This window comes from Macrosteles quadrilineatus, unplaced genomic scaffold, assembly GCF_028750875.1.
Source record: "Macrosteles quadrilineatus isolate MER2022 unplaced genomic scaffold, UCM_ALF_1.0 Scaffold_3__2_contigs__length_128488019, whole genome shotgun sequence".
Classification (NCBI taxonomy): domain Eukaryota; kingdom Metazoa; phylum Arthropoda; class Insecta; order Hemiptera; family Cicadellidae; genus Macrosteles; species Macrosteles quadrilineatus.
This window is the reverse complement of record NW_026542596.1, coordinates 40676522-40914801: the sequence shown is the minus strand read 5'-3', so window position 1 is coordinate 40914801 and position 238280 is coordinate 40676522. Positions and strand designations below refer to the sequence as shown.

General features: G+C 34.9%; 8 protein-coding genes across 14 annotated transcripts; 2 read left to right on the top strand and 6 right to left on the bottom strand.

The window, feature by feature from the left end:
- Positions 1 to 7582: 7582 nt before the first annotated feature.
- LOC128990900 (uncharacterized) lies at positions 7583 to 19071 on the top strand. The gene is made up of 5 exons (XM_054413550.1): positions 7583 to 7619; positions 11748 to 11862; positions 16385 to 16450; positions 17047 to 17174; positions 18833 to 19071. The coding sequence occupies exons 2-5, from the start codon at positions 11785 to 11787 to the stop codon at positions 18972 to 18974; spliced, it is 414 nt and encodes a 137-aa protein (XP_054269525.1). The 5' UTR covers positions 7583 to 7619; positions 11748 to 11784; the 3' UTR covers positions 18975 to 19071.
- A 572-nt stretch (positions 19072 to 19643) lies between these two features.
- On the bottom strand, positions 19644 to 21464 carry LOC128988583 (uncharacterized). The gene is made up of 3 exons (XM_054409988.1): positions 21203 to 21464; positions 20649 to 20780; positions 19644 to 19851 (listed from the first exon to the last, which is right to left on the bottom strand). Exons 1-3 carry the CDS (start codon positions 21401 to 21403, stop codon positions 19702 to 19704), a joined length of 483 nt encoding a protein of 160 aa, XP_054265963.1. The 5' UTR covers positions 21404 to 21464; the 3' UTR covers positions 19644 to 19701.
- A 5886-nt stretch (positions 21465 to 27350) lies between these two features.
- LOC128989136 (uncharacterized) lies at positions 27351 to 44354 on the bottom strand. Its single transcript, XM_054411004.1, has 3 exons — positions 43920 to 44354; positions 39649 to 39741; positions 27351 to 27458 (listed from the first exon to the last, which is right to left on the bottom strand). The coding sequence occupies exons 1-3, from the start codon at positions 44352 to 44354 to the stop codon at positions 27351 to 27353; spliced, it is 636 nt and encodes a 211-aa protein (XP_054266979.1).
- A 7699-nt stretch (positions 44355 to 52053) lies between these two features.
- Positions 52054 to 71922, bottom strand: LOC128989135 (uncharacterized). The gene is made up of 7 exons (XM_054411002.1): positions 71806 to 71922; positions 66918 to 67160; positions 56530 to 56631; positions 54059 to 54340; positions 53580 to 53628; positions 52684 to 52898; positions 52054 to 52292 (listed from the first exon to the last, which is right to left on the bottom strand). The coding sequence occupies exons 1-7, from the start codon at positions 71920 to 71922 to the stop codon at positions 52239 to 52241; spliced, it is 1062 nt and encodes a 353-aa protein (XP_054266977.1). The 3' UTR covers positions 52054 to 52238.
- A 5261-nt stretch (positions 71923 to 77183) lies between these two features.
- Positions 77184 to 160273, top strand: LOC128990769 (phospholipid-transporting ATPase IA). 7 transcript variants are annotated; one of them, XM_054413337.1, is made up of 25 exons: positions 77184 to 77411; positions 106866 to 106987; positions 110386 to 110624; positions 111243 to 111341; positions 111741 to 111901; positions 113388 to 113585; positions 115046 to 115214; positions 122049 to 122154; positions 122810 to 122919; positions 124557 to 124652; positions 125539 to 125670; positions 127303 to 127432; positions 128157 to 128353; positions 129065 to 129211; positions 130435 to 130572; positions 131870 to 132022; positions 132142 to 132342; positions 133721 to 133879; positions 134786 to 134971; positions 137221 to 137478; positions 137773 to 137891; positions 138749 to 138883; positions 141808 to 141906; positions 154959 to 155059; positions 157918 to 160273. In XM_054413337.1, exons 2-25 carry the CDS (start codon positions 106906 to 106908, stop codon positions 158013 to 158015), a joined length of 3513 nt encoding a protein of 1170 aa, XP_054269312.1. In that variant the 5' UTR covers positions 77184 to 77411; positions 106866 to 106905; the 3' UTR covers positions 158016 to 160273. The 7 variants fall into 7 exon arrangements, with proteins under 7 accessions (XP_054269312.1, XP_054269315.1, XP_054269316.1 ...); XM_054413340.1 differs by lacking the exon at positions 157918 to 160273 and adding an exon at positions 146899 to 146930 and having other exon boundaries at positions 154959 to 155051; XM_054413341.1 differs by lacking the exons at positions 154959 to 155059; positions 157918 to 160273 and adding an exon at positions 145352 to 145486.
- Positions 115249 to 121115, bottom strand: LOC128990770 (uncharacterized). Its single transcript, XM_054413342.1, has one exon. It carries the CDS (start codon positions 120909 to 120911, stop codon positions 118365 to 118367), a length of 2547 nt encoding a protein of 848 aa, XP_054269317.1. The 5' UTR covers positions 120912 to 121115; the 3' UTR covers positions 115249 to 118364.
- An 8848-nt stretch (positions 160274 to 169121) lies between the features above and the next one.
- Positions 169122 to 195524, bottom strand: LOC128989782 (RING-box protein 1A). Its single transcript, XM_054411828.1, has 5 exons — positions 195224 to 195524; positions 188923 to 188950; positions 173203 to 173324; positions 170086 to 170171; positions 169122 to 169450 (listed from the first exon to the last, which is right to left on the bottom strand). The coding sequence occupies exons 1-5, from the start codon at positions 195314 to 195316 to the stop codon at positions 169438 to 169440; spliced, it is 342 nt and encodes a 113-aa protein (XP_054267803.1). The 5' UTR covers positions 195317 to 195524; the 3' UTR covers positions 169122 to 169437.
- A 4809-nt stretch (positions 195525 to 200333) lies between these two features.
- Positions 200334 to 236231, bottom strand: LOC128989781 (BTB/POZ domain-containing protein 6-like). Its single transcript, XM_054411827.1, has 6 exons — positions 236211 to 236231; positions 233886 to 233997; positions 208569 to 208708; positions 207849 to 208056; positions 203808 to 203958; positions 200334 to 201188 (listed from the first exon to the last, which is right to left on the bottom strand). Exons 2-6 carry the CDS (start codon positions 233994 to 233996, stop codon positions 200461 to 200463), a joined length of 1338 nt encoding a protein of 445 aa, XP_054267802.1. The 5' UTR covers position 233997; positions 236211 to 236231; the 3' UTR covers positions 200334 to 200460.
- Positions 236232 to 238280: the final 2049 nt, after the last annotated feature.

Below are 238280 nucleotides of genomic sequence, written 5' to 3'. Positions count from 1 at the left end.
ATTCTGGCAAAAATTCCAGAATTTACTTTGGATAGAGTTTTTTGTACATAATTTTTTTTTATTAAATAGTATATTTCATTACTAGGACCGAAAGTGGCATTTTCCGTCGCGCGCTCAAGTTTTTGTATGAGGCGAAGCCGAACACAGGGAACATCAATTTCACGTACGAGGCAAAGCCGAGGACGGGAATAATGGAGCAAGTGTCGGATAATAACTTTCGGTACGAGTTATGAACGATACTTTTCATCACGACGCAAAAATATAACACAGAATAGAAGACCTCAGTAATATTACAACTATTTTATTTCTCAATTAATTTGATTGAAGATCAAAATAAAATAAAATAAAATTTTCTAAAAGGAAACCTACGTATATTTCTCAATACATTTGGTTTAAATATCAAAATAAAAGAATAAAACAACTTTGAACAATACATACACCTGATTCAAATCATTAAATTAAACCATAACAAAACACTAGCGCGCGTAGTGAATAAATGGAGAACTAATTGAGAGCGAGGGAAAGTAAATTTAGAGCGAGGGAAAGTAAATTTAGAGCGAGGGAAAATCAGCTGATCGATTTTCCCTCGCCCTAAATTAGAGCTTGGAAAACGAATACTTTCATTGATGTCAGCTGTTATCGAAAATAGTTACTTTCGTTACGGAGTGATGAAAAAGGCTATTCACATTGCTAGATGTTTTTGCAGTGATGTTATTATTGTATACTTACTAGTTTTTAGCAAATTTAATATAGGGAAGAAGCTATTACCATAGGTATAATACTCTAATGTAAGACTTAAACCCGAGACAGATATACTTTTTCATTTCGATGTTCCCAGAGGCCAAAAATACCAAAAAAAACTATTTATGTTTTATTTATATATATTAATCTGTCTGTGTATGTTAATCTAATGTCTGTCGGGCCAAAAAGTTGAGGTACACAATGAGAACTTTACTTTTTTCTATGGTTTAGGTGCAGAGTGGTAGAACATTGGGGCTATGGTAGATGTGTGCTACACTAGAACAAATTTTCTTAAGCCGTGTCCTCTCCCATAACTGTAATAAGCATTTTATACTTATATTTCAACCCCGTACGAAAGACGGGTACTCTGCTAGTATTACATAGGCCTACTTATAATAAAAATACAAACAAAAAGTATTTTTGGCCAGCAAGATCCGTGTCAACAATGGAACGTGTTGTAAGCTTTCAAATAAAATAAAAAATTGATTTACTTTTTTATTTTTATTTTCAAAACATGAAAATACCCTAACATCCAGGGCTTAAAACACAAACAATTTTGTATTTTGAAGTGTTGTTAAGTTAAGGGTTACAGATAAATTATTTACAAAAATACCCTTGCCGCAGCAAACCTGCCGTCTAATTAAGAGTATTTCCATTTGCCTGAATTGGTTTTCAATTAATCCATTGAAATAACATTAGGTTTAACAAGAAACCTAGGTTTGCTGCTATAAAGAAACTAATAAAGTGAGTTTTTAAGTAAAAAAAAATGAAAAAGAAATCGGTCCTGGGCCTAGGTCTTTACCGTGCCACTTACCGTAATAGCTACTTCCCTATAGGGAAATTCGCTAAAAACACAGAACATTTAAAATGTCTATGTTATTCTCATGGAGAAAAAGTAAACTGTTATTGTTTGTTGTGTTTGAAAACTGTTGTAAATTGATAAATTTTGAAACAATTCGGTAATTTTTTTTTATTTCATTCTATATTATTAACATTTAACCAAAAACCACTTTTTCAATTTTTCTGTAGCCCTAAGTACAGTACTCGTTAAATATAATGTTCAGGATATGACTTGTTATGGGAATATTATAGTGAAAATCCAATCAAACAAATTAAAATTGGCTTAGTCTGTAATAGATAGTTTGCTGCAGCACTGCGGCAAGGGTAGGCCTATTACTATTTAACTTAAGTTACAGCTTTTATGATTTTGGAACCAGCATTGAAAGGCCGTTGACTCATCTTTACAGTGTTACAAAACTGATGAGTTTGACTGACCCACTGTCCAGTGCCCACATGATTACTTTCTCTCTGCCCACAGATGTCACCCACTTTGCCCACTGCTGCCCACTGATCTTATTTGCATAAAGTTATAAACTGATAACAGCTCCGTTTCAAAATTTCTCTATTTTATTTTATTTATTTTTTGTAGGTATCTGTTTTAGTAAAATAACGAGAGCTCGCCCCGTGGTCAAAAACTTGACCAAAAGTATGTATTGTTCAAACTTCTATATTTAACCCCACGCTGTAAATAAAACATGCGATTAGAATTTCTTCCATAACCTAATTTTGGTACAACGCGTGTGTAAATCGGTCCAGTAATATGGTCAAGCTAATTGTCATAAGTTTTCCAAAAGCTTTTTAATATATAAGATTCACTAAAGGAATAGTAAACTTTTCAGGCACATGGGAAACATTTCATTTAACACAATGTAAATCTGTCCAATAGATCTCCAGATCTTACTCCTGTTAGACTTTAACACGTTCACTACTGCAATAGTACGAAATTTTTCATTCCCATGGACCAGCGACATACATAGGCGACGGCCGGTTTCCACTCATAGACTGCCGTCGCATATATGCGACGGTTAGTCACATTAAAATAGACTGCCGTCGCATATTTGCGTCGGGGTTCTAATGTTATTAAAATGCTTATATCTTTGTAACGGTCTATTTGAAGGCACTGAATTTCCTGCAGTGGTCTACAGAGATGTCTGACGCACAACTGCGTCGCTTGGTCTGTGGATATGATGATTGGTGACGTCAGAATGATAGTTGAAAAAACTGGTCTTTACTTTTCTGCATCACTGTATGTATGTATGCTGCATTATCCTATGTAGCTTTTATATTTGTTCAGTTATAAACTGTTCTTGAATAATCTGTTCTTTTTGCTTACTTTCACCTCAAAACACAAACAAAATTGAACAAAATCGACGTTTGGTCTATTTGAAGAAAACTATGATAATTTTCACTATTGTCTTCGCTGTAGACCGGGCGTCACAAATATGCGACATTACAAAAGGTTATAAAAAATACAAAAAACAAGAATGAATTATTTACAAACACGATTGTAGCGTATTACAATGTAAATGATCACTGTTTTACAGGTTTTTGCCCGTGGTCTGTGTGTACTGTTAACCAAGTGACAGCCGGTCTATGCGCAAGATTCAAATGTATACCTCAGTCTGCGGCAATGACCGTGGCGTCGCATATATGCGACGCTCAGTAGCAAACGTGTTAAACCCCATGTTAAATTGTCAATAGATTTTTTAATTTCTGTTTTTATAACACTTAGTCAAGTAATATCTGAAATCGAAGCAAAATGGACAAATATAGAGACCATTACATTTGGTAGTAACCGCGTGTAATTCGGTCCAGTTGTATGGTCAGGCTAGCTGTAGTAAGTTTTAAAATGTTGTCCCATGTTAAATCTCCATAAGAAAAGTCACCATAAGAATTGTTATATAATATGTTCCTAGAGGTCGTTTTTGAAAACCTAACCAAAAATATGTTACCTATGTACAGACTTCTCTATTTTTCCCACACACTGTAAACTGCAAATAAAACTTGTGATTGGAATATCTTCCATTTGTTTTGATTTTCTGTTTATATTTTTTTGTTATTTCGTCATCACCATGGCAACCCATAAGACCCATGTTATTTTTTTAAAGATTTCAAATTCATTTTTCAGGCTTATTTGTGAGCCTAATTCAATTTATAAAGGGATTCTGCACATCTACAGATAAATATCTTTCATTTGGTACCAACTTGGTGTAATTGGGTCCAGTGGTATGGTCAGGCTGGCTGTCATAAGTTTTGCAAAAGTTTTTTAGTATATAAGATATGTTTGGAATTGGAAAATTTTAACTTTAAACTTGACTTTTGGACTTAAGTAGACATCCTGTATGGACCAGCTGTAGCAATTTTTTTTACTTTAGTAGAACCTTTGACTATTTGATAGAATTTACGTTCCATCCCCAAATTAAAGTTGTCACCGGTTTTAAATCAAAATCATTGTAGTTGATGTGAGTTACCAACAGATTGTGCTGATCTAATTTTACTAATTTCTGTTGAATACAAGAACCTTTTCCCCAAGTCAAGTCAAACTAATGGAATGACCTGTTGTGAGCTATAGCAACTGATGACCCACCAACTTGGTCAGCCACAAAAATAAGGTTTAAATAGAGTTTTAGTTTTAGATACTAGCGCAATCTGTGACTGGTCCACTCAACTATTTAGCTGCTTTAAAAAAATAAATGGTAATAGCTGATCCATGTATATGGGATTTCTACTTCAGCTAGTATCCAATAGTCAGTGCCAAAATGTATTTATTTATTGAAATACTTGACACTTTTTAATACTTTTCATTGAAATGGTGACCATACAAAGTAGGTATTTTAAGCCAAGTATGAATGGAGTGTAGGATGAGTGGTGCGATCTTGTAGTCTTGTTAGTGACTAAGGCCATAGATAAAATACCCCCGCCGCAGCAAACCTGCAGACTAAGCAAATTTCCATTTGCCTGATTTGATTTTCAATTAAATCTATTCAAATAACATTAGGTATAACGAGCACCTAGGTTTGCTGCCCACAGTGTAATAAAGTGTGTTTAAAATAAAAACACATATTTTATAGTAAAATATTAATAGCTTAGTATAAAATAAATAGATTGGGCAAGTTTGATCCAAATATATGCATAAACAAGCAAACTACGACAGTTTACTTATTCTCCTTAAGAATAACATGGGAATTTTTAGTTTACAATTTTCTCCGTAACCAATAACCATACAAAACCCCCGCCGCAGCAAACCTGCAGACTAAGTGAATTTCCATTTGACTGATTGGATTCACACTGACTGAAATGTCTACTTAAAAATATAACATTTATTCCCTATTTAAATAGAATTAGTTTAACAAGTACTTAGGTTTGCTGCATCAGGGAGGGTAAAACTATTTTTTTTTTGTAAAATGTTAATAGTTAGTAAGAAATAAAAACATTTTCCAAATTTGATCAAAATATGTTCATAAACAAGCAAACTACAACAGTTTACTTATTCTCCATAAGAATAACATGGGAATTTTAAATTTAACATTTTTTTGAATTTTCTCCGTAACCATTAGGCGCATAATAACGCTTCAATATACTAAATTATTTGTAAGCTCTACAAAATGGTTTGGAAAGAAATTGCTAAATTTTATGTTTTTTGGGTCAAAAATGGGAAAAACCTATTTTTACCCCATAAAATCCCCCGTAAACCCCCGTTCCCATGGTCCGATCATGCTGGATCGCGAACTCGTTCGAATAAACGTAGGTTTACACGTTTGTAGCAAATTTCATCAAAATCGGATCGTGCTGAGGGACACATATATATATATATATATATATATATATGAATTTGAACGGATGGTGTTTTTGGCCTCTAGGGACCTCAAAACGAAAAAAAAAATCGGTCCCGCATCCAGGTCTTGCCATGAGTACTACGGTAATAGCTTATCCCCTATATGGGAAATTCGCTAACATAGTCCCTTAGTAGATTTCCCATGCTTGGAACAGCCCAAGCCAATTTTATTGTTAGTTCTGTCCGGTTTTCTGAAGATATCGTGTTTTGTTTACAATTTGTTTCTATTATTTTAGGGTTAGTTTCTCATTATTTGTGTTGCACTGTTTGGTTATATAGCTAGTGGACTAGTTATTGTTTATGATTAGATAGTTTTATTTGGTTAAACGAGGTTTTAAATTACTGTAATAACAAGAAACAAATTTTAAACAAAATACGACATCTACAGAAAACTAGGCAGAATTAACAATAAAATTGGCTTCAGCTGTTCCATAAGGATGGGAAATCTACTATGTTTTACACCTATGCTAAGGCCGACGTATTCCTTAGACACAGCTGTAAATTAATAGCCCATACAGCTAATGGTAACTAAGGGACCTACAGTTTATCTAAGGGTTTATGAAAAAGTCAACCTTTAATTCATTACATAGGTACAAAATCACATCTACAACACATGTCTTGAAACTGACGCAAATTGGCAAATCTTAAGCAAGGTGAGCTAACGCAACACCAATTAAATGTCATAATTGGGCAGGAATTACTGAGGTATTATGGACAGCAGGTCAATTAGAGAAAGTCTGACTACATTTGTATAATGCTAACCAAAAGGAGAGCTGAAAACGCTATTGTGTTAGAAAATTATTTAAGTTTTTAAGGTAAGCCTAATTCATCAGATAGATTTTCTCTCAAAGAAAATAAGCTAGGTACTGCAGGGGAAAATGTCAGTGACAATAAACACATTGAATTTAGTTCAAGCAATGGCATAATAAGGTATGATAAATGTATGACTGATTTTAATACGTTTTTTATATGATGTTTCCTGTTAAGGAAAAATGTTAGCATTGTGATTTTGTAAATGTTTCCGTGGAAACCAATCAATAAAACTATTCTCTCAGCTTACCATGACAACCATAGCCCAGAGAGGGCTATGACAATGATATAGGTTGATTTTGAAACTAGAATAGATAGAATTTAACTTCCCCAGTCCTACATACAACAATAATTATAGTTTCCCAAGGTTTCAGTTCAGTTCAGTTGAATCGGTTTCATAAAGGGCCATTCATCAGATTACTGCAAATTTTTAAAAATCCATGTCTAGGTGTATTTTGTCTTATTTTATTCTTATTTTTGTGTATATTTTGATAACCTTGCCCACATCAGGCCTTTTGAAAATATTAACTTTTTGCCTTTTAGAATCGTTGACTTTTCCCTAGAAACGTTTTGAAATTATAAATTTTGCAGTTGAAAATGCTTCTTGTTTTAAATTGCTTCTCAGATGATTGAAACAAGAAGTTGAAAATTATGTAAAACTAATAAAGAGTTCATTTTTCTATTACAATTTCATCGATTTCAGAGAAAACATTCCAAAAACAATGTCAATTCTAGCAATTTTTGATCAATAAGACTATTTTGAAATTAAAGTTCATACTCTGTTGCAAAGATGGCTAAAGCTAATCTTTAAAGCATTCAGATTTAACATATAGTAAAAATTATCATAGTAGGTACCTCCAATATTACAGCTTATTATTACAACTAAACTGTGATTAGGTAAACGGTAATTAAGATAAATGTAAATTAGGATGAATGTAATTTGGCGACTCTATTAATGGATGAAGCATTCTTGATAGGAGATCACCTGACGATGCCTGTATAGGAGAAACATGTACATGTAGTGAGTTTACCACAATTTGAACTGTTGACATAAACGTATGTACCTTATAATCGTCTAACTAAACAGTTCAGGGACTACTGTTTAAGGTAATTAGGAGATTCAATCTATCATAATACTTATCATCATCCCAACATTATCATTTAGAAAAGCACCTGAACACAAATGCTTACCACTAAACTTATTTTAAAATTACAAAGAATTTTTCTTATTCTGGAACCAATGTCAGTGACCATTAAGGAGGATAACTACTTTGTGTAAAGCACAGAGTTGACTTCAGTTCCAGACCAGGTTCAATATTGCAAAACATCAGAGGAACAACTTTTACTCTCTATGTAGATCAGCTGAGCTCACACACAGCATCACTCCTGTCAGGTAGGTCTTACCATAGACTAGCCAACACAAGTAGACTTCTCATCTCATTGTAAATTTTCAAGCTTGATTTTTGAGTCTAGTTCATGTTGGTGACACTGATCGCTAGTGTCGACGAAATGTTGTTTCTATTATTTTAGGGGTTATTTCATGGTTTGTGCTTTACTGTTTGGTTATATAACTAGGGCATGAATTGTTTATGATAAAATTGTTTATTTATTTTGTTAAACAAGTTTTTAAATTACTGAAATAAATAGTAAACAAAACATGACCCCTTCAGTGCACCGGACAGAACTAATAATAATATTGTCTTGAGCTTACCAAATGCTTTGCTTTACATGATTATTACAATTAAAAATGACAATATGTATATAATGTGTATATATGTACACAAATAATATATATGATTATGTATATATGTACAATATGTGTACAATGTGTATATAATGTATGTAATATAATGTAGATTATTTGGTTACTGCTTATAACATGTTCAATTGTATTAATTAATATTAAAATGTTTAATAATCAATTGTAATATTAGTGCTGTTTCACTAATATATGCATAAGGGTGAGAAATCCACTAAGGGAGTAAGTTTTATCTGTGGCAGTATCTTAGTTCATGCTGTTCAAATATTTAAATTGCTCTGAATAGAATAAAGTAACAAGAAAATAAAATAAAGTCTAAATGAATCAGTTGACGACAGTTATGATGCATTTTCTGTCTAATTATGTTAAGTAGAATATATTTGTTTATGCTCACTTTTATTCATGAATGTTGGTACTGTCTCCGATATTATGACAAAAATTAAAGAGCGTATAGTGTAAAAGTTACTGTAAAATTGGAAAAAAAACTTTTAGTCAATATCGTCAGTACCGGTACACTCAAACACTAAAATAAAACATGTATAAGACTTTGGGTTTCAGACATCACAATAGTAGTCTTTGCAGTATCAGAAATAACGTTTTGCACAGCATTTATGAAATCACTCAGATTATAATTTAGGTACTGTACTGTGTTATTGCATGTATAATTAATTTACTGTAGAAAAGAAATAATGCTACATACTTTAATTGCATTGTCATCTAAAAAAATAATAATTGTGAATTTTTTAAATGTATATTTGGCTGACACCCAGGTTAAATGAAAATAAAATAAGCAAAAATAAAATGTTCAGTCAACAGCATTCTAGCTTGAGATAAAACACATAAAAAAGGGATTTCTTCAAAAGATTGACTCATCTAAAGTCAATAATGTATTAAGTGTACAAATGACATTATCAATAATCCTTCCTTATGTATCAGGATATCCATTTACGCCATAAAACTGGATTTTCAAGTGGTAATTCCATTTCCTTCTATATAATTTCGGTAGAGTTAGGTATAATTATATTGGAAACACTAACTGGACTGGCAAGGAATCAGAAAGTGACCAGATAATAATTACAACAATATTATTACATAACTTCTTCTCTAGATATTATTTGCAGTTATATTTTAAGTACCTGGGGACCGAGCTTTGCTCGGGGAAAATTATTACTTTACTCTGAAAAGTATTGCAGATACATTAATCCACTCCCAATCTCCACACTGCTAACCTTCACTACTTACTTCACCACTCCCTACGTCGTGGACCTGTTTGCCCTCCTTCCCTATACCATTTTAGAATTGCAGATACATAAATGCCACAGACAGTTCCCACACTCTGCACTGCTAGCATTACTACTTCCTACACCATTTCCTACGTCATGGACCTGTTTTCCTCTCCTCCCTTCTCGTAGCATTTTAGGACTGTAGATACCTTAATGTAGTTCCCATAAACAGTTCCCAGGCTCCAGACTGCTCGCCTTTACTACTTCCTTCACCACTTCCTACGTCGCGGACCTGTTTCTCCCCCTTCCAATGGCATTTTAGGATTGCAGATACCCTAATCTAATCGTCATTAACAGTTCCAACACTCCGGGCTGCTTGCCTTTACTACTTCCTTCACCTCTTCCTACGTCGCAGACCTGTTTCCCTCCATTCCCATAGCATTTTAGGATTGTAGATACCTTAATCTAATCGTCATAAACATTTCCCACACTCCGGACTGCTCACCTTTACTACTTCCTTCACCACTTCCTATGTCGCAGACCTCTTTCCATCCCTTCCCATAGGATTTTAGGATTGTTGATTCTTTAATCTAATCGTCATAAACAGTTTCCACACTCCAGACTGCTCGCCTTTACTACTTCCTTCACCACTTCCTACGTCGCGGACATGATTCCCTCCATTCCAATAGCATTTTAGGATTGTAGATAACTTGATCTAATCGTTATTAACAGTTCCCACACTCCGGACTGCTCACATTTACTACTTCCTTCACCACTTCCTACGTCGTGAACCTGTTTCCCTCCCTTCCCATAGCATTTAAGGATTGCAGATTCCTTAATCTAATCGTCATAAACAGTTTCCACACTCCAGACTGTTCGCCTTTACTACTTCCTTCACCACTTCCTACGTCGCGGACCTGTTTCCCTCCATTCCCATAGCATTTTAGGATTGTAGATTCCTTAATCTAATCGTCATAAACAGTTTCCACACTCCAGACTGCTCGCCTTTACTACTTCCTTCACCACTTCCTACGTCGCGGACCTCTTTCCATCCCTTCCCATAGGATTTTAGGATTGCAGATTCCTTATTCTAATCGTCTTAAACAGTTTCCACACTCCAGACTGCTCGCCTTTACTACTTCCTTCACCACTTCCTACGTCGCGGACCTGTTTCCCTCCATTCCCATTGAATTTTAGGATTGTAGATTCCTTAATCTAATCGTCATAAACAGTTTTCACACTCCAGACTGCTCGCCTTTACTACTTCCTTCACCACTTCCTACGTCGCGGACCTCTTTCCATCCCTTCCCATAGGATTTTAGGATTGCAGATTCCTTAATCTAATCGTCTTTAACAGTTTCCACACTCCAGACTGCTTGCCTTTACTACTTCCTTCACCACTTCCTACGTCGCGGACCTGATTCCCTCCCTTCCCATAGCATTTTAGGATTGTAGATAACTTGTTTTAATCGTTATTAACGATTCCCACACTCCGGACTGCTCACCCTTGCTACTTCCTTCACCACTCCCTATGTCGTAGACCTGTTTGTCCTCCTTCTTTATACTATTTTAAAATTGCAGATACATAAATGCCACAGACGGTTCCCACACTCTGCACTGCTAGCCTTACAACTTCCTTCCCCATTTCCTACGTCATGGACCTGTTTTCCTCCCTCCCATTACATTTTAGGATTGCAGATACCTTAATTTAATCGTCATAAACAGTTCCCACACTCCAGACTGCTCGCCTTTACTACTTCCTTCACCACTTCCTATGTCGTGGACCTGTTTTCCTCCCTTTCCATAGCATTTAAGGATTGCAGATACCGTAATCTAATCGTCATAAACAGATCCCACACTCCACACTGCTACCCTTGACTATAGAATCTAGTAATCTTCAGTATAATCTTTGCTCAATAGTAACAACTGATGTTTTTCCTTTTGTACTGTATTTTGTTTTGCTAGTATACTGTGGATAGACAAATTACAAGCTACAAGTCTTTTGTTTACTTTTTCCTTGTTATTTAATTCAGCCAACATGGTTACCTAGCAACCCATAAGACTAATGTTAAAAAAATGTGATTTTCAATTTCATTTTTCTACGTAATTAGATTTTTGATGGCAGTTCTAATTGCAGTAAACTCATTTTTAGGCCAGAAATAAACTATATACAACATTTGAAGAAAATCGTCGGAGCCGTTTTCGAGATCTTGGTGCAAGCATACATACATACATACATACATACATACATACAAGCAAACTTTGCTCGTATTAGAGTATAGGATTTTTGCAAACCCTATGTTTTATCTTTAACATTAAAAATAACATGCATTTTGACTTATGATAATATGGGAAACTATTTATCTTGCAGTAAAGTCGTGCTGTTTTGGTCAATTGCAACTACTTCTAATTTTTAACAATCCATTCTTACAACACCTTGAGAAGACTTTTATTCCCAATGTTTTGGAAAACATGTTTGCATAGGTTTTTGCAAAATCTATTTTACAGAGTGCATATATTTAAGTGTATCATTTTTCAGCTACAGAGAAGTCTTCAATGTTCTATGAGTTTCTGGAATGAAGGTCATTTGGTTACATTTTATCACACTTGGATTCTTCATCATAGTATGTGGTTGCAAGGCCTCTACCAAATCAGTGAGTGTTAAAATAATAATTTGTCTACACAGGACTATATTTTCGTAATGAAACAGTGAATATGAATCTATGTAATATAATGTAATGTAATATAATGTATATAATGTAATGTAATATATAATGTAATATAATGTATGAATCTATGTAATAGTAGTATCCATTGACTATTGGATTTAATAATCAAAGGTAATACTAAATGATAAAAATGTTTTTAGCGAATTTCCCTATAGGGAAGTAGCTATTACCGTAGGTCTCATGGTAAGACCTAAGCCCGGGACCGATTTACTTTTTCATTTTGATGTCCCCAGAGGCCAAAAACACCATTCGTTCAAATTTTTATATATCTATATATAGATATATATATATATATATATATATATATATACTAGCAGAGTACCCGTCCTTCGTACGGGGTTGGAATATGAAGTATAAAATGCTTATTGCAGTTATACTCAAGCTATGCGTTTGCAATATAGTCCAGGCAAATTAATATGCTCCCCAAAAAATCGTCTAAAGCTGGAAAGTGTTTTAATACCTTTTGGGGGTCCCAAATAAGACTCCTGTGAGTTTGCGACGGATTCTGACGTCTGCTTAAGTTTTGGGAGTCGAACTATGAACATTTTGCACTTTTTTCAGTTTTTCGCTTATAACTCCTAAATAATTAATCCTAAGGAAAAAGTTGTTCAAAGGTGACTTTTAGTGCATTAAATTCCGCGTCGATTGATGTTAAATACGTCAAAATCGGCCGAGCCGTTTAGCCGCTGTAGCTTTTCAAAGTTGGGATATTTTCAATAACATGGCCAAAAGGTTGATTATTTGACCAGTTTTCGGTTTACAACTCCTAAACGACGCATGCTATACAAAAATGCACCTGTAGTTAGTTTGGAAAACACAAAAAATTCTGCGTATTTATTTTTTTTTTATTAATCAATAACGGCAATTGATTGTTACCTACTTTGTATGGTCGCCATTTCATTGAAAAAAGTATTAAAGTTAAAGTTGGGAAATTTTACTAAAATTGACATTGGCAACATAGATACTGTCCTTAAAAGGATTATGAATTATTAGATAGTGGTTTATTCCATGATGGTCATCCAGAGGTTTATCTAATAAGGTGTGATGAGAGTAAGACACCCTATGTAATTTTGAGTCTAATATTTTTGTCTGAGGTTCCGAAAATTCTAGGATTCATATCCCAAACACCCATTATACAGGGTGAGTTTTAATTGTCCCCCCAACTTTTTTCTACATTTTTTCGAATATCAATCCCAGACCACTTCCAAACATTGTTGAGTAGTAAGTACTTCATTTTGACAAGGTGGTCATTTCCGGCCGCCATCTTGGATCCGCCATATTGGATGCAAAATATGTTTTTCAAATGTAAAGGTGGGGTTGTGACCCAATATTTCGAACTAGATTTTTACTCTAATTACAATGCCCCAAACCGTTTTTAAAAATGTTGATTCATTTCAAAGTTATGGGGGCTTTTTAAAACTTTATTTTTACCCCATTTTAACATTGTGCATGTACAAACTAAGACCATAATCTCAAAATAGTGCTAGATAAAGATAAGTATACACTACCAGTCATTGTCGACCTATTTTCACTTGGTTATGACTGATGTATTTTTTTCGGCCGCCATCTTGGATCCGCCATTTTGAAATGTGATAAATTATTTTAAATGTGAAGGGGGTGTTGTGACCCATCATTTCGAATTACTTTTTTAAGTTAAACTTAATTCCATGATCCGTTTTTCATTTTCATATTTTGATTTTGAAATATAGACATTTTTAACAAAAAATTGCAATATCTGAAAATAAAACTTGGTAACAAAAAATGGATTGCGGCATTGAGTTAAGCTTAAAAAAAAGTTCGAAATGATGGGTCACAACCCCACCTTTACATTTGAAAAACATATTTTGCATCCAATATGGCGGATCCAAGATGGTGGATCCAAGATGGCGGCCGGAAATGACCACCTTGTCAAAATGAATTACTTACTACCCAACGATGTTTGGAAGTGGTCTGGGATTGATATTCGAAAAATGTAGGAAAAAGTTGGGGGGGGGGACAATTAAAACTCGCCCTGTATAATGGGTGGTTGGGATATGAATCCTAGAATTTTCGGAACCTCAGACAAAAATATTAGACTTAAAATTACATAGGGTGTCTTACTCTCATCACACCTTATTAGGCAAACCTCTGGATGACCATCGTGGAATAAACCACTATCTAATAATTCATAATCCATTTAATGACAGGATCTATGTTGTTACCAATTTTAGTAAAATTTCCCAACTTTAACTTTAATACTTTTTTCAATGAAATGGCGACCATACAAAGTAGGTAACAATAAATTGGCGTTATTGATTAATAAAAAAAAACATCATACGCAGAATTTTGTGTTTTCCAAACTAACTACAGGTGCATTTTTGTATAGCATGCGTCGTTTAGGAGTTGTAAGCCGAAAAGTGGTCAAATAATCAACCTTTTGGCCATGTTATTGAAAATATCCCAACTTTGAAAGGCTACAGCGGCTAAACGGCTCGGCCGATTTTGACGTATTTAACATCAATCGACGCGGAATTTAATGCACTAAAAGTCACCTTCGAACAGCTTTTTCCTTAGGATTTATTATTTATGAGTTATAAGTGAAAAACCGAAAAAAGTGCAAAATTTTCATAGTTTTTCGACTCCCAAAACTTAAGCAGACGTCAGAATCCGTCGCAAACTCACAGGAGTCTTATTTGGGACCCCCAAAAGGTATTAAAACACTTTCCAGCTTTAGACGATTTTTTGGGGAGCACACCCTATATTTGATCTAATTTGCCTGGACTAATAATGGAGGACACAGTTTGATAAAATTTGCTTTTTTAAATTTACAGTTTTCTATAGTATTACACATCTACCATAGCCATAATGTTCTACCACTTCACCTAAACAATAGAGAAACATAAACGATCAACAATTCACAAAATATCACAAATTATTCATGAAATGAAAAACTGGTAAATCTTATAACTTTTTAATGCTTTTCCATATCATAGAACCAACTTTTTTAGTTGAAACAGCTGACTAAATTATTTAATTCCCTTTAAATATGAATACTCATAAGGTTAACATTTTACATTTTACAGAGCCTGAAGAAGAAGAATTACAGAGAATTACAGAGCCACTGGGGCGGAGCCCGAAAGGATTTTTGAGATAAGAATATGCCTATATGTTAATCGGGAATGTAAGCTATCATCATGCCAAATTTCAGCCCAATCCGTCCAGTGGTTTATGCGTGATTGAACTTCAAACAAACAAACAAACAAACAAACAAACACACAAACTTTCACATTTATAATATTAGTAAGATATATATGTGTCCATCCGCACGATAACTTGAGTAATTTTTGTCCGATTTTGATAAAATTTGGATTGAAGGTGTAAGGCGGGATAAACTTGAATGAGTTCGCGAACCAGCATGATCGGACTATGGGAACGGGGGTTTATGGGGGGTTTTATGGGGTGAAAATAGGTTTTTCCCATTTTTGACCCTAAAAACACAAAATTTCACAATTTCTTTTTAAACCATTTTGTAGAGCTTAAAAAAACAAATAATTTAGTATATTGAAGCGTTATTATGCGCCTAATTGTTACGGAGAAAATTTAAAAAAATTGTCATTTTAAAATTCCCTTGTTATTCTTATGGAGAATAAGTCAACTGTTGTAGTTTGCTTGTTTATGAACATATTTTGATCAAATTTGGAAAATACATTAATTTCTTACTAAACCACAGTACCTTTTAATATTTTACATTTAAAAAAACTTGTTTACCCTCCCTGTTGCAGCAAACCTAAGTACTCATTAAACTAATTCTGTTTAAATAGGGAATAAATGTGATATTTTTAAGGAGACATTTTAGTTTAAATCCAATCAGGCAGATGGAAATTCGCTAAGTACGCAGGTTTGCTGCGGCGGGGGTATTGTATTTTAAAATTATATATAAAAATGATTACTTATCAGTTGTATGTTTAGCTCTAGTTTAAAAATTCTCATTTCCCGTGCATAATTGAACCAGAAGTAAACCAGCTGAACTTACATCTTTAGAACTGGAGATTTGTGAGAACATTCCTATACGGGTTGTGTTTTTGGTTCCTACTTACAATTTTGAGCATTCATTTTAATAAATTCAACAGAATGCAGATGCATAAGAACATTATTTGTTACAATAGATTTTAAATTGTCAAATGATTTAACAACATGCAAGTACAGTGTTTATTTTAAAATTAAAGCCAACAAATAACCTTTGAGCTTTCGGCTGTTTTTGTCAATGTATAAAACATGACGAAATATCTTGTTCTTCAAAACATCTGTGCTTTGGTAATGTCAAGGTCAACATCATGTTTGAATTTTTGTGTTAAGTTCATGAACAGTGTGCTGCTTTAGTAAGTATTCAGGGATGAATGTTTACTTCCAGGATTTAAAACTATAATATTACATTTTATTTTATGTACTGTAATTACAATTTTTGCAGGAAAATAAACTGTTACGAATAAAGAGGCAACAGCCTGGAGATGCTTTCATTGATGCAATATTCCAGGTATGTAAATAAACAGCAGCTCAACAATGAAAGGGACTTTGATAATGTAAAAAATTATACTTTTTAGATTAAAGAGAAGAGAAATGTGAAGAATTGAAAAGAAATTAAATTGAAATGGAAAAAATCTGTATTTACCCAGGCAAAGCTAGAACCGCAAGGTTCTTTCTTAAACATAACTCGACTTACGTAAAGCTATATAATAGCAAAGAAATACTGGTTTGGTTACTTAATCTAACATATGGTACATCTTTGTGCAAATAAAACTTGAGATGAAACAATTTATTACAAATCAGCTGATCTACTGGGCACATTGTTCACTTTCCTTCATTCAGAACCAAGTTTTCAAAAAACGTGGAAACACAATAATGTTTCACTTAGAAAATGTAGAATTATGAAACTCTACAATTAGGTATGTCTTTACTACAGATATTGACCTTTTGGCTGGAAAAAATCACTATCTGAACTATTTATAAATTTTTTATAACTATTTTAATGACACTAATTTTGTTTTTAGGCCGATTGGCAGGTATTGTATTATCTATTAGTACAAACTGTTTATGCAAATATTAGAAGATAAAAGTACTCTCCTCTTCTAGGTTCCTATCATGACATTGTCATCAGTGGGTACTCTGATCAAAACCAGTCGTCCTGTGATCATGAATGTGAGAAAGAGGATCATTGAAAGTCTTACCCCTCCTCAACAGAATGGTCAAAGGCCACAAAGGTAACGGTTACATTATTAAATTATTCTTATTTTTTCATTGGATACTTCTTTTAGGGACTTTCCAATTTAGGGAATAATCTATTTTCCATTAGTGTTATATTTATTATCCAACCAGTAGTCATTAAAATAGGATATTCTTTTCTGACCAATATGCTTTTCAATATTGCCTGATCCAGTATTACACAATCAGCTGATGAAAGTGGTACGAACTATATTTTACACATTTTTTGTTTGATGAGAGAAATCTATGATCTGTGAGTCAATTTAATCTTCGATAGGTGGGAAGCTGGAGTGGTCCCTTTCTTGATTCTGAGAAACTTAATTAGTTTTTATGATGGTTTATAACTGAAAACACCCGTTCTTCATCATTGGGCTTTTAAATTATGGTCCTGGCTGAAAAAAAGGTCTTGTTAGTCAGAAACAAAGATACAGATCACTAATTGACTATTGGCATAGACTAGCCAAAATTTATAAGTAGACTTCTCATCCCATTGTAAATTTTGAAGCTTGTTTTTCATGTCTAGTTCATGTTGGTGACACTGGGTGCTAGTGTCGTCAAAATTGTGTTTATATTATTTTAGGGTTTATGATTAGTTGTTTATGATTAGATTGTATTATTTGGTTGAAAGAGGTTTTAAATTACTGAAATAACAAGAAACAAATTGTAAACAAAACACAACCTCTACACAGTGCACCGGACGGAATTAACAATAAAATTGTCTTCAGCGGAAGACTCTACTAAGGGAGTATGTTTTATCTATGGTTTTACTGATGTAGATATCCCATCTATATGGACCAGCTATGGCAATTTTTTTACTAATAACAGCACGGTTGTATGAGCCAGTCACAGAATGTACTTCGATATTCTCTACCTTATTTTTTGTCGCTGACGTAGTTGATGGGTCATAACATAGTTGCTATAGGTCACAATAAGTCATTCCATCAGTTTGATCCTGTAAAGTTTGTGTATTGGGCAGAAATTAGTAATTTAGATCAGCACTATCTGTCGGTGGCTCACATCAACTACTTTAATTTTTATTTTAAAACTGGCACAACTTTAAAATGGGGATGGAATATCTAAAGTCGGAACCACAAAAGTTTGCAGTTGGCGGCAGCCAATCACAAGACAAGGCTAGTGCGACGTTGCCATATCGCCTGTTGACGACACTTATTAAAATACTAAACAATATTTTTAAATCAGCTGTTATTATTATATTTGGCAACACCACACTGTTCTCATTGGCTCCTTCGAAGTCACGTGGTAAATAGGCTCCTCCCTCAACTGCAAACTTTCGTGGTCCCGACTGTAGTTGTATCAATATTCAAAGAATCTACTCTCATCCACTTATATTTCGGTAAAAACAAGCAGTTTTTTACAGAATATAAGTTCTTCAACTTTGTCCTTGTCTCAATGGATTGTTTTAAAATCAAATTGATCTAAATGAACATAATGTTGTACTTTGCATGTGTAATTTTTAAGCTTTAATGTGTTTCAAGCATAATTGTTGGTGAAATAGAATGTGATATATGGAGCTTCTAATTAACAACCTTTTTAGAGTAACATGCAAACCACTCTCTCCTGTAAATCAGTGATTTTAAAAACAGTTACTGACGGATTGAACTCCTTACAAAATTAACTTACATTTTTTTCACTCTAGATATACACCCCAGCAAGTGGCTGGTGACAGAGTGGGTCTGACAAACTCTTTCTTCAACAAGCTTCACAATCAGCCCCATCGCTTCTCATTCTCTCCACATCGAACCTCGTCTAACGGAAACCGGATCTTCAGGGAATCATAAATGTTCAAAACACCCTTATTTGTAAATACAGTACTCATAGAACTTCTTTGTTGCTAACTTTGTTAACTTTTCATTTAAATATAAGTTTTGAAAATTATTATATGTGTTGGTGATTTCAAAATTCGTTCAATATTATTCATTTTAGTTTAGTTGTGAATGACCATTTTAGTACTTGAGTAATTATCTGGGAAGAAGAGTGGTTATTTTTCAAGATTTTGGAAGCAAATGTCATTCATCATTGGGCTATCAATATTAAAAGCTAACAAAAGGTTGGCAGTACGACCATAAGGTTGTGCATAACAGAAAGTTTCAAAATTTTAATGACATCAAAAACACAAAAGCACAACCAAGTTGTTTTAAAGTTGAAAGATAATAAGGCTATTCCTCATGATCTATACCTCGTCGTACTTGAATGAGAGAGTAATGGGTTTGGCGCTTAGAACTGGAACGTCTAATTTCCATTCAAATTCATTTGCATTTCTCATTTATACCAGGATTTTAAAAGAATGTTTGAAACTTAACCTGGAAATAAATGTTGTTGGTTTTAAACAATATTAGGTAAAATCTGGTGTACACACGGCTTTAATTTAAAAAAAGGCATGGATTTGAAGTCAATAAAAACTCAAATGACAAAAAATTATTTAATATGTTCAATCATTTTGACTGTAATACAAAAATAATATCAGAGGTAAACAAATTTTAATGCTACATGGACACTCCTGATGACTTAGGGTTTGTCCACCTTGTATGGAGCTGCTGGAGGTACAGCGACAGACACAGAAGACATGGCCTGACCTGGGTAGATAAGTTGTGGCTGCTTTGAGCCTGTCAACCCAGCAACAGCCTCTCCAAACGCATGAAGAAGAACAATAGGGATCTGAAAATATAAAGTTTAGTTTAAGTTAAAAAATAGAACTATTGACAGAAAAATGAAGTTAGTATGTTAGTATAGTGGTTATTTTTGGACTTCTGAACTGTTCTGCAGTCTTGGGATTGAAATCTGCTAATCTCAAAGGCTTTTAGCTCTTGTTGCGTCACAGTGAATGTGAGCCAACCTCTCATACCCAATAACCCATTGACTTACAAGTGTAGGTCGTCACTGAATTTTGCCTCGAGATAGTCCAACTAGTACTGGCCCTCAAGTAGTACATCGAATCTAACCTACAAGCGCTAGTCTTGTTGTGTCCTTATAGTGGAAATTGACCCGTTTGGCTGACGTTGGCTTGGTAGCTCAGTTCTTTCTACATGAGTGGGTTCAACTTCTGTACATGTGCAATCCATATTGAGTTAACTAATTGTGGCTCAGTTGGAGTGAAAGGCTCGCCTTAAATTTAGGGGCTTGATAAGGATTGTACACAACACCGGTTTTACTTCTTTTTTCTTTTCATTAGTATAGAGTGAGGAAGGAGATTTTTCTTTTTTGTCTTTTATTTTGGTTAACAGTACATATCGTGTTGAAATACATACGCTGTAGTAAACCTAGAGTACAAGCTTATTTATTTGATTTATTGATTGACTATAAGCCCTCTATGATGAAACCCATCTCTGGACGCTCTGTTTACCAGGGATAGCCAATAATCCAATGGTTCAAGGTCTGGGCCTGTCCCAGGCATTGAAGGATCAAGGGACAGGTTCCATCATACAGACTATAGCTATTGTTTTGATCGTGCTTACCTGTATTAGATCAGCAATAAACTGTCCAATTATCTCAGCATACTTCTTGTTTGCTGTGACTTCAACAGGTTTGATGCTTATTTCAGGGATATTCAGCCCAACTGAAGCTTCTGCAGCTTTGAACTGACCAGCCTGCAAAATTCATATAAATAATTTAGTAACACAAATAGTGCAAAAATATAGTTTGTGATACTTCTTGTAACCTTGTAAAAACATATAGGTAACAGTTCAAGATTTTTCTTCAAACTATAAACTCCTGATACCCAAACCCAAAATTCTAGAATAGTTTTGACTAATATAATTAAAATTCAACCAACCTCAAGAATAGTGTCTACTTCAGTACCTAGCCTATATCTGATGTCATCAGTCATAATCGGGAACATAAAGTCAATACTCAGCCTTGGCTTAAAATATACTTAAGTAGGGCTCATATTACTGATTATGGGAATTGCTGCAAAAATTCGAGGTAACAAGAGAATTAGGACCTTCGAATTTTCAGCTTTTGATCTATAACCAAAAAAATAATATGACAGGTATAACAGTTGTGTACTAACTGTATTAGCAGCTGGTGCTACTATGGCTGACACAGCATCATTCAGTTTTATTCTCAACTTCTTCAGAGAATCTTCAACATCCCTGATGGCAACATCAGGATCAGCTGTGTCTGGTTGAGGAGCAGAAGCAGACGACATATCAGCTGGTGACTTATCAACTGTTGGTGGTTTATCAGCTGTTGGGACATTAGCAGGTGCCATGGGTTCACTTGGAGCTCCCAGGACAGAACCCACCAACAGCAAACCCAAGAAACAAAATGTGGCCTGCATCTTCAAACAACTTTAAAGAATTGTATTAGTTGGTGACCGAACATTATAACATTTAACTAAGCCTGATGCTAATTCCAAATATCCTGTTAAAGTCTATAAAAAGTCTCACATGATTTTTACAAAGCAAGCAAGAGTAACCTAGCTAAACAGGGATTTAGCAAGAATATATAGTTTTAGGTTAGGCAAGCTTTGAATGTAAACCTGATGCTAAAATTATATTCTATATAAAGTAACCAAATCAATGAACAGAGTTGACTGTTTGTATACAAATTTGTTTCAAAAAATGTGAGCTCAAGCCAGATTTTTAAAACATTTATTTCTGGTTCAATGTATTGGTACATTACAGAAGTTTGAGCAAAACCATGGGTGGTCCGGGGAGGGGGGTGTCAAGGGGGTCGTCACCCTCCCAAAATATTTTTCATATACAAGGTGTTTTTTTTTTAAACTTGCATCTTTTTTATGTAAAACCGCAATAGATAGAAATATGCAGTTTGCGGGATTCATCTATTGACGTAGGGGGCTCAATTGTTTTGAATTCAACGTTACCGTTCATTAATGTTCCCCCCTTTTCACCCCCTGTCCCCAACTTATTTTTTTTTAATAGCAAGGTACCCCTTGTGACATATCAAATGAAAGAGTATAAAAAAAGAAAATGTTTGGTGAAAAAAATTGAAAATCGGCTCACAAATTTGTGAGATATTAAACCCCCTTTCTCACCCTTCCCTTAGCTTAAAATTTTGGAATTGCGAGATATACCTTTTGAAATATCAATTGAAAGGGCATGTAAAAAGAAAATGTTTGATGGAAGAATCTTTGTAATCGGCTTATACATATTTTATATTTCACCCCCTCTCTCTCCCTACCCTCAACTTTAAATGTTGAAATGTCAATCCCTTGTGACATTTGAAATGAAAAAAAATCATTTCTGGTAAAATTTTTTTTGAAATCAGATGAGATATTTGTGAAATATTGCAATCCCTATCTCCTCCTACCCTATTACTTTTTATTATCTCACAAATTTATGAGCCAATTTTTAAAATGTTTTTCACTAAACATTTTTTTTTTCGTGCTCTTTCATTTGATATGTCACAAGGGATATCTCACAATTTCAAAATTTTAAGTTAAGGGTAGGGAGAGAAAGGGGATGAAATATCTCACAAATGTATGAGCCGATTTTCAATTTTTTTCAACCAAACATTTTCTTTTTTCACGCTCTTTCATTTGATATGTCACAAGGGGTACCTTGCTATTTAAAAAAATTAAGTTGGGGGCAGGGGGGAAAGGGGGGGAATGTGAATGTAACGTTGAATTAAAGAAAATTGGGCCTCCTACGTCAATAGATAATTCCCGCAAACTGCATATTTCTATCTATTGCGGTTTTTACATAAATAAAGATGCAAGTTTAAAAAAAAACACCCTGTATATAAACTATTATACCAGGGAACTTTAATCATTGTTATTGCAAATCGAAATCGTTCTACCAAATTTATTGTAGTGTATTGTACACTTGTGGCAAATGATAGGACTAATTACAAACTTAAACCTAAAACTTGGGATCGTTTGAGTTAGACTATTTTTTGTATGTCGTGAAAAATAGGGAAGATCGGCAGACGATGGACGCTTTCAGCCATATACGGCAGTGTCCGATGTTGGCGTTTGACGTTCAACCGCATTCTTCTTCTTATTTAATACTTCTGCATTTAATGTTATCATTCGTTGTAACATAGATTAATAACAACTTGAATTGGCTATCGGATAAAGAATAGTATCAAAGAAGTTTTATCAAAAGTTAATTGAAAGGTAGTTGAATATTAATTTATCTGAGTTTAACGTTAGGAATTTGTAATACAGTAACATAATTTGTAATTCAATCAAATTAATTCAATCACCTACCATTAGTTAATTTTAAAACTTTCAATATCGAAATAGTATTCATATTTTCTTAATGATTAGAAGACCTGATAGCATATTTAGGAATAGCACAAACCAATTGGGTGTGTTTCTAGCCACGAAACAACAACATAGTAGTTAATGTCTCAGACTTTGGTGTGGGAGGCACAGGTTTAATTCCCGGCACAATCACAAAAACTTTATTCTCAAGTTGACCTATAATAAAATGCCACTGGTGTAGAAAAAATTAAGAACACTGGGAACCAATTTTGCTGGCGGTAGCAGTGACAGCAGCGGGCAACGTTAGTGGGAATGCCCCCCAACAAAATTTGTAAATAATAACATGCTTATAAATGAGCGATTTTTTAAAGCTTTTTTGAGAGATACAACATTAAATTGACCTAGGTTAATGTGCACGAGATTCACAGTTTATTTCAAGGTTCAAGAAATGTTTGAAAAATAAACTTGAATAATGTGAAGTTTTTGCATTATTGAGAATTGTGTAATTGATCAGTAACAGACACCGTTAACCTGACGGAGTTTAAGTCCAGACTGCAGGTGGTCAGTACAGTAAGTTACATCTGTTATCTCATCACCTCAGGTTGCGTTCCTGCCTATCATACTTCCCTTCTCCAGTGCAATAGTAGAATTAGTAAACTACCGGTAACTCACTACAATCACTTATTAAAGTTCCACTGGTATGTATAATAGTTTATATAGGATATTCAAAATTTTGCGGGGTCACGACCCCCTTGACATTTGATTTAAAATCAATTTAGGTAAATGGAAATTGGCTTAGTCTGCAGGTTTGCTGTAACGGGGGTATTTTTAAAAATTAAATTTGAGGTGTTAATTTCTGGGAAAACAATGGGCAGCGGTTCTGGAATTTATTAATTTTTCTATAAATAATAATAATCACAATAATAAATAATCCTTACTCTGTGAGACAATACAAATAATATTGCATAATGGTTTTATTATGTAACAATCCGCTTAACCAGCTCAATCAATAACTCTTACCATAGACTAACCAACACAAGTAGACTTCTCATCCCATTGTAAATTTTGAAGCACGTTTTCCGTGTCTAGTTTATGTACGTGACACATGGGCGCTAGTGTCGACGAAACTTTGTTTCTATTATTTTGGGGTTAATTTCTTGATTTGTGCTTTACTGTTTGGTTATATAACTAGGGGACTAGTTATTGTTTATGATTAGATCGTATTATTTGGTTAAACGAGGTTTTAAATGGCTGTAATAACGGGAAACAAATTGTAAACAAAACACGACCTCTACATAAAGCGTACAGAACTAACAATAAAATTGTCTTCAGCTGTTCCATAAGGATGAGAAATCTACTAAGGGAGTATGTTTCTATGCTCTTACTAACTAAAAGAATATGATGTAAACCTTACAAATCAATTTTTAAATACCTTTGCCTTATATTTATGTATGTTGTGGTTATTATATATTTTTTGTTCTCTATGTTGTATATTTTCTTATTTCATTAGTAAATATAAAACTGTCATACTTCCCACATTAAATACGAAAGTGGCTGTACACATTATTGAAACATCTGAAACCATAAAAAAAGTATCCATCAATTATAGCATTGACTATTAATATACAGTATATCAATCAATGCTAGTAAATATTTCTTGTATCAAACATATAAACTTCTGCCTTTTTGGTCTTGCCCCAATTATTAATTCAACTTACTGTACATTTATTATGCTGTTTATTTATTTATTGTTACTTACCTTAAAAGGGAAAGTGCAGCAGGAAAGCTTGGGTGGTTCTTGTATAATGACCTCTAAAACCATCAGACACAGACAGTCTTGGGACTAATTTGCTCATATCAAAACAGATTTAGATTAAAAGAAGAAAACAAATGGAAGAAAATTCCAAAAAACATAACGCCTCACAGTTAGTGTGTTAATGCTAATAACTCAGGATACTTTTGAAATAGATTGAATATTCATAGGATGCAAACGAGCATATTTAAAACCAATTGATACTAAAACTGCATGAAACTTAGACACAATTTGTTATTGGCAATTTATTGTAAACAAGACTCAACATGGTGTTTTCCTAAGTTAGGTATTTTGTTTACTACAGATCCGAATTCCTTAAATTTTTTACAAGTCTATAAATTGATTTATTAGATACTAAAATCACAGCTGGAAACTTTTTAAACTTTTTGGCCTAAAACCAAAGATTTACTTTTTTTAACTATTCTTCTACAATACTTTTTTGGCTTTCATGAACACCATGTTGAGTCTTACAATAAGTTTTAAAAAAAACTATAGTCCCTTCACAAAATTTAGGCGGTTAGAGGTCTCCACATGTGCTCGCTGGTCTCCACACACTACTTTTTTGCTTAGAATAATTGTAGCAGCTGATTGATGTTTTGGCAAACTTGTTGTTGAGCTATAATTTTAAAGGTAGGATCAAGTGGAGAGGATAGTTTTCTACCCTTAAAACCGCCTAAATTTTGTGAACCTCAAAGATAACTGTGCATCAATGCATATCAGCTGATCAGCAATGAAGTAAAGAAAACAAGGATACCAACATAATGAGCTTGTATTGTCCTTAAACAGTCTCACGGTACTTGTAATTTGGGTTGTGTTAAAAAATACCACAGAAAAACACCCTGTATTTAGTTTACGGCATCACACTCTAGCTGATTTACTTTGTGATATCATTGACTAATTGTATACTGAAGTAGACATCCCACCTATATGGACCAGCTGTTGCCAACTTTTTATTGAAAAAGAACAGTTAAGTTGACGCCCCATCAGCCTGTCAACTTCAGTAATGTTGACAGTGTAAACTTTTGAAACTCAATTTTAGAATTAATCAATTTTAAAAACAAATATATTATATAAATTTTTTTTAATACAACAGAGTGTACCCAAGGTGGAAGGAAAATACATAGGTGTGCTATATTCTTGTCATATGCTGACGTCACCCAGATTGCAAACAAAAAAATCACCTGATTGTATTGCCATATAAGTATTATACAGTATATTTGTTTTGATTTGATTGTTATCTATATCTATACTATTATAAAGAAGAGGTGGTGTCTGTGTGTGTGTTTGTATGAGCTAATCTCAAAAACTACTGGTCGGATCGGGCTGAAATTTGGCATGATGATAGCTCACATTCCCGATTAACATATAGGCATATTTTTATCCCAAAAAAATCCTTCGGGGCTCCGCCCCAGTGGCTCTGGAGTTTCCCATGTTAACCTTATGAGAAATGGAATTAATGAATCTTAACAGCTGTTTCAATTAAACAAGTTGGTTATGTTCTATGATGTTCAATAGCATTAAAAGTTACAAGGATTACCAACAGGGTGCAGCACTAGCACTATTATTTCTTTTACATTTATGACAACAGCAAAAGGTGAGTGAGCGTAGCGAACGAACTTCAACCTGGAGGCGAGTGAGCGTAGCGAACGAGCTAACCTGAAGGCAAGTGAGCGTAGCGAACGAGCTAACCTGAAGGAAAGTGAGCGCAGCGAACGAGCTCCAACCTAAAGGTGAGTGAGCGTAGCGAACGAACTTCAAAAAGAACCGAAATTTCTTAAACCATGTCCTCACTCATAACTGCTATAAGCATTTGATACTTATATGCCAACCCCGTACGAAGGACGGGTACTCTGCTAGTTGTTTTTATAATTTTTCTGAAGGGTAAAATTGTGTTTGCAATCTGAGTGACACTGATGTCAGCATATGATGGGAATTGCACACCTATGTATTTTCCTCCCACCATGGAGTGTACTGTTATTAAAGTCTTTCACAGATATTGAAAAATTCTTACAATATTTATCTATTCTCATAATATAATAGTATTTAATTGATAATGTAGCTGTATTTTATTATTGATCAATGGCATTTAAAATCAAATAATTGTTGAAAAAAGTGTAACGGGGATTAAAATATAGTTCAGTGATATTAATCATAGTAATATTTATTTTATTATATCTATTGTGGAGTAGAGGACGTCAAAACAGTTGCATTGATTGCTGACTGCTTTATTCCGAGCATGTTTCCAACCAAGTCCTTAAATGCCCGAAGAAGAAAAATAGGAGCCTGAGAAATAAGAACATCATTAGTACATTCTACAAAGCCATACATACAATTTTTATCAAATTAATTTGTACGTTAGTACATATTGCAATTCTATAAGAAAGAAGAAGTCTTGGTAAAAACTAAATATAAGAAATGATAAAATTAATCTGTTCTTTTAATATGTCATACATGACAATCTATATTAACATTCAAAGAACCTAATTGCATAAATTTCTTAGAACAATTTTATGTTCCATCATTGACTATTGGATACTGAAGTAAGTATACATCCCATCTATTTGGACCAGCTGTCACCATTTTTTTTTATTAAAAAAGAGGATAGTTGTGTGAGCCAGACATATAATGTGTGCTGGTGTCTAAAATTATATTTTCTACCTTATTTCTTGTTGCTGGGTTGATGGGTCATAACAGTTGTTATAGCTTATAATAGGTCGCTCTATCAGACAGAAATCAGTAATTTAGATCAGCACAATCTGTCGGTGGCTCATATAATCTAAGACGATTTTGGTTAATCAGCTGGTTAATAATCAGCTGTTCAATAATCAGTCTTGGTTTTTTTCTTGGACGTGTTTGCATCATTTTCAAAATGATTACAATTCAAGGAAAAAACATTTTGTGTTTGTCGTCATCTTTAATAACCGTTCAGCGTGAGTTTCGGAGGCATTTTACACGGAATCCGCCCACATACCAAAGCATTTTAAGGTGGTATCGCTAGTTTGATAGCTCTGCCTCATCCTCATCCTTAATATCTATGTTCATAACTTCAATGAGAAGCTACCTCAGAGGTGGATTGGCAGATGTAACGATAATGACTTGACCTTTCTCAAATGGCTCACTAGATCTCTTGATCTTACGGTGTGTAATTTTTTCCTTATGGGGCTATGTAAAAGAAAAGGTTTATGTACCGCAAATGCCTCAAACACTTTAAGAGCTCTGTGGACGAATTCACAATGCCGTAGAATCAACCAACCTTGCGATGCTAGCCGGGGGGGGCCACCAGTTGACCGACAAGATACTTGGTCGTCTGGCCACTAGACCGTCTTTTTTAATTAAATAGATAAATACTGAAAACCAGTACGTCGACAAGTTATTTTATCGTCAGTCCAGTTGACCGGCCTGTAAATCTAAATTATTATATACGAGAAACCAACTTGTCGTCAATTCTCCCGACCGACTTACCACTTGCTCGTCTTTTAGGTGGGGATGTGTTGAGCGGCAGTGCCAGCGGCGCGCGCAGCTGTGGAGGGCACTGCAGGCGTACCAACTTCTGTATCTTGTAGCGGCGGTTTTCATTCCGACGATTTTCAGCTATCACAATGCAGCGGACTAGCGAGGTTCTTATTACGTGTAATTGTTTGTTTCTCAATCGATATTTTGTTATACACAGTACAGTGAATATAAATAGGCCTATATTAGTTTACTTCAATGAAATAAATGTTTTATTTAGCTAAATAAATACAAATACGCCGATTGAACAAATAAAATTGTTACAGACAACAGGAAGTCCTTAATATGATCAAAAAAGTGTTTATCTTTATTAAAAAATTACTGAAATTTGTAAACTTACTGCTGGCGACAAGGGTGGTGCCATACATAGGTTTATCAATAAATAAGATAAACATGGACAACCTTATGCAGCTATAAGTCAGGAAACATTTGTAGAAACATTAAAAAGCACTACCAATTTATGAAATATGATAAAATATTTACAGGAAATGTTGATTACTGTATATACATCGTGAGTATCTCCAGCAGTTACACACTGGTGATCTTTGAGTTGACTCTTTTAAACTCATTGATTATTACTTTTTTTCGTTTTGAAATAAATTCTATAATACTTTGAAATTGCTCGAATTCGAGCAACATGTACACGAGTTTGAATATTAAATTAACTAACATATTTATGTAATAGGAGGGTCAAATATTGTTAAAAGTGGTGAGGTAACTACCGTTACATTTATTCAATTGAGAGATAAATACAAATCGATAATACCGGTTATTTAAAGCTTTGTTGTCTATTTTTCCCTCTCTTAAAAAAATAAAATAAAGAATGAATTTAGACTTTTGGTGACATTAGTTTGTACTATTTCTCCTTAAATGACACTGCTGTCTTGGTAAGCAATAGTTATCTCGGTAAACTATTTATTTGCTGAAGTGCACAGTGTGCTACTTAGCCTGAGAAACATCTTTTGTTTTATGATTTTGTTGTAGGCCTATTGAAAACCTTGTCTAGAAGGAATTCCCATTGCCTGTGTTACCGGGGAGAAGTTTTTCTTAGTAAAGTCTGTAGACGTCTTCGGTTTTACACAGAAACATGTAATTATAATTGAAGAAGTACATGTTTTATCCTCTCACGTTGTTGCGTGGACAATACTATGGTGATTCAATTCTGTGTACTTCAATTGTCTAACTGGCCCTAACTGACGCATCCTTGTTTTTTGTTTACTAAATAATGTAGTCTTTACTTTCGTGGATCTTTGCGTTTTATTGTGTAACTGTCCTCAAGTAAGTCTGTGTTCTGAGTAAGTACTTCAAATGCACGGCACTACTGTATATTCAGATTTTCTAATGAACTATCATAGATAAAAGGAGTATAGACATGTATGTATGACAGAGTATGTCTACTCCTTTTATCTATGGTACTATTTCCAAGTTCATCTGGACGACCCTGCGAATCGTTTCTAGTAAAAAAATTTTATTTGGTTTATGTTTATGAACTTGTATGAGTGTTGTTAACTAAAGCTAAATTCACATCAAATTAATTAATTTAATTTATTTTAATAGTATTTCTAATTAATTTCAGTTTTAAGAACATATAGTAAATAAATCCTTGTTGAAACGGCTGTACTATCCATGCAATTATTGTCAAACTATATGTTCAAAGATTCCTGGACGGCAATGTTATAATACTAGTTGGAGCAGAGGTACTGGATCTAGGGTTAATACAGTTTTGTGACGTAAGGTATATCACTGCAGAAGTAGTTAGCTCAAGAATTATGACGCGGATGACAAAGATTGGTAGCTTTTGCTATAATTATAAAAAAAAACCAAGTACATAAAATCATTCACAGTTTTTTTTCACAGTCTATTGAATAGCCTGCAGTTAAGTTCACTCTAATGAAGAATATAGACGTGGCCAGAGTTCCAAACGATTTAAGTAACAACTGTTTACATGAACTATCCTATATGTAAGTTTTTTTTTTATAGTGTGCAATGTACTTATTGAATTTTCATTACTAATATATCATGGCTATATCGTTTATGTAAAAGTATCAAAAGATAGTAAAACGAAAACGAAACAATCAACCAAGACCAGTGACCGAAACAAGTGTCGAGCTGGCGGCGCCGCGCCTACCTCGGGATTCCCCGAGGACAATAATTCATCTTTGAAGTAACACCGGTAACACTGACTCACTGGCCGACACGGATACCCGCCTACCACCCCCTTTGTGTCGTCACCCTATGACAACCGGTCGGTCGGCCACCCATCCAAGGAAACTCTAGACATCGGCGGCTCTTTGTCGTTCGTTGACCAGCGTATTTTCTAGAGTTGAATGTATACCCTCACTCACACCAGGGAATAAGTAAACTGTAGTAGTTTTCTTGTTTATGAAAATATTTGCATTAAATTAGAAAAAAATCATTTATTTATTTATAAAATGTTATTATTTTACAAAAAAAAACACACTTTTACCCTCCCTGTTGCAGCAAACCTAAGTACTTGTTAAACTTATTCTATTTAAATATGGAATAACTGTGATATTTTCAAAAAGACATTTTAGTTTAAATCCAATCAGGCAAATAGAAATTTGCTTAGTCTGCAGGTTTGTTGCGGTGGGGGTATATTTCGTCATAAACTCTTTTGCCACTTAAGAGTCTTCAATAGTAAAGTGGCAACTAAAACGCGACTCCAGCGACCCAATTCTGGCGGCGCTCTAGAACTACCCGAAGGCCATTTCCGGTATTACGCGTGCCGCATCACACAAGTAGTTTTCCCGCGCCCCTATTCAAACGCTTGTAGGCGAAGAAAAAGAAAGCGAGTTGACGACCGAGGCTAGGTCGACCCGATCGACTTCGACAGCTGTTTTACTGTCTCTCTCCCTCTCTCTCTCTGTCTTTGGATGTGTAGGGTTGGCGAGGGTTGTAAAATTGCTGAAAGTGAAAGGGACGTGGCTGGCGCTACGTTCCTAGTTTTTGGCCTCTTGATGCTAACACTGGGTCGGCTACTCGAGATCAAACAACAGCGTGTGTTTAGTACAAAATTGGGTCCACAGTCACATCTATACTTATTTAATACGCAAGCAGGATTTTTGTGACAATTATTCCTCCGAAACTACTGAACCGATTGACATGTTTTTGGTGTCATTGGAAAGAGCGTAACGTGAAGTTGTGCAGGAAACTTTCTTTTTAGGTAAATAATTAGAGAGTGAGCCCCTGGGACCCTTTAAAGTTTCGTATTTCTCCATAAGATTAACACGGGAAACAAACATTGTTTTGAAACTCCAGCTGTTGTCAGGAATTAAATATTAATAATTAATTGCTCCCCATGGAAGCATGAGAGTTCTGTAGAGTTTGTAGCCTACACCTTATTGTCTACAAATTGGCTAAATAACTTAGGTACAGTACATTATAAAAGCTGACAGACTTTTTATTTTGACTTAAATTGTAAGCTTACCATTTCCCATCCATGGGCAGTTTGATAGTTAAAAAAAACCCCTTTAAACTGGAATAGGACTGTTATGTAAATTGTGAGTATTTCCATTAGTTAATAATCTTTTAGTTGACTCTTTTAAAATCATCGGAAATTATGACTGTTATTAGTTTTTTAACAAGTAATTTGTTTATATGTAACTCCTGTACTTCTTTGCAATTGCTCGATTTCGAGCAACATGTACACTAGTTAAGCTATAATTTTATACAATAGCTAAGATATTCCACATTCCAACCAAATGAAATAATGAATATATCTGGCCGAAAGTAGTTTTTGATTGCATTTTAATTGAATAATTTGTAACGAATCGAATTAAACCACGAATCGGACATACCATGATCCGTATGTCAAAATGTATGTTTTAATAGGTGAGGAATCCGATTATGGTATTTTTAAACTTTCGAAAATGTATGGTTTAGGCTGTAGAGATAAAATTACGGTGAAAATCAAATATATAATTGAAACGATTTTTTGTGTTGAAATTCTAAAATAAAATTCTTAACTCCTACCCCAAAATATACCGATTCATAATGTTTATTACAACTATGATCGATAATGTAGCCATAAGGTCGATACAAATTCTTATATTTCGCGCGACGAATATGAAAATATATAGGTTTTTATTAAGGAACGGATTGTACAAATATATTGATCCGTATGTCGAAATGTATGTTTTAGTAGGTGGGGAATACGATTTTGGTATTTTCAAAGTTTCGAAAATGTATGGTTTAAGCTGTAGAGAGAAAATTACGGAGAAAATCAAATATTGATTTTAAAAGATTTTTTGTGTTGAAATTCAAATATAAAATTCTTAACTCCTACCCCAAAATATGCCGATTCATAATGTTTATTACAACTATGATCGATAATGTAGCCATAAGGTCAATACAAATTCTTATATTTCGCGAGACGATTATGAAAATATATAGGTTTTTTTAAGGATCGGATTGTACAAATATATTGATCCGTATGTCGAAATGTATGTTTTAGTAGGTGAGGAATACGATTTTGGTATTTTCAAAGTTTCGAAAATGTATGGTTTAAGCTGTAGAGAGAAAATTACGGAGAAAATCAAATATTGATTTTAAAAGATTTTTTGCGTTGAAATTCAAATATAAAATTCTTAACTCCTACCCCAAAATATGCCGATTCATAATGTTTATTACAACTAACTATGATCGAAATTTAAACTGTGTCTATTTAAACTGTGCGTGACACAATGATGATAATATCTTACTTTTGTCATTTTTGGCTAAGCCACTACGGATGATTATTGTCATGATTGTAATACTCTGTTTATTTCTTATGTACTGTAAAATATTCATGGCAGCTTCACCGCAGGTGAAGCCTTGGGTTGTATTTACTATGCCATTAGATAAGCTAATACGATAAAAATCACTGGCAGCGTTATTAAGAAATGTAAGCATTTCAAGTTGATCGAATAGTGGAACTAATTATGTGGAATGTTTGCTGAATAGCATGACACACTGTGACGTTTGACTTATTTCCAAAGTCAACGAACACTGATAACCAGTGCAAATTTTAATCCAATATACCATGTGGTCCTATTGTGGTTTAATGTCAAATGCTCTTTCATTTTCAAGATGAGCTCGCTCGCATCAATCAAACACGTCCTGGTTGATGTTCGTGTACTACGCTCAATCCGGATATTGTGGCTACACAAATGCCAATAAAAATAATAAATTATAATCAGCTATTCGCTTAGTTAATTTTGAAATATTTAAATTGTTCAGATCAGACAAATTGACAACAAAAATTGCGCTGTAAAAAGTCACTATGAGATATTGCTGATGAAGGTATGCGAAGGGGTGGCAAGGTCATCAACGCGGCTTCTCTTTCATCTACGCAGTTCTAGGCTTCTCTGGACTTCCCCAATACTTTCGTTCTCACGCCGATGAAGGACAGGTCAGGTTGATTGGAAATGGAAAGAAGTTGTAAAAGGTGCTTGTCATATTTATGATAGTCTCTATTCATTTAGGGCTTATAAGGGTGTTGTTAAGTTAGGGAAAGCAGACGCGGTGGCGTTCTTTTGAAGATATTGACCGCCCTAGTGGCAAGTCCCGCACCCGTGGACTTTCCCCGAGGCTTCGGTTCTCACAGTGATGTACGTCCAGAGAATTGTAAATTAAAACTGATTTATATAAGTTCCTCGTTATTTTTACGATAGTACCTTACCTATTCGGTGAAGGTTTTTAGGGGTGTTCTTAAGTAAGAGAATAGGGATGACAGACACGGTGGCGTTCTTTAGAAGTGGTAGGTCCCGCTCCCGTCAACTTAAATATTTGAAGGGTTTGGTATTTTTTTTGTTTGGAGCAAATATAAGCATTAGTCAATTATATAAGGCAAGGACTATACAGATCTTAGCATACACAGCATATACAGCATATACAGACATTATTTTCTTCCGCGTTCTCTTCCCATTGCGATTACTTATATAGTTAAGTCTTTTTTGTTTTACTTGCGATATCAGTAATGCTCCATATTTATTATGTTGCCAATTTATTGTTAATTTGTATTTTTCAAGTTTCTATGTTAGTTTTACCTGATATTCTCACAACAATGGCCTTTTCGAACAGAAACAAGTAATATTGGCACGGGCTTGGAAATATGTTTCAAATCAGGCGAAAGTACTTGGAATCACACGATTAGCCGACATTTATGTTATAGAAAGGATTTCATGTGTTCTAAATAACAATCTCTCTAGACATCGCCAGAAGTTATTTTACCATCCATGCGATTCGGGCAACTTTGTCTAGCGATCCTTTAAGCTCGTGATACCCAACATCTGTTGACCGTTATTAAGTCACTGGTATCGCGGTTGGTTAGTAAGTATTCCTTTGGTTAGTAATACATCATAAAACCCAAATACATTAAATAATCAATGCTCAATAGCATTCATAGGAATGCCCTTTTCCTTTGTATTGTATTTTGTAATTTGTTACTCTAGTATCTAGACTAGTTGTTTCCAGTTAATATTAACTATACAGTACCTATTTAAAAATCATTAAAAAATTTTAATTACCTTATAACTTCTCAATACAAAAAAAGGAAGAATTTTAAGCGCTTAACTTTTAACTAACCGTAAATAAAAATCTTAAGCTCAATACTGTTTTAATAAAGGTTTTAACAGAGTAGGCTTAGAATACTGACTGACAGACCAGTTAAAATGTTCATCTTACTTTTAAAATGTTAAATAAGAAACTCTTCACATACCATGTCTTTTTGTAAACACTCTAACGTCTTCAGCCAAATGGCCTTGGTTTCGTTGTTCTTTAACCATTATTTTTAGATCATCAAAAGCGCGGCATCTTGAAATTGTTACGTACAATTCCCCATGCTGTAAGCAGGGGATGCAGCTCTAGCAGATAAAGACCAACTTTTCGAGGACGAATTTTAGAGGAACACTCGTTTTCCAGCTGAACTTCAAGTAATAATTTCAAGACTTCATCATTCATAACTTTCGCCATTAATCTGGTTCTATTAACCAGTCCTTTTTTGGATTTAATTTTCTTAGTAATATTACAATTACACCTTTTTTGACATAACTTGCGAGGAGGTAAACCACTTGGTGCTAAAGTGTGAAGAAATTCATCAGGCACATGTATCTGGTCTCCCTCTTCTTGAATCAAAGTGTCCACTGAGTAGTAAAATCGGCTGTCATCATTTAGTTGCTCAACTATTTTATTATTTATTTCGTCACAAAGCCAAAACAATCACCTTTCCACCAAAAGGCTTTTCTTGGTCTTCTCTTCTGGCAATATATCGCAGTAATCTTTTTACAGACGATAAAGCTTACTAATATAGACATATGAGCTTCATCCCTTAGTATTTCTTTACAATTCCTGATATAAATCTCCCTACCACTCTGAATGAAACTGCAAAAATAAACTATCCCATTTCATCAGTCATCCTTGTATTGGAAAGTCAACTGATAAATAAACAGGAAAAGTAAATATTTAAAGAGGTTATTTTTATAAAGACAGATGTTTTTTTTAGAAATGAATTATATGTTTGATAAACTTAACTAAATGTTCACTTATATTTAAAAATACAAGGTAGCTTTAAAGTCCGATGGGTCAAAGCACATTGAACTGAGCGTGGCATCAATTATTCCATGACTTCTGCAGATAATTCCCTTTAATTTGACACAACAATCATCAAAATAGGTTGATAAAGAGTTTTGCTATGCACAAGAAATTCCTTAAGGAATTAGAATAATAGATGATTTGTTACAAGCCTATGTTACAATTAATATTTGTTTTACGTTTGTGTGCTACTATCAACAAAACATGCGATCCACCACTGAGCTTAAACATCGCATTCTATACTTCCTAACCTATCGTGAAGTTTGAAATTGGGAACACATTAGATCGGCATGTTGTGTTGATCGCAACTTGGGGTATATATGATTGCCCAAGTAAGTAATCCTAAAGTGGTTTTTTGACGTTTAACAAGAAAATACCTAAGTCACATAAGAGTGTAATATTAAGGACAATTTCGGAATGCATTCTCAAAAACTACCTGAAATGAAGACGAGCAATAAATAGCCGAAATGCATGAACAGCTACGTATGGCAATATTTTGAGATAGTTCTATCGTAGATTAAAAGAAGTCCTTTTATTTATGGTTCAATGTAGAACAATTGCTTAAAAACAATGATTATTATAAGTTGTATGTACATAATTTAATATAATAGACCTTATAAGGTTTTGTGAAGACTGTTTGTGCGATTATATATAAACCAGAACTGTAGGTTCATCATATGACATTAGCTCGCATTCGTAACCTAATAGTTGAGATTGTCCAGGGTCAGGTGCTGACGTGTACGCCTCCTTTCTATGTTTCGTTGTTGTCGCGTCGGAGGCATTTAAAAGAAAAAAACAACAAATAAACAAATTATAGCTACACAAAACAACGATAAATGCACAAATTTAAGTTACAATCATGCTAACACGATCCGTCATAGCGACACAAAGCAACGATAAATATATAAATTCAAGATACAACCATACTAACACGGTCCGTTTTCGTTTTGGGGGTTATGTTTACACAAACTCAAATAGTAAATAAATTTACTCAATGCGTTTCATTGAATCGAAAAATAAATAACAGCAATTAAATTATACAGCTGATCAAAATGTAAACAATTATGTTCTTCATAAGGATAACATGGGAACTTTCAAAGCCACTGGGGCAGAACCCAAGGGACTTTGTAAAAAATGTAAGGCCAGTTGGCAAATCTACGCGACACGCTCTTTCCAATGAGATGTCAATGGATAAAATCGGTTAAGAAATGGCGGAGGAGTTCAACCGACAAAGTTTCATGTAGCGTATTAATTATATAGATATATATATATATATATACACCATATTACCACACTACAAGTGTAATCCTACTAATATTATAAATGAGAAAGTTTGGATGTATGGATGTATGTTTGTGACAAGTGAACGCGAAAAATACTGGTCGGATTGGGCTGAAATTTGGCATGATGATAGCTCACATTCCCGATTAACATATAGGCATATTCTTATTTCAAAAATCCTTTCGGGCTCCGCCCCAGTGGCTCTGGAGTTTCCCATGTTAACCTTATGAGAAATGGAATTATTGAATCTTAACAGCTGTTTCAACTAAACAAGTTGGTTCTGTTCTATGATGTTCAATAGCATTAAAGTTACAAGGATTACCAACAGGGTGCAGCACTATTATTTCTTTTACATTTAGTACAACAGCTAATTTGCAACCAAAAGGTGAGTGAGCGTAGCGAACGAACTTCAACCTGGAGGCGAGTTAGCGTAGCGAACGAGCTCCAACCTAAAGGTGAGTGAGCGTAGTGAACAAACTTCAACCAGGACGTGATTGAGCCATGCGAACGAGATAATCTTGAAAATTAAGAAGTTAAACGGGGCAAAGCCCGCGGGTTACAGCTAGTTCTACAATATACGGTACGTAGTTTTATCCAAACAAACGATCAAAACCCCCTAATGATATTGTTATTTGATTCAATAGTCAATGCACATAAGCGAGTCTTATCTTTCAAAGCAGATTAAATAATACAAAGGCAGAGGAATGCGCGAGAACGAGGTCACTTCACGGTTGCTATAGAAACGACGAAACTATCCATTAGAATTGCGCGCCAACGTCAACTAAACTCCAGACTGTATAAACACGCCGAGTGTGTAGTGTTCGACGGAGCTAGGCTACTTTCAGTTGGCAAGACTGGCTTCTAGCCTCGAGCGACGTGGTTCAACCACGAGAAGCGCATCAAACTCCTGGGTAATCCCCGGTTAGCTCCTCCCACTCTGCCCCCTATCCCCACCTAAAAGACGAGCAAGTGGTAAGTCGGTCGGGTCGATTGACGACAAGTTGGTTTCTCGTATATAATAATTTAGTTTTACAGGCCGGTCAACTGGAATGACGATGAAATAACTTGTCGACGTACTGGTTTTCAGTATTTATCAATTTAATTAAAAAAGACGGTCTAGTGGCCAGACGACCAAGTATCTTGTCGGTCTACTGGTAGGCTCCCGCTAGCCGGTGTATGGGACAATTTTCAGCATAGATTGGAAACTCGCTGCACATTGAGCAGTTTGTAGGGGTATCTATGAAAAAATTCCCTGTACTACTCGAATTTGAGATTTCCTTCCGACTCCTTGTAGACCGTCCCCAGTATGATGGAGAAAGATTTATATTTTCTTCAAAAACGGGATTTTAGGTATTGTGCAGTACTTTAACTTCAAAGCATTGTTTTATTATCTCCAATATGGTACAAAAAATAAAATAACATTCTCCGACTTTTAAGTCTCAGTTTTATATTTATCCTTTGGTGATATCAGTTATAATTGTGGAAAATATTTTATGTTTTACAGTACAAAACCGCTTATCCGTCACCTAAGGGACCGGAACCATGGTCGGAACACTGAAAATGTCTGACTATCTCCGAGGAGAATATTAAATAGCCAAATTAATTGCTTAACTGACATTTATTAATCGCACGCAATCGTTGTAGATGATGTCCCCGAGACCGTTCAATATTTTGCCAAGATCACGTAAGATGACGATAAACGATGATGTGATCGATCACAGAAAACAAGGATGATATTTCTTTGCTGACGGGGAATAAAAAAAATATTTGCCGCAATTGCCGGAGACTGAGTTGATCTCCATAATAAGACCATGGTAAATAGTCATCATGTTACCACAATAACATTGTCTCTGATAGATGATGGCACGTGTGGGATTAAGCGAGTAGTTGGACTAGCTAATGTCGAATTAGCGGGGCTCTACTGTATAATCATCACTGATGGGGCTATAACAGTATTTTTTTTAATAGGCCATAGATTGCTTCAAAGAAATAACTTTTTCCAACTGTGGCCAAACTCGCCGTTTTCAACCGTTGCATATCACGGGATTATGAGCCAAGAATCATGACAAACTATTCTGACAATGAACCTTACCTGAATCACTTCGTAAATGAGATTTCCTATTACCCGAGACACCGCAGGCTGATGAAGCTGTGTTTCAAGACGAGTTGTTGGTTTGTTCTCATTCTGAAAGAGCATCATTGTTATTTTTTGTTATTGTTATTTAGGTGGTTTAAATACCTGATTCTGGCAATCCAATTGTTGTATTCCACAAGTAGTTTCAACCTGCCAAGAGATCAACATCAGGTGAGTAGCCTACAATCCTGATGACCTTCATGTGAAGTAATCATCCTTGTACTCACCTGATGATGACCTCTTAGCAGGTCAAAACTTGTTGTGGAATACAACAATTGAATTGCCAGAATCAGGTATTTACACCACTATTATACTATACATCATTTAAGTTTATATCTTAAGCCACATAAGAATAATACATCTATATAGGATTACCTTCAGTCTATATATGGCTTTAAGATACAAGAAGACTGTAAACCAAATACACACACAATCTGGGAACCACTATTATTAGTTACTAGCTGTACCCGCGGGCAGGGCCGGATCTAGACAATTTTTGAGTGGGGGCAAACTAAAATTTGCCGCCCCTCCCCCCCCTTCACCCACAACAAAAAATCCCTCACAAATTAAACCAAAATGGAATAGGTAAAGTGGAATAGGTAGATATAACGAATTCCTTGATATAACGAATTTTTTTTAATGCCCTAGAACTCTCCATAAGACACAAAGTATATTTTACCTCTACATAACGAACAAACTATAACAACGACCTTGATTTAACAAATTTTTCGTGATTTCGGCTAAAATAAGACACCTCAATATAACAAATTTATCATTGTCAGAACCTCTAAATTGCGAATTTAACCTCTGCATAACGAATTGTCTACGTCTTTCCCTCGATATAACAAATCCCCCACCCAATTATTGTTTTGGGAAAATCTGTTTCTTTATCAAATGAAATGGAAAGGTCACGTCATCGCTTGCGCTAACATTCGTCTGCTCCGTTTTACATCTTTGTCTGCTGTCTCTGCGCGCGCTATGTTGCAACTGAGAACTGATTTCATTCGCTGAGGACTGATGACGACGTAATGTTTAGTAAGCTGTGATTGGGCAATATGGGATAACTATGGTGAATTGTACAATTTTTTTGATAAAGAAAAACCTAAGAAAGAATATAAAAACAAAACCAAAGAGAAAGAATAACAACATCGCTATTTTAACATTCCTTTTACGAGTATTTTTACTATCCTGAAGTTGGCTATGATTATACACTTTTATAATGACTTATCTAATAATTTATTGTTTTCAATACGATTTGTTTCAACTAGCATTAGCAACACCAATGCTATAGTTAATGATTATTATTGACATTCCTCTGTTGTGATAAATCAGTACTGTACTGTAAGTAGCCTACCGGCCTATCGCGAGCAGTAGCTTACAAAACTTTCTACTGTTTTGTTTTGTTCTTTACATAATTTATGACTATGCAATACAGTGTTTGGCTAGGTTTTAGGAGGGTTAGAACAAGCTGTGATTTTAAACTTATAGTTTTTAACCTGTACCAAGGTCAATGCCATTGTCATGATTGCGCAATATTCAAGATCCCTCCCCTTTATTATGCCGGATAATTTAGGTTCTACTGTACAATGTAAACACTGTACTGTAAAGTATTGTAGCCCATGCTACTTTAATTGTACTGTATTTTAATGAGGTCAAGTCCCGACCTATATTGATCGACGCTGGTTCTGAACCTCGACTTAGCGAAATTCCTGCAAACCTAACCTCTATATAACGAACCACGGCAGTGAGGCAGGGCGGCATGGCGCCTTGACAGGGATGGCGATCAGCTGAAATTGTAAACAAACTTTGCTGTGCTGCTAACTATGCTATTAGGGCTCTCAGTGTTTTCTACTCCGTTGCAATTTATATTGATTTGATTTATATTGTAAAATTATTGTTTGTTTATTACGTTATGCAGTTTTGAAATTACTTAATTGACGTTCCTTGTGACGTTCGGCTCATTAAAAACTTTTACAAACTGTATTAAACAAATTTTCTGCAACCAGAAATTTGCCGCCCCTCAACCCTGCCGCCCGGGGCAACCGCCCCCTCTGCCCCCCCTTGTTCCGGCCCTGCCCGCGGGCTTTGCCCCGCTTAACTTCATAAGTATTCGCATGGCTCAATCACGTCCTGGTTGAAGTTCGTTCGCTACGCTCACTCACCTAAGATTGGAAATCGTTCGCTGCGCTCACTTGTTTTCAGGTTAGCTCGTTCGCTACGCTTACTCACCTCCAGGTTGATGTTCGTTCGCTACGCTCACTCACCTTTTGGCTGCAAATTAGCTGTTGTCATAAATTTTTAGCGAATTTCCCATATAGGGAATAAGCTATTACCGTATTTTATTGTTTATAATACTTTGATAAAGGTTTTTATGTTTTAATATTTAACATTGGAGAATTTAAACGTTGTTAAGTGCACAGGTGTGCTGCGATTGGGGTTTAATACATTTGGACTTATTCAAAAGTAAAATGGTTTTCTGTGCTGCACTCTGTAGAAACACTGTGGCACTATTTCAAATATTTCAAATCATGACTATATTGCTAATACAGAATGTTGTGATTATTAAAACCTACAAAACAGTTGGTGAAAGTAAACATCTGCTTTTAAATCTAGATATTTAATACGCGACATGAAACTTTGTGAACAATAAGGCTTTTTTGTTTTAAGATTTAACCCCACATATTATATACCAAAATGTTCGTCTAGGTGTGTAGATGTGCAAACTGGCTTTAGATTTTCAAAATATCTTTTTTAAGGGTGTGGGCTGCTCTCAAAGTTCCTTCAATAAGGATAATATTGTGATTGATTTGAATGTTATTACATTCTGAAACAGATTTCAATACATTAGTTTTCCATAACAAATTAATCCCAGCTGTTTTGTTTGCTTTTGAAATGTAAACAGTTTGCATGTTTTTTAAAAATAATTAGTGACCCGACAAAGAAATTTTACCTATCGGACACGACGGGAGAAAAGTTTTACATTTTATTTTCGTTTAAACATGCCAAGGATCCGACGACAAAGAAATATTGGCGGTCGGACAACATAGTCAATCAATATACGGCAAGCAATGTAAAACGTAAGGAGCCCAGATGAGGAGCCGGAACAGTTAGTGGCAACAAAATTGCACTGACAAATACAAGAATTCAGCAGCATTCACTTGGCGAGATGGCATTAAAATGTCAGAAATGTGGTGCGCTACATTTTAAAGAAGAACAAATAGGACGAGGCGAAGGATTGTCATCCTGCTGCCATAAAGGAAAATTGAATCTACCACCATACTGTACCGAGAAAGCTATTATATCCAGAGCCTACTTAATGGATCAAATCATTTGAGCAGAAACTAGAAAGAGAACATTTGATCATACAACTCTGCGCTCGCAATGGTCAGCACTCGAGCTAAAATTGAAGAACATAACGGTGGAGGGCCTTTCAAGTTTGATTAACTACTGTACATCAAGATAAAGAACATTTTTGGAAAGGTTTGCACGCTAATATACACATGTTATTCGTGCGAATTCGCACGGGTTCATCTAGTTATATTTATTTGTAAACATTGGAGATCAAAAAGTCTGACATTGGCCCGATTAAAACCCTCTGGGGCAGAGCCCTTTTGACGGATCTGCACCAAACTTCACTCGAACCATCCTTGAAATATGCTTAATAATGCCTGAAAGTTTCATTACAATCCGTCGAGCGGTTTTGGAGTCCATAACGTATATACACGCACACACATACATACATACATAGTTCCTCTTTTATAGATATAGATTGCAATCTGGATGCTATTCATACTACGATGAAGTCAAATTATGTTCTTGTTTGTATTTCTTAGTTGGTAGTGGGTGTTTTGTTCTGTACTACTATTTATCTTCTTTATACTATTGATTTTTTATTGCTGACCATAAAATTATTTTAACTCTACAAGGATTTATTTGTAAGCTATTGTTTGTGAACTCAATTATGAAACTATGACTTCTTTTAATCTTAACATCTCAATAAAACATCATTTAATAATCTCATTAAAAGTTGACTGATCTTTAAAGTACGGTTAATCAATAAGTTTATTCAATCTACACTTTGTCAAGCTCAGGTTGGCCGATTGACCCGGGACTACCTGAGGGCGAGACGCAGAGAGGAATTGTAGGAGTGGCCTCAGGTAGTGTCGGGTCCATCAGCCAACCTGAGTTGACAAAGTTTAGAAAAAGTGCAAAGAAGTAATATGAATTACCTGAGAAATGGGTTTAATGGATTCAGCTTTCAAAGTAAGTTCTTTGAGTTTATCCAGCATTTCATTGTCGATGTGGACGTCTACACTTTCAGAAATATCATTTTTTCCGTCTTGCTTTGATGCTGGTATTTCAGACTCAACATCACTATTTGTTTTCTTTACAATAGAACTATCATCATTGAGAACTGGTTTCAAAGCAGTTTCCTTCAATATTGTAGAATCTCCTTTCTCATTTGAGGTTTCCAATGGCTGAACCGAATTCTTTTTAGTGAGAGAATCTTCAGGGATCTTTGAAGGAGACATTGAATCTTGTATATCATTGGAATGCATTGCATCTTCAATTTTCTTTTTTGAAGACTCATCCACACTGTCTGTGGGAGCAGAGAGTACCCCGGTAATTAAGAATATCAGCACGGCTATGCTACCTTGATGCATCCTGTAATAGAGGAAAATTTTAGCTTTAAAGCTATAGTGTTTGGTTGTTGAGTTAGAATTAGTTATGACAAAGAATTTAGACAAAGAACATAAGTGAAAAAACCATTACTTTTCAATCCCAAGTCAAGAAATTTATGACGTTTTGGCAATGGTTAAAATCCATTGACAGCGCTAATGATTGTGGAGTCCCTCAACATAATTCTTTCTGGGGCCACTTCATAAGCTATGTTTGTTTGAATCGAAAAATATTATAGGGCTTTTTATAATCTCAATACATTTGATAACTATTGATTTTATGATCATAACAATTTATTGAATTTGAAACAATATGTTTATGTCCTAGTCATCTTATTTCCTCCCTCTAATGGGAGTGACCAATGTCACCTGAATACCAAATATTTGGCTCACTCATTGGTTTTTAAACTTAATCACGATATATTCCAAGTGTGTGCATGAAATTTCTACAGAAACACAACATATAACAAAACTGAAACATATCTTGGTTGCCAGATACAGAAATATGTGTCAGTGAGTAATAAAGACAAATTAGTTACTATATCTATTATTAATCAAGAATAACCTTTCACTGATACAAACTGGAATACAGTACAATCTTACTTGAATATAATTTTTTGTAACTAAAGTAGTTATTTTGTTTAACCCAGGCCTGCGGTATTTTTTTTTTTTTTTTTTTTTTACAGAGCGTGTCCCTGAACTCTCTACCGACTTTTGAAGTATCATTCCTGGACCAAATACAAACAAAAATATCATAATAAAAAATTCCAAAACTTAAAAGTTACCTGCACAATCGCCATTTTCTTTTTTTTAACAAAACTATTTATTATTGGGAAACAGTGTTTTTGTGACCAATTGATATTCGGTACATAAATTAAAAATGCAAAGACCAAATTTGAGATGAAATATTATTTTTTATGATATTTAGTTTCAAAAAGGCGGAAATTTAACATTTTTTAAACTTGAATAACATGAAAACTACATAGGGAAACAAAACTACTGTGGCAATGTTTTATTTAAACAATTTTCTTTCAATTCTAAAAGTACCAAATTTAAGAAAATTGCTTAATTATTAAGGGAGAAAACTCACTTTAAGATACTTTGTATCATCAAACAATATCTGCAATCATTGGGTAACATAATAACATTATTGCTAGCTGGATAAAACAATCAGCTGATTTAATTGTTGGTTAAATGAATGCAAGTTGTTAATACAAGGTATATATTTGTATTTTTTTTAACCTAATCACACAGTTATAAATTCAAAACTATGATTACCTGAAAAATAGTAAACCATGATTTATTGTACCTACCAAATTTTATACAAAAATCCTTGTCTTATATGATAAAAAGAAGAAGAATGTGCTATACGATCCTACCTTAATATTGTTCAGTCACTAGTCAGCAAACCCACAAGCCACTCTGGAAGCTTATCTCACCTGAAGTTTCTTGCCCTACCCCTAATAACTCCCATATCTGAGTCCATTAGATAAGGAATTGCAAGGAAATTCAAAAGTGGTGTTCTTCATTTTTTACAAAAAGCTAATCCTATGTTCGGTTCACTAATTTCTTACAAAAACTTAAAACGTTTCAGATGCATTGCTAGGGCTGAAATAACTAAAAAAAGTTCACTCGATTTTAAAGTTTGAACGTTCACAAATTAAACCAAATGAATTATTATTTTGGCTTTCTCCCCCTAAACATAGCAAACGCAGAAAGTGTGTTGTTTTCGTCAAAACTTTTGAGTTTGAGTTATTGGTGGAAATATCCATTTTGGGTCCCCCTGAATCCAAAAGTGATTTTCAAAGTGATGTTTGTGTATCTCTACTCTACAGAGCTACTGACTACACTTGCAGTCCGATTTAGATTAAATTCAGTGTGTAAGGGAACTAGACCATTGTATCTCCTGGAGTTTTTCTAATATTTTTATTTTTAACAGAAAAAAAGATAACAGAAAAATTGGAACTCCATAAAAATGGTTCTAAATATTTGTAATTGGAATCTTGCGTGCTTATATGATAACTAACAGGAGGTTAACTAACAGTCTTAATGTCTTTAGTAAAACTATGTTTAAAATGTGTGTATTAATAAATCACTTAACAGTATCAAGTATAAAAGACACGCAACAAAGGTCATTATTTTTAACTCCAAACAAAATGGTACTGTTCCCAATGCTATTGCAATGGTTGTGATTTTACCCAATAAATATCATAGTTACTCCCCCCTCTTATCCATTATAAGGGCTGTTGGTAAGCTAATTAGAGAGGTATGTGTCAGTTTGCTGAACTGTACCTTTCATTTTGTAGGATGGTAGGATACACGTTTTGTCAATATACAGATTCAAGTAAATGAGGAACTCTTGTGGGATTGGTTGTGCAATCCTACTTATTTCACATTTCCAGACCACGAGCATCATTAACCATGTATAATTTCATTCAAACAAAAACAGTGTTGGTGCAGATTTTAACGTTTGGTGGATATGAGTGAACGTTGATTGTATTGTACAATAGAGTTTGCTCGTTTGCTGTCTCTAGTTTAGTTATCTCTTACTCTTACAAAAACTATACACTCATCCTTCACTCATATTTGGGTTAAAATACCCACATACGGTAGGTGTTGTCCTAAATGAATATATATATATACAGGGTGTCACAAAAAAGTGTGATGGGCTATACAGGACCTAATTCTACATGCAAAAATAAGTCAAAAATGAAGAATAAAATTTTTTGGATTTCGGCTTAGTTTAGCAGTAATCCGCCATTTTGTTTTTTGGGGAAAATATTTATTATTTCAAAATCCCTTTGAGATATTTTTACGAAACTTGGCAAAACTGTTTACACTATAGTAAGTAACATTTATAAAAAAAAATATTATTTCAACTTTCCAAATGGCGGCTGTTTAAATTTTTTAATGCCAAATTTCATGAAAACCGGTACATAAATTAAAATTTTGTAAGACACAAAAGCTATAGTATTTTTTATGACAAATCCAACAAAACAAAAATGAATAAAATCGGTTCATAAATAAAGAAGCTGTGTTTATTTTAGTAATTTAGACTGAAATTACTTAATACGTTACATAAATTATTACATTACATTTAATACATTTTAATATTAATAATTTCAGTCTAAATTACTAAAATAAACACAGCTTCTTTATTTATGAACCGATTTTATTAATTTTTGTTTTGTTGGATTAGTTATAATAAATACTAAAACTTTTGTGTCTTACAAAATTTTAATTTAAGTACCGGTTTTCATGAAATTTGGCATTAAAAAATTCAAACGGCCGCCATTTTGAAATTTCGAAAGTTAAAATAATAATTTTTTTTATAAATGTTACTTACTATAGTGTGAACAATTTTGCCAAGTTTCGTAAAAATATCTCAAAGGGATTTTAAAATAATAAATATTTTCCCCAAAAAACAAAATGGCGGATTACGGCTAAACTAAGCCGAAATACAAAAAATTTTACTCTTCATTTTTGACTTATTTTTGCATGTAGAATTAGGTCCTGTATAGCCCATCACACTTTTTTGTGACACCCTGTATATAGCTGATCATCTAGCCAGGGCTGTTAAAAGCCAAATGATCAATGCTAGCTGAGATCAGTTTTGATCCACTAATTGACTACTCAGGATCGAACCAGCTAATATGATTAAAGTGCCAGGCAAGCATTATCACTTCAAATCATGAAACATTATGGACCTGTAAGTCCCAGGATGCTGAATATTAGACCAAGAACAGTAAGGCTATAGCCACATAGCGATTTTCCCAAGCATCTTCTTTTCCCACTGCTGAAGTCCCAATAGTATTTGTATTAATGTGATATTAATGTGTTATTATTTTGTATGTGTGTGATATTAATGTGTAAAAAGTATGCCCCACATGCGTTGGTGCGTTTTGGCACTGAATCTGATTTTTAACTTTGCTACCATGCCAGAGGTGAGCTAACTTTGCGGAAATCGCAAAAAACAAATAAAATACTGTACTTGTTTTACTTTTTTGCCTATAACTCACAAACAAAGTATTTTTTTCAATAGCTGTCCTATACTAAATTAAAGTACACTAAATTTCCTACAAAATACGTACAATAACTCTATTTCTACGATGTTCCAAACTGACGCTAGGGCGCGCTCAAAATTCATAATTTTCTTTTACCTATTGGAAAACGTAGGAAACACCATTATAAAACCTTGGATTAGACAGACACCCAACGAACTCTATTTGATGAATATTGATTATTTTATAATTATATGGTACCATTAGGTCACATTTAGTGGTAAACTAGGTGGCGTTCGCAGAGGCATCCACAAAATTGAGCGGAGTCATCAAGGGTTCATATTATATTGTTTTTTGTCATACTGCAGTAAACACTAACTAACAGTCGTTATTAATGCATGCGTTGCGGGTCTAAAGAATAATTTTTACTCTTTAGGGAGTAAAAATCGTTTTTAGTCTCTATGGAGTAAAAATCAGCTGTTGTCAACTCAGTTGTAAATTTCTATTGTAAACAATTGCAAAATATGTATCGATTCGAGCTTCGTAATCATTTTAACCTACAGTCCTACAGTCTCTTCCCATAGCATTTTAGCATTGCGGATACATTAATCCATTCCCACACTCAACAGTGCTCACCTTTACTACTTCCTTCACCACCCTCTACGTCATGGACCTGTTTTCCTCTCTTCCCATAGCATTTTAGGATTGCAGATACATTAATATAATTGCCAAAGACAGTTTCCACACTCTGCAATGCAAGCCTTACTACTTCCTTCACCATTTCCTACGTCATAGACCTGTTTCCTTCCCTTCTCATAGCATTTAAGTATTAGATACATTTATCTAACTGCCCAAACGGTTCCCCCACTCTGCACTGCCAGCCTTTACTACTTCCTTCACCACTTCCTACGTCGTGGGGCCTGTTTCCTTCCCTTCTCATAGCATTTTAGGATTGAAGATACATTAATCTAACTGCCACAGACAGTATCCACACTATGCTCATACTTTACTACTTCCTAAGCCACTTCCTACATCGTGGACCGTTTTCATCACTTTCCATAGCATTTCAGCATTGCATATAGGCCTACATTAATCTAACTGCTACAAACGGTTTCCAGTTCCCACACTCCACACTGCTCACCTTACTACTTCCTTCACCTCTTCTTACGTCGTGGACCTGTTTCCCTCTCTTCCCATAGAATTTTAAGATTGTAGTTACCTACCTTAATCTAATCGTCATAAACCGTTCCCACACTCCGGACAGCTTGCCTTGACTACTTCCTTCACCACTTCCTACGTCTTGGACCTGTTTCCTTCCCTTCCCATAGCATTTTAGGATTACAGATCCCTTAATCTAATCGTCATAAACAGTTCCCACACTCTGGACTGCTCGCATTTACTACTTCCTTCACCACTTCCTACGTTGCGGACCTGTTTCCCTCCCTTCCCATAGCATTTTAGGATTACAGATCCCTTAATCTAATCGTCATAAACAGTTCCCACACTCTGGACTGCTCGCATTTACTACTTCCTTCACCACTTCCTATGTTGCGGACCTGTTTCCCTCCCTTCCCATAGCATTGCAAGGTAGGATTGCAGATATCTTAATCTAATCGACATAAACAGTTCCCACACTCTGGACAGCTCGCCTTGACTACTTCCTTCACCACTTCCTACGTCTTGGACCTGTTTCCTTCCCTTCCCATAGCATTTTAGGATTACAGATCCCTTAATCTAATCGTCATAAACAGTTCCCACACTCTGGACTGCTCGCATTTACTACTTCCTTCACCACTTCCTACGTTGCGGACCTGTTTCCCTCCCTTCCCATAGCATTGCAAGGTAGGATTGCAGATATCTTAATCTAATCGACATAAACAGTTCCCACACTCTGGACAGCTCGCCTTTACTACTTCCTTCTCCACTTCCTACGTCACGGACCTGTTTCCCTCCCTTTCCATAGCATTTTAGGATTGTAGATACCTTAATATAATCTTCATAAACAGTTCCCACAGTCCGTACTGCTTGCCTTTACTTCTTCCTTCACCATTTCCTACGTCGCGGACATGTTTTCCTCCCTTCAAATAGAATTTTATGAATGCAGATCCCTAAATCTAGTCATCATACACAGTTTCCACACTCCAGACTGCTCACCTTTACTACTTCCTTCACCCCTTCCTACCTCACGGACCTCAAGCTAGTGTCGTCATTTGATTATATTTATGATCCATACCGTCTCTGTTCTAATATCTGTGGAATAATGCTATCAGCTATTTCTTTATCTACTGCCTTTGACTATTAATAAAACTTCTGTATCCAATAGTCAATGCTACTGCATTCAAAAGTTAACAGCTGATCATATGTCTTTGTTTATGTGTCAAATACTGCTTCCATAAGGATTACATTGAAACTTTGAGATCCAGTGGGGCGGATTCCTGAGAGACTTTTTTAACGCCATATAGATGTTGGCACTCACCGACATGGTCTTTATCACCATGCAAAATTTGAAAACGATTGATTCAGCCGTCTAGGAGGAGTTTGCGAATTACGAAATGCATAAGAGTCAACATATAAGAGCTTCGCTCAAAAAATTTAAGTGAAGTTTATAGTCGGTAACCATAGCATTAAAAAAATAACTATACAATTTTCAATTAAATACATTTGAAAATCTATATACAGGGTGTTTGGTAGTCAGTGTCAAACAGTTTAAGGCATTATTAAGCACGCAAATTGTGATAAAAATACGCCATTTGGATAGTTATATCTCACTCCTACTTCCGGCAACAGCCATTTTTAGATTTTCCAAATTTCTTGATATTGCCTAATAAAATCTCATATTTCTCAACCTTTTAAACCTACATAATGATATTTTCAATTGCATTTTTAGAATCGTTATTAAATTTTCTACGTTAATTCATTACGTTGTTCATTTTTTCAGCGTGTTTTCATTATTTCATTATTTCATGACTCCGCTGGCGCTTTGGAATCTTGCCCGCACAGTAATTATTAGAAGTACCTGTTTTTTGTTATCAAACCTTCTCAATTCTTTCTAATCAAACATCATACGACTCACTCCCACGCACGGGTTATCCCATGTGGGATTAATTTCGTTTATTTTTAGTTATACATTTTAAAACCTATTTCTATTGCATATATACATTTTGTAAATATTGTCTATTTTATACGAAATAAAGGATTTTGATTTGATTTGATTTGAATTATGCGTTTGTGCGTGAAAAATTGTTTATGTGGCTGTAACCTATCAGTGTTTGTATCTTCTTTGGGATACACCATTAAAGTAACAAGTTAGATAGTTTTGTTAAAATTAGGGAATTGAGTTGGAAAGGAGTGGAATTCAGCTAATATTAGTATAGGGTAATAAGTTTCCCAAATAACTGTTGAAATCTATTCTCTTCCAAAAACAACTGTTTAAAAAAACCCTTCCAAAGCGTCCCAATCTCAAATGATAATAATAAAAAAAAATCTTTAATGAGCCACTTTCTTTTCAAATACCATATAAATTTTGATTTAAAATACTGTACTAATATTTGTCAAAACATTGTACAACTTTTCTAAAGCTTTAGGGAGCTATCTTGTAAATTTAAACAGGACGTTATCATTCAGACTTCAATCATCATCTAGCTAGGACCGAGGATTTGGTAATACTAAGGAAATAGACAACACAAATTTTAACGATTTTAATAAATATAATCAGTGTATCAAAACTTATATAAGCTTAAACCTTTGGCAAGAAGTCTGGGAGTAAAAGTTGAGTGAGCGAAGATTTGGCTTTTCTTGCATAATGTTTTCTTGTGCACCTGTTGCATTGCACGATCTGGACAAATTTCCAGGAAGTCTTTATTTTGCATCATTTCTTTCCATTCAGCAACTGGTTCACAGATTTCAGAGCAGAAATTGGAATCTAGAAAAAATTGACATCGGTTATTGATGAGATATATACAATTATTTTGGAGTAGTCACACCGGTCAATCCCAAGCATAGATGTTCTAATCTTGACTTTGCAGCACAATGTTATTGAGTTAAATTTGCATATATATTTTTATTATACTCCGTTCACAATATTTAGGCGGTTTGAGGGGAAGTTCCCCCCACAACTTTTTTCTGCCTAAAGTATGTTGCAACTGATTGACGTTTTGACAAATCTCAGCTGTTGAGCTATGTTTTAATGGTAGGATAAAGACGTGGAGGGGATAGATTTCTTGACCTAAAAACGCCGAAATTTTGTGAACGGAGTTTAGTGGAAGTTTGATTACATTTCTAAAAAGATCAAAATTTATGTAAATCAAACTTACAGCAAAGATATCATCGTAGTTGACTCTCTTATTGATCATGACAGGACGGTGACCCGTTGTGCTGCTGGCAGAGCTCTCGGCTGTTGCTCCAGCCCCGACGTTGCTGTCTGCAGCACTTGTCCCTACCTCAGACCCCGCACTTTGCTCTGGCGTTACTGTCTTGTACACCGGGGGCTCGTGGCCCCGCCTTCTGTGTACTGGCTTTGTGATTGGTCCTGCAATAGTTTGAGATGTTTCAATTCGATATGTTTATCACAGAAATATCAGTAGTACAATGCTGGGGTTTCAAGAAAAAGACCTAGTCTACATGACCTCAACTGCATTACTCTCAAATCCTGATTACAGTTATCCTGAAAATAAGACCAACTCGTTAATACCAAGGCCAAAATGTGTTTCGGATTCCACTATAAACTGTAGGTCCCTGAGTTGCCATTAGCGGTATGGGCTATTAATTAACAACTGTGTCTAAGGAATGTGTCGGCCTTAGTCACTATCAAGACTACAAGATCGCGCCACTCATTCCTATATACACTCATCTCCATTCATACTTGGTTTAAAATACCTACTTTGTATGGTGGCCATTTCAATGAAATGTAGGTATTAAATGTATCTCTAGTGTGTCTTAATTATGTTGTAAAGCATTGTAAAGCAGCTATTTAATAAAATATTTTAAGTGTTAGTGTGCTTTGATGACTTTTTGGATCTGTATGTTAAACAGGGCTAATAAGATGAATCAAATCTTCTATTGATATTTACTTCTTAATGAAGGTTAATTAATGTAATACCGTACTAATGAATTCAGAAGAGGAAACAGTGTATTTTAGAAATTAAAGGTACCTATAAATTTTATAATTTACTCTTTGTGTCACAATCTAAAAACTTCCATGAATACTAACCTCTGTTGTTCAGGTATTGGTTCACTGCTTGGAGAACAGAAATTGGAATCTGAAAAATAGCAAAGATAATGGTGAGTAAACAGCATAAAACAATTGTAATTATGTAAACCACAACAGTAGCTGCCAAGACTCAACTGCTGTTTGAGATAGAGCAGGCTATGGAGAAAAGAAAGGGTTCCTATTTGTGTCATTGGTGTTGATGCCAATGGCAATTTGTACATCCGAATAACAATCCATAAATTTTTGTGGACAGTTTTTGTTTCCAACCGTGCCCTCTCTCACCAAAGTCATAGACGAAAACCACTAGGCTAGCAACACCATAGCCCTCAAGCTTAAATACTCTAGGGACTTAATGTTGTAAGTTAACAAGTGGGCTGACAGAAATGCTTGTTGGCAGAAGCAAACTGGAAAGATGGTGAAAGTTAAAGTATGTATACGTATCCTAACTTATCTAAAAAAGCTTAATTGAGGCTACTCACATTGAAAATGCCATCAAACAGGCCAGGTTGGTAGTGTCCAGGCTTGTGCTGTGAGGGATGACCCCCAGTAGAGGTAGAGCCTCCCAGGCCCCCACCAGTGCCAGCTGAAGCTCCCAGACCTCCGCCAGTGCTGGCTGAAGCCCCCAAGCCTCCATTGCCAATCCCTGCCCCAGCGGTTCCTAGTGGAGAGTCTGCAGAAGCTGATAGTCCACCCTCTCCGATCTCCGCTTTCGCTGAAAACGGGCCAAAAGACGCAGCAACGCCTTGAGACGCTTGGGGAACCTTTGCAAAAAACAACATCTTTTTTAACCACTAGATGACTTTTATACCAATTAAAAGAATAATATAACAGTCAATAAGTTATCCTAGTTTCAGCTAAGATATAATAATACCATAGGGACATGAGTGAAAATTTAAAAACGTACGTTTCATGTCCCTGGCCTTTTGCTTCGTAGATACTGGATTTGTAGTTTATTATTATGTGTTTTAATATTTTTTGGGACGGGAGCAACATGTTACACACATTTATTTGGTTTTAAATAGGTCCTAGGTATTTTTTTTGTATTTTTAAAGTCTCGAAATTCACGACCATGACGTGTCCCTAGGGTACATTTTCCAACTTTCACGCTGTTTTTAGACTAATTATTCATGCCGAAATATATAAAGCTATATTTTTTTGTCATCAATAGTTATTAAACTTACAAAAAAGGAGCATATTATAATTTTATTGTCATTGCAAACTGACTACCATGACAAAATAAGTCTGTCCCTCGATTTGGCGTCACGACCATTTGGGAAAAATTTTCAACTTTGGAGCAGGACAGTGGCAAGCCTGGCATCGATGGAGTCAGTTGGTTTTAGAGACTAGTTCGGGGTGTACGTCAGGATTGTAGTGCCGGTCGTTTCGAGTTGAATGGAGGAATTACAAGATTAATAAAGGAAAGATTGTGTTTTTTGTAATTTTGGCGTGTTCATGACCATACGTAGTCATTCGATGAAGTAGACATGGTGTTAATTTTTGTTTATAAGATATTTCAATTGCTAGATTAACCTAGAAGTCCACTTTGTACCCTCGAACATGAGGTGCAGGGCTAACGCCAGAACAGAGCCAAATAACACGTAATTTCACGACCAAAGTTTCACGACTATCGCGGGTTTTTTCACGACCAATCCAGCCTTATGGATTATAGTGTGTTTGGTCGTGATAATAACTTTAATATAATTGTAAATTGAACAGTTTAGTTCAATTGAAACACATATTTTTATTATAACTAACAGTATAATTGAAGGATTGTTTAGAAAGATTTAGATTATTCCAGACAATTCACGACCGTACCGCTTGTCCCTGACCATCACGTTTATGATTTCTATCATAAAAATTTCAAAAATTAAAATATCGTCATATTTCAATGTTTTATACACAAAAGAAGCACACCTCTATACAAACATATCGATTTTTCGAGTCTCAGGTAAGTTTTTTCGGAGTTATACAAAGTTAAAAAGATTTTATTGGCTTTTTTTCAATTTTTTGAGTTTTTTTTTCTAGAAAGACCAAATATACCAAAAGCTCAGTGACCTTTTTATTGTATGCAAAACATAGGTATAAAAATAATATTATCCATTTTAAATATTTATTTAAACTTCCGTTATGGTTGTGACAGGATTTTGTGTTTTTCCACTAAAGATGCTCTTTAAAAGAAAACTACCAAAGATATTGCGTTACCATGGACATTTTATGAAACTTCAAATGTTAATGAAATAAAAAAAATAATACAAGTTTTGAAAAAAGGGGAAAAACATTTGCAAAGTGCTTTTCCTGAAAACGTACGTTTTTAAATTTTCACTCACATATGCTTTCAAATTCTGAATAGATGCTATTGAATCTTCTTCATCGTTGATGTCATGAAAATTCATCATGAACACACTAGAAGATAAGTATAACATCCTTAAATTTTAATAAGTAATAATGACACTGATTACAGACCCATGGTGTTGCTGACGGATTATGAGTTATGATTAATAACTGGCAACATAATCTATCATTTTACCTGCAACACCACCATTAATCGCCAGTGTCTAATGCAAAGTCCAACACCTCGCTCTCGTGTATACCACAATGCTCACGGTGGAGGAAGATCCTGTTTCCTGTGTGAAAATAAATTTTAGCACAGTGCTCGCCCCCCTCTGGTTCTTCTTTGCTACCAAGTATATTTCCTGCACATCATACTAGAGCTGAAAGCCCAAGGTCGTCCCATCTAAGCAAGTTTCCTCTGTACCTTACTTTTCTGTGGGACATCTTAGAGATTCTAAGGTGGTTAAATCAGTCTGATACTTTGCCAACAAATAACATTAACGTTGAGTCATGGTCAACAACATACACTGTAGAAGACAAGATAATAGTCAAAGTCACTATAGAGTTAACAATCACTATCCATCACAATCACGTGCTTCAGAGTCATGTTCCAACATACCGGCTCCTTATCGGTGACCACAGCCTTCAGATGGTTAGGTAGCGCAACTGCAGACGACACTACAGCTGCTAACACAAGTACAAGTCTCCCAGCATACATCATCTGTAACACAGCTATAGATTAAAACCTTTGTCAGAATGGAAAATGGTGCTAATTACCTTAAACCATAGACTAACCAACACATTATGTTTTATCTATGCTTAAACCAATGGTTTAGTTATTTTTAAGGAGTTTTTTAAGACATAGAAACACCATATGTCACATTTGGTTGATTTTCCATCAAAATATTTATTCAGTAAATGTGATAGATTTTTAATCAAAATATTTATTCAGTAAATGTGGTTGTATATTTACACAAACATGAGTTTACGCAAAAGTGATTGTGTATTTTTTCAAAGCGATTGAGTGTTTGTTTACATAAAAGGAATTACATTTTTGTGCAAAAAAGATTCAGATTGTGTATAGTATTAACGAAAAGTAGTTGCATATTGTAAGCTAATAAGAGTGATAAAAATGAGAATAGAAGGAAGGGTGATCTATTTACTAAAACTAACGCTTGTTCAACTAACAAACTGAGACAAGCCGATTCTTTTAGTAAAATTGCTTATTAAAAACCCAATATGATCATCAGCTGATGGGTGTTCTTTAACCATAAATTACATGCAGTTTTTTTTTTTTTTCAAGCGGGCACTGTATCACTGAGGTATAGCCTCCAAGTTTATTAAAAAAATGGTATAAAAAATTCAACTATCTGCCCTATTACTTCTACAAATTTCTTAGATTTACATTAAATCGAGATAAGATCACAAATAGAATAAAAAGTATACAACTTTACTATACCGTAATTTTATTCTTGAGGATTTTGTCTTGGAATTTTGGTCAACAATAACTAATTGGAAACTACATGCTTTTTGCTCTTGCATTGTTAAGAACCTAGTCATAGTCACTCAAATAATAGATTTTCAGTCCTTGAAAGTTTTTGTTATGTTAATACAAAAAAGTCTAGTTTCACGCTTGACTGATAGTTGTGGAGAAAATGTGTTTGGGAAGAACTTGTACTTTTTAGGAATTCTGAAAAACTTGACCTTGACTTGGGAATGTGCCATCTTGGGGTCAGTGCCTGGTGAGGGTTAGGGGGGGGGGGGGTCCAGTTAGCTGGTGAACATTTTACAAAACTTGTTTCATACAATGGAAAATCCCGATGAACTGTGTTATATAGTTGACTATCCAGGGAAAAATACATAAAAATGTCATTAGCCAGAAAAAAATACAGAAAAGGTCTAATTTAGTTACCGTCTTAGTAGTTTGCTAGTTATATCACATTAATACAGGTTTGTAAAGTGACATAACGAATCAGAGAAATGAATGAAGGTAACCATTCTCTTCTGGAGGGACGTTCAAATACCCTAGCCAAAAATTAAACTCTGTCCAGACCACAGACCTACAAATAACAGTTGCAACATGTTGCCAGATAACGGTGCTGCAACAATACTTTCTACCCTGTTACTTCGGTATGTGATTACTTCTCGCCTCGTAGGCTGTCGAAGGACTGAACCACGTCTTTTTCTATACCAGTTGTTAAGTCTAGCCTTGAATTAAACATTACTAAGTGGAACCAGCGAGTTATAAGGTTGTTACCATCAGGATGATGATATGTTTTGCATTCATTAGATTAATGGTTTGATCGCTGCGTCAGCAGTTTCACCTCTAACTGGTCTGATTCAGCAACACCAGGTTGGTTATGAGCTGTTTAGTTGTTGATGATTGGTAGTTGTAATGTAATTATATCGTGAATCATCCAATGGAAAATTTTAGCGAGATCCTTTTGTTCTGGAGCCAATAATTCTAATGACTTTGACCTCTGTCAGACTTTGGATTTGTTTACGAATATTGTAAATCTCATACCGTTACAATATAGCCTTTTTTCTGCGACCATTTATAAAAGTAGACATCATATTTTATTTTCATGATAACAGTTGTACGTCGATAGCACAGATAATATAACCCCTACTTTAGTAGGGGTTATATTATCTGTGTCGATAGCCAGTTTTAGAACAAATGAACTTAGTTATAAATTGAGCCACTATCATAAAGTGCTTCTCTCGAGTATACTACTTTTTAACCAGGTCAAACTGGAGAGACAACTCACTTTAAACTCACTTTAAAGCCAAGCATAAATATGTCAAATAAACTATCAGCGTCAAAAATATTAAGAGTGAAAATAGTATTTTGGAGTAGCACATTCTGTGATAAACAAACTCATTCTTTAGGGACGGTCAACTATGTGGTTGTTCCTTCTTTATTATGCTACAAAGGCATATACTGTAAATTAGAATGTCAATATTATTCGCCTGATTTTGAATAAATTTTTAGCTTACTTATAAATTTATTATCACATTTTAATGCCAGGATTGCAGCAACAAGATAACTATCATCTTTTCATCTCCCAGAACGCAAAAATATTTTTTTCTTTAATTAACTTATGTTGTAACATACTACCTTAACATTAAGATGAAACTTCAAGGCAACCAAAGGAATTAAAATGACCAATTAACGTTTTATAGGTATCGTGTATATAAGACCATGGCCAGTGTTTAATTACAATGGCACTTCTTTTATCAGCAATATAAACAATGTAGCCTAATAAAAAAACACACACAAGGTCAGTCAATAATTGATGCTGTGGAGTGTTTTGAATGTGAGTGTGTGTGAATAAAAATGAAATATTAAGATAGAAATAAAATAAGACATGTTTTCAAGAAGAACAGAAATCAATAATGTTTATTTGTACAGTATGAATCATGTTTTAAATCATCAGCTGTTCTAAGTAAAGGCTAAAGAAAATTATTAGATAAAAGAACTGAACAGATGCTTCAAACTAACCACAAACAATAATAGTTTACGCCACACTACATTATTTTGACGAACTTCCCACGCAAGGATTTAGTCCAGAAAACAGCTGTTTGCCGCCAGCTTATTCAAATGGGGTTTCATTGCGTAATACTGTTCTGCAATGAGTTTTACCGGACACCAATCAGCTGATTATACTGTATTTGCGTGGCAATGATTGGTTATAAACAAAAACATAACCTCTCTTAGAGGTCATGACTGGTGATGTTTAGTCCTTTAGTTGGTGGAAATATATAAGGATTTGTACGAATTAAGTAGTATGGCGTAAACTATCGTACGTCACTCGTCCGAAATGTGTTTACCGGACTCGAATGGTAATCCCGTACTCGACTTCGTCTCGCACGGGAACGACCACACTCGTCCGGTAAACACTTATTTTCAGGACTAGTAACGTAATATACTATTTCAATTGAATATTCAGTTGTATTGTAACCATTTCAGTTTTAACAATTAATTTGAGATTATTCAGTAATAACCCTTGTTGTATTATAGTGTTATATACCATAATTATATTTATTCTTTATCTAAGCTAGGCTATGTGATTTGTTGTGTTGTGTTGGTAACACTGTTTTGGATATTGTAGATTGATCATCAACCACTTCCATTTATGCTAGATTATGACCATATTGTGAGTTGTGATGATGTTGTGTGCTGTAAACTTATCATAATAAATCCAGTGAATTAACCAAGACTGTGTGAGTATTTCAATACCTAGTAACAATCCAACAACCCTTAAAAGTGTTTAGATCAAGAGCTTTAAAGTTATATATTTTTATCAGAAAAACGTAAATTATTTTCTTGAATATTTTTGAAAAAGTAATAGGAATATTATTTTTCTTACATAAGCGAAAAATGCTACAAATAACACATTATTATACTCGATATTTATAGCCAACAAAATAACATGGGAGATGAACTAAAACATTATACTGATGTTTCAGTTTCCCAGAGGGAGACTGTTCTAAGTCCCTTAAACACAAGTCAATGCTATATTATCAAATGAACAATTAAATTGTTACTGTACTCATAAAAGTGAGAACTTTAATTTTATAGTTAGCCAGTAAAGGTACACAGCCAGTGGTTACGCCATCTCTACGGTAAGACCCGGAAAGTGAGGTGACCGCTGCCCTAGATGTCTAGATAGTGTTTGTGTTGAGGAGAGAAGCCGAGAAGCCAGATGAGTTGCGAGAACATGTGAAAGTGTCAGTAGAATCAGCTGATAATGCATTGCGTCTTTGTCTATTGTTGCAGTGTACCAACTGTCAATGGTACACACACCATACGTGCTTAGGGGCACACAAGTCCTTTGTCGTACATAGATTAAATATAGATTTGTCATCCTTGAGGTGACAAATCCATATGTATTTGTCATCCTCGAAGATCAACTGAGGATAGGAGTAATTTGTTTTTTTTTCATTAGGTGAGATTTATTTATTTCTCCTAGGGCACTAGACTCTAGCCTGGAAACGTTTTTCCACATTACTCCAGGCTAGACATAGGGGTTGAGGCATTATCACTTAGATAAAATAGGCCTGCATTGGTGATAGGCAGGATTTTACCCCAGGACCTCAAGGAGTCAAGGACCGAAATCCCGCGCTCTACCACTATAGTCCGTAGATGGAACTTGTCTCCTGACCCTCAGTCTACCTGAGGACCGGCCAATGTTTTAAGGCTCGGGCCAGTTCCAGGTCCCGCAGGTAAAAGGAGGAGGGCGAGGAAACAGATCCCATCATACAGACTATGGACCAGATGTAGGTAGTCACAAAATTAACTACGGACAAGTTATATGTAGTCAATTTGGCTTTGTTTAAAAGTTCAACGTATTTGACGGATATGCGAAATTGACCATAGCATACTCTACCGTTGGCTCATGTCAATTACTTTATTCAAAAAGTCGCTATGGGTTTAAGATATGAATGGAGTTTCTATCGTTTGTATCTATATAACTTCGTTCACAATATTTAGATGGTATGGGGGGAAATCCCCCACCACTTTTTGTTTTAGCTTAATAATTAACTGCTGAGCTTTTATTTAAAAGGTAAGGGCCAAGTGGGGGGATAGATTTATTCCCCTAAACCCGCATAATATTGTGAACTAAGTTATAGCAATAGCCAAAGGTAGAATGGATTAAAATCAATAACTTACTAAGATCAGCTGTTTCGTTAACTAAGCCCATAATAGGCCATGATCAACGAGCTGGACACCGTTTCGATCCTTCAAATAATATAGACTTTTTTAATGATTGAACCAACAATCCTTCATTGTCAGGCAAATCCTTTGACCCCTCAGATACCAAATTTGACTATAACATTTAATCAAATAATTCAATTCGATAAAAAAGCGTAAGGCGGGAGTAATAAAACTAATCGTTATCTAAGTTCAGATCATCAACAGCTCCTGGGAGTCCAACTTTATGCAAAACAGCATCAGAAGCTGTTGGCCTTGTGATTGTTATCTTGTATACTTCAACCTTGCCATAGACCCACTAAGTTCCCTCATCATGGTATAAGGGGGACATAAAGGCGGCACCCCTATCAATTACTGTAATTAAGGCACTCAACTTTCTAACCTAAATTTTCGCAATCGCTGTCTAATTTATGATAGCCAAATTTACAGTAGTTAGAGATTTTACTAATGGTTTTCCATATACCGACGAGCACAATTAGGTATACAGGAAAGTAATGATTATAAGTAAAGAGGTGTGCTTTATCATAAGTTTTAAAATGACACCTCAATCGTAAAAATTGGTTAAGCAGGACGGCTGAAAAGGGATGTAGGCCTAACAGAGGCAACTCTTACTGTATTTAGTATATAGATTACCAATTTTTTACATTTTAAAACTATTTCAATTGTTATAACATCTTAGCCGCTTGATAGGAAATTAGATGTCTAATTACATAATCCAAAGTCAATGGTTGTATTTTTTTACTTGACTGATAACGTCGAATCTTCTGGAGTTATTTAGTTCAGGATAATTGAGACTGCACAAATCTTCAGTTGGAACGAAGGACTTTTAAGTGTATGTTTCACTTGTAATATTTCACAGAACCAGGACTAATATACGATCACTCTGTGTTTAATGTACGTCCGGCCTCTAATTTGAGGGTATGAATTAAACATAATGGCGTTTCGTCGCCTGTGAGGCAGCATGGAAACACCAACTCTTGCTTACGTTGTGTACATTAATGATACAAACATCGTCTAAGATAATTCAGTTTAGGACTGCTATTGATCATTGGGGTTTAAAATGTTCCCAGCTAAAGACCACGGAGAAGTAAGGATATGTTAATCGGGAATGTGAGCTATAATCACACCAAATTTCAGCTCAATCCGACCAGCATTTTTCGCGTTTACTTCTTACAAACATCCATCCATACATCCAATCATTCTCACTTATTAGGTAGTAGGATATAAATTAATTTGTGAACCAGAGTACGAAAAAAAACTAAAAGTTATCTTTCCAAAGTCTAATTAGTAATTACTACCTAGGATAGCCACGAAAAAGAAGTATTGCAGTTAGCATTCATTACATTATCATAATTACTTGAGTGTATGAAAAAATCTGTTAATCACTTTGTTGACATCTTAGTGAAAACAACTTATCTAAAGAGGAGCTGCTTAATCGTTTTGGATTAATGTACAGAGTACAGAATACTCCATAGGCAATAGTTACTCAATTGCTTAAATTTGTTTCTTTTGTGACTAGGCTTTGCAACGTGCAGAAAATGAACATCTTTTATGATTCTGATTTTTACATTTTCATTGTACCGAAACTTCACCCTTTAAGAGATAAATTTAAATAACTTAATTAAATAAATTGAATTAAATATTTTCTTTATTTTAAACATGCATATTTGTTAATAACATCAAGTGACTTCGTCTTAAAGTTATAAAATAATTAAGTTGATTGGATGCATAGGCGTAACAATATTATCAACGACTAGGTAAAACCCGTCGAAGTCGACGGTTACTGTTGACTGTTGAGGTTTCAAGCAAATTAACTATACAAATCGACGATAAATAACTCCGTTTTTTACAATTTGAGTTGTTCGTGATTCAGCAGCGTGCTTTAGGTAAATCCGATCTTAATAATCAATAATTCAAGAAAACCGATAATTCACTGAAGGTTGTTCTTAGGTAAAAACATTTGGGATAACGTAAATAAAATTGATTAAATATATCTAAAATCATATTCCATATCCGAGAAATAATCAAATTTACGATTTTTGATTGAGTAGAACAGTATATTGAACTTAACTGATTCAAACGATCAATATCTCAAGTAAAAGCCTTTATTCTAGGAGTATTTTAAGATATACAAAATAACTAAAATAAAAATTGAGTTACGTATCATTGATTGCAGATAAGTCCTAAAATAATTATAATAACTATTGTTGATTCGTGATTCAGTAGCGTGCTTCAGATACGTCCGATCTAGTATTTCACTGAATGTTCTTAGACCAGAACATATAGGATGATGTAAAAAGAACATGGTGAAATGCATCTTTAATTGAAGTGAGAATTAGATTAGAAAAAATCTAATTTAAGTTTTTTTGTCAAGTAAAACAGTAGATAAATGAATGATAATGCTTGATAGCAAATCTGTGCGTGCATACCTTTCATTTAAGACCAAAATTATGAAAATTGGCCGGGTAGAAGAGCAGAAACTATTCGGAAAAGAAGACCCAATAATTTTAATATATATATGAGATAGTAAACCAATGTAAGAACTGAAACAAAACATACAATACCCCCGCCGCAGCAAACCTGCAGACTTAGCGAATTTCCATCTGCCTGATTGGATTTAAACTAAAATGTCTCCTTAAAAATATCACATTTATTCCCTATTTAAACAGAATTAGTTTAATGAGTACTTAGGTTTGCTGCAACAGGGAGGGTAAACAAGTTTTTTTTATGTAAAATATTAAAAGGTACTGTGGTTTAGTAAGAAATTAATGTATTTTCCAAATTTGATCAAAATATGTTCATAAACAAGCAAACTACAACAGTTGACTTATTCTCCATAAGAATAACAAGGGAATTTTAAAATTACAATTTTTTTAAATTTTCTCCGTAACAATTAGGCGCATAATAACGCTTCAATATACTAAATTATTCGTTTTTTTAAGCTCTACAAAATGGTTTAAAAAGAAATTGTGAAATTTTGTGTTTTTAGGGTCAAAAATGGGAAAAACCTATTTTCACCCCATAAAACCCCCCATAAACCCCCGTTCCCATAGTCCGATCATGCTGGTTCGCGAACTCATTCAAGTTTATCCCGCCTTACACCTTCAATCCAAATTTTATCAAAATCGGACAAAAATTACTCAAGTTATCGTGCGGATGGACACATATATATATATATATACATATATATATATAGATAGATATATAAAAATTTGAACGAATGGTGTTTTTGGCCTCTGGGGACATCAAAATGAAAAAGTAAATCGGTCCCGGGCTTAGGTCTTACCATGAGACCTACGGTAATAGCTACTTCCCTATAGGGAAATTCGCTAAAAACAGCTTATAAAAATGAAAAAAGCTAAATTTACCTATCATCTATCTATTATATTCTTCAAATGCAATGAGGGGTTTCACCGTAGCCTAACATCCCTTTTTTCGCCACGATTCCTCAATCGTTGCTCTAGCGGAGTGACGATTAGGAATTCAATTATGAGTTTATAAATAGGAATATCCTTTATTGCTCCATCACCTTACCGTTTGATTTATTTCTGGAGTCCGCATTCTTAGATTCAATGATACTGAGCCTGAACGGTCTAAATGAGAACACAGAGGATACGCGTCCGGTAACCAGACGTGGATTAGGCGTCCGGTAGTGACGTCACCGGGTTGTGGGGTCCCGGAACGCCATTACCACAACGATACGTTGTTCGGTCAGCGTTGTTCGTGGTGTAGTGGATAGAGTGCTCGGCTGATATCCTTTGTCCCTGGTTCCAATCGGATTCTTTAACTTTTTGTCACAGATTTTGCTTTGAATGTAATTTCTTCTTAACTGTACATCTTTTGTTAGAATTTTTGGCATTTATAATTTTATGTTATGAAGACATTTGAACCTTCATTTGATTTTTTAATTATCAGCAAGTTTGGTTGGTTAGGTTAGGTTATGACAGTAACTGCCGGACGCCTAATCCACGTCCGGGGACGCGTATCCTCTGCGAAATGAGAATGATCATTCAACAGCTGATCGCTCATTTAAATGTTTAACCACAGTCAGATTGTATACTACACAAACTATTGGATTTTAAATAGGTAACTTTTTGATTGTTGTAACCTGATTGAGGTTTAAACAATTTATTTCATTGTAAATAGTAGTTGTATTCATAATGGTAATAAAGAACCAATTTTCACGATGTCGGTGTCATTTTAAAACCTATGATCTAGCGGAGTGACGAAAAATGGTACAACTTAAAAAAGAATGGTAAAAAATGGCAACTTGTCATTAAAAAATGGTTATGGTAACGAAAAAGGTAATTTCTCTAGGCCTTTGCCCTCTTGCATTGCAAGAGTTTCATTTTCTCTTGTTTTTAGAGTTTATTTTCAAAGTCCCGGTGTTGCTGACAAACTTTCTTTATAACGGCTGTGAACTGCAATCTAACAGCTGATCTCTAATTTAAAGGTTTAATCAAAGTCAGATTGTTAAGAAGAGACAAAAAAGTTATGGGAAACAGAAAAAGTATAAATAGGCTAAATTTATGATAATGGCAACCTGATTGAGGTAGGTAAAAAGTTACTTTTCTTTATTTATGGTGTGAGTCTAGGATCGACAAATTTAATTTATTGTAAGTTATTTTGTTTATTCACCTAACAACTAACTGACTTAAACACAAATAATCTTTGGTATAAGGGTATTACATTATTCATTTTGCATCGGAAATCTATATATTAATAGGCAAACATGTTTCTGTAAAACCTTTTTTCTCAGCTCCTGTGCATAGCAGGGAAAACCTGCATACTGTTATAAAGACATTTTTCCGTAGGTGTGCAAAATCCCTTTATGAATTGAAATAGGCAAAAAATGAGCACAAAAATAAATTTTAAATTACAAAAATAACATGAGTCATGTGGGTCGCCATGCTGGTGACAAAATAACAACGAAATATAAACAGAAAATCAAAACAAATAGAATTGCCAATCACATGTTTTATTTACAGATTGGAGTAAAAATAGAGAAGTCTGTACATTTCATAATTATTTTTGGTCGAGTTTTCGACCACTGGACGACCTCTAGTAAGTTTAAAACCCTATGAAGATGCGCAATTTGCGCACGGGCCCCATCGTAAAAGTTAAACACTGTAAAAATATTAGATTATGCAACAAAGGATGAACTCTGATGGTACCATAAGCTTAGTAAACGTAGCTTTAAAGCATATTCATGCAACCAATTTATCTACACCTGTGAACCAGAAAATGTTACCAACCGTTACAATACCAAATATAAATCAGAGATTACATACCTTGTAACTGAAGAGAAAGGCGAAACTAACTGAATGGTTGCCGCGCCTGAAGCAGCGCAGAGGTGCCTCTGGAAACCCCCGCCATCTCCAAGGACTCACCAACACACATGCGCACCTACACAAACACACACACACATACACCAGTCTTCGGCCCTCCGCAATCCTTGCTTCCTGACAGGACACCAAGGACTCTTTCGCCAGCGGAAGGCCGTCGAGGATACGAAAAATAATGGTTAACCAAAACTACCATTTAAGACGTTGATGAAATTTAGGTAATTATGTTCAGCGCGTTTGAATGTTACTGGTGCTGCATAAAGTTTGGATAAGGGTGTGGAAAAAATGTCGAAAGATAATGAGAAAAGTCACTTAAAAGCGCACTTAGGTACATTAAAGCTGAGTTAGAATGCAAGGTAGGCTAATTGTAGAACGGATTGATTATCTGAGGTTAACTGAGGTCTTCGGAGAATATGAAATCTTTGAGGGATGAATTTTGGAAGACACCTTATGTAATTGGTACGATCCCAAGGAAATTCACTATCTTATTGAAGGTTCAAAATAACCTGGACGTACAGTAGCTGTTTTGGGGTTTTATTGACTTTTAAAATGGCCCTTTTTCAACAGCTGATCTTAGTCAGTGACAATACAAGGAGAATAAAATCAATCACTCTTATCATGGATTCATCAAAAGCCTACTAACATTTATCAGGAGCCCCAAGCCAGTAGCTTTCTGACGGTTTGTAACTTGACCAAACGATCATAACTGGACAGTAAGCATTGCGCTGTTAATAAAAAAATGGTCTTGATAAAAAAAACAGATTAATTTAATCAGCATATATTACGCATATTTAAAAAATGAGTTGGACGTAGTAAGTTCAACGTACTGACTGGGCCACCTGGGCCTAGCTGTTCTTAATTGGCCATTGGCCTTAAAAGAGATTACGGCTAAAGATTCAGCTGCCGTACCAACTATTCTTCTGCTACACTCATAATCCCACTCCAAAGTTTGACATATCCCTGGTTGGCATTGATCGTCTAAATCTTCACTGATAACTATTTAAGCGTGCATAAAATGTTAAAGAACTGAGAAAAGCTGTTCCTAAAATGCTGCAACCTGAGATATAAGCTTAAAAATACTTCGCAATTCTAGATTACCTTGATTATTATTGCGATAGGTCGTAAAATCTTATCGATTGCCGAGTGGCCTAAAGGGCCTAGGCGTTTTCTCTGGCCAAGAAATAGAACGTAGATCGAGGATTCCTTGATTCTTCTGTTCAGAAATTACGAGCTAACATTGACATGACTTTGGCAATTTGTTGGACTGGTCGATCCATAACATAGGGCCAGAACTTCCACGGTCACGTCGGTATGTAGACAGACATCCAAGCATGACGTGGATCTTTGCCAGAAACTGAGGGTCAAGGAGGAGGAAGAAGTTACGAAGGAATAAAGCATACATATTTCAAACAAACGTGAAGACATAAATATACACCATGAATGAATACTTTCTCTCACAAGAATTTAAGCAGCTGAATACAAAAACTCGCAATAAATATTAAAAGGATTCAACACCTTTACAATATTAGTTTTTTTTTTCAATCGTGGCTTTGGCGATTTCATGTCAATGTAAGTTTTGGAGTTCAAATATTATAGTATGTAAATATTTCTTATTTTCCCATACTTAGCTTGTACTCGAGATAACACATAAGAATTGGGAACTACCGGTCTTGTAATTTATCTATTTAACCGTCAAAATAATTCCTAGGGGATATAATCTTATATATTTAAAAATTGGGTTTTTCCGAGTTCGTTAGGCTCTTCTACCCGACCGATTTCCATGATTGAGGTCTCAAATTGAAGGTATGCACGCACAGATTACACATCAAACATCGGCATATATTTATCTACAGTCCCACTCGGCTTATACGTAAACGAAATTTGTTCCCCATGTATTTCTTATGGGAGTTAATTAAATTTGATTTTTTTCCAGAGTTCGTTTGGCTCTTCTTCTACCCGACCGATTTTCAAGATTGAGGTCTCAAATTAAAGGCATGCACGCACAGATTTCACTTCAAGCATTTTGGCATATATTTATCTACTACTCGACCAAGAGACATAAATTTGATTTATTTTCGAATTCTTACTTCATTTGAATTTCACCAGTTATAATTATATAATCTTATATATTTTGGTACAAGAACCTTCAGTGAAATACCGGCTTTCATTTAAGCTATTAGCTATTCAAATCGGACGAGTTTCAAGCAAACGCAAGGTGAACAACCAACATAAACATTATTTTTATTATAAGGGGTTTCTATGATTACAATATCAACAGCTCCAGTATTGTTTATGGTTTTATGTTTTAGACTCAAAATAATCAGTAAATTATAGGCTTTAATTTGAGCTATTGGTCACTGCGTTACTCAATAAAAAATCATAAATTTGATTATTTCTCGGATTTGATATTTATTTAGTCCTATAGTAAACTAAAAAATTAACTAACTGATTAACAAGTGACAGAACATAGTAAAGTATATCGTGTCTAAGTAGATTTCTCTCAGCAATCATGGTGTAAAACTGTACGGTATTCGGTACACCATAAGAAATAGGCTTCATTGGTAACCTTGAGAGTCATATACAGAGTTCTTTGGTCGCACTATATCAGTTGCATCAGCACCAGGCAATTATTTGATGGAACCTAAACTATGCAATAGAGGTCGAGAGTGTTTCAAAATCAGTAGTGGAAAGCAGAGAGACCTATATGTAATAGGTAACGATGTTATCTCTATGATTGCTTGGGTGTTGCTGCAATTGAAACACTAATTATCTCGCTGCACTCCTCCTCAGTTCTTTTCACAGACGACTAATCTTAAAAAAACTTAGTAAATCTTCTTCCTTTCTGTGTAGGGTTAGAATAGCATAGTTGTCATAATAGAGAATAGCTTTTACAATAATTAAATTAATAAATGGTTTAGTAATAACATGGACATTTTTAGCAGACGACTTTGGGTGGAAAAGTGAATACAGCGCCATATTAATTCTTCAAGTTACTCTATTGCTAAAAAATGTACTATTCCTTGCAAAGCTTACGGGTGACGTCAAATCATTAATTTTTTAGGGATTGGAAAATTCCAATAATTAATGTACACAGCTGGACTGGACAGAAGTAGTGAAGACTAAATAGAATATTACGCTCAAATACCTTCTCGATTGTTAACATATGACCCTCGAATACTTAAACAGAACCGGTATGGATAATAAACATAAACAAATGACATTGCTGGTCCGAATCCTATTATTTTAAAACGTTTTTATTAGCTCTCTTTCTTGTCTGTTCGGTACAAATTTTGCAATAGATTTTAAACTAACTTCCCGATGTGCTAGAGACTTGAAACTTAGCTCACAAATGGATGACAATTCAATATTAAATCATTTTATTTCATATTTCCCTTGGGCTACGCCCCATAGGCTTCTAAATTTTCAATGTTTACATTTTGGAAGATTTAAAATACACAATTGAAGTCAGCTGTAAATACGTTGATTTTGACAGTTTGTTCAAAGAGCAGAGGTTAAAGACGGTGACACACTATCGATCTTTTCCCCGAACAAGACCCCGAACCGAGCAGGGAGAAGGGAGAAGGGAGGTCGAAGGGAGGATGTTCGATAGTGTGTCACGGGTCCGTACACCGATCAAGACGACGAACAAGACATCAGGCCGAGCAGGGAGACGAGCGCTCTGGAGGCGGTTTTTTGGCGAAAGATCAAAGAAAAGATCGGTCCGATGTACGGTCCGATGTACGATAGTGTGTCACGGTACATTTTTGCCCCGTACATCGTCGCGAGCGCCGCACCGAGCGGCCGCCTGCGCTAGCATTGATAGTTCTGATTTAATATGGCAATTAAACTCTTTAATTGGTAAAATAAATAAATGTTGGGTAACATGTTGCCGTTATATATTATAATCATTTAAGATGTAATGTTTGTGGTTTGTTTGGTCAAGGTTCAAAGTGTAGAAACCGTTAAATCAATTATACCAATAATATTAAGGTTGAATTAAGTAATTGATGTTGAAATTCTTTCAAAAATAATATAAACATTAATATTATTAAAGGCAATTAAAATGATCATTCTGTAACGTTATTTCAATGAATAAAACCAATAGAAAACGGCACTGCCTCCGCGCTCTCACTCGCACACACTCTCTATCTCTCTCCAAACTTCCTTTTGCCGCGCTCGGTAGAATTCGTCTGGTCTTGGTCATGTTCGGGGAAATGTTCGGAGTAAAATTTTGCTGATATTTATCTCCCTTCTCCCTTCTCCCTGCTCGGTTCGGGGTCTTGATCGGGGAAAAGATCGATAGTGTGTCACCGCAAGAGGTACCGGTACAGATTCTGCTCCCGAGAGATTCAAAGGTTTAATATTATGAGAATAGCACGAATACTAGACTAAGACCCGGTATGGATCATTAACATATTAAAATGACGTTGTTGCCCAGGATCACATACTAATCTATTGCGAGTCCCATACCTCACTTTAAATTTAAGTTTCCTAAAATATTTCACTCGCTTAGCTTAGTCAAGAGGTGTTAGGTTAATGAGACATAAGACTGCTTAAGGGCGTTACTCAACGTGTAATGAACAAAAATTTAAATTTAGAAAAAACTACAAAATTTTCAAAGTGTTACAACAGCAAAAGAAAACTTTGAAAAGGCAAAAATCAACAATAATAAGATAAGTTAATTTACAACGTTAAATTTACAAGAAAAGAAAATCAATTGAAAATATAAAAGAATTTGTTACTGACAAATTACATGACTTGTTTGTTTTACAAAAATTTAGTTATGTATTTTATTCTTTTTACATACTGTTTATTGTCCCAGAAGCACACGCACCGATACACGCACTCCGAAACTCCTGATCTTCTTGGTCCCGTGGCCCGTGGTGATCTCCTCGATTGTCCTCTCCAGGTCCTCCAGCTCCAAGACTCCTGACCCCTCCATCTTCTTCATTAGCCCTTCTCATTGGCTGATTACCGATTGGGTGTGTGTGGCTTATAGGTTAACGATGTCTCTTGGAAGTCAGCCCTACCGGTCATCATCGCCTAGCTCACATCAGCTGGGAAAGGAATTTGTAAATCGATGCTCATGCTACTGTTCAACTCTGTTCACACCAACTGGTCGACTTTTTTTTTTAGGGAGAGGAGGGAAAATGCTTTTACGCACAGAGGTAGCCAGCCTGTAGTGTGAGACTCCTGAAAATTGTCAGACTACTCACTAAAAAACCCCCTCTACTCTGTTGGACACAGACCTGGAATTGTTTGTCACATTACTTCAAGTCAGGCCAACATGTGACCTAAGCCCTCAGGGCTCGCACCGTTTCTGGCATTTCGATTCTTAATGACCTACAACCGCATCCCGGTCAAGGTCGATCTTCTTGGCGCGGAGAATACCCTGAATATAATGTGACACACAGGTCCAATTGTCCTCACCCTCCGTCATAATCGGTATGACCGTGTCCACCAACAGCAGTCCTATTAATTGTTGAGCCACCAGGCGGGGCCTTTCCCAGCGCTGGCAGTGGAAAAATGTGTGTTCCACGTCATCGAGAATGCCTGGGCAGTATATGCAGTCGGGTGACACGGCTTTGCCCATCCTGAACAGGTACGACCGGAAAAAGCCGTGTCCCGTCAGAAATTGGGTGAGGTAGAAGTCCACCTCTCCGTACCGCCGATCAACCCAAGGTTGGACTTGCTGTATCAGTCGCCTGGTCCAGAGTCCCCGTGTCTCCTGTTCCCAGCCCTCCTGCCACAGCTGGTAGGTGCGGGTGCGTTCCTCTGTTCGTGCCTCGTCCTCCCCACGGCGCCGGTAAATTGCCTTTCTCTCCGCCGCCAAAAGTTTGACGGGGATGACTCCAGCAATCACCAGGACGGCGGGCTCGGACACTGTTCGGTAGGCAGATGCTACCCTCAGTGCTGCCTGACGCTGCACTCGGGCGAGCCGCATCCTGTATGCCTCCTTATTTAGTGCGTCTGCCCACACCTCCGCACCGTACAAGAGTACGGACTGGACCGAAGACATTAACAGCCTTCTACGACTGGACCGAGGCCCTCCGACATTGGCCATCAACCGGCTAAGAGAAGAAACCACCCTAGCGGCCTTGTCCGCTGTGCGGAAGATCTGATCCCGCCAGCTAAGCTTGCTGTCAGGAGACAGCAGCTAAGCTTGCTGAACCGTCATGCTAAGGTTCAGTAGTTTCGGAGGAGTAATTGTCACAAAAAACCTGCTTGCGTATTAAATAAGTACTAGTGTACATGTTGCTCGAATTCGAGCAATTGTAAAAGGCGAGTTTACATTAATTCGAGCTCGCATTCCAGTTCTGCTCGCATTCGTGCTCGAACAAATATCAACTGCAAATTTACTCGCATGCTAGTAGTGGAATGCGAGCACGAATGATATTTTGCCGTTCGAGTTACTTTCCAACATGTTGGGAAATGCTCGCACGCTCGAATACGATATCTCTGTAAAACCAGTTGTGAGAACGTAGGTGTGGTGAAAAAGTGATGTTTCTGTTTGTTTATAGATTTTGTATTTACTACTCATATAAGTGATGGCTAAGTTAATGATGTATGTTAATTTCTTTTTTTTGTTGAATTTATTTTTCCCCACAGATCACCAATATACCTTGAATAATTTCACTCATACTACTTAAACACACTATATATATACTTATACAAACATATTATACATCCCTACACAGTTCTTGAATATGTTCACTCATTATACATACGTACTGAAAATAAACTTATCACACAGCGATCACTTAAGACCAGTGTGATCGTTGATTATGAATACTTAACTTTCGCCTTACAACTACATCACTCGCAACTGCTACTATTATTCCAGTAACAAATACAATGTAAACGCTGCTGGAATTCGATTCGTCATTCGATACTGGAATAGTAACTCGTTCGCTATCGCATTCCATTAACTCGAATGCGAGCTCGATTTAATGTAAACGCGCCTTAATACAGGATTTGCAAACCAATAACAATCATACTTAGCTATCAACATTTCAACAAAAACACACCTACCTGCCCTGTAGCAGCAAACCTAAGTACTCATATTAAAATTAACTTAATGTTATTTAAGTAGGAAAAATGACCATTTTAAGGGAATAATTAATCTTTGTATTAATTAAGCCAGGTAAATGGAAATTCGCTTAGTCTGAAGGTTTGCTGCGGATACATAATAACAGCAAAGATTGAAGAATCTGAATTAGGTATTACTTATATCCATGAATTTATCTAACAATTATTTCCTGTAAAATATTACTACAGCAGTTCAAAAATATTGAAACAATCTCGATCAACAAATAATGTTGAAAGAATTCCATACTAATGACATTAACATATAGTTTGACAGTTCCATTTAATCAATGTTAAATGTTTACATTCGTGCATAGACAAAAATTATTCGGGTGAGTGACATATTTGATTAATGTTTATGATCCCTACCGTTCCTGTTCTAATAATCATGCAGTATTTAATATGTTTGAACCAGCTGTGTGGAATTGTGAAATCAAAATTAATTTGACAGTTAGTTCTGCTTGTTTACATGTTTTAATTTTGTGGGTTTGTTCTTTGTTACCATGGATACCATCAATAAATATTTCGATCTTAATTTCTCACAACAGCTGGAGTTCCATAACAAATTTTGTTTCCCATGTTAATCTTATGGATAAATATGAAACTTTAAAGGGCCCCAGGGCCTCACTCTCTAATTATTTCCTTAAAAAGAAAGTTTCCTGCACAACTTCACGTTACGCTCTTTCCAATGACACCAAAAACATGTCAATTGGTTCAGTAGTTTCGGAGGAGTAATTGTCACAAAAATCCTGCTTGCGTATTAAATAAGTACTAGTGGTCGTCCTGTGGTCGAAACTCGACCAAAAATAATTAATGTACAGACTTCACTATTTTCTCCCCACACTGTAAATAAAACATGTGATTGGAATTTCTTCCATTTGTTTTGATTTTCTGTTTACATTTTGTTGTTATTTCGTCACCATCATGGCAACCCATATGGTCCATGTTAATTTTTTGAAGTTTTCAAATTCATTTTTTGTTCTTATTTGTTAGCCTATTTTAATTTTTAAAAGCATTCTGCACATCTACAGGAAAATATCTTTCCAACAGTATGCGTAGATTTCCCCTGCGATGCACACGAGCTGAGAAAAAAGGTTTTAAAGAAACATGCTTGCCTATTAATATATAGATAGATAATAGAAGATTTATTATGATTAAATCACAACAGTAATAAGATACATTTAATTGAATTCCACATTTATTCAACTCATTTTGAGTAATTTGAAAGTTCGCGGCCGGAATTTTACCCCCTAGGCTGTAACGTCAGTTTTGCCCAGGGGGTAAGATTCCTTGGGACCTCATCCCTGGACACCAAAGACCATACCTAAGACTAACCAACGTTTTATCTATGGTACTACTCCATGTAAAATTCCGCTACCAAATCATCCAGCCTTCCGCAGAGACATAGGCTAAACGAAGAGAAGGGACAGTTGTTTTCTTTACATCGCACATGTGAATAGGTTTCAATTGTTTAGTGTTATAATATAACACTATATTATATGTTATAATAATATATTATATGATTGTTATATATTCAATGCTCGTAGCCACGTTGTCAGCTCCTGAGGTTTTACGTGTACGATCACAATATTATATCAGGTACAATGGAGTTATAACTTGCTTTCGTGTATATAGTGCTCAATATAGGTTTGGGAGTGAGCTGGTCTAGTGGTAGAGTGTGGGACGGTTGGCCCGGGTTCAAATCCTGCCAAATTACCAATGGATTTTTCTAAGTGTTAATGCCGCTACCCCTAGGTCTTGCCTCTGCCTGAAGTAGGTAATGTAAAGAGCAATCCCGGGCTCCCGAGGTTATATAGTAGTATTGCAGGTAATTGATTGTAGTCGTAGTATGCTGTGGCCCTTGTACTGTAGTCGTAGTCGAGTCCCAGTAAAACTGCAGGGCGTGGGATAAAACATAGTCCTTACTGTATCTATGGTGTAGCTTATTAGTAAACTTCGGAGTTCAGGGCCACAGGATGAAATGTTTTCAGTAGAGGGATTAGACTAAAATGAAATACCCCCGCCGCAGCAAACCTGCCGACTAAGCGAATTTCCATTTGTCTGAATTGATTTTCAGTTAAATTATATTTTAATAACATTAGGTTTAACGAGTACCTAGGTTTGCTGCTACAAGGAAACAAATAAAGTGTGTTTTTGAGTAAAATATTGATAGCTTAGTACAAAATAAATAAATTTGACAAGTTTGATCAAAATATATTCATAAACAAGCAAACTACAACATTTGACAATATTCTCCATAAGAATAACATGGGAATTTTAAATTTACAATTTTTTTAAATTTTCTCCGTTACTAATAATTGAACAAAAATACTTTTGTATACTAAATTATTTGTTTTTTTAAGCTCTTTAAAAAGGTCTAAACAGAAATTGGGAAATTTTGTGTTTTGAGGGGCAAAAGTGAGAAAAACCAATTTTTACCCCATAAAACCCCCCGTAAAGCCCCGTTCCCATGGTCCGATCGTGCTGGTTCGCGAACTCATTCAAGTTTATCCCGCTTTACACCTTTAAACCAAATTTCATCAAAATCGGACAAAAATTACTCAAGTTATCGCGTTCACGGACGTATATATATATATATATATATATATATATATAAGTCTATATATATATATACATATATAAAAATTTGAACGAATAGTGTTTTTGGCCTCTGGGGACATCAAAATGAAAAAGTAAATCGGTCCCGGGTCTAGGTCTTACCGTGCCACCTACGGTAATAACTACTTCCCTATAGGGAAATTCGCTAAAAAGTAGTATCATAGACTATAGAGTAAAATTACAGTATTCTATAGTCTGTACGCATATGTAAAATGAAAATGTATATGTAAAATGTATGCTCTATATTTTACATACTGCAATTTACTAACCATTGATCATGATACACAAAACAGCATGATCAATGAGGATTGATGATGATGGTTTTGTGCTGAATCAAGTTCTCATTAAGTACTATTCTTAGTAACAATGAGTGGGACTATATACATATATGATTATATGGACATCTAGCATGTAACAAGACGTTTTTCGTTTTAAGTGTGGTCACCCTGAACATCGTGTCGTCTGACGTCTTGCCGTATTTTGTTTTCTCTTCTGTCTGCACTGCACTGCACTGTTAACTAAAACTGACGGACAAGAATTTCACTGCTGTTATGAATTTAGGTACTTTTAGTAATATTGTGTTTAAATCTATTTTGAGTTATTAATTGTGTTTCTAATGCTTTGTGATTAGTTTTTCGTGAGTTTGAAAGGATATAGTAGAAGTCATCACAAATGTCACACTTGAAATGTTCAGCACGTCCAGGATCCTCTACAATGAGTTGAATTCTGCAGCTTGTAAGTTCGAATTTTGAATTGTTATATCCTAGTTGATACCGAAGGAATGTTTTTGTGATAGATTTGTCTAATCATTGCATGTGATTAACCTTTTTGTGATAACCATCGTTTGTATTAATTTAAGTAAAACTAAATAAGTTATTTCAATGAATCAAATAAGCCACCTCCCTAGATAACCTAAATGTTATAATATTACAGGTAACTTACAAAGGCTGTGTTTTCATGAAATTTGGAATATTGAGAATGTCTTAAGTTTAGGCTTATTTCTGCCTAAACTAACCTAACTTAATTCTATTTAAGTTACAGTGATAGACTAAAACACCAATTCGAACAGATTCAATAGGGTATGATTGTTAGCTGAAATGCTATTTGGTAGACTTGCGTATCTGTTGGCACAAACAACTGAATGAAAATATCGATCGATATATCGATCATTCAATATATTGTTTGGTTAGTTAGGTAAGGTTAAACCAAACCTAGAACTAACCAAAAGATATATCGAATGAAACAATCAAATAGTCAATATTTTCATTCGGTTGTTTGTGCCAACAGATACGGAAGTCTACCCATGCTATTAACAGTATAGAGAAATAATTTAGGGTCTGATGGATGGAAATAGCTTTTTGAGTTTTAGGTCCAGATAACACATAGGCGAGAACGTTGTCTGATATAACTTGAGCCCATTATTCCACATGCCAAGTCATAAATTGTTACCTCACTGGGCCTACAAATGTAGGCCTTGCCTGTAAACACTTGAGTGAAAGTATGATGTTCCCCAAAAAATTAACATTTACCATTTGGGTTTTTCAACAGACTGGAACGGCTGAAATTAACGTCCTTGTCTGATCAAATGAAAAATGATAGATGCTGTTAAGAAGCTAATTAGGCAGGCTCGGGCAGTAGGATCAAAATGTTATGTAGGCCTATATTGATTCTTCAAAATCTCAATATAAAATAGAATTAATATTGCCCAGTGGAATTTGAAATTGTTTTCAGTTTGGCACTAGGATCTTTAACCCTTTGAGGTCGAATTTTTTCCCTATTTTTCGGAGAGTATATTTTGCCATTCGAGCAGACGGAAAAATGGCTACCGGTGACCTATATTCGCCATTCGACCAAAAAAATAAACTTTTTTATATTTTTTTTGTCCTTATAGTAGGCTATGCCATTTTCGAGCAGTCGGCAAAATGGCGGGCGGCGACCTATACTCCCCATTCGACAACAAAGGGTTTTAAGTTTATCTAGGTAACTTATTATAGTAACTAGGAAAGTTACCTAGCCTATTTAGGTTACAGTAATGGCATTAGATTGAAGTTGATTGTGGTTTCAAATCCTATCTCAGTGCTATGAGGACTCAAGAGCAATAAAAAGACAATAGGTAGCCTAATATATATTTTGTGTTAGGAATAGCTAATTAGTGCTTACTATCTGTCCTGTTATTCTTTTACTGTGACTTGAGTTAATTGACATACTACTATATAATTGAGTTACTGTGACATGACTTGAGTTAATTTGTTTCATGGTTACCTGCAGAATTTATATGGTGTTTGGGAGGGAAGGGGGGTGGTCGGTATCTTGATCTCAGGGTCAAAGGAACAAGCCCTTCTCTACAGAAAATTTTATATAAGTTAGTTAAATCACAATTGTCTTCTCTGGAGAGCCAGCATGATCGTTTTAGAACATTAACAACATACTTACGGTATCTAAAAAATTTGTCTTAAAAAGTTTGTAAAGTTCTTTTTATCTGGGGGGGGGGGGGGCATGGATCCCCCCATGGGAACCCCTATGATCATTTTGAAATTGACAGATCAAACTAGATTCTTTGTTAAGTATGGTTCAACAAGTAAATAACTCATTTAACAGAGGTTTTAGCCTACATATTAAGACTCTATAAATACTTTAGTTTTGTATTGTAGAGCCCATCTGTATTTTATAACTGTATTCAAATGCCTACCTTTTTACCATCTACTCCAATATGCATGGCACATGACATTGACTTTTACAAAATACCGGTAGCCCAATGGGGAAGAGACACTGGTATTCGTAAATTCCATCGTCTCGAAAAACCAGGTTCCATTGTGGTATCGTACTAATATAGCATTTTTGAAAAAACAAAGTGCGGCGTTCATGTGTTCCTGCCTCACTACCAGTACACATCTGGGCAGCAGATTTGTTTGGATTGTCACCCCCTAGACTGTACAATAACTCACCGAATTTTGTTTTAAAACGGTATTTTTATTTATAAAAAAACTACTAAAAATTTAGGTACCGGTACTTATGTAGTCTTAAATTGAATAACACCATGAATTCAGTAGATACCGGTAGCATTTTAAAACTTTGATAGAGGCTGAAAAGTGTTTCAAGCGACTTGATTACGGTAACAATTGTGTCAATAACCCTAAGCTGTCTATCAGGGGCAGCAACAAAACATTCTGTTTAAACCATACCCCAACACTATTGAAGATCTGTGATGCTTGAAGTTTTATTGTCTGTGATGGGTAAATCTGGTTTAATATCAATTATGTTATGTAGCCTAGTATCAAGTTTATTTGTGTAGCTTCATTTATCATCCATATTTGTGTTTATTCAACCTAAGACATTATATGGGTTCTATTATCGGATCTCCACAATCCTTGTCAGTCAAGTCAATTTGGTGAACTGGATTTTTAAAACCTTTATGTTTCTTTTACTGTAGGCCTAGTTCAAAAATTCAAATTTTCAATTTCAAACATCACAGCTCAGCTCTTACGTTGTCTTTAAAATTGTAAAATGTGATTTATAATGTTGGGTGGACGTTATTAGAGGGTTGTACATTGGTGTTAGCGAATTTCACTTTAGGGAAGTACCTAGCTATTACCATAGGTGGCACGGTTTAAGACCTAGGCCCGGGACAGATTTACTTTTTCTTTTTGATGTCCCCAGAGGCCAAAAACAACATTCATTCAAATTTGCATATGTATATATGTATATTATATATGTGAGTGTAAACACGATAACTTAGGGAAATTTTTGTCCGATTTTGATGAAATTTGGTTTGAAGGTGTAAGGTGAGATAAACTTGAATAAGTTCGCTAACCAGCATGATGAGACCATGGGAATGGGGGTTTTATGACCTAGGCCCGGGACGGATTTACTTTTTCATTTTGATGTCTCCAGAGGCCAAAAACAACATTCGTTAAAATTTGCATATGTGTATATATATATGTACGGTATGTATATTAATATGTATGTATATGTATATTATATGTGAGTGTGAACACGATAACTTAGGGTAATTTTTGTCCGATTTTGATGAAATTTGGTTTGAAGGTGTAAGGCGAGATAAACTTTAATGCGTTCGCTAACCAGCATGATCAGACCATGGGAATGGGGTTTTATGGGGTTTAAACATATTTTGTTTTCCTAATTTTTGTCACCCGAAACATAAAATTTCCCAATTTCCCTGTCCCCTTCTTAATGAGCTTGAAAAACAAATAATTCTTTATATCAAAGTGTTTTTGTACGGTTATTCGCTACGGAGAAAACTCGCAAAATTTTACATTTAAAATTCCCATGTTATTCTTATGGAGAATATTGTAAGATGTTGTAGTTTGCGTGTTTATGGATATATTTTGATCAAACTTGGCAAATTTATTGAATTTATACTAAGCTATATTTTTTCTTTTTACTCAAAAACATACTTTATTAATCTCCTTGTACTGTAGCAGCAAAACCTAGGTACTCGTTAAACCTAAGGTAGCCTAATTTAAATAGATTAATTGAAAATCATTTAAGGCAAATGGAAATTCGTTTAGACGGCAGGTTTGCTGTGGCGTAGGTAATTAAATCTTAAATAAAAACACCAAACAACAATAAATCATTTTTCCAATCGTGTAATAGAATAACTAAACTATTAACATGCGAGTTCCCTTTAAATCTCTTGTATTTTGGATAGTACTGTGAGTAATATTATTCCCCGATATATTTTAGACTCCACTTTTCAAGGAAACTATGCCATGTAACATGCTCTATTCTTTGGGGGTTTTTTATAACAGTTAACTCAAACTAGGTACAATCTTTTGAACCTTTTTTAAAACCTACAATTTATATAACTTCTACATACACATAGTTAGTTTTAGAATTTTTATCTTCCAGTATAATCGGTGTTTGGTTATACTAAATATATTGCCTTAATACATTTTGAATACTTATTGGCAGGCCTAAATTAGAACATAAAGTGCAATAGTGAAGGAGATTAAGTTGGCACAAGTATTTTTAAACCATTTAAGACTCATTGTTAAAATAAAACCAATTTTTAAATATTATTAAATGTACTAATGACACATTATAAACATATTTTATTATTATTTGTCAACAGTATATCTCTAGTTAAGCATTATATATCCATACAGTCAAAAACACTGTTTTATGAAGTAAACATTGTATTCAACTGTGCAGTGACCCCTTTGACAATACTCAAGCAGGGTTTCTCATTAAAACAGCTCCACACTGCACTGCAAGGGCCCTTAGTGGTCTGTTAGTAATCATAGCTGACAACTTAACCAAATTTGTATCACAGTTTCTTTAATTAGTTATTTTGGTATATTTACTCACTATTCAGCTGACAACCAGTACTATAATCTATAACCGGTACAGTTGTTGTTGTTTCATCATAAATATCTGAAATACCCCCGCTACAGCTAACCTGCAGACTATGCAGATTTAAATTTTTCTGATGTTGACCCTAAATCCACGTTTTTATGTTCATCCCACCCTACACCTCCTACCCAAATTTAATCAAAATCAGACAAAAGTTACTTATGTTGTCCGAGTAACTTCTGTTTTTGTCGTCTGGGGACATAAAAATGAAAAGTAAATGGGTCTCGGGCCTTGGTCTTGCCATGCCACCTACGGGAACAGCTACTTCCCTCTAGAGACAGACATTCACTAAGGAGTGTTGATCAAATCATTCAAAATTATAAAACCACATGTATACACTATCAACTAACTGTTGGATATTTACAATAGATTATATCAATGCAGTACAATGATTATCCTGACCTAACCTACTCTTATCTACTTTTATTTGTTTAAAATGATTCATTTGTTAATGTCAGTCAGTAGTAAAATAAAAACCAAATAGTTTTAAACGGTAGTTAAATGGTAAAACCATAACTTGAACATCTCTCTTGTTGCTTTATCATCATTATGGATTATCTGAAGAATTTTAAGATATATTTCTGTTGTGTGGGAGTGTATTGTATTTATTTACCCCATGGAGTTTTATGGGGTGAAATGGGATTTTCCCACTTTTGACTCAAAAAACATAACATTTTGCAATTTCTTTCCAAACTATTTTGTAGAGCTTAAAAAACGAATAATTTAGTATATTGAAGCGTTATAATGCACCTAATGGTTACGGAGAAAATTCCAAAAAATTGTAAATTTAAAATTCACATGTTATTCTTATGGAGAATAAGTAAACTGTTGTAGTTTGCTTGTTTTTTTAAAATGTTTTGCCCAAATTTGGAAAATGTTTTTATTTCTTACTAACTATTAACATTTTACATAAAAAACACTTTTACCCCCCCCCCTGTTGCAGCAAACCTAAGTATGTGTTAAACTGATTCTATTTAAATAGGGAATAAATGTGATATTTTTAAGGAGACATTTTAGTGTAAATCCAATCAGGCAAATGGAAATTCGCTTAGTCTGCAGGTTTGCTGCGGCGGGGGTACCTATTTATACTCTTGATGTCCTTAAGTATTGTTTCACCAAAAAGTAAAGCACACACAGTGAAATTTAATGCAGGCTGGAAAAACCTTGTATTCACACAGTAAATATGGTATTTTTGGTATTGTAGCTGTCCAACTTATACATGTAACTTATACATGCAAAAAAACGTGATACCTTTTTATAGTGGTACCTATCGTTTTTGGCTGAAAAGCAGCATTCTACAATTTTTTTCAAATAAAATTCCCTTTGCCCAACAGACCTATTATTTAGTGAGGACAAAGACTGATTATGAGTGTAAATGTGAAAGTAAGGAAAATGGGAGTAAGTTATGTCCTTAAAACACAAGAAAGGTGTGGCAGTAGAGCGGGTCTCCAATACAATATCACAGTGTTGACATCTGTTATCAGCATTAGTCTGATGGGGTGTTAGGCAGCTGTTAACCAACTAATTATGTTTGACAATTGTGAAGAGAGTTCTCGAAAAAAGAGAAAGAAACAACAATTTCAAATGCCGAGGACTGTTTGAGGAGGCATGTTTTAGCCAATTTCTATCGTCAGAAAGCTCTTGTCTCCTAAAAGATGTGTATTATTGAATTTCTAATTAACTATGAAAGTGGGTCCTTATTTCAAGGTGAACTACGAGCCACAGGGATATACCAATTTAATATGGAGATTGAACACTGTTTTAATTCATCACAGTTTGGCAGGATTCTAACTCGTGACGTATAAACCACAAGTTCTGTGATACAACTACTATAAGCATGGCTCTGTTGAGAGTAAGGATAGGAAGAGTATTTTCGTGTATGTTGGAAAACTAGGAAGGTGTGGGAGTTTTAACGGGTGGATATAAATGTTGTTATCTCCTCTATTAGCATTAGTCTGACTAAGTGCTAGTAGCTGTTACAAACTTAATTTTCCATGTGAGAAATTTCTACTGAAAATCCTATTTCTACATGCATAAGTACTCAAGTAGTAGGAGGACCAATATTGTACGCCTCATCCTAAATACCGGGTCACGTTATCACATATTGTTAAAAGCCATCGGTCATTGACAAGATTTGAACCCGGGACCTCCTGGATAGAAGGTCCGTGATATAAACACCAGTTCAGCCGAGTTTCGGTGACAGAAAGGAAAGAAAGGGTAGTTGTCCACGTTGGAAACTAGGCGTTGCAGATAGCTGTTGGTAGTTATCACAATAGCATATCACAATGTTTTAATCTTATCAGCATTTGACTGACAATATGTTAGGCTGCTTTTAATTAAATAATTCACTGTCATATTACGTAATTGAATAGGAAGAACGTTTCCTTTACCTGGATCTGTCCGCAAATAGATTACGGACTTACAGTTAAAGCTGGGCTCCGAACCACCGAGCTATCCATTGTTGATGCGTACCGGGTAATTCAGGACTTGGCAAGGAAGAGTAGTAGAATAGAGTACAGAGTTGTTCCGTGTTGGAAGATGAGAAAGGCGTGGTGGATATCTGTAGGGCGCGGTCGCCGATATCACAATATTGTCATCTGTTATCAACATTAGCCTTACGAGATGTTAGCAGCTGTTGTTTGGGATACATCACCGGGCCAAATTGTACTAAATTTATGTTCCATGAATAGTATGTTTTGGTAATTACAAAATATTCAATTGTCTATTTTTTTCAAACACAAGATATTTAAACCTAAAATCACAACAAACTTTTTTGTGCTACTAACAGGTCAAACATTTGTAGAAACCCCATTCATGTGCTATAAAGCTTGGTTTAATTAATCTATCACAGACCATAACTGATAACTAAACTGATCTATTGGTCAGTTTTACAGCTGTTTCAGTAGGCCGGGGTTGCGGCGTTGCCAATTTTGTATTGTCGCGGTCTTGTTTAGAGCTGTTAACGTAGCACGATAACTAGAAAAATACTAACGTAGTTGTTGTGTCGAGCTGTTAACAGACTATGCTGATGAAAATTAAATGTTTCTAGCAATTGCGCCAACTGTTAAACAGTTGCGAACTGAAAAGACAAGTTACTATTTACATAGTTTATTGCAAGTCTCAAGCATATCTTATTAAACACAAACTTTCATTACCACGAAAATGGGGGAATATAACGTTTAGCTATTCGTAGTAGGACACTTTGTGAGAAACTCATTTTAAAACTATGTTCTATTTGAATAGAAAATCTTGGCTAGATAGTTTGTATGGATGTGAAGTCTACCTCAGTATTCAAATGTCATTCTTGACAATCGTAACACAAAACAGCTTTGTTTACAATTGAACTACAATGGATCCATCTGACAGTAACGTAGTACGCACTACCTAATACGTTTCCAACACTTTCGTTTGTATCATCGTGTAAAAACATACAGACAGCGTAGCGTAGCGCAGCGCAGCGCATGTTTTAAATCAAAACCGTGCATTGAAATGAGGTATGACATACTAGTAGCGTATTTCGGCGTAGCGTAGCGCAGCGCAGCGCAGCGTACGACCGAGGAACAAACTATTTTGTTTTTCTCAGAGTGTATTGGAGCGCATTCGACTGCAGACACGCTTTAAAGTCAATACTAGTCTCTTTTCTGCACCAATTGGTCTCCTCCAATTAGTTGTCAGCTTCTCTTAATCATCCTTCACCAAACTAAATATGTAATCGAACGTTGTAGTCGACATTCTTGTGTTATTCTTGAACCGAGACTCATATTTCCTAAGGATTGGAAAAAGATGTATTCACCATGTTTGCCCCTGCCTTTACACACTTCATGCACCCCAGAACTTCTCCTACTGATCAAAACTGCCACCAGTAATTTATAAATAAAAAACTTTTTTAAAACAAAACGTTTTTAAACGCACTAAAAATTAGAAAATATTTTATAAATATATTGAGAGGATAAATACTTGTAAGATTTAAAATGAAAAACGTGGGGTGCATGCAATAGATAATTTACAATTACCTTCACCTATTGAACTAATGTATTATTATCAATTAATTGCATGCACCCAACGTTTTTCGTTTTAAATCTTACAAGTGTTTATACTCTCAACATATTTATAAATTATTTTCTACTTTTTAGTGCGTTTAAAAACGTTTTGTTTTAAACAGTTTTTTATTTATAAATTATTTTCAACTTTTTAGTCTTTAATGTGTAAATATGTTAAATATATTTGATATGGCCTGTTAATATATAACCTTTTACTAATACAACAAACCAAAACCTTATTATCTCTAATCATATGTTTTATCTTTACTTTAAAATGCTTGTTTATATTTTTAGAATATATCTGGAGCAGAACCTGTACCTCTTAACCTTTGCTCTTCGAACTGTCAAATTTAAGTATTCACAGCTGACTTAAATTAATTGATATGTTTACATTCTTTCAAAATGTAAACATGGAAAATGTGGAAGCCCATGGGGTGTATCCCGTGGGAAATGTGAAAATTAAATGATATAATACTGTATTGAATTGTCATCCATTTGTGAGCTATGTTTCAAATTTCAAGTCTCTAGCTCATCGGGAACTTTGTTTAAAACTTATATCAAAATTTGTAGGAAAGCGACTAGCGAGTTAATAAAAACAAGCCCATGGGTCGTAGCCCAAGGGAAATATGAAAATTAAATGATATAATATTGCATTGTCATCCATTTGTGAGCTATGTTTCAAGTTTCAAGTCTCTGGCTCATCGGGAACTTAGTATAAAATCGATTGCAAAATTTGTACCGGACAAGAAAGCGAGCTAATGTATTATTATCAATTAATTGCATGCACCCAACGTTTTTCGTTTTAAATCTTACAAGTATTTATACTCTCAACATATTTATAAATTATTTTCTACTCTTTAGTGCGTTTAAAAACGTTTTGTTTAAAAAAAATTATTTATAAATTATTTTCAACTTTTTACTCTTTAATGTGTAAAATATGGCCTGTTAATATATAACCTTTGACTATTAAAATTTTCGATATTTTCGACAAAACTAATACGAGTCGTCTTCGACAGAGCCATCCTCTATGCTGATGTACCTTTAAGACCGTCTACAACTTATGTTGCGCTACGCTACGCTGCGCTCTCTGTGTGTATTGGACAACGCTGCGCTCGGCTACGCTACGCTACGTTGCGCTACTCTACGCTGTCTGTATGTTTCTACACTAATGCTGTAAACATTTAAAAACTGTAAATAAGCAGATAAGAGGCTACAATGATCGGTGTTAATTAACCAATCAGAGACTACGCGTGTTGTACAACTACATGTTACTGTACAACTACAACTTGTAATTATCGTTTAACGTGTTCATACTACTATGCGATGTATGTAAAAATTAACAAGGTGGTAAAAATAATATGAAACATGTTGCAATTTTTACCCCAGGGTTCAGACCCAATCGGAGTAACAGCTTGTAAAAAGAGAATTAATTTTTCTTCTCATCCAAGTTTCAAGAACTTGAATTGAATAAAGCCGGGTTTACACTATGTAGCAAAACCTGCTATATAGCAGATTTGTGTAACATCTAGCAATGTTATATAACATTTGCTAGAAGTAGAAAGAGTCACTTTTCAAAAGTGCTATATAATACTGCTATATGTAGCAGATTCTGCTATATATAGCAAAAATTGTGCTATCCATCGGGAGTCGGTAAAGATCAAAAGAAATGCATGCTACATCTAACATTGCTATATGTAGCAATGTTATACAAATATTTTTCGTCTAGCATCTGCTATATGTAGCATTTAGTGTCAACAGTTCACAAAAGTTCACAGTTGTAGCCTCCTGTGTACGGACGTTTTTGCTCGGGGCTCGGGGATCTTTGTTTACAATGGAAAGACTGTAAAGCGACAGTGCGTGGGATCGGGATGCTATTATAAACTTTAATTGAACTGTTCGTGGACAACCGGCGTTGTGGTCATACGTAAAACATTTTTGAATCTACCATAGTCTTATTTCGCGTTTTAATTATGGATCGCTTCCGCTTCTGACTTTCGATCACCGTGATAGCTGCCTCGAACAATGTCTCTTCGGCTCGACATTTTCGATACATAATGTAAATGAGGTTGTGCTACATATAACATATAGCACGGGCACCGGAATCACAAAATTGTCTGTAACTTTTTTGTATCGTAAAAGTTATATAGCAATGTTATATAGCAAAAGTTATATAACAATGTTATATAGCAAAAGTTATATATAGCAGTTTTTGCTACATAGTGTAAACCCGGCTTAAGACTATCCGACCGGTGCCAAGCATTCACACTGGATCCTTCTCAAATCCCATTCTTGAAACTACACAACATACGGTAATACTGCATAGTAAGTGCATCGTTGTATGGGTCCTTACTTCAGGAATAGATGCGGATCTACATTTTAGATAAATAACTTTTTCAAAATATAATGTTAAGTTATTTACGTTTTTACACGTTTACAGGACCTCTTTGAACACTATGTTCGAAGTAATAATATGGCCGTGTCAGATTTTTGTGTTGATGGCTTCGTTTTTTTTCACTGAAAAAGCGCACCCTTGACCACCCTTGACAAAGCCACAAAAGATTGAATGTGTAAAAAAAGGGTCTGGCTTGTGCAGTCCTTCCTTCGTTACGTCTATCCATGTGCCTTATTTAAAGTAATGGGAAAGGTAACTTTTAAGTGAAATTCCTTCTTAGTCAGTTTGAAAGGATTACGGACTATTGCGTAGTGACAGTTTGACCGGAGTCAGCCAACTTCGCTTTGATAGTAGGTGATCAAGTGGGCTACAACCAATCTTGGACCATGCTTAGGTTTAGGTTTCTCATCAACACGATAATAGAGTTATTTTTAGCATGTGTCTATGAGATGACGAACCTAAAGGGAACTCAGGTAAATTAGTCTTCATACCACCACAACTTTATTCGTCATATCTCATTAAGACCTACAATTTATTTTTTGCGATTTTTTGTGCTAATAGAAAAGAATCCTCATTTTAAACAGATCCAGCACGTGAAATTAAACAAAGAAGAGAGTTTCAACACCACTTCGTTAATTGTTGGAAAAACAAGTGACTAGCATCTGCGATAAGACTAACGGGAATTACGAATTGTGTTTAAATATTTCTCTAGACTTGTCAACATAAAGTGTAGTGTACAAAGTTTAACGAATTCCCCGTGTAAGGATGAGACGAGCCACACCCTCAACCACGCCTTTGTTCTACTCCACGATCGGAAACCCCAGTCTGGCGTGTTTCTTCCACAATCGCCATTATCTGTCTTTAATTGATCGTTTGCCCGATTGCGCTAACTCTACCATCATGGTCGAAAACGATTAAGCTTTAGCTATTTGTGTTATTTTGAGTGTTGTTGCAGATATTTTAGTGATTGTAATTATTAAATAGTTTCGCGACGTTTCGGGATATAATATGTGATCCCGTCCTCAGGTAAACATAAATATAGAATTTAAAATTGGCATGGGACTTGGACAATGCCGTGATTTACATTGGCATAAATCGATAGTTTTATTAAACAGTTCAACTTGTCAACAACCCTTAATGGGTAGGCAGTTCAAGTAACTATGATGTTACAGTATGGAGGAAATCACAAACGTTGCAATAACTTTTGAACCGTATTTTTTACAACATTGGAGATTGTACCGTTTGGTTTAGAGTTAAAATGACTATACCACACAACATTTTTATCAGAATCGTTCGAACGATCTTTTGGTTATTTGTTGGAGTTTAATGGGAAAATCAGCATTAAAATCCAAATTAAAAAAATAATAAAACGCTGCTTAAGATACTATGGATTAGTTCTAAATTATTATGGCATCATAATAGGACATCTACACACACAGACATCACTTCGAAAACAACTTTTTGGGGTTCAGAGGGACCCAACGCGGATATATCCACCCAAAATTCAAACATGAAGAAATCATTATTTTCTCCATGTACTATGTATAGGAGAATGTGAAAATCGATAAAAGGTCAAACAACATACGATCACGACCACAGACTCTGAGGGCTCGAGCTATGTTACAAGTATGTTCGAGGTTTCTCACCAGGCTCAAATTTCATACTCATACCGTCGTGTAACTATAGTCTGTATGATGGAACCTGTCCTCTGACCCCGTCTGATTGGAATGCTTGGGGCTGGCACGGGCTAGTAAAGCCTATACATAAGACATGGAAATAAATATTTATTGTAGAAAGATGATAGGCGTATCTCGGAAAAAACATTGTCACAACAGCTGTTCCTGCTCGCGTACCGGCAATTCTGTGATTCCGTGATAGGCCTCTTTCTACAATAGCTGCTATTTGTGTATTAAAGGCACAATGCCTGTTTGTGTTAGTAATACACACAAGACTTTTCCTACCACCATAATTAACTTTTAATAAGACAAAGGTTAACTTTTTCGTTGTATATAAAATTTCATTTAGGTTATGCTTACTTGTTGGAGGTTATGCAATTTGCTTACGGATTGTTAACTAACGTACCGGTACCGGATCCGCGGCTGTGGTTGGTGTAGAAACGACAACTTTGAAATCAGCTGATTTAGCGAGTGGGAATGATCCATTCCCGCTCTAGAGCGGCAATCAGCTATTTTGCGTACTGTTTACAGAGGTATGGAAATGTGATCATTTCCACGCAGTTGTAGGAAAAAATTACTTATTTCCTTGTCGTATTTGTCGTGCGTTGAATGTGTGCCCATAGGCCTACTTAAACAATTAATGAAGCTAATCAAGTTTGACGATGGTATCTCGCCGAAACATGTAACACGATTGATTCTTTTGGAACTGCATTACTACAGCTATTTTAATAAAAGCCATTTACTCATTATTACAGCTGGTGCCTATAAATTCTCTACTTCAGTATCCATAGTCAATACTAACTGTAAAGCATGGATTTATTGTTTAAACAACCAGTGATGGTGGATCGACTTGCAGACAGTTAATTTTACTTGATGAGTCCAATCTTTCTTGACATTCAGCACAACCGTTTGGTGTAGTCACGAAGGTTATTTGCTTATGTTTCAAGTCAACAAATAAATCTTACTACTGTTTATACTGTGCTTTGTCAGACAATCAATAGTTATGACTGTAATTTATTATACTTTATGTTTTTTATTACTTTTAGCTCAGAGTAATGATACATAACTAGGCAATTGCCCTATGAGGAGTATTGAATAAGTATTAGCGTAGGTCTCATGGTAAGACACCCGGGACCACTAGAACTCACTATTACCTATTACTTTATTCGAAAGGGTTAGCGAACCAGCGTGATAGAACTATGGGTACGGTGATTTATGGGGGGTTTTGTAGGGTAAAAATTAGTTTTTCAAGTTTATTGATTAATAATTTGGTACCGGTACTAATTTTGAAGTTAGTAAATACCGTAACGACTTTAACCTCCCCAGGTCTTTTGAACATGAACATAACCTAACATTGTCTTCAGCTGATCCGTGCAACATAGCTCTATATCGGTGGTTTTTATCTACAGCGTTACTGTTGCCATGAATGGATCGTTTCTACTTTCAAACCATCATTGATTGAATGGAGCCATTGTTAACGCAGTGACGTTGTGATAAGGTCGAGCCGTAGTTTTATAAAGACGTCTATTTCAGAATAGAGATGTTTGTCGTACGGTTTAGATTTTTAATGGGAATGATGTTAAATATTGTTAGCGTTATACTTTTTATTTTGTACTTATTTAATACTATTCAACGACATAAAAGAGCGAGATTTTAAAAACTGAAAAAATGTTCTAATACAATGAAGTCCAAACGTTGGCCTTGAATTAATAGTTCTAGTTGTATTCTCATTAAATTTTAGCGAATTTCCCATACAGGGAATAAGCTATTACCGTAGTTATCATAGTAAGAGCTAACTGGACCGATTTACTTTTTCGTCATGATGTTGCCAGATGAAAAAAAAAACAGTTCGTTCAGATTCATTTAGCCATCATGTGTTAGCATAACTCGAGTAATAATTATCCAATTTAGATGAATTGGGATAACCGTTATTTAACGTTAGCCGAGATTGTCTGAAGTTGATGATAACTTCAATCATCGTCCGGGCACGAAGGCTGACAGTTTCATATTAGATGGGATCGATTTAACATCAGCCTTTGTGGAAAGCGCACTCATATTCAAATGTAGTGGGTATTTAGTTACAATCCTGAGGATTTATGTTGATGTAAGCTATACACTGTCAAATATGTGTCCTGGGTCCTATAGGGCTGTGAGGCGCTGACATTTGTTAAGGTTAATGCCCCAAACAGGCTGACATTTGACGGCAAAGGGCACACCCTAATAGGTAGCCACTACTCGTCAATTTTTAATCTATCAATCCAAACTTAATTAACATCTAAATCACTGTTATTTTCGTAAGAATTATCTCTACAGTAAGTCTAAATCTGTTTAGCTTCGGTGTTAGGACGTAGGAAAAAAGGAAATGAGGTAAATTGAAAATAATATTTATTGATAAAATTTATTTCTGAGCTATTCTTATCACTGGCTTTCAGTTAATTTGTTTGTACAGTATTACGAACTTAAAACGTTTGCACTGCTATTGTTGAACTCACAATAGACTAGTTGAACCAACGCACGTAGAGTAGACTATCCCCACGTATATTTTCCCCCTTGGGTGCCAGGCTCTAGCACAGGACCGTTTTTAATATAACCTCAGGGTAGGCCTAGGGGTTGCGGCATTATCACTTTGATAAATGGTATTGTGACGTAAACGTAATGAGGGCGCCATCAGGGGGTGCAGTTGGTGACGGGGGCGCCATGGTGACCAGTAGTCAGTAGCTACTAGCTAGTATTCCCTCACACAGACATGGTACATGCTAAGGTACGTAGTCTATCACCACGTGTGCAATAGCAGTGTAGGGCATTGATTATGTATACTCAATAGTGTATACTCAATGGTATTGTGACGTAGACGTAGTGAGGGCGCCATCAGGGGGTGCGGGTGGTGACGGGGGCGCCATGACGATCAGTAGCCACAAGCGCCAGTAGTTAGTAGTAGTCCCTCACCCACACACATGGTACCTGCTGAGGTTCGTATACTTATGACCACGTGTTTTTTTGTTTTTTTTTTTTACGTTTCCTTCATTTAAATTTGTAAATATATAGATAGATTATAGTGTTTTTCATTTTCCACGTACTAATCGTGTCATGTTTCGGAAACTCTTTTATTTAATAACTTCATAATCAGCATCGTGAGTGGCATTAAATTACATTAAATAAAAAAAACTTTAAAAATAACACTTGTAATAGTAGAGGCGCATTTACACTTATACAGTTTACTCACAAGACGGTAAATACATACAAAAGATGGTAAGTTAAGTGGTGATCGATAGAGGGTGTCCAATCGAAATCGATCACAACTTAACTTACCATCTTTTATATGTATTTACCGTCTTGTGAGTAAATAGTGTAAGTGTAAATATATTATTACACCTGTTATTTGACGTATGTTTGTACTTTCATGCAATCTTTTTTTTGGAAAAATTAACATTGATCTTTGTTTTAGCTAGAGCCTAAATTTAAGTTCATTACAATCAAAGGAATTTTTTCTTATATACTAGATTCACGTGGTATAGCATAGTTTATTTCGTAAAATTTGTGATTTATAATTAAATTTGTCATGCATTTTTTATTGGATTCTAAAACGTATAAAATCTTTTATGTTTTTGAAACAGGTACAGGATGTAGGCTAATGTACAAAAAAATCGTCGCTGAGTCTGAAAAATAAATGGGAGCCGATAATGTGGTTACATTTAAACTTGCTCCCTAATGTTTATTCTGCTGAGGTTGGCGATCGTTTGGTTTCTTAAAACTGCCTCTTTAGAAATTTATTCTTTCCTTCCTCAGCTACGATATATGTTTTATATTTTGTGTTATGTGCCAAAAAGAACATTCATTACTGTAGAACTGTATTACAATACATTTTATTCATGGTCTTGTTCTTATTTTGCTGACGTGTTCCAGTTTTACCACAGAATAGTGTGACTATTTTGTCCCTCTATTTTTTAGTAGAATATATTTTAATACGTATTCATATTAAGCACTTGACAGTGCACTGCTTATTCTATATCGACGATGAGATTACACCTACGTCACGATAAGTACGTGTAAGAAATGCATTGAAACTTTTACATGTGAGTTTATTATATGTCATAGTTTTTTTTTTTTTTTTTAATTAAACTCTTTTTGCGCCGAAAACTGCACTGCAAATGAATTTATTTTATACAATTTGCTTTTAAGTCAATGATTATAAGCATGTTACTTTACGAACATTATAGCTGCGTAGCTAAATAGTTAAAGTGCTCAGAACAATTGAAAGGTTAATTGCCGGTCCTATCCTTAGAAGTCAGTAAGTTTCTGATGGTTCGTAACTGGACCCAGCTGTCCTTATTCTTAATTGATAATAGTAGAAGTAATTAGATCGATTATTGCCTTCTGTTTGACGCTTTCGGAGCATTTATTGAGTTGGAAAAGTAGACGAACTTAAAAATAATCAAAATATAAATCAACATTTGAACCGTCATTACATTTCTTGCTTGTTGGGGACAGTATATCAAATTTGAATGAATAAATTACAGTTACTTTGAAAAAAGGTTGATGTTTTCGAAGACTGTAGTCAGCCTGGGTTTCTGTTCTCGTTTGTATTTGTTACCTGTTTCTCAATTACATTAAAAAAAATGACGGTGCTCATTGTTCATATGACTATTTAAGTCGAATAATAATCAAAATACTAAAACCTAATTTTTGATTCGTAAATCAAATCATAGTTAGAATAGCAATAACATTAAATAGTGCAAGTATTTTCTCACCGATCAGTGGTAATACTGTACTTTAACTTTAGTTGAAGTCCAGTATTTGCAAAGAAAATAGTTTCTGGTACAAAAGGCTGTTAAAGCTTCTGGTTTATTCTAAAATAATCTACGGGACTTAAATATTTTGCCAAATTATGTTTGCATCGCGAGCGCGTGGCGCTGTTAAATGTTATGAGCTTTGTGACAGCCCTAGCTGCATAAATTATTTCCACATAAATGTCTTCGGTTCGAATGAAAACAGCGTAGTGATTCATCAAAGCGACACTTTAACCGTTAACTGTTATTGCCTACTGTTATGTATATGGAAAATTGCTTCTGGGCGCTAATCGAGTCATTGTTTCTGACTTGGTATAATAAAGTGCATTTGTTGTTTTGGCAAATATTAGATTAAATAATGTTTGCAAATAACAGATTTTATAACTTTACTAATACAATTTTAATTTACTAGTTTCAAACACTACTATACTTTTTTTTACTTACACTTAATTATAAATACCACAAGTAATGCATTTAAATCATCATTCTATTGATTCATATTTTGATTTGCATAAATTTCTATTTCTTATTTTTAACCTTGCATGTCATACATTTTTTTCAATTTTAATGCGGAATTGTGTTTAAATTTAGGGTTTCGTCGATTTAAAATTTAAAATAGTCATACATTATTTTAAAATTTTGTTCTACATAAGGAACCAAACCAAAATGTGAACATTATTGCTTGTAATTTCGCCACACGTTACGATGCAAAAGTGACAAATAACGGAAAAGCTAAAATAATGGAATAATGGATGGTGGCAAGGGCGTCGTCTGCCTTTTGTTGATCAAATTGACAGTTATTTTGGTGTTGTGTGCACGACATGCACCGTACACAATGACACCAATACACACAAACACACACACTGAAATACGAGGACTCAATACAATACTAGGATTTCGTCCAATATTCCATTACCTAGAAATTGCTGTATTTCTATCTAATCCCAGCAATAATGTGCTTTAAATTTTGATGAACTTTGCAAAAACAAGTTATGGATGTTGAATTTAATTACATGAATATTTATTAAATTTTTATTTATGTACGATTTGTACCCGTGGCCTCCTCTACATGGCCGCAGTGACGGAAAAGTGGCAACGCCGCAGTTCCGGCTTACTGAAACACCTGTTGCATTAATTCATCAATGTTTGTGTTTACACTGGTTTTTTACTATTATTACTAAGCAAAAGACTGGCCGGTGCGACGTTGCCACACCAACGCTGCGGCCTTGTATTAGACGAGGCAATGCTGTACCTCATTTGTCTATGCATTTTTAATACACACAAAACAATGGTGTTATATGTATCTTTGACAAAACACAAACACATATTTGAAAAACACACTCTGAAGATTACCTTTTGGATTCCTAAGATGAAGTAATTAGGTCTGATAAAATCAATAAAAATCATTGAGTTTCAAAAGGTTAACTTTTAAAAATTTACGTTGAGATGAACCAAACAATTTTGTTAAAAAGTTACTAGCCTCTGATTCGCGGAATTTCACTTAAATAAAACCGCGGCAGTTCTTATTGTGTAACTTACTCTCCACTATCCTACCCCTGGCAAAGCTAACTTTGTGTTTTATTTACAACGAACCTTTCTTTACTCAGAAAGTTGGTTTGATTGTCCAGACCTTCTTTTCGATTTGTAATCTTTTTAGAAAATTAAAAATTTGAACGTGATATACAGTACCAAGTATTTTAAATATTATTTGATAACGTAATAATAAATCCATTACTATTTTAATATTATTCTTGTTTTGTGTTAATTACTAGTTTAGAACCCTAATGCCATATTTACGTTGCAAAAATCTAGGTTTTATTTGATTATTAGGCCTACTATTCTAGATTTTAATTACTATTTGTTTGAAACATTGTATGTAAACGATTATTATGTGGCTATATTAAAGGCTAAGTACAGTTCACTTTCACTAAGTAACATCGTTATGTAACAATTCATAAATGTTAGTGCTTAAAAAATTGATTAAGGAATACAGGGATCTTATGCCCACATGGTCGGGCACATTATTTTTACGTAGCTATTGAGAAAAGATGTAAAGAATAGAATCTTCTATATATTAATAGGCAAGCATGTTTCTTTAAAACCTTTTTTCTCAGCTCGTGTGCATCGCAGGAAAAATCTATGCATACTGTTGGAAAGATATTTACCTGTAGATGAGCAGAATCCCTTTATAAATTAAAATAGGCTCAAAAATAAGCACAAAAAATGAATTTAAATTTTGAAAAAATTAACATGGATCAAATGGGTTGCCATGCTGGTTACGAAATAACAACGAAATATAAACAGAAAATCAAAACAAATGGAAGAAACTCCAATCATAAGTTTTATTCACAGTGTGGGATGAAAATAAAGAAGACTGTACATGAAATATTTTTGGTCGAGTTTCGACCACTGGACGACCTCTAGTCTATATATTAATAGGCAAGCATGTTTCTTTAAAACCTTTTTTCTCAGCTCGTGTGCATCGCAGGGGAAATCTACGCATACTGTTAGAAAGATATTTGCCTGTAGATGTGCAGAATCCCTTTATAAATTAAAATAGGCTAAAAAATAAGCACAAAAAACGAATTTGAAAACTTCAAAAAATTAACATGGACCAACTGGGTTGCCATGATGGTGACGAAATAACAACAAAATGTAAACAGAAAATCAAAACAAATGGAAGAAATCCCAATCACATGTTTTATTTACAGTGTGGGGAGAAAATAGAGAAGTCTGTACATTAATTATTTTTGGTCGAGTTTCGACCACAGGACGACCACTAGTTACTTTTAATTTGTAGTATACGAAGAACAGGCTTCGTGTCATTGCGTGATAAATTGATGGGACAGAGTAAACATGTTGGCTCTATACGTCAACCATACAACAGCTGACTTCTCCCTTACATTGTCATGACATGTGGGGGGGGGAGGGTATGTTTCAACCCCCAACGCCCCCTGTTGGCGCTGCGACAAGGTTTGGGAAATATCACCACCCTGCTTTATAACATTATTATTTGCCCTTTCTTGCATTCAATACCAATGCGGCTTTATTGTTAATCCATTATTCATCGGAGAGAAAACGAGGGGTTTAGTGTAACTAAATTCATTGTATAGTACCTTTCCATTGAGTTTATAGATGGATTTGGATAGACCGAGTTTGAATAGATAAGGGTGTTAAATAATGCCTCCGGAAAAAATATAACTATGAAATTGTAAAAAAATAAAGAAATAAAAAGGAACCATTTCTTGACTTTCGTGAAAGAAAACATATCTTGCACCTGTTATGTGTGGGTTTAATGTTATATAGTTTTTAGCTTATATAGGGGGAGTGTTCTGGCTAGTGGTTAGAGCGCGGGACTTCGGTCCCTGAGGTCCCGAGTTCAAATCCCGCCAAATCACTAATGGATTTTATCTAAGTGATAGTTACGCAACACCTAGGTATAGCGTAATGCGAAAAACAATCCCGGGCTCGTGCCTAGCGTCCCAGGGCAAAAAAGTTATATAATTATGTTGACATAATATGTTTATTGTAACGTTTAAGAGTGCTGATGTCGATTAAATGTTTTTTCTCTAATGATACAGATGCTCTACAATTTACTCTTTGGTTAATATATCCCAAGCACAAACCATAGTTTACTCATGTCGTACAGTAAAACAAGAAGTTTACAAGACATTCTTCACAATGAATGATGATGTGGTCTGGTTCACATAACCTGATAAATTTTAGATTGATCAAATTAAAGTTAAATTAATAATATAATAAATAATAATAATAATAATATAATAAATAATAATAATAATAATATATATTATATATTAATAAATAATAATATAATAAATAAATTGATCAAATGCAAAGTTGGCAGAACGTTTCTGGTCCATCTTTTTTTCTAACTTGCAACAAATCGGTTTCTCTTTGAGATTCCAATATTCACGTTATCACTTCAAACAGCCACACGGTTTCCCGTTAAATACCGCAGAAGTAAACAGTTTTTAAGGCCACTATAGCCTTAACTAACCAATAATAATTAAGCTCATCAAAGTAATGTTTTCGTGCTTCAAAGTCGTTGAAAGACAGTAATGGTTGTCGATGGACGTTTTTTCCGGTTCATATCATTCAGGAAATCACCAATCTTATTTGTAAAAGAACTCAAATTCGTTGAAGTTGTTTTAGTCAATCACGCACTGTTTTGATAGATAACAATTTGTCTTCGTAATGCCACTGGTTATCTTACAATATTAAATATGAAACTTGCTTTTGTTTGAACTCGTTGATGAACGCAGTCTACATTCTCCTATCATTTCTCTCCTGTTTATGATTATGTTTTTACAGTTTGTGCTTTAACTGTATTCAACTGTATTATTGTTAAATGAGCTTTAAAATTATCTAGTATAATATTGTATTTGACAATTGTGAGATTTGAACTAGTGAACCTCTGGTTTTGGTAGATTATGTATTCAAAAAGTTCATATTTTTATATGCACCTCGGGGTTAGTTTGGTGGAAAATTTTTCATTTCATTAAAATATGCTTAATACTTTTTGAATACATAATGTACCAAAACCAGATGTTCATTAGTTCAAATCTCACAATTGTCAAATACAATATTATTGATAAATTTAAAGCTTATTTAAATACAAAACTATTCTTGAAATCAGTTTTGACTACTTTTATTTTTTTCTAATTTGTGGTTATGTATGCGTAAAATCATGTACAGTACTATTTAAGCTTTAAAATAGTGTATGTTATATGAAATGTGTTTGTATTTGACAATTGTGAGACTTGAACTAGCGTATTCTGTATTCAAAAAAATATTCAAAAAAATTTTAAGCTATGTCTTGGGTTAGGTTTGGTGGGGAAATTGTCATTAAATTATTTTGGGACCAACGGTTTGTCTGAAATAAATACTGGACGGACACTTAGCGATATTTTCTATACACTGGACAGCTGTTTCCAGTTTCGAACCATCAAAAGCTACCGACTTGTCAGGATCGATCCTTCTGGTTTCTCAGCAAGCACTATATATCCTCAGCTGTCCAGTGACGTCAAAAACTAACTGTGAATGTGGAGGTCAAGCTGAGTCAACACAGCTGACTCAAGGCGCTAAGTGACGTTTGTGGCTGAAACATGACTACAGCTAAGATAAACTTAGGATACAAATATACATTGACACACTCAAGAATAAACTGCTTTTGGGACAGGGAAGTGTCCAGGCGACTTATGGTTAACACCGCTGGCAATACTGTAAATACTTTGACTACACACTGTATGATGGAACCTGTCACCTGACCCTGCATCTATCTGACCTCCAGAGGGCAGGAGACTGGTTACATCATACAGACTATAGTGTGTTATGGCCAGAATAAATCAAACAACTTTTACCTTTCCTCGTTATAACGCTCTGGACAGTATTTTCGAAGCAGGTAAAAATGTCTCTAATATTAGAAAACTAACTTACCACGACGTTCTGGTATTCGTGATACGTACAGTACAGTATATTGATTTATCAACGTTTTATACCTTCAGACTGCCTTTTTGAATGATGAGCAGAGTCACAAAAAACTCAGATTTGAACTCTTCATTCTTCCATGATGGTTTAATCGAAGGAGATTAGATTAGACAATCAATTTCTTATTCAAGGTTAGGATATAACAAATGCAGTGAGTGTCAAGTATTACAAAGATCATTTTTTTGTGGTTTTAAACCCTATTAGTGGCTATAGGTTGTATCTCGTTACAAATTCAAATTTAAAAGACCGCCTCAATAGATACTTTCCTGAATGGGTGCGTTTTTGTATTTTGTTTATTCCTCCGAAACACTGTCGCTATTTTGTCTACTTTACAGTATTTGAAATAATGTATTAGCTGGTACTGTATTGTCAGCAATCTTTACCTTTACAACGTTATGGTAAACTTCTGGAATTATGGAAAGAGTCATTTATGTTTGCTGCTTTAATATTTTAACGCAGATATTACTAGTTGATTGGTATTATATTTTCACATTTCTTGACATTTTCTTTTGAATACAAAATCTCAAAGATCAATTATTGACTTTGTCGTAAGGTTTTAATAAACTTTTGGTGTTTATTGTTCAACAAAAACAATGGTAATCATCTAAAAAGTAAATACCATTACGGAATTTCATTGCAACCGTTTACCTCGTGCAAGAATATTTCACAGGATAGTATCGACGGGGATGCGGAATACTATCCCCCGGAAAACTACCCCCCCAGGTGAAACGTGACGTCACAAAATCTGCTAACTAACCAATATGGAAGCCGTGTCCGCGACTGGAATACTACCCCCCCTTGACAAATCATGCTATGTAATTTTAATTTTAATTCGAGTAATTCCGTTGGATAATAGAAAAGGCATGTGGTGAATATAAAACAGATTTTAGAAATGTTACAGCAAGTTTGGTTGGTTAGGTTAGGTTAGATTAGAACTATTTGACAACTAAATTTGAGTGTCCGTGACTGGAAAACTAACCCCCCGGTCTCTGACGTCAATATGACGTAGGAACCTGCTTGGGGGGGTAGTTTTCCGGGGGACAGTCTTCCGGCGACCCGTATCGACAAACGAAGTACAGCAGTGTTCTGTAGTCAACGAGAAAAGTGATTAGCGGAAGTGCAGGTCGGGCTCATCGTTCTTCACCTTGTAGATAAAGATAACAGATAAGAGATAAGAATACGATGGGCATTACCTTGATAACGTGTTTTGTGAAAACACGCGATCTTTTTCATTAAAACTCTCCAGCTGATATCAAGGGATAGGCACTCCATCCTAATGTGGTTACGGTATACATTGATAGATTTCCTCGCTTAAGAGAGCAATCCCTATGTGTTTTACTTTCCCTAAACAAAGTATGAGGAGAATGTATTGTTTCCCTTCACATATTCGAGTTTGAGTTTCAGGGGAACCTAAGAATTTGTTTTCGAAGTGAAGTCTGTGTGGATGTGTACAGACTACACCTGTGGTCCGATTTTTATGAAATTTGGTATTTGGGTATTCATGGTCTTTCCGGCAGATTTTTTTTTTTTTTTTTTTTGTGAAATCTGGTTTAATATTGATTTCCCCATAAAACCCATAAAATAACGGGAAAATCCGATTTTCCACAAAAACAGCGTGAATGATTGTGATTAATTATAATTTTGTATGATCAAGTCCATTTATCTCTAAACAAAATGATACAGCCTCCACTGCTGTGAAAATTACGGTTCACAAGTTAACGCCACTTTTGTTATTTTTCCAATAAAATATCATAGTTACTCCCACCGCTTGCCCATGGGGGTAAGGGTTGTTGATAAGCTAACGGGAGAAAGTATGTGTCAGATTATTAAAACCTTCCAAATAGATAGGTGAATTTAAAATAGATAAAAATCTGTTTTGAACCACTGGGTCAATGCTTTATTAAGTAGATGCCAATTACTGGTCAAGAGTGTAAAATACGGAAACTACTATGACAAATTAGAATCTTGGAATTAATACTTCATTAGTAGTTATCAAGATGGATCATTTCGGACAAGGACTAAATATAACACCCAACCGTTACAATTGAAAAGCTCGCAAAAAATGCAATGTCAAACTCCCAACTATTTGAATGGATGTGTAACTTTGAGAGAAACGTCAAACCAAACGCTACAAATAGTTATTTTACGCGCAGCTCAAAACGTTAAATAAGTTAACATTAGCATAGCGTCTGCAAAGCCTTGCATGCTTCGTTACCCTGTTCAAATTGTTATCAGTGGTGTCCTACAACTTTTGAATTCGTGTTGCTACGACTTTTGACTATAAAATACGATGCCGAGGAGTAGTTATTCCCATGTAAAAGTTTTTGCCAGGTTTTGGATAAAAAATAACAGTAGGCGAAATACAGATTTTTTCATACATGCCGAGTTTTCTGTCATGCCAATCTGAGAGGGAAATTATTTTTTTACCATTTTCATATAATCAATGTTTGTCATATGATGAAATACTAAATGCAAAATTATATCAAGTTATTCAATAAGAATTGGGCAAAACTATACGGTATGTTCGCCTGTTTCCGTGATTTCAAACAGCTGATTGTTACAACAATGGAAAAGGTGTACGTTTATAAGTTTGTTTTGACTAGGTTATGTTTTGCTTCAGATGCCAAGTTGAAGTTGAGTACCACAAATTCTGTCGAGAAATAGCTACTGCAAAACAAGAAAAGGCATTTTGTGTTATGGAGTTTGCTCGTACAGTACTAGTGTTTTTGTCAGTGTTCAACGGATCTTTCAGACATAACCTTCTTGTACCGTCCACGAGCTATGCAGTTCCTATGAGGATCCTCATCCCTAAATTTGGTGAATTTGGTCCGAAAGTTCCGCTGCACACTAACAATAGTTTTTAGTAGCCTTTTTGTTGACAGACTTCATGGTACCTACTCAACGCAACTGAGACTAAACATCCCCGAGTCAAAACAAACTTATAAACACGCCGTTTCCATTGTTGTAACAATCAGCTGTTTGAAATCACGGAAAATGACATTACAAACGTTTAATTTTTCACCATCCCTATTGAATAACCCTATGTAACTTAAATAATAGCACATTCTATGACCGCAGTGTCCCATTTTCTCTTTGAGTAACAGATTGGCTACAGCTGAGCCATACAGATGAGTTGTCTACTACAGTATCTATAAGTATAAAAGAGGATGTTTGAATATATATATATATATATATATATATATATATATATATATATATATATATATATATATATATATTTGTTTGGCAGTGATAAACTCAGACACCGCTGAACCGATTGCCACGAAACTTGGTACATACGTGTAGAATTTCATGGAATAGGTTTATACACCATCAATTTCGTGATCCGTCCAATCGGCTCCGCCCCAGTGGCTCTGGAGTTTCCCATGTTAACCTTATGAGAAATGGAATTAATGAATCTTAACAGCTGTTTCAATTAAACAAGTTGGTTCTGTTCTATGATGTTCAATAGCATTAAAGTTACAAGGATTACCAACAGGGTGCAGCACTATTATTTCGTTTACATTTATGACAACAGCTAATTTGCAACCAAAAGGTGAGTGAGCGTAGCGAACGAACTTCAACCTGGAGGCGAGTTAGCGTAGCGAACGAGCTAACCTGAAGGCAAGTGAGCGCAGCGAACGAGCTCCAACCTAAAGGTGAGTGAGCGTAGCGAACGAACTTCAACCAGGACGTGATTGAGCCATGCGAACGAGATCATCTTGAAAATTAAGAAGTTAAACGGGGCAAAGCCCGCGGGTTACAGCTAGTCTACTAGTAAATGTCAATTCTCGGCCCAACACCACGATATTACTGTTCACATTTATATTCCCTTGTCGACAAAACAATGTCGAAACTTCCATTACATTAGTCTGTAGAGATGAATAGAAAACAACACGATTAACTTAATACCGTATAATAAGAATACAGTTAAATTAATAGCAATAAACTAAATACAGTAAATAGTAATAACATTAATAGTAGTTAACTATTAAAAGTTAGTTTTTAAACCAAGTATGCTTTTAACGATAACACGGTTGGTGAGCGAGCTGTTCTAGTGACAGAGAGCGGTACATCAGTCCCTGAGGTCCCGGGTTCAAATCCCACCAATCACCAATGGATTTTAAATTATAATGCCGTGACCCCCTTTAGCTTTAAGATCTAGCCTGAAGTTCGGAGTATTGTGGATAACAATTCCGGGCTAGAACCTAGAGTAATGAAAAACATAACACGATTACCTTACAATGAGGTAAAGTTAAAGTCTCACTTATGACTGGACTAATGAGAATGCGGACTCATGCGGTCAAGAGGGTGATTACGTCGTTGGGTCTTTCTACATTCTTATGACGCATGACGTTATAAAGTCGATAATCACTCTTTATTACATCATAGAATTATCATACTTGGGGTACAGCTGAAAACAATTTTATGATTCGTAATGATTGAATGTGTTGATGTTTATATCTCTGTATTCATTATTTAAGAATCTTTAAATATACTACGGAAAAATAAAACATCCTCTATTTTTGTAACCAAATTCATTACTTAAAAGCGTTTGCAGCAAAGAATGTACAGACAAGTCAGAAAAATCAGTCTAAGTTGAACATAAATTAACATTGTGATATATTTATTTCAGTAGGTGTATATTGTGCAAAATTAATTGAAGTCCTGCATTCTATATAGTATTTATAACAAACAAGTAACAACTTATTCTTTGTTATTTTCTTGTAGTTTTTTTTTTTTATGCTCTGGACCTATATTTTTGTTGTCAACTTGATTTGTAATGTGTAAGATGTTACGTTCATCCTAAATTATAATCGTTACATACAGTATTAAAATATACTGTACTGTGAGAGTTGAATAAATAGTTGATCTTAGTTCTACAGTTACTCATTCATCACTCATCAGTATGTAGAAATAGCTTGAGTTCGAGTTGTAAAGGTATATCGTGTAAAAGTAAAAGTTGAGCTATGAGGGTAGTAACATCTTAGTCAGAATTAAACGACTCATTATCTCGAATTTACTTAATAACGCGAACCTCTTTTACCATAACAACTCGATAACTCGAATTTTCTTACCACTTCAGCTTTGAGATATCGATGTCCTACTCAATGGTGGCAAAGTTTGCCCTTGAGGAGAAACGTTAATCAACAACACACTAAATCACTCATTGGAAGCATCAAATAAAGCTTCAGATTTACATAAAGCCTACATGCTGTATCTGCAGTCAATGGTAACATTATCCCAGACACTATTGGGCTGGCGGACTGGGCGAGCGAGAATAGCAGAACAGTAAAATATTCACGGCTTTGTCGACTCAAGATTGTAAACAACACGGAATATGCATGGAGCTGTGATGAATACAAGGCACAGATGTGTGTCTTGCTTGCATAACGGGATGCAATGAGAAAAATGTCAATGTTTTGTTGATAGTCATTTGTTATAGTCGTTAACGTTCATTAGGCTTAGAAAAACATTCAGCAGAAATCAGTAGTATTGGTTTAGGTGCATTTAATTTTTTACTTATATTTTTTTATGTGTTATGTTGGGATTAGAACTCACCACTTTGTAGTACATAGTTTATTTAGCTATGTTCCTTAGACTCGTTGCATACTACTTCCTCATAAAACTCTGTAGAGGTTTTTAATATCACCTATGTTAAGAATTAAATTAGTAGTAGACCAACGCTTATTAGCGAAAGGGGTTATTCAGTACAAAGCCATTTATTCCACCCGTGAAAACCATCCCCTTTAATTTATATAAAGACCTTACAATACATGTAGACCTATCATTTTAACAAATAGATACATGCAATTTGTGACAATATGGATTCGAACCCTGGCCTTCAAAACAAAGAAGTCAACCGCTACTCGGACTCGTATATTAACTCGAGCAATGGAATATTCAGCAACGATCTAATATTCGATGCCGTAATATTTTCGGTTTTATGAGACGATTGATGTAGTTAGTGCTTGTGTATGGTGCAGATAGACCTGGGTCGTCTCATTTCTCGCATTCTAAGATACTTAAGATGATGGTTTGGACATTCAATAAAATATCGTTGTCATTCGGCGTTATGATACTGTTCGCCCCTGTAAGACAACCCTGTGAATTTATGGTGTATGACGTTTCACCTCTCACGCTCACCCTTACATGATAGTTTGAGCATTGCCTTTCCATGCATTGTTACTTTTCGGTCATGTGAGACCATTTCTGGTTTGTATGTGGTGCTCGTAAAATCGTCTAACCTCTAACCTCTCGCCTAATCTATATTCTATATGACAGATAGATCATATAATACAAAGGTATTGCAATTTGGTGTTATGCTACGTTTGGAGCTATCTAATATTCGATGTTGTGCTACTGTTCGGACTTGTGAGACTGCATGTACTGATGTGTGTGTAATGGTCCAGGGAGAGCTGAGCTCCACTCCCCGCCCTCCCCTCCCCAGCGATGTCTGCTGGCTTGGAACTATCTAGTTTCAAATCCGGAAAGTCCTGGGAATCCTCATCTTCAAAACAACCTCCTGACAAAGGTAAATCCTTATTCGTTCTTTATTCACTACGTTACGTTCTTCTATTATTTTTCTCGATGTTGTGAATATCTTCGTGCTGTTTCTGTTCTATTTTTTTTATTCTTATTTTATTTTCGCTTGGTGGTGGATCTGATGTGTGCTGGTTGGGGTCTTCTATGTTTTAGTTCGTTTTTTCACTTGATGTTCTGTTTCATTTATTTTCTTTAGTTCTTTATCAGAGTATAGGTGTAATTTTTAGTTTTGTATTTCGGAATCGGAATCTACAAAAACTACAAATAATTTTACTTCCGTTTTCTTTTGTATGAATATTATCATAATATTTTATCAGTAAGTTTTCTTTGTTTTGCGATTTTTTGCTTGAATGACCGATTGCCTTTTGAAATCATTGTAGACCTATGTTGGGATTTCGAGTTAAGAGAATGCAATCTTTTTATTTGAACTACAATTATATTTAGCTCTAAAGATGTATTGTATCTTGTTTTACGAGTGTTGTAGGTGTTCATCGTTGACTTCTTAAACTCTTGGTTTATATTGTTCAATAACATAATACTATCATTGATGTGTAATGTTTTGTCATTAAACAGTCTGACATGAGTAGTCTGACTAAGAACATCGGCAAGAACAATATTACATGGAGGCTGGTTACTTTTTCTTTCTCTATTAACAGTATTTGCTTTTCACATTCAACCCATTATAACATCTTTCCTATTTTTCATGCAAATACAACTAGGATTTTTTTTCAATTTTATACAATTAAAATGCTAGAGGCTGACAAAGTCTTATTGCAAATTACGTATTTTTGAAGTTTACGTTGGTTACAATATAGGTGTCATTTTTCGACTAGTATAGTTTTTTTCGCAAATGTACGTGAAATCTTGAGAGTTGATTAATTACTCAATATAAGGTAAATCAGCCGCTGTGAAATCTCGGGAGTCCCCACTGTTCAACATTCTTTTAGTGAGTTAAATAACACTAAGTGTTCGTATTACACTAAGAAATTTCCACTATACCAAGGTTATAAAGAAATTGGGGGTATTAAAATATGTTTACCGGAAGTCAAACTTGTTCGTGTCATTAAAGTACTTAAACAGATTTGAGGTAATTATAGTGTACATCGCGCATGGCATTTCCACAATTCATTTCCCCCATTTCACTTTGATTGTATAATTAGCTGCAGTTAATTCGCAACAAACAGCAATGACCTACTTCCTGCTAGTGAAGTGTGATGGTCGTATCGAATTAATTAATCGATTTTCCACCGTAACCCGGCAGTGATAACACTCAGGGATCTCGATCAGTAATGTTCGAGTTGTTTTATCGATTCTACACAGTCATCCGACAGCTATGCATCCGGTAGTCGTCCAGCAGTGATAAACCTCGCGAGAGAAAGAAGATGCCTATATCGGTAAGATTCGAATTCTATTGGATTTTCGCCGTAACCCGATAGTAAAAAGGCTATGCATATTCGTCCATCGGTAAATATTGAATAAATAGATTTATTTTCGTTATGCGACAGTGATACTCTTTGAAAGAGATAGTAGTGGACTTGATTGGAAGTCTTAATTAATCATACAATTTTCAACCAGGCCTCTATCGGTAAAATTTTAATTAATTAACCGACTACACACGTAAGCTAGTGACAAACCTGGAAGGAGACAGCAGAGGACCTATCGGTACGGATAAATCAATAGATTTTCACCGTGACCCGACAGTGATAGTGGTTATCGACGGTATCGACCCAGTGCTGTGTTGTGACGTCATATGTTGTGGTAGGTGATAGGGGGTGGCGGGCGGCGCACACTCCTAGACAACCCTGTCATGGCGGATAACGGATGGTCTTAGGACACTGACACTGTCGACCGTAAGCTATTAAACATTTACAGCACATCGCAATATACGCAGCCACACGTATATCACCGCAAATATGAGCTCTGTCGTCGAGACTATGCACAAGTATTATGTCAGAGTGAGGGATTATATTCTTGGTGATGGTAAGTGGTAAAGTGGTAAGCATATGGTTGGCTTATGTAATGTATTATTGTAGTTAAAACACGTTATCGCCTATTCACCTAATTGCATTTGATGTATTGTTGGTTGCTTATGGTTTTAGGGGTTGTTTAGTTTTGGGAAACTAGGGGTGTGATTTTCTTTTATAATTAAGCTGTCAAGTTACAATTAGGCGATTTATTGATTTGTATTGTTTATTTAATGTTTTTTTAAGTTAACTTAGGGAATTAAAAAAATGTTTGTTTGGTTAAAACCACGGATATTAGAACAGAAACGGCAAGGATCTTTAACACAAACAAATTACGTCACTGGCCCGAATCTCTACACCAATACCGTAACTAACAGCTGGTTGGGACGTTTTTTGACAGTTCCTTTTAAATAGTAATAAATACATGTATAATTTTGGGCCAGTGACATAGTTTGTATTATGTTATGATCCACGACTTTCTGTTCTAATATTTGTGGTTAAAACTAAACGATATTGCTTAACATATGTTGCAAATTGGGTGTTACAAATTTACAACAAATCACAGTTACAACCTTTGTTACTGGGTACTACAAATACAAACTGATTGTATTGTTATTTCTGTGTTTTTATTTATTTTTATTTTTTTAATATTTTTTTTATGAAAATGTGTTGAAAACTTTTATATGAATACAATAAATTAAATAAAATTTGAACTTTTAATATTGTGAGTGAAATTAGATCAACCGTTCCATTATTGCTTGCTTTAAATTATATTAAATAATTCAACTATCTATTCTTTATGCACAATTTTTCTACATCTACATCACAATACTGTATTATTTAGTTCTCATCTAGTCATTTTGTTACTCTATCACCATATGAATCACTTATCGATAAGTTTTTCTCTGTTTTAAACAAGAACATAGACTAGTTTTTATTCCATCATATTTTTATTTCCATTCACTTCTCTAATATTTTCTTCTTCATCCACTTTCTAAATTCATTGTTTCACTATTTCTTCTTTTACCTACCTCCCTTTCACAACTTTTAAAATATAATAAAAAATAAAAATAAACTTTCTTACAATTAAAAAAGTAGTGGCTGATACCAGGATCTGAACCCATGATATTGCTGCTTTGAGCCCGAAGTCCCTAATTCCTCTAGTTGACAACAAGTTATCCTTTCAGTTAAGCGTGGTTGGAAAGTCAATATATTCAACAGAAATCAGAATTCAATTTATATCAACGTACCCTGTTGGTGGGCCAATTAAACTACTTTAATTTTTTCTAAAATTAACTACAAATTTAACATGGTAATGGCATACAATGAACCACTCTTCAGACAAAACAATTAGGCCTTTAAAAACTTGATTCATTTCCGTTTAATGGTTTGTCAGCTGATTTGTGTCTGTCGTCTGCTCCAGATGATCCAGAGGATCGCAACAACCTGGTTGGAGAGAGAGAGATGGACACAGTGGATTGCGGGTTTGAGGGTAACCCGGACATCCGAGTCATCCTCATCAACCGTCCACAGCCCAACAAGTTCTGCACCAACCATATCCACACGGCGAAATACAGCGTCGTATCGTTCGTGCCTAGTTTCCTGTTCGAACAGTTCAGACGCTATGCCAACTGTTTTTTCCTTTTCGTTGCTTTGATGCAGGTAACTTGAATTCTGTCGGAAGTTCATAAATATTAAGCAAAAGGGGGTTTCAAAGGATTGCCATTGGTGGAAAAAGGTTCATCCTATACTCTATCGTGCAGTATGGAGCACCCATAGCAATGTATTTAAAATTGCTGCAGATTTAGTGATACTAGTAGTCCTAAAACCATCATAATCCACAAAACACTCTTTAACTTTTTCTTTTTTCTCATATTTGTTTGTGTACAAATTTAGAATAACAGAGTCAAAATCCAAATCGTAAAGTCAAAATACGAACCTATACAAAAAGACTTTACAAAAAGAAGTTACAGAAATAAGTGATGGGTAGTGTTTTACAATTATCATGTCACAACAAGGCTGGAAGTCTGCAAACACTGTTGTTGGTTCAATGTTTTTGTCTACCGGTACGCCAGATTGTTTTTATTTGGTTAAAAAAGTCCTTTATTTGTTTTTGCCTCAAATCAAAAACCACGCATGGTCTTGACCGTACAGCAGTTCAGAGAATAGTTTATTTTTAATTTGGACCATATTATCTATATAAATAAATATCTATTGATAACGGCAAGTTGATTCATTAAATTAATTATTTGTTATAATCACAGATGTTTAATGTTACAGCAAATACCTGATGTTTCGCCTACAGGACGTTACACAACTTTAGTTCCTCTTATATTTATTCTTCTAGTATCAGCATTGAAAGAAATCGTTGAAGATTATGTAAGTACGGACTACTAAATTTTACCATGGTAGCTATACAGCTAGTAAAGTATTGTTAACCTCGACCCTATTAACATGAACTTTGCCTACCCATAATAGCCATTTTACATTGTTTAGAAAACTTTCCCATAGGTTAATCAGGATTGATGCCGTTTAGAAGCTCTGACCATCAATGGCTACTTGGAATGTACTGTCAGATACTTTAAATTTGTGTCGTCAAAGCTCAAAAACATTATGATTGTCATGGCTTATCCTTAATCACCAAGCAAGTACGTTCATTACACCAAGAGTTGTTTTGTTTCATAATTTTTTGTTGTACTAAACTGTGTTAGTAAGTTTAATCTAAGCTGAAAGTAAACAACTACAACACATCAGTTACGGATGTAATGTCTGTTGCAGAAGCGACACAGAGCGGACGACGAGATCAACCACAGAGAAGTAGAGGTGCTGCGAGCGGGCAACTGGCAGTGGGTAGAGTGGCGACACGTCGTGGTTGGTGATATTGTCAAAGTGCACAACAACAACTTCTTCCCTGCAGACCTGCTAGTCTTATCTTCCAGGTAACCACTACAATTAATTAACAACAGACAGCATGTTATTTTTGTTTTCCCCATTAAGTAAGGTACAGTAAAAGTTCATGGATGAGAAATTAAATGGTATTTTACCAGGACCATATTTACCTAACGGCAGACACAGTGGTTTGCTCGGCCTGGGGCCTCAAAAGGAATTTTTTTCTAAAGAAAATTGAATTCCACAGATAATCTTGTAGAAGGTATCAATTTCGAGCCGAGCTTGAATCTTCCCAATTGTTGGATTGGAAGCGCCTGCAAAGATTACACGATCGAAAGTTATGATTTTCCTGCGAACACAGGAGTCGTTCATGATTTCAACATGGTCGCGGAAACGAATATAAAGTCTTTTTGCAAACACAGGAGGTGTTCACGATTTTTTGTGAGCACAGGAGAAGTTTAAGATTCCTCTGCGATTGCAAAAGATCGTAAGAGACAAGATGTCCACAAAATTACCACAACCGCAGGAGACGCTCACAATTTTCTTGTGACCGACGACAATGTTGTTCATTTTGAATTTAGTTTTGTGTTCACAATGTCGCTTTGTTTAAACAGATTATAGTATAACAATTAATATTTTTTTATAATACTTACCTAAGCAACCCGATTTTGGCCTCACCTTGTTTTGGACTTAGACTTAATATTACAATAAAAAAATAAATTGGAATGATTTATTATCTAGTCTCCTAGGTTTATTCGCCAAACTTATCATAGAAAACAAAGGGTAGAGTTCATGGCGCTGAAGCGATACCTCGTGTATTTCTAAGCCCCCTAAGCTCCAACAATGTGAGCTGTCGGGGGCCTCGTAGATTCTAAAACGAAATTTTGTCTTGTATTTTACATCAGCCGACTCTGTTGGTAGCTCAATCAAACTGATTTTTACTAGAAAGACTGGAAAGTTAAAACAGCAACTTGACTGTAGTGTGTTGTATCTATAGTCAATGGTTTAGTTCAACATTCTTTCCTTTCAATATTCCTTGGATGAATACGCATAGGCCCTAATGTTACTTAAATTTTAGGTAGTTTATCCACTTACTAGCCGAAAATTGCTTATAATTCATGGAGAGTTCATATTATTGGAAGTGAAGTAAAATAGCCAAATAGTTACATGTTTCTAATAAATAACAATCTTGTTTAGTGCTCATTTCATGCTCATTTTTTTGCAAGTTTGAGCAAGCATCCTGTGCAGACCTTTTTTGTCTTCAACAGCCCTCTACTTGTCTTCATTGTTGTTTTCTTTTATGTTATGTTGCTTATTTTGCCTACTATCAAAACATACGGTTCTTTGTGTTTTTTGTTGTTAGTGAGATTTCAGTTTTGTTGTTTCAGTACTTAATCACCTGAAAAAAGTCAGGGTTTAGATTTTGATTATAGGTCCCAAAACGTTGTGAAAGCTCTTTTCATAAAATTAAATTTCCGCAATGATTCCTTAAAGAACATCTTGTGAAGTTTCCGCTTGACGCTGTTATGTTTTCAGTGAGCCACAAGCCATGTGCTACATAGAGACGATGAACCTCGACGGAGAGACCAACCTCAAGATCAGACAAGGCCTACCGGAGACTGCCAAACTGTTGGAGACCAAAGACTTGGAGCTGTTCAGAGGAAGAGTTGAGTGTGAGCTGCCCAACAGACATCTGTACGACTTCAGCGGCAATTTGAAGGAGGGCGAGAAACAGTGAGTAAAGAAACTCCAGTTTAACCTTGTAAGCTTCATCGTTTAATATACTGGATGCTAAATTTCCATATTAAAAATTCCACTTAAAACTCGCTGCAAGTAGATGTGTGCTGTAACCTAGATGTCAAGTGGAGATCTTTGGCTTTGGTTGACAAGAGCTGTTAAGCGGGAAACACTCAGGTGCGTGAATGCTTGAGTTTAAGGAGTTGTCTCTCTGACCGGGAGAGACAGCGCCGATGATTGAAGGTTCAAATCCAGGTAGGCTAGTTAAAATTTTGGCAACATTTAAGTTGGTTATGTCTAGACTTTTTTTGTGTTATTTGTTGTTGTCTTCAACAAAATGACGAGTTCTAGTATAATTAATCCATTCAAGTCCTTGGCCAGAAAATAATCCCCCGAGGGATGAAACTGTGGCAGCACTGGATATTAAATCACAGGAAGGTAACTAAACCATTTGTTGACTTTACTTCCGCTCAGTTGACAAATCAAGCCAAGTTTCAGGAAGGCTAATCAGCCTAATAGACAATAAATAAACTTATTTATTTTCAATCTCTTTCAAAAATACATTAGCATCAAAATACATAAAACATAAGGTTGTTCTTGCTTTACGATAATTATTTGGTTTCTTTGATTTTCCATGGGTCAAAAAATGCTGGATTGAGATACTGGTTGATTTATAAGCCAGTTCCAAAGTTCCTCTTTCCAGTTCCTCAAGCCAGTTCCTCTTTCAGTTTTTTTTCTGACAGGTTTTTCATGTTCATTGGCAGGGAATTTATAATTTTGCAGCCAATATACGATGGTTTCTTACTGAATTTTGTGGTTTGGTGGATGGAAGGCTGTAGTATCTAGCTCCCCTAGTATGCTGGTTGTGGAAATCCTGATTCCTAGGAAGATTTAGCTGGCTCGTGTAGATTACTAGTTCATGAATCATGTATAGTGCTGGAAGTGTTAAAATCTTGAGCTATTTTGAAGCTTCTCTACAACTTTCTGCCAAAGCCAGAAAGTACCTTGACAGCCTACTTCTGAGCCACCAGATATTATTTAGGTTGTTGTATGAAGTTCCACTCTAACAAATCAGCCCTGTACCCTGTACCTTATATGTGATTTCACCATGGCATAGTACGCTGCCTTGACTGATTCTTAATAACTTACCGCTTTCAAATCTGTAGTCATAAAATATTCTGAGATTCACTAGTTCCTCTTCATAGAATTTTTGAATCTTCCTGGACAGGTTATAATTTTAATAATTGTAGATTCGTTGTCTTCGGGAGACAACTGTGTCAAACTGGACGAAATACTTTTAGACGTTTTGGCCTCGGTACACATTGCAAGCCTCAGGGTCACTCCTGCACAGTTCACAAATTAAGTGATCAGTTGTATGTACTCTAGTAGATATCAAAGCAAATTCAGTTGCCCTATTCATTGGTTATTTGCGTTGTGTAATGATCTGATTGTCGCAGGGCTGTGCCGCTGGGGCCAGACCGTATCCTACTGAGAGGAGCCATGCTGCGTAACACCAGCTGGATCTTTGGACTGGTCATCTACACCGGACACGAGACCAAGCTGATGAAGAACTCTACATCTGCACCTCTCAAGCGGTCCACCGTCGACAAACAAACTAACACCCAGGTAAATGCTGATCGTCACTTTAAGACATAAGACATAAGACATAAGATATTTATTGCCGTTGATCATTTTTACATGAGATGGGCATGGTCAACATAAATATATACAGTCAATAACATCAAATAATATCAATAATATCGATAATAATCATCAATAATATCTAAATATATTTAAATTAAAACTAAAGTTGCAACTCCAGCCTAGTACCCAAACAACAGCTTCATAAACATTAAATTAATAAAATTGGTAAACCTCATCCAAACAAACAAAAGTTAATGCTTATCATTAATTTGAAAACTTAAAATATATTATCTATGTTGGTGGCCATAAATTCATTAATAGTAAAGAATGGATTGTCTAGAAGCCATTGATACATCTTGGTTTTGAAGCCTTTAAGTGGAGTGGTGTGAGCATTATCGGGAAGCTTATTAAAAAATTTAACACAATTTACCATGTAAGAATTTCCAAACTTTGTTAACCTATGTTGCGGGATTTCAAGTTTGTTTTTATTCCTGGTATTGTGATTGTGTACCTCACGTCTAATAAAAAAAGAATTTAGATTTGTTTTTGTGAATATTAATACATGATAAATATACAAGTTAATGATTGTAGGAATCTTCAATTGTTTGAAAAGACATCTACTATGATCTCCAGGCCTGGCTTGACAAATGGTTCTAATTATTTTTTTTTGAAGAATCAGGGCATCTGAGACATTTGCAGAGTGTCCCCAAAGTATGAGACCATAAGCAATATGAGACTGAAAGAGTCCGAAATAGGCAGTCCTCAGATAGTCAGTAGAGATTATGGAGCTCAGTTTCCAAAACAAACAATTGACCCTTGAGAGTTTTTTACACAAATTTACAACATGGTCATTCCATGTGAGCTTTGAGTCTATGTGAATTCCCAGCAGTTTTACAGATTGATTTAGATCGATGATTGATTTTGATTGATAGTTTTGATTTTGTGAAAGACTGAGCAAAATATTCTGAGTTTTAGTCTCATTACACAGCAGTTTGTTAGCTGAGAACCATTCTTGTGCTTGGTTTTGAGCTGAGGTTATTCTGGCCTCCAAGAGGTCAAGGTTTTTATTACAAGTAAAAAACGTGGAATCATCTGCATAGATAATAGAATTTACACTTACATTTTTGGGAAGATCATTTATTATTACAATAAAGAGAAATGGTCCGAGAACTGAGCCCTGCGGCACTCCCAAGGAGACATCACACAATGATGAGTGAGCACCCATAATATTTACATATTGCTTACGGTTCATTAAGTATGATTCAATTAATTTCAAGGAGTCGCCAGAAACACCATAAAAGTTAAGTTTAGTAAGGATATTGATAGGCGGTACACAATCAAATGCCTTAGTTAAATCTAATAGGGATAGGAAGGCTGATTCTTTATTTTCAAAGGCATGTAGTGCTTTACTGACAATTTTCATTACTGCAGAAATCGTAGAATGTCCGGGTCTAAAACCAAATTGGGACTCAGAAAATAGTCTGTTTATTTCAAAATAGTTGCTAAGTTGATTGTACATAACAGTTTCAAATAATTTTGAAAAAATTGGAATAACGGATATAGGACGATAATTTTGTGGAAGATTTCTGTCTCCTTTCTTATAAACCGGTGTAATTTTAGACAATTTTAACATATTTGAAAAATAGCCAGATTCTAAACATCTACTTATTATATAAGCAAGTGGTTCCTTAATTATATTTATTGTCTGTTTCAGTAAATAGTTGGATATCCAATAAAAATCAGTGCTTTTTGAATTTGATAGGCTTGAAACAATTTTCGAAACTTCAACCAGATTTACACTTGTCCAGTGAAAGGAGTTAGGAGCTATAGGTCTTGTACCCATTAAATCACAGATACTGACATTAGTGTCAGGAATGCCTTTCACCAGTTCATTGACAGATTCTATAAAGTATTGATTTACACACTCAGGGTCAAGAGGGATGACTTTGGTGGAACTTTTGCAGCTTTCTTGGGATATGACCTCCCAAGCAGCTTTGCATTTGTTTCTTGCACTATCAATGTATTTCTCACAAGCTATTTTTTTAGTTAGTTTTAAGTTTTTTCTATAATTTCTTTTACATGTGAGATAAGCGTTATAAGCCAATTGGGTCTGCTCAGAGCCACTCCTTGACAAATCTTTGTAAATATGAAATAAAGTCAGCATTTTGTCTCTTTCAGCTCTTAACTCATTGGTATACCAGTTAACTTTGTTTTTACTAGTTGTAGGTTTGCTTTTTTTACATTTTAATAATGGTGAACAAAAATGCCAAAGGTCTACATATCTTTTAAAGAAGCTATCAAACAGTGTATTAACATTTATCTTGCCGTTTTTGTGCTCTTCGACCATACTCCACTTCTCTTTTATTAATTCATTGGTAAATAGCTGGATAACATTGTTATTCTGTGATCGGTAATAAGAAGTTTGTTGTGATGTTTTACAGTTTTTATTGGTATATGAAATATTAGATTTTAAAGTGAAAAGGAGTGGAGTATGGTCCGCAAAGTGACCCTCAGCTGAGGTAACTTCATACAGATCTTGGGAGAAGTTAACTAAAATGTTGTCCAAACAGGCATTGTTTCTAGTGGGTGAGGAATAAGTACAGTATAAATTAATTGATCTTAATAAGTTCAAAAACAAAATTGAGTTGTTGTTATCAGTTGTTATCATTTCTATGTTAAAATCTCCGCAGACGATAACTTTGGTCCCCCTCGATAAAACCTTCTTCACGGCTAATTCAAGTTTCTCAAAAAATATATCTATGTTGCCACGAGGTGACCTGTACAATGATATAACATACAAATTGTCTTTAATTATTTTAACACAGCTAATTTCTATGTCTATTTCTGAACTAAATTTACTCATATCAAATTTACAGAATTCAATCCCCTCTCTAACAAAAATTCCTGCACCTCCGTTTTTGAAATTCTTTCTAATAAAAAAACTACCGGGAACGTAACCATGTGGTGTAAAAACCTGTAATTCCTCAGAAGTAAGCCAATGTTCTGAGAGACATATTATGTCTATTTTATTTTCCTCACAGAAGCTTTCAAGTTCAAGTAACTTATTTCTCAAACATTGAATATTTACCTGAAGAAGATTTAATCGAGTAGGAGTATACAATTGCCCAGAAGCTACACTATGATATTGACTTGAGACCGTTTTTCTAAAAAACTATGACTTAAGCTACTATCTTTACCCTTGGTTGCCCGATCATCTTCATTGCCACTCACTATCACACTAGATTGACTTTTTTCACCACTAATGACACCAAATGACCGGTCAGACTCCGGAGTAACTGGTAGGTGAAGGCTCCCGTGGTCAGTGGTGGTACTCATAGAGAGGCGAAGAGGGACGTCTGATGTCGGCATCTGCTCTCTGCTCACTGGATTAATCAGCGGTGGGTGATGTGGACTCACTGGTGAAGAGCGGCTAACAACATCTGCATAAGTTTGTTCTCCTGGTGCTATTGGTGTTAGTGGATCTTCTTCCCTCTGGAGATAAGAAAAGGTCTCCAAGCACCTCTCCATTTCCTTTATGAAGGTGTTGTGATCCAGGCCGTTCCGCAAAACACGTGCTGATCTTTGGTTGTATGCAACAATTTTAATCTGGGCCTTAGTCTCCACTTGGAATTTGATGACATTTTTTATAAAATGTTCTACTTTTACTCTATCTCTTATACACCCCATGGGAGAGCAGTAGAGATATTTGTAGCCCTTTCTTTTAAAATCATTGCAGAACTGTCCAAAAGCCTTGTCATAATCATTTAGGTTGGGCTTACCCCAGTAATCCAGCTTTGTTATCAAGCTGTATACTCCAGCTCCATCTTTGACCTGCTGGTATGCCAGATGGTCAGACACACAGTTCCATAGAGTGGGTTTGCCAAATTCCCGTGCGAATGTAACAGCTACCCCAGCTGTCATATGCCTATCGTTCCCAAAGTCACCAGATATTGTGTGAGAGAATGCGACCTCTTTGTTGTTACAATGGTCGTTGATGACCCTGGTCATGTCTTGTTGAGTAATCGTGATATTTTTTCCACACCCAAGATTTACTGTTTGGGTGATATGTTTGATGGCTGTTGGGTCATTTTCTGTTTGGGTAGCCTGACATTTGGTTTGAATTATATCCAGTATCATGTTTGCCACTTTTCTTTTCCCATTTTTGTTTATATGGTAGCCATGTCGAGTGTGATTGAACTTTTCCAATAGATATAGATCTAGCAGGTTGACATCTTTGTTCTTGTAGACTAAAGCCCTGATATTGTTATTAATTTCCGCAATGATCTGGTGGTGGTAGTGGCTATTGTGAAGATCATACCGATATGGTAGGGTGGTTAAAATCAGATTAGTATTTTTACATTTTTCTATCAGACTTGTTAAACAGTTAATGATTTTGTTTGATATAGCAGCCTTATCATCAATAGAATGATGCGCCTTCACATTATTACAGCCTGCCATCAGAAGTATCCAGTCAGTCTCCTTATAGTTTTTCAGGATGTCTGCATTCAGGGAAGAGCTCAGGACATCCTCCAAATGAGCTCCTGGCATTGTACAGCCAAAGGTATCAAATTTTCCCTGAGCCACCAAGTCAATACAGTGCACTAGACCTCGGCCCTGGCTATCAGAAATTATTGCCAGGCGAGAGGTTTGGTTTGCCGCCTTGATTTTCTTAGCCTGACCCTTTGTCGTTATGCATTTCTTCTTACTTGGCTGTGAGGGATTCGGCTTATTTGTGGATTTCTCTGTTGGGATACCAGTCGAGTCCAATTGGTATGTTTCAGAATCCGTAGACGTCAAAGCTTCAAAACTATTCTGCAAAGTTACTTCTGTTATTTGATTGCTTTCTTTTGCCTTATTCAGTTTTCCTTTTTGAGAAATTGTTATCCAGGAGTTACTTTTGGTGGTAGTGACGCATGTTTGAGATTCTTGAGTAATTTTGCAGGTGTTCAAGCTGTTGTTTAGATTACTCGGAGTTTGTTGAGTCATTTTGCCTATTTGAGTTGTAAGTTCATTTTTTTCTTCTTGAAGGATATCAATAATCCTCTGAAGGCTTTTAAGTTCTTCCTTTAATTTATTTAGCTCTTGTTTTAATATTTGAGTATGAAAGTCATCTGTTTTGTGTTTTCTTTCTTCAATCAGCGCCTTTTCCAGTGTTATACATTTTTCAGTAAGTACACTTAATTTTTGTACATCACTTTTATCTGTTGGAGGATTCACTGACACTTCTTCCACATTTACAGTATCGATTTTACTGGACAAAGTGTGTACCTCTACTTTCTGATTTCTGTCACTTCTACTAGCTGAGTTATGATGCAATCTTTGGCTTGGAGTTTTCGCTGATTTCATGGATGGGGTCGATGGGGAACCATTATTTGTCTTGTTCTCCGCTTCCCATGCTTTGGCAATCTCTTTAAGTGCGACACTATAATTATTTTTATGTTTCTGTGCCACAGATTCAAGAGGGTATCTGAACTTATTTTCATAGTAATGAAGTAAATCATTTTTATTTACAAAAGTAGTTTCATTTGAACCAAAAAACAAAACTTCATATTTAACAATTGTTTTAAAGGAGGTATTGTCAACATTTAATATTTTAGCCGGCCAGAAAGGAAATCCTTTAACCTTAGCAAATACAAAGTTTCCAGCCTTAAATTCCTTTGTATTAGTGGGAGAGAACATTCTGAATACTTGAGCTGAAGATAATTGTGATATTTTTAAGATAAAATTTTGGTTAGTTTCTCACTGCACAGATAAGCTTCATGCATATCTTGGTAGTATTGATATCACCTAATATCAATTAACCAGTTGTCTGTTATAACCAGAGGTCTGTTATGTTGAGAACTGACTACACAAGTAAAAGGTCGTAAGCCAACTCTTGGTTGAGGATTGAGGTCTATTATGTTTAGAGCCGACTGCACAAGCAGGAGGTTGTAAGCCAACTCTTGGTTGAAGGTCTATTGGTTGAGGACCAGACTGAGACTACACTTTAGGCTGAGTGAGTTATCAGTCTAGCTTGGAGAGAAAAAAAAAAAAAAACTGACAGTTGAGAAATGTGATTCTGCAGACAGCACTGACAGCAGTAGTGTATTTTGAGGTTATGAAATGTCAAATGTGAAATTGGCGGTTAATATAATGTTCCAACATGAAATGATTAAATTTGAAGGCAAACTTAGACAGCCCCAAATCCAAGCACAATAAAACTAAAACTGGATGGATTGTAAGTATGAATGTGAAAAGATAGAGTTCTAGCTGTTATATGACTCACTGTAACTTGTAGGTTAAGTTAGTAACACTCAGAAATCACAAAATACTAATGAAACTTTATAAAACTAGTCCAAATGAAGAGCAAACTACTGAATTGTTTGTACTAGCAGCCATCTTGAATCCAAAAAAAAAAAAAAAAAAAAAAAAAAAAAAAAAAAAAAAAAAAAAAAAAAAAAAAAAAAAAAAAAAAAAAATATGCTATATAGGTCGTTTTTCATCAAGTAACATTGAAGGGAAAGGTTTATAACATTTTAATTCAAACAAAAAAGTTTGTAAATTGTAACAAGTTTTAACAATACAGTCAAGTCCAGCAACCAGAACCAAGTCCTTTTCTATCATGAAACTGGCTGCTTGTTTATCATAGCATGGAGTGCATTGTTGGAAGTGTACCTATGCTCTAAGTTAAGAAAGGAAAACAGTATTTTTTTTAGTCGTACTTGCTTATCAGAGAGTGAATTGAACAACATTTTTTTTAAATTCCATTACTACTCTAGATTGAACTCTAAGTCTAAATTAATTATTTTTCACTGTACTTTTTGGTTTGCATTGCAGGTGCTGATGCTGTTTATCCTGCTCATCGTGTTGTGTCTGTTGTCGGCAATTTTCAATGAGCTTTGGAATCGTAGTCATACAGAGCACACATACATTGGACTCGCAGGTTAGTGTGTAGGCCTATTTCAAAAAAAAATATTTAAAAAGTTTGTCTTTCAAGTTTTACTGGACGTAATTGATATTGCTATAATTTGAGTGCACTTGAGTGCATCTTTACTAAGTTCCCACCAGGTTTTGTAGCTCCATACCATTTAGATGAAAGATCTGATGATTAGACTGTAAAGCAATTAGTAATTCAAGTGGTAAATGATGGTAAAACTAATGATTGCCCGCCTGTGCTGCCCCTTGCGCTCATTTCTGGATTTTTTTGCATTTATCTTCTTTAATTAATAATTGTTAAGCCGATTTTAACCTTAGAGGTTCCAAACAGATTGTCTTAAAATTTAATTTGTAGCCTACATAAATCATATATGGTAAATATTCATCATATATCATACTTACAACAAATATGGCTTTATTACAAAATGCCGTTAATTTCAAGGTAGCCTACAGATTGTTTTTTATCTAGCCCTTACAACTTAAGAGATTGTTCAGCAATAAAATTATGTAGGCCTATATTTTAAAATTATTATTTTCTGATTTTATGAACACAAATCCAATAGAACAAGTTAAAAAACAAAAGTGTAGTAATTTATTTAAAATATTCACTCTTCCAAGTACACAATATACAATATGACCTATCATTGGCGATTGAATTTCAGATGTTGTCTCTGTGAATTTCGGCTACAACCTGCTGACTTTCATTATTCTCTACAACAACCTGATACCGATCTCGCTACAAGTGACACTGGAAGTTGTCAGGTTTGTACAGGTAAAGTAGCAATCAGTGAAATAACGTCTTTGTCCAGCACCTCATGTGGCATTGCACCTGTCTTTAGTCTTTTGTCCGCTTTACATTAATTTGTTTTTGTTATTGGTATAGGAGTGTTTTTTTATTTCTTGACTTTGTAGAGAACTAATAAAATTACTTATAATTAAAAATATCTTAAGCTACCTCACTACTATCCACCTTAGGCTATTGATATATTTGCTATTGGCTGTCTAAGATCTATAAAACCAGTTTGTCTCTGTCAGCACTATAATCGTAGTTTGATTCGTTAGAATAGATTCCCTCCTTACTGAATAGTTTAAATTAAGAGATATTGATTGTTTGTTTATTTAGCTACAAACATAGGAGACTAAAAATTAAACTCAGGTGACCTTCTGAGACAACCGAAATATGAAGGAGAAGGAGTCTACTGAAATGTAGGCCTAACAGTTTGAAAACAAAATTGTCCAAAATTTACAAACATAAGTTGGTATGAAACGTATACATTTGGTTTTAAAATAATAGACAGTTTTCGTGTCGTGGTATGCTTAAAATCATCGCAATTATTTCGTGTTTGGGCTCAATGTTCTTGTTATTTGATGCAGGTTACAAAAATGTCGTTATTTAATACGCATTATGGTGATATACAAACATTTTACCAACTATGCATTGAGCCCAGTGGGTGACTCATTGTCAAACCCCAGAGCAGCCGAGTGAGGGCTAATTTAGGGGCTGGGTCACCACCCGACCGTCCTAATCCTTCAGCCGCCACGAATCTTTGCGGAAGGTATAATACTTATGACGTTTTAAAATATAAATGTCTGCCTGAAGTAAATGAAAAGCTTACGAATGTAAATCTATAATAATTAATCCAGATAAATTACAAATCTAATGATAGTCCAAAGCAATTATCGAAGAAGTTCAAGATACAAAGCTTAAGATTAAAATGTAGATAATTAATAAAAATATGATCAAAATGCTAATAATGTATATAAAATATATCTTTTGTCTTTTTATGGTAATCCAGATCTCAAACTTAATTAAACTAATTAAACTTGTCTAACTTTAATTAAGTATATTGAGGGTATCGGTATGTTTTATTCACACTGTTATAATGATAAAATGTGTCACATAGATGGTTGAAAGTTTGTTTTTAATAATTAAGATTATACTTATATAAGTGGTAGGCCTAAGGCTCTCGGCAGTTTAAATTTTGTTAACTTTGTTTTGGTGCTGCTTTTTAATATCTAACTAAACTGGTTGACATTGCTGGATTCATTTCTTGTACCACATAAAATGTAATCTTACATAAAATTACTGGTGTATTGTGTTGCTTGCTTGATTGACTGCTATTTTAAAGTCAGTTTTGATTAGTTTGGTTATCAGGCAAGTGAAGGTAACAAACAAAAATGATGTACTGTATTTGGAGTGTTTATTTAATTTTAATTCAGGTTAAAATCTTCAAAAAACTACTAAGACAGAAACTAACCAGCGTCCTAACCGACAAGTTCTATGTGCAATCAGCAAAACTGCTATTAATAGAAACATAACTTTTATTGCACACTTTTATTTTTAACACACGACAATAATTTGTATTGCACCTGTTGGTAGTTTGGTCTTCATCTATGGTTTGTTCACAGGCAACCTTCATCAACATGGACCTGGATATGTACCACGAGGAGTCTGACACTCCTGCGATGGCTCGAACCTCCAACCTCAATGAGGAACTTGGCATGGTATGTGATACTACAGATATTTTAATCATGTTATAGCAAAATGAATTAATTATCTAATTTAGTCATGGAGACAACCCCTACCCTTTTCATGATTGAACTGCTGGTAATATTTTCTCATAACTCGTCACTGTATTGTTAAAGCCCATTGACACCTATGGTAAACCTCATGAATTTTTTGTAGGTACATAAAATTCTTATTTTTGTTTTACAAAAACAGGTTGGCGGCCTCTTTTACCTTGCATTTATCTGTCCACATGGCCCACAGAGGCCTGTACGTTGAATGTATCCAGCAAAGCAAGGGGTGAGCCGGTACAGTATAAGGGTACTGCACTGATAAAAAGTAGTTTTAGGTACCATTATTTTATTTTATTTTTTATTTTTTTTTTTTTTTAAGAGGTTGGCGGCCTCTTTTAACCTTGCATTTGCCCGTCCACATAGACTAAGCGCCCGTGCGTGGATCGTTTGCAGCAAAGCAAGGAGTGAGCCGGTACAGTACAAAGGTGAACTGTACTGATAAAATGTTATCGGCAGTGACCAGGATCCGAACCCACGACATCGCTGCCTTGGGCCCGAAGTTTGCGACGCTACCGACTGAGCCACCGACTCACTAAATTACTCTCTAAATTTGAATTTAGAGTGAACGAAATGGATTATCCGAACCCATGACATTGCTGCCTTAGTCCCAAAGTCTGTGGCACCAACGACTGAGCCACCAACTCACTAACATTGTTAAACATTAGTTAAACATTGTTGAATTTTCGTTTCAGTATTATACTTCTTTCTTGTTCTTACACTCTAACCGTGTACTGCACTACAACTCTATAAATAAGCGTTTTGTCTAAAACATTCATTTCTTCAAGCATAAACATCACGTTGTGTATTGCAGGTTAAGTATATATTCTCTGACAAGACTGGTACTCTGACCAGGAACGTGATGGAATTCAAAGAATGCAGCATCGGAGAACATCTTTACAGTCTACCAGCCACTGCAGACTTGGACGACTCCTTGCTCATACAAGTGAGTAGGTTTGCTGTAGCTAACACTATTAAGATTGACACATCTGAGTGTAGGATGAGGACAGTGGAGTGAGATGCTTTGTTATTGTGGAAGGCCACTGTTTATATGGCCAAGACTATTTTTTTTTCAGCAGAGTGCATGTTATCAGTAACTGGTTCTTGCACTTCTACAATTCAAAAATGTTATTCAGAAAAAAAAACTCAAAAGTCTAGTCAAAAATATGTAGCAATATGTTCCCATTAGTTCTTAATGTACCATATACTTTTTTGTGTCCCATATTCGCACCTTAGGCTAAAATTTAACCAAGAACCGTTTTCCCGTTACTTCAGAGTAGGCCTAGAGAGTCACATATCAATTTGGCATTACATATTTTGATAAAATCCAAATAGTGATTGGTGGGATTTGAACGCAACACCTCTGAAAAACAAACCATGCGCTCTACTACTAGACCAACTTGTTCCCCTTGTCACATTAGATCCATACAATGTGTATAATTTAAGGTGAAAATGATAAGATAATAAGAGTTGAATGGGTAAATGATAGCTTTGTTACTGACTAAGACCAGCTGGTTTTATAGCCAAAAACATTAAGAAAAGGAAAAGACCAATGAACATCTGGGTACAGTTTCATTCCATCTAAAAACTACTTTTATAGGATCGAACTGGCAATCTTTTGATTATAAGGTGAAAACAATAACCACTATATCTATACAGTTAATAAAATTAAGCATTTTAGCTGTTAGGAGTATTTCAGGTGCATTGCTGAAAGAAGGCCAGTCTACACACAAGGATTTCACATACGTTTTATCTGTGCAGGTAAAACATTGCAGTCAAGTCGTAGCAAAGAAATGCGTCCACACGGTACAGGTTTCAGCAACAATATTTTGTAGTTTTGTGATAACTTACAGTGTATGTGCACGTTTTATCATGGAAAATGTGTTATTGTGGTCAATTTTTGCAGTCTGTGTTGCAAGAAAGGAAAGAAATAAGTCTGAGTGCCGACGACGCTAACTATGGTCAAGACGTTGGTTACTAAAAAGACAAACATTTTCATAATCTTTTCTCTGATCACGTTTGAATCTACTGCTTTGTATTTTTCAACAAGACTCTAAGTCTGATTCTTCTTATCACGGTCCCTATGTTCCTTACTCTTGACTTCTGTCAGGTTCGATGAATTCGACAATAAACTCACAGAAACAATGGCGAAAATCTGTCATCGTAAAAAAAAACACTTATCCCTCTGACAGCATGTGAAGACAACACTCTAGACTGGAGAGTTAATCGTGAAGACAGAGTTGAAACGGATGACAGTGCACACACGCAACGTCTTGTCTGAAAATGTTGTCAAAACTATGCTCTCCTCAATAGTTTTATCTCTCCGTCATCCCTCTCCACGCAGTTCTAAAAAATGCACAGATTTGCTGTCAACACGCAACGACATGACTGAAATTTTTTTACCTGTGCAGGTAAATCGTACAAGAAATCCTTGCCTGTAGACCAGCCTTTACAGGTAAAAATAAATATTAGATGGAAATTCCCATAGTTTCTTCTTCTATAGAAAACATAAAGTTGTGTCCTTTGCAGGCTGTAATAATTAACAGTGTTATGACTTATCTGTCATGTTTGTTGACAGCACTTAAAGCGAAATGACAAGCTGTCACAGACCATCCGAGACTTCATGGTGTTGATGTCCGTTTGTCACACTGTCATTCCGGAGAAACAACCAGACAACAATGACATCATCTATCATGCCTCGTCTCCTGGTAAGAAACTCCTACTGTGTAAACACTTTCTAGAAGAAATTCTTTCCCATATAAATCGCTGATGATTGAGATTTATTTTACCACGGTCATTTTCCATCAATGATTAGGCCTTCTAAAACTGAGGTGTGCTTAACAAAATTTTGGATAATGGTATCTATTTCCATCTTGTACACTAGAAAGATGCTTGTATTGTCAAAAGTATTTTTAATCACTTACAAAATGTTAATTTCAATAAAGCTAGTTTACTTAAGAAGATTAACTCAATAACCAAATGGTGTCCATGGGCTAAAATATACACAAAGAAGGTTACCTCAACACAATTAACATTATATTTTGTCCCAATATAGCACTTGTTTAGGTTAGAGATTATATTGAAGACGTATTCACAGAGTAAATTGAGGTGAAATTTCACATTGGGGAAAATTACAGGGTTGGCAACACTGAAGATTACTTCAGTTTTGAACTTTAAGTGACATTTCTTTTCAATCTTCCCTCGGAAGAAGACCAATATTAGAGGGAAATATCAGTGGCATGTGACCTTCCCTGGAATTTATACATTCTTAGGTCAGCTAGCTGAACTCTATTCCTTATCCGTATTGGATAAAACCTCTTTCCTCTTGCTCTTGGTTTTCTTGGCTTTCCTTTAAAATTAAAAAAAATATTTGCTTTTTCCCCTGTTTTGTTGTTTTATTCTTCAAACTTAACTTTTTTCATATTTTTCCAGATGAAAGGGCTCTACTTCAGGGAGCAAAAGCTTTTGGCTTTGTGTTCGACACAAGAACGCCTGATTCTGTGGAAATAGTCGCGCTGGGCAGCAGGGAGAAGTATGAAATACTAAGCGTCATTGAGTTTACAAGTGCGAGGAAAAGAATGTCAGTCATAGTTCGAACACCAGAGGGGAAGATCAAACTGTTTTGCAAGGTGAGTTCTTATGCTTGTTTGAAGTTAGAACTTGTAACTTTGCAACAGAAGAGGATAATGCAAGAGAAGAAGACTGTTTTTCAAATAAACTCTATATTCAGTTAACTTAAACTTAAACTTTTAAATTTTTACCTGTTATTGCCTGTGATATTAGCTTATTAATCTAGTCTGACTGGGTTACTGTGTAACCCTATTTTACCATAATATGTGACTATGTCTATTGCAAGATTGTTTTGCTTAAGGACAATAAAGGATTTCTGATTTCTGATTCCTACACTACCATTGATTATAGAAATGCATTGTACCCCTTAGTTTCTTAATATTAACTTTGCTACTATTGTTGTTTAACGTTAGAATTTCAGTTTAACTTTTCAGGGAAAATCATCTCTCGCTGATTGGTATTTGAGAGATGTCATATGTAGTAGAACTTCAGAGGAAATATCTTCTACATTGCGCAAAACTGGGTTTTGAACATTCATTATTTTATTTACAAATATGCTAGGCAAGAAATTCTCAAGCAGACTTCAAACATTGAGTAAATACAGAAAAAAGAGTTAGCCTACACTTTTCATTTTATTTTTTTCGTGTTTCCAACCCTTGTTTTTCAATAGATTACTCTGAAAATGTTCATGTTCAAAAAAGGATGTTACATTTAAAGCAATAAAATTCTAAGTGTTCAAAACCATTATTGCTCAACAATATGTATTGTAGGGCGCAGACACTGTGATATATGAAAGACTGTCTGCGAATGGTCGAGCGTTTGCGGACACGACTCTCAAACATCTGGAGGAGTTTGCGCAGTCTGGTCTGCGAACGTTGTGCTTCGCCTCTGTTGACCTGTCAGAGAGGTCGTACAAGGTCAGTTGTGCAAAGGTTTACAGGGTATCTCCTGGTGATGCATCACAGAAAAGTCACTAAAGCAGGGTAGAGAATCTCAGAAGTCCCTATGTTTAATTTATGTTTTCTTATTTTAAATTAAAATATACCAAAAAATCCTACATTATTAGGAAAAGAAACTTATAAATATATTTACCATAAAAAATTAAGTCTGATAAAGTATCGCATCCACAGTGAATGCCTATAAATATCCACAATTCGTAACCTCCTAGTAGCTTGATTACAGGACGACGCCACCCGTCCCAGTTTATAAAATATATGTTTTTATTAAACTCTTAACACAGTTAGCTGTACCTCGCCAAAGTATTCTGTAGCGGCCGGACGAGATAGACTTTTTTTGTAGAGTATTTTAGTAAATATTTCACCATTTTTGTTATTAACATTTTTCATTTTCGTCCGCTAAATCACAAATGGATTTTATGAAGTGATAATGCTGCAGTCACTAGGTCTAGCCTTAAGTAATGTAAAAAACAATACCGAGCTGCGTCCTAAGACAAAAAAAAATTCAAAAAATATAAAAAATATAAAAAAAAACAAAAAAAAACGTTTAATCCGAAATATTTGGTAATCCGAAATGGGCCCGGTCCCAACCATTTCGGACTAACAGGACTCTACTGTACTTGTTAATAGCTATAAAACCCTTAGAATAAAGAAAAGTATATGCATTTTACCCACTGACTTATGAAAAATGCATTAAAAGTCAACATTTACAATTTGAGACTTGAACTCAATGAGTGTGTAAGCCTAAATATTCCCCCAGCGCATTCTTGTATTTCCCTAGCATATTTCTTATTGGTTTAAAAATTAATTATATGTTTATTATAACTATTTTTACAGTAATTATTGTTCTTTTATAATTATTTAAGTGTACTAATGTGCATGAAATAAACAAGAAATTTGGTAGGGCCTATTTGATTTACCTACTATTGTTCAACCACACTACACAATTAATTGCTAGATATTAAAAGCCTGAAAATATTATTCTTTCTAAAACCTCTCTTGACTGAAACTGCATGGTGAAATACTCTAATTATCACGAATAGTGAAACGTTTTCCAGTGTTTATGCCTGAATTGTACTGTTTGCCACTCAGCAGTCAATATATCCCAACAACAATCCCAACTCTTAGAACCTAAGCCTTTTTGTTGTATGTTACACATTCTCCCATAATGGTAATTTTTCCAGGAATGGAGGGAGTTGTACATGAAGGCCTGCACGTCGATACAGAACAGAGAGACAAAGATAGAGGACGCGGCCAACATGATAGAGAAGGACCTGATATTGTTGGGAGCTACAGCTGTGGAGGACAAGCTGCAAGAGCAGGTACAAGTGTCAAGCAAATTACTTCTTATTATTTTTTGTAATAAATACCCCTGCTGCAGCAAACCTAAAGACCAAGTGAATTTAAATTTTTCTGATTGGATTTTTACTCAAATTAAAAAAAAGTCATATTTATTGAAATAGCATTAGATTTAACAAGTAGGGAAAGGTTGTTTTGATCAAATGTTAATAGTAGGCCTATAGGATGAAAGAAATAGATTTGCCATATTCGATCAAAATATAAGTAAACTACAACAGTTTCCTTTTTCTCCATAAAAATGACATGGGAATTTTAAATGTACAGAATTTTTATGTCATTTGAATCCTATAGGTCTAATTGTACAACAAAGCTTCAGTATACAAAACTGTTTATTTTTTAAGCTCTACATGGTAGTGATAATAAAAGTTAGTCATTTACAGGTTTCAAAGGTAAAAATTGGAAAAAAACTAATTTTGAAAAAGTTTAAATCTCTATAAGTCTGTTTTTATTACCTGATCTTTCTGGTTTGCGAATTCAAGTAAGTTCATCCAGATCATGCCAAATTTAATCAAAATCGACCAAAATTACTTGAGTAATTGTGTTTACGGAGATACACACGAATAGTGTTTTTGGCGTCTCAGGACATCGAAATAAAAAATAAATCCTTCCCAGGTTTTTCAAACCGCCTATGATAATAGCTTCTTCCCTACAGGGAATTTGCTAAAACACAACTTATGCCAAGAAACACCTATTTTCAGACAAATTACATACTCACATTACAAATTATTTTGAAAAGTTATACAACTCAGTTGAATTTTCTGAGAAAATTAGAGTCTATGGACTAGTAGAGACCCAGTACAAACATAACATTGATATTTTGTCCTATTATAGAACTTCTTCAGAAAGTATATTGAAGGATTGGGTTAGGTGTGAGGAAGGATAGGATAAGCAGGCTTACCTAAAGAAATGTAGGTATCCCACGTCATTCACTACAGAACATAGAAGAAAATACAAAATAAAATAAAATAACGGTTAGGTTAGGTATGCTTCAATTTACTTTTGGCTTAGCCTGAATTAATGTAATAACAGTTCTGGGTAAGAGCCTAGCATCCTAGATTGTGAATGGTGGGTATTTAAAACTATAGTAAAGTAATACAAGTTTTAGTAAATTAGTAAAAAATGTTTACAAAACTATTCTTTTACACAGATAAGAGCTCTTTCCCTGAGCTCGAACTTGTGGTCCATTTAGGGAACAATAATTTAAAATCTAGTTTTGTAGTTCTTGTATATGGTTTTACAAAGTCTATTTTGTTTGTGTAGGTGCCAGAAACCATTGCTGCTCTCATGAAGGCAGACATCAACGTTTGGGTGTTGACGGGGGACAAGCAGGAGACAGCCATCAATATCGGCTACTCCAGCAAACTCATCAGCCACGGCACTCCGCTTATCATACTCAACGAGACTAGTCTTGATGTAAGTATTTTATTATTACTATAACCACTTGCCTACACATACTATTAAATGAAATTGAAATGTATTTACTAACCCTACAGTTGCGTCACACACAATCTACATGCTGTGTTTGATCGCAGGGTCTGCGGGAGGTAATACACAGGCACTGCTCAGAGCTGGGCGAGGCGCTGGGCAAAACCAACAACAACCTGTGTCTGGTCGTCGACGGAGCATCACTCAAGTTCGCCCTCACACACGAGCTGAGGCGAGAGTTCCTACAACTCTGCATCAGCTGCAAGTCTGTGATATGCTGTCGCGTCTCACCCATGCAGAAGGCGGAGGTCAGTTTTCTTATTTTGCCACAAATTTGAACAAAATCTGTGTATTCCCTGCCCAAACGAACTGTGTCATTTGTCATTCTAACAGCCTTTGCAACAACAATATGCTGCTTTGAAATCAAGACTCAACTAAACAATTATGAGGCTCATACTGCTTTATGGTTCAGAACCTGGATCATTAACAAAAATTCTAGAAATGTTATGGTTTTTGAAAACAAGGTCTGAAAAAAATCTTTGTTCCAACAAGAAAATTGAGTCTAGAAGATCAAACACATTTCACCGAGATTATACAATTTTGATTTTGTAAGGCTAATTAAATCCGGAGGTAACTTCTAACTGGAGACATTTTGAGCAATGAAGAGAACTTGGTATAAATCATATTTTATATGTTCCTAAAGGCAAAAGACCTGCTGTAAGGCCCAAAGCAAGATGGTGTGACCAGGTTGGAAGAGATTATACAGGGTGCGGTAAAAAACTATCTATTTTATGCAGCGACAGGTCGTCTGAGAGTGGTGGAGTTAAGCTCGTTGGATAGCCTACACTATGCCATTATCCGTGGTCATAGAGTAGTGGTCACCTGACAACTTGAGTTTGTTATCGAATCAAATTATAAAGTATTGATTCAGTCATTGCAACTCAGTGGCAGTTCTGTGTATTCTTTTAATTAAAGTGATGTGGATTCTGTCAAATAGCACAATCATGAGGTGGGTTACCAACTTTAGAACTATGGCTTCTGCATTCAAAAAGAAGCTGACAAGTCTTCCAAAGAAGATCGGACGCCAGACAACTAATTTTCGAAAGAGCTGGTGCTGCTGTAGAAAACAGTCCTTGTAGGCCCGCGTGAAACAAGCATCTGCTTTGAACATGTCTGACCGCTCAGTTAGACAAATTTTGAGGTTTGATCTAAATTCTTAACCAAATTAACTAAACTAATTAACTTAATTAATTTGGAGAACGTTGAGTGCTGCTGAGTTTACGTTTTGTTGATTATACAGATAATCACAACGGAACCTCTCCATGTCTACCTAATTTAAAGAATGCATGGAAATGCCGCTGAGTTGCAATGACTGAATCATTACTTTTTTTAAACGACTCTATAACAAACGTGCGTTGCTCAGGTGACCACTACTCTAGGACTACAGATAATGGCATCAAGTAGGCTTTTCAACGAGCCTATCCCCACCACCCTCAGACAACCTGTCGCTGAACAGTGTGCTGCAGAAAATGGATCGTAAATAGGGTGATACTAGGAACCGAACCTACTGGAGGGGCTGTCTTGATCAACCTAGTACCTATTTGGGTAGGTGTAACCACTTCAGGAAGTATAATACCAACTGTTGTGTAGTAAAATGTTTGTAGATAACAATTTGTTGTTGTGCAGGTGGTAGACCTGGTCACCTCTAACACTGACAGTGTGACTCTGGCTATTGGAGATGGAGCCAATGATGTAGCCATGATACAGAAGGCGCATGTTGGTATTGGCATCTCCGGGGTGGAGGGACTACAGGCAGCGTGTGCCAGCGACTACTCCATAGCACAAGTGAGATTGTAGATAAAATATTGGTACTTACGTATTATACGGAGGCCACTTATTTTACAGCGCGCTGCGGCGGTTGGGTTAAGTTGGGTTATCATAAATATGTTTGTAGAACTTTCCTAGTTTCGTTATGAATCGAACTATACGAGATGAGTCATAAAAACTTATGATAACCCAACCTAACCTAACCGCCGCAGCGCGCTGTAAAATAAGTGGCCTCCGTATAATACGTAAGTACCAAAATATTATAGTTTATACATAACCCCTGTAAGTACACACTCACATACATTCAAGGGAGGCTAGTCTAGTTGTTGAGCGCGGGACTTCTGTCCCTTAGGTACCAGGTTCAAATTCCATCAAATCACAAATGGCTTTTTCTAGGCGACAATGCCACAACCCCTAGGTCTAGCCTGAAGTACAGTAATGTGAAAAACCATCCTGGGCTAGTACCTTAGCGTCCTAGGACAAAAAACACCGTGTACATAACAATAAATAAATATGTTATCTTATATTTACCATAGTCAATTCATTCAGGGACTAGGGTTCCTTATTGCCCTCTTTATAATTTTTTTATTCTCTGATGACCATGTTGTCTTAGTCATTTATAAAGTTTGTCGTTTTGTGTTCTGACATTGATCAACTGTAAAATTTAGTAAAGGTTCAAAGTTCAAAGAAAAACTTTTTAATTAACAGGTCTAGAGGCAGCTTATGAAATTATAAATAAAGAGACAAAAAGTTAAAAAAACGTTTCCTTAAGTACCCTAAAGGCAACCCATTAGAAAGTGTGTAGAGTGTATACTATTTGAAGTCTATTTCAATTCATCTTCGGAAATCACTTTTCATGTTAGTGATACGTAAATGAATACCGGTAAGTCAAATCGAGCAGTGATAATTGCGTCTCTGTTACAGTTCCGCTTCCTACTAAAGCTTCTATTCGTCCATGGATCGTGGAACTACCATCGGCTCTGTGAGCTCATATTGTACAGCTTCTACAAGAATATCTGTCTCTATGTGATGGAGCTGTGGTTCGCCATCTACTCCGGATGGTCGGGACAGATCCTCTTTGAAAGATGGACGATTGGTCTTTACAACGTGGTACGTATTAAAGGAACTTATATATTTAGTCAAATTTGTTATATTACAAAGATAAAAGGTGAAAATTAATAAAATACACACTTACAAACCTATATCATTACGGAGGGTTAAAAATAATTGCCATGAAATTTTGATAATTGTTTATAGAATGATAATGGATCAAATGTGACAGGTAGCCGAATGAAACAACGGAAATGCGCTACGAATAAATAATTTATTATACTTATGACAAAACAAATATGTAGCTTCCGACTTGCTGTATAATTTATTTACGTTGAAAGAGAGAATACAATTCCAAAATAAGTTATTGGGGAACATAGCCTCCCGAGGAGGCTATGGGGAAAGGCGACCTGGAAATTTACATGACCGACCGAATTGAATTTAGAGAATTTTTAGATTTTAGACTAACTCAACTGAGTGCTCTCCGTCCATAGCGTAGAGTTGGGCGTGGAGGGGAACCAGCCAATCACGTTGCGGCTATGCCGCGTGACATCAGTGCAAACACTGGACAGTGTTGCTGCCTAACGATTCCTCAGGGCGTTAGGCAAACTGTAGCTGCGCGTTAATTGATTTCGTCAAGCAACCTGCTGAGCTGTTTCAGCGAATTCCAGCCACGCACGTTACACTTCCAAGAACGTTGGCCTGGCCTAGCGCTGAGCCACGGCTGACGGAATATTCCATGGTGAGGCAACTGGCTGACGCAAAAGTTGGGAGGTTAACACAGTCCAATATTACAGACCCTCCTTTTATATTTGAAATAAAGCAAAGCTTTTGTGACGGTATTGACAGGGTTTCTTGAGGGTGTAGCAAAAACCTCCCCAGCTGATATGCAATGGGTCTGGGAATTTTTGGGGCCGTCACACAAATAGATTGGTAAAATAGTTTAAAATTTTTTGAATAAGTGGACTGTATTTTGTATAGGAGAGTTTCGTTTTATTTACATTAAAAGAATCACTTACTGTTCTTGGTTAAATAAATCTTCTTAAATAAATAACTTATATCTTCTTGAAGTTGGATAAAACTTTAATAATAATTTTTTTGAATTTATTTTTTCATACTTACACTCTTTTTATACATCTTCATTCAGGTCGTTCTGTCTTCATCACAGTCACAAAAGTCTCAGATGCTGTTTTTAAAAGATTTAATTGTTGAGCATTTTTAGAGTAGTTAAACTGCTTGCATTCTAACAGTGTTGCCAATTTTAATAATGAATTATTATTTTTAGATACAATGTAATATAATATAATTTGATGTAACAACATATGATAATTTTAATATTGACTAGCTGACCCGTTCTACGCACGGGGATCTTATAGTATTCAGTTGAAACCTTCTTATATACAGTATAAAGAACAGCAGTTGGTTTGCATATTTTCAGATATGCTGGCCAAACTATTATACATAACCTCATTTTATGTTGTTTGTTGTTGTTCCGGATCGGTATGACAATCAATAAAAGGTTAAATTACCTGTGTCCGCCGGTCGATCCTAATGTATCCTATTACAGGTGATGCATTTCGGCAAAATTAAATCGCCATCATCAGTCCTAATATAAGGTTTTGAGCTTCCCTGGTACAGAACTTCATAAGGTATATGATTCTGAGCAATGTACAGACAAAACTCTAATTTTATTTATATAGATATGAATTGTAATTTAAGCTTTAATAATAATAAATTGTAAACATAAACATTGGTTAATGAATTTTGATTGACTTATTTGCAATAATTTAAATATGAATGAAATAAAGAAAACTAATAAATATTTAACAATAATAAACTTACTAAGCTTCCTTTTGGCTGTTTATAATTGATTGTAGCTTAAAAAAGCTTCTTTTATCTGGTGTCCAGTAACCAGACAAATTTGTTTATTAGCTTTTTGAATCATTTGATGTAAAAGTAATGAGTGACGATACATCGCAACATACCATAGTGACTTGACTTCTTTCTTGGACTTGCACCTATTTTCGGACATTATTGCTAAAGTGGGAAATGATCATGATCTTACTGTGTCTACTAGAGATGCTCATAGATGTTGCTTTGATTTCAGATGATTACAAATTTGTCATGCTTTAGTATTGATGCAAAGTAGAAGTCAATAAAACTAAAAACAATTGTATTTTATAAAATCTATTCCAGGGTTTAAGATTTTGGACTCAATAACAGGATTTGCGATCAAGTTCGACCATCACTAGTCCACGCAAATTTTCACTAAATAAAAAATCCTTCACTATATAACCTTGTTTTGCCAGTTGTTCACCGCAGCTCCACCACTAGCCATGGGTATCTTGGATCAGCTGTGTTCTGCCAACACCATGCTCAGGTATCCCAAGCTCTACGCTCACCGATCGTTCCACTTTGACGTCGGAGTGTTCTGGGTGTGGATCGTCAACGCTCTGTTTCACTCAGTTCTGCTGTTTTGGCTGCCGATGTACGCAGTCAAGAACGACATCATTTGGAAAAACGGCAAAGAGGGCGGCTACTTGGTCCTCGGCAACATGGTTTATACGGTAATATTAGTTGTGTTATTGATTAGCATAGTTATTTTGTTGTCTTTCAAATCTTCTATTTCCAGAGAGTTCCTCTCAGGTCACGCATTCATTCTGTCCGTGACCAATCACTCTAGTCTTTCAGTTATTTGTGTTTTTACCTCTGTGGACAGGCAAATGCAAGGTAAAAAAGCCACTAACCTCTTGAAAAAAAAACTTTATCAATAATCCAAATTGATAAGCATCTTATATTGTTGATACAACTCATAATATAATGGGATACATTTAAGCAATGTACAATGTGTATGGTTTCAGTATGTGGTGGTCGCTGTTTGTGTCAAGGCAGGTTTGCACATGAAGTACTGGACGTGGCTAACTCATCTGGCCATCTGGGGATCCATCGGTGCTTGGTTCTTGCTCATTATTGCTTACAGGTAACTCACAAGCATGCAAAAGTTGGCTGTATCAAATAGATTCGTTAGTAGCTTGAAAATTCACCACTGCAAACAGTGTTTTATTTGCTATCTAATAATTTCAACTCTATTCTAAAGTTAGTTTTCTATGTGTATGTATTTCTTCTTTCTTAATCAGATAACTAAAATATTATCAGCCCTGTGAAATACTTTATGTGAGATTTCAATTTCAACCTGAATACCAGATTTGGGAATAAAGAGAATATCAGCTAGCTAACCTTAGGAGAAGTACAGATAGACCATAGAACACACAAAAGCCACATAAAACACACAAAAGCCACTTAGAACACAAGGTATTTCATCCCCTGGGGAACTTACAACTCAAGTGTAGAGAAAGAGGGTCCCTACATTTTGCGTTGTCTCTTCACTTTACTGGATATAATATCATGTGTCTTCTGTGTGTTTTATTGCCTTCATGGTACTTGATACATACCTTTACTTCTTTCTTCACAGGTAAACTAGCAGCTATCTCCTTTATTCTACAATTCTGAATACTAAAAGGTCTTTTGTTTTATTAATTATTTTGGTGTAGAATGGAGTGGAATATCTTGCGTAGCTTTGCTACTGACTTGTGGCAAAGTAATAACTGGTATCAGTTTTTCCATTTGTCAGGACGGTTATTTATAGTCCAATCGTCAAGGACAGCTGGGTCCAGTTTAAAACCATCCAAAGCTAGATCGACCCTGTTGCTTCTGATTAGCTTGGAGTTCATAAAATTAAAGTTAAACAAAGTTCTGCGAACTTGGCCCCATCCTATACCGAGTTTGTGCAACTGTGTACCGGATCACTGATTCACTGATCTGTGTGTTGGTTTTTAGCCGATTCTGGCCGACTATCCCTCTCGGCCAAGTGATGGCTGGTATGGACCGTATGATATTCACCTCTCCTGTGTTCTGGTTCGGCCTTATCCTCATTCCACTGGCTGTTGTCTTAATAGATATCAGTGTTATTGCGTAAGTATTGCCAATGCACCATCAAAACGCTTCTGACTTTTTAGGATCTAATCAGTTGCATTGCAATTTATTCAACCATTTATACATTTCATACAAACACACGTGCATATAAAAAATTGAGAGAAGAATTTAAATATTTTACGGTTCACTTTGGCAATCACTGAAAATTTACATCTTGTTTAATTACATGCCGTTTTGATTATTGCCTATTCCAAATAACATTGAGAAATGAAAAAAAGTTCAAAAAAGTTCCTGGTAGTGTCTAGTAATTACTCTGCTTGTTAAATGAGCTACGTGTTCCAATGTTGTAGAATGTAGATACAGTATATAATCATTCATCATCAGGTCACACAAATCAAGGTTTACAAAGAACACACAAAACATTAAAAAGGGAACAAAAAATTGTAGGCCTACAAAACTCGGCTTCAACAGTGGGGAAAAAATAGAATTTGACTGTAGCACACTCTGAGTGGCTCTATCCTGAACTAAAGATTGGTTACTGCTGGTCCATTATGGAATGTCTACTTCAATATACTAAAGTCAATGGCTATTAGTTCACTAACTGCTTGTTTGTACTCGACACAGTCTGATATGTCAGTGTGAGAGAGTTGCTGGTGTGTATCTGAATGTTTGGTGGAAGAAGCTTGGTTCAGAAGATGTTGTCTCCACCTCTGCACCTACCCTTCTTCCTGACTCTTCTACCCCTCCCACCACCAAACTTGCTGCCTCAAGTTCTGGCAAGTCAGAACATGCTGAGCTAACTCCATTTTCCTCTTCAACCGCTACCATAAGTCCTGCTGTGTCAGAACGTCCTGAGCTAACTCCACATTCCTCTTCAACGGCTGCCTCAAGTCCTGGTGTGTCAGAACGTCCTGAGCTAACTCCAAATTCCTCTTCAACCTCTGCCTCCATACCTTTTGTGTTGACCCTGTCTCCTTTGTCTCTCTTTGGAACACCAAACAAAACCAACAAAAGTGATTAAGGTTTAGTATCTTAAGGTAATGAAATGTGTAATTAAATTTACAAGATCAACAAGGCATTATAATATAATAATTTTATTTATTATTATTATTATATATTGGCCTTGTTGAATTCATTATTTATTGCCAATGTCTCCAATATAAGTTATCTTAAGGTAAAATTAATTGTAACTAATCCAAACTTTGTAAATAGTTTTTCAACTATCAATGAAATCCAAAGTTTTTTTCCAATACACAACATATATAATATATAGGGAAAGTATTGGTTTTGTCAAAATTTTCGACCTTAAGTTTTGGGTCCTCCTGAACGTAAAACAGTGGTTTTCCAAGTGGTGTCTGTAGGTGTGTGTTTGCATGTGTACAGAGCTACAGACTAAACCTATGGGCCAATTTTGGTATGTGGGTACTATTCCAAGAGTATTTTCCTTGTTTTTAAACTGTAATTTTTAATAGAGATTTTTCCATAAAATAATGGAAAAATTTTTACTAAAAGTGCTTAACCCTTAGAGTGCCAGGCGAGAAATAAAAGTAACGCTCAAAAAATGCCGATGATTTTTCCCGAAGGACGCGCTAAAAATGCCGAGCGCAATCTGGCGATTTTTAGGTTAAAATTTCGTAAAAATCGAATTTTTGATATTTTGACCAACGAAAATTGATGTATCGCATCTAGTAACTTTCGACTCAATGTTAATATATGGGTTAAAAGAATCCGAGTATCCATTCGGTTGTTATGATAACTGTTCGATCATTACGAAACGTCCGGTCAGCCGGACGTTGGCACTTTTGGCTCGTTCTAAAAACGTCCGGTCGGCCGGACGTCGGCACTTTTGGCTCGTTTTAAAAACGTCCGGTTCCCCGGACGTTGGCACTCAAAGGGTTAAACTATTTTGATTTTTGACGGTCCTTTTTTTACTGTAAAGAAAATGGTACAACCCCCAATTCTGTAAAAATTACAGTTGAATAGTTATTGCACTTTTTGAGATTTTATTTTACCCATAAAATAAAATATATCATAAATATATAAATATATGATAAATATATGATATTATAAATATATGATATATCATGATCATGGTTACTCCCATTGCTTGCCTTTGAAAACGGTTGTTGACAAGCCAATGCGAGAAGAGATGAGTCAGATTGCTGATACCGTTTATTTGTTTACACTATTGACACTCTTTTTCTGTTAGGGACTGGTCTAAGCTGGCCTTTTTACTATTTAAAGTCCATCTTTAGTAGATTAGATAGCCTTATTGATTGATAGCCCAATGAAAAATGGCATCTTGGTCTAGAATTGGGATTAAATCAACGACCTCTAGGTTTGAAGGCTAGCAAAATAATCGAAAGAACCAATATAACAAGATCAATCACATATTCTTAAGGTTGACTTAGTATTATGGGCTTAGGTTTTAGAGATTGTTGTTGGAATAGCTGGCTAACTTTATACTCCGTTCAGACAGCCGTGGCACCTGACGGATTAGGTCAGGAAAAATCAAAATTTCAAAATTTCCGTTAGGAAAAATCTCAGGTGCCACGGCTGTTTGAACGCACTATAATAGTAATGAGTGTCTATCCTTGCCCAAGAAACTAAAATACGTTTAGTGTTTCTTGTACCAAGACAGACTCTTTCCCATGCAAATGAACTTGCTATTCCAAAAACATTCTTCAAAATTGTTGCACAGTAACTCTCTCAATATGTTAGCAATGTTTGCAAACTTTTAATAAACTCTAGTAAAATATTTTGTTATTTTTTATTAAGTTTTGCGTAGAAATTACTTTTTGATACAGATTTTCATTAAATGTAACATTTAGGTGTGCCATTGACAAAATATCATTTTGGATTTTAATACTTAACCTTACTCAACAACATAACACTCCTTTCAACTTAACACTCCTTTTCTACAATAATAATTGTAGAATTTAAAAAGTTTCCTACTTTTTCAGTTTTAGGTCAACCGTGTTCAAGAGTCTGACAGAGTCTGTAAGAGAAAGTGAAATCCGTAAGACTGACCCCAATGCTGTTATTGACGACAGCAAAAACTCGTAAGTGCTGTAACTCATCTAGGATATTCGTCAACTAGATGTTTCTGCATGAACTAATCCTCTAACCCGGGCTTGATTTTTATTTCATGCTTCGTAACAAAAAGCACGCTTCTTAACATTTAAACAATTAGTGTGTCATATCTGTTTGTCATCTATACATTCAAAGTTGTTTCAGAATTGAACATTTTCCTTTATTATTTTAGTGGTTTATGTCAGTCAATTTCGCTCTGAAATAATTTTTGATAAGTTACCTTGATCAGCAAAACCTATCCCCTTGAAATCTCCTTTTGCTGCATATAATTTTTTTAAGAATTAGATTAAAAATCATATTAATTGGTATTATGAGCAGGAATTTCTTAGTTTGTTTACTCCTTCGCCTCAAGTCGCCAGACTTCCCATATTTTTTGAGGTATTGTAAGACTTGGAAGCGAATGTTCTCATACCTTTTGAGTTATTTAATATTAGTCAATTTAAAAAAAACTTTTTTACCATATATTAACAATGATGTAAAGATTATACTAAATGCTGAAAGTACATAATAGTTCTAATCCTCTTTTGTAAGATTAAATAATGTAAAGTGAAAGTGTTAAAAGTTGTAATACATTTAAAAGGGTGGATTTTAGTGATGTGTCAAAACCGAATACTGAATTCACCAAATTTCAAGAAAAGGTCGAGATTTTAATTCTAAATCTTATATTTACTTACATCTGGTGGTACTACAACAACCTGTGCTTTCGTTCAAGGCTTCTTAATAGAATTTATCTAGAGATGTCTAATTATCTAAAAAGATTTAGAATTTTAAGGGAATTTTTTCAGTTTTTAGGGCAAGACTCTAATTATTTTGGGTTTTCAAACAAGTTTTTTATCTGATTCAAAATAAAGTTAATAATAGTGAGAATTAATCCCCACAATATAATATTCTATTTTGTATTTTCTGAACAAATTTACTTGGATTCATGATTTGGTACTCGATTTTGTGGAATTTGAATTTGAGTTGTGAAATTCCCGGATTTGACCATCACTAGTGGGTTTGAATTCAATATTTGGGTTGGAGACAGGGTGGTGTAGGTACATAAATTATTTGAAATTCTCACTAAACACACTGTAATCTAATACTATTTGGTTTCTTTAGACTAATTTGGTTATGGATCAAAACCTTTTCCTTCTTTCTGTTGATGATTTTGCGATTTTGGGATGGTTTTGTAAATTTTCATTAACACCCACGATTTATTTTTTTAGCCGATTGGGAAGATACATGAAACTACTGCAATACCCCACTGCCTGGCGTAGCTCATGGCAAATTCATGAAAGACACAGAAGTTACTAGTAAATGTTAATTTCACTTCACATAACTTTTTACAATTGTTGACAGAGTTTTCTTATTTTGTTTTCATTGATTGTCTAATTATATCAAAAACATTATCGAAATGTCTGTGATATCAAGCAACCTAACTTCAGCCTGTTGATACGTAATAGAATAGTTTTTGTCTTAAGTCAACAATATGTTCATGCAATATGAACAATTTCAAGTGCAATTACCATCAAACCAATGTTTTATTGTGGTTCTGAGGATTATTGTTTGTTTACAATGGTGTTATTTAACAAAGCAATGAAAATCTAACCTAAGAATTATTTTCGTTTGGATAAGGTTGTAAGTAGCTATATCCATCATGTTAGTACAGTAGCAAGAAAGGTTTTTTTTAACCGTTTAATAGATTTTATAATGGATAACTGCCATTCGATACACCAACAAAATTCCGTAGTTTGTTGTATTGTTCAAAGTAAAAATTTCAATTTTTCATGTTTATCGAACGAAACCATTTTGTAAACCCAAAAACTATTACCCTGCTATTTCAACACTAATAAAATCAAAGCCTAAATAATGATTATTTCTCCCATTGGTCTATCGTGCTTAGTTACAGAAAAGCTTAGTTAAAGTTAGTGCTTAGTTAATATTAAAGTCTCTGTTGTTTCATGTTCTATTGCCGTTTTGTAACTTTGCAGTCAATATTTTCTTTTGTCTATATTTTTTATCATTCCGTTAATTCTTTAATGTTAGGATCCTCGTCCAACTTCTTTTAAATGTTCTGAAAATAACTACATAAAACTTCCTTGCTCCGTCTTTGTTATTGTGCATCATATTTTTGTGTAAAATAGGAAGCATGTCTAGGCAATCAGCTCTCTAAGAATGAGCTTGCTACAAAGAATCAAATTTACTAACGAGAAGCTACTTGTGATCTAAACACCTTTGCACCTTTTAAACACAATGGTTTTGACAGGGAAGGACAAAAATATTAACAATATGCCCTTAAATTTTTCTGGTATATTTGCTAATCAAATTGTTTATCAGTTTTGGTTTTATTACACAAAGCCACAAACGGATCTCTAGGTATAGTATAGTTAAATGAGACACGGTTTGAGTTGTTTTTTTTCACAAGTGTGTTATTTTCTATGTCTCAATTAACCAAGGACACATCACAGATCAATCATATGCTTAGCTATAACAAATTGTTTTAACATATTTGTCTTAAATTACATATTATTTAGTTGTAGACAAATGACATAATTCAGTATAGAAACATAATATTTGAAAACAAGTTCAAATTTTTGAGTTTTATAAGTATTTTTAAGTCATATGCATTTTGTAATTTATGATTTGTACATTATATGTAATTTTAAAATTGTGTGAATATTTTCCAAATAATAACGTTATTTTGTTTAGTTTGGTTTTGTTATTTTATTTTCTCCTTGAAATATTTTATTTTTTAGTACTTCAACCTCATTGTGTATCAAAAAGTAAGAATAAATTTATTAGTGCCATTAACAATACTTCTATATCAAAAAATACCACCACAAGTTTATAACTATTTCTTTACATGTGGCACATGTTTTCTTTTTTTTAGACATGTTTTATAACAAATTTGTATGTAAAAAATCATTGAAATGTTTTCCATGATTAAATCAGACACTGGCTAAATAGTTATTTTTATTCAATTTTTTAAAATATATTTTTATTGGAAACACATTTTAAAGTATAGAAAATGGAAGGAAATTTGTTTCTTTTAATCTTTGAATGTAAAAATATTTTTTAAGTTTTTTTCCTTAAGCCACCTTTGTAAATGCATTGAAATTGAACTCTTGGAAAAACTATTGACGAGGCCTTTCAGGATTATTGGGTTAACAGGCTTACCTGAATAGGAAAAGATTCCATCCTAGCATGAGAAAGACAACTTTACATTCAACCCAAAAAATACTTTCTTCCACTCAAATCCTTCTTATTGGAAATGGCTTGGTGACTGTGACATATTCTAAGTGTAAATGTTTTAGTTTCTTGTGCCTGAATGGATTCTTTCCCATTCAAGTAAGCTAACCCAACAACAACCCCAAAGACCAAGGTAGTTCGTTTCCATGATGAGTCGTATTTATTTTATGGTTTTATTTTCAGACATAGTCATGTTTGCTAAACAAAGATGTATTTTGAGGAAAGCCTCACCTCTCGCAGCAAGAAACTCCTTCCTATCCTTGAATCTGCTTTTCTCCTTAAACACTTGTTCAGAAACGATTCTTCAAAGAAAATATTACTCTGCTTATACAAGTAATTTTTTAATAAATTATATTTAATTTATTTTGTCTATTTTCTTCTAATTCAGTAATTTTTTTAGGGCTGATTATTACAGGTTCACAAGTAAATGATTGTTTTATTTTAAGTCATATCTGATTTAATTCATTCATTTTATCATATTCATTGTTTGTGCCTGTGATCGTCCGCTTTGTAAGCATGGATGGTTAGTTTCCGGATGGTATGTCCAATATTGTTTTGTTTTTGCTATTTATTTTAATTACAGCTTCTCTTTTTGAAGTATAGACAGCAAATTTACAATTTATTCAGGCCATATACAAGTAGTTACAGATTTTTATAGCTGAATATTATTTTAGTTTGCCACCTCGAGAATTTAATTTAAATATTTTTTTACAATTAGGAATATGAACCCTGCAAGATGCAAAATAATTTGAGCATGACAAAAATAAAATAAAATTTTATTTCTTTATGCTAGCAAAATGAAAAAGGTTTGAACAAATAAGTGATTGAAATATGTGATCTCTTTCATTAGGGCTATGTTGTCTAGTTGAAGTATCTCTGAATGATTCCTTAATTTATTTAAATGTAAATAACAAGGTATTTAACTTTATATCAAGAGGTCTTGTAATATATTTTGGACACTTTTATCAATCATTTGTATGCTAAAACTATTAACGCAAAATAAATGGTAGGAGTAAGAAGTGAGACCTTACATGTGTAAATTAAACCAATCAAATTTAGTGAAGGTCAATTCTTTATATTATTTTATACTCTTGTGACTTACAATTAGTGACTATCAATATTTAGTTAACAAAATAATTGATTCCGCAGTAGAAAATTGCATTAAAATATAGTACTGCGATTTGATGGTTTTATTGAGTTTTCGGCATCTGGAATCAGCTGTCATCCTCAATTGAGTATCCGAAACACTATAATGTTAGTAAAAAACCAGGCTAAAGCTGGAAAATAAGCTACAACCAATTAAAACAATCTATACGTACTTTTGATAGGTACATGTGATTGCTTACAATCAAAGTTTACAACAGCTGATTTCTACTCCCTAGTGAGAATAAGAGCTACTTTATAAACTCAACAAGTGTGTTAAAAATTGCTGTTTTTGCTGCAGTATGTCAAAAAAAATAATCTTTTAACTCCTGTGAATTTAGTGTGGCTATTCAAAAATATTTTACAACAAGTATAGAAAACAGTCCTAAAAAATTAAAATCCTGAAAATTGTTCAACACCATAAAGCTTTATTTCACATTTACAGCACAAACTGGCCAACATTTTGATCTTTTTTAAACTATTCACAGTTGAGCCAACTTACACAAACAATAATCAGGTAGAACCGTAGAACACTCTAGGTGCTGGGTTTAGTCATTTGAGTATACTCGGATGTTTTTTCTCTCTAGCGACTTGCATGCTATTGGACAGCTGGCGAGGTGTAAGTACCTTCAGCCTAATACTTGAGCATGTCTTCTGCACTTAGCTGTACCGTCGTAGATTCAACTCGCTTAGAAAATACTACACTGAGACAAATCACAACGCTATTTTTGTCATGCTCATCAGAGTAGATCTAGCTGTTGGATTAGAAAATTATTTTTGGCTGCAGGTTTCAGGAGCTTAAATTTTTCTGTAGAGCTTGCCTTAGTTTAGTAAAAAGTTGTTACCTGCAGTTTGTTTCGGAGGGATTGTATAGAATGTAAAAACTGCAAAAAATACTATATTAAAAATTTTGTAGAAGGAAAGGCTCTAGACCAGGATTTTTGAATTGTAGAATAAAGAGGACAGAAGTTTGCTTACATTACAGTACAGGAAGGCCAACAGTAGCTCACTCAATAGACACACAGAATACACAATATATTTCGTCCCTTGAGGGACTTTGTCAAGTGTAGACAAAGTGATAAAGTTTACAAAATGTAACAATTATAATTTTGTTAATACTCTCTATCACTTTCTCTACACTTGACAGTCCCTCAGGGGACGAAATATTGTGTCTCATGTATGCTCTATGGCCTGCCTGTACTTCTTCAAGGTAAGCTGCTAGCTGTCATCTTCTTTATCATATATTTTAAAATTGCATTTGTTGTAAAGATGTGTAACTATGCAAACACCACAACATAGTGAATAGTGATGTAAAAGGTAAAAACTCTATTGTTATAAAATGAGTAATAAAACCCCCTAAACAAACACTACTTTTTATTATAGACAAACAAACTAAATTCCCTGAGTTTCTTTGAACTCCCAAAGTCAGTAAAATAACCAAACATCCTCTTACAACTATCTAATTGAATAAAACTCATAGAATAAAAACATTAAAAAGCTACTCTGTAGTGTATACTTACGCATCCTGCAACCTGGGAGTTGAGGTTAAAACTACTACACTAGAGCTACAGTGGTGTAGTCGTAAATTTTCTAAAAATCGCTCACTATTGCCTCAAAAAATTTGGGTCGCTTATCTATCGATAGGTTTTTTTAGAAAAAGCAGAGTGCCCTTTCCGGCCCCACAACACCCCTGTTGGGCTATTGGTAGATCAGTGTTGTCTGTAGGGCCGATGACTATAGCTAGGACTGATCAATGTCCAAGCGATATAAGGTGTTGTCTAAGGGTAGAATATAGTTCCATAGATCGAGGGTTCGATCCCAACTAAGTTAGATCTAAAGTGCAACCATTGACAATAAAATAGAGAGGAGGTTCAGCTCTATTCACCAGCATTACCTTGAAGCTCATTGGTCCGTTACCCGTTTTGTTATGAATAAAACTATGCTGTTATGAAAGTAAACAATGCTGTTATGAGAAACTATCAATTCTTAGAACTGTACTGAAACGGGTACTTTAAAAAACGGTCATAAGTAAAAACTAGAACCTGTTTTTACCACATTTTACATCACTATTTTGGAAAGTTACTAAATCAGAATTATGAGGCTTAACAAACAACAATACAGTTAGCCCAGTCAATAAATGTTTTTAATCGCAACTAAATGGTGGAAAGCTGGATTTTTTATATGAGATAGAACCACATGAGAGGTGTATTTTCCCAAAAGTCCCCACTTCTACCCCTTGAGCTTTCCCCCCCACCCCCCTCCAAACATAGAAATTGCAGTGTTTTACTTAATTGATCATAACTCCAATGCTATGTAAGCTATCGAGCTGCAATTTGTTTTGTTTTATTTCTGCTTAGTTTTCCTACAACTTTTGTATTTATAACATTTTTCTAAAACCAATACTTAGGGAGATATAAAATTTAAACTTCGTTCAAAGCTTTGTTTCATAGTGCAAAATTTTGTTTTTCTCTATTTATACTTTTAAATAGAAATAATACGCAAATATGTTACGAACAAAAGTTTTAGTACGTTTTTTAAGGTTTACAAATATATTATTGGTTAGTCATCTAGGTGACCGGGTGAAGAGCTGGGCGTCAGCAAAGAGAGCGCGTGCGGGCTAGTTGAACACCTCTCTGCTGCGTCATCGCATCTAGCCCAGCCAAAAAACGCACTAACTGCCTTTTTTCGTAGCTAAATAGTGGAAAGCTGAGTTTTTTATATGTGATGGAACTACTTAAGACGTGTATTTTCAAAAAGTTCCCGATTCTCCCCTTGAGCTTTTCCCCCCAACCCCTTCCAAACATGGAAATTACAGTCGTTCACTTTACTGGAGATAATTCAAATTCTATGCATGCCATCGTAGTGAAATTTGATTTGTATTATTTATAATAAGTTTATCTACAATTTTTGTACTAAAGGTTTTCTTATAAAACTATATCAAAAGAGATTAGGCATTTTAACTTTTTTTTAATGTTTATGTTTTAGAGTGCACAATTTTGTTTTACCCTCTATATTTTTTTTCAAATAAAATACGCAAAATGTGACAGAAACAAAATTTTATTATGTTTATTAACGTTTATAAATATATATTTGGTTAGTCATCTGAAAAAAACTAATGTAGTGTGGGGCGTCGGCAAATAGAGAGCGCGTGCAGGCTTCTTCAAAGGATCCGCGCAGCGCAGCCCTGCCCGTCGATGCATAATAAGGACCGACACCGCTAAGTTCTCAACTGTTTCATACAAATCCTAACATTTCCTAATTTGTAGCCTACTTCTTTACTACCAAAACAATATGGTTCCAAGCTTAAACGTAACTAAATGAACGCGGTCAGTAAAAAGTTTTTGTCGACCCACTAATCCTTGATACAATCTGCGTCCTATCATTGATAAGTCCCTCTCTTCACGCTTTCCGCTAGCAAGGGTTAGCTTTCTGCTCTGCCATGAGTTGTAAGCCTGTGTTAAAATAATATCACGAACAACGTAGAAAACTGTCGGTAATATTTATAAGCCATTTTAAATCATGGTAAGGAATACAAATTAAAACCAGTCAATGTCAACTATATAGACTATATTTTATTAAGTCTATATAGAGATTTTAAAACACTTAATAAGCGCCTACCACAAAACAATAAAGAACTATTTGCTGACTCATTTTTAAGATAACCAAGATTCACAGTATAGAGTCTCCAAAAATAATTTATCTCGACCACGTATTAGTGCCGTAAAGCAGATTCGTAATACATTGCTGCCAATTTTTACGAAAAAACGCAATTTGATTGACACATCTACACAATATGTTAAGAAAGTAAATTTGAATAATCTGTCTGTATGTATCCCGTAAATAGTCTTGCCTGCATGTATAGGGACACAAATATAGTTTTTTACTTACTTATTTATAGCTTTTGGATATGCCTTATTACATTAATTAATTGGAAAGTAAATAAAAGAAAATACGTCTAATAGCCTAACACTTAAAACATAAATTTATACTCATAATGCTACTCACAATACTGTAAATATACAGTACATTTTACAGTACATAACCTTGTACAAAAAAGATGGTAAGTGGTGGTAGATTTCGATTCGACACTCCAATCATCCTCAGACCCATAGCCGAATTGGGACATCTCATCATTGGGTTTAGTATGTTTCTTACCCAACTTTATGTAATGTAATATGTATCCATGTATATTATTGTCAATAGGTGTAGCCGTTTACAGAAATAATTAAATAAATTATTATTTCAAATGAGGAACGAGTTAAAAATAACAATAAATTTAAGAAATGTACAAATGATTAGGTTTCATCTAATTAGTATGTTTTGCAGTTTACTGTTTAGATCTTAACTGATCGCGAGGAGCAGTTAGTATAAATTTGGTGGAACAAAGCGAGTCCCTTTGGTGGTAGATAATGGAAAGAACATTGTAACGTAAGAAAGAGCAAAGAGTATGTTTATAGTGATTTTTAATGTGTTTATTAGGCCTAGTGTTGTATACCCCAATCTATCATACTTCCGTTGGTCAAAGATGAAGAAATCAAGTATTACAAGTATCGCAAGTGTAACAAGTAAGTAGGTAGAGATTGATTTATCTGAACCAAAACTGGTTATAAAAAAGTAAATGATTGGGTTCCTCCGTCTAAATAATAATTGTTTTTGCTGTTCACGGTTAAGCTTGGATACAGATTGTTTTGGTAGTAAAGTACAAAGTACAAAGCCTTAGCATTTGTTTACAACCTTTGAGAACTTACAGTACTTAGCGATGTCGGTGCCTACAACGCGACGCATCGACGGGCGGGGCTGAGCTGCGCGGATCCTTTGAAGAAGCCTGCACGCGCTCTCTATTTGCCGACACCCCACACTACATTAGTTTTTTTTTTCAGATGACTAACCAAATATATATTTATAAACGTTAAGAAACATACTAAAAATTTTGTTTGAAACATTTTGCGTATTTTATTCGGGAAAAATATATAGAGGGTAAAACGAAATTGTGCTAAAACATAAACATTATAAAAAAAATTAAAATTTTATATTTCTTTGGATATAGTTTTATTAGAAAATCTTACAAAAGATGTAGATAAACTTATTATAAATAATACAAATCAAATTTCACTACGATGGCATGCATAGAATTTGAATTATATCCAGTAAAGTGAACGACTGTAATTTCCATGTTTGGAAGGGGTTGGGGGGAAAAGCTCAAGGGGAGAATCAGGAACTTTTTGAAAATACACGTCTTAAGTGGTTCCATCACATATAACAAACTCAGCTTTCCACTATTTAGCTACGAAAAAAGGCAGTTAGTGCGTTTTTTGGCTAGGCTAGATGCGATGACGCAGTGCAGCGGTGTTCAACTAGCCCGCACGCGCTCACTTTGCCGACGCCCAGCTCTTCACCCGGTCACCTAGATGACTAACCAATTATATATTTGTAAACCTTAAAAAACGTACTAAAACTTTTGTTCGTACCATATTCGCGAATTATTTCTATTTAAAAGTATAAATAGAGAAAAACAAAATTTTGCACTATGAAACAAAGCTTTGAACGAAGTTTAAATTTTATATCTCCCTAAGTATTGGTTTTAGAAAAATGTTATAAATACAAAAGTTGTAGGAAAACTAAGCAGAAATAAAACAAAACAAATTGCAGCTCGATAGCTTACATAGCATTGGAGTTATGATCAATTAAGTAAAACACTGCAATTTCTATGTTTGGAGGGGGGTGGGGGGGAAAGCTTGTGAGGTACCAAATTTTAAGGGGGGTAAAAACGTATTGCTAGTCAACAAACACCATTACTTACCCGATTTTTATCCACAACATCCTAATCCTAGGCCTATGTGTTGGCCCTAGCTTGGGCTATGGGCCAAAGAACGTAGGCCTACTTTTGATAACAGTGAAGTACACGAACACACCCACAACTACATATTTATTCATAATAGCACTCCGTTTCACATAATAAAGTTAAAACGACCGATTTTACGAATATTTAACGCCGATTACAACATCACTTAACCTCAAAATGGTGTTTGTTGACCAACGACAGACGACAACTAGACCGGCTCAACAGGTGAATTTCCGATCAGCTGTTGGCTAGTTCTCGAACTCACCACCAGAGCGATTAAGCCTCGACCGAGGAAATCATGATTTGAGCCGGACAAGATTATTCGCTGTTCGACCGTCGACTCGTTAACGAGAAGCCTCTTCGCACAACGAAACTAACTTCGTCATACGATATCGATTCAGGTTAGCTACGTTTTCAGACTTTCCTACTTTCTTTTAAATATTCTTTTTCCAACATACGCATACTCGTCTGCCATTTATTTTATCCGTTTACGTTCGATTATAATTTTCTAAATTTTATTAACTTAGTTCTTGCCGACTCGTACAAAACCCGCCAGTTCCTGCCTGCCAGTGACTAGCGGTGGATATTTTTCGGCTCTTTTAAACCAATTGGCTATTAAATTACGTTAATTCGGTTCGTTTCACGATTAAATTATTACTTAAGTTACTCCAGTTAATTCGACGTTTTAATACCCCGAGACTCGTCGTCTGAGTTCTAAACCCCGTCTTTGGCGGGTGAAAGAATCGAGTCTTGGGAGCAGGCTGAGTTGAATAATCAGCTACAAAAATTAGTATTAAATTTATTTTAAACCACTCACGTTAAATTATCCGTCCAATTGTATTAATTAGGCCCCGACGACTCTGTAGGAATTGCTTTTTACATTAGATTCGATTTTATTATCCACCACCGTCTTTAGCCAGATAGTTTACAGTTTAATACGAGTATTTATATCACATTGGCTTAAGATTGAATACTCGTCGGCCCTACAGAGTCATTCTAAAAGTTAGGCAAAATTCTCCAAAACACGTTAGCGAAGGTGAGGATGAAATAGCTCCTACTGAGCGTCTGCAGGATTTCCTGAGCGCTTCTAGAGCTCTGAGCCTTCGATTAAATTTTAAATAAATTGATCAGTCAAAGCCGTGACACCTTCGTATCGACCCCTGGATTTTTCTCGGCTCCTTCTGAGCACTCCGGGGAAGAAATTTGAGTGTGGCCGGTTCTAGGGGTAGGCCTAGCCTGACTTGGTGAATACTAGTTTATTCCCCCCCTAGAATTTTGCGTCACAAGCTCAAGGGGTAGAAGTGGGGACTTTTGGGAAAATACACCTCTCGTGTGGTTCTATCACATATAAAAAATCCAGCTTTCCACCATTTAGTTGCGAAAAAGGGTGTTTTATTGCATTCATTGACTGGGCTAAGTACTCATTGACAATACAACAATATACAATACACAATAAGTTTAATAGCAATAGGTACAACAGTATCACATACTAATTATAGGGTGAAATTTCAGGATTGAAACCTCCTTTAAATTTTGATTCTGATATGTTTTAAGCATGCAGGATATTTTACAATTGGTTGGTGACGTTGGTGTTTTGGCATGATCGTTGTGTGTCATGATTTTGATGTTTCATTTCATTTACAAAAACAATTGCTTAGGTACTTCATTCTTGTAGCTTTTTCGATTTTTATACTGCGTATTGAAACTTCTTTTACTTAATTTTATACTTCGAAAGACTGTTCTGCTAGCTGGCTCACACTGCTTTGAGTTAAGCCTTTTTTTTAAACCATATTAAATAATGTTTTTGTCATGTTTAAGATAAACATTGTAACCAAAACATTATTCATCCTTTAAAACAATTGTGTTCATTTTAAACAATACAATAGAGTCTTGTTCATCTGATCTTCGGTAATCAAACATGCCACGTTAATGTTCCTATGGACGATCAAGTGCCAATAAATCGCATGCAATTTCAATTTGGTATGAACAAACATATTCAGCTTTGATTATATTTGGCAACACAGACAATTAATACCATGGTATTAACATGTTTCTTGTTATTTTCCTTAAATCCGAACATACCGCTGCCGATTAAAGTTGAATATTCAAGACTTCTTCTGTAAATTGGTTTTAAGATTCTTAAGGGAAAAAATAATTTTTTGCTTGATTGTTAATTAAGCGTTTTATTAAATAAGTACTAGATATTCAAAAGCTCTAAAACTGAGTCCTGCCAAATATGTTAATGATAAGGTACACTACAATAAATACATATAATATACTAACTAATTACTAACTAAATAACTATCTGTACTGTACTGGCTCATCCTTTGCTTTGCTGGATACGTTCCACGCACAGGTCTCTGCGGCCCATGTGGACGGGCAAATGCAGGGTAAAAATGGCTGCCAACCTCTTTTTTTTAGAAAAGAAATAAAAGACGGACAACAGGATATATTGAACATACTCCCTTATACATTTGTTCATTCAAATAGTAGATTTGTGGATAAACCATTTACAAATTTATCCAAATATCAGAAACAATCTTTACTTGTTCTTTCTTTACGTGGAAAACCATTGGAACAAACTACAAAAAAAATTAAATGAAACATTTAATTACCGTCTTTAAGTTTAACTCATTTAACAATTGAGTATAAATAATGATACTCATTTGCAACCTTCAACAAAAGAAACTCAAAACGGAATGCTACAACTTGACTTTTTACGTGCCATTGAGGGTTCATAGTCAATGGCAATACGCAGCCTACTGCCAGGCATGGTGATATTTGTACAGTAACCTGGACTTTCAGGATGTCCGAGACTGCTCGTCTGTTAAAGAATGTTCGAAGTGTATTCAACCTCCGAGCTACCCCCACCACCTCCCGTGTAAATACCGAGGTTGAACTCAGGTGTAAGTATCGACATCAGTGTTTATTTGGGCAAAGGATTGTTTAAAATGTTTTAGTTTAGCAATTACTTTGACTTGTGGATACTGAAGTAGACATCCTGTCTATTTAGACCAGCTGAAGCCAAGTTTTGATTAAAATTGAATGTCATTAAATGAGCCAATAACAGAGTGTGTTGCACAGAGGAAACAAATTTGATGGTATACTCAAAGGGTGTCTAGCACTAGTGCTTGGGTAAGAGCAAAGTCCATCTCCACCCCACGCCCTCATATACAACAACCCTCACAGTGGAGGAAGACCCCCCCCCGTGCATTAGAAATTTCCACTCAGTTCTCGCGCTGTTGCGAGCCTTCTTTGCCACAAGTATACTTCCGGCACAACATACTAGAGGTGAAAGGACACGGTCATCCTATAAGTCCCCTCTTCTTTTAAAATGCTTTATTAGGAAAAAAGTATCTTTATTCTCGTAAAGACCTTTATCAAAGTCTCTCTCCTAGAGTCTTTTAATAGGACAACATTTCTCCCTCTTCCTATTAGGGCGAACTATCAGTCTCTTCCTTAAGTCCTTTATTCCTACAAAATATCATTCTTCTGAATGCGGATGTAAAGGTCATTCTAGTTCACAATAAGTCAGCATCTCAGTTTCATGGGATTAAATATTTGTAGTTTTAAAAAAATTGTTACTTTCCAGCAACACATTCTGTTGGTGGTTCAATGAAACTAAGCTATTTTTAACTGTATAACTGGCTACATCTTTTAACATTAGTGAGGAATATCTACTTTGTGATAGTATTCCTAAATCAAAGCTGTTGTAACATTCTGTGATAAAAAAAATCTATAAATCTTTCAGTAAAAAATTGTTTATGTTTTATTTGTGCACTATGACTATTATCATAGACTAACCAACACAAGTAGACTTCTCATCCCATTGTAAATTTTGAAGCACGTTTTTCGTGTCTAGTTCATGTACGTGACACAAAGGCGCTAGTGTCGATGAAACTTTGTTTCCATTATTTTAGGGTTAATTTCTTGATTTGTGCTTTACTGTTTGGTTATATAACTAGGGGACAAGTTATTGTTTATGATTAGATCGTATTATTTGGTTAAACGAGGTTTTAAATGGCTGTAATAACGGGAAACAAATTGTAAACAAAACACGACCTCTACATAAACCGTACATGAACTAACAATAAAATTGTCTTCAGCTGTTCCATAAGGATGAGAAATCTACTAAGGGAGTATGTTTTATCTATGCTATTATTATCATAGCCTCCTCTAATACATGGCCGCACCAAACAGCCTGTTGCTACGGTAATAACAAATGTGTAAATATTGCTCAGAAGCTCCATTATAAATAAGTGCAACAGCTGTTTCAGTTTGCCGGGACAGCAGTATTGCCACTTTTGTCTCAACGCCCCTTGTATTATAGGAGGCTGTGCTATCATATTGTTGATGCCACACACCACTTTTAACCTAAATGAGGGAATAGCCGTCAATTAAAGATAGTATAAGTGTCACCTGTAAATATGCAAAATACACTTGGTTGTTTTTAGGAAAGCTGTTCAGAGCTGTCTGCAAAATTAAATAGGGAACGGTAAAATGGCCTTTTTAGATTTTGTAGAGGTTTTATTCTGTTAGTATAGAGTTTACATTCGGTATACTTTTGTAGATCAAGTATAAAAGGTAACAAATATCTTTTATTATGTAGGCCTACTTTGCCTTTCAGATATCAAGTACCGTAATTAAATGTTTGTTTTAGTAGATTTTGACAGTTATTTAAATAGATAGATATTAGCAAAATTTGCTCATTTACTTGTTTGAACATGTGTTGTTTCATTATTTCCACTATCATTGAATTTCTATACAAATTGTTTAGTTTTTGTATGACCTTTCACTATCAGTTTCAAATTAGGTATTGTTGAATAAGAATAATGTAGATTTGTGTTTTGCAAGTCAAGGGAAACCCAATGTTTTAAAAAATAATACAATAGTCCTTTTACATGAACCATAAAAACAACACAATAAAATTAAAATTCATTAACTCTATTCATAATTTACCTTCGACTTTATTTTGTATTGGTGCTAATGCTTTGTAGACCCTTTTATTATGTTAAATCAAACAAAATAATTATAAACCAAAACCCCCTACCCTAAGGGATTTATTAACTTGTTAATAGGTGTTAATATGTTAATGAGGTGTTGTTGTAAAGCTTAATATGATCTAGCAGAGGGACAAATGGTTTTTTTAAACCAATTCTAAAGTGAATCGTAATTAATAAACAGCTGATTCTTTAGTTGATCAATACTAATAGTACAATATCAATACAATAGTTGATCAGTGTGCTAATAAATCGAATTGGAATGATCTTCGTTTTACGTGCTTCATGACCACAGTCTGATTACAAACAAGAGATGAAACAGATTATGAAAATGTATTTCAAACAGGTGGCCGCCAATATGTTTATTTACCTACTAACTCTAATTTAACTAGCATGATCTTTAAAGGTAAAAGAGCATTGCATTATTAAGTTTTGCCTCGGAAACAAGTTATGAACCTTATTAACATGTGCGCTTGTCCAAGGCCCCGCTAGAAAAACAGGCTATGCTGCAGTGCAACACTACGAGTGGTGGATAGTTGTACTAAAATCTTACGGTACAAATCTGACAAAAAGCCAGCTTTATTTACATAAAACCAATGGGCTATGGCAGTGAATCTATTCACTAGTGTGACGTCATGGCTCCTGCAGCATGGCCTGTTTTTCTAGTGGGACATAACTGGTCCCCTGATATTTCATAATCACACAGAGATTATGTTATCAAGACAAATTTTGAACAGTTATAATAATTTATTAAATCTTTTCAGATGGTTTTGCATTTTCCCAAGAAGAAGGAGGAGCGGTGGCTCAGTCGGAAGTTATTCGAGCGTACGACACAAACTTGCCCAAACCCGGTGGGATGTAAACAGTTGTGGAACAACAATCAACAACAACCTTCCTGCCATAAACATTTTAGCTTTGTGAGGACAGGCAGACAAGATGGTGCCATGATTGATGATGAAGTAGATCAACCTGATTTGTGTTGATGCTGATTCAACGATTGTTGTTGTTCCAACATCAACAACAGCTGAAAAACTTGTCAACGGTTGAATCAAGCGTATTTACTAGATTTAAGAACGGTGTTTCAAACACAATGTATCAATGCTTTGTGATATACCTTTACAGTCATTGTCAATTTTCTTGGAATTAATTGTAACTGAAGTGTGTGGACGGTTGAATGTATGTCTAAAGTACATTATTTTTACTAGTCAAATCAAAAGAGTATATGGATTGTACAAATCTATGTCATTTTAAACTTGTGATTTCAGTGTTTGTGGTAAATCGCAATCTTATTTTCTTAGAACAAAGTTATCCATGCTTGAAGATGCCTATTGTTGTATTTTGGAATAATCCTACATATTAGGCTACGTATAGATTTTTGGTCAAACGAGTATTCTTTTATCTTCAAAAAATCATTGAACATAAAAGTAGGTTTTTTTTTCAAATTGAGTGAACTAATTTTACTTGCTTAAAAGATTAATATTGATTTCTTTAGATAAATTTAAGCAGAATTTCTGCTTTACAAGGTTAATTTATAACCCACATTATAGAAATATTTACAGTTTTAATTTTCTTAGAATTTTGGTGTATTGTGAAATATTTTAAGAAATTTTTATTGTTGTCACAGATCAAGCTAATACTTGCTTTTGGAAAAATTTTAGATATAAAAAAATGCATATAGGCATTCCACCAATTTAATCAAGTACTGTAGGCTATTTGATTTCATTTTAGCTTTCAGTGCATTAATATAAAATACAGTACCTATATATATTTTATTTTTATTTTATACAACTCAATTTTTTACAATAAATAAGCTTATAAATCGTATTATTTACTTTTCTTGTGCATTGGTCATAACCAGTAATTATTTTTATGTTTTAGAAACAATGCAAGTACAAAATGAAAATATTAAACTATATTTTATTGCTTGGTTTTATAATATTGAAACCAAAACAAATTTTGTGTAACAATTTGCCCACATAACATCACTAAAACTTGCATTTCCATCATTTATTTGCTTGTTCTGACTGAAAACTAACAAACAAATTAGTAGTTTCCAGTAAAACCATTTAAAATAAATTAACATTTGCTTGGGTTTGTAATACGGCTGGCTATTTATGTTTCTATTCGTAATTTGGGGTCAACTCATTTTTATCTTCATCGTAATTAGCTAACAGATTCGATCTGTTAATTTCTAGTCATTTTTTGTTTGTGTACTAGCCTACTTAATTGTGAACTGTAAAAATATACCATCTACAGTAAAACCCGGCTGAAATAAAGGGTCAAGGCCAATTTGAATAGCCTATTTTTTTTCTCATAAAAATATATCTACTGTATCTTACAAAACATATCCATTTTAAACTGAATCTATTTATTCACAAAATCTACTTCTTGAAGTAATCAGCTGTTTCTATAGCGTACTCTCTATATCCATCACAGTAATAGATCCTTTTTGTCTCTTCAATTAAATTCCATTGGCCGACACCCAAGCCACACTCCTGATGAAAAACTTATTTCCCACTTGATTTAAATTTTTCATTATAGTCTCAGTTTAATGGTCTACAATTAATACCTGTTTTACTGTAATTTAACCAATTTAAAAAAATAATCAGGTATTGGCCTAAGTTTTTTTTAATGTGTTAAATGTTGCAAACGTTAATATATTCTTTCATAACGGGTATTACTAGAAATATACTTAACACCTTTGAAGTCCACTAATTTGGACTCTTGTTATTCAATCAGAGTATTTAGAATGAAGTTCCTTCGCCAAACCAATGAAGCTTTGTTTCGTTAACTATATTTTTTTATTTGTTATAGTGTTTTGTTTCAGTAAATCAATTGTTATGTTGCACTGTGTACATTTGTGGATTTAGGATGAACAAGTTCAAGTTGTAGACAATTTTGACAATGTTGGAATTAACGTTGGTAATATTGGTAGTACAGTAGGCCTAGTGCCATAGGGCATTACATAGATACAAAATCGAGTTTTGGACGTTCACTTCTATTTATGAATTTTACATCTTGTACAACTTCTGTTCATGTCAGATCCACATTTGAAAAACCAAAGAGGAATGAATATTTACAAAAGTATACATTGTTTCATATATTGAAAGTTTATTAAAAACTTTAAAACAATCTTGTGTCACATTTTTTGCCCATTCTTCTTACCACATTGTGTTATCTCTGAATAAATATTATTTTTGTTAAGAATTTTTCAAGGCAGTTACCATAAAATTAGAAAAATTAATTACTTAATTAATTGGGTAGAATAATAATTTATTTTTGTAAAAAAATACAACCGACTTCAAACGCTCTAAAAAGAATTAAATAATTTCAATAAAGTAAACTTTTGTTTTAGGCAAGCTCACGTATTTTAAGTCGGCGCGGCTCTATGATGATTTTTGATACAAAATTGAAAGAGGGTGTCCATATTGCAGGTGTCTATCTATAACTAAATCTGCATGTCTTTTTCATAGTTATGCGTTAAGTGTTATTTTATTACCGTAATCAGAGATCGGCATAATAGTGGTATTAACGAGTATCTTTAAAAAGATTATAACGCATTTAAATGTTTCTAACTTGGAAAAGTAACGTTTTACTACTAAACTAGCTTCTTTTCCCTATCATAATATCAAACTAAATTATTTTCCTATTCATATAGAACATTTGTGTGGGTTATTTTCATAATGCATTTATTCTGAAGTAAACAGAAAATATTTCCTTTAATATATAAACAAAAAAGTTCAGTATGTTTTTTATATATTTATGTTATCCAGCTACAATTTATTGATTTTCAAAATACACACACAATATTTAATTTCAATCATATTTTTTGCAGTTTGAGCCACGCCGACTTGAAATACGTGAGCTTGCCTAAAACAAAAGTTTACTTTATTGAAATTATTTCATTCTTTTTAGAGCGTTTGAAGTCGGTTGTATTTTTTTACAAATATAAATTATTTCATGATTTTTAGTGACTGTATAATTTTTTTTGTATTAATTACTTGAGGTTTTTTGATAAGCAAAACTGTTTGAAACAATCAAAAGTTCCACCGAACAATCATATTATTTTAAAACTGCTTGAGTCACCTGTTCAGGTTACATAATCAATGGGTATGAAAATAAATATTTTTAGATATTCCTTAAGAAAGAAAGAGTTGTCCATTACATTAGGCCTAATGAACAACTTATTGTCTTTTCTAGATACATTGAAATGTCAGACATCATCGTTTCCTGCAATTGGTGTACTTCTACATTATAAAAAGAAATACAGTAACGTCTCAAGTCTTTAGGAACAATATGAAAGTTATTCCTCAGCCACCAGCACTAAAAAATCTCTCAAAAGTGGAAAATTGGTCGTTAACACGTACAGTACCTTTGGAAAATACTATATGAAAGATTGGTTCAGCTAAAGTCATGTAGGGGGGTTTGTTTGCTCAAGATATAGCCTAGTCGAAATTGCAAATCATCTTACTCTAGGTCTTTCCGAAGCAGGCATAATAGTATTGATATGTTATAGTAACTGGGTAGAGAATATAAATAAACATTCCACATCTGCAAATGAAATATGTACATGAAAGATTGGTTCAGCTAAAGGTGGTGCAAGCCATGTAGGTGGTTTTGTTTGATCAAGATATAGCCTAGTCGAAATTGCAAATCATCTTCCTCTAGGACTTTCCGAAGCAGGCATACCGGTAATAGTATTGGTATGATATAGTAACTTGTGTAGAGAATATCAATTAACATTCCACATCTGCAAATGCAGGTTTAGTAATTAAAATATTTAACACTTTTAAGACAATTGACGATTATGCACTGTCACACTTCTTAGGTCGTGTAAGGAATAATTGCATTTAATTAAAATTTAGACCTGTTTTACGAATGAATTGGTTTTCACAATACACCTTTATTTGTCAATATCATACAGCTATTCACTGAAACATATATGTTTTTGTAAGTCAGAATATTTTTGTGTTTTGTGATTTATCCAAGGCTTTTGATTGTGTCAACCATGACATTCTTTTGAAAAAACTGGAAATTTATGGATTTTCCAAGAAATCTATTTCATGGTTGAAATCTTATATAACAGGTAGATTTCAAAGAACTGTTATTTTAAAAGGAGGCTTGCAGTCAAAATCTGAATGGAGTGAAATTAGAGTAGGTGTCCCACAGGGCTCTATTTTAGGTCCTCTTCTTTTCTTAATTTATATAAATGACTTACCTGAAAATATTTCTCATAATTTAATACTGTATGCAGATGACACAACTGCTGTTGTTAAAGCTAAAACGGAGGATGATTTATGGGTGAAAGTAGAAGACGCTTTAATGGATCTTAGAAGGTGGTTTGAAATAAACGGACTAAAATTAAATCCAGAAAAAACACAACTAGTAAAATTTAATACGATACAATCCCGAAATTTCACACATAAAACAAGAACCAAAACTGTCAAATGTACAAAATTTTTAGGTTTGTATGTTGATTCAAATTTAACCTGGGCCAAGTGCATTGAAAACATATTACATAAGCTTAATTCTGCCTGTTTCCAAATGCTTTGTTTGAGAAATATTTTGGATATGAAAACACGTTTAATGATATATTATGCCTATTTTTATTCAATATTGCATTATGGGATTGAATTTTGGGGATTCTCATCAGAAATAGAAAAGATTTTTAAAGTTCAAAAAAAATACTTAAGAATAATGACATTTGCTAAACGAAAACAATCATGTAGACCAATTTTTAAAGAACTTAATATAATGACTGTACCAAGTTTAATCATTTTTAAATCCTTATTAATGGTACAGTCAAATTTTGAAAACTTATGTGCGGAGAATTGTGACCATCCATATAACACCCGTTTCAAAAAGAATTTTCAGTTTCCGATTCACCGATTAAAATTAATAGAAAAAACACCAAAATATATGGGAAAGAAATTGTTTAATAAACTGCAACCAAAATATAAAGATTTAATAAACAAAACGTCTTTTAAAAGCAGCCTTGCCTCATTTCTTGTAAACAAAATATATTATAGTATTGACGAATTTTTTGAATGATGGTAATTTTTAAATTAGCAAATAAACTTATTATGTTTTATAAAATAACCCAAATAATTATTTGTAAGAACCATTGTTTATTTTTTAGTATTTTAGGTACTTATTATGATATATGATTATATTGACAATGTCACCTGTTTTTGTAGCTTATGCTATGTAATCTGTAAAACGTTTATGTGACAATAAAGATATATTTATTTATTTATTTATTTATTTATTTATTCAATACTGATAAAAACAGAATTACTGTATACACAAATCAGGTCAAACGATAAAATACATTTTTTATAGTAACCAAAACAAAATGCATTTTTCTCAATGTAATTCATTTAGGCTCCATGGCAAGAAATAGTTTATTGATCAATATGAAGCAACTGTTTCATGAAGAAATGTCTGTAGCTTCATTTAAATGGTTTCAACTAACAGCTGTAGGAATGTTATTATTATTTATTGCCTTCTCTGCACAAATGTAAACAATCTGCACAAATGTAAACAAAATAAATGTTGAATATTTAAGGTTTTCAGAATTTTTCACCGAAACAAATATTATACTTAAACATAATATATAAGGTACCAAATAGAAACTCTCCTGGTTATTTTGGTGGTGGAACCACACTGATCGGTAAAAGAATCACAGAGAAATTATTGGTGAACATACATAGAAAAAAAAAACATCGCCACAAACAAATTGAGAACCTCCTCCTTTTGTTGGTAGTGGGGAAGTCGGTTAAAAAAAGTAAATGAGTTTTATCCTAACAACACTCTTCCCTGTTTTAGAATTTACTGTATGGGTGGAGTGGAGACTAACTAACCTTTCAATCTTAACTTTCAACTCAATATTTTAAATCCAAACAATCTTAACAGCTGGTCCAACTAAACAATTTGATTCTGTGATGTTCAATAGCATTAAATACCCCCGCCGCAGCAAACCTGCAGACTAAGCGAATTTCCATTTGCTTGATTGGATTTACACAAAAATGTCTCCTTAAAAATATCACATTTATTCCCTATTTAAATAACGATAAGTTAACGAGTACTCAGGTTTGCTGCAACAGGGAGGGTAAATATGTGTTTTTTTGTTTTTGTTTTTTTTTGTAAAATGTTAATAGTTTAGAATGAAATGAATGCATTTTCCAAATTTGATCAAAATATGTTCATAAACAAGCAAACTACAACAGTTTACTTATTCTCCATAAGAATAACATGGGAATTTTAAATTTACAGTTTTTTGGAATTTTCTCCGTAACCATTAGGCGCATAATAACGCTTCCTGCTTCAATACACTAAATTATTTGTTTTTTTAAGCTCTACAAAATGGTTTGGAAAGAAAATATTAAATTTTAAGTTTTTAGGGTTAAAAATGGGAAAACCCAATTTTTACCCCATAAACCCATAGTCGGATCATGCTGGTTCGAATAAAGGCGGTGACACACTATCGATCTTTTCCCCGATCAAGACCCCGAACCGAGCAGGGAGAAGGGAGAAGGGAGATAAATATCAGCAAAATTTTACTCCGAACATTTCCCCGAACATGACCAAGACCAGACGAATTCTACCGAGCGCGGCAAAGGAAGTTTGGAGAGAGATAGAGAGTGTGTGCGAGTGAGAGCGCGGAACTATCAATGCTAGCGCAGGCGGCCGCTCGGTGCGGCGCTCGCGACGATGTACGGGGCAAAAATGTACCGTGACACACTATCGTACATCGGACCGTACATCGGACCGATCTTTTCTTTGATCTTTCGCCAAAAAACCGCCTCCAGAGCGCTCGTCTCCCTGCTCGGCCTGATGTCTTGTTCGGCGTCTTGATCGGTGTACGGACCCGTGACACACTATCGAACATCCTCCCTTCGACCTCCCTTCTCCCTTCTCCCTGCTCGGTTCGGGGTCTTGTTCGGGGAAAAGATCGATAGTGTGTCACCGTCTTAAACGTAGGTTTACACGTTTGTACCAAATTTCATCAAAATCGAATGAGTTTTGCTCGAGTTATCGCGCTAACGGACACATATATAAATATATATATATGAATTTGAACGGATGGTGTTTTTGGCCTCTAGGGACCTCAAACGAAAAAGTAAATTGGTCCCGGGTCCAGGTCTTACCATGAGTACTACGGTAATAGCTTGTTCCCTATATGGGAAATTCGCTAAAAGTTAATAAAATTACCAACAGGGTGCAGCACTATTATTTTTTAAATTAATGACAGCTAATTTGCAGCAAAAAAGGTGAGTGAGCGTAGCGAACGAACTTCAACCTGTATTTAACGAGTATTTAATACAAAACCACATTAGACAGGACGACGTCTGTCGGGCCAGCTAGTTAAACAATAAAAGAGCACATGGAAAGGGTACCTGCCCGATTGGTTAACCCCCTCTTAAATTTTCACAATCTTTATAAGTCCATTTGGCATTTGTGCTTTGGTAAATTTTGTTGTAATGATAAAATATGAAAAAGGAAAATAGTTTCTTTATTATGGTCATAATGCTGGAAGTTGAAACATAAAGACTTCTGGAATTGCAGTTCTCAGAACACTACTGTAAAGCTGAAGTCAGAAGTTACTAATACAAATAGTAAATTTCATTCCTACTGAAAGTGACATTTTCCTGTGTGGCACATGGTAATTGCTTAATTGCCAGAAATGGAGTACATCACATTTCACGTGAGAGGTGAAGCCCCACAAACGAAGTGTGGTGAAGCATGGGAATAATTGTACTAAGTGTTGGGAAATCACTGGTACAAAAGTTATGAACAATACTTTTGTTTTGATCATGAAGCCAAAAATATTCACATCTATACTATTATATAAAAATCTAATGGTGTCTTTCTGTATGTGTATTACTAATAGGTGTAAAAACTACTGAACCAACTGGGCTTAGATTTTACAAAAATATAGCTAACATACCAAGGACCATTATAGGACTATTCACATTTCGATACTGACCGTAGGCTTTGCCCCTTTGGCTTTAAAAGTTCTGAGCTGAGGATTTTAAAAGTAAATATTGATTGGTCTCCATGGCTGTGAATAGAACACTAATAATGTTTGTTTACATTGCTTTGACATTTCAATGTTAACAAGGAGAACTGCTAAATTGCATATTGCACAATTTAAGACAGCTGATACAAAGAAGTTAAATATAATATTTTCCATAACTATGAGGTAGGTTTATTTTAATCTAACGTTTTATCATGGATTATTTATTCTAAAACTGTCAATGATTATAAAAAAAAGATTCTATAACCGTTGCTGTAAAAACTCCGGCTCTGCTTTGGATTTTTTAAAGCGTCTCAGTTATGAAAATAATGTTATTGTTATGTTTTCATGGAAACAGTATAACAATTACAATGTATAGATGTTTTGTATGAATTTTGGAGGCTACTTTAAATAAATTCGAACTGCTTAACATGTGTTGGATGAACTTAACATAACTTGCACATCACATTGTTTTTTATATGTATATTTAGGTAAATTTAGTTATTGTGTTCTAAAATCTGTTGTATATGTGTAAGTATATTTAATTTTCAAATGGTAATACAAAATACTCTTATTTTATCTTAACATAGCTTTCAGTTCACATTTATTTTATTTGATAAATTTATTATTTGTGTTTTGCCACACCACTGATAAAATTAAACCAAGGAAAATATCATAAAACTAAGCAGTACACAGTGTTCTTTTGTTTCTAAAATCAATTTAATATCTGTTACTATGTTTACTTAATGGTAAGTGTGAAAATTTAAAGGCAATGGACGATGGAACTGATTCAAAGAACTAGTTTGTATATTAAGTTGTTTGTTGATATTTTTGTAGAGTAGAATCAGAGATGCAATGAAACATATACAGTATTTGCTATTACATTTTTTAGTCCTCGACGCTTTGATAATCATATTAGTTTTGTCTGCTGTCTTTAATGATAAATTATTTGTTTAAAATTTTGTATAGTATAGATATAGTTTCTTTAATATTTCAAAAGACTGTATTGATAAGGCACAACAATATTTCTAAAGTTTATAACAGCTGACTTAGTTTTGCTAATGATTTGTTGTGAGTGAGGAAACTGAAGATGGAAGGATTTGATATTTAATACGAAGAAGAGTAAAATTTAAAAAAGGTCCATTTAAATTAAATAATTAGTATTTTTGCAACTTCAAAATTGAAATTTAAAATTTAAACTATAAATAAAAAGATATGTAATTAAGGGAGATGAAGGTAAATCGTATGTGAAAGTGTTATTCAAAGATTTGGTCAGTTTTTTTCATATCAGCCTACACAAGATTTAAAATTAATCAAAACCAAAATGGTGGTATCCACTACTTACCAGATTCAAAAGTCATAACTTAAACGTTTCTATTAAGGCCATAAAAGTTGAGTTTTGTTTCTAAAAGCGTTGGCGGATGTGTAACTATTAGGCCTATATGCAACAGTTGTAAAGATTAAAATGTTTCTATTTTGTGTCCTCTTCCCGTTGCAAAGCACGGGTACAACAGCTAGTACAGAATAACAGATGACAAGAAAATTAAAACCATAATAGTCCTAGTTAAAATTTTTTCAATTTAAAAAACCAAATAGGTTTTAGCAACCTACAACATAAGAAATAACAGTTAAAGGTTATGTTTATTGTGCAGTAAACACACACTTGAGTCGAGGAGTCAAAAATTGTCCATTGTTGTTGACCGCCAGGCTAAACAGTGGTTGTCCTAGCACCGGTCAGCAAAAACTAGCCGACTCTTAAAGTAAAAACACAGCAAAACTAACCCATGCTTATTTCATTTCTGTTTACATTTTGTGTTGTTGAACAGTAAAAACAGCTGATTTAAACTACTATAAATGAGTGGTAAAGAACTATTAGTCCGCATTTTGGGAAAATTTTGACGTTAATTCAGAGCAAGGGAAAGTAAATTTAGAGAGAGGGAAATCTGCTAATTGTTTTTCCCTTGCTCTAGAGCTTGGGAAACTTTACCTTCTTTGATATTAGCAGTCATCGCTAATAGCTATATTCTGTGCAAAGTGATGACATTTATTTCAATAGACATTTTCATTTTGCATTCCTTAACTTGATAAGGATTTTTTTATTTATTTATTATTATTTTATGGCCAGCATTGGACCACTTAAGTCAATATAATGGTTAGATTCCTTTTAAATTCTGTCTCTTCTTCTTGTCCGCCTAATACTTCTTCATTCTTTCCGACCGTTGTTTTCTTTCTTCTTCCAAAACCACTCTTCCTTGTCTCTGATTGTTTGCTCCTATTGGCAGGATGATATTTTTTCTTTGAGTACTGCAAGCGCCTCTGATTTATTTTCCAAATCTTCTAATGATATTTTCAACCTTCTCATGTCCTCCTTAATCTCTGTAATCCACCTAAAGTCACTCTTGCTATTCCACAACTTGTCAATTATTTTCTTGCTTATTCTATTTTCCGGTGTCCTTAAAAGATGTCCAATGAATGAAATTCTTTTCTTTTTAATTATACTTGTCAATGGCTCTATTTCCTTATTATTAGAGGCCAGTCTCCAAACTCCATCTTTTTGATATTTTTTGTTTATACATGTTCTGATGATTCTTCTTTCTATTTTTACTATTTTATCTATTGCTACAGTGTTAGTTGTTTTAAATATAGTTTCACTTGCATATGTTATTTGTGGAAGTATTATTTATTATTATTATTGTATTGCATATGTTATTTAGACCTATGCTCTGGGCTATTTCCTGAAGTGATTTTATTTGTTGCTTGGTTTCTTGGATGTTATTAGCTAGAAGAGCCAGATCGTCAGCAAATCCTAAAAAGTTTAACTTTTTTTATACTTCCATTTGGCTATTGCCATGACGGCGGTAGACTCATAAATACCTTGGAATACTTCCCTAACAAAGTACAGCAAAGTCAGTATCACAATCTCTAGGTTGTATTAACAGAATAACACCATACAAAGAAAGAAATTTATTATACAACGGTAGTATAGTTGTAGTACAGTTATCAGTTAGGAATTAATTCCAGCAGACAAATGAGTGAATAAGTAGGAAAACATATAAAGTAGAAATGCTAAATGCATATTTATTTCAAAGAATGTGTAATGAAATTTTTGTATGACTAATGAAAAACTGTACAAACTACTGTTGTCTCAAATACTAGAACATTTGGTTAGAATAACAATGTGAATTTTGTTTGGAAACATCTTAAACTCAGAAACATATTAATCTTGACGCATTTAATTTCCTTGATTTGGAGTTGCAACAAGAATTTAGTGGCCGTACCTGGGAAAAAAACAGTCATTAGGTAAAAGATATTTAAACTATATAGCTTAAAAATAATATCAAGCAAGTTTTATAAGTAAATGGAATCCCTGAGACAAATTATACTTAATAGTTGCAAAACATTGTATATTTAGAAGTTACAATAATGATCAACTGAAACAACGAAGAAGCAGAAATTGAGTCAACGATGTTAAATGAAAATACTGTAGGTGCTCTTGCACTCTAACTATTCTGAATATTAAAAATGTATCAATAAGAACCACAGAACAAATTTACAAAACCATACAAGACCAGTAGCTTAGTTAGTTACGGCATTGAGGTGTTTATAAAAAGTAAAAAATATTAACATCGTTAAATAGCTTTTCAAAACTTAAATATTAAGAGCAATTACAAGGGCTGGTAAAAGAATACCGATGTAGAATGAAGAGAATCCAAGAACTAAAAGAATTATTTCAGGAAATAGATATGAATCATTTATTTAGTCCTTCGACACTACCAATAGACAAGCGCACTTGCACTAGCAATAGACAGTCATTTTTTAACGGACATAATAAATTAAATATGTAATGCAATCAATAATAGTACAGGTGTACAGTCTTTTATATAATTAATTAAAGAAAATATTCAAAACTTACTTCTGGAATTCCCACTCTCTGTTGTCCAAGGGACAAACTTGCCGAGTCTTCAACCACCGAGAAATGCAGTGAAAGTGAAATGCATGCTGAAAATAAAAAAATAAAAAACACGTTTGTAGGATAAAATCTTTTTTTTTTTTTAAGAAATGGTTATAAAAAAATATTAAATATTCATAAATCATGCTCAGATATACCTACACAATAGAACCATCAATCGCTGATAAATTTCCTGGTAATAGATTTGCTGCCAAAATAAAAATGAATAAATACCTCCCCACCGCAGCAAACCTGTAGACTCAGCAAATTTCCAATTCCTTAAAAATGTCAGATTCATCCCCTTTTTAAAAGAAATAGTTTTAAGGAGGAAAAAACACTTTTTACTCCATTATTATGCCTGATTATGCTGGTTCAAATAAATTTAGGTTGGTACTATACCTCGGTATGGTTTAGAACTCATATCATACTTCTAGAAGGTTCCATTTATTAAGTTTACAAAAGATGGGGGTAATTAAACTACATACGATCTTATGATTATTAGTCCAGGAGCTGAGGGGGGTTGAGCATGCATGAAAGTAGTACGCAATGTTATTGCTGATTATTGTAATATGGACTGTGGTGATCAAAATTACGTATGTCGCCTATTTCAAAAGTAGTCGATAAGGTGGGGGGGAGGGGGCAAACATGGCGGTTTGCGCTATGCGTTAAAACGCTGATATTTCGAAAACGGTAAAAGATAGAACATCGGTTAAAACGTCATTGTAATTCTAAAAATGTGGACTACAATAATGGTAATTGAGTCCGAGGTCGTATCTCTATAAATAAACAAGTTATTGTATAAAATATGTAAAAATTGACTTTTCGTGTAGTTTTTTTTTACCGAAAGTAGAATTAATTTGTGAGTGTCGCAAAGAAGTAATATCAAATATCTTTGCTGATAGTTGTAATATGGACTGTGGTGATAAAAAATATGCATGTCGCCTACTTTTCAGGTGGTCGTGAACTTGGGGGGAGGGGGGCAAAGATGGCGGAACGCGCTATGCATTGAAACGACTGTAGCTCGATAACGGTACGAGATAGGACATCGGTTAAAACGTAGTTTTAATCCAAAAAATATGGCCAATAGAAAAGTTTATTGGGTAAAAAGTTGTATCTTAACTAATAAAAAAGTTATAACAACAATAAGTTCATCAAAATCTACATTATGAGATTATACAGCTATTTTCTTCAAAAATCATATGAATTGTTGATAAAAAATAGTGTAATTACTTAATTACTTGGCTAAATATTAACTGGATGCATTTTCTTATAAGAAAAAAATATATTATTACGAATACATTTGCTTTAAAATGTAAAACACGGCCTCCTACACTATTTTTTATCAACAATTCATATGATTTTTGAAGAAAATAGCTGTATAATGTAGATTTTGGTGAACTTATTGTTGTTATAACTTTTTTATTAGTTAAGATACAACTTTTTACCCAATAACCTTTTCTATTGGCCATATTTTTTGGATTAAAACTATGTTTTAACCGATGTCCTATCTCGTACCGTTATCGATCTACAGTCGTTTCAATGCATAGCGCGTTCCGCCATCTTTGCCCCCCTCCCCACAAGTTCACGACCACCTGAAAAGTAGGCGACATGCGTATTTTTTATCACCACAGTCCATATTACAACTATCAGCAAAGATATTTGATATTACTTCTTTGCGACACTCACAAATTAATTCTACTTTCGGTAAAAAAAAACTACACGAAAAGTCAATTTTTACATATTTTATACAATAACTTGTTTATTTATAGAGATACGACCTCGGACTCAATTACCATTATTGTAGTCCACATTTTTAGAATTACAATGACGTTTTAACCGATGTTCTATCTTTTACCGTTTTCGAAATATCAGCGTTTTAACGCATAGCGCAAACCGCCATGTTTGCCCCCTCCCCCCCACCTTATCGACTACTTTTGAAATAGGCGACATACGTAATTTTGATCACCACAGTCCATATTACAATAATCAGCAATAACATTGTGTACTACTTTCATGCATGCTCAACCCCCCTCAGCTCCTGGACTATATAATGAGACATCTATGAAGACATTCTGATAAAAAATTAATAAATTGGCAGTTAAATGTTACCAATACTACTACTAACTGTTAGTATTCATTGCCTTTACTAATTCTAACCATAGATATTGGGGGTTTTACTAGGCTGACATGACCTAGAATGACACAATTTTTAAAAACTTTGATTACTTGTCTGGTGTTTGCTTTTCTTTTTAAGTATTTGAAGCTGCAAAAAATTTAAAGTTAAACCTTCTCATACATTATTACACCCATTCATAACATCTCAATCTGTCTGAATACATACAATTATCCAGTATTGACAATGAGCATCAATGACTATAGTTCGGCCGCTTAGAAAGCGACCTCCTCCAGCATTGGTTTAGCATTAGCGCGCAGGTCGTTTTCTAAGCGGCCGAACTATAGTCATAAGTTAAAGCATAGACAAATAGAATAAATATAGACTGTCAAAGGAAGGTTCCGCGATGTGCCGCTCGGTGTTCGATTCGCTGCCGTCGTCGGCTCCTTGTCGTAGCTACCAGCAGACGCTGCAGCAGTGTGTGCCGTAACTACACAGCAATCCTAGCGGTCGACGCCAGAACTTATGCTAATGCAGCACAGCTGACGGTCTATATTTATTCAATTTTTCTATGGTTAAAGGCACACAATCATATGTTTATTATCCTTGTTCATCATCCTTATCTGGAGTGCATTTAAAAGGTAGGTTATTTAAAAGAAGTACCGGATATATTTAAATTACCAAAACGGTTTGAATGTAATGACAAGTTCTCATCATAGTTTGTTCACTTTTAAAACGACGAAATAGAACTAAACTACCGGTATCTATTTGTTGATCAATAGTTCTATAGCCTCCGAGTAAAGCATAGGATACTATAAACTTTACCCTAAAATAAGAAGGAATTAGTCAACATGAAAATATCGAGCATAGGCCTACAGTACGTGAAACACATCAAAACAGCTTTAGATTTGATTTAACAACAGGACAAGAGGTATAACTACAGATTCAAAGTGAAGATGTACACTTACATTGCACACTCCCCAGGCTACTGTGCATTCCTCACTGGTCGCCGACGCTTGATTGGCTTGACACTCGATGCAGAGATCCATGATGTGGTTGCGGCAAATAGCGCAGTTGTCCACTACAATGTCTATAGAAGAAAAACAAACAATTTTACGACTGTGAATATGCATCTATTCTCATCAGGATATTTTCAATGTGGTTTAATTTGAATACATTTTTCACTAATCAGTTGAAATGAAATTAATATCACATGCAAGCTTATTTATGCTTACTTACTTACTGCCATGGCCACTTGTACCCTAGCTGGTACTTGGCCTCGCCAACACGCTGTCGCCAATAGTCTCGGTCCCATGCATCTTCCTCTACAAGCCTCATCCTTTCCAAATCTTTTCGTACTTGACCCCACCACCTGGCTTTCGGTCTACCTATTGGTCTTCTTCCCCTCGGATTTCCTCTGAGTACTATCTTCAGTAGACTCTCCTCCTTTCTCCTTAGGATATGGCCAACCCACCTTAATCTTCTACAACTTCTCCAATGATATCAGGGTCTTGAAATAATTCTCTTAGCTCCCGGTTGTGGCGGATTCTCCATACTCCATCTTCACATACTGGCCCATATATAGTTCTCAAAACTTTGTTCTCAAAAGTTATTATTTTCTTTTCTGAGTTCTTGCTCAGGATCTTGCTTATTTATGCATATAAATAAAAAATGAAATGTTGCACTAAGGTCCCTTCCCCTCCCTATGTGAGCGACAGAAGCGTTGCGACATGAGCGACGCTAGCGGAAAGCTTAAATTTCCCGAGAATGTTGTAGGTTTTGGCATCCTACATAGACTGGCAAGACGAGCCTTACTTTTCGTCACCATTTCCTTGTTAACTGTAATTCTATGGGTTCTCGGTTTTCCGGTACCAAATAGCTAAATAACTCAAATCAAATCAAATCAAATATGCTTTATTCATAAAGTACAGTGTTGTACATTGAATGGTGTCAACTAAATCTATCTTAAATTAATAATTTACAGATTTGCATATCTTGGATCATTATCTAAATAAAAAACCAAGAATCAGGAAATGGAAATAATCAAAACTGAATCAATTATGTACTAACGCTAAGAGGGGAGGTGGAAAAATACTCTTCCAGGGAATAGAATGCTTTCTCTACTAAATATAGTTTTAGCTTTCTCATGAAATTCTTCCTGCTTTGTTCATTTCTGATTTCATTAGGAAGATGCTTAAAAAACTTTAATCCTATATAGGATGGTTTTTTTTCATAGAATTTTAATTTATGTTTACTTGAAATAAGGAATTTTTTATGCCGAGTGTTGTATGGGTGATAATTTGTCTCAGAGGTGCTCAAGCAGTTTTTTACTAGAATAATTGTGTCGTAAATATATTGGCCATATACCGTTAAAATTTTCAGTTCTTTGAATTTGTTTTTGGTTGTTTCATTGTGTTCTAATTTCAAAATTATTCTTATTGCTATTTTTTGAAGTTTAAGTATCCTATCCACATTTGCTATTGTAGTTGAACCATAAAGGCACAAACCATAGGATAAATGCGAATGGACATTAGCATAATATATGTTTTTTAATGTTTTATGGTTACAAAAATAAGACATTCTAGAGAGTGAATATAGTCCTGAACATAATTTTGAAAGGAGTTTATCAACATGTTCATCCCAGTTTAAATTTTGGTCCACAGTTAGACCTAGAAACTGTGTACTGTGTTTGTGTTCAATTTCTTCTGCATTATACATGATATTTGGTTTAATTAACTTTTTATTTTGATTTGTTTTAAAAGTTAAAAAATTAGTTTTTTTAGGATTAAGCTTCAATTTATTTTGCTCTAGAAAGTTTCCAATGTTTGTCAATTCAACAAAACTTAAAATTTCAACTTGTTGCACTGACTCAGCCGATACTTTGAGATTTGTATCGTCTGCATAAAAACAAAGATTGTTCTGAGGTAAACATGAGAGTGTACCACCAGCATCATTTATATAACATAAAAACAACAGGGGGCCAAGGATTGACCCCTGGGGTACACCACATTTAACCCTTTCAGTTTCAGAAGAAAATGCTGTAATTCTGTTATCATGATTATGTGTGATTTCTACAAGCTGACAACGATTATTTAGGTATGACTGAAACCATTTTATTGATTTTTTTGTAACCCCTAAAATGAGTAATTTATCTATCAGTTGGGTGTGGTTGACACTATCAAATGCCTTAGTTAGGTCCATGAAAATTCCAATTGTGAACTCCCCTTTATCAACCGATTCAATTATAGATTCTATGAATGACACTGCTGCTGTAATTACAGATTTTCCAGACCTAAATCCATGCTGAGTATTGTTTAATAGTTTAAATTCTTCTAAATAATTTAATAACTGACAGTTAACAATTTTTTCATAAATTTTTGATATTACTGGTAGGAGAGAAATAGGACGGTAATTTGACACAGTTTCTAGGTCGTCTTTCTTATAAATTGGTATTATTTTAGATTTTTTAAATTGATTTGGAAAAATTCCTGATACAAAAGATGAATTTATTAAATGACTTAAAATATGGCTCAGGCATTTTTTGGCATGCTTTATAACTTTAATAGGGACATCATCGTGTCCAACAGAATGTTTGTTTTTTAAAGAGTTAATTACTTTTTCCACCTCCCCCGCATCAATAAATTTAAAATCAAAACCTCTTTTAATACATTGCTCATTTTCAATAAGACTTTGATTTTCAATCTTGCTCTCACATTGGTTGCCACTGACATCCTGATCAACATTAGTAAAATGATTGTTGAACATGTTGGCAATAGTTCTAGGATCACTTAAGCTACAATTTCCCTCTTTCAAAGTAATATTTTTATTTTTTGTTCCATTTCCTTTCCCAACTTCAGAATTTATAATCTGCCATACTGTTTTTTGTATATTGGCTGATTTTTTTATTTTATTTTCAAAATAATTTGTTTTAGCTCTGACTAATTTTGCCCTATATTTCAGTTTGTTTTGTTTTAACTCATATTTTAAGGCAGGATTTTTGTTCCTACGGAGTTTTAAGGCCAATTGTAGTAGTTCTTTTTTTTCATTTTTCAGGTCTTCTGAGATCCAATTTTTTTTGCGTTTCTTTTCAGTTACAGTAATTTTGGGAAACGAAATGTCAAAAAAGTGCTTAAATGTACTATAAAATTCATCATATTTTCTTTCAACAGGAGCCATGTAAACACTCTCCCAAATCTCAGTTTCCAAGAGGTTTTTAAATAAATTCAAATTTTGAATATTGAAGTTACGAGTTGTACGTTTTATAGTTGATTGAACCTCTTTTGTATTATTTAGGTTTTTATTTTTTATAAGGAGCAATTGCCATCATGATCTGATAGACAAGTTACAATTCCCTCAACAGTCACCTTGCAATCATGACAGTTTTTAATTATAAAGTTATCAATTGCTGATTCAGATTCCTCAGTAACTCTGGTTGGGAAATTGACCAGATACCTCATTTTATGAACTTTTAGTGTTCTTTTTAGTAATTTATGATTAGGGTTATTTTTTAAAACATCAATGTTTATATCCCCTCCCAAAATTATATTAACAAACTTTTTGGAAAAGTGGGAAATTAACATGCTCAATCTATCTAAAAATATTTCACAATCCGAGCTAGGTGACCTATACACTCCAATTGCCAAAATTTTAAATCCGTCAATTATATAGCTACAGGCACAAAATTCGAATTGCTTATCTTGAAGTAAACTACCAGACAACCAATTTGGAACATCCACCCGCTTCCACTTTAAACCCTTCAGGGAAAGCATAACGACGCCACCCTTGAAACATGTTTTTCTACAATAAAAATTGTTTACATCATAATCTTGTATATTGAGTCTGTTAATTTCATTTTCCTTCATATCGTGTTCTGTTAAGATTACAATATGAGGAGTTAATTCATTTATAGTCACTAATAAAGGTTCGATCCTTGATGGTAAGTGCTGAATATTTTGATGGAATATTTTTATTACATTTTTTTCTGTTTGTACGTTTTTGTTGAGATTATTATTACTGATGGGTTTAAAGTGGGAGCGGGAGTCGCCATTACAAATCATGTTGCTATCACTTGTATTGGAGTTTCCAATAAAAAACCAGAGCCACTATCACTCACAACCCCAGAGAGAATCTGCCCCCCATCACTTGACACAGGCGCAGGCCGCTGCAGCTGATCTGGATCTGGTGTAACAGGGGGTGCTTGTAGAGGGGGGAAGTCCACCATTGAGCCAATTGTGACATCATGACCAGAACCAACAGCAGCAAGGGGTGATTGGCAATTAGCAGTCTCTTGAGATTGCAGAGTTGTAGGATTCTTGGACATTGTCGCTGGCTGCTTCATCCTATCATCCACTGGAGTTGGCTCTATTGAGCCCAGATTGCTGGTTGAAGTTGTATGATGGGTGTGAATAGTGTTCAGGGAATGTGATAGAGTAGAGGTTGTTGCCATTATACAAGGACCAGGGAAAGAAACAGATTGAGTGTTCATATTTATCCATTTATAAAGCTCTTCTCGTATACTATTTTTAAATTCCTGGTAGCTCAATCCATTTTGCAAAGTTCTACTTGATTCTTCATCCTGTATTATTACTGTAACTGGCTTCCCAGTGATACGATGCAATTTTACTAAGTTTTTCACAAAATTTTGAACACTAATATTATCCCTGACACACCCCATGGGTGAACACACAAGTCTCTTGTATTTCCTTAGCTTGAAATCATCTATTAATTTACTGAAGGCTGTGTTGTAATCATTTGTCTTTGGTTTACCATTGTATGTTGCCTTGGTTACAACACCATACACTGCTGCTCCGTTTTCATGTTCTTGTAGTGTTAAGTACTTATTAAGTAGATTGGCGGTCCTTGGTCTACCAAACGCTTTTCGGAAAGAAACAGCAACACCAGCTGTCATATTTCTAGGACTGCTTAGATCACCAGAAATACAATGAGAGAACGCTACATCACCGTTGCTCCTAAGACCATCCACAATGTCACTCATATTGGATTCCATTACTTCTATTCTGTCTTGATTTTTTAAGAGAATATTAGCCTTTCTGTTAGTAATCAACCACCGAGATAAAGCATTTAAAATTTTATGAGCCACAACATTTTTTCCCTCGTTATTTAAGTGCAGGCCATGTGATGTAAAATGCTTTCTCCTCAATGTGTTTAACTCAATCAAATAGACATTACTCATTCTTTGTACGGTTTCGATTATATAACTGTTTGCAAGTTTTAATTCTTGATTAACTGTATCTTTTAGTGCTATGTCATATCTGATAGGTATAGTGGTCATAAATGTGGGTCTTGTAGCACTTAAAATGGTAAGTTTCTTTTCTAAGTTCTGATAGATGTCCTTGAAGTTACGATTTAGACTATCGTTGCTGCCTCCGAGGATTATAACGGGACTAGAATCATGTGTTATTGATGCTGAATCAACAACCTGAGTCAGAGTGGTGTTCGCTCTGATATATCCAAAAACCTGAACTTTCTGATTACTTAAAGTTTCTAGCTTGATTGGTAAGTTTGCTCCTTGACTGTCTGAGCAGAATGTAACCTTTAAGTCTGAAAGAACATTCTTGTTTGGTCTATTAGAGTTGAATCTCAAACCAGCGGTTTTTTCTTTTTTGTGAACATTTTTAGGGGCATTATTTAATTTATTCTCATTTATACAGCCAGGTGGCGAAAATGTATCTTTGCTTCCTGGCAAGTTGTCCAAAACTGAATATTTGTTAACATGAGTAACGTTGATGTTTGGTAATGTGTGAGTTCTTTTTTCACTTTTTTGGCCACTGTTTGGTTTATTGTTTTTCCTTCGCCGAACCGATGACCATTCATCACAAGTCAAGCTAGGTGAAGTTTTTGACAAATTTCCAACTGTGGATGTTCCATTGCTCATCTGTGCTGATGATTTGTGATTATCACCTACATTTTTAGTTAATGCTCTATAATTATTCTTCCCATGCTGAGATTCTGTGTCAATCCCAGGAAACCGTTTAAGCATTGACCTCAAAACATCACGTTTGATTTTTGTATGCTGTTGGTTGTAGCAGAGATATGCCAACAGTGAGCGTTTGACTATGCTGTCCATTTCGTTGAACTCTAGGTTTACTATGCTCTTCTCAATGAGTGGCTCCAATTCACCCTGTTCAATAGCAGTAATGAGGCAATCCACCATTAATTGAATGAACGAAGTGAATTCTCATACTGGTGTAAAATGCATCTCATCAATCTCCAATAACTCGAATATAACTTCGTATATCAAGTTGATGTTTTGCACAAAGGTTCTTTATCATATTATCTCGGTTAAGTTCGTTATTGGAGATTATTTGTTCAGTAATAATTATAAAATCCTAAAAAAACCATTTTAATTTTCCCCCATAAGAATAACATTATGAGCTACCTTCTTCTTCTTTTTTTTGTTTACATTTTACGAGCAACAATTTTGTTGTGAATTCTAGAGACCGAAGTGAATTCTATTATTTCTTTCATCCATGGAGTAAACAGTTTTAACATCTGTAGGTATATTATATTTGTCAATGGTTTTATGCACAATAAATCTTTAAATTATAATTATAAAAAAAAAAATTATATCGGAGGAAATAAATATGGGATATAAAAATATCCACCTAAATAATGTATTACAATCGATAAAAATGTTAGAACTTGTTTTTATGGTTGTTAGTTTAGTAGGCCTAGGTTTGAATTAAGTAAGACCACAGTCCTTGGAATGGAATGGAATGCTTGTTAATTAAAATAATGTGTGCACTTTATCACTTGGGTGGCATGATGGGTTTCTAAAAATAAGTGGTTTTAACATTGTCTTGAGCTTTTTATATTAATTAATTTCAATATTATTGTTATAGGGCCAATCAGATTTTTTAAAGATTTTTTTTCAAACATATAGGTTAAGTTACATAGTTTCCCTTTTTCTTATCGTCGGTTGTTTGTTAGTGCTTTCTGTCGGGTGTATTTGTTGTTAATGTTGGCTGTAAAATAAAATAGTTAACATTTTGATACAATAATTTTAATGAATAAACCGCAAATATTACTCTTTGTAGTTAGGGTGTAAGAGTTAATTCACTTTATACCTATCTTTGTGACTGTTGTCAATGGCAAACACTAGATCTAGGTTAGGAACTGAGGGAGCCATGGCCATTGGTTAGAGACCATTAGATACTAAGCAAGGAAGGAACTTAAATAACTGTGTCTGGTTAAGTGTTTCAAAAGTTAATCGTCATTATTGAGATATGATCTTTCAAGTGTTATTTTGAATTTCATATGAGGCCTATAACTTAACGTTATCCGGTAAGTTATAAGCTAGGCCTATTTAACTTAACTTGGTTACACTGTCAAGTGTATCTGACAGAGTGTTCCCTATGAAGTAGGGTAGCCTGCAATCAAAGGTAATAGGCCTAACCTACCTTGGCCTTTTCTACAGTCTAATTAATTTAAGTTAAAGGACCTAGGGTAGGCCTAAGTTAATAGATCAATTTATTCTAACCTTTAACTTGTATAAGTTAGCTTATCTGTGTCCTTAAGCCGGGTTTTCCTGGGCGCGGAGTGCGGAAAGGCGATTTAACAACGTCTTCCGACGTGCTTCTAGGAAAACAGTTAACTTAAATGACTGTAAGATGCCTACCTAAGACATGAGGAGGGCTGCACTTTCGTTTAGGTCCTACACTCATTCGAATGAAAATATCGATCGATATAAGTTATAGATTATTCCATTCGATATATCAAATTTGGTAAGTTAACTACGTTAGGCTAACCGAATGAAATACAGTAATCGATATAATCAAATAATTTATATCTTAGGCCTATCAATATTTTTCATTCGAATTAGTGTAGGATGTTTACTAAAGTGCAGCCAGGAGGAGTCTGTGTTTTGCAATCCGTTTCTGTGCCTAACTTAACTTAGGAAACTCCAGGTTAAGTAGGCCTAGGGTGAATTAAGTTAGGTAGACCTAACTTATCTGTCTGCAGTCAAGTTTCTATATAAAGCCTACTACATGCATGCCTTAGTTAGGTTTAAAGCATTCGTAGCTCATCTGAATCTATAAATAGTTTAAACTTATGTAACGAGTGTTCTAAAAGTCAGTTAACCTAAGAATTTCTCATTTAAGTTAGTAGTCTCTAGGCATGGGTGGAGTTCCGCTAAAACCTGCGATATTTTATCAAATTAATAATAGGCTATATCAATCATGATTCGGTTCGATGAATTTTAATAACTTAGGTCTAACCTATAGGCCGTTCCCTTCACTCACGTATCATAACTCAAGCAATAACAAGCAAAAAAGATCCAATTTTGATGATATTTGGTATAAACGTGTAAACCTAGGCTAGGCCTATTTATTTTCACAAACCAGCATCATCTAACTATAGGAACGGGGGTTTATGGGGGTTTTATGAGGTAAAAATAGGGTTTTCTCATTTTTAACCAAACCCAAAATTTTACAATTTCTTTCCAAACCATTTTGTAGAGCTTTAAAAACAAATAATAATTTAGTATAATGAAGCGTTATTATGCATCTAATAGTTAGTGTATGGAGGAAATTCCAAAAATTGTAAATTTTAAATAGCTATAAGTATTATTCTTATGGAGAATAATTCAACTGTTGTACCGGTAGTTTGCTTGTTTTTGAGCATATTTTGATCAAAGTGCTTTGTATATGGTTGAATATCTGAAAATACATTCATTTCTTACTAAACTACTAACATTTTACAACAAAAAACACTTTTTTACTCTCCTTGTTGCAGCAAACCTAAGTTCTCGTTTAACTAATTGAATTTAAATAGGTATTAGCCTAAATTTGATATTTTTAAGGAGACATTTTAGTATAAATCCAATCAAGCAAATATGCCTTAATAAGCCTACCTAGACCTAAAAAGGTAATGTATAACTTTCTTCTAGCTACTAGACCTGTGTCCTTAGTAGGCCTACTTAGGTTAAGTTGCCCATTTTCAGGGGGACAGTTTCGCAGGGAACCTAGCCTACGATACAAGAATTAGTGCGTACCTTTATTGCTGTTCCCTTCACTCACGTATCATAACTCAATAAATTTACAAATAACAATAATTACAATGGTATTGTTTGAAAGTACCGAGCAGCCAGTATAACCTCACTCTCAGGCCAGCAGAAGCTGCAGTTACTGTCGCGTCTAAACTCTAAAGTAATAGACCTTCAAATTTTCTCTCCACTCAAGTGATCGGAGAGAAAAACGTGAGCGAAGAGAATGTTTCGTGACCAAATAACTTATTTAGAGAGATTTGTTGTCATGATTACTTTCCAAAATCAAAAGTTACTCTGTAACAATTTAACCTCTGGGTTTTTTGATAAATACTAGGTTTAAAATACTCACTCACGTGATCGGAGAGAAAAACGTGAGCGAAGAGAATGTTTCGTGACCAAATAACTTATTTAGAGAGATTTGTTGTCATGATTACTTTCCAAAATCAAAAGATAATTTATTTTTGTTTTATAAAATTTACTACCCTATGTAACAATTTAACCTCTGGGTTAAAGTCACTTTGTAGTTCCCCTCTCTCACTCTGTAGTTCCCCTCGCTCACACTAATTCTCCTCGCTCACACCCAGTAAAAGCTCTGTTTATCAAAAAATATTTCTTTTTAAAACCTGTTTTCAATTTCAACGCAAGAACCAATGATCATTACACAGGTTTATTAGTTTTTTTTATGAATTAAATAAAAAAGTAGCTTTTATTCTAAAATTTAACTTCTGTTTTGGTGTATTTGGTAAAAAATGGATTTTTTTTTGGATCAGCAACTATTACTTTTAATTAAATAACGTTTTTAAAATTTTTAATTGTTAGCTACAGTTATAAACTTTTACTTAAAACTTTAAATTTTACTATTTTTCTTTTTTTCCTTTATTTTTAAGGGGGGGGGGAAAGGTGAGTGGGGGGAAAAATGTATGACATCCTGAAAGAAAATTGTATAATTTTAACAACAAATATTAGAATTAAGCTCAGCCATCTTTGTTTTCTTATTAGGCTAAGGGATATCTTTCTTTTGATTTAATAAATAAATTATTGTAAAAAAAAATATTTTTTTGTTTTTTTTCCGATCCCCAAATTTGCCTTGAATTTGAGAATGACCCATATGTTATAAGATGAAATATTCGTTTGATATAGCCTATAAGTTTAGGCTATAAAATATCGTAATCAGTTAATTTCTAGGTGATACAACTTACCTTAATCAATCCATTTATCATGTAGGCCTAGGTCTCTTTCAATATTGAACAATTTATGCCTAACATATTTTTTAAGGATACTCTTTACACTGTGTAGCTTACTTTTTAGTTTATAATAATAGGCCTGATAACAAATGTAGCATTTCTAAAAAACAACATCAATCTTTTGTGTATGATTTGTTTAAGAGATAAATTTAAAAATACATTGGCTACGGTAAGTTAACTTTGATCTTTTCATGAGTTTATAAAAAGGTGCCTAACATAACTATAAATTGGTTCAATAATAACTTAACTATCGTATCAAATTTGAGTTAATCTTAAGATACCATATGATATAAATAAAAAAATAACAAAAAACATTAAAGAAGCATTTTATTTTTTATCCTTAGTTGTTTTGTTATTAGGTGGCCTAGGCCTATTTGTTTTGTTTCCTTTGGTAAATTATAGTCCTAGACAGTAGTTTAATTTATGAAATATAAACAAAAACCGAACAAGCCATTAATCAATTTTATGTTTAGGCTACATCGGGGAAAAATAAAGAATATTGTTTAATACCTACAAAAATTAAATCGGATAAATACCAATATGTAATGTAAAGTATTTTTCCGAAAAAAATACTTCACTGCAATTATTTAGTATGTCATCATTGGGATATGATGTACTTTTTAGATGTTTAATTACAGTTTCTTTCACGCTGAATCCAAAAATGCAATTGGTTTTTGTCGGTGAGATTCCTAAGTGGCTGTAAAAAGAAGGTTAAAATTACGAATCTGAGGTTCATTTAGTGGTTCGGATGATAATATAAAATCAGAAATCAGAAATATTTATTTGTCATTGGACATTACAAAAATGCATTGACAATTGACATGTGTATATAGCATGGCTACAGTCAGGCTAGACATTACAACTAACATGTCCAATATGTTAATTTTTTTGGTGTCAGCTCTGTGGATTACCAACAGTATGGAATGTGATTTAACAATCAATACATTTTGTGAATAAATATGAAAATTTAACAAAGAATAAATTATATGAACCAACAACAAAATACAGATGGCGTGGGCTGGACGGATCCGTATGTGTTATTGTCTGAAAGTTTTGTTGTAATTTGTAATACAAAACCTGAAGAACCCTTCATAGTTCGCTTGCTACAGTAAGTAGTTGTAGCTTAGTAACAACTCCGTTATTAAGCAGAGTAGAGCAATTAATGTTTTTGGTACTGTACAGTAATACATTCAACTTATTTGGCCATGTATCACACACAATTTATTTGTGCATCATAGAGTACGTTAGGTTAAAAAAATATGTTCATAATTTATTATTAATTTAAAGAAGTGATACTCAGCCCATGATTTTTAATCACTCTTTCACATGATTACAGGACCACCGTGAGGGGGGGGGGCTAATTAAGGGGGCAAATGCCCAGGGGCACGGGCCCTAGGATGGACAATTCTTAGTGTCAAACTGACCCCAGTTACTTGTGAATTAACAGGTCCAAGGTTTAGATTAACATCCCCAGTCAGAAACATAACAAACACCACTGACGTTATAATTTATGATAGAGAAAAGTAGAGCTCATGCTATTCATATTTGATTTTTGGATAGATATATGCGGCATTAGAATTATTTATAAAAAAGAGCATTACGCCCGTAGTAAAAAAAAAAATCGCAGTTAGTCTGGCCACTGCCACCGCACAAACTTGCGGCGCGCCGCGCCGCATGGGGCAGGGTGAGCGGTGAGGGGCCAATGACAGATTATTATGTACATGGAATTGTCTTCGTTCATTCTCATACGCGACTTCGGAGCGTACTCCTAGTAATACATACACCCCACAATCATCACCATTTGGTTGCTGAGGGCTCTTGACAACTTTAAAATCTGGAGTTTTCTGAGAACCAGTGCACTTAGCGAGTCTTTGATACAATTCCTTAGCATGCTGTAAACTTGTTTCTCCCAATGAGTCAAAATAATAAAATATGTTGTTTTTCTTTGTATAGAACAGAAGACTCCAGTGTGTACCAGCAACACTTAACACTGGGTCTGCATTGTTCACTGGTGCAAATATATAAGATTTTTCCTGTAACAATAGCGGGTTTGTATAGGAGTCATAGTTTTCAAGGCACTTAATCGCTTGACAAATGGAGGGGCTAATTAAACAGGTATTAGAGCTAGCAATTTTTTTATCCGTTAGAGTACTAAAATACATTTCTATGGCTTCATCTCCTAACCAGCCATGGCTTAGGGTTGAATGAATTATACTAAAATCAGTTTGCGTGGTTGAGGTGGTTTTATTACTCAACGTTAATTGGGGTATAGTGCATTGAGTCTCAGCATGGACATAATCTTTCGTACAGTAAGCAGTTGAGACTATTGGTGAGGGTGTCACAGGTTCACATTGTACAGAAGAATCTCTCATTTGAGGCTTAACAGTTTCATGTAAATCAGGAATAGGGAAGATCTCCTTTGTAAATTCCATTAGTCTTGTGTCGGATTCAATTGAGTGGTCAAGCACACACTGGAGCTGTTTTCCAAGAGTTACATTATGCTCCTTTAGCTTTCTATTTTTTTCTTCCAGCTCTGATAATAATGATGGTGTTAATTCTTGCGAATCAATGGATGAAGTGGAAGAATAGTCTGGTGGAATAGGTGTGTTCAGAGGAGACAGATTACCTAACTGAGGTGTAGATGACTGTAAGGAACAATTTTCACTTAGTATTTGGACAGGTGACTCCTGAATTGAGGCTTTAGGAGATAATAATGACCTCATAGTGACCGGGTGGGGGCCAGAATGCTTGTTATTGGTGACAGTAATAAAGGATTTATTTGCGTCAGTCTTTATCGTAGCATTACAATTTCTTCCCAGACATCTCCATGTGATTTCGCCACTCTTAGCCACATAATTTTGTCTAAATTTGTGATTATTGTGAATAATATTGGGTTTACCACTCTTTGTTTGTTCTATTTGAAAATCCATTATTTGAAAATCCATTAGTGCTTTAAGAAACAAATGAACTGGCTAGTGAGTCTTCTATTAGAAGAAAAAATAAAATACTAATATGAAATACTAAGAAAAACAAAATAAAATAAGTGACACCTGGTCAAAACAAAGGTTGTAAACAAGCTGATAACAGTAGTTGACAGATTGCATGGATAGCTACTATGACTCAAGTGAGCCTGGTTATCTTGGGTGCAAGGGTCAGGACTCCTTATCGCTGGACCGGCTGTCTGTGTTCTGAGAAATAATCTTGCAATTCCAGGAAAAAGTGTTGTTAAATCTTCAATTTACTCTTTAAATATTATAAAATAGTAACTTCTACTCACATACTTTTATACCCAGAAATAAACTTAACACTTTGGTATAAAACTTATCTCAAACAAACTATAAAAAACCACTTTTTTATGGAAAAAATTGAAGAGCACACTTGCACCTGTTCAATCACTCAGGGGTCTTCCCCCACTCCTCCACTTATTTAACTATTTTACCGTATTAAATAACTATTTTATACGGCAAAGTCGTTTTATTCTTTTTAGATCCCACCTACACGAACTAAATTGCGACTTCGGCGCAAGATTAAGGTACTCCAACAACGACTGAAAAGGAGGGAGTGAAAAATTAAAACAATGAAAGATGTGATTACACTACTGAAAGAAAAGGTCAATGCCCCTGTAAAGCTATTAGAAGTGTTAGATGATAATTTTTCTGGCTTCCCGTTAGAATTAATTGTACACTCTTTGAAAAATAAGAATAAAGCTAAATGTAAAAAGAAATATTCTGAAAAAATGAAGGAGTTCGCATTAACTTTATATTTCTACTCCCCAAAAGCTTATTCCTTTTTGAGGAATAATAAATTTTCATTACCTAATCCGTCAACATTGAGGAAATGGGTAGGCAGTTTTAACTGCATGCCCGGATTATAATACCCGGATATAATGTATGTCATACATGTTAGAAGGCATAGAAGAGTCGTCTTACTTTAAAGACAATGTACTATATTATATTTGTGGTTATGTTATTCGAAAGTTGGACCCTAAACTGAAATGTGAAGAATGCAGTAATCTTTTGGTAACTGGCGATTCAAATCCAAGCCCTTGCACTAATTTTACTGATTTTCTATCAAAAGGAAAATTAATCAGGGCTTCGCCAGATGTACCGAAAATTGTTAAGTTCATGTACAATCAAATTGTTGCATATTCCAAGGATTGGCAAAAATTTGATGCTTCAAAAACTATTTTATTAGCATGTAGAACCTTTGCTGGTAACGTTTTTCTTAATCATAAAGGTAATAATGAATTTGGCGAGGAAAGCCATGACATGAAATTAATCAAACTAATTGGTATTATGTTTAACAAAATTATATGCCACAGCATTTCTAAGCGTAAAACAGCAAAAGCTTCTCTGTCAAAGCTTGGTATGCAGCAGAAGTTAAATAAGCTTATTCTTTTTAGCAATTTTTAGGCTAAATATGTTTCTTTGTTTTACAAAGTTTCCTAAATAAAATGTTTCTTATACAATCTAACCTTGTTCTTACTAATACCTTACCCCAGAATATTTTGTATTTTACGAGAAACTGATAAAACCCATTTTTTAACATAGACTATTTTGTATTGTAACATTGAAACATAATTGGTTTCGTTAGAGTAGTAAGTGAAGAAAGAACCAAGCCATAAAGGTTTCTTAATTGTAAACTATTTTATTACTTTTATTCCATCATTAAAAAAAATAAAATCGAAATTAAAATTATATTTGATCAGAAACCTCAGTGTGAAATATCCGCCGTCAGTTAATTTTTTTTAATTAAATTATTAGAAAAATCTTTATTGTTTCAATATTACATAGAATTGTACAATTCAGAAATATTACAGTACACGAAACAATAACCACCAAGGTTATTTATTAATTGTGGTACCCAAACTCGGTTACTCCCAGCGTTATTTTTACACTTATATTACTTGTACAAAAGTTCATGAAAATTGATTATTATTAAAATGCCTTACAACGTTTTAGTAGAGAGTAAAGGGCATAGATAAAGTGCATCGTCCTGGTCGCGACAATGCTAAGATGTGGCGCAGCGAGACGCTTAATCCCACATGACGCCTGCAAAATCTAAAACGCAACCACGGTCGTTGGCTCGGGTCGCGGAGCCTAGCAGCCGATCCAGTTAGTTTTATACGTCGATGGGTGGTTCTAGTGTGAGTCCACTGCAACAGTCCTCTGGTTTAAGACTGGACCCAGCTAATATTGATAATAGGAATTTTTACGATTCTGACTACAAAACATTAGGCTTATCTAAGCTTAATAATTTAAAAAGGTCTTTGATAAAACAATGAAGCTGTTCAAAGCATCTCAGTATCCTCATATTTCTATCATATTTATCTCAAAATATTTAATGAAAAAGTGAGTGTTACTGCCTTACAAAACAGATAGGCTAACTTACCTATGCCTAAATATTGAATAAAAAGTAACAAATTATTTACTTACCCCAAGCCCAGAGAGCAACTGCATTCCACTGAAAGAATAATAAAATCTAGGTCACAGAGCAATTATAACTTAATAGTTTTTTTTTTTTTGCTTGGCACGAGTCTGGGAGTGTTTTCCACATTACTTCAGACTAGACCTAGGGGTTGCGGCATTATCATTAAGATAAAATCCATTGGTGAATTGGCGGGGATCGAACCCGGGACCTCAGGGACTGAAGTCCCGCGCTCTAACCACTACGCCAGCTCGCTCCCCAACTTAATAGTGGGGGAGAACGATTTTGAAAATGCTCGACAGAGAAAAGAGAATTAAGGCCTATTTGGTATTTATTCCGTATAGGTGCCTCCAAACGAATTTTTAATTTTTATATCTTACTTTATAGTTTTTTACCTCTTGAATCCAAATATACCATTATTTTTCACCGCTGATGAATATTTTTCAAGATATCGCCGTAAAAACATACTTAACATTACAATAAACAAGATAGGATGGATAAAATTTCAAGTGACTCTGGAGTCAAATAACTTAATGTTCTCTAAGTTATAAGTTAATTGAGCGGAGCGAGCGAAGCGAGCGAAGCTCTTATACGTCGACTCTTATGCATTTCGTAATACGCAAACTCCTCCTAAACGGCTGAATCAATCGTTTTCAAATTTTGGGTGGTGATAAAGACCATATCGGTGAGTGCCAACATCTATATGGCGTTAAAAATAACTCTCAGGAATCCGCCCCACTGGGTCTTAAAGTTTCAATGTAATCCTTATGGAAGCAGTATTTGACACATAAACAAAGACATATACAACAACACATATACAAAGACATAGCTGTTGACTTTTGAATGCAGTAGATAAAGAAATAGCTGATGGCATTATTCCACAGATATTAGAACAGAAACGGTATGAATCATAAATATAATCAAATGACGCCACTAGCTTGAGGTCGGTGACGTAGGAAGTGTTAAAGGAAGTACTAAAGGTGAACGGTCTGGAGTGTGGAAACTGTTTATGACGATTAGATTTAGGTATCTGCATTCCAAAAATTATAAGGGAAGGGAGGAAAACGGGTCCGCGACGTAGCAAGTGGTGAAGGAAGTACTAAAGGTGAGCAGTCTGGAGTGTGCAAACTGTTTATGACGATTAGATTTAGGTATCTGCATTCCAAAAATTATAAGGAAAGGAAGGAAAACGGGTCCGCGACGTAGGAAGTGATGAAGGAAGTAATCAAGGCAAGCTGTCCGGAGTGTGGGAACTGCTTATGACCATTATATTAAGGTATTTGCAATCCTATGATGCTATGAGAAGGGAGGGAAACAGGTCCGTCACGTAGGAAGTGGTGAAGGAAGTAGTAAAGGCGAGCAGTCCGGAGTGTGGGAACTGTTTATGACGATTAGATTAAGATATCTGCAATCATAAAATGCTACGGGAAGGCAGGATATCGGGTCCGCGACGTAGGAAGTGGCGAAGGAAGTAGTAAAGGCGAGCAGTCCAGAGTGTGGGAACTCTTTATGACGATTAGATTCAGGTATCTACGATCATAAAATGCTATTGAAAGGAAGGGAAACAGGTCTGTGGCGTAGGAAGTGGCGAGGGAAGTAGTAAAGGCGAGCAGTCTGGAGTGTGGGAACTGTTTATGACGATTAGATTAAGGTATCTGCAATCATAAAATGTAATGGGAAGGGAGGTAAACAGGTCCGTGACGTAGGAAGTGGTGAAGGAAGTAGTAAAGGCGTGCAGTCCGGAGTTTGGGAACTTTTTATGACGATTAGATTAAGGTATTTGCGATCATAAAATGCTATGGGAAGGGAGGTAAACAGTTCCGTTACGTAGGAAGTGGTGAAGGAAGTAGTAAATGCGAGCTGTCCGGAGTGTGGGAACTGTTTATGACCATTAGATTAAGGTATTTGAAATCCTATAATGCTATGGGAAGGGATGGAAACAGTTCCGCGACGTAGGAAGTGGCGAAGGAAATAGTAAAGGCGAGCAGTCCGGAGTGTGTGAACTGTTTATGACGATTAAATTGGTATCTGCAATCATAAAATACTATGGGAAGGGAGTAAAACGGGTCCGCGAAGTAGGGAGTGATAAAGGAAGTAGTCAAGGCGAGCTGTCCGGAGTGTGGGAACTGTTTAAGACGATTAGATCAAGGTATCTGCAATCCTAAAATGCTATGGGAAGAGAGGGAAACAGGTCCGTGACGTAGGAAGTGGTGAAGGAAGTAGTAAATGCGAGCAGTCTGGAGTGTGGGAACTGTTTATGATGATTAGATTAGGGGATCCGCAATCCTAAAATGCTATGGGAAGGGAGAGAAAAGGTACGAGACGTATGAAGTGGTGAAGGAATTAGTAAGGTAAGCAGTGTGGAGTGTGGGAACTGGAAACCGTTTGTAGCAGTTAGATTAATGTATCTGCAATGCTGAAATGCTATGAGAATGGATGGAAGCATCCCCACGACATAGAATATGGTGAAAGAAGTAGTAAAGGCTAGCAGTGCGGAGTGTAGGGAGTGTTTGTGGCAATTAGATTAACGTATCTAAAATACTAAATTGCTATGGAAAGTGATGAACACAGGTTCACGATGTAGGAAAAGGCTTAGAAAGTAGTAAAGTATGATCGTAGTGTGAAAACCGTCTGTGGCAGTTAGATTGATGTATCTTTAATCCAAAAATGCTATGAGAAGGGAAGGAAACAAGTCTATGACGTAGGAAATGGTGAAGGAAGGCTTGCAGTGCAGAGTGTGGAAACTGCCTTTGGCAATTACATTAATGTATCTGCAATCCTAAAATGCTATGGGAAGAGAGGGAAATAGGTCCACGACGTAGGGGGTGGTGAAGGAAGTAGTAAAGGTGAGCGTGTTGAGTGTGGGAATTGATTAATGTATCTGCAATGCTAAAACGCTATGGGAAGAGACTGTAGACTGTAGGTTAAAATAATTTCGAAGCACGAATTTATACATATTTCGATACATGCAATCGTTTATAATAGAAATTTACAACTGAGTTGACAACAGCTGATTATTACTCCATAGAGGATAAAAACTATTTTTACTCCATAGAGGATAAAAACTTTTTACTTCCTAAAGAGTAAAAATGCTACTTTAGACTCGCAACGCATGCATTAAAAACGACTGGTATTACTGAAACCATGACAAAAACAACAGTATGACCAAAACAATATAATATAAACCCTTGATGACTCCGCTCAATTTTGTGGATGCATCTGCGAACGCCACCTAGTAGGAATTTCGTCACATTATGGAGATAGATGGACTGGTGGACTAATTACATGTAGTTGTTAATTAGGCATGTCAGGTTGGTAGGTCGTGCTGTATGTGAATTGGTGACTGCATTACCTAAGTGTTTTGAAGTTAGGTTAGATTAGGAAGGTAAAGTTTAGGTTATAATGTATCGAGTTGTTAGTTTATGTCACCTGCAGACTGTTTTTGTAGTAGTTTTGAAGTAATTTGAAGTGTTTTTCTCAGGATTTTAATTTTACAAATACAGTCTGCTGGTGACATAAACTAACAACTCGATACATTATACCCTAACCTAAACTTTAACTTAAATCTAACCTACCTTCAAAGGACTTAATGCAGTCACCAATTCACATAAAGCACGACCTATCACCCTGACATGCCTTTTCTGACATCAAAAGGAGTTTGCTTACACATTCTAGAGGTTTGGTTAGGTTAGGTTATGTTAGAATAGCACCATTTTATTATGTAATTTCTAAACGGCGAAATATAAATCAATAAAATCATTAATAAGGATAAAATACTGGTAACAATAATACATTATTAACTTATTGGTCTTAGAAAGTGAAAAGTGTAACTTAATCAGGTGATTTTCATATTGCAGAATCAGAGTTAGCTAATTGAAGTTGTCACTTCCATTTGCGTGACTATGATTGAAAACAATCAGCTGTTGGTTTACTTAACCCATAGTTAATTCCACTTGTAAATGTCATCCATCCTACCTTGTTTATTGTAATGTTGTATATTATTACGGCGATATCTTGAGAAATATTCATCAGGGTGAAAAATAATGGTATATTTGGATTCAGGAGGTAAAAAAACTATAAAGTAAGATATAAAAATTAAAAATTCGTTTGGAGGCACCTATACGGAATAATTACCGCCTGTTTGTTCGCCAAGCGTTAACCCTCCGAGTGTCCATAGTTTAGGCCTTAATGTCCGCCTATTTTTGGCGCATTTGCAAGGTTTTATTAAAACGGATCTGAGAAGCTTAAAACAATGTTAATTCTACTGTTCTATATACCATTTTGTTTGGAAAATCATGGGCTTCAATATTATACATAAAACATAAGGAACATTTGATTCAAACAATTTTTTTAGGTAAAAAATATTTTGGAAAGTTTTCAAAAAAAAAAAATAAAGTTCGCGCTCAATGAAATTGTATAAATTATAGGCCTATAAATATTTGAAAATAGCCACTTTGTTCTAAATTTTATGAGGAGTACAAATATATAATAATATAAGGAAGTAGATTTGCAAATAAATAAGTTATGGGCAAAAAACAGATTTCAGTACATAGCGTTTAGCTAAGAATGCATTAGCCTAACCATAGCTAGGAATCTGGCTGATAATTTACATCAATATCACTACCTACTTCTTCAGGATCATCAACCAGCCCTTCCAAATCACTTAAATCAAAGTGTGTCGCGCATCGATTTTTCGACGAGTGACGCTCGGAGGGTTAAGGCTTGGGTGCCGAATTTATGGGACCTTAAGGCCTTATTTTATCTATCATTAAACATCAGAACAGTTTTAAACTGTTTAGATTATTGACCTAGAGGTAAACTAAGGTTCCTAGAATGTTTGTACTCTTAAATTAACTCTTTCCAGCACGGAAAATACAGGTGTCAGGTGACCCCAACCTGCACAGAATATTTTTTGTTGAAATGTTTGTCAATACAGGGTGGGGCAGAGTGGACTCCCTAGTTTTAATCAGTCGCTGAAGAGCGTGCGCGCGACTTAGTGGAGTGGGAGAGGTTTCATGTGGTGGGGGGAAAGATGCCATTGTTAGTAGTCACCATACCGAAAAACTGGCGAGCATCGTAGTTTTGTAGTCGAAACGTTCTTTAAAAATAAGAAACTGTGGTGGCGACCCAGCGTGCATTTCGTAACGGTTTGGTTTGAATTGTCATGATAGTGTTCCCGATGCTAAAACCTTAAGGAAATGGATTACAAGTGTACGGGCGACCGAATCTGCAACTGAGGTTTACAAAGTTTGACCAAGGACCTTGGAAGCCCTTAAGGAAGCAATTGTTGATGTTATCACTGGAATAATGCCAGATATGCTGCGTAGAGTTTTTGAAAACTTCATTGAACGGTATATGTGCATCGCTCGTCAAGGTCTTCACCTGGACGATATCATTTTTAAACCTTAATGAAAAATAAATGGCATTGTATTTAAATTTCAGAAATAAAAAGCTTTTGTAAATAATCTTGTATGGTTTTTATACAGTTAACCCATCAAATCAGGGAGTCCACTCTGCCCCACCCTGTACTTTATAATTTGTGTTTAGAACCATATAAGGTTTTATAAAATTGCATTAATAATTTTTTGTTTGTTATCAGTTAGTGATAAAAGGGAGTTACACATACGTAACACCGTCAAATGGAACATATTTTATTGAATCCTCAAAATATTAAAAATCAAGTTAGAGGGTTTCTTCAACTCTACCCTAGATAAGTAAGATGTTATAATTTAAAGTGTGGTAAGATGCAATTTATTACTGTCAAATTTTAAATCTCTAGCCATGGTCTGTAACTTTAGTAGGCCTATTTGTTTGCTCGTCGCTCAATTTCAATTTTTACCCTTGTATTTATATTGACTGTAATTGAATCCCTTGTTATTTAAACATAGGCCTATATATATTGGTTACAGTTTCTTAATAACTGTGCTATGCTAATATCGATTGAAACTATCGATTCGATTAGTAAACCTTCATGCGATTTTTTCACCATCAGCAAGTTTGGTTGGTTAGGTTTAGGTTATGATAGTTGATAATAAATAGGCCTATATTTAAAAATATTGATTATTAATCAATATTTTCAATTCGACAGTTTCAATCGATATTAGCATAGGCCTAGCCCAGTTAAGAAACTGTACCCCTTATCCACACTTAAACCTTAGAGAAAATTCTAGGCATAAGTTATCTTGGTTGATCTTAGCAGCTTGAATATCCTAGGCCTAGGTATGCCGTGTCAATACACAGTAATATAGGCTATTTTTATTCTTGATTCAAAGACCTAAGTCACCAAACAAAAACATTTCGATCACTTACCTTCTTAACTTCAAATCTTTTCTTCTCGCCTTTACTACTACTTGATGTGGGCAATTCAATCTCATCATCGTCTACGTCCATTGCAGAAGCCATTATTTCGTATCCGCAACCGCAATATGAAAATTTTACTATGGATCTTCTTAGAAACCTAACACCGAGCAATATTTAGTTTATTAAAGTGGACACTAAGTTATACCACAGCTAAATGACTGTAAGCAGTGCACATGTATTATAATAATATAACTTATTAGACCTAATAATGAACAATGAAGTTGAAGTGACTTGACTTAATTTATAAAATTCTAACCTTAAACCTTACTCTTAATCCTCACTCCAACCAACAAAAATAACAAATATGATATGATATTTTTATTTTACTTTCTCTTGCTCATTCTTTCCTATTGTTTCATTGTTTGTTTCTTTCCCATTAGGGAGACAAGAGCTTTATAACATGCAGTTTTGTTTGTGTATTGCTGATAATAGAATAAATAACGCTCTCTAGCACGGCCACCTTTAACTCTAGGCCACGGCCATCGAAGTGGCAACGTCACAAGTAGTGTTGTTACAGCTCTGCCACGGCTGACTTTATCTCCAGGCCGCGGCCTTCGAACTGGCAACGTCGCAAGTGGTGTTGTAACAGCTGTTTTTGTTTAGAAACAGCCAAACAGCTAATGGTATTTGTGTATTTACGAAAGATTGGTTACTGCACTATGACAATATTGACTCCGCTTAAAAATGTACAGATATAGATTTTAATTCATATTGTTTCGGTTTTCCATTCTGTATGTTTTATTTTCAATATTTTAATAAATTTATGTTCACAAATTTAAATTTAAATCAATAAAGTGCGAATTAATGAGCTGATGTCACCTGTCTGAACCCACCTACAAAAAATCATCACACTCCAAAAAAAAGCTGTCCGAATCATCGCAAGGGTCGAAAATGAAGAACACTGCAAGCCACTATTTATCCAATATAAGATCCTTACTCTAACCTCCCAATACATCCTTGACACAATCATCGCCATCAAATCAGATCCTCCACAAACCAGACAAGAATGCCATCAATACAATATTAGGTCAGGGACAAATCTCAACCAAGGCCAACACAGACTACACAGAACAAGTAAAACCCCTACATACATGGGAACAACTCCCTATAACTCTCTTCCTCAAAACATAAAATCGATAAACGAAACAAAAAAATTCATCACTAGCCTTAAAAAATACCTCCTGAACAGGCCATACTACAACTTAAAGGAATTCTACAAAGACCACAACAATGTAACACACCTCTAAAATAAATAAAACACACACACTCACACACATAAATACAACAAACCCCCTCCAAGAAATTGACAACTCTCCGGTCTCCACGACTGCGAAGAGGAGCGCCGATGTAAGATGTAAGATGTCTGCCCTGTTATCTTATGGGACGTCTGTCACTGAACGTTGCGGCCTATAGTTAAAGGTGGCCATGGCTGTGCTGTTTTCTTTGGAAAGCTTGGTTACTGGGGTTATGACTTAAATGTACAGAAATAGGTTTTCAATTTATATTGTTTTGGTTTTCAATTCTATATACGTTTTATTTTCAATCTTTTAATACATTCATATTCATACCTTTTAATTTTAATAAATAATACGCGAATTAATGAGCGGGTGTCTCGTGTCTGCAATGTTATCTTTTGGGACGTCTGGCCATTGCCAATTCTACCAGGCCGTGGCCTGAGACACGTTTTGTCTGTGCTTGAATTAATTGTATAATAGCATTTTCCTTCCACCATGGTATAATCATAGACAAAATATAATAGAGCAGGGGAATGCGTCAAGGCACCACCGCGTCAACCAGCCACCTCGTCAACCCGCCTCCAAAAACAAGAAGTTTGACGTGGGCATGCACGACAACACGCCACCTTGGATAAATGTGTGGTGGCGGGTTGTCGTGGTGTGGTGGATAGACGTGTTCGTACACGTCTACCAGCCACCTCTTTGGTGTGGTGACGGGTTGACGTGGTGGCTGGTTGACGCCTACGTGCGAGGTGGGGTGGCTTGTTGATGGCACCGAATATTGAGCGTACAAGACAACCCGCCACCTCGTAAAAGAGGTGGTTGTCACCTACGTGCGAGTTGGCGGGTTGACGGCAGCGAACAAGCTTCAAGACAACCCGCCATGGCGCCACCTATGATAGAAACTGGTGGTGGTGGTGGGCTGTCGTGGTGGCACGTTGACGTGAGTGGGCACGACAACCCGCCACCTCCGATAAAGGTGTGTTGGCGGGTTGACGCCTCTGACTAAAACACCAAGGTGGTGGTTTGACGCGGTGGTGCCTTGTCAGTGACCCTAGACAGGCATGGCTTAGTGATGGGCGATACGGACGCGTATCGGAAAAAAATATCGTATCGCCGTATTGAATCGGGCGTCTGTATCGCGATACGCGAATCGTATCGTCAAAAAATATCGAAAAACGATATGTATCGTATCGTTTCCCCCCTCCCCTACCTAACCTAGAAACGGCAAATTTATACAAGTACCTGGGAACCAAGCTTTGCTCGGGGAAAATCATTAGTTTACTCTGAAAACAGTCTTAGTATTGCAGATACATTAATCCATTTCCACACTCCACACTGCTCGCCTATACTACTTCCTTCACAACTCCCTTACGTCTTGGACCTGATTCCCTATCCTTCCCATATCATTTTAGGATTAGATACATTAATGTAATTGCCACAGACAGTTCCCACACTCTGAACTGCTAGTGCTAGATAGCACGCTAGTGGAAATGGACTGGACTGGGATGGGACAGTGGATGGGACTGGACTGGTACATTATCAAGTAAAATCCAAAAATACAGACGTCAAAAACTCCTATTTCAAACTACACATCCACAGAGTACAGATTTTGCTGTTTGCTCGGCCTGCACAAAAAAAGCTTAAAAATATCGTTTTGACATGAATCGTATCGCTCTATGTGCCGATATAAATACAAATATCGTTTTGAATCGTATCGCTCTATGTGCCGATATAAATACAAATATCGTTTTAGGCGATACGATACGTATCGTTTTTCAAATATCGTATCGTCCCTCGCGTATCGCGATATTCCGATACGATACGTATCGCACATCACTATGGCTACCTTTTACTCATTCTCATTTGTCATTTGTCAAAGGAGCCAAAAGCATCCCGACGACTACCCGGTACCTATAATTTAACATAACCCGGGCCCCATAGTGTCGGCTGGAGCTTAAGGCCATCAAGCTCGGCTACCGAAGCAACCCTTCGGAAAGAGGGTTACCCCTCAATCCTAACCAGGGATACCGGTTACTTGGTCGCATGTACACTCTAAATGGGTTCAACCAAGGCCAGAACCGTGAAGGACCATAATGGAATTCCCTGAACGCAACACAGTGCAAGCAACACTCGGGACCTATCTATTCCCTGACAGGCCGAAACCTGCCATCAAAGCCAGGAGGAAGGGGACCGTCAGCGAACCCAAACCCCCTATTTACACCAATACCCGATCGAGGCCTACCCATCGCTGGAAACCAGAGATTACCAGGGCGATAGATCCCCAGAAACCCCCAGCGGGCTTAAACCCAGCACCCGATCTACTTCATTTGCCTATCTAACCCAACATCACTGCCAGTGCCAGGCCATCAGGTTTTCCCAAAAGGAGGCAGGTATAGAAGGGGGACCCACCCGGATGAACCTATCCACCAAAGGTGGCGACACCCTTAGCTCAATTGAGGTTCCAGGGAGAACCCCCCAAACTCCACATACCCTCCGGGATCAGAGACAGGGATGGGCTGATGGAGTGTGGCCACAAACCGTTACCCTCACACTGCGGAAAGTTCCGTTCCCTAGAGTGTCCCCGTGAGCTCACGGGTACTCACCCGTTTTCACCTTCCAGGAAAAGGCTACTTCCAAAGTCAAGGATTTTCCAACACCCCACCATCTTGGATGGAGGAATGTCACTGGGCGCTCCCCCTAAGGGGCTGGCCTTCCCAGTCGTCTATAACCATTGCCTACTTGAAATGCCGATTCCAATACCGAGAAGTTACCTCCCCTTAGGGGCTTCACTTTGCCCGTCTTTCGCCTCCCACGAAGAGGCTACTTCCAGAGCCGAGGATATGCCTCACAAAATGCAAGTCGTACACAGCAGGCAGGGCAAGCCCATAGAACCACAGCCACAGACAGGTGAGAGAATCACACTCTGAGAGCTGAACATCCCACCATCCTGGATGGAGGAATGTCACCGGGGGCTCCCCTTTAGGGGCTGGCGTTCCCAGTCGTCCATAGCTGTGGCCTTACCTGAAGTGCCGGTTCCAACACCGGGCAGTTACCTCCCCTCTGGGGGCTACCTTTTACTCCAGGCCGTGGCCTGGCAAAATTCATAGAATTGGCAACGTTGCAAGTAATGTTGTCTAGTGCCAGACGTCCATTAAGATAACATGGCAGACAGGTGACAGCTCATTAATTCGCGTATTATTCATTTAAATTTATAATATAAGATTGAAAATAAAACATATAGAATTGAAAACCAAAATAGTATTTTACTGAGTAATTGAAACTCTATTTTTGTACATTTAAAGCGGAGTCAATATTTGTATAGAACAGTAACCAAGCTTTCTATTATTAAAACATACACAAATATCATTAGCTGCCTCCAGACAAAACAGCTGTTACAACACTACTTGCGATGTTGCCACTTCGAAGGCCGCGGCCTGGAGTTACAGGTGGCCTAGACCTAGAACATTAGGGCATTGGTTATTAGACAGTGTATGTTAATAAAGTGTACACAATGATACTGATAGAAAGTTAGTACCATTACCAGTCCAGATGGGGACGCCACCTAGGTGCGCATTTTAACACAAATAAGTGAATGATGAATGTATATTTACTGGCATTCTACCAGACCTAGTCAGATGTATTGCATCATAATTTATAAAATGAATAAAACTAAAAACATATTACAATTTAAAAACTTGGCCGCTTAGCATGGCACCAATTCTACCAGGCCGCTGCCTGGAGTTAAAGGGGGCCGAGGATGTCTACAACTATAAACATTAGGTCCTAGCTTTTGTTGATTGAAGAAAGGAAACAAATAGAACTGTGATAAATCAAAGCATTTAATTATAGCATTGTACATTATCATAAAATAATAAAGGTGATTGAAATGTTTGATACATGAAAGTGACTACAAATAGCTAAGTACATCACTGAGAACATTGCCGATCCTTAATCATCTTTCAGCTTATAGTAGAGGCTTTGAGAACAGAAATACTTTGTAGGATCCAAGCATTCAAGTAGAAAATGTGCATTCTCATGGATTGGACCATCCCCATACTTTAAGAGTACAACAGCTTGTTCAAAGCATAAAGTAATTCGATACTTACTATATGGTAATAAAACCACATTGCACCCACGAACAGTGATTGGAACCTTAAATTTTTGCCCATATTCTACTTCCTTGTGGAAAGTGAACTCAGTAAGAGGAGCAGATGTACGGTATGGCTCTGCATACTTTTTTACTGTAACTGTCCCTTCGACAGTATATGTCCAGCCTGGAGGATACATTCTCTCTCGTTTTTGTCCCATACAAACCAATGGCAACAACTCTACAGCAGACTTTTTGGTGAGAATGTTAAAGTTAATTTTATAAGAAGACAATTCTCCTGAATGGTTGGTCAGTTTGAGTTCCTGTACACGAGAGTTCAATTGTTTGCTTAGTCTTATATCCTTATGCAATCTTTTCCTTGGTTCCAACTCATTGCTGAACAAGATAGCTTCATCCATCTTTTCCTTATTTACAATAGATTGAGTCACAAGTACCAGTTCGTTATTGTTCAGTATTTTTGTAGGAGCCACTTCCTTCCACAACTCTTCATTATTCAAAGTGCAAATCCTCAAATGTCCTGAGATTCCAGAAAGCTGTTGTCTCAACACCTGCCCATCCTCACTGTCAACTGTAACAGTTATTTGTTGTTAGTGATGATACAAAACAATAAGGATATTAATTAGGATGGCAGGCGTACCAGAATCGAAAAGAGTCAATCTTGACAAAATAGAAACAACAAATTTACAAAGTATAAGAATATTTCACAATCATTTGGGCCGTGGCATATTTAATTTTGGAGGTTAAGCCTACTAAAAGGTTTTCCTACATTATACTAGCAGAGGGGTGTACACCTGATATTTGAGAGGGGGTCCATCCCCAATCCACTCCTGGGACTGTGACTGTTGACAGTGTATAGTGTAATTTTATTGTTTTTGTTTGTGCCAGTAATTACTCTTTTCTATTCAGGTAAGCTTGCTATCCCCTCAAAGAAAACTTTTCGGTTATTTACTGGTACAAAAGTTGAACAATAAAAATATGCAAGTAGGTTCTATACTAATATGTTGCAAATCTCAAGCCCAAATTATATATTCTATTATTATAGTAAACTCTATTACAGACCCGTTATGCAATGCTGCACAAAATAAGCACTTTAGAAGAGGGAACATGCCACATTTCTACATTTATGTTGACTGATTCCAGACTTTTCAAGACCAATTCCAGATTATTCAAGACTAGTTTTTTCAACAATTAGTGTTGTATTGATAGCAAAATATATCGATTCTCGATTCCTGATACCGATACCAATTTTTATAGTTTAACTACACCAACCACTGTCTTTAGGGCCTATGTGATAAATTATTATTAAGATAATGGGGCGTTTTTCAAGTAAAGGAAAAATGCAGCAATGAAAAAATCTAGCCAATTAGCCAATTTGGGTTTTTTGGATCATGAACATTTCCCGCAAACGTGTAGACATCATCGCCGTCTCTCGCGGTCATGGAAATGACATCGTAGTCTCCCGAGGTCTCACTCGTAATTGTCCGCGATCACGGCAAAATTATGAACATTTCCCATGGCTTTAAAACACCATCATTGACATCTGCGGTCACGGAAACATCCTTGTTGTTGTCTGCAATCAAGGCAAAATTATGAACATTTCCTGCGGCCGTGTAGACATCATTATTGTCTTCCGTATTCGCAGCAAACTCATGAACATCTTCCGCAGCCATGTTAGACATCATCATTGAATGCCGCGGTCACGGAAACGTCTTGGTTGTCATCCACGATTGCAGCAAAATCATGAACATTTCTCGCAGCCGTGTCGACATCATCGTTGTCCCTCGCGGTCTTAGAAACATCATCGTCGTCGTCCGCGATCACGACTAAATTATGAACATTTCCCGCGGCCATGTAGGCATCATTGACTCCCGTGGTAACAGAAATGTCATCATCGTTGTCCACGATCGTGACAAAATCGTGAACATCTTCCGCGGCTGTTCAAACATCATCGTCTTGCACGATCGCACAAAAATCATGATCATTTTTCCAGCAGTCACAAAAACCTGATCGTCGTCTAGCGAGATCGCGGCTTAATCATCTCCTGAGGCCGTGTAGACATCATCATTGTCTCCCGCGATCACAGAAACATGTATTTGTCTTGCGTGTCACGGAAACGTGATCATCGTCTAGTGAGATTGCTGCAAAATCATGAAAATTCCCAACTTTGATATCAAAATAAAGACTAAATCCCGACTTTTCAAGACCATCCTGAATTTCAATACTATTACCTGACTTTCCCGTTTTTCACAACTACTATACACCCTTGTTAACATTGATAATTATGATTCCATTAATATTACAACTACCAACCATCCATCCTAAAGCACCAACCAATCAAATGCATCGAATAACAATAGTATATTTCATAGCAAGAGTAGAAAGTGAGTCATTACGTTTCTGAGACCATGTTTGAAGTGTGAGATTTATCGAGTCCCACTTTCACTTGTGTTTTGAGTGTTACTTTTTGTTTTATTACAAAGACTAATTAATTACTTTCTTGAACATTACAAAACTCATAGCTTTTTCAGGTTGTAACTTCAATTTCAAGTTAATATTTACTTTGGTTGTACGGTTTGAGTTGTTGAAAATTAAAACAGAGTTGACAAAACAATAACAAATCTTTGTTTGTTTACGTCAGCAAAATAAAAAAAAAAATAGTAAACATTACTTTTGTATAGTAAACATTCTTTTGTCGTAGTAAACAATGTAATGATGAATTTTCGCAGGTGATAAACATGTAACAAAACAGGTTATTTTAGAGTAGCGTAGTGAAAATTTCTTACGGTGACAATGAGGATACAGTTACAATATCTTATGGCAAAATCAAGACCTTCTTCCCTTACACGACACATTGTGATCTTTCTTCATTACACCATTAGAATGTTGGTGTTTTTTACTTTTGAGTCATAATTCTAAATAAAAAAAACTATGTGTAGGATAAAATATACAAAAGATATACAAAAGTGGCAAGGAAAACCTATAAGGCATTGTTGTATCATATAGTATACAGTCACAGTAATTAGAACAAGTACTTACTCTATGCACTTATGGATACTTGAATTGCTACTAACTATGGCCCGAGTCACTTTACACCTAACTCTGGTAAGCTGTAGTAGTACTAATTACTTAGACGTAATAATAGTTAAACAGGCGTAATACAGATGAAAATAACATGTATTTGGCCAACCTTTGTTTTTGGCCCACTTTACAGCAGCTCTCCACAACTCAATCTCTGCAACTGCGAGTCCATCCTGCTCCAACATTGTGATGAATCCTTCTGCACAGACCTCCAAGAACTGTGGACTTGCCAGCACTTTGTCTGTCTCATATCTCAGGATCTGAAAGAAATGGAACAGAAAAATGTCACTTTTGAATTTCACGGGTTGCTCACTGAAGAGCAGACTTGGTAAAATATTTTAGCTTACATTCTCAACCCTTTTGCTGCCGACGAGCACAAATGCGCACGTCGGGGTTTGTGCTAAAATGGCCGACATGCGCAATAACGCTCGTTGGCTATCGGGCGAAAATTGCCGACGTGCGTTATAAAGCACGTCAATGTTTTCTAACTTACTGGCCTTATATGCTTTCCAAACCCCTCCAAATTCGACTCAGATTATTTGCAGACTATAACGAAGCTGTTTACAGACGATTATATATGGTATGAGCCTATAACCAACAAAGTTACATAGTTTGAGTTTGCTCTTGGTCTGTGCATTGCTGATTACTTCTCTACTGTGTCTAGATCGTTTGTCATCTGTGTTTAGTTGAGTTTTGGGAATGGAAAGGTGTTTGTTATTGTTTGTGTTTACTAGTGCTATAAAAGTAATGTTGTGATGAAGGTAAGGGCATGAAAGTTTGTTTATGTAATAACTTATGCATGCTCTACAAACTAAAATAATTACATTTATGCATGTGTTTGGTTAGTTTGAGTTTTAGTAAAAATGAGTAATAGACGAGTTAGGTCGCCGGTGAGTGAAAATACAATAATAAACAACCTATTGGGTGACGGTGTGAATGTTGACGATGGTGATGTGAGTGATAGTTTTGTAGACAATATTTCTGAGTCGAGCTCAGAACCCAGTTCAGATTCTGAAAGTGAAGGATTAGGTCCAGAATTTGAGGACGATACGGACGAAGACCCTGATTACATGGTAAATTCAGACCCCTCTGACGACTCAGAAGATGAAATCCCCCAACCTAGACGTAGGCCTAGGCCTACTCCCACTGCTGATGTTCACAGTACAGTCGACGAAGTTATTGACGATGTTGTAAACAACTTCACATTTCCAGAAGGTGATGTAATGGAAATGGAAGATGTACTTTATGCTAATCTAAATGACCCTGACGCTGATGAACATCTTGGATGTGATCCCCTTGATGAAGGTAACGATCCTGGTTTTGACCACACTTTTCCTTTTGACGAATTGCCTGGGCCAAAACATTGTCCCCCACATGATGCACCTCCAATATCGTACTTTAATTTATTTTTTACTGTAAATCTCCTGAATTCTTTTGTGCTAAGGAGTAAGGACCAACCAGTATGCCAGGGACTACATCACTGCACATATACATAGCTTGACTCCAAATTCACGTGCCAGGGATTGGAAAAATGTCACCCTGCCGGAAATGAAGGCCTTCATTGCCACAATTTTGAATATGGGTCTTGTAAGAAAGCCAACTATTCAAAGCTATTGGTCGACAAAATCATCACTTCAAACACCTTGGTTTGGAAAAATGTTTAGTAGGAACAGGTTTGAGTGTCTATTGCAGTTTTTCCACATAGTCGACAATAGCACTTTGGCTAAACCAGGTGATCCAAATTATGACCCTTGTGCTAAATTTAACCCCCTATTGGATCATGCAAACAGGATTTTTAGGACTTATTACACCCCTCATCGTGAGTTATCAATTGACGAAAGCCTGGTTGGCACTAAGAGTCATTCACAAATATGCAATACCTGCCCAACAAGCACCACCATCGTTGGGGCATCAAAATGTGGTTGTTGTGTGACTCTGTCTCCAGGTATTGTTTGGCTTTTTTTGCTACAAAGGAAATAAGAACAAGAGAAAATCAACTGGCCTTGCATTCAAAGTTGTCACCAAGCTTTTAGAGATAGGTCAGTATTTGCGAAAAGGCTACCATCTCTTCCTTGACAATTTTTTTACGAGCATCCCTCTGGCGAACCCCCTTTACGAAAACCAAACCTACATGACTGGCACAATTAGGAAAAATAGAAAAGGAATACCTCCACAGTTGATAGAAAAATTTGCTGTTGGCCAGAAGACGTATTTGCGGAAGGAGAACACGCTTTTTTTGGGATATCGAGAAAAAGCTTCTCAAAAGAAACCAGTGCTTTTACTCTCTACAAAAGCATCTGCAAAGTCAATGGAAGTAAGAAGAAGGAAAAGACATGAAGAAAACCCAAAAGTGAGGCCTGAAATTATAGATACTTACAATATGTATATGGGGGGGATTGATGGCTCAGACCAAATGCTCTACTGTTATTTAGATGAGCGCAGAACTGTCAAGTACTGGAAGAAGGTCGTGTTTAATATATTTGGCAGGATGATTCTCAACTCGTATATCATTTACAAGGAAAATTGTTCTGGTAAATTACTGTCAAGATTTAACTATACCAACTCCATAATTGAAGAGCTCTCTACTGATTGGCTAATGCTGAAGAACCAGCCACATGTTGCTGAGGTGGGCGGTGGCGGAGACGCTGGAGAAGCTTCTGGATTCGGCCTAGAATCTCTACCCGGAAGAATGTTAAGAAATTGTTCAGTGTGTAGCCTACAAAGTACAAGTGCAGGAGGGACCAGGAGCAGGACTGTTTGCAAGAGATGCAAAAAAGGGGTTCATCCAACATGTTTGGGTGAACACAAATGTCAATGATCGGAACTTTTTCATTTGTAAATATTGTAAATATTCTTTTAAATTTATTTGAAGGCTACAAAAGTTTTTTTTTTACCATTATTTCAGCTCTATAGCAATGTACATTATTGTGAATTACAAAACAGTTGGGCCACTTGTGTATATATGATCATGAACAAACTCTTAGTAAAGTGTTTTCACCTAAACGGGTAAACTTTTATTTGACAACATTTAAAAAAAAAAATCACAACTTCTACAATTTTCAAGGTAAGGGCATGAAAGTTTGTTTATGTAATAACCTATGCGTGCTCTACAAACTAAAATAATTACATTTATGCATGTGTTTGTTTTAGGTATAGTTTTTATACGCCAAACCTAAAAAATAAAATATAAAAAAAATTTGACCATATAAATTTATGTACAAAAATTTTTTTTTTACTATAATAATTATTATATGTTTTTATGAACACTGGTTGTTTATTAGAAACAAAACAAGGCCTTATTTATCAAATTCTGATGGAAAATAAAAAAAATACACAAGTTTTTGTGAAATACTGAATTTTCCTCAAATCAGGCCTGACAGTCTTCGCATATTAGTCTTACCTTAGACCCGGCATTTTTCAAGTAACATATAAAAAACCGGTTGGCAGTAAAAGGGTTAAGGTGGGTGTCACGCTTGGTACCTTGTTCATACATTACGTCTTACTTCATATTATGCATAAAGTTTTGAATGTGGCGTGCATGTCACTGGCGTATTTTAGGCCTGCCTTTTGTTTGAGACTACTCCTGCTGTAGTCAACTGAGTACAAAATGTCATCAGGAGTCGAGGAATTATTGTTTTTATTTGCACATTTCAAAATACAATTCAGATTGCATGTAGGGTTTTAAATAGGAATTTAAAACTAGAAGAATAGGAGGGGTTTTAATTGACCCATACTGGAAAGCAAGCAGGGAAATATCAAGTTTGTGACTACCCATCTTCTGAACCAACGACCACTAAAGTTTCAAGAATATCTCAGAATGAAACAATACACTATGGTCAATAAACCACTAAAAAATTTGTAGTCAGCTGAGCTGACTAACGATATTGTTTGGGGGATGAGTGCTAACGTGCATCTGCCAGGCCTAATGTTGTATGACATGTCGCACCAAATTGGTGACAACAGGCCTCTTGGGCCACATGTCCGATACTGAGATGATATCATCATTCAACATCTGTCAAAGAGATTAAGCTCTGATTAGCTAACACTGGTTGGTTTCAGGTACAACATGCACAAAAACAAAAATGTAAACAAGAGGTCTGTGACACCAGGATGAAACCAGCAAAACACAACTATTTGTCAAACTAACTACCTGAGTGATGTGAGAGTTGAGCTCAAGTTGATCTCGACACGCTGGGTTATTCAACAGTGAGCAGACGTTTTCTGGTGTCAAAAGTGTTATCAACCTCATAGCCAATTTATTCTTCATTCTGGGCATCATATACTTCTCGGCAACATAGAACATGTTGTCTGCCTCATTAAATTCCAAACTTCCAATGATATCATACCCGTAAATATACCTGAAATAATTAAGAATATTTTTAAAATAAACATAAGTAAAGTTTAATTTGTAATTTAGTTTTGGACATTATAACACCTTCTTTCAACCTGCAATTTGAATACAACATGCTATGGGTCAGAGGGATATCCGTGACTCCCTCCACCTTCTTGATGAACATAACTTTTATCTTACCAGCGACTCCAACGTACCTAAAACCTCTGGGCTCATTTACTAAAATAGCTCTGCCTTTCTTAAAAAAAAATGGTCTTTGAAATTATGGAATGAACTCTTGATAACATGTTTATTGTTTTGTTTAGCTCAAATATACTCTACCTACCGGATCATGATATTATTGTATTATTGTAGAGCAAAATTAAATTAAATATAATTTAACTCCAAGGGAAATCCAAGGTAATTTTTTTAACACTTATATGAAGTGTCATAATCAATCAACTTTAAATGTCAAGACTAGACACAATTAAAGAACAATATAAAATAAATCAAAGTTGAGAACACAAAAAAATTACTTACTTGAGCACATTTCTGAACGTGTCCGGGTACATGTCTTTTAAGGGAACATCATTCTTCTCTCTCAGACCACTATCCTCCAGTTCTAACCTGAACACTGGACTGTGAGCCATCAACATTAGCTTCACTGCTCCAATCCTCTCCTGCAACAAAACTATACTTTAACATATCTGTAATAATTTCAGAGCACTATCCTCCAGTTCTAACCTGAACACAGGACTGTGAGCCATCAAAATTAGCTTCACTGTTCCTCTCCTGCAACCAAGCTATACTTATGTCTGTAATACTTTCAGACCACTATCCTCTAGTTTCAACCTGAACATAGGACTGTGAGCCATCAACATTAGCTTCACTGCTTCAATCCTCTCCTGCAACAAAACTATACTTTAACATATCTGTAATAATTTCAGAGCACTATCCTCCAGTTCTAAGTTAAACACAGGACTGTGAGCCATCAACATTAGCTTCACTGTTCCTCTCCTGCAACCAAGCTATACTTATGTCTGTAATACTTTCAGACCACTATCCTCTAGTTTCAACCTGAACATAGGACTGTGAGCCATCAACATTAGCTTCACTGCTTCAATCCTCTCCTGCAACAAAACTATACTTTAACATGTCTGTAATACTTTCAGACCACTATCCTCTAGTTTCAACCTGAACATAGGACTGTGAGCCATCAACATTAGCTTCACTGCTTCAATCCTCTCCTGCAACAAAACTATACTTTAACATATCTGTAATAATTTCAGAGCACTATCCTCCAGTTCTAACCTGAACACAGGACTGTGAGCCATCAAAATTAGCTTCACTGTTCCTCTCCTGCAACCAAGCTATACTTATGTCTGTAATACTTTCAGACCACTATCCTCTAGTTTCAACCTGAACATAGGACTGTGAGCCATCAACATTAGCTTCACTGCTTCAATCCTCTCCTGCAACAAAACTATACTTTAACATATCTGTAATAATTTCAGAGCACTATCCTCCAGTTCTAACCTGAACACAGGACTGTGAGCCATCAAAATTAGCTTCACTGTTCCTCTCCTGCAACCAAGCTATACTTATGTCTGTAATACTTTCAGACCACTATCCTCTAGTTTCAACCTGAACATAGGACTGTGAGCCATCAACATTAGCTTCACTGCTTCAATCCTCTCCTGCAACAAAACTATACTTTAACATATCTGTAATAATTTCAGAGCACTATCCTCCAGTTCTAAGTTAAACACAGGACTGTGAGCCATCAACATTAGCTTCACTGTTCCTCTCCTGCAACCAAGCTATACTTATGTCTGTAATACTTTCAGACCACTATCCTCTAGTTTCAACCTGAACATAGGACTGTGAGCCATCAACATTAGCTTCACTGCTTCAATCCTCTCCTGCAACAAAACTATACTTTAACATGTCTGTAATACTTTCAGACCACTATCCTCTAGTTTCAACCTGAACATAGGACTGTGAGCCATCAACATTAGCTTCACTGCTTCAATCCTCTCCTGCAACAAAACTATACTTTAACATGTCTGTAATACTTTCAGACCACTATCCTCCAGTTCTAAGTTGAACACAGGACTGTGAGCCATCAACATTAGCTTCACTGCTTCAATCTCGCTATTCCAAACCCTGATATTTCAAAAATCTGTCTATTCGGAACTTAAGTTTGGAAGAAGATAGCAATGTTGCCGCAAACTGAGCGAAAGCTAGCAATATCACTTAAGTTAGCGGTAATGATGAGCTGTTGGTGATTTTAGCAACGAAGCCGAGAACATTAGATTATAGCTATGATTTGCCAAACGCCAGCAAAGCTGTCTATATCGCCACAAATGTTGGCAATGTAGCCTGAAATTACCTAGAATCAAGTGAAGACATAAGAGGACACTAATTACACAGAGCCAGCGCAGCGGAATAAAAGATGTTGTGAGTGTGGGCCAGTGCAATTTGATTACCTCAGAAGTCCTTGGGGGATCGTGGGAGATCTGGTCGATGTCCTCCTTCAAAAATCTTATTAAGCTTAATACTAACAGTTCTCAATACCTGATAAATTTTTCTTATTTAATATTTTCTGAATGAAATGTTTGGAACTTGTAAAATGATATTAAAATGAATAATGAATCCTATAAAAGTTAAAATATTGCAAATGGTAACGATTAAACTGTATACTGATGAAAAGATCTATTGGAAACTTTGCTTGTATTCAAAAGATTAAATAAAAAGTGAAACTATCAGTTTATCAGAGTTATGAGTAACAATTATCGGATAAGCCGATTACTCTGAAATTCTGTCAACTTAGTGTTATGAATTATGCTCTAGATATAGGTAAATGAAAAGATGATTTGGAAATAACACTATGTATTGATCAATCTAAACTGACATATTATACATCAAATAATATACATCCTTATCCCTTAACAAGTACTGAGACAAACGATCGATTTCAACGGAGAATAATGATTGTGCACTTTTTGTAGCTGTTTGCTCTAACCCACAAACATGCAGAGTCTCAGGAATCGAGAAAATTTAATTTAATAATTATTATTTGGATTACCAGACTCCCCAAATCCGTCAGTTACAACTGGCCAGTCGTTTAATGATTTCAATAGGGAAATATTTGCAGCAGACCTGCGGGGTACAATACTTCTTATCATGATCAGTACAACAGGGCCAATCGACTTCTGAGTCAATTTTGTTTGATTGTTTATTATAATTAAATTTTATGAAGTTAATAGGAGTCTATTTATGTAACCCGTATAATTTCCCAGCCTTCAACCGAGGACAATGCTATGTTCCACTTAAATCACCTCTGCACAATCAAATACTCTCAATGAATTTATATTTTAACTGTTAAAAAACATTATAAAATATTATAAACATAAATGTTATCCTATATCACAGATAATCATTTTTCTTCATTTAATTGGCTTATCAAATCAGTTTAATAAATAATAATCAAAGTAATCAGAATTTCTATCACAAACTTAAATTTTATAGCAATACCGTACGGCAAATCTAATAAATAATTTTCATTTCTGGATTTTAGAACATGTGATTTTAAACTGACCAACTAGGATATGAAATAGACGGAACAAATATGGCAGGATTGTGCAAACTATGTATGAACCAGACAAGTGAAAAAACGGCAGATTGGCAATACTCAACTATTTCTAAAGCACAGACAATACTAAACATTTACTTACGTACACATGTCGACACATATAACATTCACGCTGACGAAGATACACACACGGACATTTAAAACTGACTCGGAGCATTGTCTGACCGAGCGAAATTTTCACGACAACAGTTTTTTCACGGTGCAGGACTTATCAATTCTTTGTTTTTCGAGCTGGCATTATTTTGAATCAATTGAAAAACCATCATGATAATTTAGGAATCGATAAGAAATAGACATTTGCGATCGGTTCGATGTATGTACAAATTTCCTCACGAATGCAACATTAATCCGGAAATTTCAACTGACTCGACTTAAAACTAATAAAACACTCCCCCAATTAGCAATTTGGTGAAATTTTGACATTTGCTGTCATTTCGATGCACGTACAATTTTCACCTGAACGCGAATTTCCGAGCTACGAATGAGACATTGATAGAATTGTCCTACACCGGCGAGGCAACACGCGACCTTCGACGACGACGGCGCTGCTCCAAGTGAACTTTGCACACGGCCTAGTTTTGGTCTTTTGCTCTCGTATGAATCCGCGTTACGTCATGGTTGGATGGAGTTGTCCGTTGCTTTGGCGCTGATTTTAAACCTTGGGGTTTAAAATCGGCATAAGGTTTTATAGTACTGTAATGAACATAAACTATGGCAAGATAGCTCTTCAAGATCAACAACATTTATTATACAACCAAATGTTTCAGCAACATTGTTATTGTCTTTTGTGATTGTGGCAATGTTTGTATCATGTCCCGTGTACTTTAATACTTTTCAATGAAATGGCGAACATACAAAGTAGGTATTTTAAGCCAAGTATGAATGGAGATGAGTGGCGCGATCTTGTTGTCTTGTTAGTGACTAAGGCCGACATATTCCTTAGACACCGCTGTTAATTAATAGCCTATACAGCTAATGGCAACTAAGAGACCTGCAGATTAATAGTGGAATCCAAACCACACTTTTGTCTGTAAGATTCTTTTTATAGCAGAATCTTATATCTATAGGCTACTATTATATAAAAATCTAATGGTGTCTGTCTGTATGTGTGTTACTAATAGGTGCAAAAACTACTGAACCAACTGGGCTTAAATTTTACAAAAATATAGCTACCATCTATATCTATACTATCTATTCTATACTATTATATAAAAATCTAATGGTGTCTGTCTGTATGTGTGTTACTAATAGGTGCAAAAACTACTGAACCAACTGGGCTTAAATTTTACAAAAATATAGCTACCATACCAAGGACCATTATAGGACTATTCACATTTCGATACTGACCGTAGGCTTTGCCCCTTTGGCTTTAGAAGTTCTGAGGTGAACATTTTAAAAGTAAATATTGATTTGGTCTCCATGGCTGCGATGAGAACACCAACAATGTTTGTTTACATTTGCTTGTTGACATTTAAATGTAAACAAGAAGAACTGATAAACTGCATATTTCACAGTTTCAGACAGCTGATACAAAGAAATTAAATATAATATTTTCCATAACTATTGAGGTAGGTTTATTTTAATCTAACCTTTTATCATGGATTATTTATTCTATAACTATGTCAATGATTATAGCAAAAAAAGATTCTATAACCGTTGCTGTGTCCAGCTCTGCTTTGGATTTTTTAAAGTGTCTAAGTTATGAAAATAATGTTATTGATATGTTTTCATGGATACAGTATGAAAATTACAATGTATAGATGTTTTGTATGAATTTGGAGGCTACTTTAAATAAATTCTAACTGCTTAACATGTGTTAGATTAACTTAACATAACTTGCACATCACATTGTTTTTAGCGAATTTCCCTATAGGGAAGTAGCTATTAACGTAGGTCTCATAGTAAGACTTAAGCCCGGGACCGATTTACTTTTTCATTTTGATGTCCCCAGAGGCCTAAAACACCATTCATTCAAATTTTGATATATGTATATATATATATACTTATATATATATACGTCCGTGAACGCGATAACTTGAGTAATTTTTGTCCGATTTTGATGAAATTTGGTTTAAAGGTGTAAAGCGGGATAAACTTGAATGAGTTCGCGAACCAGCATGATCGGACCATGGGAACGGGGCTTTACGGGGGGGTTTTATGGGGTAAAAATTGGTTTTTCTCACTTTTGACCCTCAAAACATAAAATTTCCCAATTTCTCTTTAGACCTTCTTAAAGAGCTTAAAAAAACAATTAATTTAGTATATTTAGTATATTAGTATTTTTGTTCGGTTAATAGTAACGGAGAAAATTAAAAAAATTGTAAATTTAAAATTCCTATGGAGAATATTGTCAAATGTTGTAGTTTGCTTGTTCATGGATATATTTTGTATTTTGATCAAATTTATTCATTTTGTACTAAGCTATCAATATTTAACAAAAAAACACACTTAATTAATTTCCTTGTAGCAGCAAACCTAGGTACTCGTTAAACCTAATGTTATTAAAATATATTTAATTGAAAACCAATTAAGACAAATGGAAATTAGCTTAGTCGGCAGGTTAGCTGCGGCGGGGGTATTTATATGTATACTTTAGGTAAATTTAGTTATTGTGTTTTGCTAAACCAATGCTCGAATTAAACTAAAGAATATCATCAATAACTAAATCGTACGTCGATTTTTGTGTACCAAAATCTATTGTATATGTGTAACTATATTTAATTATCAAATGGTAATACAAAATACTCTTATTTTATCTTAACATAGCTTTCAGTTCACATTTACTTTATTGATACATTTATTATTTGTGTTTTGCCACACCACTGATTAAATTAAACCAAGGAAAATATCATAAAACTAAGCAAAACTAAGCAGTACACACTTCTTTTGTTTCTAAAACCAATTAAATATCCGTTACTATGTTTACTTAATGTAAGTGTGAAAATGTATTTGCTATTACATTTTTTAGTCCTTGATGCTTTGATAATCATATTAGTTTTGTCTGCTGTCTTTAATGCTAAATTATTTGTTTAAAATTTGTTATAGTACCTATAGATATAGTTTCTTTAATATTTCAAAAGACTGTATTGATAAGGCACAGCAATATTTCTAAAGTTTATAACAGCTGATTTAGTTTTGCTAATGATTTATTGTGAGTGAAGAAACTGAAGATGGAAGGATTTGTGATTTAATATAAAGAAGAGTGAAATTTTAAAAAATGTTCATTTAAATTTAATAATTAATATTTTTGCCAACTTCAAAATTTAAATTTAAAATGTCAATAATAAATTAAAAGATATGTAAGGGAGATGAAGGTAAATCATGTATGACAAAGTTTTATTCAAATATTTGGTCAGTTTTTCTCATATCAGCCTACACAAGATTTAAAATAATTAAAACCAAAATTGTGTTATCCACTACTTACCAGATTTAAAAGTCATAACTTAAACGTTTCTATTAAGGCCATAAAAGTTGAATTTTGTTTCTAAAAGCGTTGGCGGATGTGTAACTATTATATGCAACAGATGTAAAGATTAAAATGTTTCTATTTTGTGTCCTCTTCCCGTTGCAAAGCACGGGTACAACAGCTAGTGTTATATAAAGTTTGATTTTACGTATGTGATGAATTATAAGATATCTTATAAGATCTTATCGTTTTTAGTGGTGTAAACTACTAAAATATCAATCATACAAAGTGTTTTGCACATATATGAATGTCTTGATTCTTTATTAGCGAATTTCCCATATAGGGAATTTAAGCTATTAACGTAGTACGGGAGCGTTTCATAAACTCCAAATTTCACAAACTCCAACGCTTAAAATATTAAATGAACAGAGCGGTTTATAACCTCCAAATTTCATAAGCTCCAAATCTATAACATTCAAATAATCACTGGTTCACAATGTCCAAGTTTCACAAACTCCAACGTTTAAATATTAAATAAACAGAGCGGTTCATAACCTCCAAATTTCATAAGCTCCAAATCTATAACATTCAAATAATCACTGTTTCACAATGTCCAAATTTCACAAACTCCAACGTGAAGATACCAAATAAACAGTGCGGTTCATAATGTCCAAATTTCATAACCTCCAACGGTACAGTCTGAGCCAGAAGTCTCTACAGTGGTTGCCACAGCTTATTAAACGGCCCCAAAACTCAATGTTCCGCTTCAAAATAACTCGACATTTAGCCTACTTAGACTTAAGTTATATGGTTGAAACTTCGTATGAGTGTCTATGACACTATTGGTTTTAATTAAAAGCTTAAAAGTTAGTATTTTCTATTTTAAATCTTCAAATAAAGTCGGTACTTTTAAATGAGTTTTAAAATATGACATGAAAAAGTTCGTCGGCTGCTAATTTTTTTATTTTTTGGTCAGGTAAGTTAAAAAACGGTGGATTTTGTAGCTAAAGAGTTGAACCTTTTGGATCATATTTTTTAAAATTTTTAGCTGGCGTAGTTTGGTTGTAATTTAAATTGTAATATAGGGGCTACCCGCCGCGCCGCGCCGCGTGGCGTCATGCGGGCAGATTCTGCCTACAACGTCACTTGTAATACAGTTTAGATACTCAAATTTGGAGCTATACAGGAAAGTTACTAAACTAATTAGAAAAACACGGATTACGAGTCACACTCAGCTGTGTGACTCAAATATGTGTTAGCACATAATTTGCAAATCAAATTACATATTTATATTTTTAATAGCTTTAATTCAAGCTTTCAGCTGAGTTTCTTAACTGTTCCGTCTCTCAATTAAAAGCCATTACAAATATAGTAAGAGATTTTTTTTACCGATGAAAAATTTTAAAACATATAAATTTGTTTTATAAGTATATTTTCTATTAGCTGTTAAAATTTCATGATGATTACATCAGTAGTTTTTTTTTGTTATGTGTAAAAATAGCCCTTTGTTAGAAAAGTGCCGAAAACCTTGTACTTTATTTATTCTACCCACTAAAAGGACGAGAGTTAAAACAACATAAAAAGGTAGAAACTAAAATACATAAACGCAGAAATACATTTTTATAAATAGGATTTAACTTATTCATCATATTGTAGGTATACTGGTCAAGTTTCAATAAAAGTTCATACTCGAGTATTTACACTTTTTTACTCGACAGCAGTCTCGTTTTCTCCTTGCAACTTAATGTGGGTAGTTCAATAATGTTAAAGTTTTGACAAGGTGATAATTTATATTTGGATTTGCCTTTTCAGTGGAGAGTTAGGCATTGTATACCTTTTATTTACCAAAAAAATGCGTAATCACAAACAGTGGAGTCTTTGACTGTCGTATAAAATATTAAGGTATGAAGTTGTTGTTGTAACGATTATTGCATATTCTATTTAAAAATAATGTTCAATGTAAATAATTCAACAAGTTATTAGATAGGTACCTTTTATAGTTTTTAGTTTCTATTTAGCAAATTTCCCTATAAGGAAGTACAGTAGCTATTACCGTAGATGGCATGGTAAGACCTACGCCCGGGACCGATTTACTTTTTGATTTTGATGTCCCCAGAGGCCAAAAACACCATTCGTTAAAATTGTTATATATGTATATACTAGCTGTACCCGCGGGCTTTGCCCCGTTTAACTTCATAAGTATTCGCATGGCTCATTCACGTCCTGGTTGAAGTTCGTTCGCTACGCTCACTCACCTTTAGGTTGGAGCTCGTTCGCTGCGCTCACTTGCCTTCAGGTTCGAGCTCGTTCGCTGCGCTCACTTGCCTTCGGGTTCGAGCTCGTTCGCTGCGCTCACTTGCCTTCAGGTTAGCTCGTTCGCTACGCTAACTCGCCTTTTAGTTGGAAATTAGCTGTTGTCATAAATTTAAAAAAAAGAATAGTGCTGCACCCTGTTGGTAATCCTTGTAACTTTTATGCTATTGAACATCATAGAACATAACGACAGAACCAACTTGTTTAATTGAAACAGCTGTTAAGATTCATTAATTCCTTTTAAATATGAAAAATTATAAAGTTAACATAAAAGTTAACTAAAGAGCCACTGGGGCGGAGCCCGAAAGGATTTTTGAGATAAGAATATGCTTTAATGTTAATCGGGAATGTGAGCTATCATCATGCCAAATTTCAGCCCAATCCGTCCAGTAGTTTATGCGTGATTGAGCAACACACACACAAACTCACAAACTTTCAGATTTATAATTAGGTTATTAGTAAGATAGATAGATAGATTTATATATATATATATATATATATATATACTAGCAGTTACCCGGCGCGCTTTGCTGCACTTAACAAATATTATTTTAAATGGCAATTAGTTCATTACGACGAATAATAAAAGTGTATACAAAAAAAACATATTTTACTTAATTGCTAGTGGATGAACAATGTTTTTTGTTTTTTCATTAGGTGTATAAATATATAAGTTTTCAGGCGTACCTACCACCACGTCAGCACGCAACATACAGCTGTCCGTGTGAAAGCATGCATATTCTAAATTTAAACCGACGACAGTCAGGGATTGCCCTGGTGTCTTAAAATGGTTATTGCGAAAGCAAGACACAAAGGAAATTTTAGTTTCTTAAATTCAGAGGGTAATTTGGATGAAATCATCAGTATTCATGTGATTAAAACTATTTCTCCTTTAAACTTACCACTGATAATTCTTGCTTCAATCATTTTTGGTGTCAATTTTAGCGAATTTCCCTATAGCGAAGTAAGCTATTACCGTAGGTGGCATGGTAAGACCTAGACCCGGGACCGATTTACTTTTTCATTTATTGATGTCCCCAGAGGCCAAAAACACCATTCGTTAAAATTTTTATATATGTATATAAATAACGATGTACGGATGGATAATGCTACTTGATATTTAGATTCAGTGATATCACTACCTGCCGTCCCCCCTCCGCGCCACTTCGTCACGCCACACGTTTTGTGAAGTTTTACGTTCATTTATACAATTTCCATTATGTACGGACTTTGTCTCGTTATTATAACACGCATATGACCTTTGACTATTAATACAATAGTTCTTCTGTATCCAATAGTGAATGATATAACATACAATTTCCCAAAACTTACTACTGTATTATTAACCAATTGTTTCAATTGTTTTAATTTAAAATTCTCATAATGCAACTGGTTAAATGATATATAAAATTCCAAAGTGCAAATGATAAAATCCACGTCATCTACCAGACAAAACTACTCTTAGTTTTTAACATTGCCGTTATTAACTCCGTTTAGTGATTAATTTCAAATGAATGTAGGATAAGTAAAAACAGTCGATGATGCGTAGAACAATTGCAATAATTAAATGCTGATAAGTTTCCTACTCTAAATACCCTACTCTAAAATATTTACCTAATGTTACTTTTTAAATTCCGATAAATTTAAAATGTGGACCATTAAAAAAATATGCCGGCACCACCCATAGTCACTGGGCGACAAAATCTCAGGACTGGGTGACACTTGTGTCGCCCAGTTAACATGTTATTGTATGCCCTGAGAGGAACCATACTACTCTTGCAGCGTTAAAATAATTATAATATCCAAGAAATGTTCAAATCCATGATATTGATTGAGTAATCCATTATCTTGACTTAAGGCTTCAAACGTTCAATGGTTCAAATTAAAGCCTATAATTTACTGATTATTTTGAGTTTAAAACATAGAAAAAAAAAACATAAACAATACTAGAAGTATTGATTTTCAATGATAGAAAGCCCGTATATAAAGATTCATGTTAAAGAGAATACGAATTTCACAATATATTCTTATATGAACTACATCATGTGAAATGTTCACAAAAATCCAATATTTTCCAAATGTAACACACTGTTACTCATAAACAAGGAAGTAGCTTTATAAAAAAAATCAACTTAAAAAAAGTTTTAATTTGCAATTACATGCTGAAATCACAATAAAATACAAGTTGTCAGATAGAAAAAATACTAAAGTTAATTTTAATAAGGGAAAATATTGGGGATATTTAAAACAGCGGATTTGTATTTGTTAAAAGAAAATAGTTCATGCTTCCTAAATGTTTTCTCTAAATCTAATAGTGTCTGAGAAAGCAACGTTAAAATAAAAACGTTCGAACCACTGCAGTTTCTAATTTTATATTAAGGGTATAGTTAAAAATTACTCGTACAGTAATCAAATAAACAGGGTAACGAATTGAAGGATAGGTACAACTATACTACAGTATAAGGACGCCAAATACGCGTAGGTACAACTAGGTTGTTGTCCCTAGGAATCGAGGTACAAGTAGACGGCGGTACAACGAGAGGGCATACATGTCTAGTTGTACCTACGTCTAGTTGCGTTGGTTGTACCTACGACTAGTTGTCCCTAGGTATCGAGGTACAAGTAGACGGCGGTACAACGAGAGGGCATACATGTCTAGTTGTACCTACGTCTAGTTGCGTTGGTTGTACCTACGACTAGTTGTCCCTAGGTATCGAGGTACAAGTAGACGGCGGTACAACGAGACGCGTTCTCCCGATGGACTAGGGTTGGGACTGATGACTCGCCCAACCAAGCTAGCAGTGCGGAGTGTGGGAACTGTTGTGACAATTAGATTAATGTATCTGCAATCCTAAAATGCTATGGGAAGATAGGGGAAGATAGGGGAAGATAGGGTTAAACAGGACCACGACGTAGAAAGTAGTGAAGGAAGTAGTTAATGTGGCAGAGCAGAATGAGGGAACCGTTTGTGGCAGTTAGATTTATGTATCTGCAATCCTAATGTGCTATGGGAAGGGAGGGAAATAGTATGATTAACGTACAGAAATCTTGGGCAAATTAAAAAAACGATAAACAAAAACGTGTTTGGAAGCATTTAAGATGTATGCATGATTATACTTAGTCAACTGTAATTTGTACTACTGTATACAAATAAGGGAAACATATATTAAGATTTGTACCGTTGGCTATCGTTGAAAGTTGTCACAAAAATCTTGTTAAAAGCTGGTATGTATCGTACAAAACATGTATATTTGGCAAATATTTCGTTATTCAAAATTCGCAAACTGGCTCTTTACTCCTATATGGAGTGAGTTATCGAGTACAGCATGAATCACCCAAAGCACCAGTTCACCATTGGGAATATCCTTCAAGGCCTATGCAAAGAATTCATGTTGATTTTGCTGGACCATTTTATTGCCATTATTTTCTACTAATTGTGGATGCCTACAGTAAATGGCCATAATTTTAACCATTTGGTCCAGCAAAATCAACATGAATTCTTTGCATAGGCCTTGAAGGATATTCCCAATGGTGAACTGGTGCTTTGGGTGATTCATGCTGTACTCGTTGACATCCCAAACAATTTAAAGTCATATTCTCAATGTCTGCATCAATTTTAGGCCACCAAACATACGAACGAGCTAGTCCCTTCATGCGAACTATACCCACATGAGCCTCATGAAGTTCTTTCAAAAATTAATTCTTGCACGAAGTTGTTTGGGAATCACCACACGATTCCCTTTTAATAAGCATCCAAGCTGAATTGACCATTCTTGTTCGTTAGAAGACATCGGGTGATGGATTGGCTCCCCTCTGATTAGTGAGTTTCATAAGTTAAGTCTATCGACGGGATTTGTCTGAGTTTTCATTACCATGCTATCTCTAAAAATAGTGTTCTCGACTATAATATCGCGCTCAACGTACTAATTTTTATTTACCTTATGGCTACATTATTGATCATATTTGTAATAACCACTGTGAATCAGCATTATTTGACGTAGGGGTTGAGACCGTTATATTTAAATTTGTAAACTGTGTAAATTGGTGCACGGTTACGTGTGCCAGGTTCGCTAGTTTTTATTATTTATAAAACATATTTTAGTAATACCAACCAGCTTAAATTGCTTACAACAATTAATAACAAAACTTCAATGCTCTATCAATGAATTTGTACATTGCGAACACTATGTTTTCAGTTAAAGATGTATTACAGCAGTTCTAATTACATTAACCTATATGTTTTGGACTAAAAACCTTTAGTGAAATACCAGCTTTCGTTTGAGCTATTCATTATTTACCTAAAGCACACTGCTGACTCACGATTCAACAATAATTATAATCGTTTTAATACTTATCTGCAATCAATGATACGTAAATCAACATTTATTTCATTTTTATTTGTATTTTATTCCATTTATTTTGCTAGGTTAAACAGTAATATCACGAATTTAAGGATACACATTGCAAAGGAGTTTTTTCCCGAATTATTTTACTTCCGTGTTTTTTATTGTGAAGTGTCACACAGTTTAATGAAAGTCCATCCTAGTGAATGAGTAGCTGGTGTATTATTGAACTGTTGAACATTGACAGGTTTAATTATTAAGACACCAAGAGTTTGAGATATCAATCTTTGGTGGGATTCCTGTATTGTGTTTGGTGATTTCAGATAAACTGTGCCTAATTTACAATGAAAAAATGCATCGCATTTAGTAAAACAACAGCAAACATAAGAGCTAGTAATTCTTAAATTAAATTTACCAATTGAAAAAACAACTACTTAGAGATGGAGAACATTATCTCTGGTCTTGATCTACTGAAATACGAGTTAAAGGATTGAATATCGATTTTATTTATAAAAAAAAATAAGCGAAATAATTCATGATAAAATTGTTGTTGATTGTGTGAGTCTAACAGTAGAGGACGAAGATTATCTCAACTTGAACATAGTGCGTAGTATCTATGAGCAGAGGACTTGAAAAATTATATTTAAGTTTTGATATAATATCATACGATAATCAGGAAAAGAACCTGTATCCAAGAGAATAGTAAAAAGCTCACGCGCGCGCACTGTTTTAAGTATGTTGTGTACATTTGCGACTTTTCGGGTGCTTCATATTTGGCGCCAGAATGTGCCTTGTTGACCTTCATTATTTTTTTCTCACGCCCGTCCATAACGGATTTATAGTACATCCGCTTGACTAGTTACTGATATTTTAATTCACTCCACAAAATTCTGCCTTAGTACAGTATTTTGTTAACTCTAGACTTCTTTGATTCCTAACAGGACCAAACAGGTGAACAGGACAGTTAGGTGATAGGTCATACTGTCAATATACCTGATTATATAAAAGTAATATCGATAAATAAAATAAACTACAAATGTCATGTTTTATTTCCTGAACCACGAATAGGCAATAACAATACATTAAGAATAAGATAACAGCTGGCTGGAGTGTATGTAATGTATGTAACGCAACTGCAGGTTTGCTGCGGCGGGGGTATTTTCATTTTAAAACATATGTTTACGAAGTCTACAAAATTATTTTACTTTGTTTACATGTCTTCATATTTCAAGCGTATTATTGTGTTGAAGGAATGTTTAACAATCAATAGCCACTTTCACTAATTAATTATGGATTCAATATTAAATGGAAAACTCCTGCTTTGTTTTTATTTCAAAAACATTATAATGAGATGATATATTCTAAACGTTTCTGTTACACAAAATACAGTTAAAATACAGTTAAAATACAAAATACAGTTGAAGCATAGACATGAACATTTGACGCTTACTTTAGTGTTTAATCAATATTTTGTTTAAAGTGGAATGACCTCAACGGCTACTCTGGAACTAACCTGAGAATTAAACTAAAAAAGTTCGTAGAGACAATATATTTTTTCACTAAAGCAATTACTATGACAAGTTCCAGTGAGCGGGATTTATTAATTTTGTTTGGAGAAGGTTTTAACTAGGTACATTCTGTTTCAAAAAGGAAAAGGGGTTAAGATCATATAGACTAGCATGCATAGTATGAATAAAGTACAGGGCAAAACCTATAACAATAATATTTTGAGGTAGTTTCCTTTTCTTTATATGCATGTCAATGCTGGAGAAACGTAATTTCGTGATTGGTTTCGACAAATGGGTAATCAAACCCTAACCATGCACTGCAGTGGCAAAAATGTTAGTCGTGAGCCGTTGATTAGCTTTTTCAAATATAGATGAATATAAACTCGTTAAATGTTTTAAAATAAAATTATAATATATCAATTGAATATAACATGTAATACTATCTAACAACTAAATGGCTAAAGAGGATGAAGAAACAAATAAATAGGTATTGTAATGTGGTCTCAACCATGGTCTCAACTATGAACCCGCTGAACGTTTTAAATAGGCCTATTTCGATAGAATGTAAAGTCAATCGCACTTTTAGCAGGAATTCCACCACATAAACTTAGAATAAGAGTAGTTTCTATTTTTGTTTCTATTATTTGGACCAGAACCAAATCTAGGGTAAAGTTTAGTCAAAGGGATGCATTTACACTAATTTAGTTTACCTTAACGAAAGGAGAATAAAAGTAGAAATAATAACTGGGCCAGGTCGCTAATTCAGTGGGTTTTACCAAGAACTTAAATTATCTCCACATTTCACGAAGACAATTTCCGAAATTACAATCGGGAAAGCATTTATATCAAAAAATTTTGTTAACTATAGACTACCGGTAAGCATTAAAATGCACAAACATACGCCTGTAAATTAAGTTACCATTCTTCGTAATGTAATGACATATTTGATGTAATATAATGATGATTAAATGCTAGAAACTCAGTTTCTATATCCCGCAAACTGATGCTGAGCCGGCCAAACTCCTAGCGCCAATGCCGCGCCAAGCGATTTTAGGCCTATTTTTAATCGCTTAAAAATGATACAAGCAGGCTCCGTATCAAAAAAAGCTTCAAATAAAAAATAAAATTCATTCTTTGATCTAAAACTTTGCAGCAGGATTTTTTTTCCTGACCAAAAAATAAAAAAGTTCCTCGCTTACTACATTTTTCATGTTTTTTATGGTGTTAAAAAACAATCATCTGTTTTAATTTGCCTAAATAAATTATAACAATTATGTTAAGGTAAAAACTAGCTACATAGTAATGAGCACTGGTTTTTCCAGAAAAATAATATATCAATTTGAAATTTTTATGTTAACAAATAAGTGCAGCAGAGCAGGTTGAGTGAATGTATGTTTGTGTAAAACAGAGAGGTTCATTCGGCCCGTCCGCCTCGGTATCCCGATTGACTTATGGCAGAGACTGTACCGTTGGAGCTTATGAAACTTGGAGGTTATGAACCGCTCTGTTTATTTGATATTTAAAAGTTGGAGTTTGTGAAATTTGGACATTGTGAATCGGTGATTATTTGAAAATTATAGTTTTGGATTTTATGAAATTTGGAGGTTATGAAACGCACTGTTTATTTAATATATTATCGTTGGAGTTTGTGAAATTTGGACATTGTGAAACTGTGCTTATTTGGAAGTTATAGTTTTGGAGTTTATGAAGTTTGGAGGTTATGAAACGCACTGTTTATTTAATATTTTAGACGTTGGAGTTTGTGAAATTTGGACATTATGAACCTCACCCCGTAGTACCGGTTGCAACTTCTCTTAGAACCTTTTGAGGAGCTAAAATAAAAAAATAATAATTTAGTATGTTGAAATATTAAATTCCAAAATAATTGTAATTTTGAAATTCCCATGTTATTCTTATGGAGAATAAATTATTTTGACTGACTATGGACATATTTTGATCAAATTTGGAAAATGCATTTATTTTAGGCCTATATTAAACTTTTAACATAAAAAAAAAACACTTTTTACCCTCCACTGTTTCAGCAAACCTTAGATAGGGAAATAATAAATGTGATATTTTTTAGGAGATATCTCATTGTAAATCCAATCAAGCAATGGAAATTTGCTTAGTCTGTAGGTCTGCGGTGGGGGTATTCAATAGTTCACACAGCTTCTCAATTTTAAGGTGCCAAGCTTAAGACAAGTATTTTATGTCTTCAGAAAGTTAAAATAAGAAAGTTATATCAGAAAGTTTAAGACAAGTATGTATGCGTTAAAGAGCTGCAATCCTTTCCCTGGCTGAAGAGGACAAAGTCCTGAAACAGCCTCAGTCAGCCTTAGTTTTCTCAAAGTTTTGCCAGTTTATTATATTTTTATACAAAGTATTTAGTACCAAATTCATCAGTTTGAAATTTTGTGCAAAAGTATGCAATAAGTTTTTTTTTTAAAGTAACCGGTTTTTATAAAATCAAGGTTTCTCCAAAATATTACAGGATTATTTTAGTTATTAGTGAATAGATGGGACCAGAGATAAGACCTCAAAAGTGGCAGTGAGTGTGGTGAGTGTTTGACCTTTGTACCTGCAACTGATATCCAGCCCACTTGCAAACTTGCCTCGGATACTTCAGCTTCAGTCTCATAATCTGCAGATTTGTTTACAATGGAGAACTGACCCTTCACCTGAACTTCCACTGAGCTGGACTATTATACACTTTCAGCACCATATACTTCCCTGTATTATTTTAAGAAAAGCAGTTTATTTTTATTTATTTACCGTACTGATTTATTTTTATAATTTTACTTACCAATTGAGATTTTGTCCTTGGGCTTAAACAGCTTAGCAGTTTTATATTATTGAAGACCAAGCATAGATATTTAAGTAAATTAAAATTCCTTCACCTTCTAATGCAAATGAATAGGCTATAAAGTAGGCAACTTAGTTTTTGCTAAGATAAAAGGATATCCTTATTGGCCAGCCAGAGTACAAAATATTGATAAGACTACTTATAAAACTATTGTTAAATATGAAGTTTTATTTTTAGCGACAAATGAAACAAGCTTTGTAAACAGGACTGATCTGATGCACTACCACAAAAATAAGCTTAAATGCCCACTGGAATCGATATCCCAGAAACACAAAGACCAATATAAGACTGCATTGATAGAGATTGGAAAGGCATGGGAGATAGAAAATAAAACTGAAAAAACTTTTAGCTCCCCATCTGTTAAACCAATACCTACACCAAGCAAAAAGCTTCAAGAGGTTAACTGTAAGAAAGGACCATGAGGTCCTAAGTTCGCCTCAATAAAGAAGGATTTTCATTTCAACTTGATCTAAGTAGACGTAGTACAGAACCAAAGGCGACAAAAACTAATGAAACGCAGCTTTGTTCTCTTGATGACTTAGCTGCATCAGAAAACTCTAAAACGTTCAGATGATGAATGCCAGCGAAGTGTCCCTACAGAAACATGTAGCTTCCAGCTTCCAGAAAATCCTCTAATTAATGAAAACATCAGCAAAACTAATGACTTCCACACCCAAATACTCAAACAAGAATTAAATAAATACAAAGAAGAAAATAAAAACCTTCAAGGTATAATTGAAGTTTTGTCTAGAGACAAAAATGAACTGCAGACCCAGATTGAAAATCTGAGGTCCAACATCCAGAATTGTAATAGTTGCCACCCAATAACCCAAATAATAGGAATGAAACTCTGTGGCACACTAACATTAAATCCAAAACAAAGACTAAACAACCAATTGATGATAACATAATCTGTACAAACCCATATAGCTTACTTTCAATAGATGACAATTCACTTCCGGAGCCTGTACCTTCACTTGAAAAAAATACCAACATTACATTACCACATCAAGAGAAGCAGCAAAAATTCAACGTAACTAATCACTCACCTAAAGCCAGAAAACACAGCAAAAAACTAGTAGAAAATAGCAAAAATCAACTAGCCTAATTATTCTTGCTGATAGTCACGGAAAGAGAATAAGTGAACTAATAGAAAAAAAGACTGGTCTAAATGTGTGTGCATTTATCAGACCTGGAGCACAGTTTGACAAAGTGATAGAAGAACAACATCAACTTACCAAAGACCTGAATATAAAAGATTACCTATTGGTTATGGGTGGTGCCAATAATATTGAGAATACTGGAATCAAGAAACTAATGGATGGAATACAAAATACAATCAGGGACTCAAAACACACAAACCTCATACTATCAACTATCCCAATGAGGCAAGACAATCCTAAATTTGACCTAAAAATCTCCAAAATTAATGCTGAAATTGAGAAAAAAAACATTCTAACTTGAAACTTCTGCCGGTTCACTTATTCCCACGACACTGCTTTACAAGTCATGGGCTTCACATGAACAGACATGGTAAACTGAAAATTGCCAATCTAATAGAAGAAATTACATTGCAGACAACCAAGCCAGTTCCATCTCCACAACAAACACTCAACAGTAAAATCAAAATTTGCAATACTCACTCCATATCAGAAGACAGACATATGTCGGCGGGAGTGGCAGTTGTTTCCCGTAAACAGTTTGGACCACCCCTACTTGCCGATCGCATTTCAAAACATCTAGCTTGTCAGAGTATTACAGGTCGATCAAAAATTTATAGTTTAATAACAAAAGCAGCATATTTTGACAAGCCGACTCCAGAGGACTATAGCATAGCTTTCAAGAAACTCCAGGATCACTTCAAAGCCCAGGGATTAAAGACCTTATTCTGTTCAGCAATTGGATGTGTAAGAGATCTTGTTCACCCACACACGTTTGCAAGACACATAGTGAAATTCCAGAAATCCACAGGAGCTGATGTGCACATTGTTTCCTATGAACAGAAAACAGCTAAAAGGCCCCTATGGAGAGGATTAACACATCAAGATTTCCTTTTACATTTAAAAGCTGAAATTGAAGCAGAGTATAATGCAGAGTGTCCCATCATAACTAACTTGGTATCATCCACCTCATCTTCACAAACGACCGTCAATGTGCAGCTTGACCTTGACTCAACCTCAACATTGTCTCCACTTTGGACGGATGAGAATCTACAGATGTCGGGAACACACAACCTTTCAGCTACACCTGCCAGAGTAGCGCCAGGGCATCTGAGTTACAGTGAAGTGACAAAAAGTGTAACCAAAAAGCAGAGTAATAGTGTGTGTGATATCGATGATGGTGTCCCAAATAGCCTTCCTAGACATCCCTCAATCTCACACAGCCCATAAACCCAGCCTACCTTTAAACTCCGACACTCCGAAAAATATACCAATAAAGTAAAAAATTGTAAACCAGCAGCACACGATAAAATATCACAAAAATCACACATCTTAAAAAATTTTCACCTTAATATTCAACATCTACCGAGCAGAATAGAACCATTAGAAATTGCTATTCAAGAAATTGACCCAGATATAATAGTACTATGTGAACACAAAATGAAAAGTCATGAATTGGAGCTTATCACCATAACCGGATATAATATTAACACTTTTTATTCACGTAGTTTAAATGCTGGAGGTGGAGTCATAATACTATCAAAAACAAATTTAAAGGCTAAAAATGTCAAAATTAAAAGTTTGAATTTACGAATCAGTTAACATCTGAAAAGGAATTTGAATGCTGTTTGATAGAATTTAAATGTGATTCATTTTCTTTTGTACTAAATAGTGTTTATCGCTCTCCTATCTCTGATGTTTATATCTTTTTGGGAAAACTAAATGCATCCCTGGAAATCCTCTCAAAAACATACACTAATGTAATTATGATTGGAGACGTTAACATAAATGTTCTAAACCCAAACTGTAATGAGTTTAAACTACTTAATGATATTCTTGGCTCACATAATTTTGAATTTTTAGTAAATTTTCCAACTAGAGTAACTGAAAAGACTGAGAGTGCTATTGATAACGTTTTCATTAATTTTTATCCTAACAACATGCAAATTAGTGGTTTAAACACACAAACTTCTGATCACGATGCTCAATTATTAACCTTCAACTTGCCTGATAAAAATATGAACAATAAACCAATAACTAAAACAGTAAGGATATTTTCTAACCAAAATCTTAAAAAATTCTCAAATATGCTGAGTCGGGAATGTTGGGAGGAGGTCTACTTTGCACCAGTTGAGTTGAAATTTAACATCTTCAACAGTATTTTTATGTATTACTTTGATATGTGCTTTCCTATCACTAAATGTAGGGATACTGATCAAAAAGTCCCTTGGAATAATCATGAGCTAGAAACCGAGAGGAACAAAATTATAGAAAAAGGCACATTAGGGAGAATAACAAAAAAAAATGAATATTTAGTGAATTCAGCTAAAGAAATGAACAAAGCATTTATGAAAAATATTTTCAAAGCTAAAGTTATATGGATGAAAAAATTTTGAGCTGAGGGAATGTATCCAAGACAACTTGGAATTTAATTAATTTAAATATAAAAAATAAAAAAAGGTTGTGAAGAGCATAGGAAATAGAGGTAAATTCAAAAGTATATAATGACCCTATTGTTATATGTAACCCTTTTAATGATTTTTATGTCAATGTAGTTGATTCTGATGTGTAAAAATAAATACACAAAATTTATCAGTACCTAATTTAGTAATAAATAACAAACAAAATAAATTTAGATGTGAACCAATCAGTGAGACAGATATCAGTAAAATAATTTCCAAATTTGATAATAAACTATCTTCAGGCTTCAACAATGTTCCCATAACAGTAATAAAGCATGCCCAGAGTTCACTTAACCCTCCGAGTGTCCCTTGTTTTGGCCTTAATGTCTGCCTATTTTTTGCTCATTTGCAAGGTTTTATTAAAACGGATCTGAGAAGCTTGAAAACAATGTTAATTATATTGTTCTATATACCATTTTGTTTGGAAAATCATGGGCTTCAATATTATACATAAAACATAAGGAACATTTGTTTCAAAAAAAATTTTTAGGTAAAAAAAAATATTTTGGAAAATTTTCAAAAAAATAATAAGTTTGCGCTCAATGAAATTGTATAAATTATACGCCTACCTTATAAATATTTGAAAATAGCCACGTTGTTCTAAATTTTATGAGGATTACAAATATATAATAATATAAGGAAGTAGATTTGCAAATAAATAAGTTATGGGCAAAAAACAGATTTCAGTACATAGCGTTTAGCTAAGAATGCATAGCCTAACCATAGCTAGGAATCTGGCTGATAATTTACATCAATATCACTACCTACTTCTTCAGGATCATCAACCAGCCCTTCAAAATCACTTAAATCTTATAATGCACCACGTATATCACTACTTTTGATTTTTAACACTAAAACAATGATAAACGTAATAAAACACATCAGTCATCGGTCCGAGGTTAACCAAGCTCTTTACAAATACGCACGTCAGCTGTGTGCTACAATATTTTCGGAACTAAAATGAAATGCGCTTAGAGACAGACCTCTGGAGAAAGCTCTGAATCTGTCAAATAAAACGATACCTAACTCGATCCAGTTCAATCCGATTTTGTCAGTCATAGAGCCTTCGCCGTAAACAGTGTTTGTGAGTCGCTGCAGCGACACAAAACACTACACAAAGTGTGTTATGTGTCGCTGCAGCGACAAATAACACTCGGAGGGTTATAAAAACATTTGCACACTTAGTAATTCATGATTTATATCCGGCATATTTCCAGATAAATTTATTGATTCAGTAGATAGGGGAGATAAAGTAATTGGAATATTTATGGACCTAAGCAAAGCATTTGACAGTGTATCTCATCATAATTTATTTAAAAAATTGGAAGGACTAGGGGTTGTAGGAATTTCACTAAAATGGTTTCAATCATATTTAACTAATAGGAAACAGTTTGTAGAAAATAGACACTTAAACAATCACAACCAGATGGTTACAACAAGATCACAGTTGAGAACAATTAAACATGGTGTACCACAGGGTTCTATTTTGGGTCCTCTACTATTTCTTACATATATCAATGGATTACCCAATGTTATTTCAAATTCAACAAGAAATACCATCTGTTTATATGCCGATGATTCTATTCTTCTTGTAAGCGGAAAATCTGTTCATGAGATAGAAACATCTGCCATCGATAACTTGATGAACATCAATAAATTTTTTTCAGATCATCAGCTATTACTAAATCTTTCCAAAACTAATTTTACACGCTTTAATCTAAAAACGAATACCAACTCAGATTACCCAACACTAAAATTAGCCGGTGAAGATATAGAAATTATAGTGAACACTAAATTTCTAGGGTTAACCCTCCGAGTGTCCCTTGTGCCAATGTCTGCCTATTTTTTGCTCATTTGCAAGGTTTTATTAAAACGGATCTGAGAAGCTTGAAAACAATTTTAATTATACTGTTCTATATACCATTTTGTTTGGAAAATCATGGGCTTCAATATTATACATAAAACATAAGGAACATTTGTTTCAAAAAAAAATTAAAAAAAAAAAAATATTTTGGAAAATTAAAAAAAAAAAGTTTGCGCTCTTAATGAAATTGTATAAATTATAGGCCTATAAATATTTGAAAATAGCGACTTTGTTCAAAATTTTATGAGGATTACAAAAATATAATAATATAAGGAAGTAGATTTGCAAATAAATAAGTTATGGGCAAAAAACAGATTTCAGTATATAGCGTTTAGCTAAGAATGCATAGCCTAACCATAGCTAGGAATCTGGCTGATAATTTACATCAATATCACTACCTACTTCTTCAGGATCATCAACCAGCCCTTCAAAATCACTTAAATCTTCTTATAATGCACCACGTATATCACTACTTTTGATTTTTAATACTAAAACAATGATAAACGTAATAAAACACATCAGTCATCGGTCCGAGGTTAACCAAGCTCTTTACAAATACGCACGTCAGCTGTCTGCTACAATATTTTCGGAACTAAAATGAAATGCGCTTAGAGACAGACCTCCGGAGAAAGCTCTTAATCTGCTGAAAAAAACGATACCCAACTCAATCCAGTTCAATCCGATTCAGTCAGTCCCAGAGCCGTCGCCGTAAACAGTGTTTGTGAGTCGATGCATCGACACAAAACACTACACCAAGTGTGTTATGTGTCGAAGCATCGACAAATAACACTCGGGAGGGCTATACATAGACAGTAAATTAAGCTGGAATGATCATATTGATCATGTGGCAAATCGAATGTCAACAGGCCTATTTGCACTTTATCGATTATCAAAATTTTGTAAACTTGAATCACTAAAATTGGTTTATTTTGCTCATATTCACTCACATTTATCCTTTGGTATAAGTATTTATGGAGGAACATCACAAGCTAATTTAGACAGAATTTTAATTCTCCAGAAATGAGCAATCCGCATTATGTTAAATTTGGATTGGCAAGATTCTGTTAAGGAAAAATTTGAAGAACTAGGCATAATGACTATATATAGCTATTATATCTATCAATGTATATTATATACTGTCAAAATTCAAATAATGTCTCACTGGTAGGGGATTCTCATCAATACTGTACCAGAAACAGAAATAACTACGCAACATCTTCCCATAGATTAAGATTTTTTGAAAAAAAAAACAACCAATGTATATGGGTATAAAATGTTACAATGCTCTTCCAACAAAATTAAAGGACTAGATACAACAACTACAAAATTTAAAAATAAGCTAAAAATGTACTTTTTCCTACAGTCACCCGACAAAGTTGGCTTCCTTGTACTGTTTATAGTACAGAAAGCTGCTAATTGCTGCATATTTATACTTTGCCGTACTGTTTATACTTTGTCGTACGGTTTATACTTTGCCGCACATCAGGATTCCAACGAAACAACACAAAACAGCGTGGTTCTATTATGCACGTAATCCGTGTACGCTTGGAAATAGGTTGGCAACACTTAAAGATAATAATACTATGAGCAGCTGATTACTATTATAACTACGATTTAACCTGTCATTTTGTGTTTATAGTTTCGGTATTTCTGAACTTTCTGGACTTTTCTTTTAAACGTTTTTAAAACATTCCTACGATCTTAATAAACAAGAAAATACCTTTAAAGCAATTTTTTTAGGCGCGGAAACCACTTCAAATTACAAAAACATACGGAACTATATTCTCAAAACGCGGAGCACATTTCTTGCCGAGAAAAAATAGCGGAGTGATACGGACCGCGGGTACTACTTTCTCTAGGGCACCATTTGTGTTGCCAGCTGAACCTAAAAACGTGTTGTAGACTGTTTGAAAGACTAATTATTTATATGCTTTATAGTGACTGTAGGAAAAATATAATGTGTAACACGAGTAAAAAAGGCCTTTGCTGCACTCGAGATCATTCCGCACTCGCCTGCGGCTCATGTGTAAACATTGCTCTCGTGTGCAGCAAAGTGCCACTTTCACCACTAGTTACACAAATAACTATTTAACTAAACCCCTGTACTCAAAGAATGAATATTTCCTTCTACATTAGAATAAGAACGTTTTCAATAAGCTAGTGATTATGTCTTGTACTCTTTTAGGATTAAGTATTATGATTTTGATCCAATGTAATGACGACTTTCGTGCACATGTTTGCAAATTATGAATACAGTTGATTTCATTTCATATGTATACTTACAGGTTTGACCAAACTCTCTTCTCCGACAATGAAAAAACAATCAAACTTTGGTTTATCCGAGAATAGAAACTGGATAAATTCTGGTGGCTCAGGTGAGTTTTGTTCAGCCATTCTGTAAATAAAGAAGAAATCAAACACAGTCGATAAAACAAAAAGACAGTACAATTAGGCTTGTCACGTTTTTAAGACATCCCAAGTGGTTTCATGAAACTCCATTTCAAATACAGCAATCACTGATATGGCTTATTACAATGCCAACATGTCTAAGTAAACAGATTTTTTATCTTTCCCCTCAAAGAGCCACAATCTTTGTTCTTTTTGTCTAGTACGGTAATCAAATGGGGCAATTTTCCACCTTTTAGCAAATTTCTCTATTAAAGAAGAAAGTTAATTATCATTTATGTGGTTAGGAAAGACTTACACCTTAGACTGAATTAGCCTACTTATTTTTATTTTATTTTTATGTCCCACAGAGGCCAAAAACACCTTATATTTTTCAAATTTCTATCTATATAAATAAAATTAAAGTTTTGTCTGTACATTGCTCAGAATTATATATTTTTAGGTTATTTTTACGTTTTATACATTAAAGAAGCAGAAACGAGTCTTATCTCTATTTCTGTCTGTAACACTCAAGATGGCATTTTACGCAATCTTCTCCGTGAAAACGAGAGTACCTATCAAGATCCAAGTCATTTTATGTATTCACTGGATTGGCGAGAGTGTCTTTAACCATTAAAATGTGGCCTCACTACTTTGTAAATAAAATTACGGACGTTCAAAAATGCAGTTTTGTGCGATTTTTGTCAAATTTTCGTTAAATTTTTATCACATAATCGTCTATGAAATAACGAACAGCTGTTCGGATCAAGATTATTTTTTCTAGCTGTCACTGATATGTTTACAAATACCGCAACCATTTCGAGTGACGTTTTGAAAGAAAATCCCAACCCAAAGTGCAAATCCCAAAGTGAGATTAAAAACGTTTTTTTTACATAACGGATTTAATTAATCGCAAGTGCAATATCATAGTGTAACCGTAAATGAAATTAAATAACTAGGCATCATCCAGGTCAGGAACCAGAAGTTCTTTGTGTATAAAATTGTTCTTGAGTTTTGACAACCAGAAAAAAAACCTTGAATCAGTGTTGTATGTGGCTGGGACACTTAATGATCGTCGCCGATAGCTTACAAACAAGGTTTCCACTCATTGACGGCGCTTCAATGGCGATTGTGTAAAGTGTAAAGTAAAAAAATCACAACTGCAGTGGGTGATTGAAACAGAGGTTTACGGATGATGCTAAACTCGCTTTTCCAATGTGCCACTTTCTGTTGCTACTCACCGTGTGATGCAATCGCTGGACCATACAGCCAATAGGCCCATAGCTCATATCTTGGGTACGTTTAAGCCTACATATTTATTCATAACAACCTTTTCGACGACGATCCTTAATACCGGTACTTTTCCATAGAATACATGGCCTACCTACTTAAGAAATATAATCACATTCCCGATTAACATATAGACATATTCTTATCTCAAAAATCCTTTCGGGCTCCGCCCCAGCGGCTCTAGAGTTTCCCATGTTAACCTTATGAGTAGGCCTATTCATATTTAAAAGGAATTAAATAATTTTGCCAGTTGTTTTAACTACACAATTTGTTTCTATGATATTCAATAGCATTAAAAGATAATACGGTTTACCAACAGGGTGCAGCACCATTAGTTCTTTAAACATTTGTGACAACATCTAATTTGAACCAAGCGGCAATAAAAACCTGAGTGTGAGAACTTTACTTCTTTCTATTGTTTAGGTGAAGTGGTAGAACATTATGGCTATGGTAGATGGTTCTATAGTATAGGCTACCGTAGATTATAGTAAACCAAATTTTCTCAAAATGTGTCCTCTCTCATTGCAAATGCAAAGCGCGAGTATTTCATTAAACATATTTTGAGTACAGTAAGCATTGTATTGTATACCAACACGTACGAAGGAAGGGTACTCAGCAAGTGTTATTATAGTTCTACAGAATAGTTTTATATCCATCCAGCTGTTAATTCTGCCAGGTACAAATAAATAAATAAATAAAAATTCAAACAAATTATATTGCACTAAAACAAACCCAAGATTTTTAAGAATGCTCTAAAATAGAAATTAGAACATCTAGTATACTGCTAGTATACCCTCGTTATACTAGCCAGTACCTATTCTGTCAATCTGTCCCATCCCTTGACCCTTGAACCCTTACCCTTTGTCTTTGTTATTAGTCAGTGTCTAGGTCTAGGTGTCTACTTCAGTTCCATGTCCATGTACGTGTACCTACCTGTACCTGTCGGTCGTCGGATCATCGTTACTTGACTTCTTGACTTGACCGTGTGTACTACGTACGTGTTGATGGACGTTAGAAAATGGGGAAAAAGTCTATACCTATTTTATTTTATGGATAATTAGGCCTAGCCTAGTTTAGTTTAAAATACAAACTTATTTTTTTAAACCAGTTAATTTAATTATGAGCTATTTCATCTTATTTTAAAGCCATGTAATAGAACAATAAATAACTAAGCTTTATAGGCCTAGCCTACTAAGTTATAATTAGGAAATTATTTGTCTGAAATTAAAACTATAAATGACACCGTTTTTAAATGCAGCGCTCTAGGTTCAAAAAAGATTTAAAAGACTAAGTTAGTATGTTTTCTATTGTGTACCGATCCAGCGTGGCAAAAATGCCGTGTCCGGGCGCTGGCAGTCACTGCCTCAGGGGTAAGTTAAATTATTTCGACGTCGTGACTAGTCACAAAAGTGAAAATGTTTTTTTCCATAATGACCTAAATTTCACGCTGAATCCAAAATGACGTTTTTCATTTTTGGAAAAGACCGGAAATCACCAAAAAAAAAAGAAAAAAATTTTTTTACTCAAAATACGTTACCTATGTGGGTACCTACTCAAAATATGCGGAATATTGTGTAAGTTAGATTAATATTTTAATATGCAAGACTTTTTTGACACATATGAAAAACACCGGAGATAGGACGAAAAAACGGAATAATCGTTTAGGTTAGGTTAAGCTTGGTTAGGTAATGTTATGTTAGGTTAGGATAGGTTTTTGGTTAGGTTAGGTTAGGTAAGGTTAGGTAGGTAGGTAACAACCTAACCTAACCCAACCTAACCTAACTCAATCTAACCTAGCATAAGCTAACCTAACCTAACCTATTATTCAGTTTTTTCGTCCTATCTCCGGTGGGTGTTATGTATTTTGAGTAGGCTAAAAAAATTTTTTTCGGTAATTTCCGGCCTTTTCCGAAAAATAAAAACGTCATTTTCGGATTCAACATGAAACTTATATCATGATGGAAAAAAAATTCCACTTTTGCTACTAGTCACGTCGGAATAATTACCGCCTCAGGTCCTGTACCGATAGGTGCAAAGTAACTAGGCTAGTCAATGTACGTAGGTAGGTACTCTCATAGACCTTGACTGACTGGAACAAGTTTGTCAAATTAGGCTACCTATGAAGCCCATCCCTACCACCAGTGGGTTCATGGCTAAAACCCGCATTGTGCCTGTGTTAGCCTAGCCTATATCAGATCTCCTGCCTCCTAGGGCCTAAGTTTATCTTGTCTCATGTTACCCATGTATGGGAAACAGAAAAAAACTGAATTTTCTCATCAGAAATCAAATCTGCCGATCGATCATCTGGAGATATGGCTATCGCAAGATAGGCTAGTTACAAGAGGCAACACTAGGACTACGAGACGGTTGGCCAAACATCCGGCAAATCGCCAAGTACGGACTAGGCTTTAGTCAGTATTATCTCAATAACTTAATCATATTATTATGATAAGAATTGTTTTTACCTTATAGTTGAGGTTGAGCTAACTTTAACAATAGATTAAAAAAGTTGATTTTTAGAGTTGTTCCAAACAGTACAAACTCAAACTCAACTCAGAGCAGAGCCAGAGTCGAGAGTCGAGACCACACTTGTCACTTGCACTTGCAATTAGTGTTTGGTATCGATATCCGATATATCGGAAATATCGATATTTTGGTTCCGATATATCGATATTTTTATATCGATATTAGACTTCCGATATTATCGGGATATCGATATTTTACTTCGATATTATCGTTAGAATTGATTTTAGCAATTTTTCAAAGAATAATGCAAGAATGAATACAGTTTAATCTTTTCTGAACTTGTTTAGCAGTTATTAAATATTATTAATAACAAATTTATTTGTACACACAAACTATTTCATGTACCTATCTAGTTGAAAATATATTTTTAATCTGGTTGCCTCTGCCTGCATTTGAATAGTGAGTTGGCACGGTTGGCAGAAGTGGAGTGCCAAAATGACGTGACGGCAGTGAAAACCAATCAAAACCATTAAATTC

Excerpts from the sequence above, each read along its gene's own strand:
- LOC128990900 (XM_054413550.1), top strand. The coding sequence starts at position 11,785 with ATGAAGGTCATTTGGTTACATTTTATCACACTTGGATTCTTCATCATA. Across the intron at positions 16,451-17,046 it reads TCATTGATGCAATATTCCAG|GTTCCTATCATGACATTGTC; the intron begins GTATGTAAATAA and ends CTCCTCTTCTAG. Across the intron at positions 17,175-18,832 it reads AATGGTCAAAGGCCACAAAG|ATATACACCCCAGCAAGTGG; the intron begins GTAACGGTTACA and ends TTTTCACTCTAG.
- LOC128988583 (XM_054409988.1), bottom strand. The coding sequence starts at position 21,403 with ATGGCACCTGCTAATGTCCCAACAGCTGATAAACCACCAACAGTTGAT. Across the intron at positions 20,781-21,202 it reads TAGCACCAGCTGCTAATACA|GCTGGTCAGTTCAAAGCTGC; the intron begins GTTAGTACACAA and ends TGAATTTTGCAG. Across the intron at positions 19,852-20,648 it reads TTATTGCTGATCTAATACAG|ATCCCTATTGTTCTTCTTCA; the intron begins GTAAGCACGATC and ends TTATATTTTCAG.
- LOC128989136 (XM_054411004.1), bottom strand. The coding sequence starts at position 44,354 with ATGCATCAAGGTAGCATAGCCGTGCTGATATTCTTAATTACCGGGGTA. Across the intron at positions 39,742-43,919 it reads CCATTAAACCCATTTCTCAG|AATGAGAACAAACCAACAAC; the intron begins GTAATTCATATT and ends ATGCTCTTTCAG. Across the intron at positions 27,459-39,648 it reads TCATTTACGAAGTGATTCAG|GCTCCTATTTTTCTTCTTCG; the intron begins GTAAGGTTCATT and ends CTTATTTCTCAG.
- LOC128989135 (XM_054411002.1), bottom strand. The coding sequence starts at position 71,922 with ATGAAGAAGATGGAGGGGTCAGGAGTCTTGGAGCTGGAGGACCTGGAG. Across the intron at positions 53,629-54,058 it reads TGTTTGATGGCATTTTCAAT|ATTCCAATTTCTGTTCTCCA; the intron begins GTGAGTAGCCTC and ends GCTATTTTTCAG. Across the intron at positions 52,293-52,683 it reads ACTACGATGATATCTTTGCT|ATTCCAATTTCTGCTCTGAA; the intron begins GTAAGTTTGATT and ends AATTTTTTCTAG.
- LOC128990769 (XM_054413334.1), top strand. The coding sequence starts at position 106,906 with ATGTCTGCTGGCTTGGAACTATCTAGTTTCAAATCCGGAAAGTCCTGG. Across the intron at positions 129,212-130,434 it reads TGTCAGAGAGGTCGTACAAG|GAATGGAGGGAGTTGTACAT; the intron begins GTCAGTTGTGCA and ends TAATTTTTCCAG. Across the intron at positions 132,343-133,720 it reads CACCCATGCAGAAGGCGGAG|GTGGTAGACCTGGTCACCTC; the intron begins GTCAGTTTTCTT and ends GTTGTTGTGCAG.
- LOC128990770 (XM_054413342.1), bottom strand. The coding sequence starts at position 120,911 with ATGTTCTCTCCCACTAATACAAAGGAATTTAAGGCTGGAAACTTTGTA.
- LOC128989782 (XM_054411828.1), bottom strand. The coding sequence starts at position 195,316 with ATGGCTTCTGCAATGGACGTAGACGATGATGAGATTGAATTGCCCACA. Across the intron at positions 188,951-195,223 it reads AAAGATTTGAAGTTAAGAAG|TGGAATGCAGTTGCTCTCTG; the intron begins GTAAGTGATCGA and ends TTATTCTTTCAG. Across the intron at positions 170,172-173,202 it reads TAGCCTGGGGAGTGTGCAAT|CATGCATTTCACTTTCACTG; the intron begins GTAAGTGTACAT and ends TTTTATTTTCAG.
- LOC128989781 (XM_054411827.1), bottom strand. The coding sequence starts at position 233,996 with ATGGCTGAACAAAACTCACCTGAGCCACCAGAATTTATCCAGTTTCTA. Across the intron at positions 208,709-233,885 it reads AAGAGAGTTTGGTCAAACCT|GAGAGGATTGGAGCAGTGAA; the intron begins GTAAGTATACAT and ends GTTTTGTTGCAG. Across the intron at positions 203,959-207,848 it reads TCAACTCTCACATCACTCAG|ATCCTGAGATATGAGACAGA; the intron begins GTAGTTAGTTTG and ends CATTTCTTTCAG.